General features: G+C 46.0%; 8 protein-coding genes across 14 annotated transcripts; 4 read left to right on the top strand and 4 right to left on the bottom strand.

Annotated features, from left to right (window-relative positions):
- Positions 1-4,323: 4,323 nt before the first annotated feature.
- TDRD7 (tudor domain containing 7) lies at positions 4,324-50,948 on the top strand. Of its 4 annotated transcripts, none has more exons than XM_059492812.1 (18): positions 4,324-4,528; positions 8,934-9,154; positions 16,725-16,866; positions 17,955-18,171; positions 23,147-23,232; positions 24,383-24,600; positions 29,271-29,345; positions 37,750-38,330; positions 40,638-40,824; positions 42,380-42,491; positions 43,279-43,481; positions 43,623-43,757; positions 45,145-45,228; positions 45,389-45,523; positions 45,845-45,955; positions 47,381-47,871; positions 48,194-48,354; positions 50,476-50,948. In XM_059492812.1, exons 2-18 carry the CDS (start codon positions 8,948-8,950, stop codon positions 50,694-50,696), a joined length of 3,366 nt encoding a protein of 1,121 aa, XP_059348795.1. In that variant the 5' UTR covers positions 4,324-4,528; positions 8,934-8,947; the 3' UTR covers positions 50,697-50,948. The 4 variants fall into 4 exon arrangements, with proteins under 4 accessions (XP_059348795.1, XP_059348797.1, XP_059348794.1 ...); XM_059492814.1 differs by lacking the exon at positions 4,324-4,528 and adding an exon at positions 8,402-8,598 and having other exon boundaries at positions 45,148-45,228; XM_059492811.1 differs by lacking the exon at positions 4,324-4,528 and adding an exon at positions 8,403-8,598.
- A 5,095-nt stretch (positions 50,949-56,043) lies between these two features.
- TMOD1 (tropomodulin 1) lies at positions 56,044-83,393 on the top strand. 4 transcript variants are annotated; one of them, XM_059491863.1, is made up of 11 exons: positions 56,044-56,156; positions 66,969-67,132; positions 68,985-69,141; positions 72,385-72,504; positions 75,428-75,517; positions 75,936-76,066; positions 77,612-77,719; positions 79,227-79,370; positions 79,809-79,953; positions 81,014-81,077; positions 81,814-83,393. In XM_059491863.1, exons 2-10 carry the CDS (start codon positions 67,013-67,015, stop codon positions 81,046-81,048), a joined length of 1,050 nt encoding a protein of 349 aa, XP_059347846.1. In that variant the 5' UTR covers positions 56,044-56,156; positions 66,969-67,012; the 3' UTR covers positions 81,049-81,077; positions 81,814-83,393. The 4 variants fall into 4 exon arrangements, with proteins under 4 accessions (XP_059347846.1, XP_059347844.1, XP_059347848.1 ...); XM_059491861.1 differs by lacking the exon at positions 81,014-81,077; XM_059491862.1 differs by lacking the exons at positions 56,044-56,156; positions 81,014-81,077 and adding an exon at positions 56,228-56,360.
- Positions 82,222-96,533, bottom strand: TSTD2 (thiosulfate sulfurtransferase like domain containing 2). Its single transcript, XM_059491860.1, has 9 exons — positions 96,432-96,533; positions 96,033-96,337; positions 95,080-95,188; positions 93,304-93,429; positions 91,314-91,419; positions 89,914-90,032; positions 89,142-89,300; positions 88,077-88,215; positions 82,222-86,716 (listed from the first exon to the last, which is right to left on the bottom strand). Exons 1-9 carry the CDS (start codon positions 96,531-96,533, stop codon positions 86,457-86,459), a joined length of 1,425 nt encoding a protein of 474 aa, XP_059347843.1. The 3' UTR covers positions 82,222-86,456.
- A 153-nt stretch (positions 96,534-96,686) lies between these two features.
- Positions 96,687-126,292, top strand: NCBP1 (nuclear cap binding protein subunit 1). Its single transcript, XM_059492825.1, has 23 exons — positions 96,687-96,858; positions 96,996-97,081; positions 97,755-97,855; positions 98,909-99,065; positions 100,091-100,198; positions 100,706-100,827; positions 101,325-101,394; positions 102,050-102,265; positions 102,863-102,960; positions 104,212-104,275; positions 106,473-106,583; positions 107,037-107,101; positions 107,837-107,899; positions 109,201-109,275; positions 110,339-110,442; positions 111,281-111,403; positions 112,563-112,665; positions 114,005-114,098; positions 116,349-116,452; positions 117,111-117,225; positions 122,326-122,469; positions 122,893-123,006; positions 123,901-126,292. Exons 1-23 carry the CDS (start codon positions 96,825-96,827, stop codon positions 124,012-124,014), a joined length of 2,385 nt encoding a protein of 794 aa, XP_059348808.1. The 5' UTR covers positions 96,687-96,824; the 3' UTR covers positions 124,015-126,292.
- Positions 126,293-130,863: 4,571 nt separating this feature from the next.
- On the bottom strand, positions 130,864-137,835 carry XPA (XPA, DNA damage recognition and repair factor). The gene is made up of 6 exons (XM_059492939.1): positions 137,597-137,835; positions 137,096-137,224; positions 134,924-135,029; positions 133,204-133,369; positions 132,451-132,568; positions 130,864-131,092 (listed from the first exon to the last, which is right to left on the bottom strand). The coding sequence occupies exons 1-6, from the start codon at positions 137,766-137,768 to the stop codon at positions 130,944-130,946; spliced, it is 840 nt and encodes a 279-aa protein (XP_059348922.1). The 5' UTR covers positions 137,769-137,835; the 3' UTR covers positions 130,864-130,943.
- Positions 137,836-193,144: 55,309 nt separating this feature from the next.
- Positions 193,145-198,149, top strand: FOXE1 (forkhead box E1). The gene is made up of 2 exons (XM_059493174.1): positions 193,145-195,986; positions 196,573-198,149. The coding sequence occupies exon 1, from the start codon at positions 193,145-193,147 to the stop codon at positions 194,021-194,023; it is 879 nt and encodes a 292-aa protein (XP_059349157.1). The 3' UTR covers positions 194,024-195,986; positions 196,573-198,149.
- A 7,524-nt stretch (positions 198,150-205,673) lies between these two features.
- HEMGN (hemogen) lies at positions 205,674-210,742 on the bottom strand. The gene is made up of 4 exons (XM_059491927.1): positions 210,506-210,742; positions 208,099-208,192; positions 207,400-207,686; positions 205,674-206,280 (listed from the first exon to the last, which is right to left on the bottom strand). The coding sequence occupies exons 1-4, from the start codon at positions 210,585-210,587 to the stop codon at positions 206,171-206,173; spliced, it is 573 nt and encodes a 190-aa protein (XP_059347910.1). The 5' UTR covers positions 210,588-210,742; the 3' UTR covers positions 205,674-206,170.
- Positions 210,743-217,513: 6,771 nt separating this feature from the next.
- SPINK4 (serine peptidase inhibitor Kazal type 4) lies at positions 217,514-219,894 on the bottom strand. Its single transcript, XM_059493138.1, has 4 exons — positions 219,828-219,894; positions 218,820-218,854; positions 218,400-218,512; positions 217,514-217,685 (listed from the first exon to the last, which is right to left on the bottom strand). Exons 1-4 carry the CDS (start codon positions 219,892-219,894, stop codon positions 217,631-217,633), a joined length of 270 nt encoding a protein of 89 aa, XP_059349121.1. The 3' UTR covers positions 217,514-217,630.
- Between the last annotated feature and the right edge of the window lie 13,691 nt (positions 219,895-233,585).

Below are 233,585 nucleotides of genomic sequence, written 5' to 3'. Positions count from 1 at the left end.
ATCTATCCAACCTGTCAGAGCCACGTGCACAATGATGGCTGAAAAGCTCTGCAACACTGCAATGCTCATAATGATCCACTTGCCCTTTCCTGAGGAGTTCTGGTCCTTATGGGCCTTGCAGTAACTCTGGCCCAACAGGAGAGATGTCATTGCATGCTAAGACTCCGGTGTTTTAACTGCAAAGATAATGCAGCTGTAAAGAATGACATGTAGACTTTTGGAGGAGACTCTTATAGTTTTTCCACATTATTCCAGGCACATGATCCTCCAACACAGGGATTTTGTTCTGGCCTTCTGTTTTTTCAGCCTGTGTTGCTCGTGTCTGGTAGGGCCATGGCATGCCCAGAGCCTGCCCCAGGGCTCTGCATGACCATCCCACTGCGCTCTGCCCAGGCATGGAGCCTTCTCAGCCTGGATCGAGGGACAGACCTCGAGCCATGTTCTGGGGACATGTCACGGTGCTTGCTGAGGCCTGCCTGGCAGCCACCTCACACAGCTCCACAGCCCTCGGGCACGTCCCAGTGTCCTGTGACACCTCCTGGCTGCTCCCCAAACAGCTCGGTGCTTTTCTACAGCCACGCAAAGCAGAAGGCCTGAAGCTACCTTTTATCCTTGTGCAATGCATTTCATCCACATCTACAGATTCATTCCATCAGCTCTCAAGAAAGACTGCTTTACCTACCTCAGGCTTATGATTTTACCATTACAAATCTCTCATTCATATACCTTTAGAAATGTCTATAATTAGTGGATCTAAGTATGAATCTACTGATTCATTCCTTCTTACAGACAACTCTAAATATCTACATACCCTATGCATGAGCTGCATATAAATATTTTGATATCTGAGTACTTCCTGGTACAAGGACGCAGGAGCTGCAACACTGAACAAAATGGCATCTCCCTCCCACAAAATGGTGGCAGGAACCTTCCAGCCAGGGCTCCGGCCCAGGAAGCCTGGGCAGCGCGGGAGGCGCTTTCAAGGCCAGGGCCAGCGCTACCCAAAGCCCTCCCAGCCCCCCAACTCACAGGCCTGCACACACTTGGGGCTTCTCCAGGAACACCCAGCTGCGCCCTTGGGACCTTGGGGAGCGCCAGGCACAAGTGCTGCGGGGCAGGCTCTGTGCTCCCAGCTGGGCCTCCTCCTCCCAGGCGTCGCTCACCGCAGGGACACTCCCACCACGGGAACCTCCCTGCCACGGCCGCACACCAAAGCCACGGAGCTCTCGCGCAACCCAGCAACAACCCTGCTCTCCAAGTGTGTGCTGCACACAGGCTCCACTCCAACCCTGAGCACAGCACACTGGTGCACCTCAAACGCCTCGTCCTCGCCCCCAGCAGCTCACGTGCAACATGAGCACAGCCAGTGCTGCGGGACAAGGCCACCTCACTCTCCTCAAGACCCTCCAGCTCTAGGCACAGCACCAGAGTGCCCCTCCTCCAGCACACCAAGGCCAGTGACTGCTGCCCACCTACCTGCACAAGGCTCTCTCACATCTGCAGCGCTGCCACCAGGGGCCCCATGAGAGGCTGGTGTGCCCTGTTCTCCCCAAAGAGACCCTCTCCCATCACCGCTTCCCTTCCTGGGGAGCTCACCAACTGGGCAACAACACACCAACTCCAAAAGGAAGAGAAATGCCAACCTCAGCACATTTCAGATGCCACTACACACACTTCTGGCTCTCCCTTCCTGCACCCAACCCCACGACGGTCCAGCTCCGGGGCCACACAAGGAGGCACAGCATCAAGTCCTCTTATGCACCCTTCCTTGAACAGTTTCACTTTATGCACGCACAGCACTTCACTAACCCAGCCGCACCTCTTGCTCTGTACGCTTATGGTCGCACACAGGTACACCCATGTCCCTGCACCCAGACAGACAGCACGGCCAGTACGCCTCTTCACACACACGTGGCCCCTGAACCCTGCCATTTCTGCCCTTGCCGCTCCAGCGGGTTTCACCCACCGATCCTGCAACAATCCCTCAGCAGCAGCTGCCCTCACAGCCGCCCTCTGCTCAACACAGGCACTGCCCAGGAGGAGCAGCACACACTGAACCTGCACATCTCCACACAGCAGTGGGCAAATCTACACTGGGCACTTGCATCCTTCTCTTATCCTTTCAGAGACCTTGCAGCTGGTGCACCGAGCTTCAAAGAATCAGGAGATGTGACTGCTACCTGCCAGAAAAAGACTCAGGAATTCTCCACCTATTGGACCCACTCATTTTGGAGATGTCTTGCACCACAGAAATGCAGAAGTCTCATCTTGGATTTAAAACTTTGATGTTAAAAGCATTCAAAATCCTGTTCTCCTATGTCTACCTGTCCATCATTCCATCCTGAGGTTGTCACAGGTTCTTTTGGTTGCTGCAGCATGAAAGAAAATGAGGAGAGTAGACCTGCACTGTCACTCGCAGTACTTTTGGAAACCTGGCTGACTTATGCAGGTTTTAGTCCTGTGCAGTCCAACAATCCATAACCACAGTGTACTTGGGGCACTTTGAGAAGTAAAAAAATGTCAAAAAAAATAGTACAAAGAATCTTTAAAGAAAGAGCTTCAGCCATAAGCTGGCTGCAGCACACATACCCCCTTCTAGCAGTTGAAGACAGTACTGTAACAATATGCATATTCTAGAAGCCACTTAGGAGATTCACAACTGTATTGTGATTCTGTAATATATTGGAAATGCTACAGTCTGCAAAATTTAATGTGCATGTTTACTGCAACTGTCATATCTCCCTAATAAATGGAAAGCCCTTGTAAATTAAAATAGCCTCAAATGAGTAAACTTTGTATTAAACATTGGATCTTCAATGTGCAGATTTTCTAAAAATGCTTTGTCAGAGCATACTGGACACTGGCAGCAAGCAGTCTCTGGAGGCTGCAGCAGTCACAGCAGAAGGTGGGAACCCCCTGCAGGCCCCTTGCTGAACCCTGTGAGGTTCAGCAGCTCCACCACTGTCCTGGCATGTGCCCCTCTGTGGGGCCAGCCTCTGGCTTTGGCAGACCTCCACTATTTGGTGACCACTCAGCTTGGCCTGATGCTTCTCCCACTCTGGCTGTCAGAAGTGACCATCTACAGAGAGAGGAATGCTGTTGCAGGCAACATGCAGGGTGGGAGGATCCTTTGATAAAGGAGCAGCTGAGCAGCTCTCCATAACTAATAACCCCTTGCATGGGGAACAAATCAGCTGTGTCCTTGGAATGCTGGACAGCACAGTGAAATCTGAAGCTGTGGGTCTACAGATTTCAAGAAGGCCGTAGTGCCCAAGGTGCCTATGCAGATGCACACCACCTGGAAATTGGCAGCAACCTGGATATCGGCTGGGCAAGCAGAGCCCTCCTGAGCAGGGCTGCAGCCCCATGGCAGTGCAGGCAGGCACCCACCAGCAGCTCCTCAGTGGGACATGCAGCTGTGGAGTGGTTTTTGTACAAGGTGACAAGAGAGAGCTCCACCTGCAGAACTAAATTCAGTGGGTTTTGGTACTCTGAAATTGAGGCATTTAAGTGAATTAATTAAAGATCTGCAGGAGTACTGCATACAGTTCTGGTGCCCTCAACCCAAGAAAGACATGGAACTATTGGAACAAATCCAGACGAGGTCCACAAAGTTGCTGAAAGGACTGGGGCACTTTCCCTATGAAGACAGGCTCAGAAACTTGGGGGCTGAAGAAAACAAAGTTGTATGGAAACCTCATTGCAACCAGTATCTGAAGGGTCGTATGAGGAAGCCAAAAAGGCACAGTCAGGAACTGCAGCAGCAGGACAAGCATAATCAGGTACTAACTGAAAGACTGGAAATTTAGGTTAGATATTAAGAGGAAATTGTGTGCTGTGAAGGCAGCGAGACATTGTGACAAACTCCCCAGAGAGGCTGTGATGCCCCAACACCGGCATCTTTCAAGGCCAGGCTGGATAAGGCCTTGAGCAACGTGTTCCAGTGGGAGGTGTCCCTGCCCATGGCCGAGGGACTTGATCATTACGGCCCTTTCTAACCCCTTAACATTCTATGATCCTCTGCAGAAGAGAATTTGACGCTCTAACGGAGCTGTTATTCCTCAGCCGCTCCCTCTGGAAGGCGACTTTGGCTGCTGCCTTGTGACAGGACTGAGACTTCATCGGTTCCGTAAGACGGCGGCAGGGCGGCCTGAGGCGGCACAGGCGCGGCCGGATGCCAGCCCCGCCGAGCCCAGCTCGGGTCCCGCCCGGCTCCCGCGGCCGAGGGCACACGTGGCCCTTGACGGGAGCGGCACGGCACGGCGCTGCGCAGGCGCCCGGGGCCGGAGCGGGCGGGGCGGAGGCGGCGGTCGGGCCGGGCGGGGCGGCCCGGGCCGGTTGGGCGGTGGCGCGGGGAGCGGCCGCGCAGCCCCTCATTCCGCGGCCCCGCGCAGGGAGGCGGCGGCTCCGCCCGGCTCCGGCCCGGCCCGGCCCGGCCCGCGGCGGCGGCGGCCCGAAGAAGCTGTGGCCGGTGCCTGAGAGTCCTGGGTGGAGGAAGTGGAAAGGAAGGAGTGGAGCCCCGCCGGGCGTAAGTTCTCGCGGTCTGAGGGAAAAGGCAGCGCGGAGGGACGGGCGCTGCCAGCCAGCGGGGGGCTGTTCCTCCTCAGTGCTTGCGCGGTGACAGAGAAAGTGTCCCGTCTTCAGCGGGTTAGTGGATGCTTTCTGCCTTCGGAGACGCGTTCCCCGGGAGAGTGTTTGTAGTCTGCGGAAAGCGAGGCTACCAGGGGGTGCATCCCCTCCCTGCGGGAGAGCTGTCCGCATTTCCTCTTTTCCTTAGCCTGGCTAATGATCCCGAGCGCGGATCATCCGTTCTGAGCGTTCCGAGGGAAGTTTCGGTTCACTTGCTGGCCGAGGTGGTTTGAACGATGTGCGTTGACTTAGTGATGATGAGGCAGCTCGGGCTCCGTTTCCAGTGAAGTGTCCTGCTGTCTGGAGGCAGTGAACCGCCGGGAAAATGTCATAACTGCTGAATGACCTCATATTAAAGCAGCTTAACTCAAAAACGATTTTTAAAAATGCTTCGGAAGCTACTCTGAGCTGTGTAGCTTTCTGTTAATGTATCGATGTTGTCACCATTACTGCCTTGCAAGTCTGTGTAATTGCTGACTATAGGAATGGGAAGATTGTAAGGTGTGGGTTGAGACTGGATTCAGTTTGACCTTTGTACCCTAGTACCTGTCGACTCGTTTAACTTGTCCTCGTGACTACTCCTTACGATACAGTTTAGGAGATGGACTTTATAATATGCTGTTTGCTATTTCTGATATATTTCAACTATTGCATTGGTATGCAACTAACATGTCTGATATTGAAATGATGTCATGCCCCCGTGATCCACAGTTTCTTCTTTTAGTGTAGTTTTTCTTCGGAATCAACTTTTTAAACTGCCATTCCAGGTTATTTTATATTTTCTTCATCACTCCTTGATGTAGTGCATATACCGGTAATTTTACCTGAGTAGGAAAATAAACTCAGAAGGTTTAGGCAAGAGAATTTTCAAGAGCCATGTTAGCCAAATAAGAAATTATGTCTACAGTTTAAAAGAGACAGTAGGAAAAAAGGCCTCAAAATTTTCCTATCAGCTTTTCCATGTTTCTAGAATGAATATAGCTTGAAAAACGGGTATAGACAGAAATGCATTTTTTGCTCCATTGTTCTCAATGCTTGAGTGTTTGGGATTATTTATATGATCAGGACTTTACATTACACAAAACTTACACAGGTTTCTGTGGCACATGATGTCATTTGAAACTGAATGAGTCCAAAGGAGATATATGAAACTCGTGTGTTTTTTTCTTCTGGCAGGTAGCAGTCACATCTCCTGATTCTTTGAAGCTCGGTGCACCAGCTGCAAGGTCTCTGAAAGGATAAGAGAAGGATGCAAGTGCCCAGTGTAGATTTGCCCACTGCTGTGTGGAGATGTGCAGGTTCAGTGTGTGCTGCTCCTCCTGGGCAGTGCCTGTGTTGAGCAGAGGGCGGCTGTGAGGGCAGCTGCTGCTGAGGGATTGTTGCAGGATCGGTGGGTGAAACCCGCTGGAGCGGCAAGGGCAGAAATGGCAGGGTTCAGGGGCCACGTGTGTGTGAAGAGGCGTACTGGCCGTGCTGTCTGTCTGGGTGCAGGGACATGGGTGTACCTGTGTGCGACCATAAGCGTACAGAGCAAGAGGTGCGGCTGGGTTAGTGAAGTGCTGTGCGTGCATAAAGTGAAACTGTTCAAGGAAGGGTGCATAAGAGGACTTGATGCTGTGCCTCCTTGTGTGGCCCCGGAGCTGGACCGTCGTGGGGTTGGGTGCAGGAAGGGAGAGCCAGAAGTGTGTGTAGTGGCATCTGAAATGTGCTGAGGTTGGCATTTCTCTTCCTTTTGGAGTTGGTGTGTTGTTGCCCAGTTGGTGAGCTCCCCAGGAAGGGAAGCGGTGATGGGAGAGGGTCTCTTTGGGGAGAACAGGGCACACCAGCCTCTCATGGGGCCCCTGGTGGCAGCGCTGCAGATGTGAGAGAGCCTTGTGCAGGTAGGTGGGCAGCAGTCACTGGCCTTGGTGTGCTGGAGGAGGGGCACTCTGGTGCTGTGCCTAGAGCTGGAGGGTCTTGAGGAGAGTGAGGTGGCCTTGTCCCGCAGCACTGGCTGTGCTCATGTTGCACGTGAGCTGCTGGGGGCGAGGACGAGGCGTTTGAGGTGCACCAGTGTGCTGTGCTCAGGGTTGGAGTGGAGCCTGTGTGCAGCACACACTTGGAGAGCAGGGTTGTTGCTGGGTTGCGCGAGAGCTCCGTGGCTTTGGTGTGCGGCCGTGGCAGGGAGGTTCCCGTGGTGGGAGTGCCCCTGCGGTGAGCGACGCCTGGGAGGAGGAGGCCCAGCTGGGAGCACAGAGCCTGCCCCGCAGCACTTGTGCCTGGCGCTCCCCAAGGTCCCAAGGGCGCAGCTGGGTGTTCCTGGAGAAGCCCCAAGTGTGTGCAGGCCTGTGAGTTGGGGGGCTGGGAGGGCTTTGGGTAGCGCTGGCCCTGGCCTTGAAAGCGCCTCCCGCGCTGCCCAGGCTTCCTGGGCCGGAGCCCTGGCTGGAAGGTTCCTGCCACCATTTTGTGGGAGGGAGATGCCATTTTGTTCAGTGTTGCAGCTCCTGCGTCCTTGTACCAGGAAGTACTCAGATATCAAAATATTTATATGCAGCTCATGCATAGGGTATGTAGATATTTAGAGTTGTCTGTAAGAAGGAATGAATCAGTAGATTCATACTTAGATCCACTAATTATAGACATTTCTAAAGGTATATGAATGAGAGATTTGTAATGGTAAAATCATAAGCCTGAGGTAGGCAAAGCAGTCTTTCTTGAGAGCTGATGGAATGAATCTGTAGATGTGGATGAAATGCATTGCACAAGGATAAAAGGTAGCTTCAGGCCTTCTGCTTTGCGTGGCTGTAGAAAAGCACCGAGCTGTTTGGGGAGCAGCCAGGAGGTGTCACAGGACACTGGGACGTGCCCGAGGGCTGTGGAGCTGTGTGAGGTGGCTGCCAGGCAGGCCTCAGCAAGCACCGTGACATGTCCCCAGAACATGGCTCGAGGTCTGTCCCTCGATCCAGGCTGAGAAGGCTCCATGCCTGGGCAGAGCGCAGTGGGATGGTCATGCAGAGCCCTGGGGCAGGCTCTGGGCATGCCATGGCCCTACCAGACACGAGCATCACAGGCTGAAAAAACAGAAGGCCAGAACAAAATCCCTGTGTCGGAGGATCACGTTCCTGGGGACTTAAGTTTTGTTTTCTCTCTGAAGAGTCTGTGGAGTCGAGGCATTGTGCACTTGTGGGTAAGACGTTGCATGCCCCAGATGCATGCTGTTTCCATGGTGGAGTGGAGACATGAGCGCTAGTGAAGGTGCTGGCTCAGGGGCACCTGGAGCAGCTCCCGTCTCTCTAGAGGGACACCCCGCACCACAGAGTGTGGAGTGCTGTGACAGGGGGTGGTGATTGTATCCTCTCTCACTTTCAGTGGAAGTTTTAACCCTGTAGGTAGTAAGGTGTCATCAAATCACAAAATACCCTGAATTGGATAAAATGACCCACAGAATCATCAAAATCCAACTCCTTACCCTGCACAGGAAACTAAACTAATCACACTGCTCTGCTGTCACTGCTCACAGGAGTACCCTGTCACTGCTCACAGGAGTGTAAATATCAGTGTCTGCTGCTCCTCTTACCCTCACAAGGAAGTTGTAGACTGCAATGTGGTCTCTCCTCAGTCTTCTTTTGTCTAGACTGAGCAGACCAAGTGACTTCAACCTCATATGGGTTCCCCTCACAGCCCTTCACCATGTTTGTTCCCCCTCTTTGGACACTCTTGACAGCTCAGTGTCTTTCTCATACTGTGGTACCCAAAACTGCCCCCAGCACTCAAGGTGAGGCTGCCCCAGTGCAGAGCAGAGTGGGATAATCCTCTCCCTTGCCTGGCTGTGATTCTGTGCCTGATGCACCACAGGACATGAGTGGCCCTCCTGGATTCCAGGGCACTGCTGACTCATGTTCAGCTTCCCATTGGCAGGACCCCCACGCCACTTTCGATGGTGCCTCTCTTTCCCCAGCCGTACACACCTCCAGAATTGCCCTGTCACAGGTACAGTATCTAGTACTTGTCTGTGGTGGGTCAGTTGCTTAGCAGCACCCACCCCTCTTCTGTGCATGTGGTCTCTCGTGATTGTCTGGCAGAGCCAACCTGTGCATGATGGCTGCTGCACTCCTTTGTCAGCACTTTTTGACACTGTCATGCCCTGTGTGTTCCACATTATGCTTGTCTTGCACTACCATGGCCCTACAGGCCTACCCAGAAGTATCACAGTCTCCAGACTGAGTTGTTGCATTCTGGTTTTTTGAGGGAGAGAGCTTGAATAGTAAAACCCAGTGATTTTAGCCTGTATGTAAAAATGCTTTTTTTTTTTCTTTTGGAGACAGGGCTGTAGGTGAAGATGCAGGAACCAGAACTTGTTGCAAAAGCCCTGCGAGCTGTTCTTCATGCTTTTAAAAATGGTGTACGTTTGTCAGAACTTCAGAATGAATACAGATCCCTGACCAATGAGTTCATTCCCTTCAGGCACCTAGGATATGACACACTGGAAGGCTACTTGGAAAGTATCCCAGGAGTGGTCAGAATGGAAGAGAACAAAATGGGAGAGGTAAGAATCACAATTGAGAATTACGGTTCAGAAATGGGTTTTGTGTTTGCAGAATGTTCCTGGTTCGTAGTTTTGCCTCCTTTAGTGCTGTGGATTTCTGTAGCATGCATATGGTGCACTAATTCTGGGAGAGGTGGAAGCTGAGACATAAGATACTAAGTGCTCCTTATTTTCCTGCCTCTGCATTCCAGACCCAAGGTTGTGTATTCAGAAATGTAAAGTTTCAGGGCTTTTTCCTGGAAATGTGAATTCTGTGTGGAAAGATCACTTGTGTGACTGTGGAGATCTGGCCCCTTTCTCAGCATTTCTGACTTTAGAGGAGAGACTAGTGGCTTGTCCTGGGACCTTAAATAAGGTTAACTTGTGTGTGTTAATCATCTCTTCTCAGTGGGGTTTAGCATCAATTTTTTTCCCTACAGTAAAACTCTTTGGTGCTGTTGCTTATAAGCCTGACATTACTTGCTTTGGATTTAGCAAGTCCAAACAAATTCTTTGGACTTAGCAAGTCCAAACAAATTCTCGTTTGTTATGGATTGCAGTGCAACACGACTGCAAATATGTACTGAAGTGACAAAGAGCTCATGCAAGTGAGGTGCCTTGCTGCAATATTTGCAAGTGCCTCAACATTTGGCAAGCATGTGAGGGATAAAGGGTCGTCACATAGATCAAGGAGAAGCAGATCTTAGCAGAGGATTGGTGTGGTAGAAGAGTTTTCCCTTATTCCTTGCTCTTGCTGCACTAGCCTGTGTCTCGCGGTGGCTGCCACCTTGGAAACAGCTTGCCAGGACCACAAACCTCCTTGCCCAATAGTCTGGACTTCTGGTTTGAAGTCAGAATGTGTTCTCTTGATAGCTGGTGTAGCTGTGTGACTTGCAGATGATCTGTCTGGCAAGCTTGAAGCCTCTCCCTCGTTGGAGTATGGTTCTGGGTTCCTGAAGTCTTTGTAGCCTGAGGCAGAGCAAAAAGCTAGTGGATATTTGGCAGAGTGTGTGGCTGTTATAGCAGGTCTGAAGAGACAGGACTTAAGGCTGAGATTCCTTGTTTGCTTAGCTGGATTGGGACGGCATCTGTGAACTCAGAGCTAGTTCTCCCTCATTAGCTGTCTGGTGAGAATACAGTGAGAGGTATCCTGAGTTTTGTCCTAATACCTGGAGATGTGGCTGTTCTAAAGCAACAGGTTCTCTTTCTGCATTTTTACATCAGAATTTGCCTATTTACAGCAGACAAGCAAGTTTGGGATTCTTTTTCTCCAAAGTCTGCCTCAGCTGCAGCTACGTTAGTAACAGGGTTGCAGGTACCTCAGGTCTGGGAACATTTGTGATCCTGCAATTAAATGCTTCCTCGTGGTGGTTCTGGCAGATAGCCATCTGTTTCTAACTAGGGCCTTGCAGGGTGTAATCTGGTATCCTCCCATTCCCCTGAGAGCCTTGTTTATCCACTAATGCGATGTGTGCTGAGAGCCTTGTGAACTCTTGGATAGCACTAGGGGCAGTGAATTCTTTGCGGCAGCTGTTATAAGAGAGTGAAATGTGGCTTTAGGATGTGAAAAAGGAGAAAGTCAGGGGTCTTGAGGTACTTGAGAAGGACTCACTCTAGTTCAGAAGTGCCAGCTGTGCTCTGCATGACTGAAACAGCTGAGAGGAAGTGCCTTGTTGAACACCTGGGAGGTGGGAAAGGAACACCTGGGAGGTGGGAAAGATTGAGCCCATGTTGCTGTTTGATGGCACTCCTCTTGCCAGTGTCCACAGTGTGGACATAGCAGACATGAAGCAGAGAGTGGCAAGCATGACTATGCACTGATGTGGGCTGCTAAGCTGCCTGGGACTGCTCCCATGTGCTTTCTTGTTACAGGCTATATGTCATTATAATAAGCCTGTTCTCTTTGTTCACCTCTCTCTAGAATACCTGAGCTCCATTATAGGCTGATACTGTAGCTCAGAGTTCACACAAGGCCACTACAAGAGCATGCAGTCAGCCAGTCTCTCTTCACAGCTCTGGAGTACTGTGACCTCCAAAATGTCTGTCAAGACCCTTGCCTCTTCCTTTAATCCCCTTACGGACAGTGGGGCAGGACAGCAAAGACACGCACATCCAAGGGTCTGCTAGCAGCTAGTGATCATGGCTGCAGTCTAGATAGTCTTAAAAGGACTTTCCTTACTGCTAGGTCAGCTGTCCAAGACACAGCTGTCCAAGAAATGCATTCAAAAAGGAATAGTATAAAGTAGGCAGTAAATAATACAAATTGATCTCGAAGTGCCACATGTTACGTGCTGCCTTAAGTGTTTGTGGGAGTTGAATATTAGCTAGGTAACTGAGGCTGAACAAACATTATCTTGGGATGACAATGATATAAATTGTGCTTTGTTCCTCTTAATACTGAACACTAATTTAGCTGTCTTGAATGTGGGAAAGATTAAATCTGATGACTTTTTCTTTATGCAGTAGCTATGTCCTCCAGTTTCCACAGAAGATAAGAATTAAGTTAAGCATACAGAAAGCACTGAAAGGGGACTCATTGAAATACTTGCACCTCCAACAGGTGGTTGCATCATTTCAAGGAACCCTACTTTGCTTTACCTCATATTCATTTATGAGAAGTGTGTTATTGCACTTTCGTCTAAGAAAACTTTGACTTCTGCTTGAATAATAAAGTCCCTTCAAAAGGAGAAATTTGAAGACTGCTTTGCTCTGCTCATCTAACCCCCATCTCTTTTTACATCTGAATTCATTTTAATTCAAAGCATTTTGTTAAACTTTATCCTTGTGAAACAAGGGAAGGAAATGCAAAAAAAAAATATTTAGAACATTAGTGACAGGAAAAACCTGAAATGTACCAGAGATGTGAAAATGTTCATTTATAAAACTCTGATAAACTGTATAGGGACAAAAATCCTTTTATATTGAGACTTTGAACAAGTGATCAATCAAAGTGATCAACAAAGGTCAAGTGATCCATCTCATGCATCCATTCCTGTTAGCTAGGAGTTTGAGGAAAGCTTCTTTTCTGGAAGTGGGCACAAATGGGAACCTCTCTGAAGAGCCAGTTCATGACTGTCCACAGCTTGGGCTACAACCAGAAGAAACTGGAGATCTTTGTGTTGTTCAGGGCTGTGATCTCATTTAAGGTCACGGGGAGTTGTTGCAACAGGTCGCACAACCAGCATGCTGCTGTGGGTTGACACTGGCTGCTGAGGAGTTATGGGCTGCAGTGGTGGACAGGAGGAGTTCCTGTGGGACATTCCCAGTTTGGGAGCAGCAGGGATGCCAGGAGCACTGTCTTGGGGCAGATGATGAGACAGGAAGAGCTTATGAGTAGTGGACAGACCAGTGTATGGCAGCGTGGTGGCTATCTGATACAAATATCTTAAGTGGGAAGAAGTGGCAGACAAAGCAGATGATGCTTTCTTTTGACAACCACTGGGGGGTTTGGTCCACTGCCATACCTGCTATAGGGACAAGACATCCAAGTGTGAACAATCCAGGATGTTTCTGGGGTCTGCTGCTCCCAGCATCCTGACACATGCAATGAATCAGTGAAGAGAGGTGCTCTGCTGGACACAGTCCTTGGAAACAAGGAACAATTGCAGATGTAAAGGCTTGGAAGAACCCTGTCTGTGGCTAGATGGTGTCTGTGGCCCTGAAAGGAGGGAAACAAAGCAAAAAGTAGAATCAACAGTGCAGGATTTTGGGAGAGCAGATGTTGGCCTGTTCAGGAATCGCCTTTAGAAGACTCATGGAATACAGTCTTGAAGAGAAAGATCCAGGAGAGATAGTGAGCTTACAAGAATTGTCTCCTCCAGTTTCAAGAATGGTACGTTCCAATAGTTGTGGGAAAAAGCAAAGGGGGCAGGAGCACTGACAGAACTGAGCCATAAATGCAAGCATGCATGAGGTGGGAGCAGGGAGAAGGAGCCTGGAAGGATTATACACATGCTGCCTAAACAAGCCTACATGGACCTAAGCAAGACTGTGTTTACTATTCATTATTTGAAGACCAAGACAAAGTGCTGTCCCCTTGAGAACAGCTCCCAGAGCACTGCCAGTTCTGAGTAAATGCTTCCAAAAAGAGTCCTTAAAATAGCTGGTTAAGTGCACAGGCAATTGGAGGAAACAAGGACAGGGATATAGGGACAGCAGAAAAGAAGAAAGAAGGTACAGCAAATGAAGACTTTCAGCCTTTTGCTGTGTTTCACTTCACTAAAGCCTTATGGAGTCCATGCTCAAACTGTTGAGCGCAGGTTGTTGCACAGATCTGTGAAAGGGTGAATAGTGAAGGATTTCAGGTTCACCTTTCACAAAGATGGGTTATGATGCAGGTACAGCCTGCTGTATGACAAAGTCTCTTAAACAAGGTTGGAGAAGGTACACGTGATTGAAGAAGGAGTGCCTAACTTAAATCTACTATTGCGAGCATGCACGCAGGAGGTAGAAGCAGAATTGGGTGAGCTGTAAAGGGGTATAGAGATACTATGGAAATAGGCAGAGGAAAGTGCAGGGCAAGGAAGTCCTAATCTTGTTGGGGGAGGATTAAGATAGGGGGCATTTGGAAAAACTGAATGTGCATAAGCCCATGAATTTATTGCAGTGCACACACAGGTGTCAGTTACCTTGGAAAGGTCATGGTAATTTGTGGGAGGTTCTTGAGGACTGAAAGAAAGCACCACCCTTCACTGGGAAGGGTGGGATGGGAAGATCAGCCTGACATTGAACTGTTGGAAAGTTGTTGAGCGTCTAATCCTACAAAGCTGTTCGCTGTTCCAGCCACTTGAAAGACAAGAAGGCAAGTCAGTATGGATTTACAGAGTGAAAATCATATGTTACAAACAAATACCCTTCAAGTTGAGATGATTGGTTGAGTGGAGACCATTGGATGTGGTTTAACTGAATTTTGGTAGGGCTTGGAATATCCTCTTCTGTAACAGTGGCACAAAACCCATTGGGAGACCACTTAAAAGTGATGTGCCCTGGGAATAGATGCTCAAGAACTGCTCTGTCTAACGTGTTCATGAATGACCTAGGTGATGGTACAGAGATCATCCTCAGCAAGTCTGTGGATGACGGGAGAAACCGATAGAGCAAATGAATGTGCTTGTTGTTCAGAGAGATTTCAAGAAGCTGGAGAAATGGAGCACCAAGAACCCTATGAAGTTCAGTATAGGGAAATGCCAAGTCCTGCACCTGGGGAAGAAAAACCCCATATTCCTGTATAGTTTTGGGGTTGACCAACTGAAAAGTAGCTTAGCAGACAAATGTCCTGGAGTTCTGGTGGGTGCAGAGTTCATAGTGGGCAGGGTGCCATTTGTAGCAAGGGAGACGAACAGCATACTTGGATTCATTAAGAAGAGTTGCCAGCACTCTAATGGGGGTGATAATTCCCCTCTGCTCAGCAGCAGTGAAACCACATCCTTTTCTAAGCTTCCCAGAACAAGACTGGCATGGCCACACTGCAGCAAGTTCACGGAATGATTGTGAAGATTATGAAGGTGCTGCAGCGTAACGTCTCTGATACAGGGCTCAGACAGCAGGGATTGTTTGCGCTGGAAAAGAGAAAGCTCAGGGAAATCTTATCCTTATGTCTGTTAAAGGGAGTAAAAAAACCATGGAGCCAGACTCCATCTCCAGTTCTCATTGGTATTCAGTGAACAGACAAGAGACAACGATAAAAGAGTGAAATAAAAGCAGTCCCATGTAAACATTAAACAGCCCACCTTTTTTACAGTGAGGCTGGCTAAACAGTAGAAGAAGTTTTCCAGAGTGGTTGAGAGTTCTTCATCCTTGAAGATATTCTACCACCTAACTAACTAGGTCTAATTGATGCTGCTTTGAGCAAAGGTGCTGTATTACATGGACTGTAGCAATGTTTTCCAGTCTTAATTTTTCTGTGATTCCTGGCATTTAATCACTATGGTGGTGATACTGCTGGATTGCTGTTTTTATCAGTGCAGCAGGTACACTGTCTGATCCGTAAGTAGGAGTTCCTACGGTAGGAGAGCTCTCCCTCAGAAGGAGAGGCCTTCCTGGTGTTGTAATCTTCACTGCAGTGTTGTTCCTGCCTCTCTGCTGGGGCTCTTCTCCGTTCTCTGCAGCACAGTCCTTCCTGTCTTCTCAGGGGCTCCTCCTGGGCTCTTGACCCACCCCTTTTATCCCAGCTATCTTTACAAGCCACAGCTGCTGCCCAACTAAGGACTTCACAGCTGTGACTCATTTAGAATAGCTAGGACCCACCAAATATAATATAGATATTCACAAGGACTCCTACTATACTTCACTTGTTGTATTCTTGTTGTTGTTATAACAATACATATATTCAGGCCCCCACATCCTGGCAGTGGCTCTGTGCTGAGCCAGCCCAGCAAAGGTGCTGGGTTTGCCAAAGAGGAGCTCATTCTTCCCTGGAGAGCACTGCTGGAGGGGTTGCCTGGTTTCTAGTGTCGTCATCCATTGCCCTTGTTTTCCTGGGCTGTGTGGGTCACCCTAGAACAAGAAGAGGGATCCCTGGGCCAAGCTGTTGCTGCTTAACAATCTCTTTCTTTTGTTGTTTTTCTGCTTTGATTGTCCTGTCTTAATTGTGAGAAAAGATCCTTTTTGAAGCTGCTGTTTGGTAAATTTCAGAGATGCTGGTGAAATCCCTGAGTTTCTCTTGCCCTGCTGCTGTGCAAAATGGTCATCTCTGAGGTTCCTTGGGGGCGATGGCTAGCAAGGTAGCAGTGCTGGCCCCATGGCACTGTTGAGAAAGGGGCCCTTTTACAACCTCTACCACCACCACAGAACATGACTGTGACCCCAGACTTACATTTTAACTTAGGGCTTTTGTGGTACTGCCTGTGTACTTATGGAGTCCTGGAGGAGTACTCACCCAGCTGCCTTTGCAGCAGTTGAATGGCCCAAAAGTTTGGGCTTTCATCTTCTTTTCAGGCAAAGTGCATGCTAGGCACATGGTTTGGTGTCTTGCCAAGGCAAAGTTCCTATATCCATCCATGGGATGGCCTCGGGTGATTGGATGTTGAGGCAAGAGGTCATGAAGTTGAGCAGGGAGATACCTATGGGCTTGTTCAAGGCTGGGCTGTTGTTGGGGGCCAGCCCAGTGCCTGTGAATGGTGCAGCCAGGATAGTTGTGCAATTTCTTCAGTAAGCGGGGCAAATGCAACCCTGCTCCACAGGGTCACCGTGGTGCCAGAGCCTCTAGTGAGCCTTGCCAGAAAGAATAAGGACAGGCTGCAGCCCCATGGCTTCCCAGAATTATAAAGCAAGATGGTGGGCCTGTGGGATGGGAGTTAGAAACCAGGCTGTTTCTCAGAGGGGCCCAACCTAATGTGGAAAGGTGATGCAGAGGCTCTGGCTGTGTGGTTTGCTGATTTTTGAGGTTCACGGAGATTTCTTCTGAGGTTTCACAAAAGGAGAGTGAGATCTCCAAGATCTGTGTCTGCTGAAGCCTTTCCTGAACCGCCTGCTGGCCTGCATGATTCAACAGCTACAGGCTTGGAAAGGGATACAAATGATTCTGAGGGCTGTGGATGAGCATGGGTCTCACTGACTGCTTTTTCCCCTGTCCTCTTCCTGCTCCAACAAGGTAATTTGCCATGCTGTTAGTTGCAATGAAACTGTACGAGTTGCTCAACTGGTGGCCCGACAGAGGAGTTCCAAGAAGAAAACAGTCCGGCAGGTGAACTGTCAGATGAGGCTGAAGAACACATCACCAGTCAGTTTATCAGGTAAGCCATAGGCATCTCTAGAGGGCCTGCCTTTATGAAAGAACTGTTCAGCTGCTGCACAAAAGTCATGGCTGTGAGGGTGTGTCACCTGCGGCCACAAGTTACAGGGTCCACATGGAGAGTTCTTGGGAGGATGAATGTTCTTGACAAGGATGCTTTTATCTGAAAGCCATGATCTGAGAGAAAGCCCTTTTCAGGTGTGTATGCAAGATGTAAATGATTTTGGAAAACAAAGTCCTTGTAGGATGTTTAGCTTCACTTTCACGTGCTCCTGCTTCTGTGAGGAACACAACTGAGATGCAGGCAAGAAATGTGGCAATGAGCCTGCATGTTCTTTAAGGCTGGCCTTGGCCTGTTGTGAAGTGGGAGGATTGAACGATTCCCTCACAGTGAGAAGGAGTCCCTGTAGCTGTGGCTGTTTCAGCAGCTCCTGTCGCTGATGCCAGTGCCACAAAAGTTTTGATGCCCATTTTTGGCTCTTTTTACCTCTTACCTTTTGCATTAGCTTGTGTAGCAGTGTTTTCCTAAAGTATGGGTCAGGTTTTCCTCACTGCCATGCTGTTGTGACTGTCTGTGGAATTGATTCCAGGATTAAGCCCAGGCAGGACCTATTTGCTTGGAGGTTGGCAGCTTGGAACAACAGTGGGTCTTCTAGTTTGTGTGTGCTCCCCTGTTGTCTGTAATGAAGTGTTTGCTGCTTCTTGCTTTTCCACAAGGATGCCAGTTGGGAAGCTGAACTAGTGGTTCATATCACAGTTAAATGACAGGGATTATAAAGGCAGGTTGATTCACTGTCTTGCACATCAATCCCCTTGGAAGTGTTTGAAACCTCCAACACTGATGTGGCAAATCCAGCATATAAACAGCAAAGTGACCAAGAGCTTGTTTATCCCAGTGTGGCCTGAATGCTGGTGTGTTCCTCTGTGGGTGTAACTTGGTCACCTCTGCTGTTGTGGTGGGAGTTCAGGTGCCCACAAACCAGAGTAGAGAAGGAACCCTTTGGGTGGCAGTACAGGAGGTGCCTGGGGAGGTGGAGGTAGACTGGGTGAGAAGAGTGCTACTCATGGTTGCATCTGCAAACTCTTTAGGAAAGCCCAAAGGAACTTTGAGGCAGCCCCGGTCTTTGAACATGCCAGAAGAAGGCAGTTCTAAGAGGCCTGTTCCTCGCCTGCCCCGAGGCAGAGAAGTGGCATGTGGAGGTGTGAAACCTGTGGTGGAGAGTGCCCGATCTGCCTTACCTTCAGCTGCTGGGAGTGGACCACCTAAAGAAATCCCCATGCAGAGGCATGTCACTGTGGTAAACAGGTCAGTGTGTGTGTGTGTGTGTGTGTGTGTGTGTGTGCACAAGGGGAAAATGAAGTGTGATGGACACTTGGATGCTGCCATGCAAGCAGTGTCCTTTGGGATCCAGTGGGAATCCAGGCCCCTGCCCTTGCAGCAGGTGAAGTCTGAATATGGGATGGTACCCAGGAAGGAGACAGATGATGTTTTGCCTTTTTGGGTGCTATAGCTAGCCTGTGCTTTTGGCCTGTTCCCATGTTTTGGAGAAATGTGGCCAAAGGTGTCACAGCAAGGGAGCGTGGAGCTGTTGCCTGGCCCAGGAGGGAGCTATTGTGGCCAGTGTGACAGAAAGGAGGAGGAACAGATTTGTGTGCAGGGGCAGGTGATGTGTGTGTTGAGGGTGATGGTTGTGCAGGTGGCTGTTCTTTCCCTCTTGCCTGACTCTGTGTTGCAGTGTCAGTGTTTGTGCCCTGTCTCGGCGTGCTGGGAGCCAGGAGCCGGCTGACCGTGTTTGGGTGAGCTGAGCTGAGGGCTGGAGCTGCAGTTCTGCTGGGCTAGCGCTACATGCTGCTTTTCAGCCCCGTTTGAGCCTCTCTAATCCCGGGGCCTTAGTCAGCTGCTGCCCCATCATTTCTTTCTGTGTTGTTTTTGGCCGCCCTGGGCCGTCAGCTGACGGTGGTGAGAAGGTGTTTGCTGCTGCCCATTGTGGCTGTGCTAAGTCCTCCGGAGCTGTGATTGTGGCAGTAATCCTCTGCAGGGGGAGGGCTCCGGCCCGGGCTGGGTTGGAAGTCAGCCTGGCGTTGAATGGAAATGCAGTGGCGTGCCACTTGCACGGTGGCGTATCTGTGGAGTGGCCCAGAGCAGCACAACAGCTTAATCCTGCTGTGGTTCCTGCTGTTTCTGGAAGATCCACAGAAAGCAGGCATGTCCTGCCTCACCCACCTGCATGAGTTCCATGTGCCATCCGGGGTCTGTTGTGCAGAGAAGGACCAAGCTATCCTGCTGTGACTCAGAAAGGAGTAGGAGCATCTGTGCTTGGGCCTTCCTTTTTCTGTGTGGGCAGATGAGTTGCATATTTTTAAGTGGCACTTCTCTAAAAGGCAGAGGCACTTTGCCTCAGGCAAAGCAAAAAGAGCACTTAGAGTTTTCTCCAAATTAGTTACTATAAAATACAGGAAGTATTTTATAACATTTCAAGATTTGTAATGTGTGAAATAAAATTAGGTAGATGTCACCTCTCTTGTGGCTATTCCTAATGTAGTCTGCTACATCTTGTATTATATTTATTCATCTCTGGCAGTCTCTCCTGAACTCCTTTTAGGTAAGTTTTCTGCCTTTCTTTCTGTTGTCTCTTTCTGCCCTGCACTGTAGGAGAAGCTACAGGCAAAGTCTGCTTTGGCCCATCTGTTTTTGGAGGAGGAGACATCTTGTGCTTTTGTAAAGAGTCCAAATGCTATCCTGTTAGCTTGAGTACATAGTGAAGGGAGAGTTCAGAGAGATGCGATTCATATTCCATGTGAATACAAGGTTGTGTGTGACTGGATTAATTTGGTAGTTTGTTTCAACTTGGCCAGTTTGAGGCAGGGCTGGCAAGATCCATGTGTCCTTGCTGCTGGGGACATTTTGTACCTCCTATACCATTGTAGTTGCTTGTAATTTGGGAATTGCTGGAGGGAAGGCTTCTTTGAGCCAGGAGGTCCTGACTTCAAAAAACAGTGTGCAGTGAGTGGAGTTTTGAACAGCATCCCCAGAAATCCTGGGCTGACAGCAGCCTCATAGTTATCTGGCATGAGCTTGAGGACACTATTCCAGCAGGGATGTCAGCACTTGCCTATGAGAGTGACTGAGCCTTCACAGCTCAGGTAGGCTGAAACAAGTCCTGAGGGTGACAGACTCTTTGCCCCACTTCCCAGTTTGGAGTGAGCTGTTATCTGTGTGCAGTTTTTGCCTTTCTGGTACCCACCCTGCCCCTCCATGTACCCACATGGTAGGAAAGGACACCCATGCTCTTATGGTTGCACATAAGGGTCTCTGTTCTTTTCTGTTGAACATCTGTACTGCTATGGCAGACGTGTGTTCCTTGCCTTGACACAATGTCTGCCAGTGACAGACTTTGGGTGCTGACAGGTATTGGTGCTCCACCCAGTATCATGCAGTGAAGCTCCTCAATGAGGCTGGAAATGGTGTTTTTTTTGTGACTGCCAAAGTCTATGTCCCACCTCTGTAGTGCTTTGTGATATTTTTTTCAGAGATTTTTATGACCACAGCATCAGGGGCTTTCCCCTGTGTAGCATTTGGTGGAAAGGGAACAGGTTGGTTGTCTTCCCTGTTCTGTCACACTCACATGACAACAGAGAAACACTGAAGGTGGTTGTCCAAGGCTTTCTTGCAGATGCTGGTGCAGAGTCTGAGGCTTGTCTTTAGAGCAGCAATCTCTGAAGTTATCCTGACTATGTTGCTGTGGACCGTGAGAATCAGGGAGAGACCTTGTTGGTTAACTGCAGAGATCCTTGAGGCTGGAAGGCAGCAGCATGGATGAAAACAGGATTGGGTGCTTGGTGACACCCTTGTTTGAAGCAGCAGGAGCCATTTGCTGCTGGCCACTACCTGGCCTTGCTGCTTAGATAGCACTGTCCAAGCACCAGAGGGCAGATTGGGGTGGCATGGGCCTCACCAAGATAAGGCACTTGGCAGGGAAGGACATTGCTCCCCTTCGTTATGAGGCAGTGATGTGTGGCAGTGAGACTTGACTAGCTGCTGAGCTGGAGCTACGCATGGGGACTTGGCAGGGCTGCATGGCTGCTCAGGCATTTGTGAAGGACCAGGCTGCTGGTGTGGCTAGGAGGCCTCGTGCTGGGAGCAGGCTTCCAGCAGCTGAGGAGCATGAGGCCTTGCAAGTTACTGAGTTCTCCATAAGTGCAAACTGTAGGGAAGCATGTTAGCCCTGGCACTGTCTGGCCATACCCCATCTTACTGTGGAGACGTAGGACCATCATGATCTGTGGGAGCAAGCAGCACATCACACAATTCTTGTCTGATTGCAGCACTTAGAATCTCGTGATGGCTGTGCTCAAAGCCCATGTCAGCTTGGAAAGCTGAATGACAGTTTTGTTGTGGGAAACTGTTGAACCACAACAGAAAGCACAGGAAGACCCTACATAAAGTCTCTTAGTACTGAGGGGATCCCAAATCCAATTAGCTTTTACATGTAGCAGAAGGGAATCATCCCTGCTCTGTTACAGGTTTCTTTCCAGGGTGTTCACATGGCATGGCTTAAGCAGAGAATATCTGCCCTCTTTCTCACTGGAACTTGCCTGCAGTTCTGGCTGGCCTACCCTGCAGTCACATCACTTGTGTCACCTGATGTGGGGCTTAAGGTGATACAAGTGTGTATGGCACAGAGGACTAGAACACAGCTATGGATTCCTGTTGGCAGGCAGAGATAGCAGGACAGTCTCCACTACCCATGGGGTATTTCACAGGATTGTTTTGCTTTCTGCCTAGCGAAGATGGTAGTCTCTTTTGAGTGTGCTTCCATTTAGAGGACTTTTTTAGCTTGAGTATTTGTTCAGCTTAGAGTTGTCCGTACTGGTAGGTACATGTACAAAGAAGAGGGATCCTGAATTTCTTGTAGCATCTGCATGGGCAGCCACACCTTTTAAGAAGAGACTGCTGCTACTTAGTGTGGCCTTCTGGGGTGTGCCCAGAATATAGAGGGCTTTTCTGTAGTGCAGATGAGTGTTGTAAGAGGCTTTTCAGATACCCAGCAAGTCTCAGGTGTGAGTGGAAGTTTTGATTTTGTGCGGGTGGCTTTGCTTTTGTACTTTCCAAGTTTCATAAACGTGCTTGTAGTTGATCTGCTGCTGCCAGCACTTCTGGGCATGATTCCTGTTGTGTAAATTGCTGAGCTGGGCAGTGCCTGTCCTCGTAGCTAGTGCTGTGGGACATGACTCAGAACAGAAGTATGGTCTTTGGTACAAGTGATATCCCATAGCTGATGGAGGAACAATGGTTTCATCTAACAGGGACAGCATAAAAACAGGGGAGACAAATTAATGTTAAATCTTTTAACATGCTTCTCAGAAGAGACACGAATGTGGGAGGTCTCTTTCTGATTCATGGATATGCTCTGATTACAAGTCAATGTGATGACATATAGGGCTTCTTGGTCTTGACTTCCTGTTGCAACTAGCCACAGCATCATTCTGGAACTACTGTCCTACCTTCTCAGAGTCCAGGTGAAGCTGTGAAAATCACCCTTGGTGTTTCTGCAGCTGGTGAGGTTTATGGCTTGCTCCACTGTTATCTCTGAATTCCAGAACTGGCCCTGGGCAGAGATCTTCTGCAAAGCCTGCCCAGTGGGTGTGCACGGTCTGCTCTGGTTAGGAGGTGCCTGGTTCAGGGCAACCTGCTGTGCTGTGGTGGAGATGTTGCCTAGTCTTTGATTTCCCTTCTCCAACTCTTGTTCCCTTTTGCTTGCAGTGTATGTAATTATTCCACAGCTGATTTTTTTTTCCAGGTCTTTGTGAGCTACACAGTGCTGTGCCCTCTTCAGTGTCAGGAGCTCATTTTAGTGTCGGTATTCCCACGCAGAGTCTGTATTCTTCCTCCGAAGAACACCTGCAAGCACAACATTTGTGTGCTTTCAGTGGGAGAGATCTTCAGAGGAGAATCTCTTAAACAATGTAACCAACAGCATCCACAAAAAGACCTAGAAGGCCTATATGTTCCTAGATACTTTTCCTTTGTTAATGTCTTTTTTACTGTGTTTTGTTTCTCACAATAATGAGAAAAATTAATAAACTACCCATTGATCTGTCCTGTTACTGCTGATCAGGTTGTCTTCCTGACGAGGACGTTGTGACTACTACTGCAGGATGCCTTCTAGGAGTGTATGGAATGTGTGGAATGCATTTTATTTTATGTATAAGTCTTAGAAGCAAATAGAATATTTTAGAGAAAGAAGAGTGATTCTAAGCAATTTTCTTTCCAATTTTAGATCTGAGAAGAGGCTGACTGTCCCACCACGATTTCAAAAGGAGTTGCAAGTTCACCTGTCCAGAAGCTCTTCCACAGAGTCAAATGGTATGCCCACTGAGAAATTTTTTGTTTACTACTCAGAGAGGGTGTCATCTTAAAAAAACCCCATCTTAGTAGTTGTTTTGAATGAAGATGGGCTTGGATGAGGAATCAAGTTCTGTGAGTGAACCTTTTCACTCTTATTTCATTGTGCTGAGGAAATGTGCGTTTGCTTGTCTGCCTCTCAGTCTTCTAGGAAAAACATTGGGCAGTAAGTGTCAAAGCAAATCACAAAGCCAGTGTGAGGAGTTTGGAAATGGGAGGAGTAGGCTTAACTTCACCAGTGGGTTAGGAATCTGGTATAAGGATGAAATCCTGGCTTTCAGGACTAAGCAGCATTACTAATGTATCTGTCCAGCAAATACTCTTCTGCCTGCATGGCTCAACAGTTGTGCAGCTGATAGGCTTGCAGAATGATGGTTTCTTTCTTTGAGACTTGTCAGCCTGATTTGTGAAGCTTCAGGTCTAGTAGCAAATAGAGCCCACCAAAGGGAGAAGAGGGGTAGAGATGAGGCAGCAGGTAAGCTATTGTTGTGAACCTCCCCAGGAATAATGAGTGCCTGAGAGTTTCAATGTATGAAACTGCCCAGAGCAGCTGAGCAGTTGTCACTTTCCTTGCTCCACTGGAGGGCTTCCTTGGATGCCGTAGCACAGAAAAGCTGCCTATTGGGTGGAGACTTTTCCTCAGGACATATCTTGGAATGAAAGGCAAATCATTGGTCTGATTTGTACACCCATCTGAATATAGAAGAACATTCTTGGTTGTCATGCAGTATCTGTCTGGTGTTTGTACTCATAAAGAAATTATCCTGTTCCCCTCTTGGGATACTATCTTAGTGCAGTGTCTTAGCTGCAGTGGGGCTGGCAGTTCTGTATTCTCTTCCAGAATTCCTTCAGAAGTAACATGTAGCAACATCTTACGAAAATAACTACAGTGATTGAAAACTCATTTCAGGTAGTTACTTAATGTCTGAGATTTCCATAGTTCTTTGCCATAGGAAGTCACTGAACCAGCCATGCTGGGTGGGAGAGCCATGTTTTAAAGTTGGTGCTATGCTGGCAGATCCCATGTTTAGTTTTAAGTACGGAGGTAATGAGCTGTCTTTCTGTTTGTAGGGCTGTGTTTACTTCAAGGCTGTAATTTTTTTTTTAACAGATAGCTTGAATACATCCACTGCAGAGGCACATACTGTTGCCCCTGGCTCTTCTGCTGCTGATGTCCTGGAACTTCAAAGTCGCATTAAGGAGCTGCTGAGCAAGTACAGCAGTGGTGTCAGACTGTCAAAGATGCCTCAGATATATCGGGAAATGTACTGGGAGGACCTGAGCACAGAAGTGCTCTATCAGCTTGAGAACTGGACTCATGTGTGCACAGTAAGTATTGAGCCCTTTTTATGGAAGATGCCAGTATTCTGTAGACTTCCGAATGTTCATTTGCCAAATGTTATTTTATGTGTGCCTGCATTTCCCTTCATGCTCTGCAGCAGTGACAGAAAAACCCCACATCCCTTGAAACCCCCACAATGCCCTTTGAAACCCCAGAAAATCACAGTTGGCTGGACTAGTGTTTGAACAAGGAAGATCAGACTGCATGGTGTTGTGGAGCAAGTGCTTGAGGTTGCTGCCTTGCAACCTTTAACTGACCCCAGTACTGATGACAGGTGATGTCCATGCCATGTTTGTTGTTCTTGGTTTGGGTTTTTTCCCCAATTGCATTTTATGCTTTTCCTTGTTGGTGGGTTTACCTCCTCTTAAAGGTACAAGCTACCAACAACCTTTTGAACAGTCTGAGGTCTAACTGTATTTATCTTTCTATAGACTTTTCCAGAGGTCTTTCTCACATCTTAAGCCAAGGAATTTTGCTGTTTAGGTTAGGTTTATGACACAATAATAGATGAAATTGAAGGGTGGTAATGCTGGGGGGAGAGATTACAGCTAAGCCCCTTTCTGCCCTCCTTCTGATGCCTGTTCCCCTTGATTACTGAGGGTGTCATTGCGTCTCTTATTAGGAGCTGATGTCTGGCTGAGTGTCCGCTTAGAGGTCTGACAGGAGTTTGATCCCCACAGGGTGGAGGGGCTTCAACTGCTGTACTTCTGTCTGCTCTTCTGCATTCATGGGTCATTTATGGTGTCATGCAACTTTGCATCAAGGCTTTATTTAGCTTTACTTCAACAGGCCAGTGTTAAATGGCCAGTCAGCGAAGACTTTTCATTACCTTGGTATTTGTCAAACTGTGGCACAGAAGCGTATTGAAGTAATAAGAATTATTTGTCTTCTTGAAGTACATTTTTTGTATGTCCTACTAAGTCTTTTCTTTTGTAAAAGCATTAAATACAAAAAAAAATTAAAAGAAAATAACTGAGTTGAATAACTGCTTTTCAGGAACAACACCATTTGTGTACATGTATGGTTTTCTCACAGATATATAAAATGTGTTTGTAACACCTCACTACAAACACTAGAAATGTATACAGTCAGCAGCAATTTGTTTTGATGGTTGATGAGTGGTTCCTGTGTTATCTACAGGGCAAGCTGTTATGTCTTGAATTGCTTAATTCATGCAGCAAATTTTAGTCTTTTTTGTAGCTAATGTTCCAGTCAGTCCTGTTCATCCAGTATCTTTGTTCTGTGTTCATTATCCATTTGCTTACTATCTGTTGGGTCTATCTCTTTCTTTCTAGCATGCAAATAAAGTCATTTAAGCATAAATAAGTACTGATTAAATCCATGGAAACATTGTAATACAATGGGCACAGTACAACAGCAGTCAGAACTATCGAGTTATCTTGGCACAATCAGTCTTTTTGTAGAGAACTTAATGAGCCTCTAAAGCCCGTCTCAGTTTACTGACTTACAAAATTGTAATTATGGCTTAGGCATGGAGAAGTTTGAATTGGGACTTCTTATATGAAAGCTACAGTACATCTCTTAAGAATAATCAGTTCCTGGTTTAAACATATTGTCTGCAGGTGTACAAGTTTGTAGAACCTTTGAAATGAAGAAGAAAGACTGTACTCTCCAGTGAAAGTAAAGATATCTGATACCTGAATTATTTCTGTCATGTTGGTTTCTTACACGGGTAGTGTCTGTCAGGCTCAAAAACATGCTTGGTGTTTCTTTTATTATCTTAAAGAAGAACATATTCCTTTTTTACTCATTCAAATCAGTGTAACATAGTTACAAACCAGCAGACAACAAACCTAATACACTTTTAGTGTCTCCAAGCTTTTAATCTGTGCGTTTGAGAGTATCACTTCTGAATAACTTTGCATATCCAAATCTTCTGTTGGAAAGGTAGGAATTTTATCTAAAGATGGTAATTTCCATGTTTTTACAACTATGGATAATGGATATTTTCTCTATTTACTGAGTTCAGGTCTCCAAATATCGCTGTAAATTGCAGGTTGATGATCTTGTTTTCAGTCTTCACCGTTCAGGCAAGAGGTATTGAGGCTGACTTTGTCTCCATTTGTCTGTTACCTCCCCTCTTTAGGTCGGCTTGGTTGAGCATCTTACTTGTAGCAACCTACTTTGCACAGCTAAATGCAAAAGTACAAAGTTACCAGGTAGTGGCTGGCAGTCATAGATTGTGGCCCAGCATTCATGAGCAGTGGGGCTGACAATAAATATGCTTAGAAGTCTTTGTTGTCTAGACACACCTCAGCCAGGAGAAGAATCTGCTTCAACAGCTCTGGCAAATCCACAGTGTTGCTGAATTGTTTGCTTTCACCTTCAGCACTTGTGCTTTGCAAAATGTGATGACTGGTAGTGACCCTCCCACCTTCACCTTTTTTTATCAGATTTTTTTACCTTTCTGTTTGATTAATTACTTTGCCATGTGTCTTTGAGCAGCTAGTGATCCCTATTTTAGACTTGCAACTCCTGTCTCATTTCTGTCTTTTTATATATTTTTGTCACAAGTTCTTTCTCACAACTTAGCTGGTTTTTTACATTTCTAAGTCAAAGTTATATAGTTTTACTGTGTTGGAGCTCAGCCTTGCATCCTTGGGATGCAGACAGCTGAACCCCTGAGGTATGTAACCTTCTCATACCATGTTTCTGGCCTGTAAAATTTCATTGTAATCTTGGCCATGGACAGAAAGGACTCTCCCTACATTAAAAAAAAAAAAAAGTGGGGTTTTTTTCTGTGTGGACTTTGAAGCTTGGGGAAAAGGGATCTTGGCATTTATAGTAGCTTCATGCAAATGTTGACTCAGTATGGAAAAATGCAAGTGATAAGTATTTGCAAAATAAATAGGAGTGTTTCAGTTGGAAGGAATCTTATCAGTGATCATCTAGTCCAGTTGCCTGACCACTTCAGGAATGACCAAAAGTTAAAACTTGTTGTTAGGGGCATTATTCAAATATCTTTTGAACACTGTCAGGCTGAGGGTGTCAGCCAAGAAGCTTGTTACAGTGTTTGCCACGTTCTTGTTAAAGAAATGCTTCCTGAACCTCCCCTGACAGAGTCCTCTGCCTAGGAGGCTTTAGTTCCTAGTTGTCCCACTGAGTACGTGTGACCAGAAGTTATTTCCTACAAACTTCACACATTTCCCAGATTTGATTGTCACAGCAGAACAGTGTTCACAGTAGATGTCTGGGGAGGTGCAATCTGCAGTAAGAACAAGATGCCAACCCAGAGATTTCTCCTGAGTGCCTGTTGGTAGCAGACTCTACAACAACGCTCCCTGGAAACCAGGGTCTCTCACCCACGTCATCACTAACAGTAAGGGCTGTGCAGTCAAACCTCCCCTTTTCATACAGTGCGACTCCTCCACATTGCCTGCCCTGCCCATCCCTCCTGGACAGCCTGCAGCCCTCCATCCCAGCATGCCAGGTGTGGCACTTGTTCCACTAAGTCTTGCTGACCAAAGAAATCATAGCTCTGGGAACTAACCAGTGCTTGGTGTTTATCCTGTTTGTTTCTCATACTTTGTGTGTTGGTGTTCAGCAGGTATTTCAGATGTGCTCCAAGATCAAGTCCAACTCTCGACCAAATACCCATTGTCAACCATAGCACTGGTTGTCAGTTCAGTCATTTATTGACTGCCTCTAGGGATGGTGACTTGACTGCCTCCCTTGGAAGTCTGTGCACTGCCTGACCCCCTTTTCAGTGGAGAAATGCCTCTTAATCTCCAATCTGAACACCCCCACCCCAGTGCAGCTTGAGTCTGTGTCCTCTTGTCCTGTCACTGATTAACTGGGAGAAGAGATGGACCCCCCACCTGGCTACAGCCTCCTCAAAGGGAGTTGCAGAGAGTGATAAAGTCACCCCTGAGCCTCCTCTTCCTCAGGCTGAGCAACCCCAGCTCTTTCAGCCAGTCCTCATAGGAATTACCCTCTCCAGCTCCAACCCTTCACCTGCTCCTTTGCCCTTCTCTGGCCTTGCTCCAGCATCTCAATGTGTTTCTTGTTCATGAGGGGCCCAGAACTGGACACACAGCTTGACGTGTGGCCTCACCAGTGTTGCATATAGAGGGACTGCCCTAGTCCTACTGGCCACGCTATTGCTGATACAGGGCAGGATGCCTTTGGCTTTCTTGTCCAAAGGGTGCTGTTGACCAGCATCCCCCTTTTCTGCTGGGCAGCTTTCCAGGCACTCTGCCCAGCCTGTAGCACTGCACAGGGTTGTTGTGACCCAAGGGCAGGACCTGACACTTGGCCTTATTGAACCTCACACCTTTGCCCTTGGCCCATCAATCCAGCCTGTCCAGATCCCTCTGCAGAGCCTTCCTGCCCTCTGGCAGGTTGACACTTCTACCCAGTGTAGTGTCACCTGTGAACCTAGTGAGACGCACTCAACCCCCTCACCAAAACCATAAATAAAGGTATTAAGCAGGACTGGCCCCAGCACAGACCCCTGAGGAGCACCACTGGTGACCAGCCCCCAGCTGGATGTGACACCATTCACCTCCACTTTCTGGGCCTGGCTGTGCAGCCAGTTTCTAACCCAGCAAAGAGTGCTCCTGTCCAAGCTGTGGGCTTCCAGCTTTTCCAGGAAAATGTTGTGGGAGATTGTCTCAAAGACTTTTCTCAATTCTAGGTAGACAGCATCCACAGCCTTTCCCTCACCCTCTGGGGACATCACCTGGTCGTGAAAGAACATCAGGTTGGTCAGGTGAGACCTGCCTTTCCCCAAACCCATGCTGTCTGGGTCAGATCCCTTGGTTGTCTGGCAGGTAGTATATGATCACACTCAAGATGATCTGTTCCATAGCTTTTGCCAGCACCAAGGTCAGGCTGACAGGCCTGTGGTTCTCCACATCTTCCTTCTAACCCTTCTTGTGGGTGTGCATCACATTAGCCAAACTCCAGTCATCAGCCTCCTCAGTTATTCAGTACTGATGCTAAATGGTGGAGAGCAGCTTGCCAAGTGCTTCTTCCAGGTCCCTTAGTACTCTCAGGTGAATCCCATCCTGTTCCGTAGAGTTGTAAGTGTCTGAGTGGCACAGTGGGTCGCTTAACAGCCAAAAATAATTTCATCCATCAGGACAGATGGATTCTGTCAGACCCTGTCATACCTTGTGCCTCAGAAGTTCTTCCATGATTATAAAACCCAAAGTTTTGGTGAAAACACCAATCCTAGAGCCAGTATTTTGGTAGAATGAATAACAAGCAGACACCTTTTAATTGACAGAATGAAGGGATGTATGCATATTGATTTGATTCTGGAGTTTTCTTGTGGTAATGACTGCCTTAGTCTTTCTGCTTGTTTTCTGAAGGAATTGGTAGAAAAATAACACTACCATTCTGAATTTTGAAATTCCCCTTGTGCTGGAAGAGATACATTTGCTTTTCCGCAGTTCTAGAACAAAGATGTTCCTTTCCTTAAAATACTCTACTGGCTCTAGCTACATACCAGCTTAACTATTACTTGTCAGAGGACAGTTTTTTGTCTCTAATCTATCATTCCTCAGTCAGGTTTCTTACTGCTTTTTAATAAACATTAAGCTAAACAATATGTAACATGTGAATATATTCTTTAGTGACCTTAAGTCACTATAGTGACCTTTAGTGACTGTGTTGGCTGATGCTGTGTGAAAAGACTCCTCAGAGTGGAGACCATTTTCCTGGCTGTTTACTGTGAGGGGGAGGCTTTACAGGGTAAAGCAGGGCTTAGTTTTCTTCACTTAATCTCTTGGATATCTGGTAAGGTGTTGGACAGGTCCCACAGTCTGTTAGTCTTGAAAATACATCACTGGAAAAAAATTGGAGGAATTAAGGGGGAAATTAGCATTTTTTTTTTTCACTGTTTTGGTGGTATTTTGTTTGGTTTTTTGTTTGATATTTTTTTTTTTGTAATAGTCACTACAAGTTGATGTTTATCACCACAGAAAGGTAGAGAATTTTTTAGATAAGAATGAGACCTGCATGAGACAACAATGAGATGTTGCTTAATTGACAGGTAGGAGGTTTTATTTTATCTTTTTTTAGCTGTATTTTGTTCTCAGATTCATATTTTACATTTATACATGTTGGGACTTCTTGCAGAAGATGAAACTGAAGGCTTGATAGAATGCCAGGATTAGATGGTAAACAAATTGGGAGACTGAGACTGTTGTTTTCTGAATCCTGGGCAGTACACCATGTCTTAACAAAATAGGTTCTACATACTAATGCGTCAGGCAGCTGAGCTTTTATTGTAACATTTTACAGTAACAGTGGTTACAGTAGGTAAGAAAAGAGGTAAACATACCTAAACAGGTATGCTCAGAAAAGAGAAGCATTGCCACAGTAGAGAGTTGTATTCCTTGAGAAATTTTAGTTTTATCAGGTCTTCACTCTGAGAGAAGGAATTTCTATACCACAGTTAAGCTATGTGAAGCAAAAGTGATCTTTCTAAACAGAGAAACAAACTTGAAAGAATAAAAAATCCAACTCTAATGTACTTTGCACATGGAGGAGACAATGGAGCAGGCTATCGTGTCTGGTAGTGGGTATCAACGAAAGCTCAGTTTTACGCAAACCCTAAATGCTGTTTCCAGTAGATGATCTCTTGAATTACAATAACTTTCTTTTGCCACCCTCACTGAAGAAATTGGTGTTTAGACACAGAGCCAGCAGCCATTTAGAATGGAGTTCAGAGGACACAAGACGTGTTATACCTAAAATGTAATTAGATGTGCTGTATGTACTTCAGCGCAGAGCAGACTACATTGGTGTCAGCCTCACTGGGAGGATGATGTCCTGGAATGTGTGGAAATGACCCAGTTGAGGACAGAAGGTCCAGAATGACTTTGCTGTCCAAACATAGTGCTAGAACAGGCTGCAAATCAGTATAGCTGAAACTCAGGCCTGGTGATGAGTGGTTAGACAACGCTATGAGCCACCAAATGAAGTCAGACTCCATTTTGACAGAATCTTTTCTTACTCCTGCAACCTGTGCATCTCCGGTGTTCTGACCTTGTAGGAGAACTTCAATGCATTATGAGGTAAAGGGTATTACAGCCAAAAAGAACTGCTGACAGAATTGTCTGCTGATCCTCAGTGCTGGCATAAAGATGTGAGGAATAGGGGCAGCCCTCAACAGTATGGAGTTTTTAGATTGGCTCAGCTGTCTTATTGCATCACACTTTCCTCTGTAATTGTGTATTTGCAGAAGCCAGTCTTGTAAGTACAAGAAAGGGGAGAACAAGTGTCTTCACTGTGATGTGCAGGGTAATGGAGTGGGAGGGCAAAGAGGATGGGCAGAAGGGAGCAATCTGAAGACACTCTTGAGCTTTGTAGAGCTTACCATCCCAGCTCTGAACACGAGCTGAACCTGAACAGAGGGACGATAGGGATTCTTTAGTTTAACAACAAAAGAAAGTAGAAATATATACCTAGTATGATTTGCATTCTAACATTTCAGGTAAGTACAGAAGAAATGACTACCAGAGACAGAATCACAGAATCACTGAGGTGGATAGGGACCTCATTTGATTACCTAATGCAACCTCCATGCTCATGCAGGGTCACCTGCAGTCTGTCCAGGTCTGTATCCAGTCAAGTTTTTAACAATGGACATGCTGCAGCTTTTTTGGCCAGCATATTCCAGTCTGTTTCAGCTTCCCAGTTGACATGACACTTGGCTAAAAACAAGTGTTTTGATGTGTTCTTCTGTTGTTTAGGGTAAGAAAATAGATATCATAGCTTCCCATGCAAAATAATTAATTGTATATCAGACTAGAAGCTGCAAAAGCTGGAGTGGATTCCAAGGATTAGCTGTAACTGGATGATGTAAGAAGCTTCCAGATCTTTGTAAGGAAAAGCTCCTTACTGAGTGATGCCACCATATGCAGTGGGGATCTTCAGCCTTTCAAGAACACTGACCAAGTGTCTTTTTTTCCCCAGATTTGGTTGCTCTGGACACGTACCCAGCAGTTCAGTTACTGCTTTCAGAGGCAGCTACTTGGAACAGGGAGGAGTTGAATGCTAATGTTGAAGCAGCATCTCACCATTGCCTGGGGAGACCTGTACTGTAGAGGGATGGGCAAAACCAGTGGGACCTGAAGTTGTGGTGGCTGCCAATGACAGAGAAGTGCTGTCATCCAATGTGTAGATGTCAGGTAGTGCTGGTCAAGGCCAGAAATACTTTCCTCGCTGCTTTCAGTTCCAGCTTTCTAGGAGTTTAACTTCACGTATTGTGAGGAAAGTCAGGTACATGAGAGCCACCTTCACACTGAAGTGTTTGTCTAAGGTGCCTGTCACTAAAATGTTTCTGTGTAGTCTCTGGTATGTATGCTGTGGTGGTTGAGCTTCCATGTTGCATATTTAAATCAAATCTGAAAAACTCCTGCACCACATTTCCGAAGAATTCTTCTCAATGAATCAGAGTGATAGTTCTGATTTGTATTTTAGAGCCGTCTTTGAGAACCTGTTGGATACTAAAAACCATAGAGCCAGACTTCTGATGAGACTCTGTCACTGACATTAAATGCAAAACTTCCTCTGCGGGTTTTCTTTTCTTTTCTTACCTTGCAGGAGAATAGCAGAAAATACCTGCATATCCTAGTTTGAATGTAACATTGAAATTGAACAACATCTACTCTGACTAGAAACTCTCATTTCAAGGATGTGTTTTCTCCAGTTCCTTCTTGGAAACATCCTGTTGATGCTCCAGGAGGTTACCAATATATGACTATCACTGTACACACAATTAGTTAAGGCTGGCGTTGCAAAGTGGATACTTTCTTTAGTTTCTATATGTTGGTCAGTGGTTTTTTTAAATGTTGTCAAGCATATTTATGCAAAGATTTTGTCCTGCCAATACAGGAGCATGTCTGCTTTTGTCCTTGCTATAAGTATGTCAAAACAAGGGGACGTGCTCTTTTGCATTTCATTCAGTTGCAGTGTCAGTATTTATCTTGGGAGAATTTTTTATTTGAAGTTTTATTATTTGAGTCTTCAGATTTCAGTTTTTAAGAGCTGCCTCTGTTATTCAAGCCCAGGAAAAAAATACTATTCTTCTGTGTAGAAAGGCTTCACTCTCTGTTGCCCTGATAATTCATTCTGCCAGCTGTTGCCTCTGTTTTGTGCTGTGTAATGGAGAGATGATAAGGGGCAAGGTCACAGAATCACAGAATATTCTGAATTGTAAGGGACCCACAAGGATCATTAAATACAAGTCTTAGCCCAGTACAAGGCATCCCCAAGAATCACACCATGTGCCTGAGAGTGTTGTCTAAGTGCTTTTTGAGCTCTGTCAGGGATAGTGCTCTGAGCACTTCCCTGGGGAGCCTGTTCTAGTGGTCAAACCATCCTCTGGCTGAAAAAGATTTTTCCTGATATCCAGCCTAAACCTCCCCTGACACAACTTCAGACCATTCCCTCTGGTCCTGTGACTGTCACCAGAGTGAAGAGATAAGTGCCTGCTGCTCCTCTTCCCCTTCCTTCAAGGAAGTTGTAACTGCAACTCAGTTTCTTCTTCTCCAGGATGAACAGACCAAATTACCTCAGCCACTCCTCATATGGCCTTCACCTGAGGCCTTTTCTACCATCATTGTCCTTGTTAGGGTACTCTCTAACAGCTCAATGCCTTTTTTCCATTGTGTCACCCAGAACTGCCCCCAGCACTGGAGGTGAGGCTGTCCCAGAGCAGAGCAGAGCAGGACAATCCCCTCCCTTGCCTGGCTGTGATGCTGTGCCTGATGCACCCCAGCACACGGGTGGCTCTCCTGGCTGCCAGGCACTGCTGGCTCACGTTCAACTTGACATGAACCAGGACCCCCAGCTCCCATTCCATGGAGCTGCGCTCCAGTCTCTTGCTTCCCAGTCTATACACACATCCAGTGCTGCCCCAAGTGCACAATCCAGCACTTCCCCTTGTTGAACTTCATACTGTTGGTGGTTGCCCAGCCCTCTAATTGATCAAGGTCAGTCTGCAAGGCCTTCCTGCCTGTGAGGGAGTCAACAGCTCCTCCCAGTTTTTATCTTCTGTGAACTTGCTTAGTACTCCTTCCCAGGGTTACTAAGTATCCAGGTCATTTGTGAAGCTGTTGAAGAGCACAGAGCTGAGGCTGGAGCCCTGTGGAACCCCACCAGTGACAGGTCACCAGTCTGATGTCACCCCATTGACTGACCCATGAGCCAGTTGCTCACCCATCATGTGATGTGTTCACCCCGGTGTGTGCTGGATGTTTTGTCCAGAAGGACACTGTGAGAACCAGTATGGAAAGCTTTTCTGGAACCGAAAAGGTTATATCCACTGGATCAGCTAGATGGGTTATCTGTCTTGTCATAAAATGAAATTAAGTTTGACGAGCAGGAGTTTATCCTTATGAACCTGTGCTGGCTGTGACAAATGACTACGTTGTCTTTCAGGTGTTTCTCAGTACCTCCCAGTATAATAATGTGCTTGCAGAGCTGGGGTGTCAGCCATACTAATGGGGAGTACCTTGAAGGTAAATCTGTAAGCTCAACAGGAAATTGGTTGAGACATTTGTGCGTAAGAAAGGGTGTCTGTTTTGAAGTGCTGCTCACAAGTGGAGCCATTTGCTTGTTATGAGAAGTTTTTGTGGCCTTGAAGGTGATGTGATTCCTGGAGATGTCCTGTGCAGGGCCAGGATTTGGACTCAGTGATTCTTGTGGATTTCTTCTGACTCAGAATATTCTATGATTCTGTGATTCTAGTGATGTCAGCCTGTGCTTATTTATACTGAAGTAATCTGAAACAATTTACTGAAAATAGCATTTTGCTGTCTCTAAATGGTTTGCGCAGTTAGGATATACAGCCTCTTCAAAACTGAACTTCAGTGTCTAGAAAACCCCAGAGCTATTATTGGATTTAAGAGGCTTAAAGATCTCTGAGGATCTTCTCTCCTCAGTCTGCTGCTGGTCTACTGTGTAAGGGTTTATAGTCCTGTCAGCAAAAATTTATTCAGCTGTGTTGCAGCTCTATTTAAAGAGCACTAGCCAAGAGAAGGAATACATAAAGGTAGACCTTTGCATCCAGCTTCTTCCAGGATGAACTGCCATATAGTCCAACACAGCATTCTCAAACAAATTGTTGTCTTGATAATTAAGTATTTTCTGGATCTAAAGGTTTTCCTTGGCTGGTCATGTAAATGAATTCCTCAGCCTTGTCCTTGAACACATGGGGACATCCTTATCAATTCCTCTCCATCTAGGATATGATTATCTGTCAAAATGGCATGCTCTGATTTTTTTGTCTGTGTGACTTGATATACTTAGGTCTCCTGACCATGTATCAAAGCCTTTGCAAGGCTTTGATAAGTTTTTTGTTTGGTGCTATTTTTAACTGAACTCCTTTCTTCTCCTGTGGTGCAAGGGGCACTGTAAGATTCCGCATATCAGAGGGTACAAATATAGGTGCTCTCTGTCAGGAATCATGGAAGGCATCTCGGTCCTTCTAGGTTTTACTGCCAGACATGTTTATTGTCTCTTATATTAAGCTGACTAGCAGAGATGCCCAAGAACTTTGCTTTCTTATGTCTTATTCTTGCAGAAAATATTTATATTTTGGTTTTTCACTGATAGAGAATAATTTAGGGATGCTACCAAGAACATGTGAGAGTTCTCTAACATGGTTAATCTTTTTTTTATATCTATGAAAATTATTTTCTTTGTGTCATGCTAATGTTCATGGAAGTTGACTAAGGCCTCTTCCCAATAACCTTTTCACAGATTGTTTTGGTGCCAGCCTAGACAGTGTAATGCAGAGCAAGTGTAGAGAAATGCACTTATATAGTTCATTTCCTGACTCTTAATTCAGACCATGTGGTAATTTGGGCTAAGTGTGATGTGATATACATGTGACAAAATACATTATTCTAGACACAGCAAAGGCCATTTGGTTATTTTTCAGTAATAATTGTAACTCAGTATTTGTTTCTTGCTAATGTTGTCTTGATAATGAGTGATATGTGTTATTCTTTTTCTGTAAGAAAATACCTGGAGTTTTGTTCATTATGCTTTGATTGTATGTTGCTAGGACAGAGCTGCGAATAATTAGTTGGGCAAGGTTTATAAAGTTCTGATGGGTGTGGACAAAAATAGGGTGGAGGTGAATGCTACCCCTAAGTAGTAGCAAGTAATTCAGCTGCTCCATGTTTTTTCATTGATGTGCTTTTGAAAATTACTTTGATTAGAGTTGTTTCCTGTGCTTTTGAAAATTACTTTGATTAGAGTTGTTTCCTCTGACAAAGGAACTCCAAAGTGGAGCTACATAAACCTTGTTTTGTAATTTTCTTTGTTTTTTTTTGCTTTGGGACCAATGCGAAAACACTAAGACCTTTTGTTATCTCAATTTTACATAGACTCCTGCTAAGGTATGGTTAGATCAATCTAGGTTGAAACTGTGAAACTGCAAAGCTTTAGCAAGCAGAATTTTATTGTGAGTTTGTGGCTACGGTTCTCAAACAGTACTTTCAATGTTGTGACTCTGTGATAAACTTATAGCAAAGGGTGGATATGTAGGGACTGGCAAAATACCTGGTTGTGAAGGAAGCTGGGGCCATGATTTAAAAGGGTCTAATCAATTTTGTTATGAAATTTATTACAAAGCAGAAATTTCTTCCTTGATTTCAGAACTTTTGTAAAGAAAACTAATTCTCTGAGCATGACAGCAGATAGCCTGCCTGACAGCACTGCCTGGCAAGTGTCCTCTTGTTTCTGAAGTATAGAGTCAAATCTTCTTTCCCTCAGAAAACTGAGAGATACTTTTGCTTATGATCTGCTTGCCTGTGGGGAAGGTTCACATGGAAAAGATGTAAATTTGTGAAGGGTGTCACCATCTCCTGGTCCTGCTAGGAGGAAAGAGAGACTTTGGAAGCAAGTCCCAGTTGTATTGCATAGATAGATGTTTGCCTACTACTGATGTACTCATATGTGTTTGGAAGCCTTCAAAACAGAGGACGAAACATTACAGGAAATGCTAACCTGTAGTAACTGCCTCAAGCTTAGCTCCCTGTGGATGTTCACTTCAAAGTCTGTATAAAATGCATATTATAAAAGTGTAGTTGACAAAACAATTTAGTATTACAAATGCAATTGATTATTGATTCTCTTTGTTGTTTTCCAAGGTGGAGAAAATACACAGAGGTGATCCAATAGATGGATTTGTTTATCCTGCTAAGAAAATACCACCAGCAGCAAAAAGCGATGCTGAGCAAGAAAAGGCATCTCAGAATGTTACTTCACCAAAAGCAGACCCTTTGTTAAAGCCAAATATGGAGACCACACCTGCATCACTCAGTAGCGACTTCAAAGCAAAAGTTGTTGGCATCTTGCTGAAGTATTCCAATGGTCTTTGGGCTCATGCACTTCCCAAAGTGTACCAAGACACTTACCAAGTAAAATTCCCAGAAGACATTCTAAATAATCTAGAGTTGCTGGCAGATGTATGTGTTGTGGACTACGTATCTGAAGTCCCCAGAAAGGCGATCCTCTATGCTAAACCCCAGAAATGCATTGATGAAAATCTGAATGTCACTGAGAAAGTCAAGAGGCATGATAGTGTGAAGGCCACAGCTGAACAGCAGTATGAAGAATCCAAGGACCAGTACCTAGAAAACATAACTGTTCCTTCTCTAATTATTCCATCAGAAGGATCTGTGTCCATCATGGTGTTAGAATTGAAAAACACTAATGAGGTCCTAATTAGGCAAGTTTATATTTTGGAATTATCCTTTTTTGCTTTATTTATAAATCCACATGTTCATATTGTGCAGGTTGCCAGAAAAAAAATAGATGAACAGGAGGTTTCAGGATTTTATTATTTACTTATTTTGCTAATGAAAACTTTAAATCCTTTTGTTTGTGTGTTTAAATGGAAATTTTCTGAAACTTTTTCTGTCCTGAATCAATCACTTTTATCATTAGCTTTAACGTGTCTGAGAATCAAGGCAGATTTGACTTGCAATTGGAAGATTTTATAAAATAATCCCACTATAACACAAAATAGTATTCTGATTATTGTGCTTATTAAAATACTTTTTGCTTCCATACCTTACACTAACTAGGCATGACTTGAGTGCACTCAGATTCTACTTATGGAAAGATGAGCATTCATCCAGCAAAAAACTACTAGTGTTTCTTGATTTGGTTCCTAATCAGCCTGGTCTAAGGGGCAGTGTAAGAGGTGGATTGTTACATTACATCTGTTACTAACAGCCTGCTGTGCACATGTGACTTAACTCTACAAAACGTTTCTGTGCACCTTTTAGTTCTGGCATCATTTTTAACTTACTGTCCATGTGGAGTAATGGTTCTTAGCTTTCTAGTCTGTTGTTTTAAAGATGTTTCCCCTAAGTATTTCAGATTAATACTTTGAGTACTGTGGATTAAAATACCATATGACATTGAGCTGAGGATGGTTATGTAAAAATTTCTCTACAAAGCAGCTGTTCCCAAATTTGAGCCATGTTTCTTGGACAGTATTGAAGTTTCTCATTTTGTCAGCTCTGTGTAGGTACATGATGATAATTAGTGTTTTCTTGGTCCTAGTTACAAAAATTACTACTCAGGGTTATCCATGTACTTCATGGGCAGGGCCATTTATCCTGATATGATGAAACTAGCTCTGAAGGGATTAGGGTCTTTTGCCATGACAAGAAAATGTTCATGTAGACATATAGAGAGGAAACAGCACATGGGCTCTTCTTTTCTCACATGTCCTACCAGCCTCTCTGCTGACCTACACAAGAACTATGTGGCTGGTGTTGGTTGATGTTGATTTTTGTAGGATCAATAAAATCAAGATTCCTAACTCAATCTCAGGGATGGAGCAATATCTCTTTACTTTCTTGGTATGTGGCTAAGCTTTTTGTCTGAAACCTTTCACTTGCAGTACAAATGAAGGCAATGCTGAAAGGTGCTGGTTTTGATGCTGTTTCTGTTTTGAGACATGGATCAATTCTCAAAGAATTGTAATGTAGTAATGATAGAGAGATAGATAGAAACACTCCTAGATATTTGCTAGACATTCACGGCAGGGTGTTTGAAGGAAGAGATGATACACTAGGTACTGCAGTTGAACTCTTACAAGAAATAATTAATAAAATAGGGAGTGAAGCAGGAAATTCTAAAAGATTCTTCTGCTTTCAGTTGAGTTACTCTGACTGTCTGTTAGGTGTCTTTATGAAACAAATGTTCAAGAAACTTTTGAGTCACGCATGTGTGACTGTCATCCCTCTTTATCTCCATTATGAAGTAGATGAATGCTTGCACAGAAACAAAAAGGCTGTTTCTAGGAAAATCAGAGTTCCCTGGAATGTGGTCAGATTTAACATAATGTTTGTAACAGAGTTACGATACCATGTTGCATTACACTGTCTGCATATAATCTAAATTATCTGATAGAATTTAGTAGAATCATGATCTCTATGAACAAGCTGAAACAGTAGCTAGTAATACAAATTTGTGGGTAGGTTTTCCTTTTGTCTGCTCTAATCTGATTTGTTTCTGAAGCATTCAGAACTTCCCATTTAGATTTTCCAGAAAGTTTATATACTTGATTTAAGAAGACCTGTGTAGCACAAACAGCATTAATATGAACATTCAGTCAGCAGCCAAATACCGAGATAAAACTGTTGTATGAGAGAAAACAGCACTTGGTTTAACAGCTAATTTTTAAAGACACTTTAGATGCTTTAGTTTAGATCAAATGTAGTGAAAACCAGATTGAGATGGTGTTTGTTAGTGACAGGGTAACTTTTTTGTCCTAAAAAGCTAAGAGTTTGGACATGAATGTCTTAGAAAATTTATATAATTTATTCATATACACATGTAAATGTTCTTGTGTTTTTATTCAGCTTTTTTGAAGTTGCATCCCAACTCTTGTTGGTTTTTTTTTGTTTTGTTTTGTTTTTTGGGTTTTTTTTTTTTTTTTTTTTTTTTTTTGGTTTTTTTTTTTTTTTTTTTGGTTTTTTTTTGTTTTGTTTTTGGGGGGTTTTTTTATAAAATATTGTAGGTATGTGGGCAAAGAGTATTCTTCTGCCCAGGAACAAATGGAAGATGAAATGAAAGCGTACTACAATCAGACCAGTACAGTGTCATCAGCTCAGTCTCTGAGTGTTGGGCAGCTTGTTGCAGTACATGCTGAAGAAGATGCCTGGTTGCGTGCACGGATAATTTCTCTGGAGGACAACAGAGTAAAGGCAAGTAATTACCTTCTCTGGCACTTGGTGAAAGAATTGAGAGAAGCTTGTTTTTTAGATACACAGTCAAGTCTTAAATATGCTGCATTAGTACTCTTTCTTTTCTTGCCCCGAAGTGCTTCTATTTTCAGGTATATGAGAAATTAAGACCTTGTAGAAGTTATATGATTGACAAAATTAAATGGTCTTTCAGGTTTTTCTCCATGAATAGTTTGACTTTGGGAGTTTTGTTTTTGGTTTTAAAAGGAACTAGGCCCTATAGCACTTTGGTACTGAAAATGTACCTTGGTAAGAGGAATGGTTTGAGAGAAACATAGGAAGAGGAAGGGAAAGACAACATTCATTTGCTCCTAGGTCTTGCTTGAAGTCTTGTACTGAAATATCTCTAATATGCACTAAATACCAAAAAAAAAAAAAAAAACAAACCAAAAACAGAGTATACTTTCCCCTTCCAGGAAAATCTGGTGTTTTGGGAGTTATGTATTTTAGTTAAACTCCATTCACATTATTTAACTCATCTGTTAAAAAATTTTCCTGTGCTGAACAGACTTTTCTTGCCATCTGCCGTGAAGTTAGAACATATATTAGAAGGATAAAAAAAAGTTTAATACTGCTCAGTTATTTCTTGTCTAATCAGTATTAATGATACATCTTTAACGTTTTTGTTTCTTTTCCCAGCCCTGCTTAACATACTTTTAAAGTTGAACCATTTTATAAATACTGAAATAACACATGTATTAGAACTGAGTTTTTTCTGAAAGTTAGTATGAAACCCTTCAGCTGTGAATTGGAGTTGGATGTCAAAACTTGGTCTTCTGAAAGAGAGGTCTTGTTGGGTTTAGAGAAGTGGCAAGAAAATTAGCGGCATGCTTGTTTCTAATTTCTCCCTAGTCAGAGCTATCAGTCCAGAGAAGGCTGCTGCTTTATTGCAGCTTTTGCTGATTTTCCTTTGTCACAGTGTTTAGACCTCCTTTTTAATATTTGCTTTGGAAATATTTTGCAAGATAGAGTTTCAGAAAAAAGTTCTAGGAAGTCCCATCAAAGCCTTCCTTCTGTAACTTCAGCTCCAGTTATTTGCTGCCAGTAGTAGTTTCCGTTCTAGTTTCCTGCATTGACTGTGGTATTTGTATCAAAGTAACAACAAGTTTAAATCAAAATTATTCTCTTAATGCTGTAAAAACAGTAGGCAAAACTTGAAATGGCACCTTAAGTAGTATTTGACTTTTGAACACTTTCAAAAGTGTGTGAGTAAAAATTGTGGCTTCATTACCTTTCTTCACATAGTTTGAGATAGTATATGCTGAATTCTTGCAGCAAAGTTCCTGTTTGAAGTTCAGATTCTGCAGAACAGTTGCAGAGGATGTTATTATACACATCTTGAGAAGGAGGCTTTCCCTGAAAACATGAAATTAACGGTACTAAACTGGCAAAAAGTAATTTGTCTGTGGTTGCATTAGAGAATGTGGCGAGCAAATACAGTCTCCCTAGACTCAAGGAAACGTACTTACAATTATACTCATGATCTTGTGCTTTTAATTCCCTTTTCCCTTCTCAGGTATACTATGTTGATCATGGCTTCAGTGAATTTGTTGAAAGCAACAGTGTGTGCAGACTACAGAAACAATTCAGATCACTTCCTTTTCAAGCTGCAAAATGTAAACTGGCAGGTAAGAGAAAATCAGTGCTGACTGCACACATGCTTACTGTTGGCACAGCTTATGTATTGAAGCCTCTGTGAGTCTGGGAGTTCTGATCCTTTTTTGTAATAGTTCTATATGTGTTTGATAGATTTTGTTCAGCTCAGCTAGTCTAAGCAGACATGGGTATGCATGGAAAGAGGGAAAAGAAAGGAAGAAAGGATGTGAAGAAGAATTTTACAGAGAATCCTTGATATTAGAAGATGATTTTATCCTGTACCTCTGTAATGGAGCCTAATTGTTTCTGCACTTAACATGGATGTCTTTATCCCTTTAATATACATGAGGCTAAAGAAATAAAAGGAAACATTTGAAGTAAAGGAAACGTGTTGTCTCAACCAATGTGCACTAGCACATTTCTTTCCATAAATGGAGTTGTGGCCAAATTAGGCAATATTTCTAAATATTAGCCTGTTTAATTATTCTGAAGTGATCCTAGTGCTATTAGAAAGGTAAGTTTATTTACCTTTCTAAAACTAGTAGGCCTTTCTAACTTTTTTAAAATATTAAAGTTTAAATATGTGAAATTGCTGTGAATGAGCTTGTCTTATTTTTGGTTGGTTGATTTTTTAATACTTGACATGTTTTCCATTTTTTTCTACACATTTGCCTAACTCTTTCTGAAAAGAGTCTTTTTCTTTTCTATTCTGCCCCCAAAGGTGGCTTTCTTTGATAAAAAGCTAGAAATTAAGTAGATTGCAAGTGGGAAGGGTGCTGTAAAACTTTGGTAAACAAAAAGGTCTGGTGTGTCTTGCAGGACTGGAAGCCTTCTGTGATGATCCTGTCCTAGTAAAGGCTGTGGAATCACAGACATGTTTCAAGATATTTGCTGTGGAAATACTGGAAAAGAGTGATACTCCTCTTCTTGTTCTCTATGACACTTCTGGAGAAGATGATATCAACATCAATGCTACTTGTCTGAAGGCATTGTATGACAAGTCCCTTGAACTGCACCTACAGGTACCATTGTCCTGTTTCCTCCTTAATTATTAAAAATCATTGACTGTTGAGGTCTTATATGGACAAAAAACAGTAGTCAGAAATTTGCTAAATTTTGTGGGTTTTTTTTTTCCCTTTCTTGTCACACTCTTACTGTTGCAGGCAGATACGCTATATACCAATGTCATAGTAACCAGTGTTTCCTCTGATGGGAGCCTGTATTGTCAAGTGCCATCGAAAGGCTTGTCTAGACTTTCTGAAATATTGCAGAAACTAGAAGACTACTTTATTTACAAGGTAAGTTCCACAGTAAGGGAAGTGGTAAAGTCATGCAGCATTTCTTTAGAGAGTACCAATAATTTTCCTTGCACATAAGTTCAAGTTTCTGTGGTAGCCATAGACTAGTCAAAAAGGCTAAAAGTTCTCTTTCTGGTTTGGGGTTTTCTAGGGTGCACCTTTCAGTGTGAAAAGTGTCTTTTGATGCTTTCTTTTCAACGTCAAAGTGATGTATAGGGGACTTTTTGAAAAGTCTTAAGTTGCTTTAAAATAGGCACGTGATGGCGAAGTCACCATGGCAAAGATGTTCCACCATGTTTACAGATTCGTGCAGCATCCTTACTAGTCTCAAGGGAATTTAGGTCAAAGAGAAAAAATCTTACGAGGATCTAATTTGTAAGAATTAGGATAATCAATTTTGTAGTTCTGCTGAGCCTGACAAAATCAAATCATACAAAGCAGATCCTGTTTGAACTGCTGCTTGTGAAACTATGCTGTCAAAGTGTTTGAGGTGTAGAAGTTAAGCTTTAGACCTGTTGTCGCAACCACCTGGTACTATTTTATACTGAACGCATTTCATTTATCAGGATTCAGTTTCAAGCAAGCTAAACACTGAAAGAAAGTGTAGAAATATTTTGCTAAAGTTGCTAAAGTTTAGCAGCACAAGTTGCTAAAAGTTGCTAAAATATTTAGCAACACAAAGTCACTAAGGAAGGCAGCCATATAGGTGTTTCAAGAGTTGGTGTTCTTGGGAGAGAGTGGTTGTTATTTTCTTGCTGCTATCAGAGAAAGAGATTGTTCTTCAGCTTCTTTTAATACCAGGCTTTGCAACTTATCTGGAGTGTTTTAACTCATTTTGCCCAAGAATTTAAACCTAGTAAGATGTTGATTGTTCTTCAAAAGTAGTTTCCCTACTTTTTTATAGTGTAGCTGTTTTTTTGTTTTGTTATTTAGGATTATCATGGTGCCTGTCACCCCTATGAGACTTCCATTTGAGTTAGCAGTAAATTTGGTTTGTTATATGTCTCAAGAAATTGTATGTTCTAGAATATAAGCTAGGAGCTTCTTCACTTGAGCTTGTCTCTCATAGCTCTTAACTGCTCTCACTTTTCAAGTCAAGTAATTGTTGATGATTTCCTAGTCTGTTTCCAAATGTGGCTTTTTACCCCGTCACTTCATGTTCTCCCAATTTCCCTGTAAGATACAGAGTTTGGGATGAAAAGGTCTACCAAGTGGGGAAGCTTAAAGCAATGTGATAAGAAGTGTTTCTAAAGCCAGAAAGGTACTTTTTGTTTGAAACAGAGCTTTTGCTTCTCAGTACTGTTTATGCCATGTGTTGCTTTTGAAATGGTTGAGTGCCAGATAGTAACAGCTCTGTGCTTTTTGACTCCTGTTTTTGTATTTGCAGCAGACATCTGAGTTCAATGTATTGCTACCTTTCTGTGGCAAAATCTGCTTGTTTCCTTCCAAAGGAAAATTGGCACGTGTAGAGGTAAGAAGTATTCAAAAAGCAGCTAGAATTTGCCCACATAGAAATGTATCTTCTTTTTGTTCAACTCACTGAATGTTTAGTTTCCATGAAATATTCTATTATGTGTGTGTCACTGTTGGTTTCTTAACCTCAAAATTGTGCTCTTGCTTTCTTCTTTCAGGTAAAAATTATTCACACTAGACGGGCACTTGATGTGCAATTTATGGATAGTGGAACAGTTGCAACTGTAAAAGTATCAGAGCTCAAAGAAATCCCACCACAATTCCTGAGAGAAGTAATTGCAATACCTCCTCAGGTATGAAGATATGTTAAAGTTAACCTGTATTCAATCTCTTGGCAGTGTTAGTAGTACTGCTACTTCAAGGTTTATGTACGGAAATTCTGTTTTGTTTCACAGCATTCAACATTGCAATGTATTGTATTGTGCATCTTCACCTGAAATAAATTGCAGTGTAGCCCTGTGAGTTGGTGGGTGTTGTGTATGTGTCATGGTACTGGCTTTGCGTTTTGCTCTTTCTGTTTGTCACGCATGATTGACTCTGTCAGCATGATTCTCTGAATTGGACCAGCTTTCATATTACTAAATTATACCTTGTACACTCAATTCTGTTGTTAGGCTTTGAAGTGCTGTCTGGCAGATCTGCCTCCTAACACTGGCATGTGGACTCCAGATGCTGTACTGTGGCTGAGAGATGCTGTAATAAATTGTCCTGAATTTAGCATGAAGGTAAGTAGTCAAAATGCCTATGAGACCTGAACTCACATAGGCATTAGGAAAGAGCATTGAAAGAACAACTTCAAAAGCTTAACAGCCCATCAAATTGTTTTTTGTTACAGAAGTGTAGAAGTTTGTATCCAGCTGAAGGACATAAATTCTATACAAAGTTCTTTTCTTAGTAAATTTGTTATAAAATTTACTTGCTTAGGCCTGTTAGAATCTTGTCCTTTCCCCTCTGCTGTGAATTTAGCAATTTTCACAGCAGTTGTTAGTTTTGCTGTCCAAGTCCAAATATGCAGCTAGAGGTATTTTGCCACTGATAAGAAAGAAACGTAGTTGTCATGTTTCAGCACATAGAAATACACAACTTCTCAGTTAATCTTGAATTACTTTTATGCCTCTTGTGAGCAAAACTTTTTCTCCTTCTAGTCTTTTTGAAAGCAGTTTTACTTTTTATTTGCTTTTTCTAATTGACTTTTAGTATATGCTTTATATAGTTAGAATTTCTCTTATCTTTGATATAATATTGTTTGCATTTGCAATTTTCACTTAGTTTAACTTACTGAAAATACCCTTATAAATTAAATCTATTATAACTACAGACTAAACAAAGATAATTTCTTCTTAACCTTTTGATTCCAGCTGCTGTCAGACACTTTGAAAAAGTGTTTTATAGCTTTTCATAACCTTCTTGCTTGCTTTAGTCTAGACCTCTGCTCTGAGATACACACCTGTTGCACCTGACTTTTCTAGACATCCTCTTCCAAAAGAGCTTGAATTTGGTGCTCATTTTTGCTGTGTTAAATAATAGAGAGCAGATTCATGCTTTAATTGCAGAAAGTTTTTGTTCCTGGCTAGGAACATTAGCAGAAGCATCTTTAAAAGAATGTTGCGTACTTTGTCAAGTTAAAATTTAAGTGCTTTACTATTAATAATGTTAGCATATCTGATGGTAAATAGGAAGTATTTTTATGTCAGTGCTTGAAAATTACATGCGAGAGAAACCGAGAAGATTTTTTTTCTTTTTTTTTCCATCTAATTTAGCGGGCCTCATTTCCCATAATGACTGGAGGATAGCTTAAAGGATTAGGTGTTATTATTTAATAAGTTGTTTAGATCTGTGTGGACACTGGCTACTGTTCTTCTGGAAGCAAGAATTCTACACACAGTACTGTGATTGAACCTGTTGGATGGAACAAAATTCAAGTTTTGTGTTTGCTTTAAGTTAGTGGAACTGCTGCAGGTGTTTTTGTCTTTTCATCTGCTGTGAACAGCTTATTAGCCCCAACTTCTTTCATATCTTTGGGAGAACACTGAAACTGTTTCTGTATGTAAGTGCAATGAACTGTTGCTGCTTTACAAAAGTTCTGTACAAAATTAGATGTGCCTTTAATAGTTACTAACTGGTTGTTAAACGGCATTTTGTGTTCCAAGGTGATTAAACAGGATGCTTCAAAAGGAATTGCACACATCTACTTGTTTGCTCCAGGAAATTTCCCAGACATGGATCGTAGCATCAATAGGCAGATCAAAAATGCAGACTTGTGGAAGCATCAAAAAGATGTTTTCTTGAGTGTGGCTCCCAGTGGGACTGGCTTCACAAAAGCTGTAGGTGATGCTGTTCCAGCTCTACAGTTACCTAGTGGGAAGCTGGAGAAGAGTTTCCCTGATTCAGGCAGAGAGCCCGGCAGTGCAGTGTCCAGCATGGAGATGCCGCCCCCTCTACCCTTGCCAAAGCCTGGTGACCTCATGGATATCTACGTCTCGGTGGCCTGCCATCCCGGTCATTTCGTTGTCCAGCCGTGGAATGAGCTAAACAACCTGTATGCCCTAATGGAAGAAATGATCTTATACTACAGCAGGGCAGAAGAGAAACCTGTGACCATTGAAAAAAATAAGCTGTATGCAGCTAAAATTGGAGATGAGTAAGTAGATACTTAAATTACTTGAAATCTTTGAAAGCAAGCTTAACTCTGCTAAGCTAGGCAAGCCTAGCTTTGCTTAGTCTGCATTGTTAACAACATAGCAGATGTCCAATGATATCTGAGAGATTATCTCATTTACTCTAATGAAATTGCAGTCTCATCATGCTTCCAGATTGTAGCTGGGATAGTTGGTATTATTCAGCTAAATCCAGGTTTGGGAAGTCTGAGGCATGTTGGTCAAGATTTTTTGGTTGTGCATTGTTTTTCTGGTGCTTTGTGAATATGAATTCAAATGGTCTGTTCTTGTTCTTCCCCCTTTTAGGTGGTACAGGGTCATAATAAAAGGGATTCTTAGAAATGGGTTTTTGTCAGTGTATGAGCTGGACTACGGCAAACATGAGTTTGTCAGTGTAGGGAAAGTACAGCCACTCCTGGATACGTTCAGAAGACTACCTTTCCAAGCTATCACGGCTCAGCTTGCAGGTAGGTATCAAGCATTTGCAATTGTTTTCGTTAAAGTCTTACATCAGTGGGCATATGAGGTGAACAGAAATGTTAAATGGAAAAAAGTCAAAGGTTATGTAATTGAGTTTTTTCTACATGTTTATGTCCTGCTTTTTTTCTTGGCATAGGCAGTGATGACTGTTTAATTATTTTTGTTTGTTTAATTTAATGCAGCACTTTAAGATACCATCTTTGAGAATGGAGACTCTTTAAACTTTCCCAGCAGCTACTTTTCATGGTCATAAAATTTATAATTTGATGCGTGTGATATCTACTATGCAAAAGACATGGGGAAATAAAAACTTAATGTTTTTTTGATCCTTTAACACAGCCAATTACCAAGTGTGAAAGTTATGATGTGACTGTTGGTAAGAACCTAATGTTCTGATTATCATAGTTTACATAAAGTTAGGAACCTAGATGTTGAATTTCTAGAGGATTTTTATATATATATATCCTGACCCTATTGTAATTCTAGTGCTGACTTGGAATCCAGATTTGCCTGAAATATATTGATTTTCTCAAACAAGCAAAGATCTCCATGAGGGGACAGAGCTTTCAATAAGCTTACATACAAAAATTTCCTTGAGAATATGGCACATAGAGAGTGTACATGCATCTGAGGGAATTTTAAAAATAAAAATTGATCTCTCCTTGCTGACTTTCCTTTCATTTCAAAATTTTTCCTTCAGTTCTCTGTTGTCTTGGGATGTATACGTCTCATCTTAGTCATGCTGCTTGCTGATGCTGTTTGGTCAGCACTGCTCTAGATTTCAGTCACAGAATATGCTTGTTGGAAGTGACAGGTGACAGAGTTAGTGTCCTGTGCCTTCTGTGGATTTGCTTTCCTGCATAGCCTCAGTGTGACCTTGGGGGTTGTTTTAAACTAGTGATGTGTGGTGGATGTGCTACCGACAGGCTGGGGTCCTCGGTGTGCAGTGCTGTGATGTGGCTGATTTCTAGCTGGGTCTGTCTTCTGGAGGATCCAGCCCAGCAAGCCTGCAAGTCATTCACTTTTGCAAGTCTCCCAAGTAACTAGCTAAATTGCCTCTGAGATTCTTCATATTGTCAAAGAAGGCCAGCTGAGCCTGGAAGATCAGTAACTATTGTCCTGCTATTCCTCCACTTTTTTCTCTCTGCTTTTGTGTCTTATGCCTCTTAGTCACTAATCTGTTTCCTTGTAAAGTCTCATTTGCTTTTCAATTTGCATAAAGCTTTCATAGCATTAGTTACTCTTCCTTAAGTGTTGATTAACTATTGACTTTTAATTCCTTTTGCAATCTGCAGGCAGCTGTGTTCCTGTGCTGTCCTGTCAGTGGCAAGCTGCTGCTAATAATAAAAGCAAAGTATTGTCATTTTGCTGTTCTGCTTGTGTTATCCATCAAGTGGCTCTTGGGTATTCCACCATGATATTTGAGCCCGTGTGTCTAGATGCCGTACACCAGCAGTGGTCTGGGCAACTGAATCCCAAGTCTGCAGGAGCTGCTTATTTCTAGGTGGATTGCAGCCATATTCAAAAAACTGTTTAGGTTCCAGCAGACTTGACTTTGTGGGATACCACTCTGAAAAAAGTAAGAACAATTGTGAGGCATTTAGGCATAATTTCTCTTTGTTTCTGCCCCCTATGTGTCTTGTTTGGGACTTGAAGGTTTGGCAGGTGTTTTAGTAACTGATGCTGCTTTGAGATGAAGAAAATCTAAAGCAAGGCCAATGGGACAAGTAATGTCAGCACCCTCAGGCTGAAAATAAAGGGAGTTTGTTTTGAAAGGATCTTTAGTTTCCTTTTTGTCATGGTTCCTGATAAGCCCTGGTCATGCAAGGCAGCTAATATTCTCTGAATTCCTCAGTGAGTCAGTGCATCTGCCTTTCACTTCTGCAAACACATCATTATCTTTAAACTTCAAGAAAAAATAAATGTAATAATTAAGCTTGTTGGTGTGGGAGATGAGTGAGCTTGTGGGTTTTTTTCCTGGATTTAAGTTGCATGCATTAGCACTTTAAAAACTGTTTTCTCAAGTATTTAAACTCACACCACTTCTTTTAAACTTAGATTGTTCTAGTCTATAAATGACCTTCCGTTTTGCTTTATGTTTGTTCTAGGAGTGAAAAACCAGCAGTGGTCGGAAGAGGCATCAATAGTGTTTCGGAATCTGGTAGAGAAGAAACCTTTTGTGGCACAGATACAGGCAGTTAATGACAGCACTAACTCTTGGGATCGAAAAATAGTGACTTTTCTTGTGGACACATCTCTTCCACATATTGATACATGGATTCATGATTTTGTGTCTCAGAGTCTTGTGGAATTTTCAAAGGGTGATTAATCATCACTTCTGCAATGTAGCAGCTTAGCAATAAAATGAGTAACAGGCTTTGAAGAGAAGTATAACTACTACATGGCCTTGAAGACATAATGGGGATAAAATTGAAAAATCTGTGTCTGTTTAACAAGTTTGGATTCTGTTGACTTCAGTTGACTTTCTGAAAATTTTCACGTTGTTTACCATTGTAATGCTAGAATATTTGAGTTAAATTATTTTAAAAGTTATTTATCAATAAAACAATGTTCAATTGTGTTCTTGTGATCATTCCCTAATTTTGGAGGGATTTTTATCTCATAGCTATTACTCAGTCATTACAGGGTAGTCCTTCCTTTAACAAGTGTTTTATATTTCTGAATTTATTGTCAGAGACGTGCATTATTGTTGAGTTTTTCCTTTTTCCTTAGCTTGGTAAGCTTTGAATAGTGCCTTGTTTGGCATACTGCATTTGTGGGGTGGAACATTCACAGACAGCTGTTCACTTTGTGTACTTACTGCTCTGTTTGCTGTTCTTAGCAGTGATACCACTTTCCTGAATTCTCTGCTCCCCTCCTCACCCCACCTCTTTGACCAGCTGCTAAATTCAAAGCATCCTCTCCCTCATTTTTTGATAGCTTGATTTCATGTATGCTTCTGAGACTCTTCAGAGGACTTCTGCTTCCTGGGGACAGGAGAAAGCAGTGTCCTGTAAGCACACAGATGGATGCTTGGAGTCCTTGGAACACAGTATTTTCAGCCTACTTTAGAACCTGCTTTATTTTTGGTCTTAGAAATATTTAGAGGAGGTGTAGACATGACTATATTTCATAGTCTGCTGTCTCAATTTAAATTTGCTTGTCCCTCGAGATTGTTAAACACAATATTAAAGCTTTACACGAGGAATGCCAGAAATGGGATTTTTTTCTGCTGTGCACAGCTGTGTAGTATTTCTAGTAGGACACAAGCCAAACTAAGAAATTCTGCTATAAGGCTGTTTGCAGTACAGGAGATTGGACAGAAAGGGAAACAAGACTGAAAGGTTCCATGCATGTGTAATAGTAGGGTGGGAGAGAGAAAATGCATGCAAATAGTCTGAGCAACCAAGCTGTTTCAGCATGTAGGACTTATATTTGCGCTCCTTAGTCCAATTCTGGTGGTGGTCTGGAGAAGCTCTGGGCTAAGCAGCAAGGAGTCCTCTGGGAAGTCTGGTGCATGTTTCTCTGTTTGGATGTATGCTGGGTATAGCAGAGCCCTTACAGGGCAGTGACAAACCAGCAAACTGCTACTCTAATGCAAATTGCTACTTAACATGGTCCTCTCCATGTTTAAGTGTGCTGAGGCTGACACTTCTAAGTGTACTTCAGAGAGGTAGTATTAACAATGAAGATAGTAATTAGTTTTCCATATTAATCAACTTATTCAGCTGCCATGGCAGAGAAGGTGAAGAATACAAGTAGAGGAAACCATGTGGTGATGAGCTACTGTAAGATAAACTTGAATGCAAATCTCCCTCTGTTTAGGATGAGTTCTGAGTTGGAAAATTTCAATTATGTAGGACAACAGAATGAGAAGCACTCCCCTGAGCTCCTGAAGAGAGATTTCCTATGTAAGACCATATCTCACCTTCCCAGTTGTGAAGTCTAATGGCTACAAGCCATTTTTATGGCAATAGAACATTTTGCTGGAACTATTTTAGTTTCAGGAGAAATACCTGGGCTGTATTTGTATCCATTAAGGCTTGAGGATCTGCTCTTTGTCAGAAGTTTATTTGCACCTCTGTACTGATGAGGCACTTTGTGACCGAAGTGTGTGTGTGTTAGTAAAACAAACTGCAGTCTTAACTGATCAGCAAACCCTCAGGCACCGCTGTTCACCTGGTGAATTGTTTTGTGCATGCACAGAGCGTACACCCAACCCAAAGTTATGACACTCTGAATTCCGTTCATATGCTGTATCCAGAGGGGCTGCACTGACGTGTCTCTCCATCTTCATTCCCAGGATACAGTACCACCCCTGCCTTCAGCAGCCCCACTACTAATCCATTACAATACAGGTACTACTGCTCTCTCCTTGTGCAGAACTATGATTTTACACCTGCTTGTAGTGCTGCTCTCTTACCCCATGTAAGATCCTGTCAGACATTTGCTAATTGACCTGCTAGTGCTCTTTGACACATTGCATGCTCTGCTTTCAAGAACATACAGAGCATGTTGGGTACACACAGTATTGAACAGTTCGAGATTGCTGAGTTTCCAAGCCATGAAATAGCATAATAATTAGTTAGCCTGCTGTCCCCAGGAGGTGCTAGACATGCCTGCTCTGTGGAAGGTGCAGATGCACACAGAATGCTGCGCGGTTCTTCAGTTTTTCAGCAGTCAGTGTTGCGGGTGGTTGTGAATGGTTTTTCTGCTTTCATGAATGCATGGCACTTGCCTAGGGCTGCATCCACAGCCAGTGTCTAAATCAAGAGGTGGTGGAGTTACTTTCCATTCTGACAGCTATTAGAAAGGCTTCCACTGGAACCCTCCATGCAGTTCTGGGCACTGTCCTCCAGCAAAGATGTGGATTAATCACAGAGAATCCAGATGAAAGCAACAACATCTAGAAAGCAACAACATCTGGTTTAAATAGTAAGATTTGCAGTTTGTCTGGATGGAAGAAGGCTAAGGAGGAGAACACTTCAGAAAGTTTTCACTGAAATGTATTTTTATGTGTAGATAAAACAAGGCATGTAAAAGCTTTAGTTGCAGGAAGAAAGGGGCACAGCCAGGGAATTCACTGGAACTCCATTTTCACTATTAATGCCAAAACCATATAGGATGTATGTGCAGAAGCCCAGCTGATCATCCCTTGGAATGTGGATTTGCAATGTCTAGTTCTTGGGACCCCACCCCACAACTTTACAACCAGAGAAAGGGAATGCAGCTTTGTTAAACATGTCTTGTGGATCATTGTGAATTTTCAAAAATGAAAAATGATCCTTGATTAGCTAGAGAAAACAGATGATGCTGTGATAACTAAAACAAACAAAGCAGGTGTCATACTTACCCAAGGCTGTAAACAGTAAGCACTTGCAAACCTCCTCTTTTCTGTTTATTCAATCTCAGCTGTATTTTGTTCACTTTGCAAAGTTTAAGTTTACCTGTTTTCATCTCCCAGTGTGTTCACTCCAGTCATTCTAAGGAACTCTTGTTTTGTCAGAGAAACATGAGAACCTTCTTTGCCATCTCAAAATGAATTCCTATCCCTAGGGTTTCCAATTCTGGACTACATTCCCCATTTGGGAAGACTTTTGTTGCAAAGATCTTTTGTCTCTGTGTTTTTACCACATTCATCCTTTGTCCTCACACTTTTGCATCAGGCAAACCTAATAATTAGTTATGTTTAATTTAATTGAGAGTCTGAATTCTCAGGTGCTGTCTGTGTTAGACGAGAAAAGTGAAGGAAAATCATGCCATGAAAAAAGCATCACTTTAAACCTTCATAAAGCCTGAAAGCTCCATTTTTTTGTTCTTTTGCTCTTTGCTGATGTTTTCAGGTTGGACTGGAATTCTTGAACAGGAGAATTGTGCTGCTCTGTGAAGTTAGACCTTGGCCAGGGCAAGAAGAGCTTGGGCCTGAGTGGACATGCTTCAAGCATGCCAAGCCACTTCCTTGAGAGCCCTGCTGTGGTTGGGTTAGTGAAACTTGTTGTCTTTTGAAAAGTGCGGCAGTGTATGTTACCTGCAGCATTCCTTACCTCAGTGTGTCACAGCAAACCGCTAAGAAAGAGCTACCAGGGATGCACTGAAAACAAATGTGCTGAGAAGCTGGGTCCGTGTCTTGCCTGATGGAGACAGTTGAGGGCATTCTAAGAGGACCAAGACGCCTCAGATGAGTTTCTGGTGCCCACAAGGCTACATCTGACAGCAGCCAGATCAAATGTATCTCTGAGTGCAAAACCAATGCGGGCATGTATGGGAGCTCAGTGGTGCCAGTGGATCACTTCCTGAGCTTCTCCCGGCTTGCACGCCCTGCAGGAAGGCACTTGGTAAACAGGTGGCAGGGAAACTGGCATCCAGGTTTGTCTGATCTTGCCTGTCAGGCTTCTTTAGCCTGGACAAACAGGCATTTGAGTGAACTGAGTGGTTCTAAGCAGCCTCTTCTCTCCTGCCAGCAGCTGGGATGATGCCAGTGACTTGGGCCTGCTCACCTCAGTGAGACATGCCCTGGGTCCAGTGCTTGGCACAGGCCTTTGTATCCTTCCTTTGTCCTAGCTGGGAGCAGCACTTTCAGAGCTAACTGCAGATCTTCCTTCAAATGCCACAGGACATGGAATGTCAGTGCCAGGCAGGTCATGCAAAAAAAAAAGCCAAGTACTAACTCGAGGCAACTGGGGACATTTTCAGATGAGGGTCATCACTAGGTCTGGGAAGTGTGGGGCTGGAGAACCATTCACATGGCCTGACCACCTCTGGTAAACCTCTCCACTCTTGTCTTGTGGCTGCTGGTGGAGACCAGACAGCAGAGCTAAGGAGGAGCTTGGGGCTGACACTTTGTGGGAGATTTGGTAAAAAATCATTAAAGGACAAATCCATGGGGCTTTGAAGTGGATAGGTGACAAAAGGTGACATAGGGTGACAAACGTGACATAGGGGAAAGGAGATTTGGCAGCAACGTTAAAACTTGATACCACAAGACTGGAAGGCAGCTCTCCTGGGCTGACTGCAGACTTGGAGCAGCTCTAGTGGCTGTCACTGGGCGTGTGGGGCAAGCTGACAGGGACTAAAGTAAGGCACGGGATTAGTGGGTGCATTGATACAGGTGGCATTTGTGGGGAAGTAGCTTTTATAAAGTGCCCGTGACTGCAGCTACAGGTCCCCGGCAGTGCTGGTAGTGGGGCCATCCAGCCTAAGTGGCCACGACTCGGTCTGGCTGAGCCTTGCGGCCTCCCTGCTCTCCCTGTCCCAGTGCTGCGCCACTCCTCTCGAAAAGTAGTTTTTCCAGCCGCAGTCTCAGGGTGCTTTACAGTGTCCTGGACCCCCAAGAAGACGCGTGTATATCTTGTGGGACTTCCCAAAAAGCCGAAGCATCTGGCTCGGCACTCCGAATGAAGGACGTTGCGACGGGACGAAAGACAAACTCCAGCGTGTCTGACTCGTTAAAAAGCAGGAAAGACCCTCTGGAAACAAATGCTGCTCTTGCCGCCACCCTCCGCAGCGCCCCGCAGCTGCCCCGGGGATGGAAGGAGCGCGCTTGCCATCCCGAGCGCGGCGGAGGGTAAGGGCCGACCCAGCCGGGGCCCGGGGCGGGGGCCGGGCCGGGCGCAGCTGTTCTGGGCCGGGAGGGGCGGCGGGGCCGGCCCCCGCTGAGTGACGGCCGGCCCGGGGCCGCGGCCGGCCCGGACCCCCGCCCCCGCCAGCGGCGGAGCCGGCGCGGCCAGGACGAGCCGCCCGGGCTCGGCACGGCTCGGCTCGGCTCGGCACGGCTCGGCGCACGGGTGCGGTAAGCGAGCGAAGGGGCGGCGGGCCCGGCCCGTATCGGGGCACAACATTTGGCGCGCGCCGGGCGTCCCCAGCTCGACAGAAATAGCGGGCGCCGCTGCGGTGCGGGCAGCGCAGGAAAGGGAACGGCTGGGGCGCTGGGTCGCCGTGCCTGCCTGCCTGCCTGCCGGCACACTCGCCTGCCTGCCGGGAGCCGTGCCCGCAGGTGGGAGCGCGGAGCCGGGATGCGCGGAGCCGGCGGCGGGCGTGCGGCTGCCGGGGATCCCGGGGCTCGGGCAGGCGGGATCCCGGGGCTCGGGCAGGCGGGGATCCCGGGGCTCGGGCAGGAGGGATTCCCGGGGCTCGGGCAGGCGGGATCCCCGGGCTCGGAGCGGCCGGGCCCCCGGCGGGCGGGCGGGCGGGCGGAGGCCCGCGGCGGAGGCGCTGGCATGAACGGACGGACGGATTGATGGATGGAAGGATGGATGGCGGGCAGCCGGCGGCGCTCACGCGTGTCCGCGGCAAATCCCGGCGGGGATCGGGAGTGCTGGCACGGTGGGAGGAGAGGGCTCTGCACGGCGCTGAGCGGCTTGCAGAGAGCACCGAGAGTTCTTGTCTACTGGTTTTGCTTGCGCTTGTAATCCAGGGAGCTCTTCTAGGAGATGGTTTTCCAGACAATGAATCGCTAGAAAGCTGTGCTGCTTTTGTAAGGGAAAAGTGGAAATTAGCAGGGGGGAAGGTTCCTTAGGGCAGTTTGTTGTATTTGCCTTGGCCCTGCTTTCTCCAGCTGGAAATAGTCACTGCCTTGAAAAGCATTGCCTGTCCTAAAGATAACCTTTCTTTACTCAGATGGACACAGCTTCTGCCCTCACTCTGTGCTCATCTGTTGCCCTCTGCTTTTTAAATAGTCATGGATGGTTTGTTGGGCAGAATCCATAGCCCTCTGCCTCCCTTCAGAGCCAGCTGCTCTCCCCTTATGTGGAGGTCCTTCCTACTTGTTTTACATCTTTCCTTGGATGTTGGGCCTTGAGCCCAACAAGGGCGCTCAGCCATGTGACTGAAGTTGATTTTAAGTGGTTTGATTTGTTTTTTAATCCCTTTCTTATGTGAACTGCCAGATCATGCAGCAGTAAAGAGTGATTTCCTCGTTTCTCATCCAGATTTGTGCTGAGAGGTGGCACCTTTTCTGAGAGCAAATACTGGACAAGCTTTTTGGGCATGGAACCCATGCTTCAGGTCATAGCAGTGAGCTCTTTTGCCCTCTTGAAAGGAAGAGCTGGGCTACAACATGGAAGCCAAGCACCGTCTTGCTCACATTGCAAAAGCCAAATTCCTTTTGCAGTGCTGCCTCCTGACAGCATCTGTACCTGTTGCCCTAATGTACACACGGCTGGGTATTCCAACCAGCACACTGCCTCACAGCCTCACTGCTTCTCATTTCGAAGTCTCTGTTTTCCCCCTGTCAGGGCTCTTCCCCCACCCCTCCTTCAGCACTGCATTGTTTCCCAGCCTGACTCATCTTGTTCTTCACACACTTCTCAGCTCTGATGGTCTGCTGCCTTTTCTCCAGATACTGTGGTTTTGCATAATACTGGAAATATGTTGCTTCCCCCCCACCCCCTTACTGTATTTGGGAAAGCCAAACAGATATGGGAACAGTCTGGTCTATCTCACTACTGACTTTCTTTGCTTAAGTTTCACTTTCATTCACCCAAAGGATCATTTGATTTATCTTTACAAAAGTTCCTGAATTAACCCTTTGTAAGAAGCACCAGTCCTCTGTTGCCAGATGTGTAGCTCCTATTCCCCAGAGCAATGTGCTACTAAATGTAGTGTTTGCAGGTGAATTGTTGTGCTTTTCTGTGTGCTGCTTCACTGTTTTTCAGGTGTGTGGAGTTTTTATGAAAGCACAGCTAGGGGGAAGGAAACTGTGATCTGCCTTCTGATTTTTTTCCTCAAGAGCTGACAGTCATTTGCACATCATGAGCAAGACTCACTCCTTTGATCAGGCGGAGACCCATAGACAAAATGTCTTCACTTAATAAAAGTGAAGCCTTGACCAGGCTCTTGGGAGAGACAGGACAGAAAGTTGTGTTCCGTGACTCCTTGGTGCTAAATGGCCCCATGTTCTTGGCACGTGGAGGCAGCACCACGGGAGGCTCTGTGGCTCTCCAGCCCATCCCCAGCTCCCAGCAGACCCCTCCTTAGATAGGGAGGTTCTGGCTTCATATGGCCTGTGTCTGCAAATCCCCAAAGATGGAGATTCCCCCCCCCTTCCTGAAACCTTGCCTTAGAGCTGCATCACCCTCCTCAGAGGGAATTCTTCCCACTTGTTCATGGCGAATGAGATAAACACATAACAGAGGTTATCCTGGGTCAGACCAAAGTCTGTACATCCCAGGACACTCTGACTGGGAGCAGCCTGGGGAAAGCTTGCAGGCAAGGTTGCAGTGGGTTCCCCCAGAGCTCTCTCCCACGCAGGCTCTGTGCAGCTTGGTAGCTCTCCCAGCTGGAGCTGGTTTCTTTGCTTCTGCAGGCCTGGCACGATGGTGTAAGGGTCTCTCCTCTGTTAATACCTCGCTCAGGTTTGGTGCACATTGTTCACTGCACACTCACTGCTGCTGGAACAGAGCCCATTTGGCTTTGGTGTTAATTAAGCATCTGCCTGTCTGGGGCTGATTAGCTGCACCTTGGTGGGGCAGCTCCCTGCCGTTCCCTGTGCTTCAGCCACACTAGCAGCAGGGTGGGCTTGGGATGTGCAGGCATTCGTGTGTTACTAGCAGCACTCTGTGCTTTGGCTCTGGCTCTCTGGCAGGGCTGTTTCACAGGACATGGCCACTGCCCACCTGAGGATAAGGCACTGCTCAGTGCAGGACAGGAGCCTTTCTGCTCCAGTGTTCGTCATGCAAAACCAGAGTTCCACAGAAACAGAGGTGTCCATCCGAGGGCTAAGAGAAACTCAGGAAAGAAACCCAGGATCAGTTTCCAGAGGAGACTGTGGTGGCTGTGAAGCTCCCAAGTGGAAGGGTTCAAGTTACAGAGCAGGAACTGAGTGCAGAGTGTCGCTAATGACTCAAGTGTGCCCACATGCTTTTCACAGGGATTAGTAATTAAGCAACTCAGTGCATGCCAGGTGCATGAGACAACCTCACCCCAAAGAGGAGAACACATAACTGTGTTTACAAGTGTGTCTTAAAAATATGTGAAGTGGGGGAGATACAGCTGGAATGCTTTGTGTTTGGGCTTTGTTAGATCTTGGCCTGGTCACCAAACATCCAGGCTATTTGCTGATGAGAAAGACCACTTGGTGAGCACCAGTATTGAGTTGTGTGGCTTGCAGGCTGCAGGGCTATTGACAAGAGGAGAGCCAGGAGATACAGGAGTTTCTGGATATTGGGTTAGGAGCTGGGTGAGCTGAGAAGACTGAGGAGAGTGCAAGCAGTGTGAGACTTTCCTCAGCACTAGTGGACAAAGGGACAGGTTACTTAGCTTGAGCGCAAGGAGCCTTCCCTAGTGTGTGCATGACAACAAGGTGTTTCCTGTGGAGCTGTCAAGGATGGGAATGTCATCTCTGACGTGAGGATATCCATGGGAGTGAAGCTGCACCGTCAGTAGGTCTTGCCCATGGCCTATTGAACTTCACTGCTGCAGGGGTTGGGTGGTGACGGTAGCTACAGATAGTGTTACATCTTCTGCATGGCTGGTATGTCACTGCAAGAGTCACAAGTCATGTGCTTTGATAGATCCAAAATCCTTTCTTCCAGATGTTTCCTTCAAATATGAATTTCAGGATGTCTTAGATTAACAGCTGCTTGTTGGGAGGAAGCTTAGGTCTTCCTTGGAGAAGTTTCAGTTCCCTGAAGAGACAGCAGATTGGTTGTTGGATTTCCTTAAGAATGAGCCTCTTGCAGAGAGGCTGAGAGTGCCTCAGTCTTTCTTGTTGATGGCTGACTTGCCTGGAGCAATGAGAGTGTGTGCTCTGCTTTCTGCATCTGATATGGCAGAGCTTCTCACCGTCTGGAGCATCCCCTCTCTTTTCTCTGTCCACTCTCCTCATCCAGGACACAAATTTGTGTTTTTTCTCCTTTAAGAATAATTTCCATTCAGGCAGCATGCTGCTGACTGCAGTTGGGTACCTCCGCAGCCTTCCTCTCTCCAGGCTGAATAAGTCCAATTCCTTTTGCTTGTTCAGCTTGCAAAGACTTGTGATCTACTAGAGGACCTCAAATAGCATGAAGCATCCATCTGCATCTCAGTGGTGCTAAGAAGAGGATCCCCTTTGGGTCTCCCATGTGGATCTCCTGGCTAGACACTTTCTAATGCAGCTTGGAGTCCAAGCCCAGGGCAGAGTCTATCGAAAGTCTTTTGTAGCTTTAACTAAAGTTTTCATCATCTTGTACATTCAAGGTGGTGATGCAGGGCCCAGACAGGCCAACAGTACTTGATGCTGCAGCCTGGGTGTGTGTTTATGGCTTGTTAAAATGATGCTTTCCTGTCTTACTAGAAAATGAGATCTGCTTGAAAAGGAGTCTACAGAAACTCTAAGGCCATTACCTTAAGGGACTGGTCTTAGGCATTTATCTTCCTTAAGAGGAACAATGTACACTTGAAGTGGAGGAAACTTTTGAGGCTCGGTACCTCGAGTGCAGGGCATGTAGTCACTTGCAAAGCCGCCACTGGGCTCTGGTAGTGTCTGTGAGAGAAGGGACTGTGGGGCTGAGGTGTGATGTTGGTACCTGTGTGCTGGGAGGAGACACACCTCTACCAGCACAGTACCTGTACCACACAATTCCCCTCATGGGCAGGGTGAATCGTGGTCACAAGCACCCACCAGTGAAGAGTTCTGCTGTGTGTGGCTGTGTGGTGGCACTGGGGATGGATCCAACTCCTCCTCTGCTCTGCTCTGATTTCCTACTGGGTTTTGCACAATTCACATAGATCATGTTTTTATATGTGGTCTCGGTAGGAGCTGATGTGCATCTTTCCCTTCATTGCTGCTGCATCTGGCCATAATTTGTTGGTCAGTTTTTGAAACTGCAGGGAGCTGGTTATGTCTGGTTGCCCAGTGACTCAAAAAGCAGAGTTGCCCATGGAGTCATCAGCACCCAATTATGTTCGGATGCAAGCTCAGAGTTTGAAAATTGTCCCAGGAGGAGAGAATCAGCAGAGACTAGCCTTTTGGTGGATTGATCTCCTTCTTCTCTACATCCCCACTGTGCCTGCTCCAGCACTACATGTGTAACAGCTACCCCTTCTCCGAGTGCTTCTGGTAACCCCACCTGGCCTTAGACCACTGTGCAAGTGCCCCAGCTCTCCCTCATTGCAGAGAAGATCTCTGGGCTGACAGACCCTTTGCACACGTGTGCAGCTTCCCAAGGAATAAGGGTCTGAGTCCTGCATGAGATTTCATTAAGGTTCACTACTGGCTTTAAGGTTTGTCACCACATAAGGACTGACCACATAAGAACACAGTTTTGGTTTAGAAAAAAGCTGGAGATTATTTGTTCCTCTCATCCGCACAGCATGCATCTTGAATCTGCACCTGGGTGACTCACTGAGATTTAAGTGTATGCACAGAAAGCACCTGGTTTCTCTTGAATTTATAGGAAATGGTCACTTGAGGTCAAAAACTCACACTCCGTCAAAAAACACACAAGACACTAGCATTTATCTTTTAAGTTATGCTGCAAGCAAAGGAAAAGAAAATTATTGTAGCAACTATAGGGGGGATGGTTGATATTGGTTTGTTATTTTTATACTGCAAAACAATAATTCTGAACTTTGACTCAGATTTATACTTAAGCTGTAAAAAAAAAAAAAACCTCATAAATCAAAACCCTGTGTGAGTCAAACAGGAACAGTTTTCAAGCTATCCCTCATGATATGAATTCCTGCCTTCACTGCTCCTTGAATACAGCTTTCATCCTGAAAAGATTTCTGTCTTCAAACTTGGCAGTTTTTGCAGGAATCAATTGCTGTGCTGGTCATGCTTGGCTACCTCCTTATCCCAGAACCCAAACCCCATGCTCTGCTTTCACATTTCAGAGCACAGAAAATGTTTTGTGGTAGATTCATGGGCTGTCTGGGGCGAGGATGTTAATTTTTTTCGGACATGGCTCTCGTTGTGTGGCAGAGTACACAGAACTCCTGTCCTCTGCCTCTGGTGGTTGTTGGGTGTGCTGGTGGCCAGGGATGCCCCAAACCTTCCCATGGCCCAAGCCTTGGGCACGGTGCTGCCTGCGCAGACCCCCGAGCCAGGGCTGGCTGGGCTGACAATGGAATTTATTCCTGGAAAGCCCCACACCTCGGCTGAGCTTAGCTGCTCTTTCTCCCTGTGTTTTGATGAAGGGCAGTGCTTTCTGTCCTGTGCTGTCCTGCTGCTGGCATGCTGGCACCTGCGGGAGGTTGCGCATGGAGGCGCTGGGCTGCCTGGCACAGCGTGCGCCAGGTGTGTCACACACGGGGTGGGCTAGGTGTGTCACATGGGGTGCGCCAGGTGTGTCGCACTCCATGTGCCAGGTGTGTCACACACAGGGCGCGCCAGGTGTGTCACACTCCATGTGCCAGGTGTGTCACACACAGGGTGCGGCAGGTGTGTCACACTCCATGTGCCAGGTGTGTCACACACAGGGTGCGGCAGGTGTGTCACACTCCATGTGCCAGGTGGGTCACACGGGGTGGGCTAAGTGTGTCACATGGGGTGCGCCAGGTGTGTCACACTCCATGTGCCAGGTGTGTCACACACAGGGTGCGCCAGGTGTGTCACACTCCATGTGCCAGGTGGGTCACGCACGGTGTCTGCCGGGTGTGTCACACACGAGGTGGGCCCGGTGTGTCACACACGGGGTGTGCCAGGTGTGTCGCACTCCATGTGCCAGGTGTGTCACGCACGGCGTGCACCAGGTGTGTCACGCACGGCGTGCGCCAGGTGTGTCACACGGGGTGGGACAGGTGTGTCACACATGGGATGTGCCAGGTGTGTCACACACGGCAGGCCTAACACAGCACGTGTGGCTTCCACTGTGACATTTTTGTGTTTTCTTGAAATTTGTCTTGCTGCGGTTCCTGTCACTTTACCCAGTTCTCCCTCTCCTCACTTTTTCCTGGGGCTGTCAGATCACAGGGGGATAATCCAGCAGACCCTGCTGTAGCCTGAGCCCAGTGCTGCCCTGCTCCTGCCCTCCCTCTCATCCACCTGAGGAGCACAGCCAAGCACTGATGCCTGCCCTCGGATGGTGGTGAAGCTGCGGGCCTCGTGGGCCGCTCTCCTGGATGGATTTCCACCGCTTCCCTGTGCAGATGTCAGTGCTGCTCTCAGGTTTCAGCACCCCAAAAAGGTCATGGTGCTGCAGGGGGCTGTACCAGTGCAAAGCACTGTGAAAGGATTATGTCCAGTGTTGTACAGGATGCTTTTCATTTTCATTTATTTTCAGTATCCATTTGTTTGCCTGGCACTTTTGAACCCTTCGGAAGGGAACTGTTCTATCCCCCTCATGATCAGCAATGTTGTTTTGTTTGGTTTGGTTTTGTGTTCCCATATTCATGGTGAGACCAGTCTTTCCTGTAGATGACCTTTTATTATCTCCTAGTGAATTCAATTTTTCTCCTTTAATAATTTTAATGATTGTTGTGCATTCCAGCATATGTGCTGCTCAGACTTATTAAGTGCAAGTGCTTGGGCTGTCTTCCAGTGTGACTGACAAGTACTTTGAACAAAGAGGCCTAATATCTTGCTATCTTTGTAATCTATATGAATTTCAATTTTTTGAGGACTTAAAGTTGCAACAGTGTCAGTTCTGTTCAGTATGTGTATATTGCACTTATATTATTTTGTGATGCCTTCCTTAGCTGACTGAATGAAGAGTGATAGGGTTAATGAAAAAGAGTGAGAACTCAAGTTGTGCTGAAGGATCTTGTTGTTTTGTTTGAGCCGAGGTGAAGGTGGAACCTGTGTTAAACCATGCTTTTACTCTGGCACAAGTCAGGGAGAACCGTTTTGTGGTGGTGGGTTGTACTCTGTACAAACGAAAACAATTTCACTTAGGCAGAATTTATCTGCTTTCTTATCACTGGCAGTTCAAAGCCCTCTTCCATTTACAGCAGATGGGCTGGTTTGGTTTTTCTCCCCACACTCATTAGCAAGATAGGTTAGAAGAGGCCTGGGATGTGGAGATAAGGGAGCGCCAGCGAACACACTGGTCCTGGTGGCTGTGCAGGAGGAGACGGAGCTGAGCAGCTGGTTCTGCAGGCAGGGGAGCAGTACAGAAAGCCCTGCTGCCACGGGCAAGGCTGCTCCTCTCCATGAGCAGCCCTCTCAGTGTGCTCTCCACGGGAAATGTGCGAGGTGCCGGCTCCGTCCGGCTGCACCAGCAGTCTGGGAAGGCACTGTGCCCCCCGACACTTCTCTTTGGGATACGCAGGAAATTAAATTCTCTCCACGGGGATTTCAGCTGTGCTTCAGCAGGCTCTGCACCTGTCTTCAGCCCTCAGGGCCTTTTCTATATGCAGTCTTGGCTTCATATCTCTGCAAGATGCTTTGAAACCTGAGGCGTTTTCCAGAAGCATTGCCTGTGTGCACTGACATCCAGTGTCTGTCCTGCCTCTCGGTGCTGACACCTCTGTCCTTCTGGAGGGAGGCAACAAGGTCACCCTGCGGGGCTGCACTCTGCTCCCAGACAGGCCCCTGCTTGAGTCTTGCCTGCATTCCTGGGAAGGGTCTGTGGCTGCCTCTGGGAATAGTTGTCCTCATGTAGCCAAGACAGATATTGCTCTGTGTGTGGCAGGTGTGGGCATTTTAAGCCCTTTTAGGGAATTTTGCAGCCTGGGGTGGGTTATTCTCTGCCTTTCTCCTTGCTCCTAGTTCCAGTTCCTTCCATGACAGAATGGTCAAAACTACATATGGCGTATGAAATCCAGGCTAGTGGTGGCTCGTGCACTGCTATCTAAGGCTGCAGTAGCACAGCACATATCCCGATCCAAGTGCAGGCTGCTATTCTAGGATCTCCTGCCTCAGTGTTCATGGGCAACTGCAGTAAAGGCTGTGCCCTTCTCTGTGCCTGCAGGAAGGGCAGGCTTGCAGGGGCTGAGCTGGGGACACGGCTCGTAGGCTGGCTGGTGTGTGGCTGCTGCCTGTCAGCCTCACAGCACAGGGAGCCCTGCACTGAGGGCTGCAGGGGGCTGGTGAAGCGCAGGGCTGTGGGGTTCCTTCCCCCCCCTCAGCCAGACCCACTGCACCACACTGCTCCTGCTTCCATCCACCCTCCTGGCTGCCCTTGGCTCCGGTGCCCACGGGCTGATGGCTGCTCCTTGGAGCAAACCAGCCCAGTGAAAAGCTGATTTTCACCCTCTCAGTTCCCAGAGAAACTGAGGGACTTTCAGGGGCTGTTTCTCCCATCCAGAAGGCACCATCTCCTCGCGCTTCCTAAGTGCCGAGTGGCAGGAATGTGAGTGATGCAGGAATTGCCATCACACTAGTGGGGAACCAAACGTCTGACAAGATGACAGCTTCTAAATTTAAGGGCTTGCTGTTGAGCAAGCATGTGTGCATTACTGTGCCCTTTTGTGACCAAGCTAAAGATAATTTTCCTATCTGGAACAGCAGCTGTGTTGTAACTTGCATAAAGAAACTTCTCTTCTAATGAAGAGTGATCATAAGAGCATAATCTGTCTGGAGGGGACAAGCAAAGCTGGAAAGATGTGATTCAGGGTAGGGCTCTGATGTTCCACAGAGCTGAAAAGAGACCATTTATAGAAACTCAAAAGATGTTTGGCTCCCTAAAAAATACACAGGCCTTGCTGCTATTTTTAACGTAAATGTCACATAAAAGAATAGCAACACTTTAAGAAAAGTTACTTTAAATTATCTAGGACTTGGTAATCTTTGCAAAAACAGAGCCAAAAAAAAAAGGTAAATGTACAGGCAGTGCTGTGGAGCAGAAGGAGGCTGTCAGCAAAAGAGCAGAGTTGGATATGCTTTTGTGTGTTATGCTGAGTGTACTTTTAACCCACCTGCATGTTTTCAACACATTGAACCTTTTTCTCTGCTGTCTTTTTGCTTGCAGAGGTCCAGGAGACATGTATTAGGAGACATGGGCCAAACCTTGGGGTCAGCAGGGATTGTCCTGATAGACCATTCACTTCTCTTCTTGCAGGGTTGGTGTAGAATGTGCAGTAGCACACAGGTCAGCTGCTTAGCTGGCAGCAGGGCAAACATGTGCTGTCCAAGGAAAGGTGGGTCACTAAATAGCACATTTAACTGGCAGCCTCCTGAACCCAAGTGGATAATACTTCCTGATCTCCTTGCGGCTTTAAAATACGGGAAGAAGTGCCATGCACTGTAGCCCCGTGGAAGTTTCAGGGCTCACAGGTACTCAGTGGTGCTACAAATCTGTTTTCCCCTCCAGTAGCGATGTTATCTGGAGTGTCATGTGCAGGGCAGTGTTACTGGGGGCTTGTAAGGACATGAGTGAGAGCTGAATGCTTCATGATTTATAGTTTATTGTCCTTCAAAGAAATAAGTGCCCAGGATGCTTCATTAACATCTAGCACTTCATGCAGAAAGACATCCCTAGCCAGGGTCCTGTACCAAGAACTTCCTCAGTCCTGTCCCCTAGATCCGTGGTGGGCAATGTGCTACTGGAGCTGCGCCGCTGTCTCCTCCCTGGGTGATTATCTGTGTGTGGGATATGAAAGGGGGGCTCTGAGCAATCTTTTGAAATCAGCTGTGCTTTAAGCACAAATCTCCAGCTCTGGAGTGTTCAGTGTTCCCCAGCCAGACAGGCTGCAGCATCATGCTTCATGTGTTCAGTGCTAACATGTCTTGTTTTCATATCAGGTTCTGTTACAGCATAGAAGTGAGATCCACAAGACTCCTCTAAGATGTCTTACAGAAAGGAGCTAGAAAAATACCGAGACCTGGATGAAGATCAGATCCTTGGAGCTCTGACAGAGGAGGAGCTCAGGAAGTTAGAGAATGAACTGGAAGAGCTGGATCCTGATGTAAGTAATTTTTAATTGAGACGTTAGGTCGTGAATCTTAGTAATTGTGGGGGAGTGGGCTGCATTAGTAATCTGTATTTCAGTGGGATCCTTTGCAGAGCCTGTACTTGGAGCAAGAGTAGAAGACACTGGATGCAGACACACAGAAGAATTTTTTGACATTGGAAGCACAGTCTACACGTGTATCTGTTTCTGTTTTTCTGTCCTTTTCCCAATGTGATGAGCATCTGTGACTTGCCGCAGCAATATGAGCCAGGGCTGGTGCAGTGCAGTAATCCTGTGGAAAATGGATCTCTGTTTCAGAGCAGGCCACCTTGGAGGGAATGCTTTGCAGGTTGCTTGGTTTGAGGGTTTTCTGGGGTTTTTTTGGTGTTTTGGGTTTGAGGTTTTTGTAACAAACTTCAAATGGCCTGTATTTTCATCCATTTAGGCAGAAATCCAAATCCTGGAGTTTTGCAAAGTGGGACAGTTTATTTTTAGCAACTTCCTAGCATCAGCAGGAGCTGCACATATGCAAACATGGGGGCTGCTGGAGCCAAGCTGGTGAAAGGTTTTTGGAGCCAGCACTGCCCTGTTGCAGGGGATGTGCAGAGCCAACTGGCTGGGCTCTGGTGTACGGCAATGTTACTCGAGGAGCTCGGGCACTGCCAAGTGAGAAATTGTTCCTGCAACATGCAGTTAGTGTTTCTGGAGTAAACGATGGGTGCTGTAGATTGCATCATCAGTATTTTTAATTGTAATGCAGGAAAATATTTGAGAGCTGGCAAACTGGCTCCTGGGATTAAGTGTATGGGCTGATGGGCTGGTAACAGCTACCTCAGAAGACATGGGGTGAGGCAGCATTCTGTGAAAGATGAAGAAAGGTAAAATAATTATGGACATCTGTCAGTGCAGGTGTAGTCTGCTTGAAGATTGCATTTTTGCTTTGCACGACATGAAGTCTGTGGAAGCAAGCTGTCTCCTATGCCTCCCTGCTTGTGCAATTCACACGCTTCTCTTGCCCTCCCGGGCTGCCCGATTCCAACTGCTTCCTGTTAGTAATTTTCCTTCCCAGGCTTTTCACTGACACAGACATAAATTATAATGAAGTACTTTTATCAGGCAGGCATGGAAAAATCAAAGTGTGTTGTTCAGCATCACCTTGGATGTCTTAACAAGTAAATGTTGACTTCTATCCAGTAAAGCTTTAAAGAACATGCTTAGTGTCAAATCTGGGAATAGTCTTACTTACTGCATTAAGGCTGTTCTATATTTAAATATAAGCAGGTGTTTACGTGCCATATGTGTCAAGCACAAACCAACTTCCCGTGGAGGCTTATGTGACTGAGTAACAAGGAGGCAGCTTGAAAAAAACCTGGGGTTCACAGGGGGTTTGCTCTGCAACCAAGTGATCTGCTCTGTGAGACCCTCTCTGTAGTTTTGTGATGGATCCTAAAAGGCAGAAGAGACCACCACAACTCACAACTCTCTGATCTGCTCTGTGAAAGATCATGAGATTTAACTGAACTGATTCTTTTTGGGACACATGGAGCATTGTGGGCACTTGCACAGACTCATATAGTGGGAAGAAGGTGGCTGAGAGATTCCAGAAAGAAAGGGCTGGAGCTGATGTTGCAGAGAAACCTCTACTGGGCAGCGTTTGAAACTGAAGGGGGAAAGGAGTATCACATATCTTGGATGATGTGGGAATGAGTGGGGCTGGATGAAGATAACCTTTGACACAAGGAGAAGCAAACTGTCCAGCACTGTGGAAGAAGAGTGGTGCAGTGAGGGGAGTGCAGAGGGGAGAGTGTTTGATGGATGGGGATTGTGGCCTGCAGAGATAACCTGTGTTTCTCACCTCCATGTCTAGAATGCACTGTTGCCAGCAGGGCTCAGGCAGCGGGACCAGACACAAAAGCCACCAACTGGCCCCTTCAAAAGGGAGGAACTCATGGCCCACCTAGAAAAGCAGGCAAAGGACATTAAAGACCGAGAAGACTTGGTTCCTTTCACGGGTGAAAAGAGAGGTATGGTCATCCTTTGCACTGTGCTGGGTGTATCACAATGAAGGCATAGTGGATGCACAGCAGAAGGGTTATGTCTGATCTGTGTGGCTAAAACTTCTTTTTGACACTACTGGCGTGGTGAATCTGCTCTCTCTGCTGCCTAGCCCCAGCCCAAGCTGGCTGATAAACTGGGGTGGACCCAAGAGGTCCCTGTGCTGGCTGATTTGGGCACCACCTGATATGTTGTTAAGTGCTGGACAGAAGTTGTATCACTGTGCAGCCTTCTCCCTTCCCCATGCATCTGAATCAGGTTCTGGGAAAGAAATCATCTTCTGTTCTCTCCTGTTCCTCCTTGCCCTGTTCTCCTGTGAGCTCCTCATGTTAAGCTCCATCTTTCACTGTTGCCTTTCACTCTCCATTTTGACTCCATGAGCTTCTCACTGTAGAGAAACTCCACAGCTCTCCACAGCTGTGATGAGGCCCAGCAGTTCCCATCTAGTTTTCATAATCTCTTGACAACTCCAGCCTTATTTGCCAGTCTCCTGCAGGTTTGTGTCTTCCTGCACCATACCCTGCAGTGGCTGCTGCATTCCTGCTCTGCATGGCCTGAGGCCTGTGAGCAGGGCTTTTCTCTGCCTCTTTTCTTCTCCTTCTGGCATCTTTTGCTGCTCTCCTTGTATATGACTCATTATCCAAGTGACTTTCCTGCTCCCATTAGAAATCCAAGTATCATCTAACAAGGGACATGGTGTGGTCAGTCCTTGCCTCTGCATTCCAGAAGCTTCTCAGTAACTTCTCTCAGCTGTTGTGTCTCCCTCTGAACCGTGATTCCCCTGCAGCAGAAGATCTGGTTGTCCAGTGTGAAAAAAAAAAGCATGAAAATATGGGCATATCAACATGTTTCCTGACGGTCTTTCTGAAAGGTGCCTCCTTACTGACCAACATGGCTCCCTTAAAAAGAGCTTGTGTAAAATCTGTTCATTTAACAAAACCTGAGGCAGTATTTTTAGATTTAATTTTTTTTTTTAAGTAGTCCTTGAGAGAGGTAAATGAGTAAATTGAGTACTATCAGGAAGACTGGTTTGATACCTTTCAGATGTGCCCCAGTCCAGTGTTGCTTACCCACCTGGCAAGCCTAAAAGGTAGAAGCAGTGTTCTGCAGGAGACAGAGGGATTTCAAGCATTTTGAGTCTCCAGCATCATACTTCAGTCTGTTGAGAATTTAAAAGCATGAAATGTATTTTCATTTGTAACACGCTGTTGAGAGAAGACACGACTTATATTAACTGTGAGCCAGAGATGGCAAATTACGTATTCACAGCTGTGATGAAGCTGTAAATAAGTCACCATGTTTGAAGTTTGGAAGGTGATTTACTAGTTGGCCATGGGAGGTGCAGTCCCTGGCACACTGCGACATAAAATGTCATGCGTTGTCATCATGCATGCACTGTTTAATTTAAAGTTCAATCTTGTAACGAAGCACCGCTGAGATACAAAACTTTCTAAAACTTAGAAATTGACTGAAATTAGGTAATTAAAATTAAAATAGAATTAAACCCCAGAAATTCTGGTGTCACTGAGGTGTCAGAAGGAGTTACTGCATGACAGCAGAATTAAGTTTGCCCTGTTTCTCTTGTTCTCTGCTGGTGTTGCACCCACCAGAGGGTACATACAGTTTGCCCAGCCATGCATCTGGTGGGACAGGGGTTTCAGATCTCCACACCAAGCCAGGGCAGACATTTTGCTGCTTAGTACCCAGAAGGTGCTGTGCAGTGCAGGCACATGACACTCTGCCTATTTTTGCAAGAGCAGCTGTGTCTCAGGAGGCAGATTCCTGCTCTCTCTGTCAGAGCAGCAATGTGCAGGCAGAGGATAGGAGCAAAAGGCTCTTTATGGCAGCCTCCATTTTGTCCCAGGGGACCCTGAGGTGCAGTTGCTTCTTCCTTGAGTCTAAATTTAGCCCCTTTCTGCATATCCCTGAGCAGCAGGATTGTTTCTCCCTTTTGGTGTCACTGACTCTGGTTTCAGAGAGGTGACAAAAATAGTCCTGACTGGCATGCTGGGCCAGGCCTTTTGCAGTCACTATCTCTGCAGTGATCCAGGACTATTTTAGGGGAGGGGACTGCTCCAAAATATTCCCAGAGCCCTCCTGCACCTGTCCCAGCAATGCTGGATTTACCCAGCAGACTGCTCCCTGCTGTGGGGTCTTAAAGCATCACAAGCCTCTGTCTTTTCTTTTGGGCTGTCACAGGTGTATGCCATGTTGAGAAATCCCAGACCTGACCCATTCCCTCTCCAAGAAGGATCTGCTGCCCATTGCAGCATGAGCAGCAGGGAGCTGGGAGCAGCTGTGCAGGGCCATCTCCAGCCCTGTCTGCTGCCCCATTCCTCCTGGGATGCAGCCAGCCCCAGCAGAGAAGGTGCTGTGGCTTGTCCAGAGGGTGCCACAAGCAGTGGGATGGGGGCTGGCAGGGAGCCCACTGCGTCCAAAGCTCCAGCCTCCTGTCCATGGGGGCACCCCCCTCAGGAAAAGGCCATGGGCAAGCAGCTAAGATGACAAGCTTGTATTACCAGCTGGACCTGTGGATTTGCACCTTTGACTTGCAGGGAATAGGTCTGTTTTGTGGCCTCCTGCTGCCCAGAGAGATAAAGCACAGGGTCTCCATCTGGCATGCTCTTTGCAATAAGGTTGAGCTAGACCAGCTGCCCTAAGCCTGCTCCTCCTTGCATCCCATATGTTCACTAAGTGCTGTCTCTACTTGCTCCCAGAGCTTTCCACCACCTTCTTTCCACCCTCTTGTAACTAATGTGCCATCTGCCTTGCCAACATGCGCAACAGCAAGAGGTGTCTTGGTGGCAGGACTGATCCTGCCCAGCGCTGGGACAGGCTTCTCTTGAGTGCTGGCAAACCTTCACCCCTTTTGTGCAGCCTTCAGAGAGGTGGGGGTCAGGCTGTGCATGCCTTTCCGAGTGCTGGGCTATGAACAGCCGTGATCCTGCTCCAGTGTGCTGCTGGGTTTCCGTGGGTGCCGTGCTGCTGGAAGGGCTGAGCTCTGCAGCTGCCCATGGCCTCCCCCTTCGCATGGCAGCAGGACTCAGACCAAGCTGATGGAAAGCGATTCAGTTTCTCCTCTGATTTTTCTCTTGTACTCCCTCTGTCCTTTCTACTTTTCAAATCTCACAGCATGGAAATGCATCTGCAAGGGTAGCTGTGGACTGGGTGCTGTAGCTTATACTGAGAGTGACCTCATTTTGCATTCGTAGGAAAAGCTTGGATTCCCAAGCAGAAGCCGATGGATCCTGTTTTGGAAAGTGTGACTCTGGAGCCGGAACTGGAGGAAGCCCTTGCTAACGCCTCTGATGCAGAACTCTGTGACATTGCTGGTAAAATAATTTCTCAGTAATCAGGGGTGAATGTTGTTCAACTTCTAGGGGTTATTTTGTTCTTTTGTGGAAAATGAGCTATTGCACTTTTTGCTGTTTCTCTAAATGCTGTCAGTTCTGACAGAATTCATTTATTTGCTAAAAAAAAAATTAAGCCTGTGTGATTTAATCAAGTGTGGGGACCAAAGATGAGGAGGAAGAAGAAGGGTTTATGTATGGAACAGTGTGTGGTTTGATCTCTTCCTTTGTCTCTATCACTGACTGTTGCTAATTCCAGCCTGTACATTCAAGAGCAAAACTTTCTTCAAACCAAACCTTAGGAAACAGTCAAGCGGACCCAGTGGATTTCTTGTGCAACCTGGTAAAGGATCTGCCAGGTTGTAGAAGTCTTTCAGTGGTCACTCAGGCCTGGTCTTTGTTAAGGAGCTTTTTCAACACATTTTAAGTGGTGGGTTTGTTGTGATTTGTGTGGTCAGACAGTCAGATGACAATACTGGTATGTTGCTGAAGGCCATAGTGTGGACTTAGCTCTGTGCTTGGGATAGGGCCTGCCTTGGCCGAAGGAACACATGGACACCCCATGATGCCTTATGAAGCTCACATGTGCTCTGCTGGTCCAGCAGTCAGTGAATATTTCAGTGATACTGGCTTCTTCTTCCAGTTTTGTCTCTTCAGGTTTCCATACTCCCTAGCACTGTAAGACTTACAAAGTCTGTAGAACAGCTGCACCAACTAGACCTCTTCTACATAACAATACCATCTTCTGGCTTAGACATGTGTTTCTGCATTGAGGTTCCCAAACATATGTACCCTGGCCAAGCATTGCATCCCTGGATTTAACTATTTTTGCTGTTGATTCCTGAGTCCTGTAAAGCTCTGTCCTATAAAATCAGCCTTTCTAAGCTACAGATCTGTGTAGCAATTATTGTCCCATGGAAAAGCTCTTCAGGGCAGCTTGTTCTACAGTTGCTGGGAGCATACACTTAAGTGGGAGCAGGAGTACTGATGTGATACAAACTGTTCTGGAATCTCAATATTGACAGTGACAGCCTTGCTCCTGCCTGCTTAGCAGGATTAATTTAGCAGGAGCTCATTTTGCTCCTGCCTGTTTAGCAGGGACCATTGTGAGCTGCGGTGTGCTGGATCCCTTCCTTGGCAAGGCCAGGAGGGTGGCTCCCAGTAGCCCTGGAAGGGCTCCCATGCCTTTGGTCAGGTGAGGGAGACAGAAATGGGGTGCTTTCGTTCGGCCTGAGTTCCTGTGGAGAACACACCATAAGCACCACACTTAGAAAGAGTGGGTCCCTCTTGTCTAACAACACAAACTTGAGCCCCCAAAATGCATGGTCGTGACAGCAGATGCTTACCTCTCTCTGCAGTCCAGATACTCACACTCCTGGCTGCTGGAGAGATTTCATTGTCCAAATAAGCTGTGACTGGGGGACTGTCTGAGTTACCAAAATGCTGAGCCTGAAAATTCCTTTTCCAACCTGTGTTGCACCCATGAAAATTCCATCTGCAAGAAAATGACAGAGAAAAGGATGAGCTAAAATACAAACAATCACACTTGAAGTGCCCAGCCTCACTCAGACTTTCAGATGGAGACTGCTTGGCTCTGTGAGATCCAGTTGGGGATGTGCTGGTGGCCATGGAGAAGTTCACTGGGACACTTTGCTTCTGGCTGTCCAGCCTGTGCAACCCAGAGTCACGATGAGCTGTCACTATTGGAATTAAATCCCAATATTACCGGATGGAACGTGACATCACACTGCAACATGTCACCATAACAGATCCTATTCTTGTGCTAGGCTTCAAGGATACCTTTCTCCTGCAAATTCCAGCCCTTCTTGGCCAAAGCAACAGAACATGGTGACACACTGGTGCCAACCAAGTCTAAAAAGTGCCTTTGTGGTGGCATGCTTGGATTTTAGGGAGAAATTTATTGTTTTCACAATTGTGTCTATCCAGAGATCAAGACTTGTTCAGATGTGTCTGTTTCAACAAATATTCATGTGTCTGCATTTTTCTTTAAAAAGTCATATAGCTTTTTAAAAAAAAAAAAAAGTTATTGATTCAAAAATCAGTTTATTTTCAACTTGATCTTTTTGTGCGTAGCAGGGTAACTTTTCAAAACAAACTCTTAACCCAAAAGATCCTACGCCATTGATTTCTTGTATGTCATTTGCAGGAAGTTCATCAGAGCCCCCAGACATGGTTTAATTTGCATTTGCATATTGGCTTTGGAGTCTTGAGTCTGAGAGACACAAATTGGCTGAGTTTCACTTTTGGGCTCCTACAGCATTTGAAGGTGTTCGTAGTAGCACTCTCTACATTTTGACCAAGACAGCAGAACTTTAGCTTCTCGCAGTGTCACCTTCCAAAGGTACAAACATACCAAGTGCAGCACTCCAGCCTGCTGTTGAGTGAAAACACAATGTGCACTGCTGTGCTGCAGGTGACAGTCACTCCCTTGCTGCCTTGGGGTCGGTTTGGCTCCATGTGGGGCACAGCTCTTCTCCAAAACGGGGCTGTGGAATTATGTGGCATGTGCCCAGTGAGCAAGGGTGATGAGGATGTGCAGGCTCCTGCTGGACTGGGCCACTTGTGCTAAAGCCTACCTAAGGCATTTTTCTGAGTTTTTTACTGTCTTCTCCCCATTATTTTTGTGTGATGCTGAGTCAGGTAGGTTACTGGGAAGCTTTGAATGTTTGTTGTCCACAAGAGGATGTTCCTCTTCTCCTGTGGCTCAGGCTATACTGGAATAAAAAAGCAAGCACATTGGAGAACTGTTGGATATTAATGTCAGCTAAGGGGCTTTGTCCTCCCTTTGTATGGTTTTTATGCTTGCACAGGGAAAGGTAATGTGCTGTAGAGTCTTTTCCTGGCTCTGGAGCCTACAATAAGTCCTGTTCTCCTGTTTCTGTAGCCATCCTTGGCATGCACACCTTGATGAGTAACCAGCAGTACTATGAGGCACTGGGAAGCAGCACCATTGTGAACAAAGAAGGCCTCAACAGTAAGTGATTCACGTTAGCAGTATTGGGCTTTGAAGCTGCCAGCAGAGGCAGTGATGATTATTTTTAGGCTGAAGGGTAGAGCTGTGTGTGTCAGAGCAGCCTGTGATTGCTGGGGCCATCTCTGGTGCATCCTTGCCCTGTGCCAGCAGTGGGGTCTCAGCCACCTCCCCGGTGCCACCCGAGGGACAGCCTTGTGCAGACAGTGTGCCTTGTGTCACTCACATCTGGACACCAACAGCACCCACAGCAGGCACTGGCTGTCCTGGGCTGCAGGGCCCCAGTGGAGTGGCTTCTCATCTCATGGCTGCTTGTCAGGTCATGCTTCCATCTCTCTTCTGCAAGGGGAGGAAAACACTCAAAGAAAAGATAGTGCTACTCAGGCTGCTTCCATTTTCACATCTTGCTTTTCACTCGCAGGTGTGATTAAGCCCACACAGTACAAACCAGTTCCTGATGAGGAGCCAAACTCAACGGATGTGGAGGAAACCCTGAAACGAATACAAAGCAATGATCCTGACCTGGAAGAAGTCAACCTTAACAATATTATGGTATTTGTTCCTTTCTACCCTCCTCTCCTAGTAACGAGACTCTGATGGCCAGAAGGCAGGCACTGTTTTGCTGCGCAGAGCAGTATCATCACACGGAATGTAGCCAGACAAGAAACACCAGTGCTTCCTTTCTCCATTGTGGGCAGCAGAATGGATTGTTACCTGCTGTGGGACAAAGGCCTGGGGTTGGTAGAAGGAGGATCCCTCTAAGTGCCTGGAAAAACGGAGTTGTGTCAAGGGTGGTCTGGGGACACCCAAAACTGGCTGTCTGGTTAAAGCCATTTTAGGTTGCTTTAATGACTTAGACAGGTATATTTGGGGGAGGGAATGTTGATGTGTATTATAAGATGGCGGGAGGAAAAAGCTTTCACAATCCAGATACTTGCCATAAAAATATGAAGAAGTCACCCTTCACGCAGGTGACTCTGTCTCTCACCCAACCATCCCCTCTGTGGACTCTTTTGCTTCTTGTAGAAAGAAAGTCAGGACATAGCACCACTTCTTATGTTGCCTCTGGGACACATACATACGCTAAAAAATACAGCTTCTATTTTAAGGGGTCTGTTAAATGATGACATAGCTAAACAGCAAGAACACGGTTAACTGCACGTGCACATCAAAGACATTTTTGCTGTGCTATCCACACCTTTCTAAAACAGAAATATTTTTATTTTGTTTTTACTATTTGGTTTGGGCTAGTGACCTCATCCCTTGAGGACACAGGGCTGAGGATTGGGCAGGCAGGCACTATTTTTGTGTGTTGAACTCATGACTTTGGGATGGGGTTTGGAGAACTGGGGAGTGACAGTGGAGATGCTGTGCTTCTGGGTGCTGTATTATGGCTCTGCAGATGACTTTGAGTATAGATGATTCCACATGGTGGGATCAAATGGTGTGGCAAGAAATCCAAGGTGAGGATGCCACTTACAATTTTAGTGAAAATTTGAACATCTGAAAGGGGTATCTAAAGTTCTTCGTAAGTGAAAAATACTGATTTTGAAGGAACTCAGAAAAAGCAGCATGGATATTTTTCTGGGCTGAGACATAGCCTGTAAGGTGTTGTATAAAGTAGTCAGAGGTGTCTTTGATTTGTGTTATGAGGAGATAATTTCAGGCCTTTCTGGATCAGTTCCTGTAGGTGGAAATTTTCTGAACATGACATGAATGTTTCTCAGTTCTGCCATTCCTACCAGAGAGCACAGGAGCAGTGCTCCGTAGGCTCACGGATCCTGGTTACAAGCATCCCCACAATGCCCATGTTCCTAGGTAGCTGAGTTTCTGGGCAACTAAAGAGCAGAGATGTGGCTCAAATCAAGTCAGTGAGCTTTTAGCAGAGCACAAAATAGGATGAAGACATTGCCATGCTCCTTAGAACATGCTGGTTATAAGCAAGAGTGAAAACTTGTGAAAACATTTTTCAACCCCTTCCCGAATTACTTCAGTGCATTTGGTGATTTGACCTTGATGAGAATCTTTTACATGTATTGCATATTCATTGCATACAGATGATGGCCTAACACATGATTTCTGCATTTCTTGTCACAGAATATTCCTATACCAACTCTAAAAGCTTTTGCAGAAGCGCTGAAAAACAACGCATATGTGAAGAAGTTCAGCATAGTTGGGACCCGGAGCAACGACCCTGTTGCTTTTGTAAGTACTGTGAGCTCATTGTCCCAGTGTTGTGACAGGAACTGTTCCCAGGCAAGGTATTTTCAGCCTTATTGACTGACTGCTTCTGCAGCTTGTGTTGTGTTTGGCACATTCCACACCTCTGGCTGTTTGCTAGTAATTCAGTTTCAGGAGCATTAGTGGAAGCAAGCAATAGACAGGCTTTGGTTCCTTCACTTCATTTTTCATCTATGGAGGTTTCAGTCCTTTAACCATGCAGTCCTTTATTTCTCCTCTAGGATCTCCTGGAAAAGGAGCATGAGACAACAACTGATGTCCTCGTGGCATCTTCTAAAAGCAGTTTGTCTCTGGAGATTTGTTTCTGTTGGTACAAAGGTGTGCACACCTGCTGCTCCCCTCACACAGGTCTGTTCCAGCTCTCTCTCATGTGTTCTTTGCGCAGACGTGTGCAGAAGCAAGACTCTGCATCTCCTAATGTGTGGCCTCTGTAGGTGATAAGGGGTCTTTCTGGCTGCTGGAGTGATTTTAAATATCAGTGGGGACACAGGGAGGAGCCAGTCATTCTGCCTGGCCTTCCTGCTGCCTTGTGGGCTGCATCTTCGCATCCTTCTCCAGCACCATTGCAGTCAGGTTTTGCTCTTGGTCACCCAGGTTACCCCTGCCTACCTCCACACACACACACACACACACACACACACACACACACACACACACACACACACACACACCAGTTTCCTGCTAGAGAAAGAAACTCTCTGGAGGGCAATACTGCTCCTAAATGAGTTCAGGCACCCTGGATTGGGGAGATTGCCTGTGCAGGCAGGACAGGTGCTGTGTCAGAGCTTGAGGGTGCTGTGCTGGGCTGGGGGAGCTGTGGGGCTAAGTGCTGTGGGTGCAGATTAGCCCTGCCACGTGGGCATCACCTTCTAGTCCTTCAGCTTCATGTAGGTGAATGCTCCCTTGCAGTTTATTTGAAGTGACATGATCTGATCAGGTCTGGGGTGTTACGAGCATTCCAGCCACTTCTGGTCTTACCCACTAAGGAGGCAAAAATTATTAATATGGCTGCTTGGGAGGACACTTTGAATGTGGAGATCCCTTGTTCAAGACAGATGCTCCTCTCTCTGCATGTTTTAATGGGAAGCATCTCAACCCTGTGCAGTGCAGGGAGGGCCAATGCTGGTCAGCATCCTTGTCATACCATGCTGGCTTGAGAGGAGGGACAGATGAAGCTGTCACAGGGCAGCTGCAAGGTATGGACTATCACCTTTTGGGGTAGCCCCAAGTGCTGTCCATGCCAGGTTTTGCTGTGGCCTCCAGCAGGCCCATGTTCAAGCATCCCCCTGCAGCAGGAGGGAGCCCCCTTCACTCCACAGAGAGCACTTCCACCTGGTGGCAGTGAAACTGCACAGCGTGTAGGATGCTCCGGGAGTACTCTGGAGGTGAGGGGGGCTGAAGCTCTGCTGCCCTGTGGTGCTCTGCCCCTCCTGTCTGACTGCCAGCTCCTCCTGCCCACCTCTGTCCACAGGCCCTGGCAGAAATGTTGAAGGTCAATAGCACACTGAAGAGCCTGAATGTGGAGTCAAACTTCATTTCTGGGTCTGGGATCCTGGCTATCGTCGAAGCGCTCGAGGGCAACACGTCGCTCATGGAGCTGCGCATTGACAACCAGGTGAAGCAAGCGTGGGTGGCAGCTCTGCTCCGGGGAGCGTGGGGGAGCACAGTGTGCTGTGACACAGAGCCCGGGGCAAGCACAGCTCCCTGAGAAACCCACAGCTTGAGGCAGCTGTGCTATGGGCAACTCAGAGACAGCTGACTGACTGAGAGACCAGAATCCTGGTTTCTACACATGTCCAGCAGCTGCTAATCCGTCCTAGAAATAAAGTCTTTGGGCAAAAGGACTTGTGGGAATGTCTGCTGGAGGAGCTGGAGCCTCTCAGTTGTAGCACATGTACAGGAACAGGCCAGCAGCTTGTTTTACCAGCTCCAAGTCAGAAATGGACACAGGTCCAGAGAAAGATCTGCAATCTCCACCCCTTCCCTCTAAGTGCTTGCTCCGAATCACCCTCTAGCCTGAACCATTTGCTTTTCTGTTTTCTGTTTTCAAAAGAGTCAGCCCTTGGGCAACAAAGTAGAAATGGAAATCGCAAATATATTGGAAAAGAACACCTCCCTACTGAAATTTGGGTACCATTTCACTCAGCAAGGTCCCCGGCTTCGCGCCTCCAATGCCATGATGAGTAACAACGACCTGGGTGAGTCAGGCTGGCCGAAAGCTGGGAGGGTCCTGCGGGCAATTCCTGGTGGGATTAGGGCAGAACTGCTCATATTAAAGATGCATATGAATTAGACTGTGCCTCTTGAAGGGGCTGATGGTGTTTTGCCCCTCAAGGAGAAGGGCAGCCTTCACCAGCTGGTTTCTTACTGCGGCTGATGTCAGGCAGGCAGCGTTTCTTGCAGTTACAGTGGGTATTGATGGGAAAGAACAAGGACAGCTGATGTGGTTCAGTAAGGCTTGTGATACAGCATGTGGCACATGGGCTACGAGCTTCTAGCATTTGTGATTCCTGCCAACTGCTTGTCTTCCTCCAGCTTCATTCCCACTTTAACAAGGAGATGAAAAATAGTAGAGTTGAACTTGCACAGCAGTTAAAGTTTGGCCCATCCCCCTCAGCAAAACAAACTGCAACTGCTTCTAGGGATATGTGGGAAACCACATTGCTTTGAGTTATCTGTGTACCCTCAATGAAATGATTAGACGTGCTTGTGAAGCAAAATGTGGGCAAGTCTTCAAACTGCCATTTCAGCCAAAGCACGTGGCAGAGCCTTTCCATCGCTTGGCTACAAGCTGCTGTAGAGCACTGGAAACCAGGCCAGCAGTGCTGAATGCAGCTAACACACCCCCCACGCTGTACACAGCAGCTGTCATATCAGGCAGGTGATAAATTTGTTGTGTTTTAAAAACAAATGGAAAAAATCAATCATGCTTCAGCTGGTACTCTGCTCCTAAGAAGCACAGCCAAGTTATGTGCCAGTTCTTCAAGGATCATACAAAGTACTCAGTACCTGGTCACTCCAGCACTGCTCTGGGAAAGGCTTGCTATTTTGTTCTTTGGAACAGAGCATGATTTTTAATGACTCTGCAGCACCTGGCATGCAAAATAATCACATCCAAGATTTACAGTCTAGTATTTTGATTGTTCCTGCTGTTAAGAGGACAAATTCAAAACTTGTCTTCCATGTAAGAGTTGTGTATTTTACCTCCTTGGCCACTTAAGATCTGCATTTTTTGTCTGATTTGGTTCTTGTTTGCAGCTCGTATTCATCAGTCTGACGGTCTCCGGCAGTAGCATCTCAGCTGTACCTGGACAATGTATAAGTAAAAAAACCCTTTATTTTCCTCCCTGTCAGCAATAGCTCTCTGCTTGTGCTCCACTCCAGTGCTCTTGCCTATCAAGTGATGCTACCAGAACATGGTTTTGGTCTCATACCTTCTGTTCCCTAAGATGCTGTGTGTGAACCGACTGTGAAGGCTTTTATGTTCATCTTCATCAGCTAACTTCTGCATCCTCCTTACGTTCTGGGTTTTTTTTCCATGCCTTTCTTGAAGAGTCATGAGTGTAGGTGTCAAGAGGTATAAATCAACTTTTGGCTATGTTAACCATGATCAGAGGACTGGAGCCCAATGGCTTAGGATAAGAGGAGATTTTTTTAAATTTTTTTTTTAATTGAAAAGGCAGATTTTTAATTTGAAAAACCAGCAAAGGAAAAACTGTGACATCTGCTTCCTGCTGTCTTTCCATCAGTCAGATGATGAACTGGCTGAAGTCCAATTACAAAGACAAACTGTGAAATATTGACTACAAAATAAGGGAGGTAAGGCTGAAAGTAGCTGCTGGCCTTAAAAGTGCATAGGGAGAAAAACCTCATCTTCCTTGATTTTACTGTGTAAGGCTGTGCCTGCTGCTTAAGGCGGGAATTCAGAAGCTGATGCTATCCTGTTTCTTTCCCGGCAGAAAGTACATCTTTCAGCTCCTTTCTATGGCTGTTAGGGCAAGCCTGCCATCCACATTATCCTGCTGCCATGACTGACTCCTCTTTCTCTTCTTTTTCAGTGAGGAAGAGAAGACTTGCAGAGGTGAATGGGCCTATTTTTCCCAAGTGCAGAACTGGAGTGTAGTTCCTGGCCATGGAGGTCATTCCCAGTGATCTGTGCTACACTGTGGAAATCTAAAGGCAATAAGTGCCTTGCAGAGTATTTGTGGTGCCTCTGTTCTGTTTTATGCACTAACAGTTGAAACGAAATAGTGGCTGTAGTTTTTATGAAGATTTTATCCAGTAGGACTGTTGATGTTTTCTGTAGAGTTGGAAACTATTCAAGCCAACTTGTCAGTTTTATGCAACCTCAGTTCAGAGTACAATCCAGTGTTAAAGGGGATTAATTTTTCTATAAAATTCCTGCACGGTGTTTCATACTTAGGATGTAGTATGCATGAATGAAAGATAAAATTGTTTCACACAAATTATAGAAGTATTAAAAAAATACTTTATTTTATTTTATTTTTCAAAGTTGATCTCAAGTAACTACAGAGGAATAACTAGTTTAACAAGCACTTCTAACATCTGGAGACATGGCTAATCTCAAGAATTCTGAGTTACAATTTTTGCCAACATTTGCTGAATCATTTGAGACGCTGTGTCAAATGTATCCCAGTGTTTCTTACAAAAAAACTCATCTCCACCCCCGACTAAATGGAATTTAAGGCCACCAAATATAAAACAGAGTCTCAAAAATCAAGTGGTTTAGATGGGTGAATATCCTTCAATCCCATGCACATGTGAAGACAATCTACTCAATCTTAGAGATGGCCAAACTAATCAGCAAGTGACAACCTTCTATTCCTCACTCCCTTCAGTTTCCTAGTGTTAAAAGTGTTTGTCCAGATACTCACTGCACACAGGTCACAATCTCTCCCTTTGCTGTTTTGTCTAGATGACCACGTCCATTAACTACATTTTGTTCTGCTAGGAATTATTTCTCTTACTGCTGTCCCTTATGTCCACATAAATGCAAGAATAAATGCTGTGCCCTAAAAAAGCTGTGAAGTGAAATACCCCAAATCTGAACTTACACTACGTATGATCTCACAGCTGTCAGTGTGCACTCATCATTCAGCCTGGGAGGAATTCCCCACAGGCTTGTGGATCTCCCAGACCTGCAGCAGACTGGACCCAGCACATCCAAACCTCTCACTGTTAATGTGGTTGGGATACTGCTCAGTACGAAGTCTCCACAGAAGAAGCACCTCTGTACTGAAACATTAATCTTGGGCAGATGACACATCCTAGAAAATGTTCTCTCTTGCTAAAAATCTACCTTTACATGTCTGTTAGAGAGTGAAGTTTTTCAGCCTTTTACATACGTTATGGCAAAAGTCCCAGAGATTTCTCCAGAGCTTGTGCACAAACGCCGCTGATGATTTAGCTCTGACCAGCGAAGCAGAGGAACACTGTTCAGCAATGTGGGAAACATACTTGTTGCTCTCCAAATCTTAATAAATGTGCCCGTGGTGTCATATAAAACACTTCACCATAGCTTGTTTCCTCCACTGTGCAAGTTCTGTATCAGAAAATGAATGTGGAATAAAAATGCTTGAAGACATATTAAAATGAAAAAGCTGGCAGACTTAAAAAACTACCTCCTTCTATGTGCACTGTGAAGACTTTGAAATGACCAACTGAATCATCAAATTAGAGCCACACACTTTCAGCCAAGCCATGTACTTGGATTTGCATGACACAGGCTCAGCTCTTCTCTTGGTTTCTGAAGGTAAATGAATCTTATCCTAGAAAGCCCTGGTGGTACTAAGAAGCACAGACATGCAAGGAGATTAATCTCTTAGATTAAGGGAGACACCAGAGAGCACTACCACACGGATACTGCTACCACCCTTAACAAAAAAAAGATAATAACTTAGTCCTGTGTTTCATTGTAGCAGCATCCACATTAACCTTGCAGCCCAAAGGTCTATTAAGCTGTCAGGATCATCCCAGGTTCCTTGGCTGATCCTCACAGAGCTGTTTTGCTGCAGAATGCATCTGACAGCTGAGGGTGGTACAGCAGAGACAGGCAGTGCTGAGGCATCAGGCCATGTGTAAGCTGTAAACGGTGCAGCAATGGAGCTACAAAATGGTGATACTTAGGAGCAAATGTATCCCTGTTTGCAAATCTGGCCCAGCAGCTCCCTGGGAAAAGGGAGGAAAAGCCATCTGGTGACTGCAGCATCTGGGAGTCACAGCCCATCCTGCTGAAAACTCTTCCCTCTCCTGGAGCACATGTGCCTTCTCCTGGAGCACGTGTGCCTTCTCTCAGGTGTTACCACTGGATGCCAACACATAGCTTTTCACATGCCAAGTCCTTATTTGTATTAATCTGACAAAAAAACCCAGAAAACAGGATAGAGAGCCCCTTATGGGCTAACTTGCAAGAAGCAGGCTAAAACAGTCTCTTATCCCCTTCTCTGCTCCCTGCAGCAGAGAGAACATGGCTTTTTGGGACTCCATGTGTACATCTCAAATCCTTCTCCTCCCTTACCTTAGTGCAGCAAGGACAAGGAGAGGCCTCATTGCTCCCCTGTGCCTTTGAGGTAGAATCTCCAGCTGCGAGGAGCTCTCAGAATTGTACCTTGTAGCCAGGTCTACCATGTGGCAGACTAGCTAGTTTCAGTGTTTATCTCTGCAGAATTAAGCACCTCCAACATAGTACGTGAAGTGTATTTGTGCAGTACTTAAAAAATTACATTGGAAGCACTAGAAGTTATTTACCATAGACCCTTCAGAAATTTACATACAAAATAAAGTTGTTGCCATCTTGTACTGATAAGTGATACAGAAACACGATTACAAATTGATTACAGTGTTCCAGACCTGCTGATAGACTGAATTACAGAATTGTGTTCTTTTTAGCCTAACACAGGAAGATCATGGGGCACTCCCCCATCAGTACTTTAGACCAGACCTGCAAGTAGAGCTTGGATGTTCCTTCACAAATACTCCAGTCCTCAAAACCACAGAGGTTATCCAGCCAGCAGGGACTGGGAAGCCAGGGAGACATGGGCACTGCTCAGACTCCTGCTGAAGGTGCCTACTGATGGGAATTACCTAATTTCTTCTCAAGGATGGGTTGTGCACAGGTTTACTATTAAATAGTATCCTAGAAAGATTGCCAAAGCTCCTAAGGTCCAGGGTTTTGCCTTGTTAATGGAATTGTTATGAGGACAGCTGGTACACCATTGATTTCATTGGGTAGCAATACTGGAAGCAAGAAGAAATATTTGTCATGGCTTTAATGGAACCAATGCCCATGTATTTAATTTGCTAGTCAAGTCAACAATGAGGCCTTGCTGAATTAATAGCACCATGGGAGAAAGGTACAATCTCTATGAAAATAACATAGCCCTGACATTAAGCAACTGCAGAAACCTAAGAAACTATTTTCTTGCTTTTAAAAACATTTGCCAGTTAAAAACCCCAAACCTAGGGACTCTGATATCCCTATGACTTACTGTTTAGTTCCCAGAATGACAGTAAATTTAAAAGACATTTTTCAGTCAAGACACATCTTCCATGCTATTAATAAATCCCTTCTGTACATTCTACAGCATCAAGCACACAATACAGCACATGGAGCAATATTTTAAGCTCATCTGCTGTAGGTCCCTTCAAAGACAATTTCTCCACCAACAAGTGCTGGAAATTGCATAAACATCCTGCAGCTTTTAAAAAATCCAACTCATGTTTAAAAAGCACAAATGCTTCCCAGAATTTGAATTATTTAACCTGGATAAAGGATCTTGCAGTCTTTTCATAGCTGTTGCTGACATTTATGCAGACATGCATCACTTCCAGTGCCATGATGCTGGTATTTTGACAGTCTCTGTGCTCCCCTCTTTGTGTAGTTGTTTCAACATGCTTCAAGCTGTTAGGTGTTTTTAGTGCAAGCAGAGCTGAGCCCTGCCTATTTCATACACTGACAAGCTGAGGGGAAAAAACAGCTTCCAGGGCAACTGAGCACTGGAAAGAAGATGAGGTTTGCTGTTCATCCTACAGGTCACACAAGTATGGCTAGGCAAACAGTGTCTCTGGGCCTTTGCTCCAGCTTCTTATGCTGCCTTCAGCCAGTTTTACAGGAGTTAAGCCAGTAATTTCAGGTAACATTACCTTGCCTCTCACTGCTATAAAGCAAGAGATGCAGGTCAATGGCGTGCATGTGGACTATATCTTCAGGATCTAATCTGGTCTCATACCCATACCAAACTGATAAATCTGCTGTTTGTACACCTTACTACAAGCTACTGAGGAAGATGCATGGTCCTTGGAGAGGTCAGATAGGTTGATCTCCACACAGGAAGAAAAAAATGGAATTGTTCTTGAATTCCTTCAGTTTCTTTTGAACTGTGAGCAGCTCTGTCACACTGCAGATACTCTGCTTCAAAATCCCCATGGTAAAGGCCACACTACAAGACTGTACCCAGAGAGAGGAATCCTGTAGTGCTGGTGATGAATTGGGCACTCTGGTAATTTACGGGCAAGTAATGGATGGTTTTCAGGGCATATTCTATGTTTAAAGGCAGCATATGAACAAGACTTTCCAAGCTGACATATTTTCATAATTTCCAAACCTAACTGGTTAGTGGATAGAGATCTGGTTACAGAAGCCCTCTACACGAGCACGTGCCAGATTAACCAGTGAAACAGCTTAATCTTTTCCTGTGTCCAGCATCCTTGGTGAGACAGGTTCAATGGGCACCCTCGGCCGTCTCCTTGTACATTCACATTCCTCCTTAAGTACCTGTCCTGAAGCCCTTGAAGTCACCTTGAGCTCCTTCTCTTGACAAACAGGACAGCAAGCTGTAAGACCTTTGTTGCAACAACTTGGACATGTCAGGACAAGCTGCCGGCAGTGCTGACTGGAACAAAGTTTATACTGGTCCCACAGCACCCCACAGTATCTGCATGCTGGAGGGAGGAGGAAAAAAAAAAGGTTAACACCCACACTGCTCTGGCTGCTCCTTGCAGAGGGCTTGCCAAGGCACCCTGGGGCTGCCAGCTCTCATTTAAGAGGCCACTGTCTTGCAGGTTTTTAATTCCTGTTTAGCTTGATCTTCTAGAATCTAGTTCAGTTTAGAACATTTTTGACACACTTAAGACAGTTTTCCCTCTGGAAAAGAAGGGAGTAGCTCACTAGTGCTTTCTCTAGTTCTGAATAGACAGATATAGAGATTCTTACTGACAAAAGAAGAAGAAAGACATGCAGGTGGCAACTAAGCCAGTATGCAGGAATGTCACCTGCAGAGGAAGGGGATGCCATGGAACTTCCTTCCATCTATAAATAATGGCTTGTGCAGGCAGGATGCCATATGCAGTCCTGGTAGAGTCCTTCCAGAACATTATGGGTTTTAACTCTTTAACTGAAAGATACAGCCCAGTTTTAGCTGTACCAAGAAGGTGCATATCACAGCACTTCCCCTTGAAACTTCCATAGGGATGGCTGTTTTGTATCCAGAGTATGTTCTGTTTCCATGCCAAGTCAGGCCCCTTCAAGATGTATACAGTAAATGCAGAGGAGGAATGGGAGTAATGCTCGAAAAGTTACCAACTCAGGAAAAAAAATAGCACTGCTTCCTTAGAAAAAGGGCTGGAGCCAAATTCCAGCTACTTGTATCTGGCAACTGCTAGCAAAATAAGAGATTACTTAATTTGCAGTAATTGCAGAGCAATCCCAGCCAGAAGATCAGGCAATGGTTTCAACAGCTTCAACTAGAGGCCACTGAAATTCCATGGGATATAGAATTTCTTAAACATGAAAATAACAAATTGCTATAGAGCATAGGTGCCACTACTCTCCCAATACCTGGAAGTCTTTGTTGATATTCTGTGAGACTGCTGAAGCAGAGGACTGCTGGTAGCAGGAGAACTATTTAAGACTTTGGTCACTTGGCCAACCACAGTCTAGTCAGCACTGTGGGCTGGTGGTAACAATGGCTGTAGTGCTGGACATCTGTCTCCATAGGTGCAGATGGCTCATAACAGAGCTGCTCTGCAAGGGATACTTCCTTCTACTGCTCCAGTTTTAGTGAACTCTTGTAAGTGACCCCTTTTCCTCTCGTTTCTGTTTTACATGTTAAAGCACATGTAAAGCACACGTACATGTTTACATCTAGTGCTGGCAGTCATTAGGAGAAGTGACAGCACTACGAGATCAAACCAAGTATGAGGAAGAACTACACAGGCCAGTTTGTCTGTCCCTATCCTGCACACCTCTGGAAATGATTGCAATAGCTTCCCAGCCTTCTGCACTTACATTATCTAGTCCTACCTGAGATGATATCTTCATTGGAACAAATGGCGTAACGATCATCAAATACAAACAGCTTCCCCCTGTAGAATCCATCTGGAAACTCTTCTAGGTACTTGTGAATTCCACCTTTTAGCTGGTAAACCTCTCTGCACACTGCCTGTTTAAAGCATATTAGCAGAAAAACTGAAGGAGACCACAGCAGTGGTGGTGTGCCAGAGTTCCCAAAGCAAATGCTGTAAATGCCAGGGGTCAGTGAGAAGCAGCAGCCCCTCAGTGACCATCAGATGGCACCACTACGTGCAGCCACAGCTTTAGGCAGTGCCACCAGGGAGTACAGGGCAGCTCCACAATGCTGGCTTGCTGGAATGAACCCAACTCTTCATTTAATGTTACACTCAAAAGAAGCTGGTAGCCTCCTCACTTGAGGAAGGTCTGCTATATCACAGATCAAATGCTTTTCGATCTCCATGAACTGCTGCTTTTTATTCAGTATTTATTTAGTTAACAGTTAGTAGAAGCAGAATTTCGCAGGGTTCACATTGATGCAGCTGAAAAAAGAACCCCAAGGTTTGAATCTCTGGAGAACCTTTGTGTTCTGTTTCCTTGATCCTTGGGAGAAGGATCCAGGAGAAGAGTGGGATGGAAATTTTAGAACACAATTAGAACAATGCACTGTGCTGAATTTAGTTCTGGGAAAAGCACTGACTGGCTAATTTTCACCACTGTGAGATGCTCAAGCTGTGCAGTAATGACCACAGAGCATAACCTAGACAGTCTGTGGAAACACTGCAGAGTATTTTCAAGCCCTCCTAAAACAGTCCTACAAATATCTCTTCTCAGGAAATGGGTTATATAATTATTTTCACTGCTGTGACACTAGTCCACACAGGTCATACTGAGCCACACTCAACTATCCAGGTCCTTGACTGACAGCGTGAGACAAGCACATGTCAGAGGCATTTATCTCCCCACCTGAGCATTCTGCAGTTTGTGAACAGTAAAATTCACCAGCAAGACAAAAAACAGGTGCCCTTAAAGCAGCCCCAACTCCCCGATACCTGTGCCCTCAGAATGACATCTTACCTTGCTCCTGAGGTAAGCAGAGCCTCTTTCACAGCGAATCCCTCCTGTGCAGTACATTAGGACACGCTTGTCTTTAAAAAGCTCCAGGTTTTCATCCACATAGCTTGGAAAATAGCTGAACTTCCTGATATCTGGAGCCAGACAGCCCTGGAAATGTCCCTGCAATTACAACAGATGGCCATGCAACCGGTTACAAGCACTGGTAAGGTCTGTGCCTCAAACCAGAAGTAACAAACCTTTGGGCTGGAATATTCAGCTCACTGCAGCTGCTTCAGGCAGCTCCTCAGCTGCATTTATGCATCAAAACATATGTTAAAATCTGTAGGAGGATTCTGGACACAGCAAGTCTCCTCATCAAAAGAAGAGAGAGCTAAGTCAAACTTTCAGAGAGAAGACAAACCACAACAGTGCATGAGGGGTGGTGGTTGTGACAGCAGGATGCCCCTTTCTTTTTGACAGATGGGACAAGACAAAAATTGTTAAAATACATCACTACAAATTAAGCTACTTCAAACATTCATTCTTATGTTGTATGGACCTCTTTGCTTTCTTTCTGCCCCACACTGTATTAAGCACTTGGCCAGGCAGGTTCCATCCCGAGTTGCTGGGCAGGTCCTCTACTGCTTGTGTCTAATATTCATTACTAAACTGCACTCTGTACACATTACAGTCAAGCTGGAGAATGTAATCTCTTCTACAGAAAGGTTACAGCCTCACAATCATAAAATACTACACCCCAGCACCTGTAAAGAAGCAGGCAAGCAGCACTTACTATTTTACTTTCATAGAAGTTCCGACAGTCCAGCAAGATGGTATCACTTTGTCCTTGAGTGGCCTGAGACAAATACTGTTCTACTTCTCTATGAAATTCCTGAGGGGATAAATGGATTCCTTTAACAAAACAAAACAAACAAACAAACAAAAAAAAAAAGGAGAAAAAAAAAAGGTGGGGGGAAGAGAAGTGAGAAGCAGAACTATGAAACAATGTCACAAATGAGATCACTGATCCAGATTCTCCTCAGATTTCCAAACAAAACTTTTTTGTAGTTATTCACAGACTTTTCATCCCAACTCAATCAGCCAAGTTTATCCATGTTTGGCTTTCTACTTGCAAATGAAAGTTCTTCTGTTGTTCCCTACAATGGAAGAAGCAGCAGACAGCTACTTATCTCTATGATCTTTTGTCATCCCTCTGGCTACTCTTACAGCTGCAGAAGAGGGAGTGACATGTGCCACTTCTCTTTGCTCATATGTCATTACACTTCGAGGTGCAGAAATGCAATTATTAATAAACTCTTCTTGAAAACAATAGAAAATGTCCATAAACATGTATTACTTTCAGCACACTTTACATAAAGTTTCTCAATTTTCAGGGCTTAGAACTCTTAATCCACTGAAAAACTAAAAAGCTCAACCAGCAAAATCCTTTACTTTATTAAAAAACACCCTTACAAGCAGCCTGCCAGAGTAATAGGAACCATCTCCATGAAATGCTAGAAAAAGAGCAGGAAAAAGGGTAAAAAAGGAAAGAAATAGCCAAACACACAGCCCACAAACTACTAAAAAATGGGAACAAAAAATAATCCTCTTCCAAATCCACAAAAAGATGCTGTACAATTTCGGCACCAACAAACCCTCTTGGTGGAAAAAAAAGCCCAAAACTGCTCTGTTAATTGCTATTTGCTGTGCTCCTCTTACCACCTATGTAAGCATCCTTAAAGCAAATCCACAGCCAGAACACCTTATCAGGCGTAATCCACACTAAGCAGCTACAGTTAGCACAAAGCAAATGCAGCCAGATGGAGTTCATGCAGAACTTGGATCTGCTCAGTCCAAAAGGCAGGAGCATGGCTGTTGGCACCAAAACCAGTGAAGCCAAGTCAGCAGCCCCTACTGCTCCATGTCATTGGAACGCTCCCACAAAACCTGAAGCTAATTCCGAGGTTTTCTGAGGCAACTATACACCTGGCTAGCCAAAATCTAGGCCAGCAAATTCTCTGCACCAGTAGCTTTTGACTACCAGTAAGATATCAATTTCTGTATCTATTTCTCCTGTGTCCTGGTGATTGTGCAAACGGAAGTATTTTTGATGAAGGATTTTACTCCTCACTCATCTCTCACCTGGGTGAGAGGCTTTTTTTTTTTTTTTTTTTTTAAATTACATAAACTTACCAGTTTCCTTATAAGACACTATCTTTGGATCAATGCCCATAGGTACAATTTCTTTGAATACTCCAACTCGAAGGTCTGGGAAACAGTGAGCTCCTCCTGCACTGCTCTAGGAAATCAAACACAAAAACAATTCACCAAAATTTTCCAGGTGTCAAAATTAAAATTACCCACTCACCTTAATTCTACAGATCATTAGAATATGAAAATATCTTTGTGGCTGAGGGAAAGAAGTGTCTTTCCTAGTAGTTGAAATCCACACTCTAAATCCTGAAGTTAAGGCAGTGGACCCCTAACATCACCTGGAAGTCTTAGGCCCAATGACTGCAGGTGAGACAGACAGCATTGGTTGGAAGCCAATTGACACTTCCAATTGGTTGGAAGTGCAGGGATGTAGACCAAACCTTAGTCAGCAACATGTTACTAGCACTTATTGCAAGAAAGTTGAGGCCCCTACAAAAACATGCTGATCCTGGCAGGAATATTAAATAGTGTCCTCCAGTAATGGATCTGGTTGTCACCTGCAGGCCCTGCAGTTCTCTTCATCCCTCTGGCAGAGGACACAAGCACAGCTGTGCCTGCAGTCGTGCTGTGTGAGAGGGGAGCTGCAGTGTTCACGCGTGTGTGACGGACGTGTAAGGGAGGTCAGCCAGCCACAAGATTTCTTAACAGTGGAGGCTGGCACCTCCCTCTCCCCTCAAACTCAAGTGCGGGATTTCCCCTTCAGAAATCCTGGTATGCCCTTTATTGGTAGGCACCCCACTGCAGGCTACAGGGAGAGAGAATTTCTGCAGGGCTGAGCCTCAAACATGGCTCAGGCATCATCAAGTAAATAAACACTCAAGGAAAAGTGCAGCTGTGCAGCAGTGCTCCAACTATTATGGAAATCAAAAACAGGAACTGTAGTGGCCACTGGGTATGTTTATAGCCCCAAGCACGGTTGTCACTCCTCTATCCCATGTCTTCATGGCACAACAACCTGAAAGCCTCACTCACTCGGGCATACAACATTCAGAAGGAACTGTGAGACAGCAAACAGAGTATTCCACTAATGCATGAACACTGATGCCCAGAGAGATCATGCAAGGTTGAAGGTTTTGCCAAGGTCTGGTAAAATTCCATCCCTGTTTTTTTTTGTATCTACATAGGACTGTGACTAACACAACTCCTCCTGAAATTCAGCCAAGCACAACAGACAATTTTAAACCTAAGACTGAATCATCACTGCAGCTCAGCATGGAATTTGAGTTTTGCAAATTTCACTAACTCCTTTGATCTAGTTGTTTATGAAAAATAATAGCATTCCCTGCAAATAAAATTGTGGAGAAGAGCTGCTGCTTAAGCAGCAGCTTTCCTTCCTTGCAGAGAAACCAGAACCTACAATGGTTGGCAGCCAAAGCCTACCAAAATGCCATATAGTGCACCAGCCACTGCTGCCCTCATCATCTGGACAGCAATCAGTACATATGCTTCAGCCAGGCACTAAGTGGAGTAGGAAGAAATCTCTTGAAAGTCCCTGTGTGTTTTCTCTGGAGGATACCCAATCCATGGAACTAACAGTGCACCTATTTGGACACCAAAACTTTCATGAACCTAAGCCAGTTGTACTGCTTCCAGTCAAAGCAGGGTGAAGAGGACAGTGTGCAAACACTTTGCTGGGCTAAGCATATGTCACGATGCCTGCCCAGTCTGGAGTAAATGCTTGCTGCAGAATGGAGCTTAGGCACACTCCCTCACTCACCTGTAGTGAGGGGCTTTGCAGCTGCACCCAGAGCTGCCAAAGCTTGTAGCAGCTGCTAACACTGTCCATGGAAACTCCCAATTCTGGTAAAAACCAGCACAGATTATGGTTAAGATCCACCTCCTCAGGTAAGTGGTGGGGGAGCAGAACTGGCAGAAGTAATACTAAGAAAGGGAAGAAAGGCTCTACTTATTTCTTGAAAATTAAATTACCTGCATTAACAATGTCTATGTAAAAATTGTTTTTTCATACCTTGAAATCCTCTTGACACAAAATGTTTTTGAACAAAGGCTGGGAAAGCATAACTTTAATGTAGAGACTGGTAGCTACTTTGCTTCCACCAACAGTCCCATTAATTCCTTCTGAAGCAACTCGTACCTAGGAGGCAAGAGGAGAAGCTGGGGCTGAACCTTAGTTACAGCAAAAGAGATCACAGCGAAATCAGCAAAATATGACTGGGTGACAAAGGGCAGGCACAGGAGCATGTTCAGAAAAGAGACTACTGAATTGGGAAGGACAATATGGTTAGAATGAAGTTGAACATAAAGACAATAAACAGAGAAAAACCCTCAACAATCAGTAATCACTTCTCAGCCATTTTAAAAGAATCACATCAGGAGAGTCAGAGAAGTCCACTCACTAAAAGGAGAAATGCTGTATAAACAGAGAAATTGCTGTCTGCAAATCCTGCAGTCAGCATTAGAATTCCCACTGGAAGTTGCCTCAGAAAGAACAATAGGCTTGTGCTGCATGACTCACAGCTAAAAAAGAAAATGTGAATATGCATAACATGGTATCTAATATTAAATTTCGGGATGAGTCATTTTATCTCCAGCACTGACAAATGAACAAAATCTCTGAAATGGGGATGGGGGGGAAGGGGGAAAGACTGAATATAAGAAGCAAGGAAAAAACCAACTGATTGGGAAGGTGAATGCTGTATCTGTCTTGGATGAAATGGAAAAAAAAAAGAAGACTAACTGGAGCAAAACACCAACTACCAGACAAGACAGCTGAGCAGAAAAAGAAGTGAATCCATGATGACACTTCACCCCCAAACCTGTGCTGATGCACCACTGGCAGAGAGCAAGAAGCTACTTAGGAAGACAAATCACAGATAAAAGGAGCCTCCTGCTCCACATTGCCCTCCTTCTCCCCACAGATATCCTAGGAACATCAGCTTTATGAGGTAAAATTCACCTTCTCCCAGAGCATCCACAGGCCAGCTACACAAGCAACTCATGTTGTTGGTCCAGCCTGCCAGGAGTGAAGAGAACAGACTGTGCAGGAAAGAGAACTGCTACATCATGGAGTGGTCTAAGGTGCTGGCTGCTCACACCTAATTCCTGACAGTATGGTTTGCAGGCTGGTGTAGCCACTCTGTCTGGGAGCCCAGTGTGCGCTGAGGAGGAAGGATAACAGGTGACCAGCGAGTGGAGCAGGCCCAGACACATGCTCTCCCTCCAGCTGCGTTGTGCTGTGCTGCAGGTGCCCTTCAGCCCCAGGATGCACCCAGCCTGCTAATGCCAGCTGAGACACCTGCATGAGCTCCCTGCTGACACTGGTGATAAAGCCACTTTCATTGCCTTGCCTTTATCAAAAAACACATCTTTATAGAAAAATGCGCATTTCTCATGTGAATATCCTTTCTGGTTGATGGCAGGAGTGATAAAAAGACTCATTTTCCCATTTCCATGTGTAAAACTGATGGAAATGGGGTAACCCTTGCAAGGACAGGGTCTGCACTGTGTGCTGCTTGTCAGGTTCACTCAATGCCACACAGCCCAAGGTTCCCTGCATCAAAAAGAATTTAAGATTATCTGTATTTCTTTTTCTTTGTTGTGATAGCTCTTAAGTAGAATTCTAAAAGATACTTTACCAAGTCTGAGTGCCTCTCTTAATGGGATCACAACAGACTAGCACTTTGTGGTGCAAAATACATCTGGTTCTCCACATAACACATCACCCTACACTAAATAAAGATGTGTGGGTTTTTCTTAAGAACAGAATCATTGCTTCAAACCTTACCTTGCCAGTGAGATGTAGATGCTGACACAAGGCCTTTTGCCAAGCACAGAGTTTCTCTGGATCCCTCACCTCACAGTAACAGTAATAGAGAAGTACGTCTCCCACCTGGCTGCCCACAGCATGGCAAAGGTAAGCAAACAGAAGAAGAATGTTAAGAAAGAAAAATTTACACTATTAGCAGTAACCATTCAGAAAGCAGGCAATTTTATTTTGGCAGATCCCTCAAACAAACTTTGGAGGGATTAGCACTACTGTATTTCAAACAGAAGGAATCTTAACCAAAAAAAGCTCCCACACTTCTAATTCTCGAGTCTAGTTACAAAGTGAACTTTGTACTCTCACTGCCAGTGGCCTACCATATGCTCTCCCCACACACAGAACACAAGAATTGCTGACTTTTGTGCACACAAGCAAGACATTAAATGCTTGCTTTGCCAAAATGGCACTTGCTCAAGCACTTGAGCTGTTTAAATTTAAAAAGCCACAGCTTTTTGTGAGATTGCGTGTTCCCGCATTTTGTGCAACACAAGCCGAACTCTGTCACAGTCAGAAATGTTTATTGTGAACCTCCTTCATAACTAAATGAGCCCTTCAGGAACCTGAACGAACAGCAGAAAGGAACCCGTGCAGAGCATATCCTGCTGTTCTGCCCTTCTCTGTTGCAGTCCTTCCTTGCAGATCCAAGCTGTGAAATAACACCCAAACAGGCCTGCTTTAGCAATACAGGATGATATAGTTCAGATAGTTCTATCCACCATTAAAAACAGCAAGGAGTCTAACACTTTATTATAAACGATACTCAGAGAATCTGAAGATCCAGAAGAATATTGGGGAAGACTCTTCCTGTATCTTAGAAGTGTCGCTTGACTGCATCTCATAAGAAGTACTATTGGCAGACGGTGACATACAGCCGCGTACTCCGGGAGCTCCAGAGCGTTGAGGGGTTCCCTTACCTCGTCAGGTCCTCCTGGCTGACATGGCTGGTGTCCGGGAGCGTCCAGGAGATCTCGGGGCTGCTGCAGGAGTGCCCGCTCGGCCGGGCCGCGCTGCCCGGTGGGCTGCCCGCGGCCTCCGCCGGCCCCGCGCCGAGCCCCGCCTGCCGCCCCACGTCCCCGGAGTGGTGCAGGGCCACGTGCCTGTGGATGCCGGGCAGCTCCTCGAATGCCTGCCGGCAGCACCGCCACCGCACGCCCTCTCCGCCGCCGGGACACCGCGACGCGGCCGGCACCTCCTTGGCTTTGACGAACAGGGAAAAGGCCTGGAACGCACCGCGAGCGTCCGCGTTACCGAGGTTACAGCGCCCCGGTCCCGGCCCCGCACCGGCCCCGACCCCGACCCCGACCCCGACCCACCTTCCTGCGGGCGGCCGCGCGCTGCTTCCGGCCCGCCGCGGCCCCCTCGGCGCTGCCCCGCGGCGAGCCCGGCCCGGGCGGCGCCGCCTCGCCTGGTACCATCTCCGCCTCTCCGCCGGGAAGCGCCCGCTGCCCTCCACCTCCACCTCCTCCTCCCCCTTCTTCGGGGCTGCCCCGGAAGGGCTCGGGTTCCTCAGGGAAGCGGGCGGGAGAGGCCGTGCCCGCCCCGGAAACAGCGCAGCCGCGGGCGGGGAAGCAGTGCGCTTGGTCGGCCCGCGCGAGGTGTCTCGGCCCAGTGCTTGCCGGAGCTCCGCAGCGCTCCGCACAGCTCCTCACCGCTCCTCACCGCTCTTCCCCGCTCTTCCCGCCTGCTCCTCTCCGCCGCTCCTTGCCATGTCACGGCGGCGGCACAGCGACGACAGCGATGGTGAGCCCCGCGTCCCCTCCGAGGTGGCCGGGCAGGGAGGGTGGGTTGGGCGGGATGGAGCAGCGGCGGGATGGAGGAGCGAGCAGCAGGGTTTCTGCGGCGTGGGTAACGCTGTGCTCGGTGTGTTGTCGGAGCAGGGCAGCCGCACAAGAGGCGGAGGACGTCCGAGCCGTCGGAGATCGAGGAGAGGCTCGAGTCGCTCATCTGCAGGGTTGGAGAGAAGGTAGGCGGGCCGGCGCCTCGGGAGAGTTAAAGCCTTGTTTCCCTTCGCCCTCTCCCCTTCCCGTGCGTGGTGTGGGGGCACTTCGTCGGTAGTAGCGACCCCCCAAAAAAATACTAATTTTATGAGATGGGGGAAAGTTGCCGTTTTTTCTGCTAAGCCACGTGCTGTGGCGGGTAGGGGCTTAAATCGTAGCATAGCGCTTCCCAAACGGCGATAAACGGCCGGAGGATAGTTACTATTATATCTAAGGATGGTGCAGATGGTTCTAGCCTGGGAAGGGTGTGGAAGAATTAAACGGTCTTCCTGCAGCATAAGTTTCCAGTCCCGACAATAGGGCTGGATGGAGGAGGAGGGGGTGGCAGAACAAAAGATGATGATGCTCTGAAAAACAAGGTGTTGTTAATCAACGCTCAGCCACGCTACCGGGGTGTTCCCGGGATGATGTTAGATCTTGCATCCCTGGGAAAAGTTCCTAGCCGGGGAGCTTGGCGGTCGGGTGCAGCTCTTCCTCGGCAAGCGAGAACAGATCCTCGCTGCTGGTGGATTGTTGCCCTGAAAAATGAGGCGACATGAAAGGATGCTCTTGTCCAGCTTCATTGTCTTGCATGTGAGAGTTGGACTAGTTCGTTTTGCCTGGTTGATAAAACGTTTGTTTTTTTAATTTTCATTTTAGAGTAATTCGTCTTTGGAGAGCAACCTGGAGGGCCTAGCCGGTGTTTTGGAAGCTGATCTACCAAATTACAAAAGCAAGATACTACGAATACTGTGTACTGTGTACGTATTGAGAAGGTCTGGGAATGTGGGATGTGCTGTCGTTGTGCATAAGTTTAGTGTTTAAGGTAGTTCAAAAGCCGTGAATAGCTTTAGTTCCTGATTGCTGTCATAGCCTAGAGTTTGTCTTACTACAAATTAAATAAATAGAGGAACAAGCTCATAACTTACTGGGTGTAATTCAAGCTCGAAGCAGGTAGATGAAACATTAGAACTGGTCTGCAGTGGCTGTGGGAACACGGCAATGCCGGGCAAAATCGTGTTTCACATTAAGTGCTTAATACCACCGAAGTGGCTGCTAACAGCTACCTTTGTTGTTATCTGCAATGATTTCTCGCACCTTTGTCTTCCCTGGCTGGCAAGTGCTCATGCCTTTGTAAGCCCATTTGCTAGAGGAGAAGAACTGGGAACGAGAGGAGCAGAAACCAGGTTCTCTGGTGGCTGCCAGCTCTCCTTCCTTTCCCTCGCAAAGTGCAGAAGTAGAGGTGCCATGTCAGGGTCACTCGGTGATGTTGAGGGAGGGATTGTGCAGGATGTGTTGCAGGAGGTGAGACAGTTCCGAAGGAAGGGTGTGGTGGCAGACTGTTGAGCCAGTGCTAACATTTTGCAGATACTTAAAGTCTATTTTGTAGCAACATTTTTATTAAGGGTAAGTAGTGTGCTTCCTTCCGGGGCAGCAGACAGATACCGCTTATAGTATACTTACGGGTATACAAAAATGGTTCAGGTAAATTACCTTTTTACAGTGGGACCTGGCCTTCCCTATGCTGTGTAATAACATTTATTAATTGCGAACTTGAAACAACTTTTTGCATTCTCACAATAAATTTTGTCACTAATATTATTTGTTCAACCCTCCGGTATAGTCAGCACTTAGATATAAATGAAAAGCAAATGTTTCAGCACAAGAAATTGATAGCAGCTGTCTTTTCTGATTTTCTGATTTCCTCATGAGGCAAGTTTGTCTTGCAGCAGGCAGATTCTAAGATGCTATGTTGTGGCCAATTGGCATGTGATGAACAAACAACTAACACAGTATTTCTTTTTCTGTGTCAGCGCACGTCTGCTACCAGAGAAGCTTACTGTTTACACGACATTGGTGGGCTTGCTGAATGCCAGGAACTACAATTTTGGCGGGGAATTCGTAGAAGCCATGATTCGTCAGCTTAAAGAATGTCTGAAAGTCAACATGTATAATGAAGCTGTGCATTTAGTGAGTGGAGTTTTATTTGTCTGTTTGTTTCATGTCCTTTTTCTTTCCTCCTTTCACCTTTTTGTTACTTACAATGTGTGTTTCAGTCTCTTTTGCCATCAATGTGCAGTACACTGTAAGTATTCCAAGAGGAAATGTGTGTTATGTGAGAAGTATTTTCTTTCTCACCGACTAGGAGTCACATTACATTTGCAAATTTATTTCCAACAGTATCTTTTTCACAGTGAAAAATTAAATTTGTGTTAAACCGAGGTACTTTTCACTGTTTGTCCTTCAGTCAAATGTAAAAGATTAAAAAAAAAAGTCAGTCCACTTTCCTGGTATTCAGAGGTACATGACAATCTTGTGCCTCCTCTGGAAAAAAAAATTGAAAAGAAAATGAACACTGTAGTTCTTAAAAGCTATTTTTGATGTCTGGTTGCATTCTTCTGATAAGGGGTAAAGATCAAGCAGTCAGTTTTAAGTGCTGGCTATCTTTGAAACCATTTGCTCCATCCTTGCTGATTATAGATTTTGTGTGCTGTAAGGTATTAGACACCTCAGCAGTGTCTGATTTAGAAGCCCACTACCAAGTTCCCCACCTATTTATGAATCCCACTGGTGAAAATTAAGATTCCAGTCAAGAGACTGATGTTAGGTCAATTGTAGGACACTTTTACTAATAAGATCTAATTGCTAGAACTTCTGTTATTTTTGTTGTCTGGTACTGTATAGAATAGAGAGAAGTACCACGGTTTTCTTCTGTAATATCAGTTTGCACGTTTCGCACCATTGCTTAATTAGGAATATTAGCCTTGTGTTATTGCAGTGGGAGGGATTAAGGACATTAGAGTGAACAGTATATTAGGCAGCACATATGATGCTTGTCATTTAAAGGTGAGTCTGTGCAGTGTGTAGTATTTTGTGGTACTGAATGAGTATTATACTTTTATTAGTGGTTTGCATTAATAATTTAAGTAATGTTTATTTGTACTTGTGCTGCCAGCTTAAAAAGTATTAATTTAGAATGTTCTTTTTCTCTTTAGGTACGTTTTCTGTCCGATCTCGTGAATTGCCACGTAATAGCTGCACCTTCAATGGTAGCTATGTTTGAGAACTTTGTGAGTGTGACGCAGGAGGAGGATGTACCCCAAGTAAGCAAAAGATCTGGGGGCTCCCTGGGCCTGTTTCACAGCTTGTTTGTACTGTTTGTTCGGTCCTTATGCTTAGAACAGGGAGGTTTTAGGGAGGGGAGCCTAAATGGATTGACACATGCAGTTTCCTGAGCATTAGTGAAAGGAGCCTGTGGCAATTGGGAAATACATGCACAGTAAGAAAGTATGACAAAGTGGCCAAATTAAAATTTATTTTACCTTACTCTGGAAATTGCAGAGTGTGCCTAGCTTTTCTGCTGCACTGACCATTTGGAGAACTTTGAAAGTGATGCCATTTATCTCATTTTTTTAAGTCTGCCTAACACAGTTCAAGGGAAAAATTATACTTTTCAAGCATGAATATTTTTTTCTGATGTCTTGCCTGTCCAGTTGCAACTGCTCATCTTTACATTCCTCCAAAACAACTTGCTGATGTTTTAAATGGAACTGCATGTGTACAGAATCTGCTGGAGCTTACTCAAGTGTTGGTGTATTACCTTCCTCTAGGTGCGATGTGACTGGTATATGTTTGCATTTCTGTCATCTTTGCCTTGGGTTGGAAAGGAGTTATATGAGAAGAAGGATGCTGAAATGGATCGTCTCTTGTCTCAGGCAGAAAGCTATTTGAAGTAAGTTGTAACTGGTTACAAACACTCTCTTTGGTATCTGTTCAAGTGTGAAGTAATAGTCTTGATTAACGCTCACTGTAATGTATTCTAAAACTTTAGGTGTGAACCATTTTGTGGGGGGAACAAAGCCCTAAAAATGCACTAGGTGGAGAGATTTTTGAATTTGAAAAGTTTTGCAGTCTTGTTGAGTTCTAGGGTATGTTTAAGATCTTGTTCTGCTCATGATGAAGCACCTGGAGTTGTAAGTATGCTGTTAATACAGATAGATTGTTGCATTAGTGCTGTACATTGTGATTGCTTTCTGTCTAGGTGCTTCAAGTTAATGTTGTCAAGTTGCTATGACGGAGATATTTTTTAAGTATCGCAAGCCTGATTTTTATCTACTGTAGACATTATCAGCTGAAGAGAATGAATAGTAGAACACACATACAATAAAAACAAAACCGCTGCCCTAAATTAGTCTGTTAAAGGTCATGTTTTCTCTCCTGTTTAAACAGACGCCGCCAGAAGATTCATGTACCCATGCTGCAAGTGTGGACTGCTGACAAACCACATCCACAAGAAGAGGTAATTAGACTTTACACTTCATTCCTTCAGAAAGCTGGAAAAATCATTTCATACTGAGGTGTTCTTTTATCATGAGATTAGAAGGCATCTCTTAAGAGTGAATGCTTTGATTTGCCTGCTATTTGCCATTGATTCCAAAAAGTTCTGTGTGGGGAATTCTTTTCCAAGTATTGGGCTGATAGAAGAGGTTGAGTTGAGTAAGAAGGAGGGGATTCTGTTGTTTGCTGCAAGGCCCTGAGGAAAACTTATGAAGTAAATTGTAGTGTTTAATTTTGATCTGTAGGTTACAGGGCTTCATGTTAAAAGGACTTTTTGTGTGAAACTGTGAGCATGCTGGGATATTATGATGCTTTTAATACCACCAAAGAGTAGTGACTATTCTCTGCTGTAGTTTCTCTGGGGCTCCTGAGGTGCCTGTTGGTGTTTAAAAAATTGCCAGAAGTTAATTTTACTGACACAAAGCTGTATGGATTCAGGAATAGTTCTGACATTTAGGGTTCCTAAATTATTTGTTGGTTTATTGGATCAACAGTTTAAGAAACTTGGTTTGTTTTTCTGGTTATAGTAAGGAATGTATACATTTCAGATAGTTCAGGAAACTGCCCTTTTTGTTCAGAGATTCAGCAGATCTAATGTTTCTCACCTTTCCCTTCAGTATTTAGACTGCCTTTGGTCTCAGATTCAGAAATTGAAAAAAGACCGTTGGCAAGAGCGGCACATCCTGAGGCCCTACTTGGCTTTTGACAGCGTGCTCTGTGAGGCACTGCAACACAATCTGCCTCCCTTCACACCCCCACCCCACACTGAAGATTCTGTGTACCCTATGCCAAGGGTTATTTTTAGGATGTTTGACTACACAGATGACCCTGAGGTGAGTGATTGCCGTGGGGAATGGTAAGTAGATTTCACAGTTAGGTTCCTGGGGCAATATTGGTGAAAATGTGATGTATGTGATGTCCTCTTTCCCAGGACAGTGAGTGGTTGGAAGGCCAGCAGCAAAATTGAGGCTGCTGCCTTTTACCTTCGCTTACTGGCTTCTGGTTTTTGCAGTGGAGAAGACCATGAGTGTTTATTCTTTCCACTCTGTGGCTTTAGGCTAGGCTTCTTTAGTCTAGCTTAGCTGTTTGTTTTGGTTTTTTTTCCAGTGACTTCACAAAGCAAGGGAAGAAGCAGATGCTCTTACAATCATGCAGAACAGAATCATGTTCTCTAACTTTGTTCTTATCTCTTCTTGTAATGAGTCCCACTATTCATTTTGTTTTAAACATGGGTGACTCTGAGGTTTGTGTGGAAATGTGTCATACCAGCTTTTTTAGTCCTGAAGGATACAGGGCAGCTGAGACCTCATGGTGTTCATGTGGATGCTGGGCAACTTTTTTCTACCTGTAAATGTATCTAAGAAAGCTTGCTGCCTGTGGTACCACTGCATTAGCAGTGACCTTCATGAATGTTCACTTTTTCTTACCAGGGTCCTGTCATGCCTGGCAGCCACTCCGTTGAGAGATTTGTGATAGAGGAGAACCTCCACTGCATCATCAAATCTCACTGGAAAGAGAGAAAGACTTGGTAGGAGAAGCTTAGTACTGGGAGGCTGTGACACTTTTTAAATGCTACTGTGGCTTTGGTGCCAGCGGGGATATGACCTGCGCTAGTTAGGCAAGAGCTGCAGATATAAGTTTCTTGAAGCTGGTAGTGAAAGTTTATTTACTGCATTTATCTGTGCTGAAACTGTTGCCTGGAATACTGTGTATCCATAACATCCAGATAACAGAGTGTCTAATCCAGAGAGCAGTAGTTTCTTGGGAAGGGAATCCCTTGGTAGTATGGCATGTGCTACAAAAAGTATGCAGACATGCCTTATTCCTCATGGGACCTCTGTGGAAAATGTGGTTGTGTTGTGCTTCCTGGAATGCTGATTAGCTCGGGCAGTGAGCATGGAGCTGGTTCTTCTGCAGCTGACTCAGCATTGGTGTTTATAGACACCTCCTTGCTGTGCTTCCTGTGGGAATTACATGCCAGAGATAATTGACTTCACTCTGGGAAGTCACTGCTGGGCCAGATTTCATCAGTTTCAATTCAGCTGTGCCAGGAGGCAGTCAGGGCACTTTTCTTTATTTCTGCCCAGACACTGTCTGATGTGGATAATTGATAACCAAGATGGTTTGCCACAGCTGTCACACTTCTCTATGAAAACTAGCAAACCTAGAAATAATGCTTTTGGTGATGGCATGTAATAAAATTTTGTGGTTGCAGCTGTTTGATCCAGCAGAAACTAGAGATTTGGTGTTGTTGCTGTTGCTGGGATAGTCTTCATTAATTCTCAGAGGATAGTAAAAGAGACATACAAGATTTGCCAGAGGTAGTTGTTTGCTTTGCACAAGTGATCGGTGATAATGAGCTGATTAAAGATAAGGTATTTTAAACATAAGAGTTTCATATATAAACATTAGCTTAATTGTATTTTCAAGTCATTCCAAACATAAAATTGTTTGGGATAATTTTTTCCCCTTTTCATGTACACATGCTGCAATTACAGATCACTGTGATTTTCTGTGCTAAACCTTTGTGGTTTAGCAGGATAGGGTTCAAGCAGTGTTACTGCTGCACAGAGAGTACATTGTTACATATCATAGTTTAGGCAGTGCTAGTGAGTCCTTGTGCTATTTCTTTTCTTCAGTGCTCTGAGGATCAAATAAGAGATTTTTGAAGGATTATTGATTTGTTTAATGCTGTTTTAATTTTCTTTAATTATCTTGCTTGAGTTTTATATCACATTTGCTGTGTTATGTCTGAATTTAATGTGTCTTGGTTTTACAGTGCTGCACAGCTGTTGAGCTATCCGGGAAATAACAAGATCCCTTTGAACTACCATATAGTAGAGGTATGGATTGTAGAGATCACCTCTTTGGTGCTCTGTTATTTCATAAGTAACACATCCCTGTTAGGTCCATTATAGGTTCTTTAAATTACAGTTTGATTTGGGAATGAGCCAGAATTTTGTTAAATTCAAACAGCAGCTTTTAAATGAGCAGGTTATGTACATTTCAGTGATAGTCTTCTGCTTTTGTTGTAATTTTAACTTGGTGCATTCAGTTTTAAACTAAAATACAAGAGGAAACATACACAAACTGAAATTCAAGGAACTCAGTTTAAACATAGGAAAAATCTATTTTTAATGCTAAGGCGATTAAGCACTGGAAGAGTTGCAGAAGTTCAAAACCTAGCAGGACACAGCCCTGAGCAACCTGGTCTAAGTGACCCTTGCAGTATGCAGGGGGCTTTAGACTTGACGATATCCAGATAGACTCAGCCATTCTGCATGATTTTATGTTTTGATTGTCTAAACTATTTTGTCCTGCTAACCCTGAAAAGAACTTGTTGTGCAGTAGCAACATGTTTCCTCTGGGCCGTTCTCCTTACTGGAGAATTCTGGATAGCTGTTACATTACCAGCAAAGCAGCACAGATCTTCTTTTACTGCCTTCATTGAAAAGTGTTTTCAAGTTGCAGAGCCATATTCGCTAATTTTCATCAAAAATTCAGAGGAATTAACAAAGTAAAGTAAAAGCAACTTCTTGTATAAAGGCTTTATGAAGAACTAATTAGAAGTATGCTTTTTCAGTATGATGTCATAATTTTTAATTATGACAAGAAATAATCCCATGTAGAATATTGATCTTAAAGTAGGATTGAGAATTACTTTTGCCACCTAAATGCCAAATACTCTGATTGCTGTGAAATTGCATGAGTTTTGGTCACCTCTGTTTATTTTTTTACTCTTCAGAGTAAAGATTACACTTCAGAACATACTAAATTTATTACATTAAGCAGTGTTGAAATTAGGAATAATTTTATCCCTTGACATTTAAGTATATGCAGTGATTTTACATCCAGTATCTTGAAGTGCTGTAAAAAGTGATGAAAAAACTAAAAGTGTAGAAATTCTGTGACTACCACTGTAAAAATTCCTTTTTTCCTTATGAAATTTCACTGAGTTTCAGAATCCAACTGATTGTCCAGTTGTTATTTCCTATCTTAAAAAATGGAGCTATTTTCTGCCCAACTGAGTTCTCCCTACCTTTCGCCATATCTGTCTGAAGAAAATGTCCAAATTATGCTGACACAGGAAGGTTCCCCAGCATCTTACAGTCTCTTCATGCTTTTGAGTCCTTCCTTAGAAAAACAAGTTCTAGCCAATGTGTTTTCATGTGATGTTTTCGAAATTTAGAAATGGATGTTGATTTCTTATACAAGTAAGACTTTTCTAAAAGAAGAAAGGCTCCTTTAAGCATTATTCAGAAATTTAAAGAGGAAACTGATCAACCATAATGAATCAAAGTTTCCTAGCTCCTTTGATGAAATTAATTTTAGTTGAGAGTGGAATACAAAATAAACAGAAACTCAAAGGTGAATGTTGTACAGTGATGATTTTTTTTCTAGCACTCAGAGGTTGACATGCTGTTATTATAGGCAAACTTTAAAACCACAAATGTTGACTGCAGGATTATTTTCATGTTTCCTAGAAAGGTTTTTCCAAGGGGTGGTGAGCATATGTATTTATTGTATGACATGCTTGTTGTAATTCTCAGTTTAAAGTTGTGACTTTATTTATATATGGTTTTGTATAGGAGAAAAGAGGGCATAATGGATAAGATAAAAATGTAGTTTTAATGCATATAATATTTTCATATATTTAAGAAGAATGCTTGGGCTTCATTATTCACTACTCAACAAGATCAGATTATTTCTGCATTTCTCAGATCGCTGCAGTGGGTCATGTTATAACTATGCCCATTTCTACACTTACATGCTATGTTTGTTAGACATAATAGAGTGTAATGCTGGTGTTGTGTTAGCATGAACTGATAAGAGCAGTTAGAGTGGACTGTATTAGTAGAGTGTTGTGTTACAGCTGCCTCTTACTGGTTCTTTCTCTTTTTCCTGGAATGTGCATTTGATAGAAAAATATAGTCTTTTGGGATAGGTAATTATTTAAGATTGATGGCCACTATTGAGAAGCTGAGAGTTGTGCAGGACACATTGGACTGTGCTCTTATTCTGTGATTTCCTCTCCCACAGGTAATATTTGCAGAGTTATTTCAGCTGCCATCTCCACCACATATTGAAGTCATGTACACAACGCTGCTGATTGAGCTGTGCAAACTTCAGCCTGGCTCCTTACCACAAGTTGTATCCTTTCTGTGCTCCTGAGGAGCATTTATGAAATGAAGTCTTTGTTTGTTCTGTAGCTGATGGAATTGTAATAAATTCTATTAATATTTTAATATTATTTTAATTATTAGTATTTTAATAACTACTATTAATAAATGGTATTAATATTTCACAGTATCTGCAGGAAACTTTTCCTGTAACACTTGCATTGCTTGTTGCATGATGTGAATTCTGTCCTTCTGTGGAAGAAGCCTGCAGTCTTGTTGGCTAATGCCATAATGGAAGAAGAGGTTGGGATTACAGGGTGGAACTCACAATATTCTTTGCTTTTTCTACTGTGGATTTACCTGATTTTGGAGTAGGCTCAGGGAGCTTCCAATACAAAAAGTTGATGACATTCTACTAAAACTGGAAAGGAAAAACATCTGACTTACCTACTTCTTTTTTGTAAGCCTTAATAAGAAACTTAAGCTTGCACAAGCCACAGAAATGCTCTACATGCGTTTGGATACAATGAATACCACATGTGTGGACAGGTATGTGTGTTTTGGAGATGGTGGAAAACATTCCTTGATATCCAGTGTAGAAGAAAACAAAGAGGCTGTTGAAAGAGTAATCAGGAAGTAGCTTGTTAGAGCTACCTGATGTTATTCAAAATGTTCTGTGAGCTCTGGCTCTGAGTGATCTCCGGAGAAGGTGGAGGGTTTACTGCTTGCCTCTCCTCCCAGGAATGCCCCCCCCGCAGGTGACAAGTCCAGCTGTCTGTGCAGGACAGTTAAGATCAGTGACAACTTTTCTGTGTTAAGAAGTGTTCATGGTTGCACTGTAGCACTCTGCTGCACACTGTGCCTGCTCCCTAGTGGTTGGGGACATTACTTGGAAGAGAAGTTGATGGCATATGTGCCACCCAGAGGAGGAGAATAGTGGTGATTTTAGCCTTTCAGTTAAGTCTGCATTGAGTAGGAGGTGCTTAATGACTCATTGAAAATGTGAAAGTTGTGTATTCACAGTAATTTTACATTTTAATTGGTTGTTAAATACTTGATCTTTTAATGTGAAATACTTGACAGGCTATTTGTCCATAAAACCTTTGTGACTCTCCAAACTGAGTCCTTTGTATCTCAGGTTTTACAACCTGTTTAATGCTGTAATAGCTTAAAGAGTTTAGGCTTGTCTTGGAAAAGTAAAATGCATTTTTAAGAGAAGCTCAATGGAAAGTTTTTCTACATTTCTGACTTTTGAACAGAGCTTTTTTTTTTCTTTTAATTAAGATTTATTAACTGGTTTTCGCACCACTTGAGCAACTTTCAGTTCCGTTGGAGCTGGGAAGACTGGTAAGTTTCTATCCTTTGGATTCAAACCTGATATTGCTAAAACTTTAACATTTCAAACACATCCAGAAGGTGTCACAGTATGGTGGCCCTGTTAATGGCTTTCCTCTAGCTTATCAGAGACTTATTGTTATCTGTCCACCAGCACTCAGTAGTAGATTATTTTGGTAATCTCTTTAATCACTGTATTTTCCCTAGTTAATTCAAGGCAGTGTATGCATTCCTTAAAGAAGGGAAGCAGAAATGTGATCCCTTTAATTTGTCCTGTACTTTCTGTCAGTTGCTAGCAAACTTTCCAAAATGCCTCCACATACCTTTTCTTTACTTCAATGGTTCGTGCTGACTCTGTATCCTGAATTCATTCTGTTGTTTTGCTCTCTGGCCTACCCTAAACCTTTCATTATAACTTCTGTCCTTCAGACCTTGTGGTCTTTTTCCCACCTGCCAAATCCTAGTGCCTGAAGTTCCTTCAGAGTTTGCCCTGCCGTCTGTTCCTACTGTGCCAGATTTTGAACCTGCATCTCTAGCAGGAGCTCCATTAATGTCTGCTCACAGGTTCCGTGAGATTTCTGTTCCGGGCACCTATGTAGCAAGGGAGATTCTCTTGAGGCCAAGTCCTCCATGGAGTAGTTTCCAGAGCCTGTGACTGTACCTGCTTTCTGTAGGTGATCTGCCTGAGAGTCCTTGTGGAGAGGGGTTCAGCCTTCCAATACAGTTCTGTGGCTTTATTTGAGTTTCATGCACTGTCCTCTTGTAGAGTTGAGTGCTTGGTGGCTATCCTGGCATGCATCCATGGTAGCTGACCAGGCAGCAGTCTTCAAAGAGTTAGTTTTAGTTTGCCTGGATGTTCCTTGATGGCAGTGCTTCTGTAAATCTCTCTCACAAGATACTTTTTTCACAAAGCTTGCAAGTGACTGTATTTCACACTTTTCTTTACCTGCAATGCATCTGAAATCAGCCAGAAGAGCTGAGGGAGATACAGACTGTGAAATCACTCAAGGTTCTTTTCCTAAGGAAAGGGAAAGCCAGCTAACCATATCCACAAATTATTTTTAGTGTGGTGGGGGAAGGGAGATTACTTGAAAATTTATCACACAGAGATGAGTTGAAACTCCAGCTATGCTAATTGCCAGTAAGGAAGGAGTGATTAACTTACCTCCATGGCTTAAAGTGCCTACGCTCCAATGGTCCGGCACCCCCATTGTCTTCAGACTGTGAGTGCTTTGTTCTATCAGACCAAGCCAAAAAGACACTAACAAAACAAAATGCTTTTGCTAAAACCATTGTATTTTGTCATTTGATAGGTCAGATTGTCTTACTCAGGACCTTGAAAAACCCAAACCCAAATTTGTGAGAGAGGTTTTGGAAAAGTGCATGCGGTAAGTATGATCTTTCCATAGCTGCATTCAAGGAAGAGTTTCATCTGAATACTGCCAGATTCCTTTTAACTTGACTCTTGTCTTGGGCACATCTATTCTTAAAATTAATTTTCAGTTAAAAGATGAGTCTGTTTGTATGATTTTTAATCTGGTTTACCTGCTGTAGGACACTGCCTTTAAAGAGAGGGAGAAACAGGTGATGCAGACAGTAGTGACCTATCCATGCACACCATAGTTACTTAAAGACGTGCTTCACCATACGCATGGGAAGAAAGACAACTTAGACTATATTCGTGGAAACTATTCAACATTCACAGAAACAGAGGGAACTGACCATTTATTGTACTAAAAACTGAGAACTTAGTCTTGATTTTTCTAGGTGCCTCTGATGTTCATTTACTTTAAATGAAGGAACAATTGTCTAAACAAACAAAATCTCCAAACTCAACAAGACTACATAATCAGTAGTTCTGATAAGTAGTCTGGGCTTAAAATTGTTGACATTAGAGTGGTGTAGAAGAGCGAAGTAGTTGAAAAAGGCTACGTTATTCAGCATCTTATATGAAAACAATCAAGGTTTGGGTGAATTCTGTATCCAAAGTGTGAAAGCATTGTGCTGCACAACAAATGCATTTTTTTCTGTGGCAGTCTTCCATTTCACTGAAAACTCTGATAGCAAATTAAGTCTTTGTGAGAGTGAAATGAACCTGGAAAGTAAAATGAAGATGTCTGGTTTAATATTTTTCCTGCTTTGCGTACTAACGTCTTACTAGCTTTCTGCACCACAGGTTTTTGCATAAAATTTCTTACCAGGCAGCCTTTTCACAAGGCAAATTAATTGTATGAAGATGAAACTCTAACATCACAGAGTTAAAATAGAAAGCATATTCTAATAAGTTTGGTTTATTCAGCTCTTACTACCCAGCAGAATTACCGTTCTGTTGTATAGGAACCCTGAATCTTGTTCTGTGGACATTATATACAGAAAAACATTATAAAGAACTCATTAGCTGTGGTATTATTCCTTTTTTAATTCAACTGCTGTGGAACTTGTTATTTCCAGACTCTCCTACCATCAGCGAATAATAGACATTGTTCCTGCAAGTTTTTCTGTCCTCAGCCCTGCTAATCCAGTGTGCATTTACAAATACGGAGATGAGAGCAATAGTAAGTATTAAAATTACTAGTGGTCAAATTAAAGAAGTGTTTCAGAGCAAGGGAACACACTAAACTGACTGTAATATGAGTTGTCTTGATAAAAAAGAATACAGATCAAATATACATGATTTTTGTATGGGTAAATATGCTTCAAATGAGCAATTAATATGTATTAAGCCTGGATCTCTCTAATAAAATCCTTTCTGCTACTTATGAAGCAAAGAAAATCCAGATACATCAAGATACTATTGCTGATATGGCTGTGGTGTTGTGCAGTATTATTTGCCAGAAGTCTAAAATTAGACAATTCATCTATTTCACCTGTTAGAGCACAATACTATGGAAATCAGCATCTGAAGTGATAATGAGAAATTATTTTTTGAACTTCATGGAGCACTAGAATATTTTACCTGTAAACATGATTTAATGAGCATACAGAAGGAACTGATACCATAGAGACTGAAGTAGAGAGGGACCTTATTATTCCTTTTATTGCTCAGTGTAAATACAGTCCTAAGCATAAAAGTGTCATCATCAAAGATATAGTGAGGAAAAACAAGGAAATATTGTATTTTTAGAAACCTAGTGGAAACTGAAGTAGAGCTTTAGTGAGGAACGTGATTGCCGGAGCTCACATCTAAAAGTTCTCCTCCAAATTTTGAATTTAACATGAAGACAGAAAATGGGTTGATAAATTTTATGGCATTTTGAGGTTGACAATGATATCAGAAACACCAAGCTTTAGGTGTAGCTGGGAAGGGTACTTGTTTCTCTGAGGGGCAGAACTGATGTTAAAAGTGCTTACTTGCCTTTCCACATTTTTGACCTTTTTTTGTTTTTTGTTCAGGGTCTCTTCCTGGATATACTGTGGCACTCTGTTTAACAATCGCAATTAAAAATAAGGCCAGCAATGATGAAATCTTCAGCATTTTAAAAGATGTACCTAATCCAAACCAGGATGATGATGATGGTAACATACAAACTGTCATTTATTCTGTGTGTAGACTGATCTGCCATGCTTTGGAGCTGAATGTGTTGGTTCACAGACGTGTATGCTTTTCCTTCTAGTAGTTGGTTTCAGTTAAGCAGTAAATACACCACTGCTAGTTTTTTTCTGTGAACATCTTAACTGCAGAGGCCTGCTTGTTTTTCCTAATAGAGATAACCTGGTGCTTGAGGTGTGTTTTCTTGCAATTATTGATGGAATAAAAGAATTTAACATCCTCTTTGCTTTCAGTGGCAGAGGGCAGTTCTGAAATTCAGAGCTTCTGCCCTAAGAGCTTCCCTCCCTTCAGGGCAGTCCCCCAACACATTAGACAGCAAGCCTGCTGGCTGGCATGTTCCACAGGTGAAAACTTACAGTGGGACTACTCACATTCCTCTAAGCCTTGCAGCCGCAGGCAGCACTTATTCCTAAAGCCTGAGTGTTTTATGGAGTGAGGGGTGTGAGAGGCAGTTAGAAGTGATCTAAACAATGGCGAATACTTCATTATTTTTGTAGTATTTGCAAGGGTTCAGCTGCAAGGCAGAGAGCAACCATGGTCTGGTGGATTTTTTTTTCCCTGGGATCCACTATCATGTTTCCTGATCTGCTTTGGGCGTTACCCACTAGTTAATGCTCTTCCTTCTGCCCTTGTTCAGCTTCAGGAGGGCACCTGACACCAGTCACTATAATAGCCATACTTGCTGTACGTGCCTGGTGGACCCCTCTCCTATATCCTAAATGGTAGGCCTCTGTATGTTAGTGATCCTTACCTTCTCCCTCCTCACCTATGCCCCCATCTTTATGGCTTTCCAAGGACCTCATCTTGGTGCACAGCTGCAGTGTTTCCTTTGCTGACTTTCTGTGCTGCCATCAGTGCTGTCACATGTTAGTGGGGTGGCTGTGTGTCTGACAGAAGTTCGTGTTGGTGACAAAGGTTTCTGCACATCTTCTCCATGGCAAAATTGGAGCGTGAGACTGCACATTTTGTGGGAGTTTTTACTAGCTCCTTGCTCAGTCCTGCAAAACTCTGTGTATGGAACTCGTGTGAAATGAGCTAAAACCATAAGTTATCTCTACAGCTGTATGAGTAGCTTACATGCTTTACATGAAGTATTTAATAGTTTCAACTTCAAATAACTTGCAGGTGAAGGATTTACTTTCAACCCTCTGAAAATAGAAGTCTTTGTTCAGACTCTGCTCCATCTAGCTGCAAAGTCTTTCAGCCACTCCTTCAGTGCCCTGGCAAAGTAAGTATATCATCTGCATTATTTTGGGCCTCACAGAAAAGTTTAATTCTGACAGTGAAATGCATGATAAAAGAAGGGGAATGCCAGCTTCAGCATTGTTCGTACTCCACAAAGCAATATGACTAGGAGAGCTAATGACCTGCTTACTGAAGGAATGGTAGTGTAAATCCTACATTATACATATAGATTATGCATTAGGAATGGAATTAACAGAAATGTATACATTCCAGTCATGTGATATAAATGAGACAGGTTTGGAAAATTACTTCATTTTTGTATTGCTTATTTGCTGATTATGGCAAAGAAAAAGGGATTTCCCTACATTTCAATGACTGGGTAGCTGCCATCACAATATCTTCTACTATGAATATGAATCTAGGACAATTATATTCGTGTAAAAAAAAAAAGGAAAGAAAAGAAAACATGAAACTTCAAAATAGTCTGCTGTTCATTTCTTATGTCTACGAAAGCAGAGTAAAATCCATACTAAAAGAGTTTAGAATTCATCCCTTAAAGATATGCTGGAACTGCAAAGAATTTACTGCACCATTTTTAGCAAAATTAGAGTAATGTTTTTATCCTTTGTGGTTTGGAGTTGATATTAAGGGGTTTGTTACATGAAAGGTAGTCACTTGCATGATTTAATGAGTTATTTTTCTATCTGGCCCTAAAGACAGATAAAACTACTACAAAAACGTGCACCTGGAAGCTCTACAGAGGCAATGTTGATAAGAAGCTGCAGGTAGTAACCTGCAGTCAGGAGTAAAAAAGGCAGGGTGATTCAAATGCTTAGACCACGGTATTTTCCCTGCTGCACAACAGCAGTGGCAGCCAAGTGATCAAGAAGAGCCTCTTATGCTTTATAGTTATATTACAATAAGCTGGGCAATGAATGCAGTGTAGCAGTCAGAGTAACTGCTAAAATAGGTGCTTTTAGCAGCCTCTCCTTGGAAAAGAGGCACTTAGGATAAGTGTCTGAAGTTAGAGAAATACGTTAAGAGGAAGGTCTAAGGCTAAAAAGGCAGCAAATTCTGATTCAGCTGTGTGTAGATAAGCACATGAAGCAGAAAAGTGCCTCCTGCTTCTGAGAGCCTGAGAAATGTAGCCTAGCTTCAGGAAGCAGGTTCACCACTAGCATGTAAGTTGCTGTTAGGAGGTGTCATTTCTTTGTAGACTATTTTAGCTCAGGATGGTAATATTTTCCAGGGAACAGTTGTCTAAGAAATGCTGTAGATAGTCACGTAATTTTCTTTTAGCCAATGTAAACCACTTGCCTTATATCTGCTGCTCTTTTGACCTGGTCCCATCCTATCCATTGACTACTTACTTCTATTAAAAGGTTTCATGAAGTCTTCAAAACACTTGCTGAAAGTGATGAGGGGAAGCTTCATGTTCTGAGAGTTGTGTATGAGGTTTGGAAGAATCATCCACAGGTAAGATCCTGAAATGTCAAGGAACTTTGTGAGTAACTTTTGCTGAAACCATGGCTTTGTTCAAAGTTTGAAAGCAACATAAATACATAAATTTAAACAAGATGTAGATCTCATTTCTAAAACAGGCCACAATCCTAGAAATGTAGAAGCCTAGAGATTTTAGGGCTTTTTTTTTCCCCCCCCCCACAACAACTGCTAGTGGAAGCTGTCCAGTTATTACACAGAGCTCATGCTGGAGTCACTGTTGTGTGTGGGCAGGGTGAGTAGAGCTGCAGTAGTGGCTGTTCAGAACAGGATCAGTCTGATAGTGCTGGGATAATGTTCACTCTCGAGCCAGAGGAGTTAACACCCTAAAAGACCTACAAAAGATGTCTCAGTTGTTTAAGCTGTTCTGTTTCTTCTCTGCAATTGTGTTTACCATCAGCTGTCATTCTATGAATAGAAATCAATGAGGAACTTGGGCTGACTTTGCCTGCATTAGTTGCTTCATGTATTCCTTGCCAGTTTGTTTGTGTTGCTGGAAAGTGAACTGTGCCTCGCAGTTGCACTGGCAAGACTATAAGAAGTGATGCCACTGAGAACCAGGAGTAATTCTTGCATCTGCTACTAGACCTGTGGTCCATTCTCTAGTGGAAAAAATAAGCACCTAGAAGATACCGGTGCAAGCTGTTACATCTCTTAAAAACATCATAAAATGAGGATTTAAAAAAATATATATTCAACTTCTTACCCAGTTTACTGACCTTGCAAATGTGACATTTACAGTCTGACCTACTTTTTGCTGCCATTTTACTGGATCAGAAGAAATTTCATAACTGCAATGTAATACCTGAATCAGCTTCCTCTTCATTCCTTTGTATCACAGCATTACCAAACTGAGATGGAGGTTTCAAATCCAGACTAGATAGTCATGTTACATTTTTATTAATAAATCAAGGTCCCTTTAAAAAATCTCATGTACAAAACTTAGGAAGGTCTGCTATTTGCTCTTTTACTTAATCATGGAACTTTTCTTCTCTTGCTTCTACTGTAGTTCAGTGGTATTTGCTTCTGATCAAGAACTTTTTTCTTACTCCCAAGTCCTCAGCCTCCTTGTCGCATGGAAGGAATGGTGCCTTCAGAGCAGGACACTTGTCCAGAGTCTGTTTTCAGGATGTACACCCTAGTCCCATGTCTGTGGGAACATCCTTTGATTTGGTTCAGACCAACAATGCTTATATGGCTTAAAGCACTAATGAGTGGTCTGTGCTGCAGGTAGTGACTTAATAGCAGGAGCCAATAGTCTCTGGATTTAAAGGCAAGCTAGTGGTGGTGACTTCATAAAGAGAAACTCTAACATTGAGGTTAAATATTTTCTTGAAGTCCTAGATGTGTGGTTTTTGGAAGACTGGGCTAAGTAATCAGAAATCCTTCCTGGCAATGCAGAAAGACAAATAGAGCATAGGATACTATCCTGGGACTTGAAAGTTGAGTGCTGAGTCCTCTGTATGATTCATTCAGTTATTTTAATTTTCCTTCCTTATAAGGAGCTTTGTTACACTTCCTCATTTGACAACGGGTGGTTGTAAGGATAAATACAGTGCAGGCTGTGGTTCTTAGATACTGTGGCATTCAGTCACATGAGTAACTAAGATAAGCCCCTTTTTCTGAACAGCTTGCATCTTCTTTAGTCAGTAACTCTTCTTTGCAGTTGCCTGCTAGATGGCTTGCAACTCCCTCAGAATCATGGCAGTGCCTGTAGCAAGTAAACCTTTCCAGTGGCTCCACGATGCTTGTTTGTTCTGTCCTGAAGTTAATGTGCCCTGTCGAGAACAGCTTACTGTCATGTCTGAGGGCTGTTGCAGTTCAAGGAGAGTAGGCTAATAGCAGCTCCTTCATTATGGTGATCTGACAGGTGTATGTACTCTGGTTGGAGTACTTTGATGTCAAATACTAGTGCTCGTGTCTCTCAAGGCCTCAGTTCCAGCTCTGATTTTTGTATTTTTTGCTTTTGTATGGGAGTATGTATGCTAATAAGGAGTGATACTTTCAGAAGTAGGTATGGTTGTTAAGAGAGTTAAAATGCTGTATGTAATTGATACAGATCCCCTCATTTGAAATATTTTAAGCTAGACTACCCAGTTTGTTAAAGTATTTGAAATTACTCAGTAATACCACTTGATGTAGTGTTGCATTGAATCATCTCTGGTTTTATCTGAGGATGGAATGTTTTACACATATTTTGTATGTATTGTCTTTCACAAAATACAGATGATTGCTGTGCTTGTGGACAAGATGATTCGGACACAAATTGTTGACTGTGCTGCAGTAGCAAACTGGATCTTTTCTTCAGAGCTGGCACATGATTTTACCAGGTAACAAGAACTTGGTTTGGGTTGTTATTTGTCTTTGATTTGCTATTTTAACTCTCCAGTACATAGTACAATCTTTGAAAACTCAGTAGTGGAATAAGGTACAATTGGGCTTTTGCCCTTTCTACAAAATACGTACTTAAACACTTTTCTTTCTGAATTGGGGTATGAATGCTGGCATGAAGTGCAAGATTGCTGCTAGCGTGTAATTTTGCTAGCAGTGTCTAAGCCTGCTGAAGTGGAGCTGTTGCTAGACAGTCTGTTGCTGTGTGTCGTATTGCTGCTGGCTGGGCACGTCCTGGCCCTTGGGGTGGGATGTAACTTGTGCCGCCACAGGTGCACTGCAAACTGAGATCAGAACTGTTAGATCTGAGGAGTCAAGTTTGGTGTTAATACTCTTGCAGTGTGTACATGAAATAAAATTCTGACTCTGAAGTGTACTGCAACGAATAGGCAAGAACTGATGGCTAAGATTTCTTGCATTACAAGTATGCTTTCCTGTGTGCTGAGTGTTCATTCACTTTGGTAGATAGATGTCTCCTTAAATGATATGTAGATTTTCTAATTCTCCCACTTATATTTTTCTGGTAAAAAATGACGTTTAATTTCCTATTTTCAAGTAGTGTGTACTGTGGTGTTTTGAGCTGTGTGTCTTTCCTAGGTTTTATATCTGGGAGATCTTACATTCCACAATTCGTAAGATGAATAAGCATGTCCTGAAGATTCATAAAGAACTGGAGGAGACCAAAGCAAGATTGGCCAGGCAGCACAAAAGAGTGAGTAATCTGTTTGTAAATCTTAAACCAAGTTATATAAGCCTGCATGCTGATCTACAGACACTCAGTTAGTTTTGGGAAGGACTGAATATGTATGATTGTTCAGGAAGTATGTCTGCAGAGGTGTGGTCTGCTGTAGCACTGAGACATCAAAAATCAGATGCATGTTCTTGGTCCTAGCTGTAATTTAAGAATTCAGTAAAATCTTTTAAATGCGTGTATACTTATTTGGTCTGTTCAAGTTCTCTCTCACAAGTTTCTCTTCCAATATGAACTTCCACTTGCCTTCTAATCTGGATTCCAGTTACCTTATTAGAGAACAGTAAGAACAGTTACAAATTATTCATAGTAAATTCTATAAAAGAGTGCTCTTGTGGCTTCCATGCAGAAGTGCACAGAAACAGCTATTTGCAATTGAGAAGTTGGCTGTTACTGTTCTTCTGATGGATGCTGCTGGATCCTGACACTGGCATGGCACTTCCTTCTTCCAGCTTATTTTCCTGAATATAGTTGCATGTTCTTGCATTATTAAATACAGCAAACTGTTGAGGAACCAGCTGCTGTTGTGTTCTGTTGTCTCAAGTGGGCCAGTAAAAGGGAGTGAGTGTCTTCATCTGTGGCAGCTGGAAAAGATAGGGCCTGAGGAAGCTTGCCTGAATGCAGGACTTAGTTATGACAGAATTAAGTCAGGATATAAATACGCTGAATTGCAGAAAGCAAGAGAGAATTTCTGTGTTTCTTTGAGGTCTGTAAGTGTGTTTACCTGCAGAAAACCCTTAGCTAGCTCCAAAATTATGAATGAGGTTAATGTCAAAATGTGACACAGAGCTTGCTGATGTTTTCTGAAGAAAGCTCTCAAGTCAGTCATTTGTCCAGAAACTTCTGTTGAGAGATCACTATCAACTCCCAGCTTGCCGATGTTGGTTCTTCCTAGTGCCTTCATCTTGTTTCCTTCACTCACAGCAACAGCCATCCTGGTTGCCTCCTCAGTCTACATTGATGAGCAGTTAATAAATGCCTGTGATTGTGGAAGATTTAGGGGCAGTCATTGATTTTACTGTGAGGCAAAGAGCTTCTCTGGCATCTCTAAATGTATCAGTGTTTTAATTTCTGTCCTTGTCTCTTGCTGCAGCTCTTTATTACTTAGTACTTTAAATGAGTATTGTGCCAGGAAGAAACATTTGTATGCAACAGTGAGTAGTTCTGCAGGCTGTTGCTCTGCTGCATGACCATTCTTTTTAGAGGAAGTTTTCATTTCCCCAGCATGAAGAGTGTTCCCTTACCATGGAATGAGTCCAATGCTTACATGATTTATCTGGTCCTTCAGTGTTTTGAGTTCAGGAAACCTCTATAGATGGGGAAAAGGCAAGTTCCTATAGAGATAAAATTAAATTCTCATTTGTTCTGGTAAGTTTTTAGTTTTTATACTGATTCAGAGCTGTACCTGCCTTGTGGTTATGAACTTCATTTCCTATGCTGTAAGTGAGTTAACGCATTTATCCCAAGTTACACATGCTTCTTTTACAGATATTTAAAGTTTTGAGCTGATGATTTATGGATGTCTTTGCACAGAAACAACTATATGATACTAAAGCAGTGTCTTGTGTTTGAATTTACCATAATCCATCAGATCCTGTCTTTCCTCCTCTATGCCTTGTAGTTTTGTTTAAGACTTAGTCACCTGAGCTGGTTCTTAGGTGTATTTTGTGGGTGGTGTTGTGTTGTTTTTGATGCAGTGAAGCATGTCATGGTCCTAGTTAGTAGATCTGTTTCTGTGCTGACCTTTTCTAGTCTTGAGAGTAACCTTTTTGATCATGAATATAGGGAGTATCCACTTCATAACAGTGGCTGCAATCTTCAGCCTTCCTGTTGTGCTAACTAGCTGGATTCATCTGAATTCTTGCACCAAGTGCAGGAGAGAATTTGCACCAGGTGCATTATTTTTTAAAACCCTGAGATTTCAAAACTCTTTCGTTAATTACCTGTCTTGCTGCAGTAAATACAATTTGAAAAAATCTATGCCAGATTGTTTTTAAAAACAAAGTTGTTTGTTACTATGTAATGATAAAATTAGCAAGCATATTGCCTTTCACTGTTTCCCTTAAATAAACTGTGAAATCACAGATTGGTCTGAGTAGGAAGGGACCTCGAAGATCACCTAGTTTTAAGCCCTTGCCATGAGCAGGGACACTTCCAACTCCCCACTAGACCAGATTGCTCAAAGCTCCATCCAGTCTGGCCTTGAACAGTCTCAGAGATGGGGCATCCTGAGCTTTTCTGGGCAACCTGTTCCAGTGCCTCACCCTTCTCACAGTAAAGAATTTCTTCTCTATTTCTTATATAAACCTACTGCCTTTCAGTGTAAGGCCATTCATGCTTGTTCTACCACTGCATGCTCTTGTAATTAGTACCTCTTTCTTGGAGGCTCCCTTCAAATACTTGAAGGCTGCAGTTAGATCACCTCAGAGCCTGCTCTGCTCCAGGCTGGACAATCCCAATTCTCTCAGCCTTTCAGAGGGATGATCAGAGGGATGGACATACTCCATCCCTCTGATAATCATGAGCTCCCTGTGCTGGGAGCCCAGAGCTGGATGCAGGTTCCAGGTGGGCTCTCCCCAGAGCAGAGCAGAGGGGCAGAATCCCCTCCCTGCCCTGCTGCCCACGCTGCTCTGGATGCAGCCCAGGACACGTTTGGCTCTCTGGGCTGGGAGTGCCCATGGCTGGCTCATGTCCAGCCTCTCACCCACCAGCACCCCCAAGTCCTTCTCACAGGGCTGCTCTCCATCTGCTCATGCCCAGCCTGTCCCCTGATACTGGGGGTTGTCCTGGCCCAGGTGCAGCACCGTGAACTTGGCCTTGTTGATCCTGATGGGATTCCTGTGGGCTCCTTCTTGAGCTTGTGCGGATCCCTCTGGACAGCATCCTGTCCTTTAGGAATGTCAGCTTGGTGTCATCTGCAGACTTGATGAGGGCGCACTCGACCCCTTTGTCTGTGTCATCAGGATAACAGTGGTCCCAGTACAAATCCCTAGGCAGCACTACTGGTCACTGATGTCCTACTGACTAGGACTCCACATTTGTTGATCACTACCCTCTGGATGCCAGCAATTTCCTATCCATGTAACAGTTCACCCATCAAATCCATCTCTCTCCATTTTAGAGGGAAGGATGTTGTGGGGAGCCATGTCAAAGTCCTGATAAATGACATCTGCTGCCTTTCCCTTGTCCACAAGTGGAGTCACTCCATCACAGAGGGCCTGCAGGCTGGCCAGGCAGGACTTGCCCTTGGTAAAGCCATGCTGGCTGTCCCAAATCACCTCCCTGTCCTCCATGTGCCTTAGCACAGCTTCCAGCAGGATCTGTTCCATGATCTTCCCAGGCACAGAGGTGATGCTCACAGGTCAGCTGTTCCAGGGGTCCTCCTTTCTACCCTTTTAAAAGATGGGTACAATGTTTTCCCTTTTCCAGTCACCTGGGATTTCACCTGACAGCCACAACTTTTCAAATGTCATGGAGAGGGGTTTGGCAACTACATCCTACATCAGCTCGTTGCCTCAGGACTCTAGGATGCATCTCCTTGGCTCCTGTAGACTTTTAGGTACTTCAGGTGGCCATGAACCTGATTTTTACTTAGAGTGGGAAAGACTGTGCTCCCACAGTCCCTATCTTGCTGTTTGTCCACTCAAGGGATGTGGGAAGAGGGGTTACCATTGAAGATGGCATGAAAAGAAGTTATTTTGAAGAAGCTTGAGTTCCTCAGCCTTCTCCTCATTTGCTGTTACCAGCGTACCAGCACTGTCTGTCAGGGGACACACCTTCTTTGGTCTCCATTTTTTGGCTGGCATATTTTCCTGTTATTCCTTGTGTCCCTTGCCAGGTTCAGTTCCAGCTTTGCCTTGGCCTTCCCCACGCCAGCCCTACTATGCTCTTCCCAGGATACCTGCCCTTGTTTCCACTGCTTCTCCATTTGCTTATTTCCTTTTAGTTTGACCAGCAGTGCCCTACTGAGCCGTGTCAGTCTCCTCCTGCCTTCCTTGTCTGATTCCTTGCTCCTGGGAATTGCAAGCTCTTGCTCTCTTTGAAATTTTCCAGCTCTGTTCCTCTCCATTTTCCCTGAGGGCAGTCTCCCAGGCAATCTCATTGACTGTATCCCTGAAATGCTGAAAGTCTGCTTTCCTGAAATTCAGGGCCCTCTCTTGACTCCTTTCCTGACCCATATCCCTCAGGACTGTGAATTCCACCAAGGCATGATCACTGATCCCAGGCTGTCTCCTGGCTTGCCATTCCCCATCAGCCCCCATGCGCTGGTGACCAACAGATCCAGGTGACATCTCCCCCGTTGTAGGGCTCGCTACTCCCTGGGTCAGGAATTTATCCTCCATGCTTTCTAGGAATCTCAAGGATTGCCTACAGCTCATTTTCCAGCCTGGGCAGGGTGTTGGGGTCCCCCAGCAGCAGCAGAGCCCGTGAGCAGGCTGCTCCTGCAGCTGGAGCAGGAAGGCTCCGTCCGCGGGCTCTGCTTGGCCGGAGCCGGGCACAGGCACCGCCAGAGGCTCCCTGTGCTGCCCGGGCTGGGATCAGCACCCACCAGCTTCACACTGCCTCATGCCTGTTCTTCAGAGACTCTCACACTCAGCTCTTGATGGGCAATCCCTCTGTGTCTCTTTCTTCCCTCTGAACAGCCTGTGGCCATTGTTAGTCACACTCCAATCACGGGATCCATCCCACCGAGTTTCAGGAGCGACAACAAGGTCAAAACTGTCCAGCAGTACGGTGGCTTCCAACTCCTCCCATTTGCTGCTCACGTTGCATGCCCTGGTGTAGGGACACCTCAGCTGGGCTGTCAGCCACAGCACCTTCCTGGAGGAAAAGGCCGGGTTTCTGATAAGTCTCTATGCTTGCTTTAGTTTCTCTGAAATCTTGGTAATTTTTTTTCCAGGGCATTCCCATATTAGAATTTTTCCTTCCAGATTTTTATCTAGAATTGTCTGCTGCTCTTCAGTAGTTCTGCAGACGTTTTCACAGGTGGAACTAGAGTGCATTAATGGTATCCACACCTGCCAAATTGCTGTTTAAGTCCTGTGTTGTTGTCATTTATAGCGAGACAGTGATGATGACGATGACGATGATGACCGAAGCACCGATCGGGAAGATGGACCACTGGAAGAGCAGATAGAGCGCTTGCAGGAAAAAGTAGAGTCAGCCCAGAGTGAGCAGAAGAATCTCTTTCTTGTTATATTCCAGGTAATGATGGTCAAAGTGTCTTCTCAGTTTAGATTTCAAAGTTACTTGATTTATAAGTTTTCAGCATCACTACTATCTTGGGCATTTTCTTGGAATAATTGTATGGGAAGGGGTTGATGACTTCACCATGGGTTAGAGTCAATCCAGATCATCCCTCTGTAAAGACTGGTTTGGAACAGGATCTGGTGAGTTTCAAGTGCTTAGGAAGAGAGCAGTTCTGCTAGCACACAATTTCCTGAACAACCAGAAGGTAACTGGTTTATTTTCATACTAAATATTTATTTTCAGTATTTGCCAAGCAAAATAATTACTCTCACAGTGGTGTTCAAAGCTTCTGACACCCAGATCCTCTTACCTTAGGTTAGAACTCTTCATTAGTTTGATGAGACTGAATAAGTTTGGGTTTTTTCTCCCCTACTGCAGCGTTTCATTATGCTGTTAACGGAGCACTTAGTGCGCTGCGAGACTGGTGGAATTGATGTATTTACACCTTGGTACAAGAGCTGTATAGAGAGGTTGCAGCAGATCTTCCTGCAGGTAAGTTTCATTTCTCAGCTGGAAGGGTGTTGGCGGGGCCATGCTTTGCTGGGAAAGCTCTGCTGCTGGAGGGCTGAGGCTCCCCGGGAGCAGCAGTAGGTGGCAGCAGCACCTTTTCCCCAGGGGCTGGTGTGGGGCCAGGTCACAGCTCTCTGGCTCTGGCCAAATCCCTGCCGCAGTCAGGTGGAGTGACTGATCCTGAGTGCAGAATTTCCTCACTGTAAGCGTACTGCAAAAATATTTCAAGATGCGGTTATGAATTTCACCGATTTACACTTAACTGTGTGTTTTTAGTAAGGGCAAAGTTGTGAACAAGCAAGAATGCTAAAATAGGCGTGTTTTAAATAAGTGAATTAAAATATTGCAGGATTCCTTTTAGTGAGATGTGTAAATATCTATGAAACATGTTTTTTGAATATTTGGCTCTGTATTAAATCAGTTAATAAGCACAGGTGGCTGTATTAAAGTGATTAGTTACAGGAGGTTATATCTGTGTGAGCACAAGATGTGTTGAAGAATGGAAGCATTGGTGTAATTGTCCCTTGGGATGAATCCTTCCCTGGTAGTAGATGTCTTCAGAGGAAAGCAAATACCATGGTTCTCCCAAGATACCTGTAGTGGCATTGGATCCTACACACAGCTCAGGATCCATGAGGGAGGAGTTACAGGGAGCACAAGGCAGGATTTCAGTACAGGCTGCTTGCTTGCAGTCAGCAGTGCCTCTGCATCATGCTTTTCTTATCCATGGCTTCTGTGTTGTGGAAATTAGATGTGCTAAACAATTCAGATTGGAATACTTGTGGTTCTTACATATCTTGACTTCTATGCCTATTCTGATATAAATGTAAAAACAGTAAACATATGTTGTTTGTTTTTGGTTTTTTTATCTGCCAGCACCACCAGATAATCCAGCAGTACATGGTGACACTAGAGAACCTCCTGTTTACAGCTGAACTGGACCACCACATTCTGGCTGTGTTTCAGCAGTTCTGTGCTCTGCAGGCCTGAGGGATCATCCGTGGACAGAGTCTTGTCTGCAGGACTTTAGTGAAATTTAATTTTTTTTAATGGCAAAACTTAACATGGGGATGGAAGAATTTTTTTTACTAAAACTGGCTTTCACGTGCTCCTGTATACAACAAAAGAGTATTCTAAAAAAACCAAACTGTGTAAGCATTGTAAGCCTTAAAAGATATGACTAATAGGGGATATTTGTGAACTAAAGTATTAATTCTTTTTATTGTCTTTTAATTTAGTTTGACTTTTCTCTTCATGATGGTAATTTTATTTCTCCCCTCTTGCCTATATAAAAATCAGGCACACTCCTCCCCCAAAAAATATTTCTAACCTTGCAACAAAAGAAGCCAACCCCAAGCAATTGAATTTGTTACCTCTGCTTGTCCTTTAAATCAGATTAATTGCAGAAATGAGGAACAATTCGTAGTGTTTTGTGAGTATGAAAGGGGATGCACCTTCTCAGTGAGCAGTGGGATAAGTTCTCTAGTATATGACATAGGAAAACTGTCTTAATTTTGGGCATGTGAAACACATTTTCAAAGTAGCATAGAGCATAAAAATTTGTTTTATTACCAGGCCAGATAGATTTTCACAGTTTGAAAAAACATATAGTACAATTGAAATATGTTTTATAAATGTATTGTCTAGTGTCTTATTACAGTATCTATAAACAGTTGTAGAGAAACTTCATGGGCCACTTCTGAAAAATGCAATTCTTTTTGCATTGTGGTCAAGAAATCATGAACTGCTCTTGGTAGCAGTTCTTCTCTTTTAAATAGAGACAGTAAGCAAGCGTTGGTGTGGAACAAACTTCTGACTTCCATTCTGCAAGCCTTACCTAGGTATTGGGAGCTCCAGCCCCAGATGCCCCAGACAGGGCTGAGCTTGCTTTTTTCTTTCAGCCTGTAACTCATTGGACTGTCCCATTTGTGCTGGGCTGGACTTGCAGGCCTGCAGGATGTCAGAAATCTTTCTGTTAGTGACAGTGGATGAACCAAGTGCTCGCGCCTCATCTGGCTCGGCAACAACTGTAGCATCTGCTAGGCTTCCCTCGCTTTAAACGTGACAGCAGCACGTTGCTCCCATGTCTTGAGAAGTGTTTTAATGCTGAATTAAGCGATACACATTACAGGAGAGGCCTAGACTGAGAACACAACTGAAAGTAGAGCAGTCTTAGTTTTAAGTTAGGCCAGTAACATGAGGTACATAAGAGCCAAACCAGAGTGTTCTGTACCACAGTGAGCAGCAGAGACACTGCCTTAGGTGCTCAGGTCCGTCAGCATGCAGGGGGCTTCCAACCTGTTTATGGTCTCTTCATTTTGCAGGTGAATGTTTTAAAGAATTTTATACTCAGTGCTGTTTAGTTTTAGCTTAGGAAGTTAACGTGCTTTGAGTAATTTTGTTCCTGTAAAAATTTTTTTTTTTAGGTATTTATAGACCTTTCATCTGATTTTTGTGTGTGGCCTGTAGCAACCCTGTATATCCTCATAGACTTAGATCTGTTACTTCTACTTTTTCTGCTTGCCCTTTCTGACTTGACTGATTTTCCCCCCCCCGCCATTCTTTCAGGGTGTATTTGTTATTTGTTGTAAATTTGCTTTATGCAAGGATTTTGTCAGTCATGCACGGACTTATGCTTCAGATATTTCTCTGTTAATGTTCTTGAGTAATCAAATAGGGTTTTGTGTTGGTTTTTTTTTTTTTTAATTTTTAGGAAACATTTAATACTTTAAAGGTTTTAATTGGAGTTTAATAGTTTTTTACTGGCTTGGGTCAGTATCAGTTCTGATATTAACTAATGGTGAGGGTTCTGACTATAAATGTGACTTCTGTAAAACTGGTAATGCAGTTAGAACTTGCAAACCTGTAACTTTCTTTGAGCCTTGACAAATACTGATGCTGGGGATACAGTTGCAAATGCTTGAGTGTAATCCTGTGTTTTAAAACCAAATAGCAATGTCTTTCAAAACTGATTTAACTTCCAATCATGCCAAGCTTTGAGCATGGGCTTTGGCTGCATTTCTTGAGTCTGTTGGACACCTTCACCTTCTTTTAATGGTGTACACCTGACATGACTGGGAAATTGGCTGGATCTGTAGGAAAGAATGAAACGCTTATGTAGTGATACCAGTCGCTAACTGGAGAAACTCGGAACTGCTGAAATATGAAGTGGTGGATAGTGTAAAGATGCTGTAGAAATGTGGTGTGGTTGGAAAAAAATGCACAGATAAAAACAAAAATAAATGAAGGTGAAGCACGTTGCTGCTGAGAGTGTTTGTCCAATCTCTTTGGGGGACGCTGAAGCAAAGTTGTCGTGCTGGATTATGCTGGTGTTAAATGCAGAGGGGTGTGGAGCAGTTTTGTTTCCCAGTTCTGGTACCCTGACTTAACACACAAGCCTTCACCTCCTTGCACTACAGCTGGTCTGACACGCTCCCCCCGCAGCCGTGTGAGGCAAGCATATGTGCTGCTAGGGACAAGGAGGTGCTGGTGTAGAAATGCTCCCTGTCCCTTGCCACCTCTTATCCTCTGGGAAAGGGAAGTGCTGCTGCAGGAGGGCAGGAGGGTGTGGGCTGGGGCAGATGCTGCAGTAGTCAGTGACCGCCCCCATCTGCCCCAGAGAGGAGTTTTAAGAGCCCAAGACAGCACTGTGAAACCACGACAAGGAGGATACCTCCAAAAGCCCTGCTGGGACCTGCCCCCTCCTCTAGCCAAATCCCTGTGCCACTTCCTTAGGTCTTGCAAGGCCTTAAAGCCTTCTCTGCTTGGTGGGCAGGCAGGTTACTGCATAGCTGCAGAGAACATTGAAAAAGTGAAAACCTATTATTGGAAGCATCATGTGCCCTTCCCAGGCATCGTCTTCTTTAACAAAACCACAGAGTCAATTAGGTTGGCAAATACCGCTGAGGTCATCAAATCCAGCCTATGACTGAATATCAACTAGACCATGGCACAGCTGTGTCCAGTCTTTCCTTGAACACTTAAAGGCATGGTGACTCCACCACCTCCCTGGGAAGCCCATTCCAATGTCCAGTCACCCCTTCTGTAAAGAAATCTTCCTGATGTCTGACCTAAACCTTCCCTGGTGCTTCTTGAGGCATCATGTCCTCTTGTCCTGTCACTGGTTGCCTGGGGGAGACTGACCCCCACCTGGCTACAACCTCCTTTCAGAGGGTTGCAGAGAGGGTAAGGTCACCTCTGAGCCTCCTTTTATCCAGGCTGAACAAACCCTACTCCCTCAGCTGCTCCTGGGCTCTTCACCAGCTCCATCAATCATCTCTGGGCATACTCCAGCACCTCAGTGCTGAATTGGGACCTTGAACAGGATGAAAGGTGTGGCATCACCAGTGCCTTGCTGGTCACACTATTGCTGATACAGGCCAGGATGCCATTGGCCTTCTTGGACACCTGGGTACACTCCCAGACTGATGCTGGCCAGCACCCGTAGGCTCTTTTCCACTGGGCCTCTTTCCAGCCACCCTGCCCCAGCCTGCACAGGGTTGTTGTGACCCAAGGGCAGGACCTGACACTTGGCCTTATTGAATCTCACACCTTTGCCCTTGGCCCATCAATCCAGCCTGTCCAGATCCCTCTGCAGAGCCTTCCTGCCCTCCGGCAGGTCGACACTCGCACACAGTTTGCTGTCATCAGTGAATTCTGCTGAGGGTACAGTCGATCTCATACAGATCATCAGTAAAGATTTTAAACAGGATTGGGCCAAATACTAATTCCGGAGGAGCACCACTGGTGACCAGCCCCCAGCTGGATGTGACACCATTCACCTCCACTCTCTGGGCCTGGCTGTGCAGCCAGTTTCTAACCCAGCAAAGAGTGCTCCTGTCCAAGCTGTGGGCTGCCAGCTTTTCCTGGAAAATGTTGTGGGAGATGGTGTCAAAGGCTTTGTTGAAGGTCAGGTAGACACATCCATAGGCTCTCCCTCATCCACATGGCAGGTCACCTGATCATGAAAGGAGATCAGATAAGTCAGGCAGGACCTGCCTTTCCCAAAACTGTGTTGGCTGGGCCCAATCCCCTGATTTTCCTGCATGTGCTGTGTGATCACACTCATGATCTATTCCATTTCACTACAGAAGCTGACAGGCCTGTAGCTCCCTGGATCCTCCTTCCATCCCTTCTTGCAGATTGGCTTCATGCTGGTCAACCCAGACCTCCCTGGCTGTCCAGGACTGATGACAAATGCAGAGCAGCTCAGTGAGCTCTCCTGCCAGCTCCCTCAGTGCCCGTGGGTGAATCCCATCTGGTCCCATGGACTTGGGTCTAATGGCTCACAAACAAGTTGCTCACTACTCTCTCCTGGATTACAGGAGGTCAGTGCTGCTCCCTGTCCCTGTGTACTGGCTCAGGGCCTGGTTGCTCTAAGGATAATTGATCTTTCTGTTAAAGACTGAGGCAAAGAACCCAAGTACCTCAACCTTTTCTTTGCCCTTAATGACAATGTCCCCCCATGCATCCAATAACTAATGAAGATTCTCCTAGACTCTCCTTTTGATGTTAAAGTATTTATAAAAACGATTTCTACTTCATAGTGGTGGCCAGATTGAGTTCCAGCTGAGCTTTTACCTAATTTTCTCTCCTACCAAAGGAGATCCTTGACCTACCATCATCCTTGTACTCCTCTCGAGTTGTCTGCCCCTCCTTTCAAGAGTCATAACCTCTTTCCCTTGAGTTACAGCAGAAGCATCCTATTCAGCCAGGAGGAACAGGATGACCAGGCTGGTCTTTCTTCGGCACATAGGGACAGTCTGCTCCTCCGCCTTTCAAGATTTCCTCTTTAAAGCATGGCCAGTCTTCATGGGACCCTTTTGTTATTAAGGACAGTATTCCAAGGGAATCTCTGAACCAGTGTTCTGAATATGCTAAGGCCCACCCTCCAGAAACCCAAGGCAGGGGTTTTGTTGACCCTGTTCCTTACTTACCAAGTGTTGGAAACTATCATTTCACTGTGCCCAAGACAGCCTCCAACCACCATCTCCCACCAGCCCTTCTCTTTACATAAACAGCAGATCTATGAGGCCACCGCCCCTGATATGGTCATGTAGTTCAGGAATGGTGTTCCCCCATTTAGCACTTCTACTGAAACACTCAAAACCATGCACAGCTTGCTCAACTCCTCCCAGCAGGAGGTAGATGAGAATTAGAAGCACAAAAGGTAAACATCAAGGATTGAGATGAGAACAATTTACTGGGAAGAGCAATGAGGTAAGAAATGGACAGTACCAATATTGATAATAATGTTTTGTGCAGGAAAGATGATCAATTCACCAGCAAATGCCCACCCCACAAAACCTGATGTTACCCTGGATGGAAAGGACCCCCATGTGCCCACCCACCCGTGTAGATGTGAGGTGGTACAGGATAACCTCCAGGTCTGAGTTATGCCCCTCCTGGCTATGGCAAAAAATTACTGTCCTGGCCAGAACCAGGACAGCTCACTTGCCAGCTGTCCTTTGTCTTCCACACCTCAGGAACCTCCTAGACTGCCGCCTCTCCCCTGCTCATGTTTTCAGCAGACATCCCACAAATTAGTCTCCCACAAGAACAAGGCCTAGTGAACATGAAACACCAGCCAGCTCCTTACAGAGCATTTCATTTTCCCCTTTATCCTGTCTGGGTGGTCTGTAACAGACACCCCCTGGGATGTCTGCTTCGTTGGCCTTGATCATTACCCACCAGCACCCAACCTTATCATCACTGCCCTTGAGCTCTGTAAGCCAAAACTCTCCCTCATGTACAGAGCCACTTCACTGCCTCTGCTTGCCCACTGTCCCTTCGGAAGAGCTCATGACCATCATTGCAGCACTCCAGGCATGGGAGTCATCCCACCATGTTTCTGTACTGGCAAATATGTCATGGTTTTCCTACTGAAAATTTCAGTTCTGCACAGCCACAGTGGCCCAGGCTCACAAAGGAAGTCTCCAGAGACTTCCCTGGAATCTGCCATTTTTACAATTGTAAATAAATGTAGAGCCACACATGATCCTTCACTTCATAACATGTTCCTTCACTTCAGTAATTGCCACATGCATTCCCCAACAGCTGCAAGAATGAGAATTTAAAATTTAAACATTTAAGTAAATTCACTCTACTGAAAGAAAACATCATTCAAGTGCATTTAGAAGTTCTGCCATGGAATGCTACTTCCCTCTTGCCCCAAGGACAGGTCTTGCCTTGGTCTCTGCTTCAAAAGTTCGGAAGAAAAAAAAAAAAAGAAAAAAAAAGATGTAGCAAATGCACCTAAGAATCTATCCTGCAAAATACAGTAAATATATGTCAGAACCTCCCAAGAAAGCAGGCAGCAACAGTTCAACAATTGGTATCTTCTTGGTCAAAAGATAAGTTTGTATCATTGTACTTGATGCACTGATGAAATCGAGGTGAACTTCCCAGGGCTTTTCTGCATCCATGAGGAGGAAGGCTCCTTATTTTCTAACTGTTGTCTGGTTTGCAGTTCCTGGTCATGGGCAGGCAGAGGGCTGATAGAACAGCACTTCTTGTGGTGGGAGGCCGTCTAATAACATAGGTTCTCCTTTGGCTTGGATACACTATCAGCCCGCTGCCTGCCCATGACCAGGAACTACAAACCAGACAAAAGTTAGAAAATAAGGAGCCTTCCTCCTCATGGATGCAGAAAAGCCCTGGGAAGTTCACCTCGATTTCATCAGTGCATCAAGTACAATGATACAAACTTATCTTTTGACCAAGAAGATACCAATTGTTGAACTGTTGCTATATTCTACCCTCCGATCTAGCATAAAGGCCAAAGCCTTCACAGAGCTTCTTGCAACTGAAAAATATAATGCTTCACACAATCTGGCAACAGACTGTTCATAATTAGCATTTATTTGATTTTCATACAAAATACTGTTAAAAACAAAGTAAAATTAAAAAATAGGTTAATACTACATCTTCTCGTAAGTTAATTCATGGCCACACACAGTGCATGTCTTTTTATATGTATCTTCATCAATGTTTTCTTCTGGTCCATATTCATGTTCATGGATACTGGCTTGTTTCTTCCACAAACTACTCCTCACAGCACGGCGGAGTTCTGGTAAAAAATGCAAGAAAATTTTAAAATTTTAATAAATCTTAAATAGCATTCAATAAAACTCAAGCTAACCAGCTTCCTGAGGCCTACAGATGACAATATGCTTGCTGCCTGTCTTCCACAAGGTCTGGGAAAGAATCTGCTCTTGCAATTACAAGTTCTGACTTGCCTTGCAATCCTCACCTTGTTTGCATAATTTAAAGGCCAAGAACTACACTGTCATGGGATCTCATAGGCAAAGATTTTCCATCTGGACTAAAGATGAGTTGCTTGCTGCTTTTTCACACAAAGCCATTCAAAGTTATCCAAAAGGGGTCGGTGGAATGTAAAGGAAAAGTTTTTATAGAACACCTCATTTATTTTACATGACCAAGAAAGAGTAATTTTCATTCAGGTCACAGTAAGCCTCCCAAATGACTTGGCATTCTCTAAGCTTTATGCCCAATAATATGAGTTGCCTCTGCAGCATCCGCAGTGAAATCTGCGGGTTCTCTAGAGCGCACAGGCTGGCAGCAGGGCCCAAAATACTATCCGGATGTTGCAAGCGGGTGGCAAGAATACTGAACAGCAAAATGTGGTCACATTTTGAGCCAAGCCATTCAGGCTGCAAACTTTGTCACATTAAGGCCTGTGCTTGCACTGAACTCTGGCATCTTGGCTACAGTCTGCTGCCAGTCCTTCAGCGTGCACAGCATCAATCGCCCAGACAGGGGTTATTTGTGCAATCCCAAATTCTGCCTCCTTCAGATAGCCCTGGTACAGCCAGCCTGGGCTTTCTGCCCTTGTAACCACCACCCCAAAGCAAAGCATGGATGCTATAGGTGGTACAAAAGGTTCCACCCATCAAATACTCCTCTAAATAATACTTCAGAGGAGAAAAAAGCCGTAGAGCAATTTGCAGTAAAGACAGCTGCTAGGAATACTGTGAACAACAGAAAAACCCATTTTCATTACAGTCATTTCACCTGAAGCCTATCACAGATCTATAACGCACTGCTACAAAAATTAATGTCTTCCACTAGTCAAAAGTATCAGATGCAATCCATGGCACATTCCGGGTCATACCCAAACATTTGAAAAACATTATAATGAACCATTGTAATTGATTTCTGTCACATAACGTCCACAGGGCAACAGGGGAATAAAAGTTGGAAGGGACCTCAAGCCCTGCAGTCCAACACTGCCCAAAATAGTAATCTGTGAGGTCACACCAGACTGCTCAGGCTCACCCCCAGTCCTGAAAACCTCCATTCTACCATATTGAGTATTTTCTCAGTAATTTATTCAGATGCAGACACAGGTTTAAACAGAACCGTACTTCCCTTCAGGTACTGAAGTATGTAATTTTAATGCTTTACCTTTAACTTTCTTGTCAAACTTCTTCTGTTTCATCTTTTCTCTGCTATCACGGCGGAGCTCCTTTGCTTCTTGCAAGGCTTCTTCACTACCCCAGACTTCAAGTGAACGCTTGATTACCTACAGGATGGACATAAAAGCCTTTTTTGTTTCCTGAAACGATAAAAGTAAACTATTCTAACTTACAAATTTAATTTTTCCCTACACACACATAAACCAACCAATCTTGCTCTGCCTCCCACTTGTCTCTGCTTGTCTCACAAAAGACTGCACTCCTTCCACCAAAGAGGCGACACCGGTCTTTAGTATCAGCTGAATATAACTTAGGAAAGCTTAAACCCAGCTCTAGTTTTGTCCATATTTTACTAAAGCAGTATGATGGCTATGAAGTACCAAACAAGAAATGCCAAGAGCCCTGGGAAATCCACTCGCCTTTCCTGCCGCCTCTGCAGGCAAAGCTGTGAACGCAGCTACAAAGGGCCACACACAGCTGCAGCTGCCCTGTGCACTTCAGAGTAAAACTGAAGGGCCGTGTGCTTTGTGACTTGTAATTGCGCAACCCACTAAAGTTCTGCTCAATGAACATCTTTAAAACGCTCTCAAAACCAGACATTTCCACAACTTGGACTGCAACCATTTAACTTTAACAAGCTACACATAACACATTTAGCTTTGACAAAACCATTCAGGTACCAAGTGACAACCAAAGCTGTATGAAGGTTAAAAAATGTCTGAAACACACTCAGTTTCTATACCTGCAGTTTTAAATAAAGTTTCATTTCACCCCATCGTGAATTATGAGGGTTTTTCTTCACAATGAATCTGAGTACTGGTTCCCTCTTGTCTAAGTCACAGTCTTTAAGCAGATACTCTTCTTTTGCTTCTGTCCTTGTTATAAGCTTATGTTTATCTTCAACATCTCTGCAAGATGTAAAATAATGATGAGAAAGCTACACCCTAAAACCACAGGTTATTAACATCTAAGTCCCCATCCCTTCTAACATTCCTGAAATACAGGTAGCCCTAATACCCTCAGTTTTATATGCATGCAAATAACTTTGGATTCCAACTCCTTAGCTAAACTCCAGACTAGATTTACTGAAATTAAGCGTTTAAAAATTCCCATTTCAGCAAACATACACTGAGAAGCCTGCTCTTCTAGAAAGGCTTTTCTTCTATTTTCTTACAATGAAACTTAAAATGAATAATTTCAGGTAGTCATCTAACTCAGATGCAATCCAAGAGGACAGACGCATGAGCCTCACATGGTCAAGAAAGAAAGAATGTGTAATGTGAGACAGGTCAGATCACCTGAGAATATACACACTCCATATGGTTCTAGATCCCAGAAACTGATTAGCAACACAGAGCATTTTCTATAATGCAGGACAGTAGGCAGAGAAACCATTAAAAAAGACTTTAAAGACAGTAGTCTTTACCAGATAATGAAAAACTCTGTAACCACAGCAGCTTTTATGAGTTAATGGAAAAAAATTACATTTACGCAATCCTGACTGAAGTACAACTTGAATCGTTGGAGTCAAAAGATCTGCCAAACACTAAGTGCTAACAACGGTCATCAAGGAAGTACTGCTGTAAATGTAGCTGTACTAGAATTCAAAGTTCACAGTTACAGCTAATGCACCAAGGACACTCCAGCCATCAGCTACAAGAGCTCAGACCAAAGACTCCACAAGCTCCAAGCTCCTTTCCCTACCTACTGTAACTGCTGAAACAACTTTGCCTCCAATGACTGCCAATTGCCTACACCACGTGCACAACCCTAACCACTCCCTGCAGTAAATGGGAAGGCGCCCAGAACAAGCTTTTTTTTTTTTTCATTCACCCAATTCATTCTTACACACATGGGCAGCTGGCTGCTGCAGTTGGTTTCATTGCCCTGGTTATCTTGATGGCTTTTGGAGCGTTTTCTGTGTTAAAAGATAAGAGCTTGCTCTCCTCTCAAGGTCAAACTCCTGCTTACCTCGCAGGCCAACCAGTAACCTCCCATGGGAGCTCTGCCCTTTGGCTGCTGTGCTTCCAGCACGCCCATGCTGACCAAAGTACCAACTGCACTTGAGTTAAAACACTGGGACCACAAACACTCTCCTAATCCCTGCTCCACTTCAGAGACTGGGTATTTGTGTTGCATCAGGTTTTCAAATAGCTCCAGTCTGCAGCCAGACAAATTTTCACACTGACAAACACACCAACTGCTCTCATGACATCCCATTACCATAATGTTGCATGAAAATCCACTGATGTCCCCTATCCTAAGGCAGGCTTATAAGACAATTTGTGAATTATTTCCATAATGGAACTTAAACAGGGTATCAAATTAAATTTACATTTTTTTAAAGTTACTGAAATATGTCTCTCTTGCTGACAGTCTCTTCAAACGACTGTAACTCACTGAATTATAGCCAGCAATCTTTATGTAAAATAGTGGTTTTCTCTCCTGATTATTTGTAATACCTGCAATTATCACATGTTGCCCAATCAAAGTGCTGCATAAGGTAGGAGTCCATGAATTCTTTGCCACAGTCTCCACAGATGAGATAGTCAAATTCTAGCACGGGTGCTAATGGAAAGAAATATTTTTTAAAGGGACTACAATGATAAAAACAAGCATCTAGACTTGGTATTACAGGCAATTTTACTAGAATTCACATAAGCATATTACAAACTACTTTCACTCTGTCCAAGTTTTTTAGAACAGTACAGTACACATTCAAACCCATTACCACACAATTTAATGTCTGTTGACATGTTTTCTCCCAAGTTAAGCATTAAGTACTTAACTTCAACATTTAAATGTATATTTAACTTAACCATTGTTAAAAAAATTCTCCACACTTCTCTCACAAAGCGCATCAAAATCCTCTCCTGCCACTTCCTCTGTTCTCACCCTCCAAAAATATGCCCTGATTTACAGAGGACATGCGGGCAGAAACGGGAGGAAGCAGAGAAGGGATTCAGTTTGAAGAGGGTGGCTAGAGCAGGAAACTACAGGAGCCGCGCTGGCATCATAGTTCTCTCAGCTCTGCTCCAGTTTTTTTCCTAGCTCAGCCACACCTGCCTCTCCCTAAACGAGCTCAGTGGAAGCCTGGGGCAGTTGGCAAGGTTCTTGTCCGTTCCAGCTGGCAGAAACGGAGGTGGATGGCCAGAGAGCTGCTAGGAGTGGAATGGGGATGGAGCTCCACTACAATCCTCTCCCCAAGCCCTCTCAGCACTGCTCCAAGCCCAGACACATCTCAGCGCCAGCCACCGCTTCTGGCCGCATCCTCAACGGGCGGATCACCTCCAGCGTCATCACCATCTGCTTTTATGTTCCACAGGACACCAAGAAACACCGATTCGGGCAACAACAGCTATAAGGAACATTCCTTGAACAGTAACATTGGAATTCTATCAGAAAATTAACATTTCTATACAGTTTTGAAATTCGAAAGCGAGGTAGTGCAGTGAAATTTTAGGAACACCTGGAGCAGAAGATTAATGGTTAACATGCAGCACCATATATTTTAATTGCGTTTGCATTTATAGCAGATCCGATCCAGCAAAGACGACATTTTATGTAAATTCAGTCCTACTAGCGACAGCCGGATGCTCAGTACTTCACAGTCATTTCATACTCTTACATCACATTCCATCATTTAAGGCAGTGCTCCCGAACACGAAGACATTTTATTAAGACAATGACGTTATGAATTACACAGCAAAAAATACGCCTAGTGTAAAGGCATCCCAGATCTACTTAAATTTATTGTTAAACATTAGCCCATCTAAAGAAGCAGGGCTGCTAATTGTTTACACCGTTAATGAAATCTGGTGCTGATTTCTAACAAAGAGATACACTGCACCAACAGCTCCGCAGCTGATACAAGCAGAACAAAGCAAGACAAAGACAATCCCAGAGAAGAAAGTCGATCTATTTTGGGACCCTTACTTCTCCCATTTGCTTTTTTTGGGGGGGAGAATATCGCAAGGCAATGTGCTGAAATCCTCCACCGAACGACCAGTAACTTGGCGCCAGCACGTTTTATAACGATAAAAGCTGGCACTGCAGCAGCGCTCCGGTCTTGGCACAAACCACATAAATCCCAAAATTCCCACAACCAACGAAGCCGCGAAATATTACGCTTATGTCGGTCTTAAAACTCAAATTCCCCGAAAGAAATAATGGATATAACATTTATGGGGGAGAAAAAAAATTAAAATGTGCTATACCCAAGGGCACTGGTTGTGTCCCACTTCCGCGGCTTAAAATTCTTCATTTTTAATTACCCCGCATTTGCTATAGCCGATTTAATGCTGAAAAGAATCGGACGCGCCACTAATCGAGCACATCCAGAAAAACGTGTGAAGAAGGAAAAGGGATATCAGCAATTAAATTAAAAGAAAAAAAAAAAAAAAAAAAGGGAAAAAAAGAAAGAAAAAGAAGATAAGAAAGGAGAGTAAAAAAAGCCCGGGAAAAAAAAAAAAGGCGCCCATCCATCCCGCCCCGCTGGCGCGGCCGGAGCCGGCTCACTGTCGCCCCCGCGCCTTCCTGCCCTCCCCCGCCAGCCCCGCGCACGCGGCGCCGCCTCCTCCCGCCACCTCCCCGCCAAACCCCCGCCGCTCCCTACACGCTTTTTTCCTAATTACCGGGTGGGTGCACGATCTTCTCGACGGCGCCGCGCTCTTCCTTCTGCTCGCTCTCCTCCTCCTCCTCCAGGAAGAATCCCCCTCCCGTGTCCACGACCTTGGGGAGGGCCCGCGCCCGCGCGCCGCCGCCTGCAGGAGCACAAACGAGGCGGGCGCTGCGTTAAAGCGCCGCCGCCGGCAGGGGGCGCGCGCGGCCGCCCCCACCGCGCTGCGCGCGCGAGGCGGGGGGCCGCGCGGAGAGCGCGCGCGTGCAAGAGCCCCCCCCCTCCCCCACACATGTGGGGGGAGGGGGGGCCCCTCGCGCGCCGCGGCGGATTCTCCCCCCCAACCCCCACCCCGCTCCAGCCACCCTACCGCACCCCCCCCACCCCGCCGCCCCCACCGCCCCACGGCCGGCGGAGCCACCCTTTCCCCACATCTTTCCCCTCTCGAAACCTCCCCCCTAGAAAAGAGAAAAAAGGGCGCGGGGACTCGCCCGTTCCGCCGCCGCCGCCATCCGACCTGCGGCAGGGTAGGGCCGGGCCGCCAGCCGCGCCTGCCGCAGTGCCAGCGCCCGCTGCCGGTTCCGCTCGATCTTCGCCAACGCCGCCGCTGAGAGGTGCGGCCGCTCGCCCGCCGCGGTCGAAATCTTCTGCTCCTGGTCTTGCTCGTGGGCCGGGGCCGCGCCCGCCATGGCGGCGGCGGGAGCGACGGAGCCCCGTGGTCCCCCCCGCTCCGGCTGCCGCTCTCGCCCTTCCCGTCGCCGAGCCGCCGCCGCACTGCGCCTGCGCAGGGCGGGGGGCGGGGGTGGCCACAGAAGGGGCGAGGCCGCCCGCGCAGGCGCGCAGCTACCGCCCCGCCCCTCCTCGCGAGCCGCCAGGGCGGGGGCTCCGCCCCGCCGCCGCCGCGCGGGGCGCGCCGGGAGGGCGCGCGAGGGGGGAGGGGAAGGGGGGGCGCGCGCGGCCAGGCGGCGGGGCGGGGCCCGCGGCCCGCGTGGCGCGCGAGGGTGGGGGGCGGGGGGCGCGCGCGGGCCGGGGTGGGGGCCGGTGTCGACCGGGGGGGGGGGGGTGGCTGTGCCGGGATCGGGACCGGCACCGGCACCGCGGGACCGGGGAGGGGACGGGCTGGGGGAGGGGAGCCGATGATGACCCTGCGCTTTCTGCACCGTCCCCCGCCTCGGGCCCGAGCGGCCCCGTGGAAAAAAAAGCCATAAATCCCGCCCCGCCCGGCAGGAATTCCTCAGCAGCGTCACCCAGCAATGCCCCTTTTGTCCGCCCGGCCCGGCCCCGCCACAGCCCTGCGCGAGGCTGGTTCTCGGCCGGAAACGGCCCCGGCCACGTTTTTTGCCCTGAAAACTCTGCAGGAGCACTCTCCCCACTCCCTGCTGCTCCTGTTCGCGGCCCGCCGTGTCCCAGCCTCCCTCGGCACGGGCAATAAGCGCTTTCTTAACAAAATCCCCGTCCTGCCCTTAATGGTTTCGCGTGTTCTGTGCAAGGGAGGACGAATGGAGGCTGCAGCCTCCCTTACTGACGAGGGACGCGCAAATGGCTTTGTCATGCAAATGTGGCTCTAAGCCACTTTCATATAAAGCCACTTAATGCCGAGCAGCCAGTGATCCTCGCCCGCCCGTCAGGCAGTGCCTGCCCTGTCCTTGAAGGAGCGGAAATGGAGGCACTGGCACAGATGCGTGCTCCCTGCCTCCATGCTGAAACGGGATGACCTCAGCACAGGGAGAAGCCTTCCTTCCCTCCCCCCCATACAACGTCCCCGTCCGCCCCCCCCCCCAAAAAAAAAGAAAAGAAAAGAAAAGAAAAAAGCTTGCTCTCTTCCGTGAAACTAAACTAGTTTCCTGCCAACCCTCCCTTGCTGCTCCCAGAATACGTCCCTTGTGCCTCTCCGTTCAAATGCCCGCGGTAATTACCTGCATGGATTGTGTTTCTCCTGTGTCCTAAAACATTTTATTTCTTTTTAGCTTGTCGTCCTCGCTTGGCATTAACTTTCGACAACAGCCAGCAGAGTGTGCTATGAACGCTGAGAAAAGAACATCCTGCTTCTGGGAAATTTATATATATATCTCCACATATATATATATATATACATATATATATACATACGTACAGAAATGCAGATGAAGACATTTTAAGTGGTTCTAATACTTGCATGAGTGGTAGGTAGCTCCTCCCGTCAATTAAAATACTTCTCTTGTCGCAGATCACAGAACCTCTTCCTTAAAAATTAATAACCAAGTCATACTAAACCGTCTGCTTTCAGCGAGATTGCTTTCCAGTGTTTGTATAAAGTTGGAAAAGTGCCACAGTGGAGATGTCCAAATACGTTTCACAGTCAGAGAGAAGGATCTAGAACACAAGGTATTTAATAGATGAAAATGCAAATCGTAACCCCAGCGTACAGGAAGCAGCTTATGCAATTATACAGTATGAGCATACGTTTCTCCAACCTCATTACTCCCTTTTTTGGACTGACTTACTGACAGTGGAGTTCCAAAGAGAGCAATAAACATAGTAGAAACAAGTGAAATAAAAAAAAGATAGAAGAAAAGTGTTTACTAGATGTCTTGGAAATGGAAATGTTTGCTTGAAAAGCAAACACACATATGTTTGGATTCCTTATGCTGTTCTGGTGTCTCTTCTTCCTTGTTTTGTAGGAGCAGACATTTAGGGAGGAGTGAACTGAGTTGTACTTGTGGGGCAGCAAATAGTTCCGTATCATTCGTAAACCAAAACTGCCTCAAACCAAAGCCAAGTTTGAGACCCTGTGTAAGGGTTTTAAGGGCAAAAGGACATTATTATTATGCAACCAAACTGGAATTAGGATTAAAAGGAAATCAGAATACACAAACAAAAGCAAATTCAGAGTCAAGGCGTTCAAATAAAATTGGCTGTGGGCCGCAACTATCTATGCAAGTGTTAATTATTGAGTAAAACTGTTTTAGAAATATATACTAGAGATGTTTGGCTTTTTCTTTTTCTCAGGGGCAGTCTGACTGCGCAATCAAAGCAGAGTATTCTCCCCAGCTCTGCTTCTGACCAGAATGAATCAAACACAATACTCCTAATTTTCATGGCCAAGAGAAGGTAATAAAACTAACAGTTTTGTATTAGCAAGGAGTTACAAACTATCTCATATGCATTGCTCTGGCCATGCAATAATATTTGTGCTTAATATTAAATACATGTGGCTTAATGCGTGCACATGAGATGATAATTATAATGGTATCTGTGTTTTAAGCAGTTTTTCAGGTTCTGTATGCCAAGTAGTATCAAGCATTCCTTGTATTAGAAGGTAGGCTGTCATTAATTGTCAAGCACAGATGTGCATTGTTTCATAGCCAGAGAGACCATCATCAGTGAGGAGCTGAGCGCAAGGAGGCAGCTGAGCAGTGCTTCACAATTCATCACTCCCATGGAGGAAACAGTGAGTGGCAAGACAAGAATGTTTGCTGACTGTGCAAAACCTTTTTGAGTTAGCAGGGGGTGAGGGTCATCCGTAAAGAATTGTGGGTGATTAGGCAGTAAAAAGGTAGATTAAATATGGAGTAGATAAACGCAAGGTGATGTCATAACTACTCGTAACTTTACATAAAAGGTAGGAATACCTGAATTAGTGCTGCCACTAAGTAGTGACACTAAAGTGTGTAGGCCCTGCATGAATGCCATCTTTATGTTTGGGAAAGCAAGGCACATTTCAAGGAAAGGGACAGAACAAAACCAGGAACACATTTATGGCACTCCAGAAATCTGTGGTGAATTTGCACCATGCGTACTGTTCCCTATTGCATTTCCTTAGAAAGTAAATGCTGGAACTAGAAAAGAATAACAAGGATGCTAGGCTGTCTGACTTTGTGTCCCTTGAAAGGGACAATTGAGATTTGGAGTTCTCACCAAAGAGGGAGGATGCATGAGGCCTGTCACATCCTGTGTAACTTGTGGATGCGAGTCTAAACAGGCAGGAGGAGATGGTTCTTCATTCAGTGCCTTTCTGAATGGCGTGCTGAGTACAGGCTGTTTCTCTAGGGTGCAGGGAAGATAGGCCAAGTATTTGGAAGAGGACTGTGTTGAGAGTTAATGAATGAACACCCCCTCACACTCAGGAAATTCCCTGAGCTGAAAGCAGTTGGTAGCTGTGGGAGTGTTGCAGAGAAGATATCATATATTTGCCTTGCTTTTCCTCTTCCTTTGACGTTTGCTGAGGCCTGTGGTGGAAACAGGATGTTGGACTGAATGGGTTCTTCATCCGAGGCAGTACACCTCTTCCTCTGTATTCATGGAGGATCACGCTGAGCCACATGATAGCAATGAGCCTGTGCAATGGGGTCTTTCCAACCAAATTCACTATTCAGCTGGGACCAGGAGTTACTTACGGAGCAGCTGCTGACCATGTATTTCTATTTTGCCTCATGATAAACTTCTTTCTCTGTGTTCTCAAAATCTTAGTAGCAATATGCATACAGCTGCATTGCAGTTGCATACCTACAACCAAACCATCCTTTTTTCCTTCCTCAGTAGCAAATAATCGTTCTGTGAGAAACAGACCTAAGTCTTACTTTTTCGATGAGTTTGTCTTTTGAAGGGGCAGCTGTGGACAAAAATCTCTTTACTGCTCTCCCCACCCCTCCCACCTATCCCTCTCCCCCTGTTTGATGGCTCATGTGGTGGCATCAATTTTAGCCACATTCGAATTCAGTAGCCAGCAGCTGACTGGCCAATATACACAGGGTGTTGGGCTGCTGCCTCTGAGCATGACTAAGGCATTGGATTTTGTCCAGCGATTTCAAATGATTTTTGAATGGGAGAGAGCAGTTCAATTGCATCCTTAGGAACTTAGGGCAAAAAATACCATGCCCTTTGTGATTTTGTTTCCATCCTGTTTTATCTTGGTGCACCTATTTCTTATGTTACCTTTAATAAATAAATAGAGAAATATTGTTGGCTGCTTGGTGAAAAAGCAGCATGTGACCTGTGAAAAGCAAAGTGAACTTGTTAAAACCAGATAGTGTACCTGCTTGGATTTGTATGTTTTCTTTCTGAATTCACCTATGCCATAGCTCATAGATCAGGGATACACAGGGAATCATCCTGTCGTACAGAATGGGACATGCAGAGTAAATTAGGTTTGTCATCTCTCTGAGATTTTCTCCTTTGCTCACTACCTGTAGGAGAGGATTTTCATAGTGATGTGGCCTGTCTTCACGCTCCATTTGTCGTACTCCAATTGATGTATGCAATCTTGGTTGAACAGATAGGTAATGGAGTAAACATATAACGTGTTGAATGCCTAAGCAACACATCTGAAACAAACAGGTAGGCAAGAATCAAAGTGCAATGTTTAGAGACAAAAATTGGCATTGTTCTCTGACAGGAGATCTTAATGCAAGTTTGTTATAATTTTCTCATTACAGGAGATGACAGAATTTGAAATTACAATGTAAATATATTTTATTTGCTAGCATTGTACAAGACTTTTCTGTTTTATTCCTGAATAGGACTTTAATATGTTGGCTTTTAATATCAATAGCAAACGTTCATTTCATATCTGTGAACAGGAAAGTGTTGATGGCCACATGATGAAACAATGCTGTTTACTGTTTCAAAGATTGCTACAAAGCTGACTGGACACTTTTGCTATTGATTGGCAATCCAGAAAGAGAAATCCTCTTCCAGTATTTTACCAGAAAAAGCCATCATTCTCTTTGATGCACATAAAGAGTGGGAAACTGCAGCAAAAACAGCAGACAAGTTATGTAACTGTGGTATGGCAACCTTTGGTGATTTGATAACTTCAATACAAAGGTCAAAAAATACTGAAGATAAACATGTATTTTTTTCTGAAACTAAGACACTAGGATATTTTTCTTACCCCACCAGTGGCTGGAAGAGGAAATTTTATAGAAATGGGTTTGAGGACTTCTCTGAGCTGTTCTAAAGTTGAGCTATTCAGGTTTTGGGGCCTTTTTCCCAAGTGTGCAGGGAATAGCCACAAATGATGTAAAAGGGATCTCTGTATTGACAGATTTATTCTCCCTCCTAGTGTTTCCATATGGACAGTTATTTAATACATGCAAGAATCTTTCCTGTAGCAACTTAGAAACATCAAGAAACTTTGGTAAGTGCTTTAGCACTTTTTTGTTCAATTAAGAGCATCTCACACATTTCTGAGACAGAAAATAGGTACATCATATACTATAACAGTCTCAAAGACATGAGCTTTAGTAGTATTGATGGTGAAAGGCTGAGTGTTCTGGAGAGAAGTTCAAAAATCAGGCCTTGCTGTATTTAAGTATTTAAGGACATGGGGAATGTAAGTATTTAAAATTCTTCAAGTTTCCACTTTATATTGTGCAGTATGTTATACTTTTTTTTTTCTGAGCCATAATATAAAGAGATTTTTTTACTATTGTTCCAAGTCAGCCTGACTTGTTCCTGTGTGCAGAGGACCTGGAATGGTAGACCATAAAACAGCTGACTAATTCTGCTGTAGCAAAAAAAGTCATGTCCCAGTTACCAGTGTTTAAGAAGATGTGTCTCTTCTGGTCCTTGCACATCTTTGCAAAACCTGTGGTGTCATTGTCCACAGGTTTGATCAGTTCTCTCTCTCCAGTTGGTTTTCCCAATGTTAGCTGCAAACGCATGATAAGTCCATCTCACAGTGCTGTCCATATGTGCCTTCAGGCCCAGTCCTGCTTTTCAGGACAGACACTACCAGGAGCTGTCAGCATTTCAGCTCATTGAAGCATGAGAGGAGAAGGATAATGTGGAATTGATCTTAGTGACTGTGCATTCTAGGTTCACACCAACCTATCTGTGAGAGAAATGTGGAGCCAACACATGGCTTAAGCCCTCTAGGAGTGCAGGCCCAGTGGGAGGTGCTTCTGAGGGACTGTACCATCCACAGAATTTGAATCTTTAACGTAATCTGAATGTATCTTCTCAACATAATCAGAAAATAGTTTCTGATCAGGGTCTTGCTACCTAGGTTACTTCAGTAGGCTGATTTTGTTGTCTTAGTTTTGATTGCTTTTTCCCCCCCCCAGTGTGAAAACTTGGCTTGGCGTTGTCAGAAAGAGCAGTGACCATAGCAATTTAACATGTGATGTTAACTGATTTCTCTCTTGGTACAGGGAAGAATGGATTCCAAAGGTTTTAGTACCTCTGATTCAATTGAAACTGTTTATGAGTGAAAGAATATATAAAGAATTCATGATGCCACTCACTCCTTTCTTACAGGTTTGGCATATATTACATTCCTGTGTTACTTCCACTTCATCCACATCCATGTTTCTGACTAAGTTGTGCAAATCACACTTTTTAAAAATTTGTTCTGTTTGTAGCATATGTACACTGAGCTTTGCCATTTACCATAACCCTCTTTTTTATTTTCTTTGGAGACCATGATATGCTTAGAGCACGGGAAGTAGTTTGTGACAAAAAATAAGAGAGGGGGGAAAAAAAGAGGTTCTTCTCTTCCTGACTATATCTGGAATCCAGTTAAGTGATTTTGGAATGTAGTTAATGATCTAGTGAGATGATCCTTCTGTTGCCAGAGACTGCGCTTTTTTGATTTTTGCTCAGTGAGAGTTTTCTTTACATCACTGGTCACAGTTCACAGTTTTCAGTTTTCAGCATCCTCTTTGAATTTGGAGGCAATGAAATTCTTCACTGCTGAGTGGAAGCATCCTCACCTGTCTGGGAAAGCATCATGTCTAGCACCCGACTATTCCCTGACTGAAGACCTGACACTCTCAGCTGCCAGCCACTGCAACTGATGTACCACCAGAACAGTCCCATGCCAGGAGGGATATGTTACTTTTTCATGAGTCTGCAGGTGCTCTAGGTCTCTCTGTGGTGTGCCAGCCTGGTTAAACTCAACCAGCTTGGATTTTCATCTGTTGAGGTTTGGATCTTCCTCAAGTCCCATTTTTTAACTTCTTGTTTTACTGGTTTTGGGGGTGCATTTTTTCTTCTGAATGTTGCATATTTTTCTAGTTTATGTTTGAAATATTTTTATTAGTTTCAACTTTTTTTTTTTGTTCCTTCACTTTTCTAAGAAAGCAAGAAAAGCAGAGGTGATGAAGTCTCAGCAGCATTTCATAGATTCATTAACTTTTACCTTGGTGTCTACCAAGATCTGAAAGTGCCTGGACAAATCACCCCAAACATCCATGGTCTCGGACTGTTTGTTTGTGCTAGCCACCTCGTCTCTTCTCTGAGCAATGTAACTTCTCATGGTACTTTCAAAAGTATTGGGACGGGCAATCCCAATGCCTTTATTTTCTGAGTGCATGCCTCCTGCTGTCCATAGAATTGGTGTTCTTGGAAGAAAATGGAACATTTTAGTGCTATGTAGCACAACCTCTGTTTCTTCTCTAATACACTAATAATTTGAATACTTTCTTTGTTTGTTTCATCATTCCATTAATTGACTTCATACTGTGAAACTTGCTTCCTTGCTCTTTCTTACTTTCTCCAAAGTGATTGCTCAAAACTGCACACTGCAGTAATCCCCTATTACAACATAAAATTGTCTTAACTGAGGCAGAATCCTGGTTGCAGATTTCCTCATATGGTACATCAGTTCTCTTGACTCATACATTTATGTGGCAAATCCCAGAGGACTCACTCAGTAAATAGTATGCTGTCATGGTAGCAGGTAGCAAGAACTTTAGTTACTAACTTAATTGTGCAACATAATGATTAAACGAAGACCAGTACAATACTAATATTATACAGCAAATTCTTGAGATGTATTCCATGTCTAGGGAGTGTGCTTGGAAATTAAGTACAGATGAAGCATGCTTGCTGGCTACTTAGGATTCAAGGTACTCTTCCTAATCTGCTTCTGTAGAGACTATTTCCATCTGTCCCTTACCTTTGACAGTTTGTTATGCCATAGCTCTCATATAGTCTAACCAAAGCTAACTTGACTGGAGCTGCCATAATGTGCTCAAATATTCCCACCTAGTTATTTCATTCTGACTGTGTTTAATGTTTAATGACCATCAGACATTAATTTCTGTATTAGAGTAAATTCCATACTTAGGCATCTTGAGACAAGTTATGATTAAATGGAAAGTCTACATGTTCCATGATTGCTTCAGAGAACTGCAACAGTTCTGTAAAGATCAATTAATCATGACTCACTTTTACAGTAGCCACATTGCTTCCTTCTCAAGAAATTGTCTTCATGCAGCTGTACATTAATTCCATCCTCTGTTATACTTTTTGCTAAATTCTATGGAATGGTGACCAAACTTACTGCTCTATCATTTTTTGTATCTTTTCTGAGGGTTTCCTTGCCAATTTTGAAAATCGCAAATAAAGGAATGACTGTGCTCTAAACTGCATGAAATGTTGAAATATTTTTATTAAAAAACATACAACTTTTGGTGAATAAGCAAGATAAAACCTTGCAGTTGTATCTCTTGGGTGGATATAGAACAAATTATGTACAGCACATTCATGTGCATATTTTAATAAACTTTCTGGGTACTATATTGGCATGAGAGAGCAGATGCATTAACAGCTTACCATAAAAGGTTTAATTAACATCCATAATAATGACCACAAGAGGGTGCTCTTAATTACTGTTCCGTGAATGCTGTTGGACTTCAATTCTCAGAGCCAACGGGACGACTAATTTTAACACTTACAAAAAATCAAGTGAATTAGTCATAAGTGGAATCTACCTAAGTTATTTGAAACCAGCCATAATGCTTGGTCATATAATCCCCACCCAAATACACTTTCCTCTAAACTGAAGCTAAATCAGACAGGATCTTAAGCCTCCCTTTCATGTGTGTTTTTTGCATTAACACAGCTGTAAGAATAGCAAGAATTTTTGTTTACTTTCGTTACAACTCTCACACCTACAAAGTACATAGCAAAACGTTTTGTGTTTGATACAAAAGTCAGTTTCCAAATGAAAACACATTTTCGTGATGTCCAGTTGTTTTCCAAAAAAGAGAAGTAATTTTTGTGTTTGGTACTGCAAGTACTTCAGCCGGGTTTGTGCACTGAACGACCTATTGAAAAAGGGCTTGATTTGGATTTACATCTTGTTAGTAATTTAATCATTAAAGGTGGACAATTAACTTGCTGCTCCGTCTTGAAAGACATCTCGTTTTCCACTCACAGAATATATCATTTTTTGTGAGCTTTATGCATCTGTTTCTGTGTGTGAGAAATGAGAGCGTATTCATCTCAGTTTTAAAATGCCACTTAAATTCCTGACAGAGAGTGGATGCGATGTTAGAGTGCCACTTTCGATGAAGTGGCGCTTCCCACTTGACGGCCAGTTAGTGGAGTACTCGTTTTAAACATCATTCAATACACAGGTAAGCACTGCGCTTCACATGCGGCCATCAGACTGCTGTATTTACGCACACATCACTAATCTTTTGTGGCAGTTTGTGCTGAAACCGTAACAACTTCCAAGCAGACCACCCACCTTGCAGTGCAGGAATGCATTTTGCACAATTGACAGACCTTTGAGTTGTTTCCTTTCTTTTTTTTTTTCCTTCTTTCTTTTTTTTTTTTCTTTTTAAAACCTGTTCCTATGAATCTGCCGTTCAAAGAACAATAGACTCAAATAATCGCAGCAACGTTGTGTTTTCTGTGTGTTCATGCTGCTGACAAAAGATCAAGACTAAAATAAGAGATTTTTGCCTCTGTAGAAGTTGAAACTGATGAGGCTTACTCCCGCTGTAAGTCACACTGTGCAGTTTTGAACGAGACAGCCAGCTTCTGGCTGGTTCTTTCCTCTATTTCTATAAAACTGAAAGGAGGCAGCCCTGAGAGAACAGCAACTGAGGAGAAAGCTGTTGCACTGCTGAATTAACCCAAATCATAGCTATGTCGCTCTGGAGTCAGACGTCCCTGGCTTCTCCGTGCTTTAGAACTGCCACCCAGCATGGCAATGCAGTGCAGGCTCTGTCCCATCCTTGCCAGGGCCTCCAGCAGCGTCGGGCTGCCTGGGCTGGGACCTGTGCTGTGCCTATGGCCGTAGCTGGGCTAGGGATAGCCAGCACAGAGTCACTCTGCCACGTTAGAGATGGCTCTGCTGGCCTGATGCTGCTCCAAAATGTCCATTCATTCATCCAGATCAGTACTTTATGTCTATTTTGGCTCTTGTTTGTTGAAGCATGTTTCTCAGACCTTCCTACTGACATTTAAAAAGGTTAGCAAACAGATAAGCAAAAAGCATCCTTTCTGTGCGTGCCACAGGGCAAACAGTGTAATTTTTCTGTAAAAAACTTAGTAAGGTGTATCCTTCTGTAACTTTAGCAGCACAGAAGACCTCCAGAAGTCATGGGCTCATACTTTGGTGTTCTCCAGCTGCCAGTGATATCTATCTCTTCAGTGACCTCTGTGTTTGGAGTGTCTGACACCACCAGTGAAGACAGCTGCTGGCAAGACGGTACAAGACCATACAAAAGATTAGGGGCACAGTTCTAGTAAAAATCTCTGGATACCTTGCAGAAGCAAGGAACCAATCAGTTAAGCAGAGCCTCAACTGGGTGTCTTCTTGCTGGTTTACAGGACCCTAAAGCACTTGAAATCCTTACATTAAAATCACAGAATCACAGAATGGGTCAGGTTGCAAGAGAGCAACATTGACTGGTCAAACATCCCTGCTCAGGCAGGGTCATCCTAGAACACATGGCAAAGGATTGTATTCACATAGTTCTTGAGTATCTCTGGTGAGGGAGACACCACAACCTTCTATTATCTTCTACAGAAAATAGCTTCATGGTGGAGTGTCATGCATATATTTTCTCTATGTTTTCTCTCTTCATACAGCAGCTCCACTGATTAGCAGCATATAGTCCAGCTTATGAGAAGACATAGACAACCACCCATGATGAGTTTAATGTAAGTTTAAAGTGTAGCCTTTCTTAAATTTTTGAGACCTCATTATATGGAGAGTGTCTATAGAACCAGGATCACTGATCAAGACTCCTTTCCCATGCAGAAATTTTGTGCAGGCCAAAAACCAGAATTTGGGCTGTTTTTTCAAAAACCAGTATTTGTGAGTGTCCGGTAGACTGTTGGAAGAGTAATGCTGTGTAATGCAGCAATAACCTCTGAAGGCACAGTCAATATGCATGCATCCTGAAAGGCAGCCACGATGTGTGCAAACCTATTTTTTCTTGTACAACCAGTGAATCCAAAGTGACCTAGAAGCCGCAAAACCTTGGTTCATGATTCCTGTGGGTCGGCTACTTTTTCTCAGACAGTCCTGTGTGTTCTTGGCACATGTGTAAAATCCTCCTGTATGTGCTCAGTAAACCCAGGGTGTGTATGTGGTGCTCACTGCGGAACTGCTGTACAACACGAATCTGTTGAGACATTATCTGGTAGAAATACGGCAGCCATATAAAAAAGTGTTAGTGATTATTATGTTATTACTCCTAACTCAGAGTCTGACTGAGGATGAAAAAATCCTGTGTCAGATTTATGCTTGAGGCATTTTGTCTCCAGCCACAACCATGTTAAGAATCTTTCACAAGATAACATTTGACCACCATTGTAAGGCTGCAGTCTACAGATTGCTAGATCAGTTTGAATTACTTCTGGGCCCTCCAGCTGCACAGGAAGAGCATGTGATTTGAGTTTCTTTATTGCAAAAGGATACAGCAAATATACCTTAGTGTGCCTGCTTGAGTAGTTAGATCTGGCCCCTCTCAGTATATTAATTGGTAAAGAATTGTGAATTTGTTTAATAAATACCTGAGATGTGCCAGAAACTGGGGAAATAAAAAAGCAGAAAAAGAGGGGCATGCTTTGAATTGCTTTCATGCTTACACTTTTCAGTTGGTAAAGAAGCACATGGATGGCATCTCCACATTCCTCAAAGCCCTGTCAGAGGTCTGCTCTGCTTCCTAAGGTTTACTGGTAGTGACAGAAGATGCTGTTCAGGACTTGTCAGTGTTGCAATAATTTACACTTCCTTTCCCTTACACCAAGAAGAGCAAATTACAGACAGAAGGGGGAGAAAGAGAGATGGAAAAGTAATATCGTTGTTATTATTGAGAAGGTAGAGCAGATTTTTTGAAGGGATTCAGCTAAGCTGCAGATCTGAATCCCATGTGCATACCATGCCTCTTTTATTAGCTCCGAGAGAAGTGTCCCTCTAAAGTGATTCATTTTCTCACTTCTTGAAGCCATGCAAAAATCCAGACTTCTCATCAAAGCTGGTATTTTAAATGTCCATGAGATTGTTACATAGAGTCCATGGGAGACTGCTACAAATTATTTGGATTTGTGTCTTAGGAAGGGCTGAATCACAGGAGTTGCCTGTTTTTCTCCCTTAAGGGTAAACTGAGCCACTTTCCACTGTCCACCTGATTCCATGTAGGACAACAGGCAAATTGCCTGTTTTCTGGGCCAAGTTCCACAGGGCAGTGGAAATGGTGCTGTACAATCTGGTGTACCTGTTCCCCGCATAATGTGTCACTGAGCTTGGGGAGAACTGGTAGAGATGCTTTTGTTTAATTAGACACAAGAGGGATGGCTTCTGTTTTGTTCAAAACTTTAAAGTATTCCCCAGAGGCCACCACATGAAGGCTGCTGCATGCAGTATTCCAAGGATGATTTTTTATGGCTTCCTGCCCTTACCATGGACAAGGCAACAACTGTGACATTTGTGGGAATCACTGCTACACACAGTTCTTCAATGAGACAGTCAGAAAAGTGGCTAAAGGTGCTTCAGCATATGTGCCAGGTACAGCTGCTCCCTTGTGCAGATCCTGCAGGGCAGGCAGCAGCGCAGAGGTGCTCTGTGAGTCACGCAGGGGATGGCCAAGCACTGAACCACCCATGAAGTCTGTGAGATGCTGTCATGATCACACATGGAGGACGTTGTTCCCCTGTCAATAGCACTTATGTTTTTGATTAAGCGTGGATGATCAATTCTGTCTTGCAAGGCTGGTCATGCTAGATGGAATATGTTTCCCAAAATCTGACAGAGATTTGTGTCAGGAGACATCTTCTGGAAGTATTCAATACAAGCCTGAGTGCCCAGCAGGGCCCACTACAGGGTTTACACTAGGACAGGGGGCTCAGGCCCTCATCTGCTTGAGTGCTTGCTACTTTCAAGCACAGAGATTCCCACCACCTTTCTGCAGCTTGTCCCAGGGCTGTACTGCTCTCAAGGAAAGTTTTCTCCTCACATGCAAATCCTTTTGCAACTTGTGCCCCTTCTGCAGGGCCTTCTACGCTGTGACTGGTCACCTCGGCAAAGAGTCTGCATTTACCCTCCCTGTAATGCCCTACAGGCAGTGGGAGGCTGTAATTATGCCCCTCCTCAGATTTCTCCTTTCCATGCTAAGCAGAGTAAGTTTTGCAGAATGGACTGAGTTGAGAACATCTCTTCAACGCAATCAAGAGTAAGGTAGCCTCCAGTCAGGAGCTGTCAGCAGGTAATGTGAAGGACAGGGCACATATTCCTTAGAAGGCACAAGGCAATGTGCTGATTGGAAGTTGCCATTGCCAGTTTTCAGTGATGGAGCAATTAATAATGCACAGGGATAAAGTGGGACAACAAGAATAAAGAGGAAACAAATGAAACTAGCAGACTAGCTAGATACACAGTTCAGCTGAGTCCAATTCTCAGTGAATTGTTCACCGTGGCTGGCTGCCCCAGGAGAGGGTCTCATGTTCTTCCTTAGTGTTTTCTGGATCCTCCTTATCACAGCAATATTTGCTTTGGTGGATTTTGTCTTTTCCTGTTAATTTGTCCATCTCTTTCTGTGAATTTATCTTGTGGGTTTTAAATCCAGGCAAGACCACTGGGTCTACTATAACTAGCAATAATGGGTCACACAGCTGGATTGGATTGTGTGTGGTAAGAAGAAATTAATACTCTGGCTGAATGTGAAGCTGCCATCTGCTGGTTTCATTTGTTGCCTCTTTACTCTTGTACTGAGAGACACACGAGTACTTATTGCCTGTTGACCTTCTCCTTGCCTCTCAGTGCTGAGGGGATCTGCTTTCATGCTAGTCATCTCTTTTCTAGACCAGCATGTCTTGATATAGTTGGCTATTACTTACTTCTCATTATCCTCCCAATATATTTCTGTCCTTTTCCAGTTCTTCTATCTCCTTTCTGAGCCAGGGAGATAAAGGTTAAATATTACTCAGTTGGCATTGTGAGAGGCATGTGAAAGAGGAGATTTAAAAGTGTGTTTGGATACGTTTAGCAAGGAGGAGAGAACTGGATCTTTGCTGATTGTTTATGTAATGTTTTTTTCTGGTTGTCTGAGGGCTTCTCAATGATGTAGACAAAAATGCTGACCTGGCAAAGACTTAACCAGCACCACTGTCAGCTTCTCTTTTGTCCAGGCCTCGGTCCTTTAGGCATCTTCAGTGAAGGTCCCAGTGATGTTGTGACCATTTACATGTTGCCTGATTTTCTGCCTGCACTTGGAAACAGAGACAGTCCCTCCCCCTGCCCCCTGCCCCAAGGAGGAGAATTGTATTATGAGAGCACTTTTGAAGAAAAACTGTGCCTTTTATTTAATTTCCCTCTTTTGTTTCCTGCTTACAATGGTCAAGAGGTGCTGCTGCAGGTGGCATCTGAAAACTCAGTAATTTGCTACAGGAAAGGGAGATTATTCAGGGCATTTCAGTGGTGGCCTCTAAAGGCAGGGGCACCTATGAGAGCTACTCTACAGTGGGACTAGGAAGACTGGAAAGTAGAAGAGGCCCTTTAGAGGTGATGTGACCCATGAAGTGAAGGCTGCTGCAGAAACATCTGGCAGGAGAAGAGAGTTCTTGCAGCAGCTTGCAATGGACCCTGGAGGCCCCACAGCAGGTAACAAACACTGGAGTCATTCCCCCTGCAAGCAGTTTCATGTGAGGGTCACAGCAGAATCCTCAAGCCCTGAAAGCAATTCAGGTCAAGGTAATACCACAGTTATTAAAGCAGCTGAATCTGTCAGTTTTACTGTAAGAAAATGGCTTCTCAGACATCCCTGAAAGAAATGGAGCTACTGTATTTTCTGATTTGCCTTCTGCAAAGGAAATCGCTGAGCAGGGACACAGCGTTTGGTGAAAAGAGTGTTAAAATTCAGCTCAGGCTGAAAAGCACTCAGCTTTTAGATGGGTGAAGGCTGGCAGGATTTTCTATCTGCTTTCAGCATTTCTTAAATATTTGTAAATACACAGTTTTGGACTTGGCCTAGGAGTCAGCCCCCATTTTTGCTGGCACTGCCCAGAATTCAGAAGCTTATTATGTGAGGCTTGTGGCACCCAAGGCAAGAGCTGCTCTTTGTGCCGACATGTCTGTCCCAAAGTAAGCCATGGGCACTCAGGGGGGCAGGGGGAGAACAGATGAAGCAGTAGTCTGTTATTTTCTACTAGGAATGTTATGCTAGTAAGATGTCCTGTGCTTTTTACAGAATTATACTCTCTTGCTGTAAGAATAATTTCTCCTTCAAAGTCATAAAATACTGCTGGCAAGGAAAAACTCTGCTTTAAGAACAGCCCAGAAATCAGCAAACAGCAAATTTTTATGTAAACCATTTTCTCAAACCATTTTCTCTGGTGTCTTTGCCCGGGAGCTACCCCCACAATTCAAAGTACAGCCATTATGGTGACACTTTGGGTACACATACAACAATAGGGCAGCTCTGCAGTGAAATGAGATATGCATCACCTTTGATAAGAGAAGACTTGCAGGTATGCAGCTTTGGCCTTAAATCCCCAATACCTGTCCTTTCCCATCCCCCACTTTTGCTTCATGACCAAAAACTTCACCTAAATACAAGCTCTGTTCTTTCCTTTAACTCTCCCCCAGTCCCGGAGGGGATCCTCTACTTATAAGAGCTTCTTTCAGTGGCTGCATATCAAAGGAAATGTTTTAACAAACACAAAGGACAGACAAAGGTTTTGTGCCCCCTTGTTATTCCTTGCAGCAAATGCATGACTACTGGGGGGATCAAGTTGTTTTCTTGATCAAGGAGTCATTGGAGATTAACCTTCTCTCAAAGTCCTGGCAGGACTAAGCTCCTTCTCCTGGCAGCAATTGAAACACATGCCATGAGATGAAACACTGGGGTAGGTGGCACCCAGACTCTCAGGGCTGGAGGAAAGCTGGCTGGTGCAGGGAGACACTGTTCGTGCAACCTCTGCAACTGTCCGACTATCTATCTGAGCATTGTGGCAGTAGCTGTGCCACCTCTTTTCAGTCTGGGGAGAGTGCTGGGGTGGAATCAGCCCCACTTGGCAGGGTATGGGTGTTTTACACTGTGGCAGGACCTGGGTTCTGGCCTGACTATACCACCACCATTACTTCAGCGTGGTGTCCCTCTCTGTGCTTGCCACTGCTTTTGCTCAGACACTCCCAAACAATACCCAGCCCTGGGAGCACCTTTGGGAAACTCCTGGAACAATCCTCACCTATATCCCTTCAAAATCAGACCCATTTCAATCACACAGAAGGTCCCAATCACAGAGGTGTCCCACCAGACTACCTGAATTCCTAGCCCTTGGGCACTGCCCTTCCTTCCAGTGACTGAACCCTTCCCCTAAGTAGCAACAGCTGTCAAAAAATGTGGTGTGAGTGTCTATACATATTCAGGTGAGAGGTTGTTAGGAGGGGTACCCCAAAGCCAGCATCACACAGCAGCTAGGACATGTTCCTGCCAGGCTGTGGGGAACAGACCTACACCAGTGTGTTGGTGACACTGGAACACCATGGCGTGCTGGGGTGCATCTTCCAGGGCTATCCTGGAGCTGGCTGAGAGTCTCTACCCCTGCTACCCCCCAGTCTGCTTTCCATCACAGGGTCTTTAGCCACCAAAGGGAAAGAAGTCTGGAGGCTTCATGCCCTTGCCCAGGTAAGGACAGCTGTGGTGCCTTCTGTAGATGTAAGACCTGCCATGCAGACCATCCAGCTCCCAGACAGCTTCAGCTCTTCTGCTGGGTAGCCCAGCTCTTGGCAATATGCAGGAAATCTAAGAGTAAGTTATTGATTGTGAAAACAGTCCAGTCTGCTGGTAGCCCCAAAACCCCTTTAGATTTAAGGAATGGCACTGTGCAGGACTGGTCTATGGTGGGCTGCTTGGGAAGGCACAGATCCTCTTTAGCTGTGTCCAGCAAAGAGAATGGAGCTGGAAACTAAATAGAAAGGGAATTTGGGTCAGCAAGGAAGAAAAAGGGCAAAGGAGGGTGTTCATTTCTTTGATATTCTGCTCTTTGCTCCTTCTGAGAAAAATGTTCATGAGAGTCCTTCTGCCGCACTGATGCCGCCAGGTCTTCATCACAGCATCCGTGAAGGAGGAGCAGACAATTCCCAACCTGTTTGATTGCTGCTGTGGGCACAGTTTGTACTTGCTTCATTTTTGCCTCTCTCATTGTTTCATGGTTCATTTGGCTGGACTCTTCATATGAAATAACATGTTAGACAGGCTCAGTACTGGGAGTATTGTGGGAAGGCAGGAGCTGTCTGTGGAAGGGATGGGCAAAGGGATTCTGCTTTCAGCATCCATACCAACTGCCGACGAAGCAATTGTGCATGTTTGCCTTGTCAAACCATTTACAGTATAATAATAATGTTTCACGTCAAAGAAACACACCTATGAAACCAAATCTTTCTGGCCAGTGGCTCTGCCCACAAGCTTTCTGCACTGTGTCCTACCAGCTTATTCCAACACTTTGCTTCATGTTAAACGAGGAAGAGTGAGATTAGCATGTGCCTGATGTTTTAGTTAGAAAAATTTAGTTACAAATGAGTGGAAGAGATATTTCCCATTCATTTTTGGTCCCCTTTCTGCAGTGCACATGTAACAAACCAAAAGATGAGCAACTTCTTTTTGAAAAGAGCACAGGCAAGTGCCTCAGCTGCAACAGGGCACTGAAATGTGTTAGTGGGGTTGAGGGAAGGGAAAGGGTAAGGCCTGGGCAGAGGCTGGACCAAGAGATAAAGCAGAGATAAGGTCTCTGCAGCTTTCCTCTCCCAACACTGTTACTCCCTGGGCAGCCCAGTGGCTCCAAAGGTTCCTTAGCGGTCCCCTTGCAGTGAGGGGACTGTAGAGGGGCCAGGGGAGAATGGCACTCCCACACCACTCTGCTGCATCTCCATCCTGCCCTGCTACTGAACATCTGGGACAGGGGACGCTGGGGTGGGAGGCAGCCTCGGGATCTGCATCCCTGTCTTGGCTGAGCCTGCTGCCAGAGAGGATCAGGACAGGCTCTTCTGGGTGTGATGGCAGACCACAGAAAGTAGGGACTGGAGCTAGCAAAAGAAAAGCAAAGGGCAAACAACTTAGTTTTTTTTTTTTTCCAGTGGAAAAAGTGGGCTGGGGTCTTTTAAACTTGTATATCATGTCCAAAATTTCATTAAGTTCTGGCTTTAAAAGCCTCACAGCAGACAGTGGTAGTGGCTGAGTGAGAGGATGCTCAGACCCCTGCTGAGTTCACAGACATGCAAAATAGGCCCTCTTTCAGTTACTCCAAAGGCTATGAAGCTCAGAAATGCTTTGTCCCCAAATCAAACAACTGTAAAATCCACACCTGAGGGTCATAAAAAGAGTGGAAAAATTTAGATTAGAAGAGGATCATAATGAGGTCCCCAGTCCCACCCCCTGATCAAAGCATGACTGACTAAAGTGAGGTCAGGTTGCCTTGTCAACTGTAGCATATCTCCCCAGATAGAGGTCCCGTCACCTCTTATCTGGGCCTTGTCTGCATCAGTGATTGCAGAGAATTTTTTGCTTATATCCAGTTAGAAGTTCCCCTGTTGCAGCTCATGCCTATTGTCTCACCATCTCCTCACGCACTTCAGAGAAGAGGTGCCTCTTGCTCAAGTGGCTGACTCTTGCTCAATGGCTGACTAAAAATTGTAGCCCACTGTAGCCTTTTCCTCAGGTGGAAGATAGTTTCCTCCACTTCTCCCCATAATGTCCTGCACTCCCATCCCTGGGACATCTGTGTGATCCTGTGTTTGAACTCTTCAGTTTATCAATATCTCCCATTTCTTGGGGAACCCAAAACTTTTCTTTGAAATTCCAGACGTGCTGAGCAGAGGGGCACAGCCCCTCTGTGCAGGGTTTGGGTATGCTTTGTGCTAGGCAGTCTCTAAGGCGTGTGCTGATGTCGTCTTTTGCTGCTGGGTCTGGGAGCTGTGCGGGAAGTGATGGCACATGTTCGCAGTGCATGCCTTCTGCTGCTGAAAGCTGTCTAGGGCACACAGGAGCACTGGAGCATGCTCCTATACGGTGGCAGGACACTGCCTCAGAGCTCTTGTTGTTTGCTCTATGAATTTTGAGAGTTCTCTATGAATGTCTAGCTGCAAAAGGCTATGTTTCTTGCGCAATTCATATATTCTGTCTTACACTCATACATGAACTAATACTGTTTTTTAGAAATCCTCTGTGCAAGTCCAATATGCCTGACATACTGCCATTCTCTCTGTGTTTAGAAACATTTCTTAAAGACTTTGTATTATTTGATGTGTACATTGTTTCACTCTATGTTTTTGCATTTGCTAACTGGCATTTATTTACAGAACAGAACACAAGTACTTTTAACAAGCACATTTAGTGACTGGTTTCAGAAAGATGAGGCAGAGCTCACCTTATAGACATTTTTAGACCTGTTTAGGAAAGGTTGTGGGGAACAAATAGCTGCACCTACATTTTTCTGTTTCCCACTGGTTTTATTGGTTTATTAAATTTGACTGACTCTTAATAGGCACAGGAGCACACTGGAGTCTGCTCCCAGCTTTCAGTCGGTCTTCCTCAGAGAAATACAGCTTGAGGCGGCTGGCATGAGGAGCAGCAGGAGCAGTGGTGTAGTCGGCCCTCTGTTTAAACAACAGGTGCTGTACCAGAGTCAGGGATTTTTTTTATGGCACACGTTTTACACCAGCATAGGTGCCTCTTCAACTTATGTGCAGGAAAGATGTTTTCTTGCTTCATTCCATTGTGACAGCCAGGTTGTTGGAGGAGGTTAAAACAGCGTTCAGATGAGAGACTTGCCTTCTTATACAGCTTTCAGTTCACCTGAAAAAAAAAATATATATATGCAGCTTTATACATTTATCTTTATATATACAATAGTTCACCTGTTGCCTGTTTATGCAGTGGTATCAGGCATGGAAGACACAAGGTTCCAGAAGATTCATCTGTCTCTGAGAAGCAAGATCTTCTTACCATGAGTAAAATAAAAAATAAACCCAAAAAGGATCAAATTCCTTGCTTCTCTCCATCTACCATAAGATTTTTTTTTCTTTAATGCAGAAAAGAATTTCTTTTCTAACAGAAATAACAAAGAGATTTGACTCATCACTCTAAAACCAGAAAGTGCTCCTGTAAGCTGCTATCTGACTAAATTCTGTACACTGCAAAGCAAGCTTGCATTTTCCCAAAGGTGATTGGAAGTGATCTTGCTGAGTTCTTTAGTATTGATGCATCTTTTCTTGCATCCAAGTTTTTTTCAGGATTGCACAAAGGAGGCAGAGTTTAAGAGCAGCTTTATTTTAACCTTTTGGAAATCAATTACTTCTTGGTTATTTTCAAGCTTTTGAGTAGTCAGAATAGGAGATCACCCATCAATTCTCACTAAATAGATTTTCAGGAATGGCTGAAATCCCAGGACCTTATCTACTGAGCATTTGTAACAAGTTGATTCTTTTTCTTCCTTGTTCTTTGGCAGCGCCTTATATCTCTGAATGCCAGGAATACATTAGATGCCCTGAAGATGGTCATGTCAAGCTGTGTTTGTGTGTTTGGGGTAGTTCATTCTTGTATAAGCAGGCTTCACAAATAAAGAAAAGGCATCTAGGGTGAATTCCACAAAAATGCAGCTTCCCAGAAGAGTGAGCACTTACATGTAATTGCTTGTAGTTAAATTAGATGGGTGTCTTCCCTTTGTAATGTAATACATGCACAGCCATATCTGATTGTGACATTATGCCCCATATTTCCTTCTGCGAAACAGTAGCAAATTGAAAGGCAAGGTATTATCTTGTAATAGTGAATTTTTAATAAATAATCACAGAATCATAGAATGGTTTAGGTTGGAAGGGACTTTAAAGATCATCTAGTTTTAATCCCCCTGTCATGGTCAAGAACACCTTCCACTAAACCAAGTTGCTCAGAGCTTCTTGCAACCTGGTCTTGAACACTTCTAGGGATGAGGCACCCCCGTAACTTCTGTGGGTAACCTGTTGCCTCACCACCATCATAGCAAAGGATTTCTCACTAAAAACTAATCTAAATCTGTCTCTCAGTTTGAAGCCATTATCCCTTGTCCTGTCACTAGATGTCCTTGTAAAAAGTCCCTCTCCAGCTCTCACATAGGCTCCTCAGGTACTGGAAGGCTGCAATGAGGTCACTGCAAAGTCTTTTCTGGACTGAATAAACTCTATTCTCTCAGTCATTCCCCATAGGAGAGGTACTTCAGCTGATCATCTTGGTGTCCCTTCTCTGGACTCCCTCCAGCAGTTCCATGTCCTCCCTGTGCTGGGAGCCCAGAGCTGGATGCAGGTTCCAGGTGGGCTCTCCCCAGAGCAGAGCAGAGGGGCAGAATCCCCTCCCTGCCCTGCTGCCCACGCTGCTCTGGATGCGGCCCAGGACACGTTTGGCTCTCTGGGCTGGGAGTGCCCATGGCTGGCTCATGTCCAGCCTCTCACCCACCAGCACCCCCAAATCCTTCTCACAGGGCTGCTCTCCATCTGCTCATGCCCAGCCTGTCCCCTGATACTGGGGGTTGTCCTGGCCCAGGTGCAGCACCGTGAACTTGGCCTTGTTGATCCTGATGGGATTCCTGTGGGCTCCTTCTTGAGCTTGTGCAGATCCCTCTGGACAGCATCCTGTCCTTTAGGAATGTCAGCTGCACCACACAGCTTGGTGTCATCTGCAGACTTGATGACGGCGCACTCGACCCCTTTGTCTGTGTCATTAATGAAGGTATTAAATAACACTGGTCCCAATACAGACTCTTGAGGACACCACCTGTCACCCTGAATTCCATTGGGACTCTGAGGTCTTGGCCAATGTTCTCTGGATGTGATGGTCTAACCACTTTCTTAAGTGTCTAGCAGTCCATCCATTAAAACCATCTCTCTCCAATTTAAAGATGTTGTGGAGAACCATGTCAAAGATTTTATAGAAGTCCTGATAAATGTTATCTATTGCCCTTCCCTTGTCCACTGACAGAGTCAATGGAATCACTCTATCATGGAATGCCACCAGGTGTTCAAGACAGGACCTGAAGTTTAAATTCATTTTCCTCCAAATCTTTGGGTTCAGATATCATGTTTTCCCTACCACAAGTTGAAAGCTGAAATCCTTATGTACTCCTATGTCCATGGAACCATGGCTTTTAGAAAAGTATAGAGCACTATAAGACTCCAAGAAATCCATCAGAGCTCATGGCAGCACACCCTGCATGTGCTGGCTTCCACAACACTGGAGCACATCTTGGTTTATGGATGCCTAATTGGATCAAGCCCCACTGAGAGTTACTCAGCTCATGAGATGTGCACCAGCATCAGCAGGGGGACATGTGGGAAAGCATGCTTTTCAAGTGATCCTGACTGCAGCCAGGCTCCAGGTGTAACCATCAAGGTCATCCCTGTCCTTCCTGAGGTGCAGAGATCCCACTGGGGAGAGAGTGGAAATGCACTGATGATAACCCAGTGCAAAAGGTTCACAAGTGTCCAGCAGAAAGGGGCTGACCTGCAACCCTGATCTCTTGCTGCAAAATCACGAACTGTCCTTTGGTACTTCTTCCTCTGACTTTTGCATATTGGATTCTGCGCATCAAGGAAAACTTTACTGCTGTTTGGATGGACTTTCCAGATCAACATCAAAAATCTGTAAGGATTTTTCCCGAAGATTATGTTGGCTACACAGCGAAGAAATATCTTTTGTCATGCCTTTTTGCCATACTTGTGTTATGATAATAACCTGATGATAACTAGATGGACCTTGTGGGCTCTTCAGGACCTGAAGATAACTTCTCAATCCAACAATGTGCCTCTGTCTCTGGTCTAGCAATATTATTGGCATGTTCTAAGAAAACATTTCCCATGGGTTTTGAATTAAAATTTGCCTTTATATAGAGAGGAAGGTAATGCTTATCTCCCGACTTTAATAATTCCATAATCACACCAATCACACCAGTCTTTATGACTTTTTGCATCTCAGCCTAATTTCTTTGTTGTGAAAATGCTCACATTTACATGCCTGAGGAGATAACTAGGCAGGCAAAACCCAAATTCCAGGTGTTTGGTTGCAACTCTTTACCTCCTGGAGTTAAAGCCCAACTGGCTGTTTTGCATTGTGGTTACAAAACTGAGAAAGGATTGAATTCCCTGGTGCTTGAGATCCTCAGTGTGTATGTATCCCAAACAGGCTTTCCAGAAGTGCTCAGCCTCAAAGCTCTGAAGCCATTGTAAGTAATGGTCTGCCATACACCGAAATAAAACATTACTCTGGCAGAAAAAAAACATGGAATAGTAAAACTTCTGGGCTCACAAACCAGACCAGCATACTGTCCTGAAGATGGTCAAGGGAAAATACCATTTCAGCTTGAATTTTGAAATTTACATAAAGAATGGGTGGGTTTAGGTACTCTAAGGTAATGTTGAGAGTTTTTTAAAATACATATCCAACTAAGGTATCTGTTATTTTATGCATTTTTAGCTTTATGGGAGGATTGGTTTATATGAACACCAGAAAGGTACTAACACTTTTTCCATCAGTGTTAATCCTGTTACACAGAAAGATGGGTTGGCTACCTGCTACATTGGACTTGCCAGGAGTGCAGAGCAAATTCTAAGTGCCTTTCTAAGTAATCCTCTCTGTGCTGATAATGTGATTGATATGTTCTGGACTGTTTTGTTTAGGAGACACATATAGTATCAGAAATACAAAAGACTGTCAGAGGGAGTGGTAAAATTACACTGGAATTACAGTCCTTCAAAATTCTAATAGTAAATGTGACTGCTCATTGCTTCGGAAATAGTTGGGCGTGATAAAGCTTTATGTGAACATTTTAAGTGTGCATAACAGAATCTAAATGAGGGGAAAAGGGTGCAGCTCCCTAATTTTTTGGCTCAGAGTGTCCAGGACAGGATAGAGCATGTCCTGCTATTTTTCTGTACAAATAGATGTGGATTTGAAACTTAGGTCTTCAAAATTAAGGGGAGGGTGGGGCGAGAGGAGGAGGCGTGCTTCCAGAGATAAGCAGAAGACATATTTCCAGTGCAACAATTAAGCCTGTTGCATGTGATAAATTTAATGTAACCCCAAAATTTATCAAAGTCCACGTGCAGACGCCGATCTGCGAGGCCAATAACTGAACGAGTCGTTACATCCCTCCTTGGCCAGGAGAGCTGATGGTGTCCCTGTTAGAGGGAGCTTGCAGGGAGTCTTGGTGAAGCAGCCACTGCTTCTCCCCATTTACCCTCCCACTTCTCCCTTTGCATGGCTCAGCGCTGTCTCCAGGTACTGCCAGCAGTGCCAAGCTCTGCTGCAGTTGCCAAACACAGGCACAGGGATGAGCTTGGGGGCCAGAACGGAGAAACAAGTAAAAGCTTAATCCAGGTGTGATACACGGGATGTTGGTCCGTTCCTGGAAGGCAGGGATAAACCCTCTCTGCTTTGCAGCTGAGAGCTGCATTTGCAGCTGCGGCTCTCTCCAGGCAAAGGAGCTGTGTTTCTTATTCCTGAAGGGCTAAGTAGCGTTGAGTAGCAGGGATTCTTTTTTTCTTCCTACTGCCCAGCAGACTGCCGCTACAACTTTTACATGCAGACGCTGCTTTTCATCAGCAGGGCAGTTATCACCGGGAGATGCAACATCACAGCCACTCCACATGAGCTCCACCTTAAATCGCCCCGAAAGCTGAAGCTGGGCAGGATATGGCAGCTCCGTGCTAAGCTGGGTGTTTTCCGCATGCAAATGGCATGCTTCTGGTTTCAGGGTGGAGTTCCAAAGGTGGCTTCTGATCAGTAAAGCCTCTGTACCCTGTTGTCACTGATCTACTAAATAAGTATTCAACAGAGAGGTCTTTTGGTTTAGTAGGGGTATGCCACTCAAGATGCGTCTGCTGATGACCCTCAGCTTTGCACCTCTCTCACCTCATTGCAGCTGAACCAGCAGAACTCAAATCTGTGACCCCAAAAGCAGAATTCAAAATTTTTGTACTCCTGAGAGGAGGGAGGAAAGCAAGTCAGGGAGGCTCATTGTGATGGCAGGTGCAATGTTCCTGCCTCATCCTTTTCACCGAAACGTTCTGCACTGTGATAGCATATACACTTGATTGATTTGCTAGCTAAAAAGGACTCAGTTTAAAATATGGGCCTGAACACTCTGGAAAGCCACCTCTTTCCGTCTCTCCTACACAAACCAGTAAGTAAATGAGCCAAATAAATCCAGGTCCTGCCATTCCAAGCAGTGGAAGAAGCAGAAATCAAAAGTTGATCCTGCACTAACATTACTTTTTTTTTCTCTTCTGAGAACAATTGTAGAAAAAAACTTCCCTTTTGCTATCTAATGGGTTTGAAATCTATTGTACCCATGCAGTGACTGAGCCAATTGTTTAATGTAATTAACCTGTGAACACTTTTACAAAAATCTGCTTCCTTTCTCAGCTGCAAAACTGGTAGGATACTGTGTCTAAGGTGACATAACTAAGAAAGTTCTCAAAGAAAAGTGCTTGTTTTTGTTGTTTAGTTTGCAATGGAGTAATTCTAGATACAATTACATGTGTTTGTCTTTTTTAAAGAGGTGAAACCCACAACCTTTATTTACTAGCAGAGATTCGAAGCTATTCAGGCAGATCACACAGTGCTCACAGCTAGTTAAGGAAATAAAGGTGGTTGAAGTGAGAAGCTGATAGAAAAAGTCTAGCTGAACGACCCCCTTCAGGGGGAAGGTGATGATGGGTGTTTTCAGAAACTTCTGTAAAGGATTCTTTGAAATACTGATTGAGAGGATAAGTATTGCTTCCTGCTCAGTAAGCACCAGAATGAACACAATAATGATTTACAGAAAAGGCCAAATACAGAGGTATCGTCTTCTCTTTTATTCAGCTTTTATTGTGGTGTAAAAACAATTCCAGATATATTTCCTGGAAAGTAAAAATAAAAATTTTCATATATACAGTTTGTAAAAGGGGTTTATTGGTTCAGATCAGTTCAGAATAGTGTTCACTAGTTATGTGAGCTATTCACAGTATTCATAGGATTTGTCAGTAAAATGTGGGGATTTTTTTCTACAAAAACAGGTGAGGTTTTAGGGAAGCATGCAAAGAAACAATGTCTAAGCTTCTCACGTAATAATTCATCATAGCAAAGCAAACTTCGAAATGCATGGAGGTGTGGGGTCATCCTGAGAAAAGTTTTAGTTCTGAAACAGTGAATTGCAAGTGTTCTGGGAGTTTAAGCATGTTCCATTACCAGAAAGCTTTAGCAGTGGTGCGTTTTTCGCTGTGTGTGGGAGCTCCACACCTGTGGTAATCTGAAAGGAAGCATCATCTCCTCCCTGCTGTAGCAAACAGATGCACAGGCGATGTGGTGCCCAAGGGATTAGCGTCCTGCTATTCATTTGGACCTTTTCTGAGTGACAGGTAGACTCTGTGCTTTGGCACTAGAGCTTTGGCAGACATACTCTAGGTATTACTCACCATACAGCATTGTTAGGATGTCAGATTAAAGCACACCCAACCTGCAGATAAAGCCATGTTTCTTTGTTGCCTGTAACTCCTTCCAGTAGCTCACTTTTTGTCCCAAGATAATAAAAGCATCAATGCTGCTTTTTTTCCTAATTAGTAAAACTATGTTTACAGGGCACTGTCAGTCTCTTTTCTTCATGATACCTATTTTATTGTCTGATCAATAATACATGAACTTTCTAACTCTAGGAGTTTACAAAAGATGGATTTCCCTGTTAATTTTCACATATGAAAAACTCCTTTTGCTGGTGCCAGTATTAAATGATGAGTGGGTGTAGTTTATCACAATAATAGGGTGTTCAGATGGTGGACACAAAACCAATGTGCTGATCCCTAGGCTGGGCTTGCACCAAAGGATCAAACAAAGTTTCTGTCTGCACATGATGATGTTTTAGGAACAGAAATCTTCTGGCAAAAGTTATTTTGGAATTTTTGATCACTACTTTAGAAGTTAAACAGATGAAATTATGGATTTCATACGTGAACTGTAAAATGAGTGAAAAGCTGGATGGGCTGTCAGTTAAAGGACAGGGGTCTATCAGTAAGAGTAGCTGGGAGACAGCTACATATACAAGTTCTCAGGGTTTAATACCAGGCCAATATTTTTAACATCTTGAGGAGCAACATGGAAGAGGGGATGGAGGGCACTGGGGATTGTTTCACACTGGGAGAGGAACACAGCCCTTCAGAGGGGCCTCAACTGGCTGCAGAAATGGGGTGCCAGGAAGCCCCTGGAGCACAGCCTGAGCAAAGGAGGTGTCCTGCCCATAGCTCTGAGAAGCCCAGCAGTGAATGAGGCCCTCAGTCCGGACAGGCCGTCCTGGTGGAGAGCAAGGCATGTCAGCTGTGAACTTGGGCTGAGCAGGGCCTGGGTGGTCCTTGGAAGCCAGTGGAGCCATCCATTGCTTGATGGCTCTGATCAGGCAGCATCCCAAATTAGATTCAATCCAAGAGAGTTTTTGAGAAAACAGAGATGAAATCATCACACATCATCGTCCAGTTCTTGGGCATCGTTCAGAGAGATGGTGGGATCTCCATCACTGGAGATAACCTGATTTAGCTTTGTGGCCAGCCATGCTTGGAGCAGATTGTTAGAACAGGGACCTCCAAAGATGGCTTCCAATCTGAACTTTTCTGAGTTCCTTTAATTGTGTTTCACAGCACTCTTCAGCTGGCCTAAAGTTGAAATGGAGACTTTCTTTTGACTGAATGCAGTTTCTTGTGCCATGCCCAGGAGGCCTGTGCTGAGATGAGGTGGTGACTTACACACAAGAGCTCTGACAACAGGACAGTGGCAACCAGGGCCCAGAACACACTTCTGTCCTGCCTCTTTCTGATACTTCACGAGACCAAAACACAGGAGAAATGATGCTGAAAGAAAACAGAGTGCTGAGGCAAGACTGTCCCTCTGTAGCAACACCTGTATCCCAGAGAGTACACAAGATCTGCTTAAAAACCAACTTAGCAAGAGGTGCCTCCAAAAGGGTGCTCCAGGAGTCTAATGAAAAACTTCATACCTGGTGTCCCTCATCCACTGTGCCATCCCCAGTGATCCTGAACAGATTTCTTGGGCATAGAGTTCTCCGTGCCTGTGAACACCTGTGTGAGAGTGGGTAAGGGAAAATCTGTGAATGCATAAGAATGAGAAAACTAGCTTGTTTAAAATTAAAGTGGCTTTCCTGGTCCATAAAAGCTGAGACAGATAAGCTGGTTGCAGATGTGCTGAGGACACCCAGTCACAAGAAATCACTAAGCACCAATAAAGGTGACCTAGGGATTCCTGTCTGTGCATATAAACATTTTGATAACAGAGATCAACATTGAGTCAATGATGTAAAATCAGATTTGTAGCACTTCTCTAACCTGACATGAAACAAACCTGAAACACATATGGAAAGTAGACCTGACCTTCCTTCCTACCAGGAACACATGGAAAATTCTTCTAGGTAGCTATGCAATATGTTGCAGAAAATGCTGTATCAGAGCAACTTCTGAAAGGAATTAATGGAAAGCTCACATGCCAGTTTGACAGACACTGCTGCAGACTGAGTAATCCCGTTGGCCTGCTGATGTATATTTAGCTCTTCAATTAAGAGCCAGTCCTGCACTTGGTACTCACATAAGTGAGCCCCAGGGTCACGTAAATAATCCTCAAGATTACTCAGAAATTATTTTTTAAGGCATGATTAATACATGACTGGGAGCTGCAGGCTGTGCACATAGAATCATGGAAACATTCAGGTGGGGAGGCACATCTGAAGGTCTTTATTCCCATTCCGCTTTCTAAGCTCAACTGCCTTCAAAACAAAGTCAGCTTTGTCAGCACCTTGACCAGCTAAATTTTGAACATGTCCAGCTGTGGACATCCCACCACCTCTTTTGGCCCTGTCCCAGGGCTGCACCACTGTTGTTTCACTCCTTATGTGCAAACAGAATTTCCTATGTTGCAGTGTGTCCCTTTTTGTCCTTTATGACAAAGGTGAAAACAAGACTTTTTAAAACAAGACATCCCTGTGAACTTCCGAGAGAAGGTTGGTAGCTGTCTGTAAGTCACTGGACATCTGCAGTTAAGGCTTCCCTTTGACATCCCTTCTCCATGCCAACAAAGCCTGATTCCTTCCATCCTTCCTCTCCACCAGGTGCACCAGACCTACCCACCATATCCGTGGCCTTGCACTGCTCTCTCTTCAGTCTGCCAACAAATGATATCTGCTCCCACCCCTGATGTGTACACAGGAATTGTGGACACCCTGAGAACCAAAGGTTTTTCTGAAGATACCCTAATGCTTCTATGGCTGTATGCACTGGTCTGTTCATACATACTAGAATTGGTGCCTGCAATGATGGCTCATGTCCTCTCTCATGTGAAAGAGGGAACAGCAGGGGCCCACACGGGAAGCAGGTGCTGTTTGCCATGCAAGGCATTAAGCAGCAGGAGTGTGGGCAGTTCAGGACCTTGGGTTGGACACTAGATGGACGTCTGGACTCTGGACAGGTTAGAGAATGATACTTGGAGGCAGGATTTCATCCTGGCACTTTGGCAGCACCCCCCTCCCCGTCAGCACTGAACAAATGTGTAAATAAAGCATGCTACTTCTCTGTTGCAGGTCCCATTCTCTCCTTTATTAGTTTGGCTTCATCTCTCTCCACCCCCATCCTTTATTTTCTTTTTACTGACAAAATGCTCTTGCATGGATTTCTTCAATAGGCATTGACCATGGAAGTCATGATGCTGTGGCTCCAGGTACTGATCAGCTGCACAGAAACCTGTCTGGCTTAGGCAAATGACTATTTGCTTGCAGTGTTGCCATTTGCTTTCCAATATAGGTACAAGATGCAGATGTTAACTGTTGAGCAATGCTGCAAAATCTGTAGGCCAGATCTTTCCCAAGGACTACTCCAGAAGTATACACAGGCTCTCTCTGTGATGCTCTGAAATATGTCAGTATAACTTAATATCTGAGGAATGAAATACACTGAATTGCTGAGAGAGAAACAATTGGATTTCAGTTTTTGAAATTTCACTGAAACTGTTAACACAGCATGCTCACTGCTCACAGGTTCACTAGTTGTGGTGTGGGTGGTTTTAGCCTATTGCACTGATTTCAGGTGCATGCAATATTTTAAATATTCTCATCACACTGCAGTCATGTCCTCCACCCAACACAATACAAAGTTATTTATTCCTGCTGAATGCAGCGTCTTTCAGCCTGGGGGATGGTGACCAGACTTCTGTGGAACACTGTGGGGTTGTGCTCCTTCCTGTGAAGCTCTGACAGGAGCAGTCCAGGCTGCAGCAGAAATGGCTTGCCCTTCATGGTCACCTTTGCAACTTCCAGCTTAGCCCCATGGCCTCTCAGAGACTGGCAGCTCAAGTTCAAGATCTAAAATGCCTGCTTCCCTAGGCAGGGCAGCCCACAGTCTGATCTTGGGTTAAAAAGTAGCTTTTTGCAGATGTCAGCTGTACTTCATGTGAGAGAACAAGCCTGAAGCAAGGTGTAAGCAAGTGAGGTCAAGTGCACATAAAAAATATACAAGCATTTCTGATATCTCTGTGTGGTGCTGAGGAGTATGCAGGTATTGCTGGTTAACCTGGAGTTTACAGGAATCATACAGAAATGAATGTCAGAAACCCGGGACTAGCCTGGCTGAACCCTGAGGAATGCTCCAGCATTTGTTCCTCGGCTGTACTTGTTTAGGCAAACCAGACAAAAAGTACCTGATTTAGTCTGAAGAGGGAAGCTGGAGTACAAGGTAAACATGTATGGGCAGCACTCCAGAGCAGCTTGACTTTCAAGTTTTCTGAGAGCAGTCATGCCCACAGAGCCAGTAATGAGAAGGAATTTGTTTGCTGAAAGATCTCTGAGGCTCTGTAACTCTTTTCCAGGTAGGGGCATTCAGACGATGAATGAAGCATTTTCTGTCTGGGACAGTAAATATTTAACAGGAAAGTTTAGAAAGATCCATGTTTCTGAGTTTAAAAGACCTTCTCAAAGGAAGTTTCTTTCCTGCAGTTACAAAATGAAAAAAACCACAAAAAAGATGATGGAGCCTAGGAAACAGAGAAGCCAGAAGAGCTTTGTCCCTCTGTAATGCACTGTAGTCCTGCATTACCTTCTCTGCAGCATGTGCAAGAAACCTGCAGCAACTGCCTCTGACATCCACAACATGCTGCAGAGCATGTCTGCCTCCCTATTCAATTTTATTCAGGCACTCCCCAAATCCCATTTTTCACATTAGATCTACTCACTGAATGCTCTGTGCCTTTCCTTCCTTGGACAATCAAGCAACATAAAATGTGGCCTGCATAAAAAAGTTATGAGAGAGGCAAGATTTTTACATGAAAATGTCTTTCTCAGGTTTTCCCACTGATTTGTCTGACAGCTTTTGGACATGAGACTGGCATTAAGAACTACCTGGAATTTTCTGGCATGCAGTCTTTAGCAGTCTGGTGTCTAGCCTGCTAGGATGCATCAGGACAGTTTGTTATAGTACCTTAGTGTGAAGAACCATGGCCTTTGGAGCCCTGATCCATGTGGCAGTGAGAGTTTCCAGTGATTTCAGCACAAACTAGTTACTCCCAAGCACTGAAACCAGCTAAATCATTCTATTCACTAACTAGGGTATGCTTCATGGCTCATCCTGGAGAAGTAGCTGCAGATAAACAGTCTTATCAGTCCTTCTCTGGTTCAGGAAAGGCTGTGTCTTACATTATATCTAGTGTGTCACAGACAAAAGCTGTGTGATTAGGGCCACAGCACATTTTGTAGTCAAGCACAGTGGGAAACAGAAGTCCCCGAGGTCTGCATGCTCCCCCACTCCAGCCAACTCAAGAGCCTTCACCTCTCCGGCAGGATGCACCCGGTGTCGCCAGGGAAATGCCTGCCTAGCCAGCTATGACAAGGAGGCTTGAATCCACACTTAACCACTCAACAGCTCACGCAAGTGGAGACTGGAGAGAGGATCTGCTGGAGACAGAGTGTTCTTAGGATGGTAATGCAGCCTGTTCTGCTCACACAGAGAGCAGTGTGTCTCTTCAGAGCTAAGCACCAGAAAGAGGAGTATGAGAAGGACAGAAATAAGAGACCAAAAAAATCTACAGGGAGTTTAAGTGGGCTTTCTCAGGGGATTACCACTTCTCTGCAGCACATTTCCATTGATCTTGATGGTGGGATGTTGGCTGGGTGTCTGGGCTGCTTCTTCAGGGTGGTTCACTTTCTTGTTGAAAGTGGTCAGAAGCAATCCTTTTTGCATTTGAGTGACCCATGATGGAAGAGAAGGGTGCTGGGCTTGTTCAGCCTGGAGAGGAGAAGGTTAAGAGGGTACTGCTGTCACCCAGTCCACTGTCCCACAGGGTTACATGGGAGAGAGAGACATGGACTATTGTTAAGGTCCATGGGGAAAAGACAAGAGACCATAGGCACTGGCTGCAACAGGGAAAATTCTTGTTGGACATATGGAAAAAAACCTTTTATGAGAGTAGTGCAGGTCTGGGATAGGCACCAGAGAGGTGGCGAGATCTCTGTCCTTGGAGATTCCCCAGACAGACAGGGTAAGGCCTGGGCAGCATGACCTAGCTTTTGTCAGCACTGCTTTGATCAGGTAGTTGGGCTTAAGACCACCAGATGTAAACTCTTCTGCAATTCTTCAAAGAACCCCACAGCAATCCTTCTGAAGCTGATCTTTCCATCCTACAAGCAACAACAATATGTGGCACAGGATCCTGTAAGAGGCTTGGGGAGATGTGGGGATGTAGGTAGAGAGAAGAGAAGTGCCACACACTCCTCCTTTGCTATCCTTCCTGTCATCCCCCTGATGACTGATACAAAGGCCTCAGAAAGCAAAGTTAAACCTTTCACCACAGGTGCCTCATGTTAAAAATGTTAAAAAATTTTGTCATGCATGCTAGTGGTGTTTGATTTCTATACAGCAAAGCCTGTCACATCACTGATCTTTGCAGGAACAGTCATGATGCAGCAGCCAAAACAGCCTCAGATCTCAGCTGCTGGTGATTTCTCCATGTTCTGTGCAGGTGAGAAGAGGCATGAAGAGCACAGAGAAACAAGGGCTTCTGCAGAGCAGGAAAGGCAGCAGTGAAGTTGCTGAGCATGGCTCAGCTGGAAGTTTCCATTGACTTGGAAATGATCCGCTGAGCTTGCAGCAGGATGCTGCACTACAGGCTGCATATGGAATGAAAATCAGGAAACCTAGGCAGGTTTTCTCTGCTGCAGAGAGCACAGGTAGAAGCTGTTGTCAAAGCTAACTGGCTGAATATGAAACCTTGTGGTAGGCGTGTGCTTCTCTTCCTCTACTATTTAATAAGGCCTTGAGCCCAGAGGCTGCTTCAGAGCAGAGATGGCCTCCTCCTGGGCTTATGTGGTGTGAGAGACAATAGCAGAGGGGCCTGGCTTTCCTTGCCTCCGCAAGAAGGAACTGGGAACAATCCTTTTTCCTGGAAGAGAAACCCAGATGGGGAAAAGATAAGGCTTTAGCCAGTGATGGCATTGCTGTACGCCTCTGGAAGGATGGAGGTGAACAGACAAGTGAGAGATCAGGCATGGCTGGGATAATCTAGGTAGGCTCTGGAGCCTTACAGACATGGTCTGGAGATTAAAGAGGGCTGTCACTGGCAGCATATTTCTCAATTTTGTGTTTCATGCCTGTGAGTCACCAGCAAGCTGGAGGAACAGCTCAGGCAAGGATCCCCCCACGCAGAATTGTGTGTGAGCCATCCCAGTGAAACTGCAGAGCACAGCACCATTGGGGTATCATCTGGCAGTACCTAGTTGCAGCTAGCTCAGTCCACTGGGAATGGCTCTCCATGAGTGTGGAAGGCTGAGTTTGAGCTTCACTGGAAGACCTCTTTTTTTATTTTAATTAGTCTTTAAACATTTGTTTTACAACTGTAAATGGTTTTTAACAAATTCTGCACAAAACTTCTCAACTAGTTTTAACAAAAAAACCCACACCTTAAGTTTATCACCTTTTAACAAAGGATTTACCATTTTTGAGAGGAACTTCCCTCTCAAAAAAGGGATGGATTGCTCCCCTTCTGCCTGAATGTTTCCTCGACCTCTCTAAATGTCTGTTCCACACCTTTTCCTTGGGAGAGAAGCCAGCAAAGTTGCAGGACGTTAAGTTGAAACATGTTCTAATCTCAGCCCCATGAGACAGAAACTGGAGGGAAGGAGTTTGAGGATCATTTTGTGGTTTCCTGGGGGCAGCAGACATAGGTGATACAACACTGGAGGAGAACGGGCATCTGAAGAACTTGCCAGGGAGGCTGACAACATGCTCTCTTGCAGCAGAGTCTGTCCTAGCCCAGTGCCTTGCTAGGGAGTCTGGAGCACCCAGCAGCTATGCCAGCTTGCAACAACACCAACAAAAATAAAATTTTAGGACTGTTGATGTTATGCTGGCTTCAGTCTCAGGGATATTAAACTCAAGTCTTTACGGCGCCATGTCCTACAAGAGACAAAGGAAGTGGACAACAGAGAGACAGGACACAATGAGTACAAGTCCTCTCCTGAAGTGTAGTAACTCCAAGCTCTCCTCACCTGTTTCCCCAGAGTCCTTGGGGCTGGATGCTGTCTTATCCCAGGCTGCTGCTCTGGCTGGTCACTGCAGATTTGCTGCCAGTTTCTTTTTGTCAGCTCTCCCAGCACAGTGGCACACACACACAGAGTAATCCTTGCTGCTACAAAATGCGTATCAAACAGATGGTTTCGTTTTTTCAGATTTTTAAATTTAGGGAGTTTGCACCCACGGCATATTTAGGGGTGATGACCCACCTACAGTACATTAGCTGTCTTTCACTTTTGTCTGGTATCACAAGCACAAGCTGCCTTCCGCTCCCCAGGATTTCTCCCCTCACAACCAAAACACATCAGAAATTATGATGATAAGCTAAATACACTGCATGTGTTTGAGGCCTGCCCACAAGCTCCTTTCTCTGCTCTCCAGCAAATGTCATCTGAGCTTTTGGGCCTCTCTCCTTCTAGAGCCCAGAGAGCCTTTGCCAACCATCCTTATGTAAATGGAAAATTTATGCACACACCCCCATGCATGTGCAGTCTTCCCTTCTGCTTGCTGATATACTCTCTGTCAGACATCTCAGTTTTTCCAGTCAAGGCCCCTGTTTCCAAATACAAACTTTTCTGGACAAATTTTGAGGACTCTTGTGCCTATCTATTAAATCCAGGGCTGACAAAGTGGAGCTTGGCACCAGTCTTGTGCCATTCTCCTAAGTGCCATATGCCCACTGATTTTAGGACCCCCCTCTCAAACAGAACTCCCGTTACTGTTCACCCTTAGGACAGCAGCATGGGGACTGTGTCCATGCACTGCAACCCAATCTCCTTTCAAATAAAACTGTCTTAGCATTAAAGAAACTGTAAGCTATATCTAGGTATCAGTACCACACTTTTCATCTCATCCCCTGACATTATTGTCAAAGTGGACTAACTCTGTTAAGAAGATTCTATTTTATATCTCTTCCATCACAAGGCATGGCATTTTACTCACATAAACTGGGCCAAGCAACTGCTCTCTGAGCTTATCCCCCACAGCATACTCCTCAGAGGGGCATGGGTTCCCCATCCTTTGACAAGAAACTGCAGGAACCACAGACAGTGCAGTGAAGGTGGCCAGGAGATCACATATGAACACCTACAACAACCCCAATGACATATGGACCTTCCAAAAGTGCTGAAACATCTTGACTGTGCAAGAGACCTTGGGCTGGAGGAAGCAACACTAAGTTTAATCTCCTTTCCACTTGGCTTCCATCTGAAATCTGTAGCAGCCACGCAGAAATCAGGGAAATATGACTAATACTAACTTACACCCATGAGTGATCCTGGTTTCTCATCAGTCCTGCCCAAACTTCAGCTAAAGGCGCAATGTAAGCAGGAGGAAGATAATTATAGCAGCCAATTGGCTTTGCCAGTCCACTTAATCTCATTTTAGGTGCCTAATAAGTATCCCTTGAATATCTGTGATCTACTTGTCACATGGATTAAAAAGCAAGTAACAGATAAAAAAATAACTCTGTGGAAAGTTCTTTTTCTGACTATTCCTGACACAGATCCAGCAGACATTGTTCTTGGTGTGCATTGCTCTGCAGTAAAGTAGCCAAAGATCTAGGTAGGAGAAGATGCTGTTTCTGGTGAAGTTTACAGCTGATGGAAGCACAAGTGGACTGGTACCTACGCAAACACACTGTGTTGTGCCACACTTCCCACACATGGAGGATGCACTACTGTCAGCAATTTTTGGAGAGTGGGGACTCACTGAAATGCATAAGAAGGACTCAAACCACTTCAGCCCACAGGCGAGCCATGGGAGTGGGTGTTCCTCTCTGAGCAGCTCTAAATTGCCATGGGTGGGCTCTTCTTTACAGATAGAGCAGCCTACTTGTTACAACAGTACAATGGTGGTGGGATTATGATCAGAAACTGCATCCCTCCACACTTGAAGGAACTGGCAATTAAAAAGTTTTTAGAGAACAATTTTTAGAATGGTCCACCAGAGAAATGGTGCACCCATCTCACCCTACTTCTCCTGAACTCTCTTCTTCCTGTGAACACTGATTTTCAGCATGCAAATGTCTAGGGAGGGCAAGTTACTGACTGTGCATGGCAGCAAGTGAGCCAGACTACTTATTTCACTTCACCTGGACCAAAAGGAAACCGTCCTCTTCCTTTCAGAGGGTTGTGGGTTTTTTCACTAATTAAAAAAAGGAGAAAAAAAAAAAAAAAAGAAAAGAAAACAGCTCAGGGTCAGTTTCAAACTGAAAGCTTCTCTTGAAACAAGAAAGCAAAGGAATTCTTTGGAAAATATCAAAATGTGTTGTTTCCACTTTCAGGAACTTTTACTCCTCTCTTTTCAATTAAAACCATTTGTCAGTTTGGATCAAATTCAAGAAATAATTTGGTTAGCCACCAAAGCATACCTTTACAGTCTGAAGTGTGCATCTAGAAACTCCAGCAGCGGCGTGGACCCTGCTTGTCTGGCATGATAGTGCTCCTGTGTGCAGTGAGGGGGCTGGTTTCGAGTATCACATTATGTGGAGCTAAATGGACCGGTTTCAGCTGTGGTACAGGATTACCAAACCCACCTGCTTCAACTAGAGCATACCTCTCAAAAAGAGGCAGTCCGAATCTTAAGGCTACATAATTAAATTACTGATGAACTAAGATCCATAGTCTGAGCGCTCGCTGACAGACTTCTGTTTCAAAAATGTAAGAAATCCCTAAATAAACAGTGCAGAGCTGTTATCATATTTGGAAATGTGTAACTTTGAAATTTAGGAGGAATTGTTTTGCTTGTGTGCAAAGGCTGTAACAAGTCACTTAAGCCTCAAGTGCCACACCCAAATCTGGGTACCACTTACCAACAAAGTGAAGGTCCCACCAACACTGGCATTTGTTTGACACGGTAATTTCCCTCCAAATATTCCAGGCTACAGATCCCTTAACCATCTCACAAGACAGGAGTGTGAGGACACCAGAAGCATGCCCCACGCCTGCCCAGTGGTTCCTGGGCAGGGACTGCACAGGAGCCCAGCCAGGTCCCAGGGCTGTCACTGACACTCATTTTTTCTGATGGTTGGTGTCCAGGGCTTGTGCTCACCTCGGGCACATGAAATTAAAAACCCCTGTCTCCTGGATCCATTATGAAGTCTGTTGAGCTGTGAGCACGGATTCCAATAGCTGGGCATCCCCTATGTGCATCATTTCCCTTGTGGTCATGGACCTGGAAAGATGCTCTGTTCCACTGAAGACTGTTTAATACAAATACCAGACTCATTACTAGGATTTTCTCCATTCCCAGACTGAAAAAAAAAAAAACCCCAACCTATTTTCCTTTGATGGCCGAATCACAGATAAGTGGAAAGGACATGACAATCAGTAGCTTTTTGAAATACAGCAGGGGGAAAGAACAACCCACTTTCCCTACTAAGGCCTTGTTTCACTTTTAATTTGGTATATTCAACTCCTGTATATATATATATTGACAATACTGATGACACTTGTGATTAATTATTAATACAACCCTTAAGAGGCTGAGCTGTGAGATGAGACACACTATCCAGGGTACAAACACAGAACATAAATGTGGGGCAAGCACAAAGCACAAGGAGCTGGAAAGACAGGAGCAAGATAGCTTTGGTAAGTCTAAATAACTGTCTGGTGTTTTTCACAGGTACTTCAGAAAGGAAAGCTTTAAAGAGAAAATTTGGGAGAAATGTAAAGGAGAAAATTGAGAAACACAGTGATAACCTGCAAATAAAGCATTGAGAAAGGGAAATTATGTTTAACCAGTGGAATGGATGGAGATATTGAAAATGTTTGTTTCTTCCTATCAAATGCAACTCCTAACAGGAAACCTTATTTCAGGTAAATGCAGTCAGACATTTTAAGAATCAGTACAGGAAAACTACAGTGACAGTTGTGGGCATGTCTGTGGGAAGATCCTGCAAGGTTGGCTGGTTTGCTTTTAAGGGGTAGGACTTTAATTTTATACCTTGCAAAAATCACGAAGTTGATTGAAGCCAAAATTCACAGATGGGAGGGAAAGAGACAGCAGTCTGCTCTTGAGGGAGGATTATTCTGTCACACAGGACACAATAGAGATCTCTTCTTTACTACTTTAACAAGTTTTGCTTCATGCTGGCATTCCTGCTTCAGAAAGGCACTGTCATGGGAAACGGATTCTGCCTGGAGACCAGACATTGTTCAGGATATCCCTTCCACCTCCGCGTGCTATTCAGCATTAACACAGCCGTAAGCAAAGCCCTGAGACTATTGAAATTTCTTTCTTCATCTCCCCCTTTCTCTTTGACAAATGTGTGACAAGGATGCAATTGTTTGAAAGCCCAGTGATGGAGAAAACAGAGAGCGAAGCCTTCAGACGTGCCTCAGTGATTTAGAAGCCTTCCCCCAAGACTTGTGAAAAAGGTCACGGGAGGTCTTCCATAGGGTTCAGCTTCCCAGCAGGGCTCTAGATGCCAATGTAAAGGCACTTAAATTCCTTTAACAGCTGACCCCTTTGTGGATGTTCCCACCTAGGATTATCCTGGCTCTTGGGCTGAAGAATAGCCTTTAGCCAACTAATGGATCTCAGGCCCTTCCCTTTGAATATCCGCAGTTCGTGTTGGGTAATCGCCCATCCAGCCGGCAGGAAGTTGTTCCTTCATTTAAATGACAAAAGCTTTTGAATGATGAAGATAAGAGTTTTTCTGATGAATCATGGGCAGGGCTGGTTTGGGAAATATTGTTTCACGCTACCCAGAAGTTACTCAGCAGCTTGCTGGTAATGTAGCCTGAGCAGAGGGGATGAAGCTCAGGCGCTGATCTGTGCATACATTCCCCTGTCAAAGCCCAGCCCAGCCCCAAACCAGGCATTTTCCCCTGCAGCAGCTGGGGCACATGGTGCCTGAGGGGCTCTGGTGTGAGCAGACATGTGGACCCAGCTTCTGCTGGGCAATGGAGAACTCCAGGAACGTGTCTGCAGTGGAAATTTCATGGACACCAACCCCCTCCCCAGGGTACTCCTGCTCTGCCTCCCAAAGGGAGAAAACTCTCCTTCCCAAACCCAGCACTCCCAAACCCCATGCACTGGGCCTCCCATGCTAACTCCTTCTTTGCCCATGGACAACCCTTTCCCACCTTCCCCCCCTTTTACAGAGCAATACTTGCTCCTCCAGGCTACATGTTGCCCTCTTAGTGGGAGGGCATAAGGAGGTGGTGTCAGACCCTTCTATTAAGGCTAAGCTATCGAAAGATCAGTGGGCCAGAAAGAGGGACCAAGGGTCAGCATCACTGCTCAGAGGAGTATTTACATATTTCATGCACTGGCGGTTTCATTTAGAGAACTCCAGAAGCGCTTTGAGCAAGCCAGGCACAATGGGTCTCTTCTGGCAGGGGCAGCTGTGGCTGCCAGGAGAGCCCCCAGAGCCTGGTGCTATTCCGGCTGTGACTGAAGGTCCTGCCAGAAACAGGCAGGAGCTCCTCCAGGCCCAGAGCAGCACACAGTGCAGCCCATGGTGGGGTCCCAGCCACTCACAAGGCCAGAAGCCCTGGCAGCTCAAGTGTCCTCCTGTCCTTGTTCCTGCAGGTGTCGGGGGAGATGCCTGCGGGCTGCAGGGGCCAGGCACCTCAGTGAACTTGCTCTGAGCACTGGGGGCACGTGCTCTTTCCCACCTCAGCCCCAGGATTTCACACAGTGGTAATGTGCTTTCCATCTGCCCAAGAGCTGCCCTGTACCATAATACAGGGTAGAGCTGCCTGGGAGAAGCTTTCTGTGCTTCCATCACTGGACCAAGACAATTATTTGAGCAGCAGACATATATCCCAAGTCCTTCCATAAACTTCTGCTCCAAACCTCCTACTCTGACTCAGAAGAAAACCAATGAGAAATGTCTGCCTTTCTGTGGCCTCTTTCCCTAAGTGAACTCTCCTGAAAGCCCTCTAGGCTTCCAAAACAAACGAAGGGAAAAAAAAAAAATCAAAGAAATGGAATACGATGAACACAAAAAAAACAGAGAAGAACCTCAGGCACCATTTAGGAAAGTACTGTGTCTTCCTCCGGCACTGTGCCATCCTAGGCTTAATGCCTAGAAGGCTGGGAAAGGTTCTGGGAGAAAAGTCCATGGTGCGGGAACATTTTAAGGGCCTGAGTGGTAATGAGTCAGTGGTGAGGTTTGGATGCAGATGTTTCCTACCTAGTACCTGCCCAATGTGCCAGACTTTCCAGGGGAAAGACAAGGGAAGCCATTATCACTGGTTCACAGAAAGGAAACAGGAGCTGAACAGATGGAACATGTGCTCAGGATAATGCCAGGAACTGGCTGAGGGTTTTGGGTGAAAACCTGCAGGTTTCAGGCTCTTTGGGACATAAGATGTGGGAGATGGAAAACTGTTCATCGCAACCCCACAGCCATTGCTACTCTGTTGGTTTGCAGGGGAGAAAAGATAGGGTGAAAAGGGAAGGTGATGCCTTGCTTTTGATGCAGAACATTTTCTTAATAGTAAAGGAATGAAGGTAGAGCAAAAGAACAATGATCTGCCCTGGAAGACCTGTCTGAGGCCTCTGGGGGCCATCCTGTTCTATTGCTTCAGCCTCTCTGTGGCTGTGCCCCCAGCCCTATCAGGCTTTGCTCTGCTCATCACTATGAGTCAGCCTCTGCTTCTCTTTGGCAGTGCTCAGGGTGCCTGGGGCCAGCTCAGTCCAGCTGCTCCTGTCACCAGCAGGTCCCAGGGCCACCTGTGCTGGTTGGTACTCCATAGTCACAGAGTCAGGTTGGAAGTCTCAGTGGGTCACATGGTCCAGCCTCACTGCTCAAGGGGCAGGGTCATCCCCGAGCACGTGGGGCCCTGTGCAACAGCTTTTGTCTGTATTTCAAGGAAGGGAGATCCACACTTCTATCTACTCATGACAGAAATGGCACTTCCTGAGTCTGCTGTGGATTTTCTATGGTGCCCTCAGAGCTTCCTTCCTTCTATCCCTTCCTACCTCCTTCTGCAGGTTTACCTGCCCCCAGGTCTTTGTAGTGCAAAAGGACTACAGGTGGGCTTACACAAATCATGGGCCAACAGTGCAATTTTCTATCTCCAGGGTCTCTAAACTATTAGCTGGGCTTTTGCCTTGGTTTAGCTTCCCAGACAGGAGCTGGGCAGCTGAGAGATCTCGTATGGCTACATCAAACAGGAGTACAAGGAAGCACTGAACTTCAGGGTCCCAGCATATTTAATGCTGAACTAGTTCCTAAGTCTCTGCTTCATGAGCAGGACTATTAAGCTATCTGCTGAGTTAGCCACAGGAAAAGCTAGGCACTGCCAGGAATGTGCCCATAAGAGAAGAGTATCCCCAGTCATCACATAGGGGTCTGGCAGCCCCTCCAGATAAGGAGAGGGAAAAAGCCCCAAAGCAGCAGCTGCCAGAAGAGATATTACTGTGTAGCTGCATGAGGCCAAATGCCTTCACCTAGTGCACACAGCTCCTGCCTGGACAAAGAGGTTGAGCAATAACCTGGCAGGAATTTGATCAGGAGTTAAGTCCCAGTTTCCAAATACAGGTTGCATGGGGCCAGCATGTGGGTGCAAACCCTCTTTACGCTCCGTTTGCCCCAGTTCTGGCGCTGACCCTGCCATGATCTCATTGGAAAACAGCTTTGTGCACAGCAGCTGCACAAGATATGAGACATCCACACCCAGCCCTGGCCCTGGAGACTCGTGAAGTGCTGAAACACCCCTCACTTGGCAGAGAAGTGAGGCAGCACCTCTGCTGTGCAAGCTGTGTGACACCTGGTCCTAGAGGAAGGCTTGGGACCAGAAAAACAACTGTGGTCTGTCTCTGAAGCAAGCAATGTGGGGAGAGGCTGAGCTCTATGAAGGAATCAATTGGGATGAGCATCATCTGTGGACTGAGTTTTATTTTGGATTTGCCAGATGGCTTTAGAACAGTAACATCATCTAGCATGGCTTTCCTGGCCGGTTACACCCTCTTTGCCCAAGGGTGTTGTAGGAAAGGGCACACAGCAGCACACACCTCCTGATGCCACACTGATAAGAGCACTGGTGGCTATAGAGCTGGGTCAGCATCTACACTGACAGCTGTGCCAAGCAGCTGGGTGTAAGAGGGAGAGGAAAGAACCCTCAAGGCCCAGAGTGTTGAAGAAAAACCCATTTCCCCATAACCACTGCCTAGCTTGCTCTGTAGGGGCAGAGGACCTTGGTGCAATAGAAAGTGGCAGAATGTACTGGGAGACGAGTCCAAGCCTGCTAACAGTGCCCTCACCTGAGGTCCTTTGCTCTTGGGGGAGCTGCTTGCTCCCCAGCCATGCACCATGCGAGGCCACTGCTCCAGTCCGGGTTCTAACACCCGAAATCATTTCCCACGGCCCCCAGCCGCGGAGCCAAGGGGTCATGGCGCTGCCGAGCTGCCACTACCCACCCTGTTTTTCAGGCTGTACCAGACCGAGGGTTTCAGGTTGCACCGGGAGGACATTCCTCGGGCCCCACATTCCTTGCAGGGCTAATCCTCGGGAGAATGCGCCGGCATGCACAGCAGCCCCAAGCTGCACCAGCCCCGCCGAGGAGGCACAGCTGAGCTGCCCTGGCCCAGCCCCACCGGGCCCTGGGTGGGCTGACAGCTCCAGCAAGCCTTGAGATCCCATTTGCTGCTTCCAGAGATCCCGTGTGCTACCTACTTCCAGAGACCCCTCTGCAGCTCAGACCTGCCCACAGCGAAGTCTAAAGAGCAGCAAGACACAAGCTGTTGCTGCCAAAGCCGTGCTACAGGGACTCCAGCATTTCACTGCCTGCCAGGCATAAGCACCCAGGGGTCCAGCAGGTCTCAGCTGGTCTGCCCATAAAGGTCAGCTGGTTTTCTCCCACTCTGGCTTGTAGATCAGGACCTCCCTCTACTGAAAGGCTGCCACACTTCTGCTAATGTTCTGGGCATTTCAGAAATATCTTCCTTTAAAACTTAGTCTTTACTTTCATCTAAGTGCACTTCTCCTGCAAGTGTCATATCTCTACTAACAAGTGGGAGAAGCTGTGTTATAGATTGATTCTTACAGCTGGGATGGGAAAGTGTCCTCTGTGGCTCCCTGATGCTTTAGCTTTTTGCTGTAACCACACCAACGTTTTTATTTTACAAGGTGAAATGTTTTAAATAATAATGGAATAATTACTTTCTCTAATCTGCGCTCTGGAGGTGTGCTCTCTTGAGCTACTGGTCTGCAATCTGGTGGATGTGTCTGCAAAGATACCAGGTGAAGAAAGCAAGCTAAAGTAGTTAAAAGCAAGCTAAAGTAATTAAAAGACTTGTGAAAGGACACAGGAGAAAAATATTCCTATATCTATTATACCTTCTAGAAACCGAAGCTTCCTTCCTGGGCCCAGATATTTTGGCTAGGCTTGTGCTTTCACCCCAACTACTCTAGTGTCCTTGACAGAGAAATCTGTTTGAAAATTACCTTAAACCTTTGTCAAAATTCCAGTGTTTCTCTGTTTGGACTTGGCCAGGGTAACCCTGGCTAAAAAGTGCAGAAAATATTTCAAAGTCCAACTTTAAAAGGATGGCCATTGCTTTATTTATGTTTAATTAAAAATAATGATGAAATAATAGTAACTGTTTTCCAGACCCATGGTAATTAGCAATCCAACTTACAGGTCCCATGGGAAAGAGTCTCAGTTTCTGCAACTAGTGCGCTTGAATATTGACTTGCTGTAGACATTGCCAAGGTTTTGAGTTCAGCAATTTGTTGGGAGGGGGTTTCCAACTTTGACTTTGTAGCAGTTTAACTGTCGTTCTCCAAACCACAGAGTTTTACTACAGCCTCCATTTCCCTTTGTATTACCTGAACTTCTCATCTTGCTTTGCAAATCCTATGCCAGAATGAGTCACTCCCGCAGGATTAGCTCCGATTTTTCAACTCCTCTCTCAGTGTTGCCCAGACTAGTTCTGAGGAGAAAAAACTGACACGCCCCATTCAGGTTGTGTAAGAAGCGAATGAAAGAAATTACCTTCAGTGTTCAGCTATTTGCACTGAACCAGCAAGAGCCACCCCATTCCTCCAGCAGAGCTGAGCCCTCAGCATGGCACAGCGTTGCTGACAGCACTGGGCTGGCAGCTCCAGCCAAGGGGATGCACCAATGCCCCCTCCTTTGGGTTATTCCCCCTCGCTGCTGTGGTCCATGCAGGGATGTTGGTTTGCTCCACTTCCCAGAGGCGGTGTCCCCTCAACGACCTGCGAGGGCCCCCAGGAAGGAATGGGGCACCATGTGCTGCCCATGAGGTGCATTGCCCTGGTTTTCTCTCCGGGCTCAGGGAGGCCGCACTGAGCCCGGCTGTGATCTCCTGCCTTTAGGGGGGAGGTACCTTGCGGAGGCCCCCTCTTTCTGCTGGCTGCAGAGGTCAGGGCTGCCCCTCTGTGTTCAGAACCTTGCCCACACCAGAGAGTCTTCTGCTCGCTTACTGTAAGCAGATCTTAGCCCATCCCTGCCCTCAGACCTTTTCTTGTGTTCACGTGTAAATAAACACTTCTTACAGGAAGAAACGGTATTTTAAAAAATTATTTTCACATTTAAATTTCCACCTCTCCCTTGTTCTCTGTTTTTTAAAGTAATAAAGACAGTCTCTGTTGTGGATTGACCCCAGCCTGCAACCGAGTCCCCTGCAGCTGCTCACTCACTCCCCCCGGTGGGATAGGGGGGAGGACTGGAAGAGCAACACCAAGAAAACTGAGATAGAGACTGTTTAATAGGTAAAGCAAAAGCCACACACACAAGCAGAGCAAAGCAAGGAATTCATTCCCGTTTCCCACGGGCAGGCAGGTGTTGCCATCTCCAGGACAGCAGGGCCCCATCGCGCCTCACGGGGCCTTGGGCAGACAAACGCCATTGCTCCTAACCTCCCCCACCTCCTCCTTCTGCCCCCAGCTTTTTACACTAAGCATGACACCATATGCTGCGGGATATCCCTTGGGTCAGCTGGGATCAGATATCCAGGCTACATCCCCTCCCAACCCGGTGTGCACCCCCAGCCCCCGCTCCGGTCCGGTGGCTGAGAAGCAGCAAAGGCTTGGGCTCTGTGTAGGCCCTGCTCAGCAGCAACAAAAACATTCCTGTGTTACCAACACTTATTTCAGCACAAATCCAAAACATAGCCCCATACTAGCCGCCATTGAAGAAACTAACTCGATCCCAGCCAAAATCAGGCCACGCTCACAGAGCAAATATTGCATTGTCTCACAGCAGAGTGAAGGAAAGGGAATCTCAAAAGTCTCAAAATGCTCCCACTCTGCTTCCCTTTCCAGGTCCGAAACATTAAGTGATCCTGGAAGTGATTGTTAAATCACTTGGAAGATCCGTTTTCTGATAATGGTCCAGCACGGTCGGCAAATCTGTGATTTGCATATGAATACCCAAACTGCCTAAGCAAAATTGTCAGAGCCAGCCGGAAGAAAGAAAACCTCTCAGGCACCTGGCATTCTGAGAAGTCCTTCGCTTGTGTTCTCAAAGCACTTTTCCGTATCATTGATAAGATTTGAGCTGATTTGACAGAAACCCCTGGAAATCGTGTTTTTACCACACAAACAGAGAGAACTGCAGAAATGACAAAGCTTCTTCTCCAACAAAAATTTCAAGTATGGTTATACCCGAAGCTAGATCAGCTTGTTCAGGCCATGACTAAGTAAAATTTTTAAAAGTCCGGCAGACAGAGATCTCACCATCTCTTTGGGAAACCTGTCCCGTGGCACAGGCTTCACGAGAGGAATACGGACTGGTCATAGAACAAGCAAGACCAGACTGTCCAAAGTCAGAAAGAGATTTCTGAAACTTTTTGCTGTCCCCGGAAATACATGCAGTGCCTTGCCTATTTTTATTAGCAGCACAAAACTTAAAAACACTTCTTTCTCTCCAGATTACCACGACCTACGCACTTTTGGTTAGAGGTATTGCCGCAGGCAAACGCTGGGCAGATGCTTATCTAGTGTAAATCCCCACAGATCTGTTAACTTCACCAGGATGCCAGCTATTCACCGCCTTTTCAGTCTTGTTAAAAAAAAAAAAAAAAAAAAAAAAAAAAAAAAAAAAAAAAAAGCTTGAATTTGAGAAATAATCCATTTTCTTATCTGGGGAGAGACATTTTTGTTACAGGCTCAAGCAAAACTCCAGCAGATTTCGGAAGGTACTTGTAAATAGGGCATTACTTGGTAATTACCATGGTGATTGCTGAAGGGTCAGAGAGTGGCAATGAGAACAAAGGGGCCTAGGGGGAAAAAACAGGGGCTCTTTGTAGAAGTATTCAGATTTTGTCTGCCAGCGCCAATAAACTCGAACTATCCCCACTTTACACTTTGTTTTCTAAATAAAGACTATTTACATGCCTCAGGCATGGAATTACAGCCGGGTAGCACTGAGTCCTACCGATCCCCATCCCCAGCATCAGCCCCCGCGAGCTGAACGCGTCCGTGGCAGCAGCGGCGCTCACAGCTCGCCCCACTGCCAGGCGTGGTTTCACGTCCAGCGGTGCGCTCCGCACGGCGCGGGCACACGCACGCACACAATGCTGCAGTTCTTTGGCCTTTTTAAGTACAATTTTTCTTTCCTCGATCAGTGCTTCACACACACACACACACACACACACACACACACACACACACACACACACGCACACACACGCACTCTCTCTCTCCAGCCTGAGCATCCCCCTGGCTGCGCCCAAGGCCAGGAAAGAGCCCAGAGAGGCTCTTCAGCTTTAACTGGGAACTATTTCCAAGCTGGGGGCTTTGCCTCCAGCCGCAGGGCCACGCCGTGGCTGTGCCTTTGTCTCTGCCTGCGCTCCCTGCTGCAGGCTCTGACCCGAAGTCTTTGCCGCCCAGCTCTGCCTCTGACCTGTTCTGTCGCTAAGGGCTTCCCCAGAAAGCCCCGAAGATGAGTCACAAACTTGGCACACAATGTTTCCAAAAGGGCTGGGTGCCTGAACCCACCTACTGAAACAGCTTATTTTTGTTATCAAGTAGAGTCACGCAAAGCGTGCTAAAAGCTGCCGTATCCAGGGAAGGGCAACAAGTGTTTTGTTTAATAATGCTCAGTAATACAGGTTATTCAGTGATTTACCTTAGTTTAAAGAAAAAAATAAGGAACAAAAAAGCATCTTTTCGTTGTCTGTGTAGACCAGTCCTAGAAAGATGTGACATTACTTTTCATGTTTTTTTGCTTGCACTAAAGTGATGCTGAGAGCATTTGATTCCAGCCCAAGACCCAGAGAAGACAAAACTTAGGTGAGCTTTTTTCCATCTACCGATACAAGACTCTCTCCACAAAACAAACCTCCCAACTAGTGTTCCGTCAAAGGCTTTTCAAATCCTTCCAGCTCCACCCCCAACCCTTTCTCTCCACATTCCTTGCTTTTCCACGGTACTTCTCTTTCCCCTCCTTCATGTGCTCCCAGTCTTAACCCACTGCTCCCATCTACCAGCGCCTTTCTGCCCTTTATCTTCCTCCTTGGCTGATGCACGGTCTGTGACCACGAGCGAGTGCTCTGCAAGAACCACAGGGCAGAGCATGTTTTGGGATGAGGAATTGGTTAGTAAATTACAGGGCATTGACTCTGCAATTTGTTACCGTTTTAAGTACCCATATTTGGGTGAAACAACATAAAGAACACTGCCAACAAAGAGCACTGAGAAATTTCTGTCACCTGCACCGGGAAATTTACCTCTTAACTCTACAGTTTGGCCAAAATGACCTGTCCCCTCCCTATCCCATGCGTAAGTGTGAGTTAGAAAAAGCCATTTTCCAGGACAATGTGGCTCTGTCTGCAACAAAGAAAAAAAAAAAGAAATAATACTTCTTTCCACATGGCTTATTGAAGTAAAGCAGGATATTTGCTATAGATTTTGTTCACAACATGGCAATTAATTAAATAATTATACTTAAATAATTAATTCCCAGCTTCCAAAGCAAGCAACTAATAATTTCCTCTAAACTGCTGTAATGATATCAAGCATCAGGTTTCACTAGTAGTTGTGAAGAGGACTGAATTACTACTCTGGCTAATAGTAATTTGTCTTAAAAACATTTGTCATCAGGTAACACCTCCTGTGCACAAGCCTCAGGGTCTTTCTGACCCTGTGGGCCCTCAGCAGGAGCTTCTTTCTGTCAGATGCCAGTGACACCTGTTGGGAGCCAGCAGAGCAGACTGGTCCCACCACAGTACCTGGGAAATACTGAATAGGAGATGTTCACCCTGCCAGAGATTCAGCCTCTCAAAACTGTTGAATGACTGCCCAAATAGGGCATTTGATAGGCAAAATAGAGCTTATTTCCATGCCAGCAGTGTCTGACGGCTATTGAAAGATACCCATCCAGATGATTTTCATGAGGTGCTGAAATTCACAGGCTTCAGGGGAGCAAGCTCCATGCAAACTTCCTAACATCTGCACACCAAAAAAAAAAAAAAAACAAACCCAAAAACAACAACCCCAAAAAAACCACCACCACCCAAAAAGCATAGCAAGTGATTTTCAGCTTATAGAAGAGCCTGACTCTGCTTTGCATGTTTCCAAAAAAAGCCAGCTTCTCCTTTTTGAAGCATCTGACAGATCTGCACTACTCCCAGTGATATCTTGGTGATGCAAAGGCAAGAATGGGCAGCTTATTCTCTTGGAAACCAACTCTAAATTCTCCTTCATCAGGAGAACAAATTAATATGTCACGGCCCATCCAGCTCAGGCTGCATCTTCACCATTCCTTGCTGCCGACATCACATGTGGTGTTTTCTATCCCTTCATTTTGTGGCTCCATGTCTTGGCTGAACGAGGCTCTCGCTGCCAGTGTGCACAGCAAGTTTCCATGTTTAACTGTTCAGGAGTGCTGGCACAGACCTCAGTTTGCCTGGCAGGCTGTGCTCCTCAGGAAACCCAGTACGAGAGCGCACCTCACTTGCTGCAAGAGTCACTCCTGGCCGGTGTCCAGCCCCATGCACAGCATTCCCCGGAGTCTGGGACCAGCACACAGGACACTGCTGCCCCAGGGCAGCACTCGCATCTCTCCTTTGCTGGGCTTCCCAAGCTTTCCATTCATGCTTCTATTCGTGGTGAGGGGCCTTGCCTCTCAGGCTGGGGTCCTTAAGTCTCTCTAGGCTGGGGCCCTGCCTCTCCCTGTGTCAGCCACTCCCTCTAGTTCAGCACCACCATCACCCCAGAGCACCAATCCTGCATGTCTCCCATGCTCTATGGCCAGTCCTGCCATCACGCTGCTCACACCGAATTCCCGAGTGGGGCAGCATCCTGAGGGAATGCTCAGAAGTGGCATTCTGCTCTGAGAGAGCCTGCCCTGCCCACCTGCACCTGCCCCTGTGGCAGCTCACCTGCTGCAGGTCCTGTTTCCCCGCAAGAGCCAGGGGAGCTGCTGGGCTGTCAGGCAAGCATGCTGGCTGCCCTGCCTCAGTGGAACCATGCTGGAATGGAGACTCAGGCTGCCCATGGCTCTTGCCCCAATTTCTGGCCTGAGAGATGGCCTATTTTAAAGCCACCATGATGTTTTGGTTTTGTCTACAGAAGAATGACCTCAACAGCTAACTTAAGTCTCCCACAGGACACTGGCAATATCCATGTGATTCTCTCAGCAAGAAATTCTTTCCCCCCTGCAGCCACAAGTTCCCATTGAAAACTCAACAAAGGGATGAGAAGCTGCAGTAATTTGGAAAAACAGCACTAAACAACCAGGCCACTGATGGAGAGTGAAACTAGACAAGGCAAGTGAAAAGCTGGTGAAAATATGCAGTATCCTTGTATGTTGGGGAAGATGAATCAGGAAAGCCTTATAAATATGATTTCTGGCAAAAGATTTTGAGAATTTAGAAACTATAAGTGAGATTGAAATGAAAGCAAGATTTGAGATCCCTTAGTTACTGAACAACTGGAAAACAATGGTGTGGCTGGCTAGAAGTAATCCCCTTTTGATGGAACAAGGCCCTCTGCTTGCAGACAGGTCCAAGGGTCCGAGCAGACCCTGCCAGCTTGGCAGAAGGGGTCCAAAGAGTAATTTTTAGGGTTTAAAATGTAGCACAGTATGGTAATGTAGTGATTCTTATAGGTGGTATGGAAATGCTGTAGGATTTGTATATTGTACTAGATTAGTTAGTGAGAATTAGAATATTCAACACAGAAGATGATTTATTGTATTGTAATGGGAACTTTGCTCTCTTAGCTCTTGTCTCTTCGCTGTTGCCTTTTACACTCTTACCCCTTTTACTCTCTTCTGCTTTTACTCTCTTACCCTCTCATCCTCTCTACCCCTCTCTTCTCTCGGGCCTGCTCTGAGCTGCATCTGGCAGCTCCCAGCAGGGCCCTGCACCCACACCCTCTGCAATAAACCCCAAGTTCTATGACCTGGCTGCAGAGATCTCTCGTCTCCGTCTGTCCCAACCGTCCTACCCCTGTCAATCCTACACTTGTAGAATGTTGTTTTCCAGCCTCTCTTCTGCCACATGGTCATACTCCATGTCCAGCTGCACATCAGTTCTCCCTCAGAGGTTTCACCTTGGTACCCACACCACAATCTAGCCACAAAGTCTTTCCAAAATCCATGCAATCACCTCCTTGTTCTTGTCTCCCATGAACTCCAGTTAGGTGCAAAGTATCTTAAGCTCAGTCACTCTGGATACTTCTTTGTGGAATGTGCTCTGAAAGTGCATGAATGATGTCATGCCATCAGCTGTCTTATTCCAAAAGGTTCAGGCTTATAGCCCCCTCTCAGATCTTAACCACAAACTGCAGGTAGGGCGAAGCACCTTGTCACAGTGTCATCACTGGCTGTGATGCTCTCCACACTTCCAACTGCAAGGTGCTGGCACCAAACACACAGCCAATAAAAACCCCAAACGTGCCATTCCATGACAGATACAGCTGAGCTTGGGGTGGAGGCTGTGCCATGGGTATGTGCTCTCACTTCATTGGCATTCAGCCAATATGATCTGGGATTTTGATTTTACCAGAGCCTTAACTTGGAGCACATTAAATACAGCCCTGTAGCTCCTGGGACACAGAGGCAAAACTTTTCCTCACCTCAGAGAGGAATTCTGATGTAGAAACAAAACTATCAATGTGCATGAAGGGGCTGTCCACACCATTTAGTGTCCACTTCCCTTGTTTGGCTGAATTGGAAGGAGCATAGGACTAAGGAAGAGCATGGTGTCCCTGTAGTCTACCCCTGAGGGAGCTCAGAGGTGTGGTTTGTAACAGGGCAACTGTGTGGGGAGTGAACTGGATTTTTTTCCATGGGTGGAAATTGCTCTTGGAGATGCAAGCAGGTGGGATTTTGGTTGGGGTAATCATCTGGCAGCTACCAGTACTAACAAACTCCACTCTTGAGAGGCCAAGGCACAGAGCCCTTGTGCAGGGAACAACTCTGCAGTGCTGTGGTCTCACAATCAACGACCTTACTGTCAGCAGGATCTGAGCTGAAAACTTTAGACAGAAAAAATGATAACTCTAAACTTTGTTGCAGAGATAAAAAGAAAGTTCAAGTGATAGATTTTGTATGGGTAATATTATGTAGATATCATGCATTTTTTATTGTATTATGAACTTCATTATGGTGTTTTCTATCTTACTTACTCTTGTCCCTCCTGCAACATGATGGAATCAAAAGAAAAAACAATGCTTCATAAACACAAACACAAACACAAACACCAACACCAACTGTTCTGCTCCAGCAACAGGCACCACTTGACTTACAGATGGAGGAAATTTGCAGTCTAAGACCCAAGAGGGTTAGTTGGAGTTTCATGTTCTCCATAGCTCCCTCCCCATGGGATCTGGTACTCAAAAGAGACACCAATGGTCAACACAAGACATACTCCTGCTCCCAAAGTAGAGGCTTGAAAGTGTTTTTAAACTTTAAAGTGTTTTATGATAATGTCAGACTGAGAGTAGCCTCCAGGGCACTATGTTATACAACTAACACTTCACTCCCAAATATTGGCACGACAGTTTAAGCTGTGTGATGTGGAAAGGAGAAGGGACAAGAGCCAGCACATGCTGTTTGGGTATCCATTTCAGTTTGCTTTGGGCTCTGCCAAGGAAAGTGCTTACTTGGGAAAGGATTTTCAACACCAGCAGGGAGGGCAAAAGCAGCTGTTCAGCACACCATCCGTCCTCAGCACACACCTCTTTCATTCCCCATCCTCTGCAAGTGCAAAGCGAAGCACGATCTGACTTTGCCCTCTGGAGGCATGGAATTGGCATGGCACAGAGAGACACAGTCCCAGAGGTGACTGAACTACAGCGCTGCCTTTTGGAACATCTGATAGGAAAATCTATTCCCAGCTGGAGCTTCCCACAAGCCAGAAGGCAGAGCATTACTGATAAGGCAGCTTCATACCAAAGGAGATGGGTTTTGATTTGTACAGGGTAATACTACCCTTGTCTGCTGTGCAATTCAAGAACTTGGGTGTTGGTACAGGATGGTTGGTTTTTTTTCTCTTGACACAAACTCTGCAGCATGTGATTTGAAATTCTGCCCAGTGTCTGCATCCAGCTACTGTACACGCTACACGCACATGTGGTCCACAGCAAGTGCCACTGCATGGTTTATTCTGCTAGCTCCATAGGACTTTTTGCTATCTCCCAGATTATTGGGAATCTGCAGAGATAAGCAGGTGGTCAGTGACTCCTGGGCCCCTCATTTAGCTGGAAAGTAGGGCTGGGGTTTGTTTGCTGCATGGAAATGGATATTCTCTCTCACACACACACATACACACACAGAGACCACACACCAGATTTTTCTCCAAGCAGATAAACAGCTCAACAACTCTGTTGGACACCTCCAAGCAAGCTGCGTTTCACTAGGATAAACAGCTCTTACCTCCCCTTTCTCTCTTAAAAATAATTTGTGTAATGCCCAAGAGGGCTTTGGTAAAGCTTTTCCTACAAAGATAGGTTCAGCAGGGCACTCAGGTTCTGGAAGAACTGGCAGGAGACACCAAGACATGATCAGGATCAGGTGTATACAGCCGTGCACAGCACCTGCACACCTGTGCATATCCACCTCTCTGCACACACATCTGCCTATATCTGCTTCTTGCCTACATGCCCACATGTAAGCCTCGGGTCCAACCACAAACCTGCGTGTCCTGGCACTTTTGTCCACACACTCACCTGTCACAAACTTGACCCAAACTTGACCCAAACTTGACCCAAACTTGACTAGTGGCACACCCAGAAGCTCTCACTCACATCCTCACCCCCACACCAGTGCCCTTGCACACCCATGTACCCATGCACATGCACCCTGCCATGCACACAGGTGCCTGCACACCTGCACACACTTTCCTTCTCACCTTTAGGACGTCCTGCCAGTCCTGCCATCTCCTTTATTTTCTGGCTTGCAAGGAACATCACACCAGCAGGTGAGGAGGCTGTGCCCAGGCCTGAGGGCATGTGTCACAGGGGTTCAAGTCCTGGGCAAGCATTCCCCACCAGCTGGCACACTCGGCTGGGCTTTGACCCTCAGCCCCAAGTATCTGAGCAAACATGAGGGAGCTGGCAGATATGTCCCAGCACTAGCTTGTGGAGAGCCTGGCATCCTTCCTGGTTGGATCTTGGTCCTGTGGCATAAGCCTCAGGGACAAGCAGGTCAGCTCAGGGGCACGGGAGCCTAGCCCTGGGCCAAATCGCTGCTGGGTACCAGGTAGGAGGGCTCTAACCTGAGTGCATTATTCTACTTAGCACTCGGCAAGCAGACCGCGTAGCCTAAGCCCGCACTTACTATCTCTCCGCACGCAGATCTGTCACCGGTTGTTTTTTTTCCAGCCTAATTTGTTTCGACAGCTTGATTTCCGCAAAGAAGCGTTGGATTCCCTGGGCTAAGTTCCCCGGGGGCGACTGTCCGGCGCGGACCGGCAGCATTCCCTCCCGGCAGCGGCGGCCGCTCATCGCTGCCACCTCTCCCCGCCCGCCGGCCCCGACGGCAGCGAGCCCTGCGGGGAGGCGCGTTAAATGCCGTGCCCGGACACCCGCACCGGGATCCCGGAGACATCCAGCTTCGTTCGGTGCTCCGGAGCTGTACGCTCCCGACGGCGGCGGCTCCACGGCGCCGCGACGGCGCTGGGGACCAGGACCAGCGGCGAGGGGCGGGAGGGGGGTGCGGGCAGGGCGCTGCTCCGACCCGCGGCAGCAGCGGCGGCACGCCCGGCCCTGCCCGCGCCTCCCGGGCGGCGGGGCGTAGCAGGGGGAGTGCCGGCCGCCCGGGCGCGGAGCCGCCGGACACCGCCGCATAAAAGCCGCAGTCGTGCCGCGCTGCGCTCCCTCGGCTCGGTCCGGGGCGGAGCCGCTCCGACGGCCACATGACAGCCGAGAGCCGGCTGCCGCCGGGCCCCCCGCCGCCGCCCCCGCCGCTGAAGGCGGACGCGGTGCCGCCGGGAGAGGAGGCGGCGGCGGCGGCGGCGGGGGCGCGGGGCGGGCGGCGGCGCCGCAAGCGTCCGGCGGAGCGGGGCAAGCCGCCCTACAGCTACATCGCCCTCATCGCCATGGCCATCGGGCAGGCGCCCGAGCGGCGACTGACGCTCGGCGGCATCTACCGCTTCATCACCGAGCGCTTCCCCTTCTACCGCGACAGCCCCCGCAAGTGGCAGAACAGCATCCGCCACAACCTCACCCTCAATGACTGCTTTGTCAAGGTGCCCCGGGAGCCGGGCCGCCCCGGCAAGGGCAACTACTGGACGCTGGACCCTCACGCCCGCGACATGTTCGAGAGCGGGTCGTTCCTCCGCCGCAGAAAGCGTTTCAAGCGCAGCGATCTCTCCACCTACCCGGCCTTCCTCGCCGAGCGCCCCGCCGCTCCGTGCCGCCTCCTCCCGCTGCCCGCCCCGCCGCCCCCCGCCGACCTGGCCCCGGCACCCGCCGCCGCCTCCTGCGCCTTCGCCGCCGCCTTCCCCGCGCAGGGCTGCGCCTCCGCCGCCCTGCCCCACGCCTACGGCCCGCTGCCCGCCGCTCCCGGGCCCTACGCGCCCGCGGGCCCCGGGCCGCTGTACGCGCCGTCGGGGCGCATCGTGCTGCCCGCCTCTCCGCCCGGCCCGGCCCCGCTCTACGGGCGCCGCTCCCCCGCGCCATACCCGGCGCTGCCCCCCGCCTACGGCGCCGCAGGGCAGCTGGGTGCCGCCGAGCCCGCACCGCGGCACGGCACCTACCCTGGAGGCCCCGACAGGTTCGTCCCGGCGCTCTGACCTGTCCCGGAGAGGCCCGACAGAGCGGACCGGAGCCCGAGAGACGGCGGAGTGCGGGGGTGACCCGGCACGGCTGCTCCCGGCGCTGCCCGGGAAGATGCTGAAGAACCTTGGGCTGCACCTTCGTATTCTGCCATCTGCCGAGGCTTCCTGGCGAGGAGTGTCACAGTCAGCCCTGGGGACTTAGGGTGCCCTGTCCAGCCCTGTCCGCTCTAGGCAGTAAAGTCCTAGGGACTGACAAGTGCTTGGATGGGGCAAGCAGTCTCTTCTTTTTCTACAGCCTTTCCTGGAGCAGGTGCTCAAAGCTTGCTGCCAGGCTCCCACCCTCCCGGCACACCCAACCGGGCCCCTTCTGGTCTACCCAGGAAGATTTCACGTTTAAAAGTCTCTCCTCTGTTCATGATTCTTTTAAAAGAGAATTAAATCTCTGTTGGTGAGGTGAAGGAGGGAGGCAGGAGGAATCATTCCCTGGCCTGATGCAGGCAAAGCTGTAAAAGCAGAATGCACTGGCACTGATGGGGTGGCATGTCCTTGATGGCTATTGCTTTAGCCCCAGGCTTTGCACCAGCGGTGTGGCCAAGTCTGGAGAAGGTTTGGATGCCAGGGCTGCAGAAAAACACATCAAGTGACATCCTTGGAGGTGCTGTGCTCTGTGCTGCAGGGGTGGGATTGGAACTACAAAAATTTTACCATGGGCATGCCCAGCTGCTGGAAGAGGGACACAGGGAGGCTGTGGGACCTCTGCCCTTGGAGGCCTTTCCAGCTTGATTGGACGGAGCCTGACCTGCCTCTGAAGTCATAGCCAACATTGAATCCGGACTTGTTTTGAGTGGAGACCTGGTCCTGAGCTCTGCAGAGGTACTTACAGCCTAAATTATTTTGATCCCAAGATCAGCCCAGCTCTGTCTGTAGCCTAGAGAAATTGGCATATATAGGAGAAAACTTCTGTTTCTGGAACACAAGAGGAAGGACACAGTGCCTTTTCATTTTCAGTTGCTCCACTTTCAAACTTTCCAGGAATGGAAAAGAGTGAAGAAAGATATGGAGAGGGAACAACTATTAGGAATGTCTGTGAGACAAAAGCTTGAAACTAGATCTGTGGGGAAACTCAGGCATACCCCTGCCAACAGATCCTACCACCCTGGAAAGGAGTCTGGAGCAGGAGTGTGTACCCAGGGCTGTGCTTGGGGCTGTGGGTATAGAGGGAGCTGACACAGCCCTGCTCCCTGGTCTTCTTATACAGCTTCTTTTTCCCATGGAGTGGGGACCTTGTGTATCCAGGGCCAGGAGGAGGCTGGTGAGAAGATCCTGCAGTATGGTGAGGCCTTGTATGGGGAGAGGAAACGAGAAAGTGCAGCCAGAACCTCAGCAGGAGTTTTGGAAGAATAGACCGGAGTCTTCCTTACCAGAGAAGGGTATAGAACTACATAGTATAACTCATGTTGGAAAAGATATTGGGAAATTTCTGTTCCAATCTGCTACCCAAATCAGGGTCAGCTATGGCTCAGACAGTAGGCTCAGCCCTATGTTGTTGAGTCTCCATCACGTCCAAGGATGGAGATAGCACAGTCTCTTTGGGCAACCTCACTGTCCTTGTGGGGGAGAAGTTTCTCCTTGTACCCTCCATTTAGTACTTCTCTAGTCCCATCTCCTGTTTACTGTCTCTTGTCCTACTGCTGTGCTTTGCTGCCAAGAGGCTTTGATCCCATGAAGACACCTGTATCTTCTGCTCTGCATGTTTCAGATGAGGTCCTCAGCAGGATGAAATCTGTGTAGAGGCAGCTTTCTTGCTTTCCGTGGGTGCTACGGTCCACATATCCAGGTGGGACATGAGAGAAGAAATGGAGGGGAGCAGGAAGGTGGTTGGGTGTCCTCACAGCACAGCTTGGTGTGGAGAAGAGTAAAGCCCTCTGCAGTACGTGGGCAGGAGAAGCTGTACATCTGCCTTCCGTGGGGCTGTGAGGTAGGAGATGAGTTTTGGATTCAAGGGTTCAGAGTGCCAGGGATGGGATGTGGTGAGGGTGAGAGTGACCTGAGAGCACTGCCCTGTGTCCGTGTAGACCTGTCTGTGGCAGTGCAGGAAGCTGTTGTCCATACACAGACCTGGGGAGGCTGCTCCATGTGTGAAGCCAGTGCGGGGCAAGCACAGACAGCAGGTGTAAGCACCACTCAACTCTTTGGTGTGCTGAGCTCAGTCAGATTTTTGCCTTCCTGCCTTTCTGAAGAGGTACGTTGTATCTTCCTTGTTCTTCCTGGTCCTGGCACATCCAGAAGCTGCTGCCATCCTGGAGAGAGCTGTCCCAGCCAGGGGCAGGTCTCCTCAGCTGCTGTGCTAACACCTCTCCCAACTCTCTTTTCACCATCTAGAAGAGGATCTGTACACCTAGCTGTGCTAACTCCTAGCATTTTTGATAGCTGCTGGCTCTGCTTTCATTGCCTGCAAAGACTGGACTGTGTCACTTTGACAGCAAGCCAAACCTCTTGCTCATTTTAGGGTAGCTGGGAGAAGAGCTGTCCTGCCTTTTAATGCCTTTCTTTCCTTCCTGTAGAAGCAGTTATCAATGTGGACCAGATAATTTTCATAGAACCACAGCAGTGCTGGGTTGGAAGGGACTCATCAGGATCATCAAGCCCAGCCCCTGTACCTGTGCAGGACACCCCAAGAACCACACCACGTGCCTGAGAGTATTGTCCAAATGCTTCTTGATCTCTGTCAGGCTTGGTGCTTGCTCCCTGGAGAGCCTGTTCCAGTGCTCAGCCACCGTCTGGGGTGATATCCAACCTAAACCTCCCTCCGTGCCTCCATGAATCTTGTCATTGGTCACGAGAGTGAAGAGCTTTGATCTCCTCTGGCCCTTGTTCCTCTCATTTTGTTCTCTGCTTCAACCCTCATGCCACTTTAGAGTTCAGTCTAAAAAAAGGTCACCAATGATTATGATACAGGTTTTGAGGAAGATGCTTCTGAACTCAGCATCTGTAGGCAGTTTTGGGGAGCAAAACTCAATGTCTGAAGAACAAGCCTGACAGATCTTGGTGACTTAGAAAACACAGACTGGGTAGGTTCAGTTGTGTGTTGTTTGTAGAGAAGGTCTAGATGATTGTTCTTGTTGCTCTCCAGATCTTTTATACCTACAAACTAGGGAAACTGGGCATATCTAGATGGTAATTTTTTTTGCAGCAGGTACAGTGATGAACTTGCTGTCTTAAGAACCTGAAACATGATCAAAAACTGCTTAAACTTTGGTCACAAACAGCTAGAAACCCTGGTCAGAACTGTGAAGAGCTACTGGGACCATTCAGGGGACTCTATATATCTGTGTGGGGTCTGTGCTTTGAGCTTTTTTAGGCAAAGCCAGCCTTTGCCAGTGCTGGCAGTGCTCCAACCTCCCGCCTGGAGACTCCAGCAATCCCTTCCCACCGGCACTGCTGTGGTTTTGTGGCTATTCCAACCTCCCTGAGCTGTTGTGTAGGCTCAGGTGCCAAGGGCGTGGGTCTGTCCAGGCTGTGCCTTGTGGCACTGAGATGTGCTGCCCCTGTGCCCACATGTGACACGGGACTGCCTGGCCACTGACAGAGGAAGATATGCTTGTTGTGTCCTTGGGGAGCCATGGGCTTGGGTCTCTCTGTGAGGATATGGGGATATGCCAAGGGGATGTGTTAGACAGCTGGATCTCAGTGTATACTTGTGCCATGGGGATATGTTAAACATGTGGATCTCAATGTGTTTTTGTCTGGGACGTTGCTTGCAATTCTCAGGCAGCACCAAGAATAAGAAAAAAATTTTCTTATTTTTGTAAATTTTCTGATTTCTGTAAAATTTTTGATTTATTGTAAATATCTAAGAGCCTTCCTGTTAGCAAAGTTAGTCTAAGTTTCAAATTACTCTTTTGATTTCTGTCAGAAGAGTCCAATAAATCTGGATTGTAAACCTGTAGGAAACTCTTAAGTGTGAGAACTGATAGAAGAGAGAGGGGCCTTGAAAATGTTCATTCCTCAAAGGACAGAGCCTCAGTTCCTCTTCTGCCCAAGTTCTGATGTAGTCAGGCCCTGAGTGGACTTTGAGAAAGAAGTGGACTGTACAGCCTAGCAGAACATTATATTCTGTATATGAGATTTTTTTGGGGGTTTTTTTTGTGGGTTTTTTTTTTTTTTTTTTTTTTGTATTTACTCTTCTACTTCACTTAAAATGGAAATAAATCTTTGCATTGTTTGCAATGAAGTGTCTCTGAGTTTACTCTTTCAAGACTTCCCTGTTCTCCTGAGACTGGGAGACGTACAGAGACATGCGTGACATGTGCTGCTCATTGCTTTTTACCCTGTTGTACCTTGAGGTTTTTTTTGGTCTGCTGGGTTGCTGAAGACATCAGAGAAAGGAGGAGGGATGGCTCAGCAGGGCCAGGCCACAGGTGGTGTACCAAACCTCCACAAGCCCTTGAGCCACCAGTCTGCTTTGAGGGTGTCCTGTCAGGCCATAAGCATGCCCAATGTATCAATGCATGAAGCTCCATCCCAGCCCTGTGTCTCTGCTAGAAAAAGGATCAGGCAGGGAAGGCTGCTACCTGTGAGAGGAATGGGAGCTCAGAGATGGGCACGGGCATTGTGGCTGGCATTAATTACTCTCTGATGCTCCAGCATGGAGCTGGGCCAGCTAGAGGAGATGTTACTGCTGGAAACATTATGTTGCCTGTCCTTTTGCAGCAGCACCAGAAATGCTTGGTCTTGCCTCCTGCACCCCAGGCCAGTTATTTTTTTTGGCTGCAGAGATGGAGCTCCTGCAGCCGCAGGCTGACACTGCGCTCACCTTGTGCAACAGCAACATCTGTGGGAGCGATTCAATGGCTAATGGGAGTGTAACAGGCCTTCAGGGGCAACTCCACACTCCAGGATGATGAACTGGCTTGCACCTGGGCAAGATGATGGCAGATGTTGCCCCTTCTCCTGCTGACAGGGCGGTGACTGGCTTCCTAAGGGTGTTTGGTGATAGTAAATTCTGCAGTTGTTGCCCTGCCAAGAGCCCAGGCTGCTTGGACGGCAATGACTGAGATAGGAACAGGTAGTTTAATCTGCCAAGTTACCAAAGAGCAGATAGGAAAGTCTTCTTCAATAGCTTTGGGATTCCCAAGTATGCTTTATCTGCCTTTGAAAGTGACAAGAAGTGGATCAAATCTGTGAGAAAGAGTAGGCAGGGGAGGCCCCTGCCATTTTGCCAGCAGGGAGTACCTTGGAGGGAGTCCAGAGCTCTGTGAGTTGTAACTGGAGAGCAGTCTGTGTAGGTGCAGTTGGACTTTAGCTGTATCCATTACCTAGAGCTGCCATGTCAGTGACCAGAGAGGGCATCCCACTCATGTGGGACCTGGAAGTGAGCTAATGTGAGCATAGGAAGTCTGATGGGGGTCTGACTTTACAGAGTCTGGTGTACAAGAATACAGGGCCCCATGCTGGCACAAAGAACAACTTCACAACCTTGTGTTGGTGTAATCTTGAAGCCCTGATTTGTTGGAAGCCCTCTCTAGACAGCAGAGCTGGTTTCTTAACTCAGTACAGTTGAAATGTATGTCTTCTCCTGTCCAAGGTCAAGAAGTCAAGGTGGGAGATGGTGGCATGGGCTACACCTGGAAGTTGGTGTTATTTTTGGGAGTTACTTTTGGATGTGGTGCAGTCATCCAACCCCTCTTTGCATGGGCAAACTTAGGGGCAGGGAAGCCCAGCTTGGGGCTGCCAGACTGAACTCTCACCTCTTCTGCACAGGGTGCAGCTGGCCAATGAAGTACTCTGGCCACACTGCTTGGGCTAAGAGGAAAAGAGGCTGTATCCTAGCCTCCTCTGATGGCAGGAAGTCAGCAGGGCTGCTGTACGCTCTGGCTGAAAATGGCTATGGGGAGGAGGCAGGGATATTGACTGTGGACTGTGTGCACAGGAGAGCTTACTGAGTGCACTGCTATCCCTTCTCCGATGCCAGGGAGCTAAGATTCATCAGGTTTGGAAGAATTTGGAAAGCTGTTGTCTGGATGTGAGCTATGCAAAGAGATCCTAATTGATTAAGGAACAGTTTTTCACCTTTTTTGTTCAGTGTCAATGCCAGAGCTCCTGGTCCGATTGCTGAGACACAGCTTGCTTGGTGCATGAACCACTCTGAGTCAATTATCCCTGTGGCTGGCTCTTGCAAGGACACTATCTGCATCTCATGTTGACCTCTTCCACTTGGGAAAAGGTGCTCATGAATCCAGGTTGTCAGCTTCTGGGGTTACCAAACGTTGTCTGAGGCCTCGTATCACTTCTGCAGCCGTATGTTTGTACACATAGCCTGTCTTCAGGCTCACTGGAGTGCTGGCCCTAGAACTGGCCAATTAAATAGTGACTCCCTAGCCACTCTTCCTGTGTTCTCAGGTTTGTGGCTGCAAGAATAGAGGGGGAGCAAGACTTACAGAGTATCAGCATGGCGATGTCTGCAACGGGCAAACTGTGATGTTCTCAGAGGTTTCCTTCCCTTCATCAGGAGGTGCATACTGATGGCGATGATTTCTTCCTTCTCCATCTTTGGGTACACTTGAGTTTATTGCTGTACGTGTATTCTTTTTCAGTAGTTCTCAAATTGTTTTGGTGGTTTGGGGTTTTTTTGGTTTGTTTGTTTGTTTGTTTGTTTTTTTTTTTTTGTACTTCTTGTTTTCTCAAAAATTGCCTTTACTTGAATAAAATGTGCTTGCATTTCTGCAGCAATGAATAATTGACCACTGCAATAGACTTGGACCCTGATGTTGCCCTGGAGTTACAGACAGATCAGGCCACACAGAATAAATGCCTAAGTGAGAAGTGCCACTCTGTCATGGTGTGAGAGGCCATGCCTGGGTATTATTGTTGATGTTGGTGGATTTTTCATGGAGGAAGCAGGGGATGATTCAGAGTTTCGACCTTTATGCAGGAAACATTTGTTTAAAAAAAAAAGTTTTCCTTCTTGGGTAATTTCTTTTGCATTTTGTTTCCATGGAGGTTTTCTCCACCATTCCCTTCTGGAGAAAAGGCAAAAGAAAAGTTCTCTTGCAGCAACCAGGGAAAATGGTTTCATGCCTTCCCACTTAAGTGGATATAAGATATAGTACCTCTCTGCCACAACAGGAACTGAACTTGAATCCAGGAAGACCTCGGGGAGACCTCATAGCACTTTCCACTATCTAAAGGAGGCCTACAGGAAAACTGGAGAGGAACTTTTGACAAGAGCCATGTGCTGGGACAAAGGACAATGACTAAAGTGAAGAAAATACCTGATCTAAGTGGATTTAGATCAGGTATTTGGAAGAAATTCCTGTGAAGGTGGTGAGGCACAGGCACAGGCTGCGCAGAGAAGCTGTGGATGCTCCATCCCTGGACGTGCTCCAAGCCAGGCTGGATGGGTCTGTGAGCAATCCGGGGGGAGAAGGGATGCCCTTTGAGGTCCTTTCGGACGCCAGCTGCGTCCTTTCGGTGCTGCCGCTAGAGCGCACTGCCGGCCGCGCCCTGCTAGAGCGCACTGCCGGCCGCGCCGGGCGCTCGGAGCGGGGCGGGCGCCGCTGGCAGCGCGGATCGCGGGCAGCGCGGATCGGCCGGGCCGGGCCTAGCCCCAGAGGCACACGCGAGAGCTGCCCCTTCAGCCCGCCGTCCGAGCCTGAGCAAGCGGCCGTGCCCGCGGGCATGTGGTTAATACTGCCCCCAAGCTCCATTTTAGCGCTTTCGTGAGCTCCCAGGGAGAGGCCCGTAGCGGAGAGAGTTGATAAAAGCATCATTATAAGGGCTGCAAAGCACAGATCACACTGTTTCCCACGCAAGCTATATCCTGGTTTCTTCATGTTTTTTGTGTCCTGTCAGTGAAAACCTCAGGCTGTCTGAGGGAGACAGTCACAGCTTATGCTCTGCACGCCAAGTCTCTCTGGATACACTGAATTTCAGGCTTGGACAAGTGGCCATTCCCCCTGCCTTATGTGAGCCCACAGCAGGAATACTGGATCCAGTGCAAGAAAGTCATTCTTTTGCTGGAGCTCAGCTGAGGACATCAAGGAAGGGAGCAGGACACAGGAGATAGGCTGAAGGAATCAGCATTGTTCTCAGGGAGAGCAGGTGAGCATGGGGTCTAACTTGCAGTCTGAAAGAGGGTTACAGAGAAGATGGAACTGGGATCTTCTCTGAAGGGTACTAAGACAGAGAAAGAGGCACGGAGCTAAAGCTGTGCTGAGAGAAAGCCTGGTGGGACATAAAGGAAAGCCATTCTTTCCTTGAAAGTGGGGCAGCCCTGGAATGAGAACAAGAGGGGGATCATCTCACGTCTTGGAGAAGGTCAGCACTTGACTAGAGAAAACCCAAAGCAGTCTGGTCAGACTTAGCCATGCTCTGAGTAGGGGCTGGATTCAGGATCTCCAGGTGTCTCTCCTCACTTAGCTTTTTGTACAGTTACGTGATTTCCTGGCAGACCAGGAGAGTCAGGCCAGGTGGTGGAGCACTGATGAGCCTGGCTGGACGCACAGCTCCAGTCTGTGGCGGCCCTGGCAGCATTATAAAAGTATTTATTTAAATAGTGAACACAGGATGGGAAGGAGCGGAGCTAACAAGCCCTGAGCAGGAAGTGGTGGCCAGAGAGGGAGTGGGTATTTGCTGTCTCCAGGATTTACTGTTTAAAGTCAATATTAGGGAATTAATTAGCAAATTTTTCTTATCATGTAAGACCAGGCACTTATGGGGTGGAATGGCTTTCACTGACTTGTGGCGGCTTCTGGCTCTAAGTTGCTTGCCAACTTCTTTCTGCTGAGGCTTAGCTACAACTTCACTTCTCCTAAGGACAGGAAGATCTTTCTGGTTCAAAACATCACCCATGAGCAATAGTCTGCCACAGATCACCCCCGACTTTCAGCAAATGTGGGGGGCTCCATATATGAAGAGTAATTTGAGCAGTGGAAAGCCAGGATGCACAAACTAAACTTCCCTTATCCCACAGAGCTGGAAGCATATTTCCTGAAAGGATACTGAAAGGTAATCAGCATGTACAGAGGAGAGTCTGGTTCTCCAGGATATGATGTTAGGTTTCCTCTCCTTAGCACTTGTGTCATGGCTGTCAGCACTCAGGATGGCCTCCCGTGCTCTGCAGGAGGGGGGTCAGGACCTGCAGCCCTGAGAAAAGCTCACAGGAGCGTGTTCAGTGCAGCCCAGTTGACTTTAACCAATGTCCTGCTGAATCTAACTAGCGAGGAGAAACTACAGTGCTCGTGTCCACCGTGTACCACAACACACCTTCATCGGTGTGCCACAAGGAACAGGTCAGAGCATCCTGGAGGAGCCTCAGGCAGCCCTGCCAGTTTACAGCACAGCAAGGATCACTGTGTCAGGCACTTACCTGGCTCCCTGGACTGGCCCCATAGTTCAGAGGCTATTTCCCTGCACCCATATCATTCTCTTTGCCAGTAAGGAGGCTGCAGTCAGTTAAAGGTCTCTGCCCTCCCCCCTTCCTGATTTCCCCTTCATGTCAGACCCAGACCATAGCTGTCATCCAGTTTTCACCCAGAGCATGAAAATTTACTTTACTGGACTCTCTGCCAAGGCCCTGGGTAAAGACATCTGTCTTGGACTCAGGAAGGAGGGAAGAGAGGAAGAAGGTGACTTGTTGCACCTGCAAAACAGCAGCCTCCCTGTCCCAGATACAGCTGTCCTTGCCAGCCTGTCCCCAGCTCCATTCAGGCAGCAGAGCCTACCTCAGGGGTACACATGGACCACCTCGAGTCCAGCCTCATGCCTGAACCCCATCTGTATAAGCAAGAGCTCTGTTATCTGTCCTCTCAACAGAGAAAGAACCAACGCATGGCCAGTGAAAGTGTTGATAAGGAGGGCTTTATCTTTCTCTTGTTCAGTTTGTGATAAGATTTTTCTTGTTTGCATAGGCACACCTTTTTTACTGTCTGCCAAAGAAGACAAAGTAAGGGCAGCTCTAAGAGAGAGCAGTACCTGGAATGACTCCAGGACTTCCTAGCCACCAAAGACATCTCCAAAGGGATGAACAGAGGTGCTTGCTCTGGTTCCTGCGCATCTCTTCTCTCAGGGAGCTCTCCCAGCCCTCCCAGTGCAAGGGTAAGCACTGCTGCCCACGTGTGTTTCAAGAGTGAATGTTGTCCCATGTTCATGGACACCTCACTCTGCCAGGCCTTCACCACCTCCTACAGCTCCACTTCACAATGGAGAAGGTGGAATGTGGTTGTGCTGTGCCCTCCTTGATTGATGTAAGCTGTAAGATGAGTCTGAAACCCCCTAGAAGTTTCTTCTCCTCAAAATCTAAAGGGCTTTGGAAGCCAGGAAAATCTAAATGTCTGCAGATGTGGAGTGGGCAGCATGGCTGATTCCTGCTCCCTGTCAGCACTGCAGAGGGTTAGAGAGCAGGGAAGGGCACTGGAGAGCAGGGAAGGGCCACAGGGTCTCTGCCATGGCACATGTGGGGCTCCAGCAGCTGGAAGGGTCTCCTGGCCTGCCTGGCAGCAGCCACTGCCCAGCCTTTCTGCAGCACGGTGTGGGCACCACACTTGCAGGAGGGCCCCAGCACAAGTGTTGTGATGTTGCTCCTCCGCAATATGACCTCCAGCCTCTGGCTCCACTTCAGGCCAGTGCGGCCTCAGCTGCCTTCCCCCAGTGCCTTGGTTTAAGAGCAAACCTCACAGACAGAAGTTCCTTCCATGCTGCAGGGCTTCCACAAACCCTCTTGTTGTACCTTAGATATTTGGGGTTGTGGGTGAGGTTTGAGTAGTTCATGGCAGAAGCTGAGAGATCTTGTTTAGCTGCCACTGGTATCAGTGGCTCAAGGGGAGAGCAAAACCTCGAGTTAGCGGATATGCCTATGGAGAACAAAACAGTGTCAGGATATCTGACAAGGGAAACCCATCCCTCCAGGAGCTGCCCTGGACGGGGGAAAGGAGCTGGATTTGCTTTGGTATGGTGCTGCTGAATGCTTTCTGCTTCTGCACCCACCAGGTGCTTTAGAGCTTCCGGCAGTGTAACTGTGGGGGTCAGAACTTCAGCACAGGGAGGCTGTGGAAGAACTGGCAAGCACTTGCTCCTCATGTGATGTCCCTGACACCAAAGCAGGGATGGGACGTCAAGGGTGTCCATCGTGTCACTGGAGACTCTTACACAAGCTGTGACACAGAGCCTCGAGGGCTCTGGGACAGCAGCAGCAACGTGTCCAGAGCCATAAGAAAATCCCCCAAATCAGGGGTGCCTGCAGGGTCTGGCCAGCCTTGTGCTCTGGGAGACAGGCCCTTGGGAAGTCAGACAATGGCAATATGACCTCCCCTCCTCCTCAAGAGGAGAAGGATCCCTTGTGTCAGGATATTATAGGAATGTAAGAGAGCCTCTTCCCTTGCTGTGCACAGGAACAAGGATCGCAAGACCCAAAACAAGGGCAGATACCCAGGGCACCCCATTACCTCCTGGCTTCAGGAGAAATCCTGCGTGAAACTGGGGAGTCAGGGAGACAATGACTGTGCAGAGTGTCTCCTGTCTTTGTCCCAGATGGCATTTTCCTGACAAAAGTGTATAATTCAGCCACGTTCCAGCCCAATGCACTCAGCTGTTTTCAACCTCTTTTGTTTGTCTTACAAGGGAGAGTGAAGCTGCCCAGAAATTAAAACCAAAAAATATATCCAGCTTTAGAAAAGCAAGATGTTTATTGCAGATGAAAACAGGCTATGAGAAAAACTTTCAGACTAAAAATAATAGCACAAAAGGTGGTGGGGTTTGTGGGGTGCAGTAAAAAGCCCAAGCTGGGCTTCTCCAGCCAGCTAAAATCACAGTGAGTGTTAGCTTTGCAATGTCACTCACATTTATGCAAATAAGAAATTACTTTCAGAAACACAGGTGGATGCTGGACTGTACGACTGAAGTGTAGTGTGGCAGAGCACTGTGAAGCCTTCCATGGGCCCAAGCAAAACAGCCTGTTTGCAGAGAGAGCAGGAGGCTCATAAGTCACAGGCAACTCCCTAGGGGCTACCTCTCTAGCCTGGAAGAAGCATAGAAAGCAGAGTGACAAGGAGAGTATGGGCTTTATGGTTCCCAAGAAAACAGCTGCTCAAAATCACTGTGCCATACTTATCAAGTTTGTGAGGTGAGAGTAAAAATAAAAAATATCCCCAAACAATCAGAAAGTTAATACAGAATATGCGGAATGTATTCGTTATCCTGGTGGTCGTTTTCCAGAGGAGTATTGAACTCTTCTAGTATATCTGCTTCTGCTGGTTTCAGCACATCCTCTTCACCTGCAAGGCATGTAAGGGACAGATCATTTCATACTGGGGGGCTCCCCTGTTACCTCCCTGTCCCATGTTAAAGCCTCCCTGGCCAGTCTCCTGCAATTGCCCAGAGAAGGCATTAGGTGGACTGCCTGCTTTCCAAGGGCGCTCCCTGTTGTGCAGGGGAGTTGGAGAAGGTAAGGCACTGGTGGGTTTAAAGCCAGAGGCAATAACCACAACCCTGATGGTTGCCCATTTCAAGACCTCAGGGCTGGAGGCTGGACACCCACCCCAGAGCCCAGGATGCAGAATAGCTGCTTTCCATGGCGTGATGGCACCACATGCCTTGCATCAACAGGCCTTTTCTTCCCCCCTGCAGAGACACTGCTGGAAATACCATAGTTGAGGGTCAGAGTATTGTCACCTCCTCTGAAGCAGAACCTTAGTTTTCCTGCTTTTGAAGCAACTTGCATGCTTGACCCAATGACTGCTAAAGTGAATGTTCTCTACTCTTCCCACGACAGATCTGGGAGCAAATCCTGCTGCAGTAGCTGTAAATGCATTTTCTGAGCCCAGACACCAGCCTGCCATTCTGACCAGCTTAGTGCCCTTCATGACTCAGTCCTGGCAGGTTTCAAAGATGTAGTTGCCTGCAGGCTCCCACTCTTTTTCCCAGTGCCCACTTTGCTCTCCCACCCTCCCAGTGTCATCCCTGAAACTGGATAGACAGAGCATGTCTTGACTTTGGCTCCCCCAACCAGCTCTGACCACAAAAACCCTCATCTTCTCTCCACAGAGAAGAGATCTTCACAGAAATATATCCCTCTGTGCTAATATGGCTCTTGGCAGAGCCACAGAAGTGTTCTTAGGACAAGGAGTTAGAAAGAACCAGGTGCACAACCCCATCCCAATGACTGACTAGCTTGTCATCACTCCCCTGGACTCGAAGAGAGCTGTCTGTCCCTGCAGTCCCACCATCCCCCCACCCGTTCTCAGCTACCCCAGTTTTGTGGGGTAGGACCCATGCCCTGGAGATGAGGCAGGGTTGTTGTTGGTAAGGCGGGCACCCTTGGCTGACAGTCCTCAGGCGGCAGCGCTGCACTGCCCCCAGGCCAGCACGGGGCCAGCAGCTCTGCGGCAACTCACCAGCAGGGTCCGAGCTCCTGTCTGCCAGCTCCCCTTCCACTGCCACCGCTGGCAGCCCACCGACCATGTTCTGGATGGGCAGCATGGGTGGCTGCTGTTGAAAGCCTGCTTCAGGCAGCGCTGGCTCCGAGGGCTCTGGCTCCGAGGGCACTGGCTCACCCTTCTCCTCTGGGTCGGGCTGGGGCTCCACTGCTGGCTCTGACTCCAGGACAGCCTTGACCACTGTCTGACAGCCCCGTCCTCTTTTGGCTCTTCTGGCTCTCCTTTGCTGTTCGTTCTTATAGTCTCTGCCAGGGGATTTCACAGGGATGAATAGAACAAAGGACTTTCCCTTCTGCCTAAGGCAGTTTGCTGGGTCCCCTGTTGTGATTGTGACCCAGCTCATCCTGCAGAAGCTGCAATTCTTCAGCCCACCTCCCGAGCCCTGCACAGCAGCCTTCTGCAGCTGCACCAGTGGGCAGGAGCTTGGGCAACAAATTCTTCCTCAGCCTCACATTATGATTGAGGTTTGCTTGCTATCCCTCACCCATCTCTCCCCCCAGTGCCTGTGCAGACCTTGAGCGGCTACTGGCTGCATGTCACCTTTCCTCACTGAGGACTGATGGCTCTGTCCTTGGGTAAAGATCGAGAGACTGGGCCGTGTCTGGGCTCAGATTAAGTGCACCACAAAAGCACTATGACAGAAAAAGCAAGATTTACCTCATAACCCACTGAGCTGAATCTTTCTCCAGGGCTTCTGCTTTTCTTTTCCTGAGCAACTCCCGGTCTCTCAAGCGACGGGTTATGATGACATCTACGAGGATAAAGCGAGTGCCAACCTGACGTTCTAATCCTTCCCTGCCTGGCACTAGAGCACTGAGGCAAGAGGCCATGGCTTTTTTGTCCCAAAGGCATCTTAATATGAAACTCCTTGAGCACTGTACTTCCAGCACAGCCTCAGTGGGGAGGATTTGATGACACCTCACCCATAACTCCCAGGCTCCTAGCCTGACAATTACTGTAGATTTCCAGGTACAATTTCTTGAGGTGACCCATGTCCAACCTACTCCCATACTGAAGGGACCTGGGGCATGGTGCCTTTGATCAGGCATCAGTACAGACTGCAAGATAATTCTTCATGTTTTCTCCATTGTTACACGTTTTCCCAGACAGCTGGAACTGGCCACCACAGAAATTAAGATGTTTATCTAAAAACCTAAAAGAAAGCCTTGACCCACAGAACAGACAATCCTTCAAAACAGGAGCAGCTCTGTGGGGGCAAGGATGAGCCAGAGGGCACAGCCTTACCCACACAGATGCTCCCATGCATTGGGCTGAGACCTCGTGGGGAGATGGTGATGCAACCAGAGACCAAGACAGGGCTAGTATACCCTGCTGGGGTTGAGAAAACCAGTCCCAAACACCACACAAACAGCCCCAAGCTGGTCTGCAGCTGTGAGGAAGACCATGGCAGGGCCTAAGAAAGACTAACTGATTTGAGAAAGCTCCAATGCTGGCTTTATTATTTGGGCAGGATATGCAGGTTGCATACAGCCAGTAGCAGAGAGGAGCACTCCCCAGATCCCAGATCACCACACCTTCCTTGGCCAAGGTAAGCAGTGTCCATTTCACTGGTTGCAAAGGGCTCCAAACGGCTTCCTGAGGCAAAGACCAGCCTAAAAAATGGTCTGAAATTCACTTCTCCATGTCTTTTTGTCCTAAAAGACAGCAATCCCTGATGATTTCTAGTGTAGACTCTAAGCTGTGGTAGTAAAAACTTGTCTCCAATCAAGCAGCATGCTACCCAATTCCAGGAGACACAGGGAGCAACACTACTGCCCTGAGGCCTTGAGAGAGAGGGAATTCTTCCCAAAGGTACACTGAAGAGATCACAAAAGAAATTATTATCATAGTTTCAACAAAACCCACACAAGTGGAAAAGCAAGACTATGACCTCCTCCTTCCAGATGTAATTGGATCCAGCTCCTTTAACAAAAAGCCTTGGCTCACACTAAAGTAGTGAAATCAGTGAAAAATTGTCATTTTGTCATTCTCTTGATCAGATGGTAAAATTGTCAAGGTGAGAAAGACTTATGAGGCTGAGCTGGGAATACAGGTCTTTTATTAAATGCCAAGTATTTATTAAATGCCAGTAAAACTGGCATTGCATTGTCCTGTCCTGTAGTCCAGGACAGGACAATGCAAAACTGACAGCAGGAGCCAGTCTCTGCCCAAAGTAGGTTTTTACACAAGACACGTGTAAATTTACACAAGACACGAGTATTTATGTTGGTCTATGCTTCAATGTCCTCACCAAAGCAGAGTCAGCTTTAAAATTACATCTGACTGCCCAGAACACTGTCCAGGGAAGCTGAGAATAACTCCAAGACAAGTGGGAGGTTGTTCCCTGATACGAGGCAGTAACAGAGACAGTAGGGCTCAGCCAGCAGGAGGTGACTCTGCCATCCACTTAGAAAAAGGCAGTAAACTCCCTGGGAAGATGAGGTTACAAGTTGCAGTAGCAGGATCTGCACAGGGCCTCGGTTCAGCTACTGAAGTACATAATCCCTTGCACATCCCATCTGTAGCCAAGGTAATTTTATTTTCCTTTCAAAATGTCTTGTGAGCTGTAAAAGCAATTTTAGCTGCTTGCATTCCATCTCCTTCCCAGTCCATTCTAAGAAAACATCCCTAATTCACTTCTAACTGGTCCAAGAAAGCACTCCCACAACAGCTCCAAAGCTGTCACCTGCCAGCACTAAGCAGGGGAGACCACAGTAAAACATATGCATCCTGATGAAAAAATGTTTACTAGAGGGCACTAAGAAGCAGAAATTAAATGAAAAGAGAAAAGAAAATCAAGCTATAAAAACAATGAGGCAGTACTGCCAGTCTGCAAAGAGACAATCTACTGATGCTCTCTGAAGGACTTTAGTTGAAAAGCCTTTATATGTGCTTTGGGATCTGGAACATAACAGGTAAAAAGACACGCATTCACAGTTAAATGTGCATCCTCTACCCCCAAGCATAGACTAATAATTATTAGTTCCTTTCTGAGAAAAACTTGGTAACAAAAATCATGCTCTCCTCTCTCCAAAAACTCAAGTTAGGAATGTTGTCATCTTACCCGGCACAGCATACTCCTCACAGGCTGCAGAGGGTGGCAGGGAAGAGTCCGAAGAAGCGTGGTCTTTGCCTAAACTCTCCATTGTTCTTTGCAGTTTTAATTAGAAAGTAGCTTAGTTCCCTGGAAACAGCATCTGGAGATACTGGTGCAGCATAATGAGAGCTTGAAAAAAATGCAGACTGCCCGCCCCAAACCTCTTATCTGGCCAGGCCACTAGGAGGGTAATAATATTCTCCTTATCAGAGTGGAAAGGTGTGTGAGTCTCTGTCCAGGATCTACTGTGTGGACTGCAAAATATGTTAGTGCTTTTATACTGCAAATTATTCGACGTCAGATAGGAAGTTTGCTGCTGCTGAACTGTGACTCAAAAGCTCTCCTTTGTAGTGGACATGGCAGGGCAGGATGTGGCACTGCCTCAGTGCTGCTTTCCAGAGTGAGATGCGGGGATCTGTTGTTAGTCCTTAAGGACCCCTTGAGAAATGGGATACATGCTGTCTGAAGGTGTTTGCATAGGATGCTTGCAGTGCTGGTAGGAAGGCACATCCTCCAGCTCCCCCCACAGCAGGACTGGCAGCTTCACAAGGTCAGGATGGCTGTGTTGCCATATTCTTTGGAAACCCCTAAGGATGGAGACTGTCACAGTCATGTTACCTGCCCAAGAGCTGCACCAGCTTGCTGGGGTCCAGACAGAATAATAAATCCATGCCAGCCTGGCTGTGCATGTTGAGGACTTCGTAATGATTGTTTGGTCCAGTCCCTGGTGGATCAGGACTATGAACAAAGCACTTCACTGATGAAGCAAGAATGGCAATGGGCAGTCCCAGTAAAACCAGTGGGAAGACCCAGCTGTTCCCTTGCCCCCACAGGATGATTTCCTTAAGTGGCTGTTCTTAGCTGCTGGTAGCCCCTTGCAGCCCCAGCCCCGCCTGGCCTGCAGGCTCCTGCAAGGTCATCTGCAGGGCCAGCATCCCTGCAAAGGAGAAGCTGCTGCCTGGTACAATGGCTTCAATGCTGAGAACCTGTTCTTTGCTCTGCGGGAATGGCCAGGCCCCTAGATCAGTGCATGTGAGATGAGGGGGGTGTCTTGGCCTCTCCTGAAAACTGCCTTCATAGTTTCTTATGCCAGGATAGCACAGAAAAGCTCAAGCTTATATTGTGTGTAACAGCTCTGATGGAGCAGAGGTGCCTCTTTAGCCAGTTTCTAGTGCACTCAGCTGCTATCAGCACTTTTTTCCATGAGACACTCAACCACTTACACACTGGTTAGGTGCTAGTGCCCCTAACCCTTTCCCTCCCTGCCCACCATGAATTCAGAAGTGGTTCAAAGGTTGGTAAAGGACTCGATAGCGTGTCTACCCCCAGGTCCTCTGCGACCCAGCTACCTTACAAGGCAGGGATGATCCTACCTCCTCAAGCAGCCTGAGGACTTGCCCTGAGTAAAGCAGCTCCTCAGGGATGAGCAGGTCTGGCTGCCTCCAATCTTTGCCAGCCTTTTTTATTTTTAGTGTACACCCTGTACTCTCAACAGGATCTCTCTCTAGGTCCCTGGAAGCTCCAGAGCTTGAAACTTCATGCATATAGATTTCTTGAGATCTAACCTTGGAGGTCCGTGGCCATCTCTGCTGCCATTCTGCTTATCCCCTGAGTTACCACTTTACTCTAGGGCTCGTGCCCTGTGTCCACTGCAGATTACACAGTACCTCCAGAGAGGTGGGGTAAGTCTAACAGCCCCAAAAGGAGCAACAGGGTGGTGGCAGCAGAGGAGATATGGGAAGGCTCTGATATGGGAGGGTGGGCCAGGAGCATGGATGGCATAAAGAGATGTGAGGCTACCAAGTCATTCACAGAATAGTTTCTTGTAGCTCAGTCACAAATGAGGACAAGGTGTGCCAAGCTGGTGAGGGTGTCCATGTTCCAGCACTGTCTGAAGATGCAAAGCACTAGAGACACCCTGGTCATGCAGACATCTGGGAACTGTACCGTGGCAGGATACTTCACTGTGCAAAGGCATTGCTTTTGGAGGGGCAAACATATCAGGCCTTGAGCACTGTTTCTGTTTTTGTGTCCCTCATTACAAAAAAGACATTATTACAGAACCACACAATGTGCTAAGCTGGAAAGGACACAGCAGGATCATTGAGTACAACTCTTGTTCCTGCTCAGAACACCACAAAATCACACCATGTGCCTGAGAGCATTGTCCAAATGCTTCTTGAACTCTGACACACTTGGTGCTGTGACCACTGCCTTGGGGTGCCCGTTTCAGTGCCCAAACACCCTCTGGGTGAAGAACCTTTTCCTGCTATCCAGCCTAAACTTCCCCTGACTCAGCTTCAGGCAATTCCATCAGATCCTGGCCACAAGAGTGAAGAGGTCAGTGTCTGCTGCTCCTCTTCCCCTCACATGGAAGGTGTAACTGCAGTGAGGTCTCCCCTCAGTCTCCTCCAGGCTGAACAGACTAAGTGACCTCAGCCACTCCTCATATGGCTTCACTTCAAGGCCTTTCACCATGTTTGTTGCCCTCCTTTGAAACTTTCTAAGAGCTCAATGTCTTTCTTATACCCAAAACTGCACCCAGAACTGCCCCAGCACTGGAGGGTAGGCTGCCCCAGAGCAGAGCAGAGCAGGACAATCCCCTCCCTTGCCTGGCTGTGATGCTGTGCCTGATGCACCCCAGCACAGGTGCACACCCCTTCTGGCTGCCAGGGCACTGCTGGCTCACGTTCAACTTGCCACTGACCCGGTCCTTTTCCGCAGAGCTGCTCTCTAGCCTCTCATTCCCCAGTCTATACACACATCCAGGGCTGCCCCATCCCAGGTGGAGAAACTGAAGTGCTCGGAGCATGTTCAAAGAAGAGCAAAGAAGCTGGCAAAGAATCTAGAAAACAAGTCCTCTGAGGAGTGACTGAGGGAGTGAGGCTGTTGAGCTTGAAGAAAAGGAACCTGAGGAGACACTTTATTGTTCTCTACAGCTTCCTGATAGGAGATTGTAGATTGCTGGAGTCCATCTCTTCTCCCACGTAACAAGCAATAGGATGAGAGGAAATTACCTCAAATTGCTCTGGGGTAGGTTTAGGTTGGATGCCAGGCTGCCCAGGGCAGTGGTGGAGTCACTGTTCCTGGAGGTATTTAAAAGATGTGTAGGTATGGTGCTCAGGGACATGGTTTCCTGCAGGACATGGCAGTTAATGGTCAAATTCCATGGTCTTAAATGATTCTATGACTCTATATTCTGGGCTGCCTGCAGGTGGTGTGAAGCATGGAAAGAAGGGTGGAAATCCCTGTGTGTTTCAGTGCTCCACAGGAGCTGGGCGCATGCTCAGGCTGTGGCTAACTCAGCTTCTCACACCAACCATCTACGTAGTCACCCCAAAGCCTGGTGAGGGCTGATAAGTGACTCTTGACTCAGCAAAACTTTGCCATAAGGCACTGCCGAGCCAGTCCTGGTGACTGTTCCTCCATTTTGTCTCTCCATTTTTTGAAGGGAGCATTTGTGAAAGAAAGAGTCACTGTGCCCCAAGGTTCTTCAGAGGTGTTTAATGGAATAGATGGACTTCAAAATCTTACAGAGCTGGCACTTGCATCTCTCAGGAGGGAAATCTCTAGAAGACACTTGTCCCTCGAGTGTAAATTGCTTTAAATGCCAAGGGAGCAATTTCCATATCTCACAGAAAACTTTGGTAATGGTTAGCAATGAGGAAGTTACAGGCTCCATCACCTACTTTCAAGTTGTTTGTGCTCTGAAGTAGAGGGGCTGAGCTGTGGCCAAAGCTGCACTCCCTTTGCTGCAGAGATATTTGTGCAAGTGGGTTGCATTTTGTGGCCAGTCTTGGCTACATGATGCAGTAGATGCTTTACAGTGTGCCAAGTGCTGCTTCCCTCCCCTTTCTCTCCACATTTCAGTTCAGCTAGCCCTGGGCCATTTTCACTGATGTGTCCAGCCTCCTCAGTTCCTGAGGCCCTCCCTGGAAGACATCAGCTGAGTGTTCAGCAACCTGAGCATCTCCAGTGTCACAGACTCCTCAAATGCCATTGGAGCTGCTCAGTAGGGGAACATCACCAACCCTGGGTACATCTCACCATGCCACCACACAGCTTTCAGCACACAAATGTCCTGGGAAAGTTTTGTCCAAGGGACTCCTAAGGCTGGATCCTGCCTTTGGCTGGACTTCTTTCACTGTAGACACCACACCAGGCTTTGGATCTATGTGTAAGTCAAAGGTCTTTGTGAGCCTCAAGGGTACCTGTTCCCCCTATCTGGCAAGGCTACTGCAAAGGACTGTCCAGAGACCTACATAGCTCTCCCTGCAGTCATGGATGCAGCCCTGATCAACATGGGCAGCTGGGGGAGCTGTGCTGCTGCCACTCTTACAGGGTGTCAGGGCACTTCTTCCAGTTTTGTCTCACAGGACAATGACAGAGAAGCAGGCTTGTCCTTCACTCCCTGACTTGAGGAACCTTGCCTGTTTGCAACACACTGCTCTGGGAGCACTGTGTGCTACTCATTGCTCTGTGTGACAAACTATGGTGCCTGTGAAAGAAGATAATCCCTTTCTTTCCCTGCCTTGACTGAAACATGAGAAGATGAGAAACAGACAGATAAATTGAATGGGAAAAGCGTATGCAAAAGTGCAAATTCATATGCACACTCTCTGGCACAGCTCAGGCCATTGCTGGCATCTTGCTGCCCACCAGCTGCCTCCTGAGTCTCACCTGGCCTTGGCAGGGAAAGATCTGTTGGGCTTTAGAGTCAGGCTCTCTGCACCAGGCTGGTTTTGCACAGGTCCTGAGGTCTGTGGCAGTGTTCAATCACTGCCTTCACCTTTCCCTTGGTCTGCCACTTGCTTTTGAGCCATGTGAAATAAACAGCCAAATCCACAAGCCCCTGGGGAGGACAAGTACCTCTGAATTTGCTGTGTGTAGAGTCAACACTGACCCCATCCTGTGGCTGCCCATGTTCTGACCTTGCAGGTCTGGCCTATTAGTCTGTACTTTAGTTCTGCAATTTCTGAATAAACACTCCACTTTGTGCTGGAGGCATGTGGTTTCCCTCTTCAGAAGAGCTTCTGGATGGTCTATGTTGTTTTTTCCTAGCCTCTGCACATAAATAGTTGTGGCTCTCAGGGCATACACAGCACACATGCTCTTGGGCTGCAGCCACTCTGCGGGTGCAGCTCAAGCCACGGCACGGAGCTGAGACCCTGGTGAACACTTACCCACCCCAGGGGAGAATGAGCCCCAGTTATGCTAAGCTGGGCATAACCTTCCTTCAGCCCTGGCAGAAAACTGGCATAGAGCTGCCCAAATAAATCCTGCCTGTGGCTGAGTTGGCAGCAGCAGGAGCAGAAAACCTCAGGACAGAAGTGAGCGATAGATTTGTGCTGCTCACTGTGGATGTGTTTTGGCCCTACCAAAGCCTTTCCCTAGGGTGCAGAGGGGACAGACAGCAAGATCTGCAGAGAAGAATTGGCAACACAGAGAGGAATACACAGCCAGACCACCTCTTCCATGTTTTTTGGGGACTGGAAGGGGACAAACAGCCTTGCAGAGCCTTGGGACAAATGAACAGGTAATAACACCAGCCATGGACACATGTCCCCTCCTCTGCAGAAATAGAAAGTATTCAGGAAAGGAAAACAGGGAAAATCAAAGCTCTGGACAACCCTGAACAATTAGTGAGGCTAGAACTTTTCAGCCTGGGAGAGAACTTTCTAAGGAGAATAAAGATTTTGATGACAGCAGCTGCCTCTGGGACAGAAAATAGTGGATACCATCCATCTGACTGAGCACAGCTGGTTTATGCTCCTCAATACTATTTCCAGCTGCAGCATTAAATCCATCAGCAATGGCTTTGTTGTGCGTTGTGGTGCTTTGGGTGTCCCACCTGGTGGCTCCAGCAAGGTGCAGAACTGGGTGAGAGGGTGAATTCCAGCTGACCAAGCACAATAGTCATAGCAGACACTGGCACATCTCCCAGACTCCAAGGATGGCCACTGACTTTGGGGAGCTCACTTTACCACAGGGTAGACCTCAGACTCCTATTAGATGCCTGCAAATGAGAACTGTATGGGATACTAGTATAGCAGCAAGTCAGAGCAACAAGACCTCCTGTGGGTGAGCACCAACCTGTCCTTGGAAGGTTTCAACTCACCCTGAAGCACTCTTCAAAGCTGGTCAAAAATCTCAGCTGGTAATTCTGTACAAACACAACATCTTGTGTGGGACTGAAATGACCTCAGGAGGCAAGCCCTGCATCAGCCCTCTGATCTCTGCCACTGTGAGCAAAGGGGGCCCTTGCCTGCTCAAGTTTTATGGCCTTGTTGCAGGTGTTGTGTGTGCCCATGTTCTAGAAGTGGGAGATGAAAGAGCAGAGGAGGCCCCAAGGCCTGCTGATTCACACTGACCCTATTACCTTGGTGGGACTGAGCCCTGCCACAATCTCAAAGATGATAGCTCTGACACCAGGAGCCACCTGCAACTGAAAATTCTTCAGTTTGGGGTTTTTCTCAAGTGCTGGAGCAGACGTCTGGGATCCCTGGTGTTCACCATCTCTGCTCAGTCTCTTTCCATGCTTCCATGCATTATCTGAGCTGAATGCTCTATGAAAGGCCTTAGATAAAAAGCAGAATTACATCTAATATGAGAAGTGCAGATGTTACTATTTTCAATTTACATCAGCTCTGGAACCAGTGAAACAGTTTACTAGGGAGCCCTGGAGTCATCTTCTCCCATGCCAGAGAAACTTTATTTTCCCTTCACTAAATTGACTCTTACAGAGAAAACACTGTGCTTGTTCAGCATCTTCTTCATCAGGACAGCTGCATTTCTTGCTACTCCCCCATGGCCTTTCTTGCAGGAGTGTGGGTGAGATAATACTCTGTGCAGAGCATCCCAATTTGTGATGTGGATTTGAAATTATTGTTTTGACTGTGCACTTTTGGTAGCTCTTGGTGGGAACTGGCTTATGCTGTTTTCCTCCAGCCATGCATAAAAAAAGTGCTGTTGAAATAAGATTGTGCATGCGATTTTATTATTCACCATAGCTAGCTTAAGTGTGCAATTCACACAGAGCACACAGGATCAATTAATCACCTGTTTTTAGGCTCAGAAAAGTTATCAGAAAGCTCAGGTATCTTGACACTGCCCGTCTTTCAAAATCTGGATGTCTTGCCTGGTTTTCCTAGAGTAATATAGGAAAAAAGAGTAAGAGATCAAAATAAAACACCATTCCATGAGTCATATTTTGGCTGCATTCCATCAAATGGAATGGAGCTGACTATTACAAAATTGACCTACTCATTTTCCTGTCTAAAGAGCTGAGGTGACTGCAACATCCTGGCTCATGAATGTGCCCTCCCAGGGCCTGTGGTACTGGTGCTGCATCTGCAGCTTGACCTGCTCACAGCAGGGCTGTCCCTAGCACGAGGTTGTTGTGACCATGGCTCTATCTGAGCACCAACCACCATCCCCAAGAATGGAGACCCCCCCTCACACCCCTATAGTGCACCACCAATTTGACCTGGTGCCTGTGTCAAATTTTCACCCTCTTGGGGCTGCTGTTTGTGGCTGTTGTCTCCTGTTTTACTGCCTGCACCAAGACAATTGAGGGTCCATCCCATCTGCGACTGTAGGCTGCTGCTGGATCCCCCCAGCCATCCCCTTCCTCAGCCTGGCTGGGTACAGCTCCTCTGCTCTTCCTTGCAGCTTCGCTTGACGAGCTGGCCAACCCTCCCCTCCTGCAGCCCAGCACACAGTTTGTTATTTGCCATGCAAGTGCAGCCTGCCATGGCTTTTCCCAGGCTCTGGGGAGCCTGAATGGCTGTACTTCACAAGCACCTAGTTTCAGGCAGCCAAAATTAGACCCAGGAGGTCCCTGCCAAGGGCATGAGCTTACATTTTTTCCACGCAGAGCTGGCATTCATTGGCATAGGTATTACCATCGGTCCCACAGACGGGCAAGTACAGGAGGGGGCAGGCCTGCAGGTGACCCAGGTCTTCACACACCGGCTGGAAAGGAGAAAACACAGCACACATTTCAGTGCCAGCACAACCCATTTCTTCCCCCCAGAACACTCAGGCAGGACCAAGTGCCACTGGCAAACTGGTTCCCTCTGTCAGAGTAGTGCGTGCCCACAGAGGAGCAGTGGCTGCTGAATCCCTCAGTGGGACCCTTGGCCTGGGCTTTGGTGTGGGTTTGGTGCTGGAACACCAGTTGCCATGAAGCTGGGGATGATCTCTGGGAACAGTCTTTCTCCCAGGCACATCAAGCATGCCCAGCTCAAGCCATGAACAAAGAAAACCAGAAGCCTCTTACCCTTCTCAGGCCAGCCCCTTCATTCAGCTCTGCCCCTGAAAGAGAGCAGAGACCCATGAGCGTGGCATTTACCCATGCCTGATGGCAGAAGCACAAGAGATTGACAGAGGATCACATCCCAATCAAAGGGAAGGCAGTGTTGTGCAGAGCCCATTCAGGACTGAATCAGCTCTGTGGGTTTCATGAGGGGGAATCACTTTGCTGCTGCATGCCACTCCCACCCCCCTGACAGCAGCACAGTGCACTGCCTCCATCCACAGCTGAGCTGGCTGGGACAAAGCTGTGAATGGCTGTTCCCACCCCCTAAACCCTCTCCCAACAGCCCTCTCTCCCAGTTTCTGGGTCAGAACCTCCAAGGAGCATCCAACACAGCTCAGGAAATGGGAAACCATGCAATGCAGCATGTGGCATGGGGTATCCTCAGAAGGATGAGGCTTGGTGATATTGCACAGCTGGACAACTGCCGCCTCTAGGGAGAGCAGCATTTGGTGGGTTCCTTTTTGGTGGGCAAACAGAGCAGTAGCAACAGTTCACAGCCCACCTGTGCAGTTCACAAATGTCCTGGGAGCATGAAGGCTCACACACAGGCAGCTCCAGCACCAGCACTACCTGCACATAGGTAGCAATGGCTTCCCAGTGCCTATAAACAGGTGCTTCCCTCGTAAATATGCTGAGCACATACTGTTCTTGCAGAGCCTTGCCAGTTTGCATGGAGGCAGGAACTGCAGCAGCTGTGGACTCTCCCAGATCACTCCCAAGTGCAATACATTTGATGAACCAGCCTGTAACCCTTGACACAAACTGCTAAAAAGGAAGGCACGGCGTATTCGCTCCAATCCCTCTTCCTCACCATGCTGCCACTGTTTGTTTGCCCTAACTTCACCTCCTCTCCAAACCAGAATTTCTGGGTCTTTCTGCCCTATCATGCATTCCCCTCTGTCCCATTATCCATCTGTCATTCCCACCCCACGGCCCATGAGCCAGCCTCCAGCAGCAGAGCAGATTTACCTCCGGCAGCGACCAGAGTCGCCGTTGCTGCCGCCAGCAGCAGCAGCAGCAGCTCTCTCCCAGACATGGTCAGTTCAGGCAGGACCTGCTCATGCACCTCGCTCTGCTCGTGGCTGCCTTTATAGAGGAGGGCACAGCCTTATCTCAGGAACACTGGGAAAAGCACTGTTTTGTTCCTGCTGGGAGCAGCTGGACTGTACACCCTAAGGGATCACTTAGGCACTCTCACACATAAGATAAGCTGTCCCCTGAAGCTTTCTACTCATCAGCTTCAGGTGGCAGGATCGGAGGCTGCTTTACAATCCCTTTTTACTGTAGTCAGGTGCTGTGGTTTGACACTGGCCCAACGCCAGGCAGCCACAGAAATCACTCACTCACCCTTCCCTGCTGCAGCCAGAGGAGAGAAAAATTTCATGAAGGCTTCATGAGTTGAAATAAGGACGGCAGAAAACACTCCAAGGGCAAAAGAGGCTTGCCTTAGAGGTACAAAGTGAATTTATTACTAACAAAATCAGGAAGAAAAGAGAAGTAAAATAAGCCCTTAAAAAAACCTTTCTTTATCCACAACTCTTCCCTCCTTCCCACTGACAGTGAGGGAGACAGGGCACAGGGGTTTTGGTCAGTTCATCACCTGAGGTCTTCTGCTGCACAGGGAGAGGAGCCCATCCCCTGTGAGACTGTGGGGTCCCTTCCCATGGAAGATAGTTCTCTATGAACTTCTCCAGCATGGCTCCAGTCTCACAAGTGGAAGTCCCCCCAAAACTGCTGCAATGTGAGTCCCTCCCACAGACAGACAGTGCTCCCAAAACTGCTGCAACACTGGTCACTCTTCCACGGGGTGCAGCCCTCCAAGGACAAGCTGCTCCAGCCTGGGGACAGGGCCCCTCTCTCCACGGGTCTCCCAAAGGATCACAGCCCCCTCCAGGCATCCACCTGCTCCATCATGGGCACCTCCATGGGCTGTGTGTGATCTCTGCATCCCTGTGAATCCCCATGGGCTGCAGGGGCACAGCTGCTTCACCACAGCCTGCACCACGGCCTGCAGGGGAATCTCAGCTCCAGTGCCTGGAGCAGCTCCTGCTGACCCTGGTGTCTGCATGCTGCTTCCCTCACAGGTTCTCACCTCCCTTCTTCTCTGGTTGGAATTAACACTGCATGCCCCACTTTGTTTTGATTTTCTTATTAAATCTGTAATCACAGAGGCATTACCAACCTCTCTAGTTGGCCCAGCCTTGGCCAGTGGCATGTCCATCCTCAGAGCCATTAGGGATTGGCTTTGCTGGACATGATGGAAGTTTCCAGGCCCTTCTCACAGAAGCCACCTCTGTGGTCCCCCACTATCAAAAACCAGGCCGTGCAAAACCAACACATCAGGGTTGGGCAATGCTGCTCTTCTCTGCTTATCCCAGCCAGCTACTTCTGATTGCACCTCATCTAAAGCATCCCTTCACCCTTGCAGCTGCTGTTCTTCGTACGTGACAGGTATCTGCACTTGAGTTGTGAGACTAGACATAGAAAAGCCAGGAAATTCAGGCTGATTAGAGTGGTGGCACTGTGGCATTGTCCCATGAGACCCAGCCAGGTGGATACTCAGCTGCCTAATGCGCTGGTCAGGATCCCAAACACAACGAGAGGCCTGTCACTGTGCTGCAGCAAGCCCACACAGTCACGGGATGGGATGGGATGGGATGGGATGGGATGGGATGGGATGGGATGGGATGGGATGGGATGGGATGGGATGGGATGGGATGGGATGGGATGGGATGGGGTGGGATGGGATGGGGTGGGATGGGATGGGACAGGCTGGGGGTGCAGAGGGTCTGGAGGGTACAAAATTCAACTCTCTGGAGGCAGGAAGCTGCAAGTGCAGTCACTGCCTATGCTCAGGAGTCACATAATCAGAGGTGGTTTAATCTAACCTTACTCCACTCACCACCTTGGCTGGAGCCAACATTGCCAGAGCAAAATTATCTTTATCATAAGATTCAGTGTGTTGGAAGGGGACAGTGGGCATGGATATGCCACAGAGGTGGCATACAGAGCAGGGAGAGGACAGGGAGGATGGACATGATCCTCAGTAGCAAGTAACACTGTCTTTTCAACAAGAAACATGACCCTAGAATATCCCAGCTGCTTTGCCTGCAAGACTGGATGCTTTATGTCAGGGTGAGCATTCTTATCTGCTCTTTCTCAGAAGCTTTATTTTCTACATCTGTCCCCACTTTCCTTAGGTTAAAAAAAAATCAATTTGTGAAGGGTGAAGGATGGAAAAGAGGACAACTGGTCAGTGCAAGACCAATGTTGACTAAAAACTCCTTCAGGTCAGATTTGCTGAAATGAGATCTGGGCCAGAAGGGATAGAGAGTGGCCTTCCCCATGGGAGCAGATGGGATGCATCATGTGTGCAAGGGGTGAGCAGGGGGCAGGTGCCCTACAGAAACCACCAGCAGGCTGGGAGAGATCCACGTGCATGGAGCACACACATTTGCACTTGCTGAGGATCTGACTACGACTGTGCTTGGGATGTTTTTTCCCCAGAGGAAGATGCTGCCGGCCCTCTCTGTCTGAGTCAAAAGGGGACAGCTTGAGCATCCCTTGAGGCCAGAGAGCTATGGGCCCTGCCAGAATCTGCTGGCATCCTTCTACTGGAGATCTGTTCATGCGACTCAGCAGGGCTGTGACCAGGACTTGGGAAGTGGCAACGTCACCAGCTCAGGGTTCCCGCTGTACAGTCATTCCTCCACTCTGCCAAGGCAGCTGCACACATGTTTTATATTCCCTCTTCACAGAGTTTACACAGGTCAATTACCTTTGGCTTTCATTATTATTCCACTTTGGAAATCCCTCAACTAAAGTAAATATTTAACTGCATTAGCAGTTGTTCCCAAGGCACATGGGGTCCTGTTAGTCTTGTTTAGTCTAGTACAAGGGAGGCCAAGGGGGATCTGATAGCTGCCTACAACTGCTGGAAGGGAAGCTGATGTAGCCAATCTCTTTTTGGTGGTGCCAGATGACAGAATAAAAAGCAATTGTCACAAACTGCAGCCTAGAGATGATCAGGTCAGGAGTCAGGAAAGAAGCCTTACCCCAAAGGCTGTACAAGCCAAACCAGCAGAAACGTGGGACATGTCCATCTCAGCAGAACAGGTACCTGACCAAGCCTCACTGTGCACGAGGTTTGTTGGGTGAGCCCTGAAAGACCCTGCCACCAGCAGGTTGGGTCCATGGGACAAGCAGCTGTTATCTCCAGCACACATGGATGTATGTCCTTAGATTCACATCTAGCCAACAGTCAACAATGTGGGCAACCCAGAGCCCCCTCCTGCAAACTGGTCACCCACCAACACACTTCATGGCTCCAGGTGAGGGCTATCTTGGGCCTTTAAAATCTTCTCCAAAGTTTTTACTACCAAGAAAAACATCCAAATGCTGATTGTAATGCCTCTGGTGCCACCTCTGCTGCCTCTGATTCCAAGCATGGCCTGGTTCTCTGGTCATGCCAGCAGCAGCGCAGGAGCAGCAGGCTGGGGCTGTGCTGCTGGGACACGTTGTGTGCTCCAGATCTCTCCCCTTGGATAGGTGGTGACAGGAAATGTCTGCTTCCCCTCTGTGCTGGAGGCACCAAGGTCAGTTGGCTGATACAAGGCTTGATCTTCCTCCACCTCATTCCTCAGTGGTATTCAAATTCTAGTGCCTTCACAAAGCAGATTAAAATTATATGCTAAGAGATGACAAAGGATAAATGACCTCTTGCAAACTGTTTTTGTCCTTTCAAGCTTTTCTGCCAAGCACAAGCTTGCAACTCCTAATGAAAGTCCCTGCCTACTACGCCTTGAAGAAGAGGCGGGGGCAGGAGGTTTTCTGGTGGCTGCTTCCCTCACATTGGAATTGGCTGTGGAGCTCCACCTGGCTCTGCATTTTCTCCCTGTATTTACACCAGCAAGGTGGTGATATGGAAGGCTTCAAGACATATGACGGCAAGATGTGAAGGCTCTGGGTTTGCCTGAGGAGCTGGAGACCTAGTGTCACCACCAGCAAGACGCAGAAACTCTGCTGGAGAGAGCGGCAACAAGCAAGGAGACCTTTGATTCTGAAACCAATCTTAGGCCTGCTCCCTTGCAGCGCTGCCCCTGCCACTGCACTTGTGCCCCACCAGTGGTGCCCACATCCATGCGCTCCTCCCGGATTGCTCATCACCCCATAAACCCTTATCGCACCTGTGTGCTCTGAGGGGGCTGCAGCTCTGTTTGCAGCCTCCCCGTGGGTGGGCACAGGTGGCGGCCGGCCAGACCGCATTGCGTCACAGCGCTCTTGCCCCACACCTGCCTGCGGCCTTATCGCCGCGTGGCCTTGGTGTCATCACCTCTCCACCCCGCACCTGCCATTTCCTTGTTGTTATCTGTTGGCTTTCCTGGATTTCATGGTTGTTCTCGGCCTTCCCACGTTCTGCACCCATACTGATATTTTAACTCCTGCTCTGCTGCTCCTCCCAGGGCTCTGGCATACGGGCGGACAGCGGGGTCCCACAAGTACTGCAGTGCCCTGAGAGAAGAGTGCTGCCTTGCTTGTGCAGCCCAAACCAGAGACCACCATCCACCCTCCTGCTGCACAATGGGCCAAGGCAAAAAGAGGAGGGCAAGTGCCATGCTCATTTTCATCTTTAGCTCACTCCCTGCATCTAGATGGGCTTTTATAGAGAGAATAACAGTCTCTGTTCTGTTCTTCTGACCACTCTGAGGTCTCCAGACAAGTAGGAGAGAGAAGGAGCAATTTGCTCTCTTTTGTATGAAAAAAAATTAAAAAAAACCCCAAACAAAAAACCCCCAAACCCCCACCAAACAAACCAACCAACCAACCAAAACCCAAACAAACCAAATCAAAACCCAACCCCAAAATTAGCACCAGAGGTGCAAGTGACCACCAGAGGTTTGCCCTTGGATATACTGTAGATCCAAAACTCGACACCCGAAATCTCAGTCTGTAACTGGGGAAGGGACCAGCCATCATCATTTCCCAGCAATTTTGCCAGACTTCCAGGATCCAGAATATATCTTTGGCCACCTTCTTCCTTTTTATTACTGTGAATAAATACTGTGGTATGTCAGGCAGGTACGTCAGTAGTGTTCATTATTTTTTTTATGAAAGAAGAATTACCCTGTGACACTCTCAACTGGGAAAACACAAGATTGAGAGTACACAGACCAATCCCTACTGCTGGCACTCTCACCAGATGCAGTTTGAACCATAAATCTGGCATCAATCTGGAGAAGACTAGAGCTTCCTGCCAGGCAAGGCTGTTAGAGTGGACCCCAGAAGTGCAACGGCCTAAGGGAGTATCCATTGCACACTTTTTTTCCCCTGTTGCAGCTTACAGCAGTAGCTGTGCAGAAGTTGCTGCAACTTGCCCTGATCCATGGGCACCCGCTTCTCTTCTCCCTTGTGTTGACCACTGCCTGTTCAGATCTCTGTTCTGCAAGACATGCTCTGAATGCACCCACAGTCTGCAAATGCTCTGCAGCTCCTTGGCAGCTTAAGGATGGCCTTGACCTGCATTTTTCCACATGCTTGCACTTGAGGGCTGAGTGACCAAATTCCAAGTGCAGCAGATAAAACAGCAGAAAGCCACAGATTTCCTTCTTGGCCAGTAAATGCTTGGCCCGAGGCCTGGCAAGCCCCAGTGCTGGTGTCAGGGATGGGATGAGGCTGTGTGACTGGGCAGGCCAGGCAGGGCTCCCTTGCTGCTGCAGTACTGCCCCTCCTGCTCTGAGCTGACACACATAACCTGGTTGCTGGCTGTGGGATCTCAGCACCTCAGGATGGAGGTGCAGAGAGGCCGAGACCACCCTTGGGGGGCTCGGGAATCCTGGAATGTTGCCAGAAGTGTCTGGTGGCTGGACTTTGATCCTACACAGGAGATGAGACCTGTATGAGGACTGGGAGGAATTCACTGGGTGAATGGTGAAGGGATAAGTTAGTTAAAGTGTAAAACACAGGGTTTAGGATTTTGGTACAGGGGGGTCTAAAGAAGTAAGATGGAGGAATTGGGGCGTGTCCTGTCCTTCTTCTTCTTCTTCTTGGCCTCCATCTTCTGTGGTGGTGGTGGCACTTTGGGATTGGTCATTACTAAAAGTGCACCGGTTAATAAGGGTAGAAGGTATTGGGGAGAAATGATAAATATTGTATACGTAACTTCGGGTATAAAGATAAGTGACCGCCCCGGGGGCTCGCAGTGTGCCCATGGCTGACTTGCTGTGCAGACCTCTGTCGGGCTGAAAGAAAATCTTTTAGATAAACAATTAATAAACACCAAGACCGAGACAAGATCAGAAGTCTCTCCTCGTCCTTTGAAGCGTCGGCTCTCCAAGGCCATCCCTGGGCCTTTCCAGGCCACCTAAACAGCAACACAGAAAACCTTACAAGCCTAAACAGCCGAGAAACAGAGCATATGGCATTCTCTGAGCTATCATCTCCGGTAATAAATCAGCCGGACATAAATCAGCAGCGAAAAGAAGAACGCCAGAAATTTACAAGTGGCGTTCGCTGCGTGGGCACCCCCCACCAACCCTTTCGGGGGGGGATCAGCCCTGAAGAGCTGAAGAGCTGAAGAGCCGAGAGGGCAGCTCCTGAGGAGAGAAGCCTGACAAAAAAAAAAAGGAAAAGAAGAAAGAAGAAAAGAAAAAAAAAAAACGGCCAGAAGAGTCTGCAAAAAACCAGCAGTCACTGAGAATTCCATCTCTCAGCTTCTGCCGAAGGGAGTTCGTAGCAGAGCAGCCCGGATCGGAACCGGAAGGCGCCTCTGGATCCTTCTCCTGTGACCTGCTGGACAGAGATCAGGAGCCTCCGGACAGCTCTGACGACAGAGTCGGTGAGAAGGCCAAAAAAAAAAATAAGAATATGGGGGGTACACTGTCCCAAGAGCAAAAACAAATTTTGTCCGCCTTACAAGGCGTGGCTCAAGCATATACAGAAGGGATCCCAAGAAAAGAATTAAAACAGCTGTTGTTGTGGGCAAGGCTTAATTACCCACTGGCCGAAACATGCCTGCTATTCGAAGTGGGGTTTTGGCAGGAAATTAATAGGCACTTATATTTTTTAGCAACAAAGAAGGACGAGACAGCGTTAAAGCTGCTCTCGCCGGCAAGATTGATGCTAGAAAGGCATTTCTGTACAGTCGAAAAGACTGGGAGAGCAACGAAAAGTTGCCGGCACCCTCAGAAGGAGGGTGGGGAGCAAAGCTCCAGGAGAAAAAAAAAAAAGAAAAAATTTTAATTAGCTCTGGCCTCAAGAAGCCAGGGGAAAGGGCTCTCGAGAAAAGAGAGCAGGAAATAATATTAAAGCCCCGGTCCCAAAACCCAGAAACCCCAGGAAGCTCCTAAAGCGTCCTGAAACTCCGGAGAGTACAAGGGAGTCAGGATCGGAGGGGGGGGTGCAGGGGGAAGAGAAAGGATTGGGGGGGGGGGCGTTTCCCGCGGGGGGCACGGCGCGGCAGCGACGGAGCCGGCGGGGAGCGCGGGTGAAGAGATAAAGGGAGACATGAGTGCAGACGCGGCTTTTGTCAGCACAGCGCCGGGGGTGGCGGCCGCCCCAACAGGCAGGGTAGCAGAAAAACGCGCGGCGAGCAAAATTCGCAAAAACCGGGGGCGAGAGTCACAAACCAGCGCGGAGGCGGTAAACACGGGCGGCGAAATGGGGGAAAATGCGCAGCCTCAAAGGGCCACCGTAGTGAGACGCGGGAGGCGCATGATTGTGACGTCAGACCCGGTGCGGAGGTCGGCTCGGATCGCGGAGCAAACCCGGGTGCTGGCGGGGGGCGGGCTGTACACACCGGCGGGAGGAGCCAGGGACACAGCGTCAGAGGGAGAGGAGACAGAGTCAGGGACAGACCGAGGGGAGGCCTCGGAGGTGGAGCAAGGGGGAGAGAGTGACGTCTCGGGCGAGGAGGGGCCGTGCTCGGGATCCTATGTCCCAGAGGCTCCACACCCTCTTCGGAATTGGCACCTTCGGTTGTAACCCTCGGAGTCCCAGTCCCTTCCCTTCAAGGGAGACGTTCTGGTGTTCAAGCTCCATTTTCAGCTGAATTAAAAGCCAAGCAGACACGGTCTCAAATGAGATCACGAACACGGCAGTCGACAGGACAGGGGCAGTCGAGCTCAGGCTGTCATCCGAGCTGGGGAGGCCGGTGACAGCGCCACCTAGTGGGGGGCAAGGCTTTCGCTTGTATCTCCACAGATCGAGACGTGGGTGTCGGCACGACGCGTGAAACCATTTCGAGTGCGAGAACATGAAAACGCGGATCCCAGAAACAAAGATCCAAGAAAAACAAAGAGACGAGTACTCAGACAGGGGTCGAGACTCAGATTGCCAAGACGACTCGGAAGAGAAATAAGAAGAAACTAAGGACTTTGGGGGAATTCTATGTTAAGGTCCTGAATGAAAAGCAAAACAATGATGTCACACAAAAGTGAAGCCATGAGTTTTATGATGCTTATGTGCATCATTCTTTCATTCATTGCAATAAGCAATGGGGATAATTTACCTATTAATCAGCCAAAGCAAAATGTATGGTAGAATTCTTTGACATCTCTCGCATTTGGAGAGGAATTTTAAGGGTAGAATTCTTTGACATCTCTCCCATTTGGAGAGGAATTTTAAGAGTAGGGTTCTATGTTTTAATAGTTCTCCTAGTCCTCATACTTGTCGTCCCATGCATATTTGCATGTTTAAAACACGCTATGAATCGGATAGTAAAAGAGGTCTTCTGGTGCAAACAGAAGGGGGAGATGTGGGATCTCAGCACCTCCGGACGGAGGTGCAGAGAGGCCGAGACCACCCTTGGGGGGCTCGGGAATCCTGGAATGTTGCCAGAAGTGTCTGGTGGCAGGATTTTGATCCTACACAGGAGATGAGACCTGTATGAGGACTGGGAGGAATTCACTGGGTGAATGGTGAAGGGATAAGTTAATTAGAGTGTAAAACACAGGGTTTAGGATTTTGGTACAGGGGGGTCTAAAGAAGTAAGATGGAGGAATTGGGGCGTGTCCTGTCCTTCTTCTTCTTCTTCTTGGCCTCCATCTTCTGTGGTGGTGGTGGCACTTTGGGATTGGTCATTACTAAAAGTGCACCGGTTAATAAGGGTAGAAGGTATTGGGGAGAAATGATAAATATTGTATACGTAACTTCGAGTATAAAGATAAGTGACCGCCCCGGGGGCTCGCAGTGTGCCCATGGCTGACTTGCTGTGCAGACCTCTGTCGGGCTGAAAGAAAATCTTTTAGATAAACAATTAATAAACACCAAGACCGAGACAAGATCAGAAGTCTCTCCTCGTCCTTTGAAGCGTCGGCTCTCCAAGGCCATCCCTGGGCCTTTCCAGGCCACCTAAACAGCAACACAGAAAACCTTACAGCTGGCAGCAGTGGTAGGTGTGCTGTCCCCACCATACCGATGTTCAGTCTTGTTTATTTGTTTATGTGGGAACTCACACCCACTGTAATTTAAAAAAAAAACAAAAAAACACAAAAAACCAAAAACCAAAAAACAACAAACCCGAAAAAAACCTCAAATTAAATTTCTCAGTCTCTTTTTCCCCGGAGTTTGTTTCTGAATGAATAAATCCATACTGGGCCCCAGATTTTTATACTTTCTAAGAACAGTGTTGCTAATTCCATTTTGTGTGGGACTGAATGCTGTCATCAGCCTGCATTTAGCACCATGCTGGAGAAAAAGGGGTAGTACATATGCCAGCTCCCCCCTTCAAAGTGACAGCTGCCCTTGCTGAGTTTCTGTGGCCCCTTGACTTCTGTGAGAGAGACCTGGTCTTCCCAGCCTGCCAGTTGCTGAAGTCCCTGAAGATACCCCAGAGAGAATTGATGTAATAAGGGACACAACAAGGATGCATTAGTGTAAGAGAATTGGGGAAGTCTTTCTTTTTCTCCTTGCCTTTTGAAGGGATCCTGTTCTGTGATGCTGCATTTGCATAGATCTTCAACAGCAGGGTCACCCAGCCATGCCTGGCCACCTTTTCGCAATGCCTCTGGTTGACAGTCATATGTCTCCACTCTCTCCTACACATCTGCAGGCACAGCATCCTTCTGAAGAAAAAACAGGGAATAAAATCCTCTCTAGTGTTCTGTTTATCCAGTGAATGTGCAGGCACACAAACTGCTCAGCACTTCCCCATTAGTTAAGTTGCCAGAGAAGGAAGATGCAGGTTTGCACATCAACATTAAGAGCAAAAATGTGTCCTTGATGTTGCCTGCTACTTCTGACTTCAGAGCCCACCTACTGTGCAGGTGTAATTTTTTCCAAATGACCTGTTCACTACTTGGGTATAAATGAATTAACACCAGGAGGGAGCCACAACAAATACCACTGAGCAGAAGGGCACCAGTCACCTCTGGTGAAAGCCATCCTGTTTCTTGGAACACATTCCTGCAACATTTGCTTTCATTTCTCTCAAAAGCTGCAGACAGAACTTGGTAGTCTCTGAGATATCTAATTTGCATTGAGACAGCAATATCCTCTGTTAACTCATGGAAGCTCTGTTTTTTACTGCAACACTGTGATTATCTAGAAGTGTACTGGCAGATCAGAGCAGAACTAGAAATACTGAAAGCAGCTTACTCTTAAGTAGCCAGATGCTAATGCAAAGCTTTTCCTTTGAGAACTGTCAGGTAAAATCAGGTCAACAGTGAGAAAAAACCTACCTGAGCACAACTGCCATCCCAGATTCTCCTCCAGAAAATACACTGCCCAAGGGTCCAGCCAGCTCCTAGCACCTCTGGACAGATGTTATTCTTGCTGCTGTCTGTCCAGGGAGACAAAGCAGTGCATAGAAAAGAAATGCACTGCTGATAGGCACAAGGGCTGAGTACCCTTGTAACAAGAGGATTTGTGTGATTTGTTTATTAAATTGTTGTGGCAAATAATCAGGCTGTATGTTAGGCACTTCAGCAGGAGCCACCCAAACCAACAGAAGATGAGCGAGGAACTGCGAAAGTGCAGCAGTAACTAAATGTGAGCTGGCTTTGGAGCCAGGTTTTGGCAAGGCCCATTAAGCTTTAGCCTTATTCTAGTGATTAGAAAAAGTTGTGTATGACAACAAAACCCTCAAAACAGATAAAGAAAACTTTCAAATTAAAAGCTGTCAAAGACTGTAACTGAGAAACAGTGTTTTTCTTCACTTGGATGAATGCAGCTGCATGTACAGAACATACCTTTTTGCCTGGTCATGAGCTTCTCTGCAGAGGAAGCTATTTTTTGTCCCTTGTTCTTCTCAACCTACACAGAATCAAAGCTTTGCAGGCACCTCCTTTTGCTCTGGCAAGACTGACTCTATGCCTTGTGCAGAAGATTACCATCACTTTACTTCTGAGGCAAGCACACAAAATAGGGCCTGAGACACAGGACACAGCTTAGCACCATGTATTTAAAGATGCAGACCTTACAGGAGCAGATACAACTGAGAGGAAAGAGGGAATAAGCCTGGTAGGGCTGGGTAAGGAGGTACAAGCTCATGTGTCTTTCCTGTCACAACTGTGGGACACCCTCAGTCCATGACAGGACCAGCCAGCACCTTTCAGCAGGCAAAGAGATTAGGATTAAGAGCTGGTCTTTGTCCACATTCACTGTATCAGGGCTGCCTGGGATCTTTCCCACTGGGCAAAACCACCCCACAAAGACAGTTCAATGCTGGCAGCAAAACTGTGCAAAAGGACTTCCAGGTTTGTAAGATGATTCAAGTTTCTTTGTTCAAATGTTCAAGTCTTTATTTCAAGTAATGATCATTGCAAATTGTAGACAAAGCTCGTGGCCTGGTTTCTCCTGAAACTTTTTCCCATGGAGACAGTGCTGCTCCTGATTTGACTTCTCTGAGCTCCCAGCAAAAGGCAGCTGGATGTTGCAATTACATCTCCAGAGCTTTCTGCCTCTCTTAGCTTGTTCCTTTGCTGCTGCCTGTCCCTCCAAATGAAGTCAGCCCTTCCCAATCCTCCCTCTAAGCCAGCGCCCAGGCAGAAGAGCTCCCCGGCTCGCACAGGAGCAAGCAGCGGGATCCCAGGAGCAGGAGCTGTGCTGTGACACTCAGGCTCATGTCCCCGCAGCAGGGTGACCTGCAGGCAGCCCGGAGCCATGCCCTGCCTCGGGGCTCTCTCTGCCCTCCTGCCACGGCAGCGCTAGGAGAGAGCAGAGGAATGTGCCTGACCTGACGGGTGCTGGGCAGGGATGCTGCCCGCCCGTCACACAGCATCCACACATCACTGACCCGGAGCCAGTGGGACAGGGAAAGGCACCGGGGACAGCCCTGGGCTTCTGCAGGCCTCGGAGAGAGCGACAGAAGAAAAAACATAGAACTATTTGGGCTGAAAGGGACCTATAGAATATTACCTAGTCCAACCCCCTGGCATGATGAGGAAGAACTTTCACTTGACCATGTTGTTCTAAGTGCCATACAAGCTGAGCACTTTCACAAATATGGCATCCACAACTTCTCTGAGCAGCCTGTTACAATGTCTCACCACCCTCACTGAACAGTCTAAATCTACACTCAATTTGATAGTCTTGTCCCTTTTCCTGTTACTATAGGCTCTGATTAAAAAAAAAAAATCTGCCTCCATCTCTCCTGTAAAGCCCCCTTTAACTATCGAAAGGCTGGTCCCTGGAGCCTTCTCTTCTCCAGGCTGAACAACCCCAATACTCTGAGCCTGTCTTCATAAGAGAGGTGCTCCAGCCCTCTGATCTTCTCCACGGCCTCCTCGGGACTACACTCTACGCAGGTGCACATCTTGCTTCTGGGGACCCCAGAGCTGGACACAGCACTCCAGGTGAGGCCTCACCAGAGCAGAGCAGAACCACCTCCCTCAACCTGTTGGCCACAATTCTTTTTATGCAGTTCAGGATGCAATTGGCTTTCTGGGCTGCAAGCACACTCTGAAATAAATAAAGACAGAACAAATTACCAATATCATTAATCTGGGTTACTGCAGTTTTATACTAAGGAAAGCTATACCTTATGGAAAGCTATCAGATCACTTTAATAGGTCCTGTAAATCCAAGAAACAAAGGTGTCAAAGAGGGCGTGTCCCCCCAGCCCACACTGCTGGAGTGGGAGCATGTTTCTGTCCTGCTGGCATCCCTGGAAGCAGCATTTCTGTGGAAAGAGCTGGGCTGGGTTCTCTGGGGAGCTGCACAGTGCCTGTGCTCCCTGCCAGTGCCCGGGAGCACGGTGCCAGCAGAGGACACCTTCAGCCCAGGGTACCCTGGCACAGACCCCACACACCCACAGCTCTGCTGCCACCCACCACTCTACAAAACCCCTCTCTATCTAGCCGGGCCCCAAATCCTGACAATATCTTCTGACCTCTCCTCTTGCCTCCTTCTTGGCCAAGCTGTGCTCATCCCAGGGGCTGTGCACTGCATATTTTTTGTTCTTGTGAGTGACCCTGGGCTGCGGGCTTTAGTCTAGCACAATCCAGGTCTGCTCACACATGTGGGGCCTGCTCTTGTCCCATAGATGCTCAGGGCTGCCACAACCATGCTGAAGAGCAGAGTCACAAGCCTCAACTCCCACTCTTCCTGGAGGAGCTGACGTGACGCATGCTGAGCTTGGAATAAGCAGACAGGAGGATTGCTGGGGGCTGTGCCCTCCCTGGCCAGAAAGGGTCCTGTGAGGTTTGACTCAGAAGGGCTAGAACAGCTACTGCATCTCCACCGTCCCAGCCACCTGCAGCTCTGCAGGAGCACACATGCAGATGGGCCGTG

Source organism: Ammospiza nelsoni, chromosome Z, assembly GCF_027579445.1.
Source record: "Ammospiza nelsoni isolate bAmmNel1 chromosome Z, bAmmNel1.pri, whole genome shotgun sequence".
NCBI lineage: Eukaryota > Metazoa > Chordata > Aves > Passeriformes > Passerellidae > Ammospiza > Ammospiza nelsoni.
The sequence above is the reverse complement of the archived record's forward strand: the minus strand, read 5'-3'. Positions and strand labels throughout refer to the sequence as shown.

Coding starts and splice junctions, on each gene's coding strand:
- TDRD7 (XM_059492812.1), top strand. CDS start 8,948: ATGCAGGAACCAGAACTTGTTGCAAAAGCCCTGCGAGCTGTTCTTCAT. Junction 24,601..29,270: donor ACTGGACTCATGTGTGCACA/GTAAGTATTGAG, acceptor TCTCAATTCTAG/GTAGACAGCATCCACAGCCT. Junction 43,482..43,622: donor CCCTTGAACTGCACCTACAG/GTACCATTGTCC, acceptor TTACTGTTGCAG/GCAGATACGCTATATACCAA.
- TMOD1 (XM_059491861.1), top strand. CDS start 67,013: ATGTCTTACAGAAAGGAGCTAGAAAAATACCGAGACCTGGATGAAGAT. Junction 75,518..75,935: donor GAACAAAGAAGGCCTCAACA/GTAAGTGATTCA, acceptor TTTCACTCGCAG/GTGTGATTAAGCCCACACAG. Junction 79,371..79,808: donor AGCTGCGCATTGACAACCAG/GTGAAGCAAGCG, acceptor TGTTTTCAAAAG/AGTCAGCCCTTGGGCAACAA.
- TSTD2 (XM_059491860.1), bottom strand. CDS start 96,533: ATGGTACCAGGCGAGGCGGCGCCGCCCGGGCCGGGCTCGCCGCGGGGC. Junction 91,420..93,303: donor TGTGTCAAGAGGATTTCAAG/GTATGAAAAAAC, acceptor TTGATTTCCTAG/AGCAGTGCAGGAGGAGCTCA. Junction 86,717..88,076: donor CAATGAAGATATCATCTCAG/GTAGGACTAGAT, acceptor TCCTCCCTCCAG/CATGCAGATACTGTGGGGTG.
- NCBP1 (XM_059492825.1), top strand. CDS start 96,825: ATGTCACGGCGGCGGCACAGCGACGACAGCGATG. Junction 101,395..102,049: donor AACCACATCCACAAGAAGAG/GTAATTAGACTT, acceptor CTTTCCCTTCAG/TATTTAGACTGCCTTTGGTC. Junction 107,900..109,200: donor CGTTGGAGCTGGGAAGACTG/GTAAGTTTCTAT, acceptor GTCATTTGATAG/GTCAGATTGTCTTACTCAGG.
- XPA (XM_059492939.1), bottom strand. CDS start 137,768: ATGGCGGGCGCGGCCCCGGCCCACGAGCAAGACCAGGAGCAGAAGATT. Junction 137,225..137,596: donor CCGGCCCTACCCTGCCGCAG/GTCGGATGGCGG, acceptor GTGCTCCTGCAG/GCGGCGGCGCGCGGGCGCGG. Junction 132,569..133,203: donor AACTTTATTTAAAACTGCAG/GTATAGAAACTG, acceptor TCCATCCTGTAG/GTAATCAAGCGTTCACTTGA.
- FOXE1 (XM_059493174.1), top strand. CDS start 193,145: ATGACAGCCGAGAGCCGGCTGCCGCCGGGCCCCCCGCCGCCGCCCCCG.
- HEMGN (XM_059491927.1), bottom strand. CDS start 210,587: ATGGAGAGTTTAGGCAAAGACCACGCTTCTTCGGACTCTTCCCTGCCA. Junction 208,193..210,505: donor TGAGGAGTATGCTGTGCCGG/GTAAGATGACAA, acceptor TTATCCTCGTAG/ATGTCATCATAACCCGTCGC. Junction 207,687..208,098: donor TCAGCTCAGTGGGTTATGAG/GTAAATCTTGCT, acceptor ATCCCCTGGCAG/AGACTATAAGAACGAACAGC.
- SPINK4 (XM_059493138.1), bottom strand. CDS start 219,894: ATGTCTGGGAGAGAGCTGCTGCTGCTGCTGCTGGCGGCAGCAACGGCG. Junction 218,855..219,827: donor GACTCTGGTCGCTGCCGGAG/GTAAATCTGCTC, acceptor GCTCTCTTTCAG/GGGCAGAGCTGAATGAAGGG. Junction 218,513..218,819: donor AAGGGGCTGGCCTGAGAAGG/GTAAGAGGCTTC, acceptor TCTCCTTTCCAG/CCGGTGTGTGAAGACCTGGG.